General features: G+C 42.2%; 6 protein-coding genes and 1 long non-coding RNA gene across 18 annotated transcripts; 4 read left to right on the top strand and 3 right to left on the bottom strand.

Annotated features, from left to right (window-relative positions):
* The first annotated feature begins 18708 nt into the window (after nt 1-18708).
* On the top strand, nt 18709-52483 carry LOC105690365 (basigin). 2 transcript variants are annotated; one of them, XM_012408099.3, is made up of 5 exons: nt 18709-19051; nt 31596-31868; nt 49434-49730; nt 49948-50389; nt 52067-52483. In XM_012408099.3, the coding sequence occupies exons 1-5, from the start codon at nt 18982-18984 to the stop codon at nt 52110-52112; spliced, it is 1128 nt and encodes a 375-aa protein (XP_012263522.1). In that variant the 5' UTR covers nt 18709-18981; the 3' UTR covers nt 52113-52483. The 2 variants fall into 2 exon arrangements, with proteins under 2 accessions (XP_012263522.1, XP_012263530.1); XM_012408107.3 differs by lacking the exon at nt 31596-31868 and having other exon boundaries at nt 18711-19051.
* On the top strand, nt 21686-31417 carry LOC125500346. The gene is made up of 2 exons (XR_007277687.1): nt 21686-28822; nt 28896-31417. It is a non-coding gene; the product is annotated as an uncharacterized LOC125500346 (long non-coding RNA).
* A 4439-nt stretch (nt 52484-56922) lies between the features above and the next one.
* LOC105690351 lies at nt 56923-89574 on the bottom strand. 4 transcript variants are annotated; one of them, XM_048652961.1, is made up of 18 exons: nt 88674-89563; nt 87548-87954; nt 75500-75570; nt 67333-67430; nt 67113-67236; nt 66499-66730; nt 65830-66426; nt 65683-65727; nt 64633-64804; nt 64214-64596; nt 63164-63607; nt 62902-63041; nt 62739-62816; nt 62284-62623; nt 61983-62193; nt 61587-61774; nt 60378-60544; nt 56923-58384 (listed from the first exon to the last, which is right to left on the bottom strand). In XM_048652961.1, exons 2-18 carry the CDS (start codon nt 87702-87704, stop codon nt 57983-57985), a joined length of 3849 nt encoding a protein of 1282 aa, XP_048508918.1. In that variant the 5' UTR covers nt 87705-87954; nt 88674-89563; the 3' UTR covers nt 56923-57982. The 4 variants fall into 4 exon arrangements, with proteins under 4 accessions (XP_048508918.1, XP_012263503.2, XP_020710533.2 ...); XM_012408089.3 differs by adding an exon at nt 59282-59500 and having other exon boundaries at nt 58215-58384; nt 64214-64804; nt 88674-89574; XM_012408080.3 differs by having other exon boundaries at nt 64214-64804; nt 88674-89564.
* A 5645-nt stretch (nt 89575-95219) lies between these two features.
* LOC105690333 (protein prickle-like) lies at nt 95220-209829 on the bottom strand. Of its 5 annotated transcripts, XM_048653047.1 has the most exons (8): nt 207835-209829; nt 201685-201798; nt 101765-102110; nt 99122-99658; nt 98703-99019; nt 97989-98294; nt 97615-97892; nt 95220-97479 (listed from the first exon to the last, which is right to left on the bottom strand). In XM_048653047.1, exons 2-8 carry the CDS (start codon nt 201795-201797, stop codon nt 97253-97255), a joined length of 2124 nt encoding a protein of 707 aa, XP_048509004.1. In that variant the 5' UTR covers nt 201798; nt 207835-209829; the 3' UTR covers nt 95220-97252. The 5 variants fall into 5 exon arrangements, with proteins under 5 accessions (XP_048509004.1, XP_048509003.1, XP_048509006.1 ...); XM_048653046.1 differs by lacking the exons at nt 201685-201798; nt 207835-209829 and adding an exon at nt 170665-173233; XM_048653049.1 differs by lacking the exons at nt 201685-201798; nt 207835-209829 and adding an exon at nt 165578-165712.
* A 228-nt stretch (nt 209830-210057) lies between these two features.
* Nucleotides 210058-217101, top strand: LOC105690385 (tafazzin). The gene is made up of 5 exons (XM_012408133.4): nt 210058-212611; nt 212960-213088; nt 213815-214058; nt 214356-214610; nt 214711-217101. The coding sequence occupies exons 1-5, from the start codon at nt 212497-212499 to the stop codon at nt 214748-214750; spliced, it is 783 nt and encodes a 260-aa protein (XP_012263556.1). The 5' UTR covers nt 210058-212496; the 3' UTR covers nt 214751-217101.
* LOC105690378 (PX domain-containing protein kinase-like protein) lies at nt 216290-222664 on the bottom strand. 3 transcript variants are annotated; one of them, XM_048653050.1, is made up of 10 exons: nt 222264-222664; nt 221694-221882; nt 221442-221538; nt 220807-221231; nt 220553-220729; nt 220254-220465; nt 219931-220123; nt 219675-219831; nt 219254-219298; nt 218659-218797 (listed from the first exon to the last, which is right to left on the bottom strand). In XM_048653050.1, exons 1-9 carry the CDS (start codon nt 222363-222365, stop codon nt 219282-219284), a joined length of 1569 nt encoding a protein of 522 aa, XP_048509007.1. In that variant the 5' UTR covers nt 222366-222664; the 3' UTR covers nt 218659-218797; nt 219254-219281. The 3 variants fall into 3 exon arrangements, with proteins under 3 accessions (XP_012263544.2, XP_048509008.1, XP_048509007.1); XM_012408121.3 differs by lacking the exon at nt 219254-219298 and having other exon boundaries at nt 216290-218797; nt 222264-222662; XM_048653051.1 differs by lacking the exons at nt 219254-219298; nt 222264-222664 and having other exon boundaries at nt 216290-218797; nt 221672-221813.
* Nucleotides 222665-223096: 432 nt separating this feature from the next.
* LOC105690409 (RING finger and CHY zinc finger domain-containing protein 1) lies at nt 223097-229017 on the top strand. Of its 2 annotated transcripts, XM_025746553.2 has the most exons (6): nt 223099-223437; nt 223524-223943; nt 225528-225845; nt 226070-226348; nt 226472-226562; nt 226839-229017. In XM_025746553.2, exons 2-6 carry the CDS (start codon nt 223821-223823, stop codon nt 226916-226918), a joined length of 891 nt encoding a protein of 296 aa, XP_025602338.1. In that variant the 5' UTR covers nt 223099-223437; nt 223524-223820; the 3' UTR covers nt 226919-229017. The 2 variants fall into 2 exon arrangements, with proteins under 2 accessions (XP_012263617.1, XP_025602338.1); XM_012408194.4 differs by having other exon boundaries at nt 223097-223943; nt 226822-229017.
* The last annotated feature ends 4341 nt before the right edge of the window (nt 229018-233358 follow it).

The raw sequence follows: 233358 nt of genomic DNA, 5'->3' as shown, positions 1-233358 counted from the left end.
ATAAAAAAAAAAAAAGAAAAGAAAAAGAAGAACTTTGTCAGTTACTTGAACATTTTCTTTTTAGCATTACCATCTTCGAGTTACTATTGGAAAAATGGAGAGTTTTGCAAAAAATCTCGATCGATAACGGCTCGTTGAGTTACAGTCGACGAGGTCGTAGAGCTTTTGCGATGCGGAAACACGATCGTGAAAATAAAAATCGACGTGACAATAAATTGATTAAATCTACCGTGCGAAGGTGGGTGGAATTTTTTAGCGTAAACTATACGCGGAGATGGCGGGTGATACGCAGATTTGCCAAAGCAAGGAATTACGTTCACTCCGGCTTCGTCATTGCAGCCCCTTTGTAAATCATGTTCCGCCCGCAGGGGGGGGGGGGGATCGGAACCAATCGCTACGCCTAAAAACCTTCGTTTGACGATGAGGCGCGAGGATCGGGTGGTTCTCGTTAATTACGTCGTCGTATGAAAACACGTCGGTTCTTCTTTTCCCCCGACGTTCCCTTCTACTCTCTCTCTCTCTCTCTCTCTCTCTGTAGCTGCGTCGCACCTATTGGGCAGAAGCGGGAAAGACGATGTCGCCGATTGCCCAAGGGGTTGGATGCGGAAGACGGGGTGAGCGAATTACAGGTAATGGCCATATCTCCTCAGCGGCATAACACCGAGAATTTGTATAATAACAGGGCCATTCAACCCGCGTCGATCGAGCCGGTGTCTATCCGACGTATCCCGTTAGGAGTGTACGTTCGGTCCCAACCCTAAGCTGCAAGGTACGTACGTACGTACCCTTACCCTACTCACCACCCTCGTACTCGCAGAATCTCCGGTTATCGCGGTCGCTAATATCCTCGTTTTTGATAATATCGCGTTATCGCGATTAATTCTGGTACGCCATCGCTCACATACCTCGTCCCGCGTACGCACGGCGGACAACTTCTGTTACACTTCCGCCACCACCACAGCCCGTCCGACGAGTGATTGCACACGGTGCAATGAACGATGTATTTTAAAAGGTGAATAAAAGAATTGGGCATCACGTCGAATTTTGTGGGCAAGAACGACTTTTTTTTTCCCTAAAAAACGAATACCTTGATTGGGACTTTTTTGAAATTTGTATCACCGGAATGAATGCATGCGTCATAGTTAACCCTATAGTTTTCGATTGCGAAAATTTCTAGGATAACGTATTTTCCTTTTTTCTTTATATTGCGGATTATTCAGCCCACCCTGTACATCGTAGATATTCACCTTATAATGTACATTCTACCTCTGTTTCATGTATATTATTCTCATATACTATAGCTGTATCTTTGCCTAATTGATTTCTGGAAAGCTACAGCTCAATTCTTCGTAATTATTTCGAATTCCTGATACCGTATTTTAATTGAATTTCCAACCGAACGTGACTAAATTCACAGCAATTTGCACGCACGCATCGACAACCCTCGACCTCCAATCACCTTCGATTTCATCGGCCGTCATACTCGTTGCTGATCTTTCACCGCTGAAAAGTTTTCGAATTTTTAACATTCATCGAAAACTTTTCTTTTTTTTTTTCTTTATTCACCTCAATTTCAATTTCAGCGGAACTCGAACATCGCGCATTCTTTTTGATCTCTCACTTCTGAGAATCCAGTTTGCAGGATATTGTTGTTTCTAGTCCTTGAAAAAAAATTCACGAACAAATTGGTGACTGCGCCGCAGAGTGATGTCGATCATTTTTATCAAATCTGAACCAAAGTGTACGAGCTTTTATCCTGGGATAAAATTTGTTTTCTGAAATCATGTTGACATCCCCGCTCGTATAAAACTCTGCAGGTTTGTAATACTTTCTAAATTATATTTTTCTCCCTTTCTGACGCGCAAATTGCAACCGCAGCTTTCCGATTACATAACTTTTAGATTAGTTTCATCGGTTCCGGTGTTTGTTTTTTTTTTTTTTCTCGCTGTTTATCATCCTCGCGAGTCTTTCGTCGGATCTGGATTCGGGGTGAGATTCAATCGCGAGTCGCGTCGTCCACGGATGAAAAAAAAAAACGAACGCTCGTTCGTCGCGTAATTATTTGTAAAAAAAAAAAGAAAAAAAAAAACAGATTCATACAAAAATAGAATATAAACTATGTGCGAATGAAAACGTGACCGAAGATATCGTCGTTCATTTTGTTCTCTCGGTGTTACCACGTGTACCGTTCGACCCCAAAATTTGTTCCGCTTGCCGCAGAACTTCGAAAGTATCAACTCGGCCTGCCGGTTGTTTACTCCCAATTTGCTGACTACGCCGTACGTTCTCTCATCTACAATCGTCCGATCTTCTCCTTCTATTTTTTTTTTTTTTTCTTTTTTTCTAGAGTTCGGAAATCTGGCGACGATCGTTGAATCGTAGAACGTCACGCGACTCGTTTCTGAAATCACTAAATTCTAGGATTACCGCAACAGCCGGGGAAGGAGGAAAAAAAAGGAAAAAAAAATCAGATTGTAATTAACGAATGGCAAAAAAAAAAAAAAAGGAGAAGACAAATCGGCGAAACACACGTCGAACCTCCGATCAATTTTCAAAGTTCGAAAGTGAAATCCCCGATGGAAACTCGGAGCGGACGAAACAGTTCCTGGACGATTTTCAATCATGATACACCGGGGGCTCTCGTCTGCGGTCGAAACGTTACGTACCTCATACACTACCGGTTTGCGGTCGCGTGTAAACCTGTCCAAGGTTAAAATGATACGCGTCGTCTATTCCCTGGTAAACAATGTTGCGCCACTTCGTTCTGCGTTGGATTCGCGGCGTGGTGGTGAGGCGGGTCGGGTCGGGGGTGCAACGGCGATGGAAACGACCCGCGAAAAGAGAGACAGAGATAAGTGGAGATGAAAATGGAAATGGAAATGGAAACGGGTGGATAAATAGACGCTAACCAAAGGTCGATTTTGGGCAAACTCGTACATAACGCACATACACACACAAACACACCCCCTTAACTACGCCTAACCCAAGCGCGTATACGCGTGCGTGGGAGCCGGTAAGCTACCCGGTTATACGATCTAATGCGGTTCGACTTGATTGGAATTCACCCTTGCAGGGGGGGGGGGGGGGGGGGGCACCCCGGGCCCGCCGAGAACCAATCGCAATTAAAAATTATCAGCACTGTAATAGCGCCGCCGGTAACGCCGCGCACGCCTCGCTTTGAAAAGTATGCAACGATAACGATCGTTCGCGAACCCTCGTTAACGATTTTTTTGGTAAAACTTCGTCGTTCGAGCACCTATTTCCGATTGAAAATTAATCACGAGTGCAACAGACGTCCCCCACTGGACGGAGGCTCGACTAAAAAAATCGACGAACTATTCGCCGATAGAGAAGAGGCGGAGAACCTTTTCGACAGATTTTTCGCTCATCTCCAAATTTCGACTGTCATTAAATTCGGCGTATTTCGGTCGACTAATTTAGCCGGTACAACCGAAACCCTTCGCCGTTAAATTTTCAACCCGTTGACGAGTAACACTCTTTGTAGTACATGCAACCTTCAATTAGAACGCGTTTCGAGTTACGTTTACGTTGTCAGTCGGTGGAAAAAGGATGATCGCGCGTCGCGCGTGGCTGATATCCTTCGCTCGGGATCAACCGGTAACACCTAACGAAAGGAAGGAGATTAGGAGGGAGTGAGAAAAGAGAATTTTTGCAACGGACGTAAACATTCGGGCGACTCCGGATCACGCGAAAACGGTTGCAACGCGGTGTTCCGCGAATCAGAAACGGAATCGGAGACGTGAGAGAAAAAAAGCGAATGAAAAAAAGAAAAGACGGATACAAAACTGAAAGAAAGAGAAATAAAACACGGGTGATATATATATATATATACATATACCGCGGGTAAAGAAACAAACGGAATAAAGGAACGAAGGTGGAGATTGGCGGAGGATTTATCCCCCCCGTTCGTCTTTCGTAATTGAAAAGTCTCGAACGCGCGTCCTTCGCCGTGCAACCCTGTAACGGTCACCCTTAGCCAGCTGCTGATGGGGGCCTCCTGTATTTTCTATTGGCCCGAACGGTCGCCGTGATCTACATAAATATCTTCGCTATTCTTATGTATTACACAGGTATTGTATATACGCTCGGACGTATGTGTATACGGTTAAATGGGATCGTGTGTGTAGCCGTGTATGGAGACACTCGCGTGTCACACGTGGAGCAGGTAGCTGGATACACACGGGGGCGCGGTATCTGTCGTGAACGGACAAAGCCGTTGCGACGGAGTGGAGAGAAAGAGAGAGGAAAAGGGACGGAGAAAAAAAGTGAAAAAAGGGCAAAAAAAAAAAAAAAACTACATATAAAAAGATAGAGAGGAAACCGGGAAAATAGTGAGAAACAGAGAGGAGAACCGGGGAATCCCAGTCGCGTGAGGAGGGACACCTCGCTTATAGCTCGCGCAATTTGCCAGGGCAACCAGAAATAATGGGAAACCCATTGTGACCGGTCGTACCTCCTGGTTACGACTTTTTTGTCCCTCCCCCTCTCCTCTCCCTTTTTTTTTTTTTTTTGCTCCGCACTTCGTTTCCTTTTTGTTCGGTTTTCGTTTTTTATTTTTGGTTTCTTCTCGCGCCGTCTATGTATACTTTTGTGTTTCGTTTCGTTTGTTTTCTTCGATTTCGTTTCATTTCGTTCGATTCTTTTATTTCGTTAGGTTTTTACGGTTTGATTTTATCCTGTTTTATATTTTTTCTGACTATTTTTTCTTTTTTTTTTTTTCTTTCTACTCCTCTCTTCTCCACTCTCTTTCGTTTTACATTCGTACCTATAGACATCGCGCGCGCATTAGCCAGCTCCGAGTTCGACCACTTTTCCCTCTCTGCCGCGAGATTTTTTCAGGTATACTATAATTCCTCCGCTCTCTGATTATAGTAGAACAGCTGAAACTGTGGAGGCTATATACGAGGGTGGAGAAACCATTTCGTTTAATGAAACTAAGTATCCATTTTAATGCCATCATCGAGCGGGATTAAAAAGCAAGGAGGGTGAGAGTAACTACGGCAGTACGCCTACACGTATACCTGTATACGCGGACGTTTTCCAAATTTTTAAATTGCCCAAGTTTTATTATGGTTTTTTTCTTTTTTTTCTTTTTTGGTTCTTTTTTTCAGTTCTTACCTTTAACGGGGGTCCCCTAATGTTTGTGTACGATGCTTTAATTTCGCTACGGGGTTGCTTTTAGGAAAATTCGCAAATACCGCGGCGAGAGGCACGTGTGGATCGCTTTTTTGAAGGAAAATAATATTGGAATATTTTTATTAAAAAATCACTATATACATATATGCTGATTTAGGCACAATAATTTGTTCGTATACTTTTCGACACTCGTTATCGGAAGTTTGGATGATTTAAAATATAATTATAACGCTTTTGACGGGGGGGGGGGAAAAAAACCTCCATTGCGTGGAGTATTTAATCAAAGATACCAGCTGCGGCGGATTTCAGGGTGCGAGTATGTCCGCGCGTTGTATTCGTATATGCTCAGTGATGTTCTCAGAAAATATTCGACGGATTATTGAAATTTAATCTCGTTATTAAATATTGGCGCTTTGATAACCCCGCGCTCTGCAGATTAGGGGTTAATACCTCCTCGTATGCATTCCAGGGGTTTTCACAGCCACTCGAGAGCCTCGGTGTTGCGCAAATCGGATTTCACGATTTTTAGATTCAACGGAATCCCGGGCGGAATTCGGAAAACGAAAAAAACAAAAAAAAACGGATCGGCGCGAATTACGACTCTATTTTACACGAAGTCTCACGAATTTTTTTGTAATCATTTTCAAAGATTTTGCGGGATTACTGTGAAGTTGAAAAAAAAAAAAAAAACCTAGATCTATAAGGGACTCGACGTTCTTCGAGATTTCAGTCGCGGTCCACGCGAAACGTATTCGATCATCGGTAGAGTTTTCGTTCGTTGGTTCGTTCCGTTCCGTCGGACGTGCTCTTTTAGATATTCGCATAAATTTGGAGGATTATCGTGGCGGGGGTCAGCGGTAAAACCGTGCACGAGTCGGACATGAGCGATCGGGTTATTCACGTGGCTGCGTTGAACCGTGATTTTCAGATGGATGATGACGCCGTTCGCGATTCCAGATTACCCGGCTGATCTCCGCAGAAGCCACGCAGAGACGGCGGGACGGCCGCGGAGCTTTTCTGAAAAATCGCCAGATTTTTGGCGAAACTGCGCGGAGTAGCGGTCCGTCACGTTCCACCCGTATATACGTAAGGCCGTCAAATTTTACTTCGGAAAGAGGTAAAAAGTGTTTTTCTAGTCTATCTCTAGGCTCCGCGGTATGGAACGAAGGGACGTGCCCGTCCGGTATCCGTACCGGCGTATTTTCCGTGTTCGGAGTTTCGCGTCTCTCATATTTCCGCCTATACCTTCCATATACATGTATACCGTCGCACGTCTTTCTCGTTTAATTTCCAAATCCGCCCTGCAGGACGGTCGGGGCTTAACGTCATCCGGATTTTAGTTTCAAGGGAGTTCCACCAGTTTCCACAGCTATACGTACATATACCTATATACGCAGCTGTGGGAGCCGGATGATGATGGACGTGGAAAAGGAGGGCCGCTTCACCGTGTTGGATACGTACACGCGAACACCCACGTACCCCTATTGCGGTAAAATATTTCAAGGACGAACGAATGCCACTCGCTTTTCCGGAGTTCGGTAACTGGGGGGGGGGGAGGCTCGGTCGGAGCCATCGGGTAATTATCAACTTTTCAAATGCAAATTAGCCCCCTACCATTCATTTTTCAACACTCCCGCCGTATTCCAACCCTCCCGACGCCCCGCTATACCTCGGCAAGAGTATTTCTAATTACCTCTGCAGTTTGACCGACCTTCTCTCGAATATCTTAGAAGTTGATTCTCACTTCTCGAGAAAAATATTCGATCCAACGAATCAGCGAATAAATAACCAAACAAACGATCGACGACGAAAATAGTAGGTACATCGACTCAACTGAATCCTACCACTAAAAGTTCCGTTGCTAAAAGCACAAAAAAAAAAATCAGGGATCCGACGATTGAAGAAAAATCGATGGACGATTTCTGATGCTCTTTTACCAATTAGCTAATCAACATAAACGTAGAACGCGGGGGGTTCATCTGGATTTTGCGGGGATGTTACCTCGCTAAAATATCAAGCCTCTGGTTTCGCGCATCAGCCAGGCGCGTTAGACGTACCGCTGCCTTCCATATCCGTATCGAGGGCTAAGAATATTCCCGTCAAGGTTCCGGTAATTTACGTTGCTCTCACGGATTCAGAACTCGCATATCCGGCTGCGAATTCGGACGGTGGAAATCCCCGCGGTTTCCGGTTCACCGCTAAACGCTGCTTTTATGTTTTCGGATCATTCCTTACGCACTCCCATCTCTTAGTTTCCATTTCCTTCCCCCCCCCCCCCCCCCCCCGTCCCGACAACACCGTATCTAACGGGGTATATTTCACCTGTGCGGATGAATTTCTCTTTCTTCCGGGTATAACGTTACAAGCACACGCGTCACCGTCCAACCCCCGTGATCGTCTTCTTCTTCGCGCGCTTTTTCTCTTGACAAATGTTGAATTCTATCCCGTAATAGAAAATCCCGGAAAAATACGTCACGCTTATCCCTCGGACACAAAGATACCGAACTATGGTGTAATTTTTCTAACTGTGGGAGGTGGTTCGTTCCTCGGATACCGCGCACACCTCCGGCGTCGCGAAAACGGAAACGATTCGATGTGCGTCCATTTTCTCGTTCTTTGAGAATTTTTTTTTTTTTTTTTCTTTTTCTCGAAAATCAAGTGGTTTCGATATTTTCAAAAAACTGGAAGCTTAGCGCAGAAATATAAGTATTGTTTTTCGGGGCACTCCCTTTGCGAAAGTATGTAGGTAATTTTATTCTCAACTGAAACTTGAGTGAAATCAGAAGATCGAAGGGAAATCTGAAGATTGAAAATTTTTTTTTTTTTTCCAACCGCTTCGAACGCTCGCAATTTCGTTATCCGCAACGGAAGTTGGTACGTAGAAACGTGAGATCGTGTGTAAGGAAGGAAGGAAGGGAGGGAGGGAGGTAGGGAGATGAGTCGGAGTGATTGGGATTTTATCGATCGTCGCGAAAACGTTCGATGAATATCCGACTCACCGAAGGACAATTTGTTTCAATAGTTTCTATGCAAAGTAACCACATTCCGACGACTACGCGACGCAAGCGCCCGCCCGGATAGGATGCGCTACCTATACACACATATACTTATACCCTTATTTCTTCTTGTTTGTTTGACGTCGTAACGGCGCTGCGTCATTCCGGAGAAAGTTACGTATAATCTATGCCCACTCCGGCGAAAGCTCACCCCACGCGTATGATACATACCGCGCGATAAATGTACGCGAATATGCAGGAGAGACACACGCGCGATACGCGGGCACCACTCCTGATAACCCCGGTGACTCGGATTTCGAAGGTTTCGGTCACGCTGAATTGTTGAAAATATATATGTATGTTTTTTTTTTTTTTCTCCACCGCAAACCTCGTATAAACCAGATTTACAATGAACGACAAGCGATCACAGTTTCTGGTACGTACGAACTAGTAACGAAACGCCCTTGTATTCCAAATCATTCCGTATGCCCTGTGGTTTCGGTATTACACACGAAGGACCAATTTTATGGATTCGGATGTACGGGGCGACCTGAAAACGATGAAAGGGCCAAATATCGACAACCGAAGGTCCGACAGAATGGTATCGGAATTTTTTCGATTTCGGAGTTAATTTTCGTTCGGTTTTTTTTTTTTTCTTTTTTGAAGCATCAACAGAATCCCGATCCGGTTCGAATGTTGTAAAAATCGCTGGCTGGATGTCGGAAAATTGCGGAAAATTTGCGTCATCGGATGTGGGAGTTTCTTTTTTTTTTTTTTCTCAAATTTCGAAACCAAATAAGCGCTTGATTATTATCGCTTTCAGCGGAACAATGGAAGAACCGAATGAAAAAAGTTTGACACGTTTCGTTCACGCGCTTTTAGCTATATCATTCGCATTCCAAAACGTGCCGGTTTATTGTTTGCTGTTTTTTTTCTTTCTTTCTTTTTTTTTTTTTTTTTTTTTGTTATCGCGACCCCGCGTGTACGTATACATACATATACGCGTACCTATGGAAGGTGGGCTTTCGCCCGATGCATTGCGACGTATAATTTTGTCCCCAACAATCAGTCCTGCAGGATTCGGTTTGTATTTTTCACGTACACGGTGGGTAAGGTATACGTATATGTATGTATACGTACATTTCTGAATGGTGTAGCGCGCCACTCGACACCGCTGCGTTATATTAGATTATTTAAATGAAAGGTACGAGTTCACCGTTCGCGCCATTCACGCCGTTCAACATTTAACGTTCGCGTTCCCGCAGCTTTTCAACGTTCAGATTATTTATTCTTTCCTTTGAATATGCGTACCGAGAGGCTCCGTTTATACAACGGGTATTTAGGTTTTGATGAATGGCAATTAAGAAAAACAATAATCGCACGATTCATGCGACTTTATTATCGCGTATAATATATATTACGACGTATACACATGTATATGTATATATATAAGCGTACACCGCGGGGGTGCGGGCGACGTGTATTTTCACTTTTTTTTCTCTCGCCTTTTTTCCATCATTTCAATTTTCGCGTTAAAATAAAAAGTCACACGGCGAAAATACGATAAATCTTAGCGACAAAAAACCTGAGTGCATACTCCGGGCGTTCGTTATATGTATACATATACAGCACGCGCTTGTCACCCTGTGTCTTTTATTCTTTTTCTCCGCATATATATCGTCGGGACGCGAAAGTGTACGAGATTTTGAGGAAAAAAAATATCGAAAATTAAATATCGCCCGAATCGGAGTTTGAAATTTTTATTCTCACCCGTCGTATGAGGTGGTATAGAATTTGCGATCCGCGTATCACGACTTTTTATTTATTACGTCTGTTCTGAGAAAGAAAAAAAATTTTTTGATGAAAATTTTGATGATTGAACAGATCTTACTATACCTTTGCGGTGGAATATAAAACTTCTAGGTCCTTTGAGGTGAAAGGGAATTTTTCAAAGCCCCTCGGGCGACCCGCGAAAAGATTCTTTCTCCTCCGGCTCGAACTTTGGTGCGGGGTAATTTTTTTTCCTAATCAAACATTTATCTTTGACGATAGAATTTCGGAATTAGAAAAAACCTAGCTGAAAATATTTCAATTTCAAATATGCGAGAAATGTCGCTTGTCCTACGAATGATGCGGATCCACGAGTCCGTGTAAAGGTGTACGCGAACGGCTGATGAATTTTTTCGTCTCTGTTCGCGATGCTCTATACCGCGTGACACGCGTATTTCCAGGGTTATTCTGAAATTTCTGCAACGAAGACGCTCGCAAGCTATTGTCAAATTCAAATATCGCCGAGATGATAAATTGCACCCTCGTCCAGACGCCGGGTGGACGCTTTAAATCGCACCTTTTCAGCCGTACTTTATTATCAAAAATGTCTACCGCAGATGCCCGCCGATTGCAGAGATCGCTTTCGTCGCGGGCTCCTCAGAGGTAGAGAAAAGGTGAAAATCAAATCCCCGAATCATTCGCGATATTCATAAATTATCGCCGGTAATTTCGAGATTCGAGATCGCGAAGATCGGATAAAAAATTTCAGTACTCGACCGCAGGTATGGTATTATCATAGATATATTGAACTGTTATACCTCATGTTACAACTTATCCAAAATCCACAGATTCTGTCACTCGGTTGATTAATTATCACTTCTCCGCGCCGGTAAATCAACGATCCACTTTTGCAGTATATATGTATATATAACGCGTCATTGCAGCGACGATACTCACCGTAATAGGTAACCATAATGTCTTCCGTTTATTGGAATTTTATTCTGATGGTTGAAACTGAAGGTAGGTACGTTACGTACTACAAGAATTCTCAATCCCTGAGCGCATTGCCGTTCGTCTGTCCGTTCGTCTCACTTCCTTTCTACCCGTCAGAGAGTTTATAGCGCGTAACCTAAGAACAAGGAGATTTTCAAGGTATAAACTTTATACGTGACTATAAAGGGTCATTTATAAGAATTTCCAGGTAGTAGATCACCGCGCGCAAACTACTACACAGCTAACGCTGCACCGCTCCGCTCCGCTCTACTCTACTCTACTCCACTCCGCGCCGAAGGTAGTGATGTAAGAGAACAACAAAAGATAAGAATCATAGACGGACCGGCTGCGAGGAAACTACCACCGTACACCATTACCGGGAGTCCACATTTTTCCCTCACTACGATCGCTCGAGTAAGAAAATTATATAGAGATAGAAGTTATAGAGAAGCTCTTATATATTTCTCTCACTTTTTCTTCAACAACTATACTTTCGTTTTTTCTCTCGCACTCCATCTTGCCAATTTTCCCCGATACCTTATACCCCCCCCCCCCCCCCTCCCCACCACCCCCCCCCCTCTCCTTTTCAGAGCACCATCCGAAGAAATGTTTGTTTTTCCGGAGGTGAACCGGGATTCGTATAAGAAAAAGAACGAAATTAAATTTTTCCAACAAAATTATTTAATTCCTCGGGCTTTTTACACTTGTACAGACTAGAGAAAAAAATAAACAAATAAATAACGAAAAGAAATTCCAGTAACAATATTACGAGGAAATTTTTTGTCCGGAAAATATGTGTATTGGATTATAGTACGTGTACGTATAGGTATACCGTACACGTTGTATTCTGCAAAAGCGCGTTAAAGAATTTTCATTAAATTCTCACGTTTAAACAATTCGAGGATCGCCATTCTTGCGAGCGCGAAAAGTGTCGAGATATCGTCGGGGGTTGCTTTCTTGTATACGTAAGCCCCCGGGGGTTTGCCAAGGTCATATTTTCTCCGAGCATGAATATCGTAAAGATCGAACGCTCTCGGCGAACCAAAAAAAAAAAAAATCCCGGGAATCTGCGAAGATACGCGTGCCGCTCGGATACACGAGCTGCGACGAAAGAAAATCGTCCTTTTGTCGAAATTCTTTTATTCGTTCGCCTGTGCTCTCTACACCTATTTACACCGTTATCTATTCATCCATTCGTTTACTTTTCATGCAATTATAACGTTGCAGTTACACGATCGATCGCGCCAGCAAATAAACTCTTCAACGATTGATCCTTTCGTGTTCCTCCCCTATTTTCGTTCTTGTTTTGGAATTATTTACAATTTTCTTCTTTTTTTGTTTTTTTTCTTGTTCGTTTCTTCCGTTTCGCGAAAACTTTAACTCGGAGCGATAAGATCAAGGAAAAGAATTGGGACGGAAAAACAGAAGAACCGGGTGAAAAAAAGAACAAACAAAACGCTAGAGAAGGAAAATCTAAAAAGAATACCGGCAAACATAATGAGATCAAGTTTGAACAGCCTGTGGATAGGTTGCTAAAAGTTGGCAGAAGCTAGAAGCTCGCGAGAGAAAAAGCGACGGATATAGGAAGAAAGAGGGGGAAAAAGAGAGAGAAAGAGAGAGAGTAAAAGAAAGAGCGAGAAAGAGAGAGGGAGGGGGAAGTCTCCTCGATTTTCTTGCGGGGGTGGAGATGAAAAAACGTAACCCATATATACCCAAGCAAGGAACGTGCTACGGGGTGGAATCTGGGAAGGAGAAATTAGAGGAAGAGGAAAGGAGCGGCACGTATAAGCGAAGAGTCAGCGATTATATAGTTCGGTTCGGACGATAATCGAGGAAAAACGGCTGTAATTATTTTACCGTTGGTATGATATCGCGTCGTATTATAATTTAGAGTGGGAATATTTCGCGCTCTAAATCTAATTCCAATTAATGCTCCGTCGTATTCGAGAAAAAAAAATAAAAACTCAAAGGTATACCTGCAACTAGCTCGACGAAAAAAACGGTTCGTTCCCGTTTTTGCCGAAAATCCGCAAATTTTCATACGATTTTACTTCAACCATTTCTTCGTTCTTTTACCTCGCTGAATAACGCGTTGAAGAAAAATCGAGCGGTGGGTAGAAAAAAAAAAAAAAACACGAACAAACAGAAAAAGCCGAAAAAACAAAGAAAAACGAAAAACCCGAAAGATGTGCCCGCGACTTTCGGTTTTATCATCTATGTACATAAAAAACTTTTTCCCCCCTTCTAACAGATTGTGGGAAAACACGCATTTTCCCTAAACGGCCTATACATATAGGGCATCCCACACGTGGTCGTAATACCATATCTCGTACGCACATGCACACACGTACATGCGCACACGTGTATTGTGTGTGTACCTAAAATTTCTACACGACCTTTCGCGTGCTAGCAAGTACTACCTACCACCTACCTATACGATTTTTAGCCTCGCCGTACGGCGCATCCCGCCCCCACCCCTGCATACCTCCACCTCCAGTAGCAACTTCCGGAATCCGTGTATGGCCGATAAACCACGTATAAAGCCTTCAAACTCATAAACTATCTACCTAGCTACCTTCGCAACTCCGTCCCGGATTTGTTCAGCGCCAAGTTTTTAACGCCACAGATTTTACTAGCCGTATTATCCCTCCCCTCCCCTCCACCCCCACCCCCGCCGCCGCCACTTCGGCGCTGAAATACCTGAGCAAGTTTGTTTGTCGTGAACTGCATCTTTTTACTCGTGCTCGTAACCGTCTATGAAAAATCTATAACCCGATTAGAAGTTGCATCGCGCGTACAGGCGATGAGTAAGTAGGTGTACAATGTACTTACATTGTTTGGACATGTTGCAGGTTCGCGTGTGTGGGACGAAAAATTAGAAAACGGTCTACGAGAAAAAGTTTGTAAAATCGGGAGGTAAAGTAAGAAAATAAAATAAATCTATGGAAATTAAGTTAGGTCGAATCGAATGCTCAAGTTCAGGGATTCAATTTTCTTCATTGTTTGGATCCTTCCGGATATACCTGCTCTCCGACGGATATCTGTAGCTCTACGCGGTTCGTAGAAAATTCGATTCTTTCGTACTATATCCATCAGAAATTGAAACAATACGAATCATCGAACACCCCATTTCAATCGAACTAAAATCATTCTCTTGATTTTTCATTTCGTTATTATCAATGTCATGAGATGCCCTATACCATTAATGGACCAAAAAAAAACCAACTATACATTCAAAAATTTTCTTGCACGCGGTTCTCCGGACGAAAAAGGTTGAAAAAAAAAAAAGATTCAAAATTTTCGAGAGCTTATGGGCTAGTTTATTCATCACGGAATGCCCTTTATACATATATATACGTATATGCGTGGGAGCCGTAACGGGGCGTTTTTTTTCTTCTTTTTTTTTTCCGTGTAGGACGCGTCCTCGTGTTTCTCAATTTTTGATCACTTATTCATATGGGACGCGCCTACACATGAGGCGGTATACGCGATCCGGCAAAGGGCGACGGGGAAACGCAGATGCGAACGGGAACAAACGATATGAGGTGTCCTAACCCCTACGTGCTCCCCCTTATTGACTTAACTTGCTTTACTTCGAAAGCCCGCGATCCCCTGGATATGGGGAGGGGGGAAGGAGGGGGAAAAACAAAAAAAAGGATAGAAAACGAAGGAAATAAAGAGAGGTAAAAAAAACGAAAAAAAAAAAAAAACAAACCGACGCGTTCCCTCGACGATTTTCCACGTCCGAGATTTAACGCCATTGGTACAAACACCGGCGGGGGACACTCACTCCCTCAGGATGTAATTCTACTCTGGCAAATAATTCTCGCTCTTTAATTCAAAAGTAAATTGTTGCAAATTGTTAGCCGTCACGTCTACCTTCGTTTTGTATGTTACACGGTATAGCGAAGATACTCTAAACTACGTTGTTGCAATCTCTGCATACGACTCGGCAGTACCATGTAACTGGGAATTACAATGCAGCGTGCGTTAAAGTTACGTTTCGTTCCCGTTTTCCAATTTCGAATCTCCTTATTATTCATTATCGTGGAAATAACCGTGAGATTCAACTGGATATACGCGGGGCTCCAGCAAACGGCGGACGATTAATCGGGGGCTGTTTTCTCTGCACAGCTATACGTATGGTATACGTACGTACATACGTATGAGCAACGAAGCAGAGAAATCCACGAACGATCTCTTCTCTTTGTATCGACCGAACGTTTTTCTCCTATCCTTTTCCGCGTTTCATCGATATTTACGTGACACATGTCGAGCCCGCGTTGCGCTGCACGGAAAACGTCATTTACATGTATGTACATAACGTGACGCTATTTCGATACAACTTGACTTTCCCTTCGTATATTAGTTCGTTATATTTATGTATATTTTAATCATTGCCGCGAGGTCTTTATGTACATGCAGATTCAATCCGCCGATTCGTCTTTCTCTCGACTTTTCCTATATACAATGGAATGTAAATTGGTACTCGATCTAATTAGCGAATTTCACCCTCCGCGCGGTTTCTTCTTCTTCTTCTTCTGCTTCCTCTTCTACGTTCGTTAAATAAAAGGAATTCGCGGAAAATGATAATGTAGAATCGAACGAAAATCTCTACAATCATACTCGCGTTTGCCAATTTTCTTATCTTACGTTTTTCCGAGGTAAGTTAAAAGAGAAAAAAGAAAAGAGAGAAAAAAAAAATTGAAGAAATAAAATAAATCAAATGTACGTTTAATGTATACGGTGCGAGGCGAGAGATTTGCCTCTGTAATTAGCAGTTAATTGCTCCAAGGTTTAATTATCTATTTTAAGTAGAAAGTCCATCGGCAACTTTTTCGTTCGAAAAGAAAAAAGAGGAGGAAAAAAAATTACGATGATTCGCCCAAAACGTATATACAATAAATCATGCGTACGAGCAACCTCACGACAGCGAGGGTCCACGAATATACATATATACGTATAACTGCAAGTAGACTTAAATTGTGCGACGAAAAAAACTACAGGAGAGGAAAATAGGGGGGGAGGAAATGTTTTGCTCCAAATCAACGATAAGTTGCCAATTGTTTCGCTGGGTTTTCCAATCAGCAATTTCTACGCCGTTCATGGGCTACAGTTGACTGGATTAAGGGTGGGTATGTTACCGTGATGCTACCCTGACTTATATACGTGTGTGTGTGTGTGTGTGCGGTGTAGACGTTGGCCGCTGCTTTCTCGATTCCACGTTGGTTGCAAGAGTTGTGCAAGCGGCGTGCTTTTACAAGAGAAAACAAGATTATCTCTAGAATTGTCGAAACAACCGGAAAAGCCCAGCCATCGACCGACGTCGAAAACGCCGCAAGATTCTTATCACTTTTTCTCTCAACTGCAACCGGGTATACGCCGGTATAAAGGGTCACGAAGAAAAAAGCAAGAAAAGCAAAAGGAAATAATCTCGCTCTGGCGACCGGAAAAAAAAGAAAAAAACATTTATTTTCGCAATACGTAGGATAAATATTATTTTTCATACGTGCTTTAATGACTTTCGTAAATTGTTCATTCGTGCCCCACGGTTCTTTTCTCTTTTACGAGGGATGAATTTTTTTTGTTGTTCATATTGAAGATTTTCAGGCTGCAGTAGTTATTCTTGAACATTTAATGCACTCGGTGAATATTTTTGCAGCGTAGGTTAGGTGCCTTTCAGGGGCGGCGGGGGGGGGGGGGGGGGGGGAGGAGGGAGACAACTTGTAATTCTATGTACAAAATTAAACTTCATTTTGAATAGAACGTCGTTATAAATTTGTACCATTGCAGTGGAGAGAAATTATTCATGCGATTCTCCCGTAGCGTGGAGAGAGAATTAAATTTCAGAATGCACAGTGCTTTGTATTTTATGCGAGGTACGTCATTCGTATACCTATGCATGTACGGTATTTACATGTCGGAAAGTTGAGCGCAATGAATATCTCAAAATTTTTATATGTTAATACAATATGTTTATCCACATCATTATATGGCTCCGCCCACGTGAAACGTATACGTGGCCGCAAAACTTCTGCCTCTCTAAACTTTGAGTGAACGTTATCGGAGTAGGAATTTTTTAATTTTTTTAAGTCATGCTTCCGATGTGCAGTCAGATCGAAGTTGGTCAGAAACGTGTGTTCGCTAAAATCGCGTTTTTTCAATTGTGAACTGCGCGAAAACAAAGCAGAGATGAAAATCCTACCAGGGGTAGCGTTTCTTGGAGAATTTTCTGTCTTTTATGACAAAGTTATGATCTTGACCGTTTATGACCTCTTATTCTCAGGTACCTTTTTTGGCTATTTTTACTCTTCGTTTCCTCTGCGAGATGAGGATTATCCTTGTTCCAAAATGTATATTCTCTACGGACAGAATATCTGAGTATTTTTAAATTGAAGAAAGCCCTAGAGCGACGGGAATAAGGGATGTTTTTGGTTTATTAGCGTGTCGGAACGATCCGGCGGATAACAATTTCGATGTGTATTCATAGAAACAGAGAGAGAGAGAGAGCGGGACATTTCCTGAGGGTCAAGGGATCGGCCGGACATGGCAGTGCTCTGGCTTCTATTGGTCATGGCCTTTATAACGAGGGTAACGGAATAAGGGAATAAGGTATCGAGGGTGGGGGTGGGGGGTGGGGAAATGAGAGGTGAAACAGGCGTTGGGTTTGGGGGTGTCGTCTCCGGACCTCAAGGGGCTATTTCCTGGCCAGTGGTGGATAGTGTCAGGTCGAGAGTGTACCAGTCACTCGGCTCCTACCTCCGCTCAGCGGTAGGAACAAAGCTAAGCAGCCCTCTCTCAAGGGTGAGCCAATCAATATGGGTGACGAGAGAAACGCGAGAGAGTACGAGAGAGAGGGAGATAGAAACCCACCCCTTCCGCGAAAACTGTATTCCGGATTCTAGAGCCAACGGCGCCACAACGCCCGGCGTCACTGTGTCCCGCTACCACCAACCGCCCTTCTCCTTCGACCTGTCGAAAACGGAGGCAGCGGGGATGTTGGAGGTGGTAGCGGTTGAGCAAGGGCAGGGACAACCTAAAGGAGTGAGATGATGGTTTTGGTTTCACCGAGGTGGTGGGGATGCTGTCCTCGGTTGTTTGAATTGGCAAAAAGAGGCGCCACGATCGAGGTCTGTCGGCGAACGTGCCACCTTACGGTGAAAATTTGCGACCAATCATCGTCAGGCTAGAGACTGTTCGGGAAGGTCTTTTTTCTAGCTTAACGATTAATCCTCGTCAAATATTCGAGGGACTCTGATTTTTTTTAAACACAGTTTTATCCACAGTTACCAGGCATACGATCCAATTTAACCACGCGCATGCTCTTTTTGTAATTAGTTACGTAACTCACGTGACATCCGCGGCTGCTTTGACAGGGACGTAACAACGAAATCTTCGTCGAGCAAGGCTCTAAAAATTCGCAACCTTCGGGAACAAACGAATACTTCTTAATTTTCAACCCTTAAATTTTGAAAAAAATGTTGAATATTGAAATTTTCCTTCCAGAATTTTTTTTAGCAACTTCACGTAGATATTTTTCCCACATCAAAATTAGGATACTTCATTGAGATGACAAAATAATTTTGTTTAAATAAATTTGGAATCCAAATTTTTTTTTTATGAATTTTGACTTGCCAGCGTAACGAACGATCGATTTAACGAAAGCACAAGAAATTTCTATCACGAAACGACGGAGATTCCTTCATCTTTGTTTAGGTCGGGGTTCCGCGGTGTCTCGTACTTCCCTGGTTTGGTCGCCGTGAGTTTCAGTCATCGCGCAGAACGATCGGAGCAGAAGACGTCAGCCATTTTATGCCTCGTTCTATCATTGTCGGCTGTGGTGTATACGAAGTGTATTCTTTATCGGTGAAATCTTTGATTCGATTACGTTACCGATGGTGATCTAGGCAGTGTGATAACTTGTTGATAACGAAATCTAGGGTAGTCTTAAAAGCGTAGTTGAAGTTTACAGGCTATAGGGAGAGGCCGATTATAAACTCTCTCCCGTCGAGTATCAAGGAAACCCTTCGCCGCAACCAAAAAGATACACGTACATACCTCGACGATGGATAGACAGGCTGGTTTTCTGGCAATCGCATTGCTATTTTTAGCTAATTTTCTGACGATTCAAGCAGGTGAGTTCCGCACCAACGTACTAAACCGCTTTAACACACTATACGGTTATTTATATTTACGTTAATTATTCAGTTACCTTTTTCGATTTTCTTCTAACTCAATTTCAATTGTACCTATCAATTTTATCCATACAAATATTAACAAAAAAAAAAAAAAACAAAACCATATCGTTAGCCTATGAATTTATTGATTGTGACCCTGGTCCAATCGTTGGTTATGGTAAAGAATCCAGAGAAAAATCAAAAATACCAAACGCATAAAATCAGTTGCAAAATTTCAACGAGTTATTTCCACATTTCGAACATTATTTCAATAATTACTATCACGATTCGATCTTCTCTTGTTACTCAATTCTAAAGAGATTGAGTAACGAAAATGAAAAAAAAATATGAGAAAAAAAGGAACAAAATCGATACCCGTATATATATGATATGTATAATAACAATATTTCGTCTTGTTTTATTAACCTCTGATATTTTCGTCGCTTTATCTAAGTAATATAATTTTCACATTCTTCATACATCCTCTCGTTTAATTTAAAATAATAACTTATTTCTGGTGTACCTCAAATGATATTATTGATAATATAATTTACATGTGTCAACAGCTATCCTAATGATAATAACATTTAACCCCTTTGTTTCTAACACTACTGGTTATTTTACTTTTCATCATATTACTGACTGAAGTGAAAATTAATGATGATAATTTGATTTCATATCATATTTTATTCGTAATAAATCTTTTTGTTTCTCACCACCAACACGCTTACTATGAAAAAATGCAATTTGTTGTTTTGTTTGTTTTTACATGTGGCTTTAACAAAAATTGCTTAACTATTTATTAACATTATTATCGTTGAAGCAAACATAAAAATCACAGTGACAGTGATTCGAGCTAGTCGAGTGAGCTGAGAATAATGATTGTTTTTCCTCCTTATCGCTGTGCAATTCGCTTTTTAATTATAATAACTCATTGTCGGCGTGTACGTCGGAAATGATTTGATATTTCATCGATTAACGGTACACACCGCACATCGTGCAGAGAATGATAAAGAAAACGAATTGGACAATGAATAGGGAAATATTCAAATGCCGCAATTAGTCACGCATAGATTTAACGCATATAAATATTTAATTTTTCTGATCCCAACGTTCAGTTTAAAGAAACGATTAATCTTTGAACTCGCTTGTCACAATATTGAACTGTACATTTATGACACAGTCACTAATGCGCCCCCACACAGAATGCGTCAGCTTTTACCATTGTCTTCTTTTATCTTGTTGTCGGATTGAAATGAATTTATGAAAATTATCACTATCTCATACTGTAAGAAACCACCAAACGATCGGTTATGGAAAATAATTTTTCTCACGTCATTCCCCTTTGTTCCGATAGATTTATTCATTAAAATTAGGTGTTTTTTTTTTTTTTTTTATTTTTTTTTACTTTGCAACGATACCCGGTAATGGACATTTTATAGTTTCTCTTTGTTCATTAATCGTTGATCAATCGATACTTGTGCGTTATACCTCGCGAGCAAGTAAATCACGTTACGGAGTCAGAATCAGAGTTACGTTCTTCCACTTGGAAATCGTTCGATTTGGATTAGAAATAAAACGTGTTTCGTCCGCCTGTCCGCGAGTGTGTACAGCACGTAAAATCATTAACCCAGTTACCCCCATTCCCATTTTGGAACAATTAAAAATAAAAAGAGTCACGATTAATCAATCTCTCTAACGCGAACGTTAGTGTCGATCTCTGCTTTTAAGCTTTAACTCGCTTACACGTACCGTATACGCACATTTTATAGAAATCCTATTTCACGATTTCTCGCAGCTCCGTCATTATTACACACAGTGTATATAAATACAGAGAACACACGAATGTGTGCATATTGTATAGTCTTTCTCAAAAAAGACAAAAAAAAAAAAACAAAAAAACAAAAAAAGTATAAAACGTTAGCCAGCTACACATCCCGGTCCACCGTGCCAGGACATTTTTGATCTAGTTTTTTTTTTCATTCCATTTGATTTGATTATATCAAATTTTACATCGCCTACACTATCTACGTATGCGTGTACATATTTATATACATTAAAAACGTTAGCTTTTATTACAAAAACACGCTGCTGTCGAGCTTTTGATGATTCGAAATGATCATTCCCACGCAGATGCTTCTGTTATTTTTTTCTTCTCCCTAAACACGTCTTTTTTTTTTTTTCTACACGAATTGAACGTTTATTTCTCTCTCTTGCGTTTGGTTTGTTGTATTAATTCAGTCATGATACCCTGAGTTTGACATTGTGGCTTATTAGATAGGCTCGGAGCGAAAATTATTGTCGTTATCATTGTTATTATTATCCTCATTATTACCATCACTATTATTCATTAACAACTGGTAAGAATTTAAAGACCAAAAAAAATATACCCCATTTATCTCTACTGCAGTAGAGATATTAATATAGGTATACACGTACATCCACGCGCGAGAACCAGATAAATGATTTACATTTTGCGTCAAGCGTATAGTGAGGCTTATATCATTAACTTTGTTAAGAGACTGAACTAATGATTTATAATAATCGTACCGTGTCGTTTATTGTTATACTTTTTTAGTAAAATTGTTTTTTTTCTCTCATCTCTTTGACGACATTGCGAAAATCTTTTCAACAAATATCGTAAAGAGGATTATTCCGTTCAAACATTGATATTGTTATAGAAAAGTGAAAAAATTAATGACGGCTTGTTGAACTTGCGTAGGTATGTCTCGTGCGAGGATAACGTGGTAGTGTCATCGGTAATAATAATTGTGCTACGAAGGTTCAATGTTACTTGTTAATTTATCATTATCATTACTGTTATTACGATACGGTATTATTAGAAAGTAAAAAAACGCGGGCTGCTCGATGGTCGTGTGTTATAATATTTGAAGAAATATATATATATATATATATATATTAAGTATAATTTAATTATGGCTTACATTCGTTAACTCGTTATAATTAGCCCGAAGCACGGTATAAAATTCCAATCAACCTCGCGATTAAGTAACATTGCTTATCTGCTCTGCTACCGTCAATAAGCCGGTCGTGGTCGCGCCGAGCTGAGTATATCGTAACTCCCTCGTCACAAAAAGAAACCAAATAACAAATAACATAACGAAAGAGAAAAAAATGTCTTCTCGATCGATTCGACGGAAAAAAAAAATCAATAACGGGGGCCACGATTGACTCATGATCCGTTTATTTGTCGATAGTTTGATTTGGCGATTTTCGAGCATCACCGCCGTTACGTTCGATATTAGGCGCAAAGGTTGGGTTGGGCGAGTGTGTTACGTCAATTTCATCGTCGTTCGTTTGAACAATGGCGTGTTGTTACGCGCGTGTCTATAGGTCTCTGTGTGATTAACGGTTACAGCTATTATCGAAGCGTAATCTGATTATCATATAATTGACGCACTGTCAGCAGCCGGGTATAACGTGTAAAATTGCTGCGGGTGTGGTAATTGGTACCGAGTAGTCGTAGTTTCAGTACAGTAGCATAGCGGCATAGCTAGTACTAGCAGTATACGTGCGTACATATTTGACACGTTTATCGACGTCTCTCCGCTCTCACGTCGTCGTCGTTGTCCCGAAGCGTTCGCGTAACCCCCGTCATTTAGCGCATCGGTTCGTTCATCGTTAGAGAACACGTCCTCGGACTATTTTTATAATTTCATTCAGATCGAAAGACGACTAACAACGACACCACCCGGTGCAAGGTATACATCGGATGTGCGGGGGTAACTGTATGAAGTTCATCTCCCACGGGGAACGAATATCCGAACGAATTCGTGGGGCCAAGTTGCTTCGCGTTAAAATTCGAGAATTTAGAGCAACGATTGGAAGAGATACTGGAATGGGAATTATTTTTCTCGCGTCTCTCGAAGTATATCTATATCCATTTAAAAATACATCTAGACACAGACGACGTCAAGGTTCTAAAGATTCGGTACAGCTAGATCAGTTTTTATATCTCTACGTACGTCACGACGTACGCGAGAGCGTCTCCGCTCGCTGTCTCGCGAACGTCGCGGTTGCGTCGCGACGACGGCGTCGCGTGTCGCCTTCATCGGCAGATAAAAATGCGGTCATAGTCGTCGTTCAGAATTCCTAGGGATTCCATTAGTCCGTAAATACGTGTATGTATACGTATTACCGTGCATACAGAGTTCGTGCGAATAGATTTTATAAACGTACGCGATGTACGTTGTAAAATAAAATCGCTATCGTCTCCGTCGTCGTTATTATTTATTTCATTTCATTCGCTTTTTATTTATTTTTCGTGCGGTATTTCGAAGTTCGTAGATTTTACGTTAGACGTATACGTGTGAGATACGTATGGAATCGCACCAGCGCTGATTTAATGAATGATATGAATGCGAATTTCTACCGAGTAGCGTGTATTTTATCGCGTGGGTAGAATGCATTTTTTCCATTTTCTTTTTCAATTACGTGCAACGTATTCATTCACGTTCCGTGTTCAGTTCTTAGATCATGCCTATTTTATTTTATTTCCTATCTGTCAGTGACATCATTAAACGTCCAGATGTATACGTCATCGATGACTAGATCGTAATTTATTCTTTGACGAAACACTCGTGTACAGAATAACACGAGGAATAATATAACTAGATCCGACATAGACGGGTGCGGGTGTCTGCATTCCGAAAGATTGGAGGGGGTTGCGAAATTGCAATTATTGCAATTCGTCTACTTTTCTCAAAAAATCTAGAAATTATTTTTCCAATTTTCGGACGATAAAATTTTCGTTTAAAATTTAGCGTGCCTGATGTCGTTCCGAAGAAATTTACCGTTGATCGGTATTAGCGGTGTTCTTCGAAATTCCAAAAAATGATAAATCAAAAGTCACCCGAAGGACAAAAGCGAAAGAATATTTAAAATAAACTAAATTGGAATGAATTGGAATCTGATGAAATGCGATCAAAGTCATATTGAGTCATTTTGTTTTTCTACTTTAATTTGCTTTTTTGGACGTAGCGAGATTGTTTCGTATTTTATCGGCGTCAAATTGACAATATCGATATTTCTAACACGAAAGTTTTTTCACTCTGTACCAATATACACGCTGCTATTGTACTCGCACAATATCACGATGATTATGACTATGAAATTTATTTAGTTTTTTTCAATGATTGTGTTGTCTATTACAGTCGATGTGAAATATGATCCAGTTACATTCGAATAACTTGTGTTGTATCATTTTGAAATCGTGGAACGTAAAATAAAAATGATTTTTTCTTCTCCAAAATGTATGTACCGCAACTTTTGAATTTCACTCTAGAGACGACTTACTTTTTCGAAATATTTGTGGCCAACTGCTCACCCTCTGGGGAATAAATGTATATATAGAAAACTGGAAAAAGCCAGCAGAAGCCGTACATCTCGAGGTTTAGACGTTCTACCGGATGGTGCCTCGATTGATTGACGATTAAATAAGCGACTCAGACTCGCGGCAGACGCTGCTGAAGTAGCTTTTTTCCATGATTATTCATATTCCGATTCGTCGTAGGTCCAATTTGTATACATAAAATACACGCGGTATTTTCTCGTTTTTTTTTTTTTTCGAATTCCTTTACTCGAAAATGGAGGAGCGACAAAGTAGGTAACATCACCGTCCTAACTATGTACCTTATACTTTTTTGGATGACGCGGGGCGCAGAAAATACGCGCCGTGTAGATAAACGAAACGCGAAATTGCATTTTGTTTGTTCGTTCCCTCGTTCCTTAGTTTCTTAGCTCGCTGTACGTAAATATATATATATATATATATACATACATTTATGTATGTAAAGTACAAGGTATATGAAGCTAGCTTATACCGTGTATTTATACATTTAAGCTTACCTAACCTACCCTAACTTATATCTTCGGAAGAAACGACTCCGATATTTATGACTTCGTACTGCAAAAAAGGAGAGGGGGTCAGGCGGGAAGGGGTGGGTTTCGTTTTACATCCAAAGCTCCGTTATATAGGCTCTTCGCGTACATATGTGCTCATACCATGCATCTCTCGTCTAATACATACGTATACATACACAGACGATAGGTACATACGATACACATACAGTTGTATCTCTACGCTTGTACATAAGTATAATAATAAATAGAGGACTGAACACCGGTATTTTTCAACTATATATACATATCGCACGTGGGCTATATATTTGTGCGGTATTACGCGAGAGTACGGAGAGGAGACATGGAAAAGAGAATCGCGTAACTATTTCAGTGTGTACGCGCGAAATCCCGTAGGTAAAATTTATGGCTACAGTTGAGAACTGCATTATCTCAATTCCGGAAACCGAAATCACGCGTGCCGCGGTTGCGTCTGACTGTCGTTTATTTTTGTAACGTGCATAGAAATATGCACATGCATACCTGATAAGCCGAGGACCTTGCATACCTGATATGCCCAACTTACGTCACGTGATCGCGAAGATTACCTACCTTCTCGATTACTCGATCATCGTATTTGCGTGAGCAATCGTTTTGAGGAGCTTTTAATTTTTTTGTCAATTTCCGATGGAATTTCACGCTCTTTCCGTTATTCGGGGTCGGATTCTTCACGATTTTTAGGTCAAAGAAAATGAGAGCGAAAAACCGTGTCCCTCGATCGTTTAATCGTTCGACGAAATGAACGCGGATGACGCGTCAAAAAATAGGAAATTCCGTGCGAAAAAAGTTCATCAATTTAAATATAAGTAAGAATAATTGCTGTTTCCGTTCGGTTGGCTAAACTCATGACGAATTAAGGCCTCGTTTTCACACACCGCCGCGTCTACATAGGGCTTTTATATACGTACACGTATGTACGTACAAGTATATTCATTTGCCTCTGGTCTCTTCGTGGCGTATCGCGCTGTATACGAATACGATACGATATCCTCTACGCGACGCCGCGATGCTCCAGTTGTTGTTCCCACCCCATCCTCGTTCACCTCTTCTGACGACGACATCGACGACGACGACGACGAGGACGAGGACGAGGACGAGGACGAGGACGACGACGATTAGCCCCGTGCGGCGGAATTCAATTCTGTTAGTTCAATTCAATTCAATTCAATTCAATTTAATTTAGCATATATCTACACCTACTACGTATATTGTACATGTAATCTGCAGATAGTTCACTTCCATTCTCTCGGCTGCAGTGTACGCGGGACACGCGTTCAAAGGGGTTCGCCCGAACGGCCAGGGCGAAAGGGGATGAGGTCTGGTAGAAACGTCACAAGCATGCTTGCAGTTAATTACGTACGAAACTATATAATTACGTTGCATATACACCTTATAGTTCGACGGACACGTTATGCTCCGCTTCTCGTTCGGGCGAAGTGCGTTTCTTTTTTTTCTTTTTTTTTTCCTTTTCTCTCAACCGCCCAAACTCTTTCCTAAGTTTTCGAACTTACGAGTCAATCGTACTTCGAACGTGCCGGATGGACCAGCACGTGCGCGATGTCATTTCCGGCGTGCAAAAGTCATTGATCATTCTGAAAACTTCCAGTTCAACGACTCGTCGCGTCCCTTCCGGCGGAAACCATCTTCTACTGCGCGTTTCGCGCGATTCAAATTTCCCGCCACTGCGTACGCGCATCGGTACGATATCGGGACTTGTAGACCGCTACGTTAGCGGAAAAACAAAAAAAAAAAAAAATGATGATTCGAAAATAGAAAAGGAAAGACAAAGATATAATCGCGCCCGCGTTTACACCAATATCCGAATTAGCGAGGGTTCGTCGTCGTCACCGCGACGTACCATCATCAGTCATTCGACCGAATTGTACAAATTGGAATATTAATTTATTATCGTTGTCTAGGTTAAATTGTCGTCGTAGTTGCGTCAGCGCTTATATATATCTACGCGGCACAGCCATGCATAACCATTGTTTTGAAAAGTTAATTGAATATGTAGAATTTCAATTTGGGGATCGGATCTAACGACTCCGTGCCGCGATCGTGTAAACGTATAGGTGTTTCGTTTCGTACCTACGTGATACGTATACATCGCAAGCGCACACATCCATGTACTCGGTAATTTACATACAAACCTACATGCGCTTCGTCGTCCCTCCGCGCTCATTAATCACCTCCTGCACCGAGGCGGCGCGGCGGCGTCTTCCTGAAATTTACTGCACGTGTGTGGCGACGAGGCTTGTCGGGGCGGTTTATCCCTCTCGCCTATTTTGATTACACCGAACCGTATAACACACCTATGACGTACACGCGCGTGTGCGTACTCATCCGTACCCTGGTCCCCCGTGCAGCATCTGTTCAACGCCAACCGACCCGACGACAAGGGCTTTTCCATTCTGACGCCGCACTACCGTTACACTTTTCTCCCCATCTTATATACTCACCTTGACTCTTCGCGGTTTTAAGGGTTTAGCAGCCAACGACCGCACGACACGCGACCTCATACCTTTTCCCCTTTCATAACCCCCCCTATTTTATAAGCTACGAAGCTAAACACGGATTTACTCGCTTTTCGAAAGCAAATTTTCCATCCCCGACTGTCGCAGTTTTTGAAACTAGGCAATTCGCACTTCGGATTGAAACCCGTCTGCACGGATCTTTATCGGAGCGTATATAGAGCGAAGTGAACCGTAAATTACGATAACTCTTCGCTTCACCGTCGTTTATTTATTCATCCGTTTTAACGGGTTTAGTAATCATCGTACATGAAAGACAAAGATTTCCTTTGATACCCCGATAATTTTTTTCTCATTCGTTATAGCCTCTCTTAGCAATTTCATTAGCAATTAGTCATCCGGGGGATCAGAGTCTCGTCGTTAAGGACTCTGAAACAAAGTTTCCCCCGTTCGACGCACGTACACGCGGCTCGATCACAAGTGGTGCAGTTAGACGCTCCGCGATTAGACGTAGATCGGCACAAAATATCCCTAAGGGGGGGTCGAACCACCTCGACTGTAAATTCCCCCTAGGGATATTTCGTGCCAACCTGCTTTTTCATCGCGCAGTGTCTAACTACACCACTTGCGATTGAGCCGCGTGTACGTTGTGTCGCGCAGCGATGGCGGTAAGACACCGTTGAATTTCGCGTTGGAATAAAAGAAACGTAAAGTAAAATAGGGGATAGGAGTAAAAAGAATCGAGGGAAAAAGTTCGGATTATAAGGACAGAACTTTCAAGTCTTTCTGGATTAACCGCGGGCACTCGACCACCGCGCCAGCTTATGCGTGCACTCGGTTTCGAAACAGTCGAGTACGTTTAAGTTGTTAATTTCTTTTTCCCCCCCTCACCCCCCACAATGGGATTCGAAAAATTGCGACACGATCGTAGCGCGATAAAACGAAACGCGAGCGGGTGGCTAGTTCTGGTAAAACGCGGAACGATACGACGTTTTGAATTTCGAAAGAACGTATCAACGTTGCTCAGCAACGACGTGTGCGTCTACCAATTTATTTTAGTTACGTCGGTCACAGTCGTCGTCCGGATCCCGTAGCTATAATTGTCCGGTTAATCAACGAGCTTTAGTGCCCCGCGCCAGTTCCGCGGTATTGCCCATTCGCGGTAGGGAAATTGAGTAAAATATACGGGGAAGAAAATAGAGGAATCGCGGCGGTCGTCGGGTTGATGGGAAATCCGGGTGATGGGACAGTCGGCGTCATCTGCAGAAAGAGGAGATTTGGGATTTGCTTTCCGAGGGGCGATTACTCGCGTTGCATACATCCCCCGTACACACGTATGGTACGTACGTCTCATCTCGTTGGATAATCGCAACCAATTCTTTGGGTCAAAGGTTATACTGGGATGCTTTCAGGTATTTGGGGTAAGGGTTATAGGTTATGGTCACCCCGAACGGGTTCGACCCTCCGACGCAAGGGTCGCGGTCGACTGCCTTTTCAATGCAGCGACGCAATTATGGATGTTGGTAAATGTTGCTAGCAAATGGTGGAGGTTCAATTTCCCGCATTATTTCACTTGCGGTTTATTTAGCTATGCCGTATATATATGTAACCAATGTCTCACGTCGTACAATCACATGCATTATCAATGCCCACAGTAAACTGCGGGGTGAAAGAATATCAGATGAAAGTTTTCCAAAGCAAAATAATGCAGTCGTTACTTTATCATCCGATGGGCAGTTTGAACATTTTTCATTTCATTGTGTTTCCTTTTTTCCTACTTTTACTTTATCATGTATTCTGTTCTTTTTGTTATCTGGTCTCAATTCGTCATATAAGATAGGTACACAAATGCTCCGAAGCCTACACCACCTAACACCAATTGTACACAATTTTCGATTATTATTTGGTTATTGATGTTTTAATCATCTAATCATTGCTATTATTGTTTTCTATTTTTAATTATCATCAAGTGGTTTTTAAGAGTTTGGTTTCCCCTGCATGAACGAACAATTTTTTTATCACTATTCGCAGAAAATCTTGATTTATTAATTTACTCAAAACTATTCTTCAAGAGGGTACGATTATTCGGTATGGTTAATCTCGAATAATCGTTCTCTTCTGTTTTTTCGTTCTTCTTTCAATTTTTTCCCCTTTTACTCCCTCTCTTCAACTAATCGTTATTTTCGAAGTAAATTTCATGTGTCTTATATCTAATATGAATCGATTTGTTATACATGTTATACATATATGTCCACGTACGAGTCATTATTGTACCTTGAACGTTGAAAAAAATGGACGAACCACCGTTAGGTCAGGTCGGAGGTGAGGTCGAATCGTAGATCCTACCTCCCGATATCGTTACATGGTCATGACATTTTTGAGTGTATCTCGCACAGCTATAAAATCGCCCAAAACATCATCTATTTCACTACCCCCACCCCGAAAACACAACACTCGCATCGTCGTGGATGTATCAAGTAAACGCACACTTCTAACCACAGAACATACATAGGTATATATATATTATATGCATTTATACTGTAAACCTCATATATGTACGTACATACGTGGTTACATACATATCCATACGGTCGTACCGATCTTCCAGTCAACGAATCCACCGTATCGTGCAATTCGCTGTAAGTAAGTGAAGCAACGAAAGTTGGCAAAGTGAAACACGACCGCATTGCCGGAGCTCGGTAATATTTCAAACGGCAATATTTCTAACAACGAATTGGCTGCTTTTACCTGCATCGATCTATCCAAACTGGGGGGGGGGGGGGGGGTAATGCAAACTCTACGTGATTTACTTTTATTCATTCTCTTTGATCGGATTTTTGGGGTCGGAGAACATTGAATTGATTTTTATATCACGTCGGACTTGGGATTGAAAAGTACAGTCGAAACGGTCGCACTTGTTGTTATCGAGCTCTGCGAAATTTCACGCCGATACGTACGGGTACGTATGCCTACGTATGTACGAATATATGTGTAACATAATTCACACCCCGAGTTCACGTACTCTTACACACACCATCTGCAGCACCTGCACTCTTATTACCACCCCCGCATATTTCGTACATACCACCGACAACACGCCAAATTTTCATTGGATAAATTGCTGAGCAGACTTTCATCTGTTTACTACACTCTCCACGCAGGTTCGAAGCGCTGCACAAAAAATTAATTATTGTTGCAAGTAAATGCTATCGAGTGCATATTCATAATGTGTGTTTGTATGTCCGCACTCCACGTCGTTAAATGCTGAAGAAACGAAAAGAATTAAAAGTCACAGAATTGTTATGAAAATTCACGCGAATCAATGGATAAGTATTCTGCAGTGATTCGAGTCGGTAAATTGATTGAAAAAAGAAAAAAAATACAAAGAAGCTACTTGCAATTAAAATTATACTTTTCATCTATACTCATTGTCAAACATGAAAATATACCAATTGACATTCACATTATATATATACATAGTTGGACATTCAAGAGATAAAATCTGAAAACGGTGTAAATGTTATTATTACAGATACAGGTATGTTCTGATTTGAAAGTTACACGGTCACGTAACTCGAGTATTCATATTTTCACGGACAGAAGTTTGTTGGGCAGAATTTTCTGAATGACCAGCAATGCCAGAAAAACCTTGTGCAATCCTTTTTGTTCGCGATTTTTTAATTTCACGTGAATCGCCAAGTACTGTCACTTCAATCGACTGGTTTCTTTCGAAAACGCGAAGAAATTTTCAAATTCAATTAGCAATGAGATAAAAAAGAACGGTGCACCGGAATTCTTCCCTGACAAAAACCAATAAACTAGTTCAAACTTTTGTCGTCCATAGAAATATTAATTCTCGAGTTATCCGAACGTATAAACTTGACAAAGGGACAGTCTCTGTTCGGTACACAAAAAAGAAAATTGAAACTAAAAACTAAAAAAAAAAAAAAAATAGATGAAATGGTAGCTGGATTATTTGAAATGATGAGAATTAACGGCGATAGGAAAGAAATCGAATGAAATGAATCGACTCAATGTGACATTTGTCTGTCTGTCTGTTTGTCCTCTTCCTTCGATCGCCGGTGGTCTTATGACTCGTTATCGATACGAAGACAATGTCGGGCGGATCCAGTACATCGGTCACACGAACCCACGTGTGGGTGGTCCCTGGTCGATCAGGTGCGAAGGCCTTCTGGATACAGACAAGGTCAACTGGACAAGGAACGGGGTATCGATAGAAAAAGAATTTCAGGACAAAGAGTTGACCATGGAAAACGACGCGACATCATCGACGATCCGCGCTGATGCGGCTAAACTGAAACACCAGGGCAATTACTCCTGTACCGAGGACTCTGACTTCCCCCACGTCATACGAGTACACGGTGGTTTGTAAAAAAAAAAAACAACAACTTCAACTTGATACTTCTTCAGCCTTGAACTTCTCTTCTACCTTCAACTTTATAGAAAACTAAAATTACCAGAGCAAAAAAAAAAAAAAAAAAAGAAACATTGCAAAAGCTATATACTTCAACTTAATCCGCAGCTTTACACACATTCATATATATTATATGTATATATGTTGATATTGAAATCCGATGACGTTGACATATCGCTGTCTTCAATATCTCAACATATGTCATATTATTGAAACACGATGGTCTTCTTCGGATTCTCGGAACTTGGATTCTTCGATCTATACGGATTAATTTCTTTCTTTCTTTCTTTCTTTCTTTTTTTCTTCTTTTTTATCACCCATATTTTTTGATCGACGAACACCTCGAAGGGGGGGGGGGGGGTGTACGGTATCGTATCGAAGGGTGTCGACTCGAAGGATCCTTTACGCCCGTCATCTTCAACGTCCCTGTTTTTCCAATCGCTTCCCCAATGGGAAAAAATCGAACGCGCCGTTAGAGAATGGAAATCTACACACGTACGAACCACGTTCGTACGTATCGCGACCATTCGCGTTTATGGGGAAATTTTTTCACGCAAAATGTCATCCGGAGATACCTACTCGCCGGGTAAATTCAAACCTCCGGTACGGCCACCTAGCTACCCGGTCGCAATTTTACTGCAAACAGCCCCCGCGGATTATACCTCCCCCGGTTATCTCGATGTCGTGTCTATACCTCTACCTACCTACCCCTTTCGTGCGGACGCGGAGTTCCGTTCGGGTTCACCGTAAATTGGCGCGGTCGCCTGTGTCGGTTAAAAAATGTTGGAGCTATGTACCCTCGTTACATACCTTTTTGTATACGTACGTACGTACATACGTTGTATACGTGTATATGTATGTGTACGCGCGAACCGCAAGCCAGAAGCGAACGTTGGGTCAGCGGTGGAAATTCTTCGGTATCGGCAGCCGTTGGAACCACGGCGAGGTTACCAATCGTTGAAAATACTTCGGTGATGTTACATTGTTTCTTTTGGCAGCACGCGACCCTCTTTCACACATACGTACGGGGTGGACCTGAAATTCGACGCTATCGAAAGCGAATGAAAGCTGAACGCGTCGGGCAACGAATTCCGACGAACTTTTTTCTTTTTCTTCTTTTGGTTACCACCCCCCCTCTCGAACCGAAGACCGGAATTTACGTCGGGTTTGAAAATTCAAAATCAGGGAGATTCGTGATTCGTGATTTTCGTACCGATTTCTTCGGATCTTACTCTCCGGTGGATCGGAATTTGGCATTTTTTTCAATCGTCGTTCTTTTACCCCCCCACCCATTACCGAGTTTCGACACCTTATTGGTATGAAAGTTTCTTCTACTTGGATTAGAAGATTGTTATTATTTTTCATTGTCCGTACACCCCCTTCTTTTGGGTCGTAGTTCCGCGCCAATCACCGACGAACTTTTTAAATAAGGTTGAGGTTTTTCATAAATTTCTGATTTTTCATAATCATGGAATCTGGAATCACGTAACAACGTCACTTAACGAAATTCATCGGTCTCTTTTTTCTCTCAAAGGGGTTTGGCGTCGGATTTAATCATGTTCTGGATTTTGATATAAGAAAAATTTTAAAAACTAAAAATCGGTACGCGCCGCATCGATGCATAAATCACAGTACCTCGTATAGGTATACGGTGATCTGCTGAAAAAAAAAAACAAACAAAATGAAAACGATATTCGAAGACGGCCTCGCCTAACGTGGCATGCTGGTTTTACTTTTGTTGTAATAAATAATTACATATTTTTGTAAATATCATGCATAATTAGTTAACACTTGAGTATTTTATTGAGGCATAATTAATGCGTGATCGTCATCGGGTGTGTTTTAATCTACATCACATTCGTACCACAATAATTATCATACAACTGTAATATTTTAGTATCAGATACATTAACGGATATTGAAAAAAAATTCGGTAACACGAATTTCATAGAGTATCACGATTCTCAGCATCGAAATCTTGATATCAAGCGATCGAATTTCGTGTCGAGTCTCGCGCTTTTTGAGTTTCTCTTTTCTTCGGTTGTTATTTTTCCTTTAAAAAAACAGTTATCGGTTTACGTGTTGGTGGGTAGGTACTTTATTTCTGGATCGAGATATTTCACCTGATCCCCGGTTGAAGTTCAGAATCGTAGTATAATATAAAAGTTTTTCGAGTGTGCTCGGCGATGCGAGTTTCATAAATATATGTACGTACTTATACCTATGTAAGGTGCGCGCAGTGCAGTTTAGTAAACGTTTGAAACGGGCGAAGCAAAAGCTCGTTAGAAAACCTCCACAGAGCTTGCAGGCACTTGCATCAGGAGGCGCGATATCTGAGAACTGGGTCAACGGAATAATAAATTTTTAGGTATCGCAGACTCGAATCACCTCCTCGATGTTCCCTACAATTTACTTCCGCGTATAAGAATTAAGGTATTGAAAATAAAAAAAAATGAAAGTAAAACAAAGTCAGAAAATAAATCAAGAAAGAAGGTATTAGATGGGAGAAGAAACGAAGCCCTGTAATTATTTTAGACGAATTTATGAGGCAACCTCGCGACGCGATTTATTAGTCATCGATCACATCGGATAAAATAATTGAACGAGTAACGCCCGAATTCTTAGGTATCGTTATAAATAATTTACATTATAACGACCATTTATCAATAATTAGTCTTATAAATAACAATCGTTAATTAACGATGTCTTAATAATCGGCTCGGCTCCGCTTCGGAACTTCCAATAATTTTTTCCAATCGATTAATTACGTTTTATTATACGATACGACGGTGATCGATGTCGCGCGAAAATTTTCTTTACTTTTTGCTTTTTTTTTTATTTTTTCTTTTCGAATTTTACCCGCAACACGTCGTTGAAATTATCGAATCCGCTCGAACTTCGTGAGCTTTGAAGAATTTTCACTGTTGGAGTAAAATTTTTTGAAAAAGACTGAAAAAACAAATCTCTGAACCCCTGCCAACCCCGATATGCAGTACGTGCACATCATTCCGATTGACGTACAGAATTTTGAATTCAAGATGACCGTCCAATCTTCGCTGCAAAAAAAAAAAAAAAGAAAAGAAAAAAAAAAATAGAAGTAGACATAAAAAGGATCCTCTCGGTTGTACCTGCACGTGAACTTTGCATATAAATTCGGATTATCCACATCCGTAGACGGCGCACATAACTCACCGAAATTAGTAGGTGACTGTCGTGTATACATACATGCATAATAATGCTGCATCATATGGGCGATGACGCGCATATTATGTAAACAGATTCGGCGTGGGTACATGTATGGTATCCACCCGGTTTCTATGGGACGCATAATTACGAATAAGTTTACACCCAGGCAACGCGATCCTCGGCGAATTTTTGTTCACTCGACTCATCGCAACGATTACGTCACCCTTCTTAATTACCACGTATACGTACAGATGTTTATTCCACGTACACCGACACCCCTGCGAATGAAACATATGTATATATATATTTGTATTACACAATGCATGATAGATGGATATGTAAGCATGCCTAAATATAGATGACAGAATTATCTACACACGTGTTAACAGATCATCGGTCAAGTTTAGTTCTTTTTTTTTCCCTCTTTTTAACTTTTTTTTCTTCTCAAGAAACATTCTCAGCTAGAAACAGTCTCGTTTCATCGAAATTTCTCCCAGTTGAAGCAAGAAAAACTAGCCACTGTAATAAGACCGGTATATAAAAATTTGAATCGTGTAATTCGGGTTGTAAATTTGACGCTTTTTTGTGCAAGCAGTGAAGCGTAACGCCGAAAGCACCACCGTTCGCCTAAATGTACATAGACTTGGGTATATATAGCGGAATACGTGAATATATGTACTCCACACACAGACACATATAGCGGGTAACGTTTGTTCGTAAAATTTGTATTTTTTGCACCTCGTACGCCGCGGTGCATCGCACCTTTTTTATCCACCCCCGATTGTGGTTTGGGCGGGTGAATTTCATCGCCGGTACCAAGATGCGCGGCGTATCGTTCGTATTGGACGAGGATCAGGTGGTGCGGGCCGAGAATGAGAAATAAGAAAGAGGCGAGAAAGAAGGAGCAAAAGAAAGAAAAAAAAACAAGACGGCGGAGCTGCGGGGGGGAGGAAAAGCGAGAGGAAAAAGGTTACGTTCGGACGGATAAACTTTTCCCCGCTACTACCGTAGGTAACGCACACCTTCGGGAATAATTGGCGAGTGAGTCCCGCGAGCGGGTGCAGCCTGGGGGCCATTCGGCTATCTTCAGGTCAGAGAACAAGAAGGGGTGATCAGCTAAGAATCGCATCGTAGAATTTTGGATAGGGGCGCGCGACTATGTAATACATAAGGAACGAGGGTTTTATGTACCATCTATAGCGCGGTGATGTAGGTAGCCACACGTACGCGTACGTAAGACACCTTCAAATACGTGGAGAAGCGACTCGGGCAGGGTTAAAAAAAGGCGAGGGCAGGGGGGAAACTGAAACCGTGAGCTAGCGGCGATATTTTATTCGAAAATGTGCGGATTAGTAAGATTTATGAGGGATCCTTTGCACTCTTTCTTTTCTCTCGCCAGGCGCCATCCTTGGCTCGAGTTTTTCGCCACCGTCGCTCGCGCCCCAGCCATTCCGCGGACGCTCTCATTTCTGCCTTTTTGTTCCTGCGCTCTATCCTCTCTCCTCTTTCTTATTTATGCATTTTCTTTTTCTGTTTTTTTTTTTTTTGTTTTTTTGTTTTTTTGCACGCCCTCAAAAATACGACCGAACATAGGTGGTACTCACGTGACGTACTTTTGATTCGAAACAGAGCTTCGTTCGTTGGATAAAAACTGAAACGTAATAACAATTTTCAGCGAATCAGTGCTACTTCTGATGACTAAAAGTTGTCCGTAATGGGCTAGTTAGTTCCCGCGCACGTGGCACTGCAGTTCACATATTTACATTCAATTATCTCGAAGATTGAAATACGGGGAAATAATTTTTAACGATGACATAATAACAACGATGTTGAATAACTCAAAGATGCGAAATATTATTGCGCTGGGCAAACGGAAAATCTTTGAGGAAGAAGTCGAGCAAATCCTTACGTATACACGCGCTTGTATTCGCGTAGTTATAACTAATTAATAGTAAATATGACGAATGAGAGACACACGGATACGAATGCACTCGGTTATAGCTGTATGTATACGTACCGTACTTCTTAGGATACCGTAACGTGAAGAGGACCGAGGAAGTTGCAAAATTTACCGCATTTTCTCTGAATCCCTTTGCGCGAACCTTCGAGCGGAGCTGAATTTCTATATAATTGAAATCGGAGATTCGGCCCGCCGAATCTGAGACGTTTCATCTTTTTACATCGGACATCTTTGCCGCGCCAAACCGTCACGCTAATAAAATTGGCAAAGGACTCTTCTTCGCGAATATTCTCGCCCCCTTCTTCTCCACCACCTTCTCCTTGTTTTTCTTCGTCTCCAATCTCCGTGTTTTATTAGCATCGTGCGGAACCTTTTTCCTCCCGCGTTTTCACAAGCTCCGTAAACGCACGTGCGACGCGCACCTCTCGAAAGGGCCACGAGAAAAAATGAAGCGCCGTAATCTTCAAGATTTCTGGAAGAACATCGCGTTACGGTCTCTCCCGCATCCCGCGACGGGATAACGAACGAAAATACGTCGGTGGAGTTTCCGGTGTACATGATGACCGCGATTTGTCTTTACGCGTCGCCCATGTATACATATATTCACGTGTTACATAGAGTACGTGTATTTCTATATATGTAACGCTCGCCTATATTATCCGCGACTGATCCGCGGTTTTGTTCGGTACGAAAATCTCCGGGCAAATAGGGAGCTCTCTTACCGCTGCAGGCGTCGTGACGGGAATATTTAACCTTGAAAAAGCACGGAGAGATCTCGAGAAGTTCGTATAAAAAGGATCCAGAGAGATCTCCGCGCGTATACGGTCTGATGTATTTGTGAGTCACGGGGACAACTGATCCCCGGCTAAAACGCCTGTCGCGTATATTTTTTGAGAAATCTTTTTTTTTTTTTTTTCCAAAAGAAAAGTCTCGAGTTTTCGACGATATTGAATCAGTTGTTCGAATATTCCGAATCTCGGATGTTGTTTTTCATTAGGATGTGAAAGTTCTTTTTTGTTGGGATCGATGAAAAAAACAAAAAGGCTTACGAGGGATGTCGGATAACCTTGAAAATCGACGTCGAGGGCCTCGGGTAATTTGTTATTCGAGTATGAAAAAAAAAAAAAAACGGTCGATTGGAATTTTTTGAGTCCGAAGCACCGTGAAAATCTCCGCGAACCTCTATTACGGCTAAGCTATACTGGATTTATTTTCTCAGCCGTTATTGTAGCCGGAAAATCTTTCGCCGTCGTAGCAGCGTCTGTCTCGGATAAAGTAACTATGATCGTAGATTTTTCAAGCCGAAAGATATACAAAAACCCTGTTCAATATTTGCGCTCCAAAGTCCATCATTTTTCTACTTTGCTCGAGCTAATGTAAAGATTCCGCAGAGTTTTATTATAAAGAATACACACACACGCACGCACACGTCACGTAAGAAATTATAGGTCATCCACTCCGTGTACATCACATGCCATGTACGATGTATTGTAAACGTACATATATTTTCCGATATCTCTTGCACATGCACTTATAGTGTACATGTATAAGCACAGAGTGCAAAATCTTTCAGATTAGGTCAATGACCGTTCGGTCGTACGCGTGAATAATCGCGAGTCGTCGTTCGTCGCGTGAATTTGTGCATTTGGAAAAATTTTTACGATTACGTATTTCGAATGTACAAATTTCAAACGATTCGTCGTCAGCTCTTAACGTGGCCCGAAAGATATCGGTTCGAGATCACGAGTTTTCAGTGTCGAAATTTTTTCAGTTTTCACAAATTACTTATTTCCCGAGAATAGAAATGGGCCGAAAGCTATCGAAATTTAGCAAATATTTACGGGTTTACACGTGACGACGGCTACTACCTCGTGGTAAAACTGACGTACAAAATTAGCCCTGACTCTACGTATACGTACATACGTACGGTATACATCCTCGTATACAAACCTACGACGAAATGACGCGATGATGTAGTTAGTCTGCTGCGTCGGCCAGGCAGCGGCCAAAATTCGTTGTCTTCTCGGCCGTCCGAACGTATTCACGTTGCGGAAAATCAGCCCGTTATCGTCAGCCTCGTTCGTCGAACGTCGCCTCGCGACGGTTTTTACGTCGCCGTAGACGCGTCAGCTTCGCCTGATCTTTTCGACTCCCGAATAGCTTTGCGCCGCCGTCGCCGTATACGTGTATACCTATGCATAAGGTATTCACGGAGAAACGCCACACGTAAAAATACGTTAGATGCAGGCACCCACGTGTAAACTAGACGATGTTCCTTATATATTCGTATCGACGTCATCGTCCTCCTCGTCTCCAGATTTCCCTGGAGAAATTTTTTTTTCTTTTTTTTTCTCGTCGTTTCTCAACTTTAAAAATCCGTGCGAAGAAAGATAAAATTACAAAAAAACAAGAAACAAAAAAGCGAGGTAGGAAAAAATCAGAGAGTTGATCTTTTTTTTTTTTTTTTTTTTTTTTTTTTTTGTTCGACTCGGTTTGCTACGTTTTCGTTTCACTGTACGGAAAGTTACGCCGCTCGCTACGTCGTCAATGAGCAGGCGGCGGCTCACAGTAGCTGTACTTCCGTTTCGTGACAGGTGCTACCCAGTATTGTCTTCTCGGATCCTACCTCCGCGAAAGACGTTGGAATTTCATTGTCTACGTCGCCGCTGTCGTTCTCTTCCTCTATTCTCGGTGGTACGGTTCGTGTATGTATATGTATACCGTAAGTTGGTCGGGTACGTGTACAATACCGTAGAAACGAGACGCCGGGCTATTCTCGTCTCTGTCACAGCCGCCCCGTAGCATCACCGCCGTATCGTCTTTACGCAGAAAATACCCGAAGGCTGTCCTCCGCGTGCCTATAAGCTAAAATCCATCGCTGCCGCTGCCTTCCGCGAGATTACCCGGCTCCTCATCACCGCCTCCGTTGCTGTTCGCTATATGAACTTTCTTATTTTTTTTTTGTTTACATTTTTCGATTCGACTCGAATCAATCGAGATATCTCGCCACGAACCTGCAAATTTCTTTATTCTTACTTCGAAATGAACTCGTTCAACGCAGTCATTTCGCGACGATATTCCATCGAACCGTAGCCACCGCAGCGTTACGCGTTATCAGTTGTTGACGTCAAGCACCTCGATATCGCGGCGCACGTTGCACGCGTTACCTTATACACGTGTACGTTAATTTTTTTTTTATCTCGCGTACACGCGTTCGTCTCCTCGATCCGGAGCTACGCACCTAGAGGCAGGTGGAATTGTAGGTAGAGGTGTTAGGGGACGCCTCTGACCAGATATACGGTCAATTCCTCGGAGTCGGAGCTCGTCGCGTCCGACGCGAACGTCGCCCTCTTGTAATTGTTCCGTAACAGCCGTGTCCTGAGGTGTAAGGGGCTACAATGCCTGACCGACACGGATTTTGGGGATAAATTATGCAATATGCATAACATCGGGGGACAATGTAACCGGTCGGTAGAACACGTGATAACAATATCGTTGTAATTGTACGTCATCGTCCATGCAGATCGGGGCGACGTTGTTCCATGCGCTTCGCTATTGATTCCCGGATTTCAATCGACGAATCGACGGTAGTGTACGGACGAACGTCATCCTCGGCGAGGGTCGTCGTTACGAAAGGGGTGCGCGCAAAAATCGAAATGCATTCTCGCGATGTTTGAATAATTTTGATTTGTATAAAAAAATGTTGAAATTGTAATATTTTAGTCCGGTTGTACGGGACGGCAGACAATCAATTACTCGACCTCTAATTAGACCTCTCGGGGATCCTCCTCTCCCGCATAACCCCCCCCTCCCTTTTTCCACCGTTCTCCGTTTTGTCTCTCTGTGCCGGGGTGTAGGCCTTGGAATTTCACGACTCCATTAATCTTCGGTTTACCCTCGTACTTTGAATCTATACAATATAATTACTAAACGTTCACCACCACCGCCGCCGCCGCCGCCAACCACCACCACCATCACCCTTCTCCTTAAGTACGAAAACGCCCTCGTCTCGTTTCGCGAACTAAGAACGTCGTGTACGCCACGCGCAGTTGTCTCAAAGTTACGAAAATTCAACCCCCTTTGCCCTACAGAACTTAAGACTCATGACCCGAAATCCGATAAGATTAACCAACCGGCGTAACGATCAAATTGACTGACAATGAGCGCCGCAACGCGTTGTTTTCTATCCCTCCCTCCCTCCCTCTCCAACTCTCTCAAAGTACAAAATCCTTCAGATTCGTTTCGCTCCTCGTCTCGTTCCTCCCGTTCGCCGAGCTCTTTGAAAGCTGGCTCCGTTCAATTTTTCAATGGCCCACGAATTTCTGAAGGTGTTTCGAACGCCGTACACGTATACCTATGCGAGTATATGTATTCGAGTTAAACACCAGATACGCGGAGGCTAGACAATCGCGGGTAAGCGAACGGTTAACGTCAACTTCAATTGAGAGAGCTTTCTTCGTCAGTCGATAAATAGAATCCACGGAGACGAATCGAGTCTCGAAAATGTGCGCTTGCGGTTCCTCAAAAATCGACCGACGATTGGATTCAGACGAGCGCCCGTCTTTGCAAAACCAAAAACACCTTCCTTCGTCGACGAGGAAGTGAAAATAAATATTTTTTTTTTTTCTGAATACCTGAAAAAATTGAGATAAATAAACGAGAGAAGAAAATCACGTACAATAACAAGCCGCCTGTTAACTTGGCGTGAAGTCGCTACGCCGTTGTTGTAAATGAAAAGTAAAAGAAATCGAAGGAAGTGAGAAAAGAGAAGAACGCGGAAGCGTAACGACATTACAAGAGTGAGGACAACGATAACAATGAATCTCATCAGCGGCAGTTGTGCACGGCTTTGGTATCTTTTGTGTAATATCGTGGTATCGTATTACCCGCCACGTTTTCGTAAAGGATATCGCGAAAGAAGATGACGGTAACTGCGATCGTAATAAGGGGGCGGGCATCCGTATATCGCTACAGGTGCATGAGGTGCGTATGCGTAAGCGAGAAAATGAAGAGAAAACAAGCGACCGAAAATCGAGGCTAACGATAAAGAAAATGAAAATAACTGCCGAATCCTCGTCCTCCGGCACAAATTAGTGAGCGATTCGCGCCTCGTTAATTTTCCCCAACCCGATGTTCAATAGCTCGGAAGAAAAGTAGGGATATAAACGTGGAAAGATTTATGTGTATATATAATATATACCTATATACTACCCGTGTAACATCCGTGCGCCGCGGCAACGTCAAAGTATATATAACCGTCTGTATAGGTGTATATACGTGCAATATATATATATATATATATATATATCCACCTTGTAAATATTCATAAATTCTATAGTCTCTTCCGAGCTCAAGCTTCTTTTCGCTAATCTTTTCCGTTATACCGTGTAACGTAGGTACGTATTCGTACGTATACACATAATACATACGCACCGTGGGGCTACGTACCCTCATTTAACCGGCTCCTTTTACATTTTTTTCTTTGTCATTCTTTTTTGTTGCTGCGTGTGAAATATATTTGTACAATTGCAATCGTGTGTTAGGTATACTAATTGAGGGTTAAATTTTTCATTTTTGTTTTATAAAATAATATCTCCAGAGGTACACGAATCATAAATATATATGCTCGTTTCGTTGGTCCTTGTCGAGGACTCTTTTTCAACCTTGACTCGATATTTTATATCTTTGATGTATGTTTGTTTTTTTTTCTTTTTCTTTCTTTTTATTCATCTTGATCCTCGTGTAGCTCTTTTGGCGTTATTCCTCGTTTTATTTTTTACGGACGTTGGATGTACATTTAGCAAAGTGATCCGATCGTAAAATAGCGGTGGCAAAGAGTGGAGTCGAAAGAGAGAGGAGAGTAAAAAAAAAAAAAAAAAGAAGGGGGGGAATAAAATGAAATAAAAATAAATAAATAAAAATAAGAAACGTAGGAGATGCGAGAAGGCGTCGTCCTCCGACGTTCTTTATATCCTTCGATCCTCCAATCCAGTTCCCTCTCTCCCCCTCGAGGGCGCTTCTTCTTTTCATCCTTTTCATTCTTTTCATCCTTTTCACTCTCTCCATTAGGCTCGTCCTGGTTTATTGGCCGTTTTCGTTTTGTTGCCCTCGCCCTCTGGCCCTTCCACTGCACCCTTGAACCTCCACCCGTTCCGCCCTACGCCCTCCGCCCTCCGCCCTCCGTCCTTCGCTCTTCGCTCTTCACTCTTCTTCACCCTTTTTGGCTACAGAAATGGCCGACTGTGGCCACCGCCAATCTCCTACTTTCGCCTCCCTATATACAACACAATGGTATATAGTACCTACTCCGCGGAGGATTTGATATTTCACCAGATTGCGTTACAAAATAAGCTTCTATCCGTCATAAAAGTAACGCGGTATACGCGAATCCCACCCGCGACCCGTTATCCTGCAAAAATTTACATCCATACCCCGGCTTATCCTAGCGACGGAGAATAACGCAGCCAAATATCACACTCACGCTATGCACGTCTAGTTTACGATCGATAATTGTTAATTATCGCATCCCCCGTAACTCAAAAATGGAACATCGTGATATCCGCCTACTTTTACATTCCGTCCGCAACTTCGCCTCGTATTATTCCATCTACGTACGAAGCGTACGTACGTATAGGTATACCGCGTATGTGACGTTACTCCGTCTGCATATGATAAGGTTGTCGTTTCTTTCTTTTTTTTTCTTCCATCTCTTCATTTTCTCTCCCGCACCTTTCGGTTTTTATTTCCCCTTTTTTTTCCCACCACGTCTGTCGCGACTGTATCCAAGATATTCGCGGGCGCGTTACGTGCCCGTCACACGTAACGCGACTATAGATGGGATCCGAAGCGTTGAAAAATTCGTTATCGATCACTCGTCCTGCGACACATTCGAATACATTTATGAATAAATATGAATAATAATTATTATAAAGATAATAATTCATTTTTTATCGAAACGTCGACGCATGGCGCATAGTAGTAGGTACACGTGTGTACTTTGATTATACGAAATGGAAATTTCATAAAAATGTCAGCTTCGCGAAAAAAAAAAAAAAAAAATCTTGTTATCACAAGTACGAATACGCGGCGCATACCGCGCGCGACACACAAGCGCGTGTGTACCCACCTACCTACCTACCTACCTACTGCAGCAGCAGCAGCAGCAGCTCCACTCGAAAAACACTCGACGCGGACGCGACGTAACGACGAATTGCAAATATTTCAATAATTTTTATACCGCGCGACAAAACGGAATACGATAGCAACCGGTACGAAGCGATCGTATGAGTTATGACGCTCGAAATGAAAATGGCGACTCGGGGTGATACGTATACAGAGGTCGATTTCTAATTATTCATCCCCTGCAAACGCGAAGGATTTTTTCTAATCTCTTCGTCGATTAGAATTGACGCGATTTTTTTCTTTTACATCGACGAGTTCTTCAACCGATTGTGAATAACGTCGCATCAAACCTGCCCACGTATATATACTTGATAGGTTTACGTACGTACATGTTGTACATACGTACATCTATATATACCTACTATTCGCTTCACAGCGCTAGTCACGGCCCATTTACGTATACGAAACTACAGGCTGTGACGTAATTTCCATATATATTACGCGTTTCGTACATAGGTACCTAGATATATATATGTTATATATTACATAAAAATATAGTCGCTTGTGTTTGTATACCAGGTATATATGTAATATGTATACATGCATCGGATTCTTAAACGCAAAATATAAATGTAAATTTAAGGTAACTCCCTTAGCAGCTCGGCGTCTGAAAAGTGCGTGAAGCGTAAGTAATATTACGTGCGTCTATCGATGTACATACAACGTGTAGAACGAAAAAGAAATAACATTTTTCTTGTTTTTATTTTTTCTACAAGGTTACGCAGATATGAAAGATTGCATCCTAAGAAAAAGGAGAGAACCTAACCGGGGGAAAAGAGATTTGTTTTTCTCGTGTTCTTCTTTGTTTTTTAGATTCGCAAATTTTCTCATCAAATTTGAAGCTCCTCCGTCGTCGCGTTTTTTCTCCTTTCGCTATTCCGTGCGGTTTTCTATTCATCAAATAGAAACTTATGTGTTTCGTGAAAATCTTCAACACTTTGCCGTCTCACGAGAGTTCGTCCGAAGCTTCGCATAAAACATCGCAGCAAATGGAAGTTTTCAATTTTCTTTTCATTGTCAGTTTAAATTGACTTAGCGAGAGAAAGAAGAAACAGAGAAAATGCGAGAGGGAACGCGGTTCGCCACCCTCCATATCCTTCTCTCTAACGAATAACCGCGAATAAATGAAGCTGTGATTAGCGAATAAAAATTGACCATCTTTTCGGTACTGTGAAATCAAACTGACCGGTTGTATAAACGCTGTAACATGAGGGAACGAAATCCCGTGAAATCTTTACGCTATAAATCGAAAGAGGATGTCGAGATCAGATAGCGGCCGGAGTGACGTATACTTAATCCATTAATTGAAAGGCTGTTGGCTGCCACTGGCGATGCTTCCGTTGCCGTTGCATCGCGAAAAGGGAAAAGATCAATCTTCCGAAAGAACATCCTCTCTGTATTTGAAAGAATCTCTCTACTCGTTTAATGAATCTCATTGTTATCCCGAAGGATATTGCGGCGTTATATACACTGCCCCTTTATTTATCGTATCCAATTATCGCCTTCCAGTTATATTCTGTATACAGAAAATTGGAAATTTCATGCACCGCGTACACGGCGGATATTTATACACTTCCACTAATAAATTTGGCCACGTCGCGATCTCCGAAGCGTGGAATACGCGCCGCCTACAGAGAGCAGTTAGTTAGAGAGAGAGAGAGAGAGAAGAAAGAATGAAAAATTGATCAAACCAAGAAATATTAACCTACGCCGCGGGGCGGCCGGGCCGATGCCCGTTTTTTTCGCGACCTTGTACCAGTAGGAAAATCAGGACATTGTGTGCGGAATATTCTCTCACTTCGCGGTTAGCGTGTTTCTGATTTGTAGCCAACTCACGTCAGCGAACTAAATTCTTCGGAGGCATTAGCCGAACCGAGGCTTCGGCCTAGGCGTGTCGGATCCATTAATTAAGAGTGTTTGTTATTCTCTTCTCTTTCTTCCTTCTTTTTTTTTTTGTTTTTTTTGCATTCGGTTGTTCACTCGCTGCTCGGAGGGGAATGTGAATTACATGAATTGACCTTCCGAAAGAGCTCAGACGTCGGGGTGCCTCTTTTCGATAAAATCGGTACACCGATACCTCGTCGAAAGGTCAATTGCTCCGATGAACTGTCACCGGAATTTCGGACTTCCGGAATTTCGTGGAATACACTCGGAGCGATTTTCTAGAACCTCCGCGCGAAACAGCGCTCCGTGCAGATCTTGTGGGATTCGAGGAGGTTCGCGAAGTTTGGTACCCCCGTTGAAAATTCAACGAATATTCTCGCGCTGGCGGTAGCGCGCTCGGATCTCGGCGAGCTTTCTCGGATTTATAAGGGACTTTGAGGGGATCCTCGTAGCTACTTATCGCTACAATACAAATCGATTAATCAGGATTATCCTGCGGAAATTTCCGCGGAGGTACATCCTCGCTCTACGACGATGAAGCGTGATTTCCGGGAATTAACTTTTTCAAAAATGTCCTAAATCCCCCCCCCCACCCGCAACGTTCGTACACCGTCGTTAAATATGCCCGGGGTACTTAAGCAACGTTGCGCGCATACAGATGAAAAGATGAATACGCGAAATACGTAAGACTTCGGCAACGTTACGCCGCAGGGGTTGCCGTATTTTAGGCGCCGCGGATCGGGATGTGGCGCCCTTATCTTGCGTCCCGCGAGTGAAACACAGCCGAGTTTCATCGATCCGTCTTCACCGGCGTTGTATTCTCCTCCTTTCTCGCCGAATATCGTGCGATGCGATGCCGTGCCGCGGCGGCGGCGGCGGCGGCGGCTGTACCTTGCCCTACCGCACCGTTCAAACTAACGCCCCGCGTAAAGCTCCGGCCTTACAGTAACTATTAACTCCATCCTTTTAACCCTCACAAACTTCCGCCGCATAAATCCCGTACCCCGTACTTTACGGTATAGGCGGATACGCGTACACCCATCCCCCTCGGCATGCCCTTCAAAGTCAGCTGTGCCGAGAATAATAACAACCTTGTGTCGGGCCGCTCGCTCGTACCAACGGATTCAATTATCCTGACGCACGTTCCAATTTCCGCCAAGATCTTTATATCGGGTATATACTGTGTACACCTTGGGTAACCTTATCGACTACGAGATGTCGTCGGGTTGAAACAAGAAAAACATTACCCTCGTTTCTACGTATACGTGAAGCATATCATTTGTAAACACGTAAATCCATTCGGTGTTACGTTACCTGAATTCATCGGATGAATAATTTCGCAGAGTGCGGAATTTCGAACGCGACTTTTTTATCTTAATTATTTTCTCTCTTTGAAACTCGAGTCTCCTTCGAAAGACGGACGGTCGCTCAAGGTGTTGTTTAACGACCTTCTCGTTTTCTCGTCGGTACGGAACGTCGCGATACCTTCGGATTATGAATCGGATTTTCTCATGGAAACGAGAAGGTGCGGGGGTATACCGATGTATTCGTCGACCGAATAAACTACCGGCTATAAAAATCTATCGGTAAAGTTGAACGCGGCTTAATACGATATATTTAGAACGTAGCAACTATTTTATACGGCGATACGATCGTCTGGTTTAAATTATACTTACTCGGATGTGTATCTCATTGAACGATTTGCTAAGTTCCGCAGTTTTTGCGGAGACGGAACTTTTCTCTATCCACCGACCCGGTTCTCCTTACTTTTCCGTGCATTATGGGTGCGGAGTCGGTGGAAAAAAAAATTGCGAAAATCGCTTGCGATCGCTACGAGTAAATACAGTTACTTCCATAAGGTAGGACGGTAAGACCGAAAGTGCTGATACTCCAGACACGGTATAAACCCGCGGAGTTTTACTTGCATATTTTCTTCAGAACCAATAGCATAATCCGGAACTTGAGATTCGCGCGAAAGAATTTCATACTTATATACGTGTCTCTATAATACGTGAAACGCGGTCGGTGGTGTTCTGCTCGGCTTCATCCCTGCAATTTTGCGATAAGAGGTGGCAAACGGGGGCAAGGGGGGGGGGGGGGGGGGGCAAATACACAAAAATTAAATCGATGTGAACTTCCCTCGTGTGTATCACAAGTCGTCGATCTTTATCGAGGTGTAGATTCACTGGCGTTGCCACTGCGGCACAAAATTGCGAACATTGGCTATATTGAAAATTAATTTCCACGCTACAGGCGAACCAGAGAGTGTAATCGATCCAAATTGATGTACCTGTGATAGAAATCGATACAACCGTACAAGGAATTACGGATGTAATAACAATTCACGTCGATTTCAAGATTACGATTGTCGCTAGCTCGTAGATAAGAAATTTGGAGTACGACGGTTATCTGTCATAGATCTATCGACGCTATAAAATAAAGAAAAAAAAAAAACATCGCACATCACCTTGCGAAGTTGTGCGTGTTGAAACCACATGTAAATATAGGTATAAGCACCCGATAGATGATCGATTGATTAATTACGATAGATTGTCGTGTGATTTTTTCTATTTCGGATGTCATCACTGCTAGTTTTCACTTTTTACTTGTCGCATTATCGAAAACGTTTTCACGCAATTTTCGAATTTTTTTTCAAGAATTCTTGCACATCTGTCAGTAATTGTCTGTTAGGAATTCGATGTGCTCGTTGTTGTTTCACTTATTTCCATGTGCGGATTAACCTAACCAATTATTAATCATTAACAAAAACTGTTTTAATTTGAGCGTCGTTGTATCGTTGATCACATCTAATATTTAAAGTACAAATTTTGTATGCATACGTGTAGTGAACGCATAAAATACGAAATCAACGAAACAACAGAATCGTGTTGTTCTCGCAACAGTATTCATGTATATACATTGTACGTATGTGGTTTATGTCCTTCGTAACTTTGACATTTTGTTTGAAAAAATGTAGTGTTCATATTGCATTTGTAGAATTTTTAAATTTAATTTTCAACGTTGTGCATTTTAGCAAAAAAAAAAAAAAAAAAATTTTGTTATTTACGAATGAATTGTGACGGTAACTAACGCACTTGATGCATCTATTTTACATAGTCGGTCTAGACCGCGAAATTTTGAGTGGTGAACTGTTTTTCGTTTTGTTGAAAAGAAAAAAAAAACAATTATAAGAAATTTCTTCGACGATTCGCCGATTCGGCGATGACTTTTATATTATCTCACAATCAATGACGATGAAATTGTTTAATGAACGTGAATATTTTTTTCCTTCCATTTTCTCAGCGTCGGAGACATCAGCACAGCCGGCACAAAATGAAACAGCACCGTTGGGTAATCGCGTTATTATTCGAATATTAGACTCCAATTCATCAACGGGGCTTAGTATAGAATGTAACACGACGAGAAAAGATCAGGTGGTTTGGTTCCGTGACAATTCCACCGACATGAAAACGGATAAAATTCAATTCGTCGAAAATGGAAGAATATTGACTATCGAAAAACAATCGGAAGCGTTAACGGGAAACTACTCCTGCAAGCACAATGACTCCACCACTTACCTCTCCAACTGGCGTCTTATCCGTGAGTATATCCAACGTCGACGTAAAACCCAAAAACCACTCGATTGAACGAACAAAAGAAAAAAACAAGAACAAAAAAAACAAAAATCAGAGACATCTTTTCATCTCTGGAACGGTGCAGACGTCGTTGATCTTTCCATTCTTCTTTCTCTCCGTTCTTTTTCCTTCAATTTTGTCGAATTCTCGTCAGTCGTTTGTGAACTACTTTGTTTTTTTAGCGAAACCAACGGCAAAATTACCTCCCAACTCGCACGTGGTCGAGGGTAAGGAATTGCACCTAGTTTGTCAGACGGTACCGGGTTTGGGTGCTAAAGTCACGTGGAAACTCGGCGAAGTGAACTACACAACCAGCGATGAAAACGGTCGCGTTAAGATAACCAAAGACGAGGAACATGATATCGAGGGTGCTGTATTGACGGTCGAAGATGTTGGGGAAAAAGATCGCGGTGACATCTATTGTTTCGTTAAATTCACACGTGCCGGTGGTGTGATCGCCTCCGGGCACACCTACCTCAGGGTGAAAGATAAATTCGCTGCTCTGTGGCCGTTCCTTGGAATCTGCGCGGAGGTCATCATACTTTGCGCCATTATTCTCGTCTACGAGAAAAAACGCAACAAGGCCGAACTGGAGGAATCCGACACCGACCAGAGCCCTGACACGTAAGATCATTTTTATCAACCTACTCGACACACCTTCAATCGTCATTGTACCGAGGGCGAGCGTCCGCAGTGGCGTGTCCCGCAAAAAAAAAAAATGCGAACCCGATGGTTCGAACGAACCGGTGAACTCAAAAATTGACTTGTCCGAAGCATCTCGGCCGAACCCTTTTCCTCCTCTGTTTTATTCATACGCTCCCATCCGAGGGTGCGGATCACTCCGATTTCAGAAGATGGCGCAGGGAAGAAAATTTATTCGAAAATCGGGAGTCGAGATATTGCGAATTTCACCTTTACGGTTGCTAGCTTTTGACACTCCAATCGTCAATGTTCGAATCATCCAGTTTAAGCAAAAAACATTCATTGTGCGGAACGGAATGGCGCCGCCGATTTTCGTGCATCTATTTCGATTCGATGAACCACTCCACGTAAATTCGATAGAATTGTGCGATAATTTGAAGAATGATGGAGTTTTTTCCTTGTTTTTTTTTTTTTTTTTTCTTTTATTACCATCTTCGTTACGATGAGCTGGATTTTATAGTATAGGTTGTCGAGCTAAAGGAGCGCGGAGCTTACCATCGTGACAATGAGATACTTGCGGAGAAGCGGGTAGTCTAGATAACACGCGGATCGTATAATAGTAAAGTTTAAGAGAAGAAGAAGAAGAAGAAGAAGAACAAAAAAAAAAATGAAGAACAAAAAAAACCTTGAATAGACTGAAGATCACAGACGTAGATAGCTACGACAGCGACAACGACATAGCGACGTCGACGACGACGACGACGACGTCACCGTCGGATTTTCTCGTTACTTAGGACGCAACGACAACGCCAAGTTGTACTCGTGATATACTATACACCCAAAGGACTGTTCCATAATCTATGTAATATCATTGAACTTCGATTCATAGTACGATCGACTACATCGACGACTGCTGCGCAATTCTATCAAATTGGCTTTCACAATTTTTTCAGATGAATCTCGTAGAGTTAGTTTCATAAAAAGAAAAAAACAAAGTGGAGTTCCGAACGATAAAACGCAAATGAATTTCGCAGCGAAAGTGAAGGGGGGAAGAAAATGTCTAGCATTCCGTGAGAGATCATCTAGTCACCGACCTTGACGGTCAAAAGATGTGATTTAAGGTCGAGGAAAATATGTAATTTCTTTTCCTCTTGCTTAACACATCAATTTGATCGCCACGTGATTCGACGTGGAGTACCCCGTACTTTCTCTCCGATCTTTTATTCATTATTTCGGACGTTGTAATTTCGCGAACCATTAGGTAGTTGCATAATAGAAAATGGACTTCGAATTCGGAGGAATTCCTCATACCGATTCGAGGCCCGCTTCCTCCTTCCACACTTCCGGTCCGATTCCCCGCTACCACCCCATCGCTGAATTTTACTCCCGGCCGTAAAGCTCTTCATTTCCAGGGTCTCTCCCGAAATTTAGCACTCAGGTTACTTATTCACTTATCTGAATTCATCCTAATCCCAATTTCATGTGAGCCGAGCGACTCGGAGAGTCCAATGTTACAACGCCATTTTCCACATCCTCTGATTAGATGCGTCCCATTTCGCGAACTCATTTTCCTTGAGTAGGTATTCCTCGCCCGTTTTAACATCATTAGTTTGTAACATTTGTTTGTTTGTTTGTTTTTTTTTCGCTTCTCTCCTGCAGCAAGCCTACGCCGAACAAGGACTCCGACGTGCGACACAGAAAGTGAATGGGATAAACTAGAACATGAAAGTTGAATATAGAGAAAAAAAAAAAAAGAAAAAACAGAACAGAGTATGTAATATTAAAAACAAAAGAAACAAATTAACTGAAGAAAAATTAATGAGAAGATAAACAAAACACAAGTATAATATAACATTTCGAAATAAAAAATGTTCAAAAATAGAATATATGAAAATTATTAAGAATGAAAAATTAATAAATAAAATAATAAAAACGAGTGACGGAGGCCCCTGAACATCACACAGCGGACTACAGTCAAAATCACATCTTATAACGATAAGTTCTGCGCTTCACTTCAAGACACCACATTATATTATTGATTATTAATAATTTTTAATTAAAAAAAAAAAAAAACGACAAAAAAAAATTGAACAAAATACATCATGTAAAAGAAGAAGAGGAACGCTAAGAAGAAAAATATGAGTAATAATAACAAGAATAATAGTAATAATAATAATTGAAATAATAATAAAATAACAATAATCATAATAATAATAAGATGATTCAATTGAACCGTTTCTAGGTACCCATATACATACATATATATATATATATAATTATTTACTTACAATGTTTGCCACGTACATAATGTGTATATTAATATTACCTAATAAACTAAATAAAAAATCACAGAACGAAAAATCAATATACGTACATATACGCGTCATACTATCGAGATCAGACTGCGGCGTATATTTCACCGCACCCTACATAGTAGGTATATAATAATTGTGTACGCCATAGATTATATTGCATACCCTATACTGTACATACCATATAATGACATACGCGCATACGCAAGATTCCTCACGAAAGATTATTTGTTCAGTTTTTTTTTGCATCTTCCATCATCTACATCATCCAAACATGCATCGCCGATTGGCGACGTTATGCTGATATTTGTAATTTTACTGTAAAAAAAAAAAAAAAAAAAAACATTACCGACGAATGAACCGACGGAGAATCATGTATGACCAATGATCTTGCAATTGTCACCCTCATTTCGCATTCAATTTACGTACAATTTGATACGTGTATAATTTTATACAAAATTCATTATTATCATTATTATTCTTACTGTTGTTGCTGTTGTTGTTAATGTTATTAGCGTTATTATTATTGTGTTCTAATGCGATCGAACGGGCCATATTTGATCATCTTGATTATGATCATTAATATTATTATTACTATTATTGTTATAATTATCATTGTTATTATTACTATCATTGCTACAGTTGTTGTGGCTATACGTATGTAAAGTATAGAGAAAAAAAACGTTGAAAATATGTATGCGTATGAATGATAATTATACAAATACGCTGTAATTGATTCTCGACGATTTTAAACTCCAAAGATGATAATGATAAACATTATTATACATAACACACGATTACCGCACGCATGTTTAGTATATGTCTACGTATATTTGATATACTGTACACCTATAATTGTTAATGAAAGAAAGAAAAAAGAAATCACGTTTTAGATACTTACGCGTATACGCATGCACATAGACACTTACATGATTTACACGTGAAGACAGAAAACAATATTATTAATGTTATTAAAATCATTATTATCGTTATTATTATTGCCATTATTATTACTATTATTATTACCATCATCATTATTACATTATATACTAATAAATAAATCTGAAAAAAGTGAAAAAAAAAAAAAAATGAAAAATAAAAACATTTATCAACTGTTACGTATTATCTGTCTAGTATGTACTGTACGGCGGTGTTCTTCTCTCTCATTTTTTCATGCTCTTTGTTCTTCCCAAATCGCAATTAAAATCGAAAATTTAATTATCACCCGCACTTACAAATGTCAAGTCCGAAAATTTTATTCGGTTTGTAATAATAAGTACGGAATGCGAAATAACGTCGTCAGATCTTCGACCGGATTCAAATTTATCAGTATTTTTTTTATTCAATCGAATCCCCGAAATACTCATCCAATTGACGTTACGTTTTGTGTTCAATTGAATGACATTGAAGGAAAAGAATCCCGCTCTAAGCACCTTGGAATATTTTAATGTTGCCATGAAATGGGAGAAAACTAATCTTTAAGTTTCCTTTTTCGTCTTCCTCACGTTGCCGGGCAGGAATAGATCGTGAAAAGGTGGAAATACGTGAATTCCTCAGCAGGAAGTCTCGCGCGTTGAACGAAACTATTCGGAAGTCAGGAATAGAAAGATAAAATCAAATCAGGTGCTGATCGGTGAAATTTATCAGCGACGAAACTCTCCGAAACATTTTCACTCTCCTTACCGGCTCCAATCATTTTTTGACCTATTCATTATTTTTCTGTTCTTACTCATTGTCGGTCGGATGAAGAAACTCAAAAATTCGTTTTTCTGTCGTATTAAATCCACGCAAAATCATAAGGAAATACATGTCGTAACTCGTTCGATTTTGGTACGAAGTTTTTTCTTTACCTTTGCTGAAAAAAAAAAAAAGAAAAACTTTCCGAAGTTTTATCTTGACTATTGCAAGACATGAGGACCACCCTCCTAAAGTGCATTCTAGGTAAACATGTGCTCGCGTATTTTCAATTTCTATGATAAAAAAAAAAAACGGTCAAGATTTTTGAGTAATATTTATATGGGACCTCCCGAACGTCGTTCTCCTACTACCATACTACCACTACTACTGCTTCATCTACTTCTATCACCAAAAGCGGAATCACTACTGCATTTATTGCTACGTTCACACGAATCAATTTTACAAGTAAAATTAAAATTATTAAAACTATCGCACCGACAAACCGCGTTCGTCGCGTGCCATAAAGGAAGGTCCGAACGAATAAAATGATTAAAATTCATGTATAAAAGTATTCTTACACGTGATTAATATCGACTAAAGTATTGTGAACTTTAGTTAACGTTGTTATGATTATTATTGTGAATAATATTGTATAATTTCGTATGAATAACGAAGACCTAACTTTGTATGTGGGTATAAATTTTATGAATTTCGAAAATATGGAAACCAAAAAAACATTTGATAAATGACGAGTGCAGAACGAAAATTCGAACGGAAAAAGACACGCTAAAAAGCATAGAAAATAAAAGTAAAATAAAAAAAGTAAAATGACGAAATACAACATTTGATGTATTGTATTCATTCCTGTTCGCGTTATCAAATTCGTAGATTGTAACGTGTACTACGTTGGGTATACATATAAAAGCCTTTGCCTTTGAAGTATAAATTTTTAGCCAAAGTGCGTTGTGTTCGACAATGATGTCGAATAAAACGAAAAAAAATGAAAAAAAAAAAACTGAAAAAAAAACCGATATGCGTTTTGATGGGAACGAAAACACTACGGGTATAAATTGTAAGAGCACTAGATCAAATGAATGATATTGAAGTAAGAGATCGGAAAACAAGAAAATTGATGAAACACAGAAATGACCACCACGTCTCTCTTGATATCTGGAGGCATTGTAAAGTGTGTATGAATTTTGATTATAAATTTTACGCTAGTGTTTACGTTTATTCTGAAAACTGCCATTAGAAAATACTATATATCGATAAAATAATAAAATATATACCTGTATAACGTCCTCGTTGATAATTACATCACTCGCCTCCAGTTTAGATAATCGATATTTATAATAGTTGTAACGACGAGAAAAGATTTAAGAAAAAAGTTGACTATTAACTGAAAAAAAACTTTATGAAAAATTATTCAAATATCTTGTTACGAAATGTTGTTTTACGGAATTGATTAATCTTCATTGTGAACAGCGTGAGCATAAAACGCGTGCATCCTACTGTACGCATACATTCAGCGAAATTCGGCTGTTATTTTCCTGCGTTTATCATTTCAGCATATTTATTGTAATATCATCGTTATACATTTTACCTATGAATATGTACACTGACATACTACCGAGATACCCTAGCAATGACACCTATTATGATTAAACGCCTAAGGATTATAAAAAAACATTACTAGTATAGTTATATGAAACACGCCTTTGAGATCAACTGAATAATAAACTATGTATATTGGCACGTTGACCAAAAAAAAAAAAAAGAAGGAAATTCCACCACTCTTGCCATTATATTCAATTATTTCCGTCATGTCTTCTGAATTTTATTTCCAAATTTCTTTCGTATCGTCGAAAACTTTCAGCCTGTCCGGGCGATCCACTTTGTTGCGGTAAGAAAAAAATAAATACGATAACGCGGTTGATTTTTTCTTCAAAGAAAAAGTTTTCCATTCCGACGTGAGCTTCTCTCGGCGGATAACGATCGTCGGTTTTTTTTAAGGGCCATAAAAAGAAGATGAAGAAAAGCTCACGGTTTATGGATAGTGTTACACGTAGACTGTATTCGCGACGAAGTACCGGTCTGAAGAAGCATCACGTGCTGCACTCGTTCCGAATCCAAACCAAAACGAGCTTTTAATTTTATTACGGCACATCCCCCTCTCCGGATTAATTGAAAATTCGCCGATGACGCTCGAAGCGATCGGAAAGAGTAGATCTTCGAATAGGATTAATTCAATTTTTACTGAAATACGGAATTTCTGCATGCGTGAAGTACGTAAATAAATTCGTACGTACGCGTGATTTGTGTATGGGGCATTCCATGACAAATTTATTATCCTGCGAATTCAAGCGCTCCATATTTTTTACCTCTGCTGTTTGAAACTATCCGATTCCGATATATATAGGTACGTATGTATTTTAAATAATATATATGATACGGATAAAGGTTTGGCAAAAATACATTCGAACAATTTGGGTAAGTGTAGAAAAAAAAAAACATACATTCCTCCTATTTGCGTTACAAAATTAAACAAATACTTTATTACACACGTATAATTACGGTTTTTTTTTTTTTGTTTTTAACCTTCGTTCCTCTGCTCTTTCACATAATATACTACAATATAAGCATATTCATTTACTTACAATAAAATATATATATATAATTATTTCCATTAATTTCGGTACTACGATTTAAGGTAACTTACGTATATAAATAGCACGTATCCTCGTTTAATAATATTAATAATAATAACAACAATAATAATAATCATAATCATAATGGTGATTAAAGTAATTATTTAAGCTTAATGTACATGCCGTGCAGCGTTGTTTGCTTTGAATAATATCGTGAGGGATTTTCGTTGTATATTGGTGTGTAAATTATGTATAACACATGTGATAACGTACGTATATATTATGTGCGATGAATAATTGTCGATCGATCTAGATTTTTAGTAATAATAATAACGATAACAATAATGAGATAGAGACAATTTTGGAAAAACGACAAAAGAATATGGAGAAAAGCAACACACTTTACTAACTACAGAATCTATGTATAATTATGTAATTCAAACAATGATTATTGATGATGAGAAAGCAAACAGTCCGCCATATGATCAATTGATTACATACACGTAACGAACGTGAATGAATTCACATGTCAATCTGTGTGCATTGTAAGCAAGTGAAAAAAAAAAAGACAAAACAAAACACGTAGGCAACGATTCCATTTCATCTTGATTTCTTGTTTTTTTTTTTTTTTTCTTTTTCTTCAACAATATGTACATAAACTTTTGAACATCTTGTATACGCGTTTGATTTTGAATTTGAATGACGTAATTTATTTTCGATGTATTCAATCGTCCTCGACAGAGATGTTTTATCGAACAAAAAAAAAAAGGAAGTGAAAAAAGACCAAAAAAAAAATAATAATATAATTCACTCGTCTATTCATATCATACATGGAAAATAAACTAGATAACATTAACGTATAATATAATATTTATAATATACATATGTATGTATATAACATTAAATTAGTACTGGGCCTTCTAATATATAATTCTAGCTCACTTGGGCTGATTACCGTAATCAACGTAAACGCGTACGACTTCTCCGCTGTATTTTCGTTGGCTAGGCATAAAATAAAAGTCCGGTTGTTGGGGCCCCGACGCGTTTGGCCCTTTGTACCTTTGATTTCTGCGGTCCTGAGTGTAATAGCCAGGTTGAGGAGGGGGCGGTTGCCTAGGGCCCGGGGCCCTCGGTAGACTGTAAGTTGCTCGAGGTCCTCCGATTTGTTGCTGGTGAGGATTCCTCGATTCCTGGCCAATAGCTGTAGCTTCACGTGGCCTCGGTAAACTCGAAACCGGCGGCGGTGCTTTTTCCTCGGTTTCAAAAGCTTCGAATGCAAAGTTGGTGTTCGCCCCGGAATTGTAATCCTTCCACGCGTTGTTCGTCGTAATCAGTTGATCCTGTAACAGGAAATTTCACCTTATTTTTCTTTATTTTAATGCCATCGTGCTTTCCGTTTTCCGTTTCGTTTCATCCCCCAAACCCCCATCCCCCATCCCTCCCAACTTTTGTTATTATTATTTTTTTTTCTTTCATACTTTTTACACCGAGTTCAGCGTGCAGCTTTTAACGTTAAGCCGGAGGGCTTTAACGACCACCGCTTCTTTTCCCTTTTCCCTTTTTTTTATTTTTTTTTATTTTTTATTATGAAGTTCTTTTTTCTTCGTTTTTCTTTTGTTATCATCATAAAAGATGGTAGCCTCGCTCTCTCCCTCTCTTTTCATCTTTTTACGAAGCTATATACCTACCTTTTATTATACAAGGCATTTGTACCGAGCGATCTACAACTGACAAATTATGCTTGTCGTGTTACAGGAAATATTATAACAATCGCAAAAGGCGAAGAGATGATATCGTTTGACTGAATATCATCAGATTTTAAAATAAATAAATTTCATCAAAAAAACACGAAAGAAAACAGACGTTCGAGATACGTACGTATGTCGCATGCCGATTGTTCAAAGCGATCAGAAAGATATCGATAAAGATAAATGAGAAAAGAAAAGAGATAAACGAACAACTAGATAGACAAGTCTTTACGACAGGTATTAAAGATTACACAGAATATTTTATAGGGAAAGTAGGTAAAAAGAATTCAACCACCCCGCTTAAAGAAAATTAAGAAGACCGATTCGAAAAATTGTAAAAAATATATTTGGAATAACGAAAAACAGCGAAGAAAAAAGGAGGGAAAAAGATACACAAACAGAAAGAAATCAATGAGTAATCCGAAAGAATGAAGTAAACGTTTTTTTTTTTTTTCTTTATCTTAAGAAAGTGAAAAAAGGGTTCTATACCTTGGTTAATAAATTGATTGCTATATTTTTATTTGTTTGCTACCAGTTTGGGGCGGGCCGGTGCATATTTGGTGGAAAATGTTGGTGGTGGTTGTGGTTGTTGTATTGATACTTGGTTTGACTTTGATGACGTAACTGCGTCGAATTCAAGTTTGGGTGATGAATTGGATTCATTGAAGAAGCAGGAGAAGAAGCCTGAAGCGGGAGCGCGTACACCCTCTGGGCGAGGAGAAGAACCGTCACAACGAGTCAACAACAACAACGAGACATGCAACATACAAGCAAGCAAAGATTGTTCTTGATTAATTTTTCTTTCTTTTTTTTTTGTTTTTTTTTTTTTTTTTACTCATTCGTTACATTATGGTTTTTTCCACCGTTTTCTGTCTGGGTTCGAAATGATCTCGCAATCGTAAATATGTATTGAGAGGGCGAAAAAACCAGATTGGTTCCAATCGAAAGCTTCGGAGTTAGGTACTTCATGATTACGTTACACACAGTGAATTAGAGCGTTCAGTAAAACGTTAGTGAAAACCGAAATAATCGGACTTTTCTTGTTTTCCGAAAGCTTCGTTAACCGGAAGTCACCGGTGCAATAGCTATAAGTTTTGAGTCTGCTCAAATCGCTCGAAGACTTGTAGAAATCTATTTCTCGAATAAAAATTAAGAATTTAGTTCCCTCGTCTCATTTTTTCAAACTTGATCTATTCTTCCGAAGGTTTGTGAAACAGAAACAGCAAATTGGACATTTTTACAATCGTATAATAATTTTTCTAAGCAGTGAAGTTTCGCGAGGAATTTCTCATTTCACTCGTAACTTGTTAGAGACAAGATTCGAAATTAAGAATAACAAATAGAGCTCGGCGTATCGTCGGCCGGATAACAATTTCTAATTTTACGAAAATTAGTTGAACGTAATTCGATTGTTACAGACCGAATTGTAAAGCTTATACATACATATAAACTATACCATGTAGTGGAGCAACGTTTCTACCGTACAGAATATACGAAGTACATACTTTTAGTAACTGGTTAAAAAGGCCGAAAGTTTATGTGACTAGCATTGTTAGAGAGGATAAAAGAACAGTGCGCGGCTTACCTTAGATGTGCGTTTTCTGGATCGATAAAGAGTGCAAGTCGCTTGGAGCAGAGCCAACGCTACCAGAGCAGCGACACAACCAACGACGATGTAAAGCTTCGTCGAACTCAAGAAAATCCCCGTGGCACTCGGCCCCGAATCTCCATCCTCGTCAGTGATGTCGTTGACTGGAAATACAAAGTACCTCGTTATTAGGTAAATTGTAGAATGATATTCTCTTTTATTTTTCTCATCCTTTCTCTATTCGTTTTATATTTTTCTCTTCTTCCGGAAGAGCGCATCCTCCGACAAAGATCGTCGCCGTCTTCGCGGATAGTATGTAAATTCTCTAGTTGAATTATTCCTGGATATAATAGTTTAATAGGCTAGCTAGACTATCGGATTCGGATAATTGGAGGGAAGGGTGGAGCGAAGTGGGATCTTGAAATTAGATTTCAAGCGAAATGCAAATAGCGATTAAAACTTTTTAAACTATTCTCATTAATTGGTGAGTTATTAGATCGCGATTGAATCCCGCGTTAATGTTCTTTCTCGCACATTCTTATCGCGTACCCTCCGACTGTCCTCTACGTCCGACCGTTGTTATTGTTTTTGTTACTGTCAATAATATTTCTGGCGCAGTGATCAGCCCCGTTTGCGTTGCGGTATAAAGAAGTTGATGCAAAGTTACGAACTCGACTCGGTTAATGTCACGAAACAAACTTCACATATGGGTTTTCCAATAACGTATCCATACAAACTCCCGTAAAACAGATTTGCCGTGCAGAAGCTCGGGGTAATTGCTTTCCAATAGTCGTGTGTATAGTTAACTTCGCATAAACTTCAACTCGCAATCTCACCAGTGCGATCAGTCCCACAATATTATCACCCTAACAGACGATTGTTCTATCAGATTATCGAAAACTTTCAAATCCCGGATAGCTGCTATACGTATGTTACCGTGTATTATAGGGTGGCAACATTTTCAGTTTTCTCAGTTTTCTAATCAATCCCTCTCAATTTACGTGGTCACAAGAATATTTAAAAAAAAATCAAAATTCTTGCCAAACAATTCAACGTTTTTTTGGATTTTGTTCTGGGTGTAAAACTTTTCTTAATGTTATATCTGTTGTAAAAAGTCCACAATTTTTTTTACACAAAAATTATTAAAACATCGGCCGCGATAAATGTCCAGCTGAAAAGCGTCCGATTTCTAATTTGTGGACTTACTCTGCGGTGACTTGAAGACAAGGTATTGCGGGTCAACCCTTAGGGAACCGACTTGTCCAGTGCTGAGGGTTTCCTTGAGGGCTCCCCTGGCCATAGCTTCGGTATCCTCGGGCCTCAAAGCTCTCCCCTTGGATTCGTTTTTGTCCAAGATTAGATTCATTTTTGCTACAACAGACTCGGCGTTGGTCCTGAAACGAGAAGAAAGTGAAATGTCATCGCCTGTACGATCTTTGAATATTACAAAAGGCTTTTCGTTTTCGATTTCTTCGTATCACTCCTTGGCCCGCGTTCGACGAAAAAGTATACAGTCAGCTCGGACTCGGCTATTGATCCACACCGGTAAAACATGGTTAGTCATTCCGTCGTTCATTTGTCTCGATTCGTTTATTTGCTCACCTTTCCAGCTCGTTCAATTTGACACCGTAGTAACCGGGAACTTTGCTCAAGGAAGGTCCGAAACTGTCAGCGATCGTATTAGAGATTGTTTCAAACTCTGGGGTGTTGGGTTCGGGAGCTTGAAATCCGGCACCCAAGTTCGTAAGTTTTACTTCAAAGTCGTAGATGAACCTCGGGGGTGCAGGAGTCGTCGGGGCGTCCTCGTCAACTTCTGCATAATAATTTAAGTTGATTATCGAACGATTCGATAAACTTCCGTAGAGAATATTCTACGTCATTTTGTTAACGCTCGGTAACTCACCGTCACCGCATGACCTGATGCAAATTCTGTCGCTCGATATCAGCGGGACGATCGCGTGCTTCTTTATTTTTTTATTAACCGCGTTAAACTCGCCACCCTTAACGGGGAACATCATGTAGACGCAGTGGTCGTCGGTGATCGAAATATCCTTGTTATCCTTGGTCACTCTCTTCCTCGAGAAATTGAGCGTGGTAAAACCATCTTGAATGCTTCCACTCGTGTTACCAACGTCTTGAGACGAGTCCAGCATCGGGGGTTGATAACCGTTTATCCAAGTGTCCATCATAAAAGCTCGCCCAGTCCCTTTGTCCACCCATCCCAAGATGGCGTCTGTCTGGGACTGAAAGAAATCAACCGCGGTTCTTTCATCTCCTTTTTTTATCACTCCTTTATTCTCTACCGCTGTACGGATTTCGATCCATTCTCCCTGAGGAACGATCGTTACGAGTCCTTACCATGCTCATGTCATCGGAGAAACCTATTCCGGTCCAGGTGTCGGTGTTCGAAGTGACTACGGTAAACGCGAGTTCGTCCTTGAAAAGAAATGGAAGACGTTGAGCACATAAACCCGCGTGTATCGATGACGTTCGAAATAAAAGAATCGGATTTGTCGAGTACCTTTTTAGCCTTGTATACCCAACGCGCGGCGTATTCGCACGTGCCGTTCTCCAATGAACAATGTCGCGGATAACGCCATTCTCCGCCGCAGACACCTCCTTCCAAAGGAATATGACCTCCGGATTCCTTCTTGTTCTCGTCTGAAAGCGATATAACATAAACGTCCGTCAATTAATTCTGACTACGAGGTAATTAGGGGGCGTACGTCGCACGTTGATTTTTATTTATCGAAAGCAAAAATCAACGGCTCGACGGCACGTACCGAAGAAATTCAAGCTTGATACTCCTCGTTGAGAGTGATGCCCGTGATACTTGAGCTCGTCGGGTTTGTAAAAGTTTTTGACGGACGCCTTGCTCTTCTCGATGCCGCTCGGCGGATCGTGAACGAATTTTCCCGGCTCCTGACCCTTCGCCCATATCACGTGCATCGCCGCGTCGACTATACGATGGTCGGACATCTCGTTCGTTTCCAGTTTTCTCCTGAACGCTATCGTCGTTATTCCGTCTTTTTCGAAACCCATGGCCGCCGTTAAACCGTCGCTTCCACCCCAGAATGAATCCGGACGTGGAGTCGAACGATCCCGCGTGTAATAATCGCCGATACGATGCGTCATTCCTCGGGCACTACCGATCACGATATCCGTGCAATCCATCGGATTGAAGTCGTGCTTCGGAGTGTACTTGTGGGTCGGAGACGCCGTCGGGGCTTCATATGATTTAGAGAGAAAATAATGAAAAATAATGTAAAAACCTATTATTCAATATGTTGGCATGTGTGACGTTATGTGAGTTACGAGTAACTGTATATATTTGCGGCTGAATGCGAGACGTGATATTTCTCATATTTATTATGCTTCGAGTATTATGAGAAGATGAATATAACAACTGTTGCATTGCATTGTTGGGTAAGTATAAGAAACGCACTTTGTTCAACATTATTATATACCTACTACGTTTACTTCGACGCGAAGCAACTTTTTTCCATTGTTCGTCAAAAATAATATAGATATATACATATATACCTTTCTTATACATCACACACTGCTGTACGTGTACCGTTGCATTATGCATGATCTTATTGAAAGTAATGCACCTCAACGCCGGCTCTAAATTACATATTACTATGCGGCGTTTTTTTTTTTTTCTCTTTTTTCTCTCCCTTAAAAATAAGTGTGCATGCATGAACAGTATGAATGTATGAATGAGTCATACGTCAGCTACATATATGTATTTACTACGAGTACTGAATTCGTGATTATCTTCTACCAGAATATATTTACAACCCACAAACCGATATCAACTATTTTGTTACCTTTTGTCGCTCCTGATTTCGTGATGGGTTCCACATCGCCATTCGAACTTGGCTCAGCTTTTGGTTCGGATTCAGGTACGGGATAAGGCGAGTCATTTGGTTCGGGATTGGGTTCAGCACTTGGCTCAGAGACGGGTTCAGATTTTGGTTCAGCATTTGGCTCTGATTTTGGTTCAGCGTTTGGCTCTGATTTTGGTTCAGCGTTTGGTTCGGATTTTGGTTCAGCGTTTGGTTCGGATTTTGGTTCAGCGTTTGGCTCTGATTTTGGTTCAGATTTTGGTTCAGCGCTTGGTTTGGATTTTGGTTCAGCGCTTGGTTCAGATTTTGGTTCAGCGCTTGGTTCGGATTTTGGTTCCGCTGTGGGTTCAGACACGGGTTCGGATTTTGGTTCCGCTGTGGGTTCAGACACGGGTTCGGATTTTGGTTCCGCGTGTGGTTCAGGATTTGATTTTGCTCGGGGTTCTCCATTAGATATGGATTGTCTTGTCAGTGTCATATTTTTTGCCGACTCTGAACCTGGCTCTGGATTAGGTGTGGATATTTTTGGTTCAGGTTCAGGGATTATCTGAGTAGCAGCGCCGCTGGGCTCCCCTGTGCAACAAAGCAACAACACCATGCAACTAATCACCTTTAAACCTTCACCGCTTTGTGCAAATACACTGCAGGAACGTTATATCAACAAAATGGGCGGGCTTGAGATGGCTAAATATCATTTTGTGGACTACTATACTTGCGGGATACAAACTACTGGGGTCAAGGATCAAATTAGGCGTTGAATGTTACGCAGAGATGATTCGAGATTAGTAAATTTTTTATTTTCACTTTTTGCAATTTATAAAATCCCGACATCTCGAGGCGCTTGTTACCTCGAAAACTGTATTAGTGATCAATGTAAATATCGATTATTTTCACTTTCGCCTGCTTTCACCGCGCGACGCGGATGAACGCAGGTAGGCCCGGTTGATTTATGGTTAAATTTTTATCAGATTTACGTTTCCATCCTCTGTGCGTAACGGATGTAAACGTGAAAATCAGAAATCTTTAGGGTGGCTACGTGAATTTTGTGAAAATTATCTACCCAGCTACAGCGAAGAAACTTCTAGACCTAATATTTCATTGCTCTCTCACTTTAGACTTGAACGAAAAAAAAATCAAATTACATCGGCTAAAAGCGTTCGAAATTCCTTTGTTTCAACTACTAACTCACAATTACGAAGCGCAATTTACACGATATAAGTTGCCGAAATTTCACCAAACTGCGTAACAATACGGTAAATTTTCGAAACGACAGTAAATACCAAAAGAAACGTTTAAGAGTACATTTTTACACAACTACGTAATAAGAGAAGGGAACGAAACGATAACTCTGGGAAACTGTGGTGCAATTTACTCGACCTTTGTAATTTTGTGCTTTACAAGGGATCGAGTTATGGTTCGAGCTACGACTACAAAGTATAAAAGGCACTCACCGGTTGGTTCGGGTGCCGCTTCTTCCGTTGCTCTTTTTCGTCTTCCTGCGACGATAAAATCAAACCGATCATCATTTCAATTCCATTTATTCTTTCACCTCGCATCACCTTCGACTCTCTAAATCCAAACTAAATCACTGCGCATACCTTGCTTGGTGCTCACTTGATACGTGACACTCGTTTGCACCATGACATCGTCGTCGGGCGGAGTCACTCCACTTCCGTAGGCCTTGGGAGACCTTCTCTTAGCCCCTGATTTCGAAGGTTCTGGTTCCGCGGTTCCAGGTTCGGGTTTCGAAACGGGTTCAGCACTTGGTTCCGGTTCAGAAGTAGGTTCAGCACCAGGTTCCGGTTCCGTTGTGGGTTCTGGTTCGGATTTTGGTTCAGCTTTCGGTTCAGCCTGAGAATTCGGTTCCGAGGTCGGTTCCGCCTTCGATTCAGCGTGGGGTTCGGGTTCCGCCTTGCCGATCGGCTCCGCGGAAGCTTCCGGTTCCGGTTCGGACTTTGGTTCCGGTTTTGGCAGAGGTTCCCCGGGGAGATCTCTGAGTTCGGGGAAAGCTCGGCAGGCCGGGGTCAGAGTGTTCGGTCTCCATCCGAGTCCCACCCACGAAGTCCCGTTCACAACCATCACCGCTTCCAATTCCTTACTGTCCTTCAGAATTCTCCAGTACAATTTGAAGCTGTCCGATAAGTTCTTCGACGTGTAAGCGTCGAAATCGATGTCCACACTCTTCACGGGCGATTCTGTGACAACGTTAACATTACCTCAGGGTTCCGAAGGGACTTTGGAACACCTTGGACTGGCTATGAACTTACTTTTGTTACACCCTGGACCGAACCATCCGATGTTACAGTAGCATTGTTTCCTCGGCGCCGTTGTCGCCTTGGTGTCAACGCAAACGCCCTGAGTTCCGCAATCGGAATCGTCGAGACATTCCTCCTTGAATTGGCATCTCGCACCGTGGTAAAATCTATCGCATCTGCATCTTCCGAGTAAATATTTACCGTGTTTACTGCAATCTTCTCTGAATACTTTTCTCTCCAGTATCTGTTTGCAGAAGTGTAATAATTGGAATTGCATTTTCAGAACATAAACCATAGCGTAAGCTGAGCTCTCCGAACCACAAGTAAAAATATATCGTTGAACGAAGCGCGAACCGTCGGAAGCCTGTCATTACCACTCACCGGAGGTAATGATACCGCAGCTCCTCAATTTTCTGCGGATCTTTTTCTCCCGCTCAAATGAGTAACAATATAAAAGAGTTAATGAGCATCATCGGATCGTAATCATCGCTCGCACGCGCGTACGAGTTTTACTCGTCTATTGCCCCTTTTTTTTTTTTTTCCCCCTACTTCGTTTTGCTATTACGGTTCGGTGGGTTTCCTTACAACGAAACGTCGAATCAAGGGTAAAATTATAACACACTTACGTCGATGTCCGCACAAGACCAAAACCTGTATGCGGAACCCCATTCTTCAGCCTCGCGAAGAAGTCTGATCGTACATTCTTTGCAGGTGAAATTATCCGGCAGACTGACCGGGAAGGATTGAGCCCTGCAAAATAAGATCGGCGCAACCAGTCGTTATTAATTTAATCGTTGAACGGCGTGACGGTAAACGATCCGTAATCCAAACGATTCGCGTACTTACGTGGCATCGTCCTCGACGAATTCACTTTGCGCCGTGACCGGGGTAAGGTCGATCAGAGGCCTGTCGAGGGCGTCCAAAATTTGAAGTTTGAAACCCCCCTGAAAAGTGATCGGTACATTCAAACATTTCGTGCGATCGGTTGTATTCTCCGATCGCACGCGTATCACGCCGGTGTTCATGGTGTCGGGGGAAACGAGGAATGAGATTCTTTGGTGTCCCATGCCGAAGCCGAGGAGGGCGACAGCGACCTGGATACGGCCTTGACGAGATATTTCTGACGCGTATTGGTGTCAATTTGTAAGTAAGGAATAACAATGACGGGTGTAGGTCGGTCAGGTGGGCCGTACGTCGGATGTACGGGGTGTTCGAATAGTCTTCGCAGTGGGCCACGGCCGTTGCCAAAGCGAATCGTATGTAGGGGAAACCGGGGCAAGTTGGAGGCTGGGGCAAGATGACGAATTAATTGTTTTTAGAATATTTTGACAGATAGCGCCGGGTAAGTTATCAAAAAGTGTTAAACACTCTTCTACGCAATAATATTTGCGATGTAGCTAGCGTGGCAAGGTCATCCGGCTTTTTTACGGAGGCATTGTGGTTTCAGACGTGTGCGAAGTAATATCTGGAGCTCAAGAAAATAGTTGTATACAACTGCAGATAAGCAAGATCGGACTTGTGAATTAATACTTTATTTCTACACGCATATAGATCCTAGAGATCATAGAATCTCCGAATTTTCACCAATGTACTTTTTGTGGGGTTCTTTTTTTGCAAATAGTGGCAAATGGGGCAAGATGGTGGGGGCAAGTTGACGGATCGTCCTTATCGAGATCTTTGCATGTTGTTCAGTTAATCGATATTTAGGCTACATACGATTGTGCAGCTCATTGAATAAATTGATAAATAAATAAATGAATAAATTTATTCACCATTCAATGTTGGCATGTTCTAATGTCGAAGGAGCAGCTCAGTTTGTTTGCGACCAGTGTTAATTATCACTATATGTATATCTAAGCTAAACTACATAAACTATGCGTATTTGTATTTTCATATCTTTTATGGATTTAAATGAACTGAAGTATATTTTGACGAAAAAAGTATTTTTTTAGGCCCATTAAATCAAAATCTAATATTCGTCAACTTGCCCCGATAGGAATTTGCAGAATTTCGGAAAAATGGAAATTACATAGTTTGTGAATGATCGAATTCAATGTCAATTTTTTTTTTAATAGCTAACATCTCATACTTTCGAAAAATACCAACAGATTTTGAAATTCGCTTACAATCGATTAAAAAACCGCACTTGAAGCTTAACGTCTCCAACTTGCCCCGGTCTCCCCTAACCTGTGTCGAGTGTTTCTGCACATCGGAGTCGAAATTTATTCCGTAAAAAAGTTTCCGCGTTCTTCAGCCGCCAGAGGTCATTCGTACAATTACCGGAGCCCGTCTCGCACTCGGGCGTCCATCTCGCTAACCTTGACCATTAATTCTAAAAAATTGCCAACTACAGAGCCGGCGACGATGCTCGTTCTGCAGCGAAGAAGAGAGTCACATCGAAACGGGGTGGGGGGCAAAAGGTACATGAATGAATGAAATACGCACATTACTCCGAAAAACCGTAAGGCAAATAATTCGCGTGGAATTTCTGAGAGCGACGGATGTATGTATACCTGTACATGTACACAGGTTGGCGGGAGCGCGTCATCATTTGCGGTACGAGGACCTGTGTAACGACGCTACGAAATACCTCGAAGAATGTAACGCGTAACGCAATTTTATATATATATTATTCGAGCGTCCATTTTCGCTTCGGGCTACACCCATAACTCTTTTCATTCCTAAGAGAAAGCTAGGGCACCTGAAAATCTCTCGTCTGTAAGGTACGCGAGTGTATCAGGTGCGCGCTAAATTGTGCGTAAATGTTTGCTCTCGCCGGTAGTGTTTTATTATGCAAACTCGCCACGAGTCGAGGTGTACCTTATGTCTAACTCGTACTTTATAGAGCTCTCAATGAAAAATGGGCGTTTTCAAAAAAAATCATTTCATTACGATATTATCTAACGACCTCGAGGAAGTCTGTAACTGTGTATGGATACCTTTGAATACTCGAGTTCGGGGAATGCGGTAAGAAATAATTTTATTGATTTACTTTTCAGTAACCTCAAGCCATAAAATAACCTTTCCAAAAAAGAATTTCAAAAAGATCAAAAAAGCAATAAATCGTTCGGTCGGTCAAATTCAGTTTTCGTGCGTACCGTCGAATCTGTCAATCGATCGGGCGTGACCTCCGGATTCCGATGATTCAATCAAAGGTCTTGAATTTTTCTGGAAGCGTTGGAACGTTGGGAGTTAATCGTTTCGTTTCAGGTCCGTTTAAACTCTAACGTATATACGCGCATATTCTTCCGTTTCAGCTGCAATAGAATTAGCTTCTCTATTTTTTCCTACGATGATAAAACAAAAGGTGTAACCAGCCACCCAATCGTACAGTGGTTTCTCGTTATCTCTCCGTCCATCTTTATCTCGTAGCGAAAATCCTCGTTCGTAGGCGGTTGCTCAACGAAACGTACGTACGTTTCTCGTGTGCATTGCACGGTGTGCGTTTGTGTGCGCGCGAGGCCGCGCGATCCGCGGAATACCGAACAGCTAGGGTGATAGGAGCTATACGGTGCTGCGAAAGGTTTTTTTTAGAGAACCTACCTTAAGGTGAGGGAATAAGCGACGGAGATCGAGATTCGATACCGCAACAACTCCCATTAAGATTCAGATCCCCTCGTCTCTGCCATGGAGAGAACCTTGTTTCCCAGACGTAGATACAAATTTGTATGGAGAAAAACGCCCACATCAAAACCCCTCGTTTATTTATATTCATATGTACACGTAAGTATGTAAGTTATAAAGATTCGATTGTTTAATAGAATCTATTAGTATTTGGTAGAAAATAAAATAAATTTTGTTATAAAAGATACCCAAAAATCATTTGTTTGATATTTTTTACTTTTATATTTATGTATTTTATTCTTTTTGTGAATTACGTCTAGAGTAAATAAGCAAAAAAAAAAAGTAAAAAATCTCAGATTAACAGAATTCAATTGATTTTACCAAAAAAAAAAACGATATAAATATAAAGTATGATTTTTTTTCGCAATTTTATTGGAAAATATTTGAAATTTTTGATTGATGTCACTTTTGATCGCAGATATCTTTGAAATGGTTGATCGGAGGAACTTTGACCTTCGAACGTTTTTTGTAGAGCGTAAAATTTCCTATAAAACCTCTCACTGGGATGTTGCGGAAACAAGCGATTCCGAAGTGATTAAAATTCAAAAATGAAAAAAAAATCTTCCCGTGTTATTTAAATGGAAAAACTACAAATGGATAGAGGCAAACCTTCACATCAATATTAAGGGCTCTAATGGGAGTCAAAATTTTTGTTTTTAAATGTACTTTCAACTTTTCGACACCATCGAGGAAAAAAAAAAATATTTTTTTTTTTTTGAAACACCCTAGTAAACACGTGCATTACACACCACATGCAATCAATGCAATTTCGGAACGCTTTTCCAGAATCAGCTGTATAAATACCTGAAACGAATCGAGCGCATGAATATCCGCTACGCATACTTCGAGGGCCGTCCCTAAAGTTTACCGAATCTTCGTACCTGTAATACGAGTATCATCGGGTCGATTGTAATTTCTTCAAAATTTACCACTACTGGTGGTGATTGCGTGGCAGAGATAATTTTCCCAAAGTTGTGCGCCGGGCAACTGATAACGCCCCTAGTCGCCGATAAAGTCAGTATAAGTGTAGTCAAGACCGTGTCCAGGTGTCCAAAAGATGGCTGTCCCCAAAGTTTAAGTTTTCGAACTACAATCGTGCTTATGTACAACGTACGTGAATACGGTACCCTGCTCATAGGAGAATCATTGAGCGAGAGTTAGAATATTTTCCAGCCATTTAAACGGTACCGGATTGCCCCCTTCCCCTATCTTTTGGTCCAGTTTCTATTAATTTCCACAATTCGTTGGCGAAATTGGCGGAATCATTTTACTGATCCATCGGTTAACGATATCGATTTTGTTTCGCGCGTATAGTGTGTACACGACGCACACATATTTACCGGACTAGTAATGATTTACGCGTAGAACGTGCGATAAAAGTGATTTCTCCGTGGAAAGAATCTCACGTACCGCTGCGCTGATATGTCCTGTGACACGGTTGCTTCGAAAACGGACTCCGTGCACCATTGCCGAACGTAAGCGTAGTCGAGGTAAGGACACGTATATCTATATGTATACTCACCGACTTGCTGTGCTTCGAATATACGCGTATACATATATGTATACAAATATAATATAACGCATGTTGCCTACATACTCAACGCCGTTCCATACGATTCGTCATTGCCAGTCAAACGTGTTGCGTGCACGATTACGTCGCACATGTACGTACGTACGTACCATACGAATAGCGCTTGTGAAATTCAAGGATCGTGAACGGTGCTCATCCTACATTCGCTCGATGTACAGAAGATAAAAACCGACTAACGAACAACTAAAAAATAGAAGAGAGGAAGAAAGAATCGTCGAATCCTTTGAACCGTTTCTCGTTCGAATTCTTTCAACGGAACGCGATATGAAATGAAAGAATTCGTGCATACAGGTGGATGATCCGATGTAATTTTAGAGAGAAAATCATCAGGTGCGTGAGAATAATCATTGTCGTTATTATTATTTTACGCATCTCGTTGCGATGACGTTAATTCGCGGACGTAGGTATGTATCGGGAGTCGAGATCGTCGAATTTGTGTGGGAGCTGTGAGGAGGATCGATGTTTTCCAGAAACGCTGCGGAGCGATACTTTCTTCTCACAAGGCCGTGATAATTGCAAAGGAATTCTCGAATATAACCGTCCGTTTATCATTCGGCCGATCGAAAACGACGCGAAATCTCGTACGCGAATACCTGCAGTGGTACAAAAAATGTCGGAAGTTCCCTTGCACGTATATGATCGAACGAAATCAAACACATGAACAAACAAACTATTTATAACTGAAAATGAAATGAAAGAGTAAGAAGATCACATGAGAAGGGACGGGAGGAAAATAAATCCTATCCAGCGCACACAGCTGCAACTGAATTCGTAATTAATGTAAGGTTAATCAAATTCAAATTAATACGTTACGATGTACGATAATCTACCGGATGTTTAGAGGTACATTTAGTTTATTTATTATCATTATCATTATTATTATTATTATTATTATTCTTATCCCTCGTGTACATCTCTCCGCAACACCGCGCATGCAACGTTACGTGGACCAATTCGTGTCAAATCAGCAGCGAGTTTTTATCCTCAAGATTTTGATCAATTTCTTTACTTTCCTAGGATTTTTAATTTTTAATTTCTCGATGATGTTAGTTTTCAATTTTTTTCACAGTAATTTCTTTTCTTTCTATCAACAATAGTGCGGCCGGCATCGGTCAGCTTTTAGTCGTAGCTTAATCCGATATGACGACACCATCTTCGGTGGTATGCCGCGAAGTCTTAACGTGCATACTAATGTCCCCGCATGACCAAGAGGTAACGCCCGCCTAGCCGAGAGAGCTGCTCGACCATTTCATGCCGCGGCCATAAGCCGTCGTCGTCCTATAGCTATCTTCTACAGCTCAACAACAACACTTTGCCGAGGAGTTTACGCTTTTACGAAGCACGAGTGTGTAATCGAACGGAGAAATATCATCGGCGGCAACACGCTCGTGAAACGGGCGAGGTCTCATAATAGCCACAAGTACGCGTAACGTGCAGTAGGCATAAATATTTATAATAATATAATTTATCACGACTACAAATAATGCGGAACAAGAAAACGAGAAAGAAACAAATCAAGATGAACATTCCATTCTCCGATCGGCGGAAGATCGATAATTTTTATATTCACAAAGAAAACGAGAAAATATGTACAAATATTGAAAACGTTCCATCTATCGCACGGAGAGGTTGGTTCGGATTTTCGCAAATTTTATACGATGTACGGTCGTCTTCAATTCAGAAAACGATTCTACTTCGAGCTCAGACTGTATGTTTCATAGTTGTGAGAACCGACAACGAGACTACGCGACTACCAGATGATACGTACGGATATAATTTTGCAACGGTTTGGAATCCTCGAGTAACTCGCCAGGCAGCCGGGCGGCCGAGAGATTTGCTAAATAGCGGGTGTTTCTTTCTCGAGGTGAATAATTCAACGTCTTGCCTTGAGAACGGCCGCGCGCGTAGGCCGTCCGATACCGTCGTCGGCGACCCGCGGGGACTTATAGAATGTCGTAATCTGGTAATACGACCGTTGCACATACGCGCGGGGCTTGGCTCGTGCTCGCCACCGCTGCCGGGGCCATCGACCAAACTTGTGCGCGACCTGAGAGATTGATCGAGAAACTTAAGAACGCGAAAAAACCGGCGAAAAGATGCTAACGTTCGTCGGAATGAAAATTATTCCGCCCGACGAAACGCGGTCCGCTTTCGACCGATCGTTGTTATTTTGGGTACATAGATTCTATCGATAAAGTCGCGGGTAATCAGTCTCGACGAATGCAATCGAAATCGCCGAACGCTTTCGAGAAATTAATGATTAGTTTCAGTTCCTTTTTACGTTATCACTGCGTTCGACTGTACAATAACGTAGTAAAAAGTAAATGAGAAGAATTCCGTTATAAATTCATGCGGTCGCAAGTAGGAACCATTCTTCATTGCCTCGCCCCGACATTCCTTCGCAAAGTCGTATTTTACGTTACACCTATATACCGCGTATAACCCGCAAATAATTTTATTAACTTTGCCGACGAGAACGACGTAGGTGTCGTGTATTCGTCCGATCGTATAATCGTCCAGTCGTATATAACGTTGCTTTTCGCGTGAATTCCAATCGCTCTCGTTATACCGTAGACACACGTACGTACGTAATGTACGAGGTACAACATCACAATAGTCTTGACCAAGGAATCGGTACAGTCTTCCGCGAAACGCGCGATCGGGACGCGTCTATTTTTTTTTTCCTTTTCATATTTTTTCACATTTTTTTTACCGAGGTCGTTAATTGCCCGTGTCGTTCTTTGATTTTTCCCTCATCGCGAGAGCGCGCGCGCGCGCGATTCCGCCGCCCGTAAAATAGGTTGCATACCGCGTGTCCCCGGCGAACGCGATCGCCCACGAAAGTTACATCCTCGCCGTTGGATTACGAGGACCTTGAAAGTTGAAAGAGTGCTCGCCTCTCTGCCAACGAACGTCACACGGAACACGAAACTCTGACGTAGAACGAGCTGATCGCCGGTCGATTCTATCGCGAGATTTTCTTCCCACATTTCTTTTGCGCCAAATCTAAATCGTACGAGTCGTGAGATTTTCAGAGCGTCTTGAACGTTCGTCACGTGTGCGGTCGGTGTCAATGACTCGGAAAAAAAAAGAGCGGATTTGAAACTTTGCTTTTTTTTTTTTAGTGCGAAGCAATTTCGGGAGAGAAGTAAAAAAAATGTAGCAAAAATCGGCGAGGATCGCGGATCCGTGAAAATTTCCATCGCGGTACAACGGCCGGCTATTCCCAAAATATAATTACGGATGATAAGTGAGTTAGATTTTAGAAATCTATCGAACGCGCGAGTCATGTATTCGCGAGGCATTTACCCGGTCGTTTTTTATTTATTTATTTTTATTTTTTTTTTTCTTTTTGCTGAAAAGTCGCGCTATATCGAGACCCGTAGATACAGTTTAATGGTATCGTAGACATAAGGATGTGTTATGCCAGAGTTCCGGCGTTGCCTTATGGATAACGGAAGTTGCATGGTACCGGAATTATTCATTACCGGTGCCGGTTGCCATTGTCTCGATCTCAAGTTTCATCGGTATACCCGGAGCGAGTCGCGGGTATTATGTGTACAGGTTTTATTGACCCCTTCACACCCCGCGGGTCGTGCACGCGAGCAATTTCATTTCATAAATTTTATCTTATTTTCCCTTTGCCTCTTCTCCGTTCGTTCGGAGTACGCGTATCGCGATAAAACGGGCTTCAGGTATTAAAATGAAAAACCAACGGAATGAAAGGGGGGGATGCTCGGAGGACGGGGATGAGGAGAGTGAGAAGCGATTAAAAATTGTCTTAAACTTTAAACTCACCCTGTGCGGGTACGCCAAATGCCACGTTATGTTGAAACTGCTTCCACTGAGAAAGGACGTTCTGATGTCACCTTGAAAATAGAAAAAAAATTAATTCCGGAATACCCGTTAATTATATGCGCGTTGTACTGCAGCGGACGTATATATACGTGCGAAAAAAAAACAAAAATAATAAATACATTCTGAATCATCGCTAAATTTATCGCTGTCGTTTAATTATTTCGAGAATCGTTGTGCAGTGTACACGTAATTTGAGCCTCTGAAATTTTTCTGCCTCTACTATTTCGCTTTTTTACCAACGTTGACGGTGTACAAATTCTCGTCTCTAGTTCTGAGACACCCTGTAGACGTGATATCGTTACGATTGTTTCGAACCCATCAGCTGCAAATACCACGACGGTAAAATGCAGCGCGATCTGATCGGCAACTTGTAACGAAACAATTATGATCATAGCGTTCTTGATGAAATTTTCCGCGATCCTATACCAATTAACGGTGTTTCCTGAACGAAGTAAATCGATCGGAAATTTTCACATTTACCAATCAATCACTGTAACGTACAATGCGTCGGACAAGTTTTGAAGACTTCCTGTTCCTGAAAATTTTACCATCGTCGTCGCGAATTGGGTTACCCCTTTTTCATTGCAACGGAATTTTCAATACGTACTCGACGTATACTCTAAAAAAATAAAAATAGAAATCTGACAAAAAAATTTACACCTGCAGCACCGCGGCCTCGTTCACGAAAGACGTTAAAATATTTCCAACGTAACCGTATAATATAACGTGGCGTCACAAAAAATCTGTGCATGAACTACATACGTATACGTATGTATTGTCCGTAGATAAAAAGTGCGAAGTGTATCAGGTACACGGTATTTACAACAGCTGGGTGTAGCATATGCGTAAGTTTACGAAGATGCGAGTTCCCCGGTTTTAATGCGCATTGCAGTAGGTACTTGAGTAGTAAATTCCTGCGAGGATTGCCGTAAAATATATATATATATATATATATATATGTATGTATGTATAATACGAACGGCGAACTAGGATCATATATTGTATACGTTATAGGTACATATTTATACATATTTACCGCGGGTATATTATACGTCGACGTTTCTGCAATGCATAACGCGGAAGTAAGTTACAACAAAATTTCGCGCTGCAAGCGTTCTCCCGCTGCTAATTGGTACGCGAACGTATAGCCACTCGGAGAGTCTCTCCAGATTCCATATTATGTTATTATATTTAGCGGTGATCGTTACGTGACGGATCAAACGGAATATCGCAGGTATCGCCCGGGTACACCCCGTATGAATAATATGTATCGATTTTTAATCGGCTCTCAACCGCGTAGATGTGGCGGCCCGGTGGCGGTACGTACTGCAGAAGTTGAAGAGCCGGTTGACTCCGTTTCTAATCGCGAACGTGGTAAATATATATATATATGTATATATATAAAGTAATTCGATCGAACAGGTTGAACTTATATTTGCCGCTGTTTGCGCCGCTTACATTGCTTCTAATGCAGCTGGTTGAATATATATAGCGAATCGCGCGAAAGTCACGATGATTTACGGAATGGAATTTTCTAACTGCTGCCGCGATCTCGCTAATAAAGGAAAATCAGCGACCGTTCCGATTCGTCGATATTATCGATCTATTTACAGTAAAACATTTTGCGCAACCTTCGCCAATCTTACAAGTGAGATATATATAGACGCGACGTTATACATTTTCACAATCGCCAGAACTCCTTTTTTCTTATCAATTATTGCAAGTGCGCGTCATTCGCTTTTTTCCATCTAATTTTTTTATCATCTCTCACTCGTTGTCGGTCACTCGATCGTCGCAATAAAAATGGCGAATGTCAAATGACAAAGCGAATATTCGCGAAATCGGCTGCAGCGGAAATTGATTGAAATCAGTTGCCAATCGGATAGGTGTATACCAACGGAATCGCCTTGACGCATTTGAAGAATTCATTACATCGATTGGTAGAAAAATTCGGATTTCGTTCCGAAATGCACGGTGGATAGTATATATGTATAATGTAAATGTAAATATACGAGCATCCAATAACCGACGAGTGTCAAATTTCTCTTCAACTTCCATCCCTTCCGCGTATATCGATCACACTCGGTGTTCACGTATAATTTCGTCAATTTTTGCAACCGGATCAGCGAATCGATATTCAAATTTATGCAAACTTGCGATTATTATTCCAAAACAGATATATGCAAATAAAACATTCCTCGAGCAAGTGTATACGAGTGAATACCTGCACGCTGCACACCTGTCAAACAATATCCATTGAAAACGCGCGAACTTGAATTAAAAATCTCAAGTTCAACCGCGGCGACAACCCAATTTTTTTACCTTCAGCCGTGCGAAATCTTCCTACACGGTCGTGATCGAATCCCACGTATAATTTTTTGCTAATTACTTACAGGTATAGCGTACCTGGCTGGGTATACATACACGCGTCCACGTTACGGTGAATTCATTAATGGGCCATTCCACGTGAACCGGATCAGTCACCTCTCAGATATTTTTTTAATTTGGCATGTCGATTGTCCATGGGGAGTTAGATTTTTGTGCCAAAGGATTTTTGAATTAGTGCAAATTTCGATTTATTATGAACAATCGGAAAATTGAGAGGCGGTTTCTTTAAAAAATCATAACTTCGTCAAAAATGATGTTAGATTTGATTTTTTTTTTTAAATTTACGCGGATGAGGCTATAGATTTATGAAAAAAATAAATCGTGCCGAAAAAGTTTATTTATCATTTGTTTATTTGACAATGAATTTTTAAATGATTTTTAAAACACTGATGGATAGCACCGAAAAATTTAAAAAAAATGCTGACATATACTTTGAACTATACTACAGCCTGTGAATTAATTTCAGAGATGCGTTCGGCTTTGTTTTCGAGTAAAAAATCATCGAAGTTGGCGGCGCGCATAAATTCGAGCTCGTCGACGCCTATGCGCGTGATGACGCGCGTCGAGCGACAGAGACCCTATCTACTCTCTACGGACGCTACTTGATGTACGCTCGACCGCGGTATTCACGAGTCATTTTCGCGATGATCGACACCGTTTAAAAATCTGAAAAAAATTCCATAGCTTCCCCATAACACGGCAAAGCCATAGAGTGAGTTTCAGAGATGTGTTATTTCTCGTTCTCGAGATATCCGGACGCATTGGGACTTTCCATGCTCGCTACTTGGTAGACACTCGGCGGCGGAATTCACGAGTCATTTTCGCGATGATCGACACCGTTTAAAAATCTGAAAAAAATTCCATAGCTTCCCCATAACACGGCAAAGCCATAGAGTAAGTTTCAGAGATGTGTTATTTCTCGTTTTCGAGATATCCGGACGCATTGGGAGTTTCCATGCTCGCTACTTGGTAGACACTCGGCGGCGGAATTCACGAGTCATTTTCGCGATGATCGACACCGTTTAAAAATCTGAAAAAAATTCCATAGCTTCCCCATAACACGGCAAAGCCATAGAGTAAGTTTCAGAGATGTGTTATTTCTCGTTTTCGAGATATCCGGACGCATTGGGAGTTTCCATGCTCGCTACTTGGTAGACACTCGGCGGCGGAATTCACGAGTCATTTTCGCGATGATCGACACCGTTTAAAAATCTGAAAAAAATTCCATAGCTTTCCCATAACACGGCAAAGCCATAGAGTGAGTTTCAGAGATGTGTTATTTCTTGTTTTTGAGATATTATTGTGGCTTAATATGTCCAAGTAGCGAGCGCGGAGTCCCAATGCGTCCGGATATCTCGAAAACGAGAAATAACACATCTCTGAAACTTACTCTATGGCTTTGCCGTGTTATGGGGAAGCTATGGAATTTTTTTCAGATTTTTAAACGGTGTCGATCATCGCGAAAATGACTCGTGAATTCCGCCGCCGAGTGTCTACCAAGTAGCGAGCATGGAAACTCCCAATGCGTCCGGATATCTCGAGAACGAGAAATAACACATCTCTGAAACTTACTCTATGGCTTTGCCGTGTTATGGGAAAGCTATGGAATTTTTTTCAGATTTTTAAACGGTGTCGATCATCGCGAAAATGACTCGTGAATTCCGCCGCCGAGTGTCTACCAAGTAGCGAGCATGGAAAGTCCCAATGCGTCCGGATATCTCGAGAACGAGAAATAACACATCTCTGAAACTCACTCTATGGCTTTGCCGTGTTATGGGGAAGCTATGGAATTTTTTTCAGATTTTTAAACGGTGTCGATCATCGCGAAAATGACTCGTGAATACCGCGGTCGAGCGTACATCAAGTAGCGTCCGTAGAGAGTAGATAGGGTCTCTGTCGCTCGACGCGCGTCATCACGCGCATAGGCGTCGACGAGCTCGAATTTATGCGCGCCGCCAACTTCGATGATTTTTTACTCGAAAACAAAGCCGAACGCATTTCTGAAATTAATTCACAGGCTGTAGTATAGTTCAAAGTATATGTCAGCATTTTTTTTAAATTTTTCGGTGCTATCCATCAGTGTTTTAAAAATCATTTAAAAATTCATTGTCAAATAAACAAATGATAAATAAACTTTTTCGGCACGATTTATTTTTTTCATAAATTTATAGCCTCATCCGCGTAAATTTAAAAAAAAAAATTAAATCTAACATCATTTTTGACGAAGTTATGATTTTTTAAAGAAACCGCCTCTCAATTTTTCGATTGTTCATAATAAATCGAAATTTGCACTAATTCAAAAATCCTTTGGCACAAAAATCTAACTCCCCATGGACAATCGACATGCCAAATTAAAAAAATATCTGAGAGGTGACTGATCCGGTTCACGTGGAATGGCCCTAATGTATACCCGTGGTCTATATTACCTCAAGGTTTTCGATCGCTCGCGATTGAAAAAAATAAATAAATAGAAGACTACATCCAATCCTTATACTACAACGTTCTATTCTGCGAAACGTTTGAAGAACGTCGGAGTAGCTAATGAATAATATCTATTCGAGGACGGCCGTTTTTTAAATTAGATTTTTTTTTTTCTCCACTTCTCAATCTCTTCAAGTCGGGTGCGGATCTCTTACGATGCCGGGTACAAAAAATATGGAGTCGCACAAAAAAGCTTTCACAATTTTTCCACTTTTTTTCCTCCTCCCATTAGAGGAAAGAAAGGGTTCAAAATTTTCTTCAGGATAATCGCGAAGATAAAATATTTATAACTACCTTCTTTTATCGCTCGATTTTCTGCTCCGAAGCTCCGAAGGAGGCTCCTGCCATTTTACGTCATTTTTTTCGAGCAAAAAATGGGGAAAGAAAAGTTTACCGAAGGGAAATCGATTAGAACGCGTGCGATGACATAATATTTGCGCGGTTTTTGGAGGCGCCGTTTTTTTCTTTTTCGTTTTTTTCTTTCGTCGTGGCGCGACCCCGTAAATATGACGAAGTACCAACCGCTTGAACTTCGCTATGCAACAAACAAGGTATCATGGGAAATATCTTTCTTTTACACCGAGGAATTCCATGGTGTTGGATTAAATCTTTAATTGAACCTTATACCCGGTGTTGGCGTATTAACGGAGCGCATTCTATCCGTACGTATAGGTATAGGTATACATATAGGTACGACGTCGAGCCAAAGAATTGTGCAAACAATATGTGTATACACATAATAGGTACATAGGTATATATACGCTATGTATAAAGAGGTGATTATACCGGAAATAAATACGTCTGTATTATAAGAATTGAAATGAATTGCAAATCGTTAGTTCCATCCCAGAGGTTTTTACACTTTCTTCACTTAGTTGGCTGACGCCAGCTGCGAGAAAACCTCCCCGCCGCTTATTATTTTCATCTGAATCTGCAGTTTTCTCGGTGGCAATAAGCTGTAACATATTTCGTCACAGTATACCGTATATACATTATCTATAAAATGTTTCCTCGTTATTCAGCTGGAAAATAGTCGGTTGATCGTTCACAACTGTTCTCACAGTCGCCGTTTACAATCCGGATAAAAAAAAAATCAAAAAATGGATCTGTTCTATTGATTATTTTAGACAGAGTCGTCATTTTTTTCGGTCAAACCACCTGCTAATTCCCTTGTACGAGCAACGAAGATTTTGTGAAAGACTTTAACTCTACGATTTTCAAAAAAAAACGCGAAACAATTCAACATTGCGAGTTTCGGAAAACGGTAAAAAACTCCTCGACTTTTTTCGGCCGTCGTACCGACCGAGTGCGATAAAAAAAAAGCTGCAGATCACAAGAGATTCTCCGACAGGATTATCGTTGTAACCGGCCACTCGTCGAAAGACAAAAATTATGCGACCTTTGAGGAGATTAGAAATACCCTAATTCGGTCTAATAATAAATACTCGTTAGTTTTCCAGTGGGACTCTAGATTCGTACGATTTTTTTTATTTACTTGGTTCTTTTTTTTTTTTTTTTACCCTCAAGCGCGAAGAAAGCTCTGGAGGTGTTACGGGGTGAGGAGTTCAAACAACGTTGACTCTCGTAAAACGTAAGGACGCTCCCGAAGCGTGTATAAAAACGTACGTCGTATACAATATAGATAATTTATTTTCCTTTCACGCGATGACGAATAATACGGGCGCATACTCGCGCTCGTACAAAATAAATTCCGTTATATTTATTCCATCGCGCGCGCATAACTCGAATTGCTCGTATGCAAATTCGAGCACTTCGTTCCTCGGAGTCGTTCTAACGGTGTTTGGCACAGAGTGCAACCTGCTTGTACGTACAGCCATATTTTTTTTTTTTCATTGACTCGTGTTCATTTATTTTTTTCATTCCATTTTTTTTTAATTTTATTTTCATCTCCTCGTTTTTCTTCGATCCCGAAGACGTCGTCGGTACCCGCGCTACGCCACTGTACACACCCTGCAGTGCCGCCCCGCGCCTGATTTTGATAATGATTCGTAATTTTATCCGTTAATCTAGTTTTTTTCGCGTCTCGCGCGTTGTTTAATTTCGTTATCTCTCCTTACGTACGCACGTCCTTGTCTTTGACCTTTCGCGATCTTGAAATTAACCGGTAGTCGGTGTGTGTATTATGTAGCTCTGGCGACTTCTGCAGAAGCAAATAATACACACACACGACTCATAGATAAATTAAACACACACACACACACGTACACACGTGGCATACATACGCGTTATGGTTATGTCGCTTTGCTCATCGTATTCCCAAGGTACAAACTGAATATACCAGCTACAGAAACTTGATCTTGAAAATGAGCTTCTCGTCGTAATATTAACGAGACGAGGGGCGCCTGTATTATAGCTCGGCTGAATTTCAGGCCGGAGATATCGAATTTCATAATTTCCTACGTACATAACTTCCCACCGTCTTCGATACGACGCGATAAAATATAGTTTCGGATTTGCGATCACATCCCGTCCACGGATCTCTTACGTTTCTTTGATTTATTTTTTTATTTCTCTCACACCTTCGCTGCGCCATTCCTAAAATCTAGAAATTCGAAGCTCTCCTCTTCACGATCGTAACGTTTAACTTCCCGAATACTCTTTGGAAAAACCTTGACGATCTTTTTTTTTTTACGAACAATTGAAAAAATCTCTAAATAAATAAACGAAACGAGATTCCGATCATATTACCAATCATTATGAAAAATCTGCTAGTTGGAAAAGAAAAATGATATCGTGATTAAAAGTGATATATAATAAGGGTTATTTTATTAACAATTTTTTCTATCATTTTTCTTATCGATTCCCTTACATAATTACACCGTCGTACATGTCGATGTAGACAGAGATAACGGTCCACCGCAGGGTTATGAGGTATTCAGCCAACCTGGTACGTGACTACCGTATTTTTTACAATTGTCGTTTTATTGTTCGTTCTTTTTTTTTCTTACATTTTTATTCCTTCATTCATCCGAGGGCATTGTATCGATGGAAATGAGAAACGAACGGAGCAACGCTGACGAGAGCGCGCCGACACGACGGCGATATTACAAGCGCAAAAAAAGAACGTAAGCCGTGAAATAGAGGCGCGGTAAATTTTATACTGTATACAGGTTGATTCGCCTCGAACTTCGAGAACGAGAGGAGCCCTATTACGTCCACGCGACGCACCTCGGTGCTCGGTAAAAATTGAAAAAAGTGGGAGGGACCGACTCGGACGTATTCGGAAAATTGTAACCGATTCGGAAAATCAGACTCCTCCCATCGCCGGAATGCGGAGTGAATCGCCCTGTACGTCTATTAAAAGGTTGCACGTAGGATAAAAAGTTATTTGAGGCCGCGCGTGCCGTCGCCGTGTCTTTGGCATTTTTATTGTCACAATCATATTATGTAGTACATTTTTCTTCGATTCGCAATTTTATGCACATGAATTTACGCGCGTAATCTCACGTAACGTACGTTCATACGCCGCGGAAAGGCTGCATAACGAACGAGATGTATGGATGGATAATTGCACAGTTATTTTATACCGTGTTTTGCAAGTAATTCGTCGCGTTTACGGCGCATGAAAACAGTGTAGAAGGAAATGAGTTAATAAATAAAAATGAAATGAATATAAGGAAAGAGAACAAAAAAAAAAAAAGCGGTTCGTTTAACAGCCGCGAATATATATATCCTAGAGTGCACAGACGTACGTATACGCCGGACTTACACGGCGACTTTCATTCTCACCGGTATAGCGTATACAGCCGAGGGTATGGTACAGGTACATAAGGTACATAGGTATATAAGTGGAAAAAGTGGAAAAAGGCCGTTGGCCATTTAAGAGAAAAACTGCTCCGTTTAAAGTGAAAAATAAACTGAATATAACTGGATCGCTTTGCGGGTAAAACTATAACCTAGAAAATAATTGTAACGCCTTTTAATCGATCTGTATTTGTACAAACGCCTCTTATGTATACATCGCTTTTATACGTAGGTATACATCCACAGAAGCATACATGTATTCCGCGATTCAATTAAGCGCGACGCTATGATCCCCGCGGTATAATTAATTTACATGCTTTATTTCGCAACGTAAATTTTCTTACACGGTTTCCGATCCTCGCAAACCAAGGCAATATTTTTTTATCCAGGATATGCATGAGACGCGAGCTCGAGTACCGCAAAACGCAAATATATATATATATATTCTCCGCGCTGTCTTAGGTAGGGATTCCAGTAGATATACGCGCGCATGGAAAACTGAGATTTTGAAAAATCTGATATTGGAACAATGAATATTATTATTGTTCTTTTTCGATGGGCGTGTCATCCGTATTATTCATTACCGCATGTTATAAAAATCCCGTAACATTTCGAGTAACGTAGAGTACCGAGAGGTAAATTTCACGTAGTTGTATATGTGTAGGTGCATGATATCATTGTACCGACTGCTGAGAGAGAGCGTGAGTAAATTTTCGGCAGGTGGATTATATATTTCATTATAATGGCGTACGTGCCGCAATAATTCCAGTACAATGAGACGTTATTCTCGAACATAAGTAATGAGGTGAGAGATGTCGATTGATATGAGAATGAAAAGGAGAAAAAAAAAAAAGAGTAATGAAAAATACGAGATGATTAAAACGATTGAGATCGTGCACAAGGGAATAAAAGAAGTGGAAGAAAAGAAAAACATTCGCGATGGTGATGATGATGAAAAAATAAATAAAGATACCTGAATCGCTTTCTATGTGGAACTGCGTGACCCGAACGCAGACTGAATTCTCTTCTAGTTTTATATTTCACGTTTTCCTATTTTGTTTTTTTTTTTTTTTTTTTTTTTTTTTTCTCTGCCTTTCCTATGACTCCGGGGCACAGAGTCAGTTCGTTTTTTCTTCATTCGCTCGTGCTTTTCATTTTTCAATGTTCTCTTTTATTCGTTCATTTTTTTTCACACACCCTACACACTTTTTCCTCGCACGCTCGATGTGCGTTCGTTCCGCAAAATCGTTGGATTTCCGAAATTATCTATGGCGTTTTTATTATTTTACAACGGCACAAATTGTTGTCGTTTCGATCTCGCGTGATCTTAATGGAATTTCCTCGACGTGACATCGATATTTGAATGTTTCACGAATATCCGAGTTCCACTCGATGACAATCGATGTTAGACATTTTTTCGCATTCTACAAATTTAAGTTTTTTGTACGGCAGTTTTAGAAATCTCGAAAAATACCCGAGATCAGTGACCTGAAATCACTTTCTACCATGTTAAATACACCTGACACATTATCGTTCACATTTCTTTTTTTTTTCTTCAATTCCTTCAATCTCGTTTCGCTGTTCTCAATTCATAAAAATATAATCTATCACTTCCTCACGTATAGTATGTTAGAAAGAAAAAGTTCATCAAAGTTGAAATGATTCATCGTAATTCAGCAACATGGAGTCTAGGAATAGATTCATAAATATGTAGGTATACAGAAGTCTTCATCCGCTGGTGGGTCGATTAATTAATTATTTCAATCATTGATTCAAAATTTCTTCACCACGTCTCATATATGTATATACGTGACATCAAAATGAATGAATATACCGTCAAAATTAAAACTCAAATCGCTTTCTATACACATAAATATGTTATAAATATTATTTATAATATACGAATAATTATACTATTCGTGTATATATGTATACAATATATGTAGTATACTTCGATCAGCGGACTAATGAGGCAGAGGTTTTTTTTTCTTGAATTTTTTCACGAATTTTTTTATTCGCAGTACATACATTTATATCTATTACACTATATACTTCAACCGGTGAAGTTTTCGTCTCACATAGGCACACACACATGGAAGAGACATAGGTGTATTTCATGGTGGAATTGAGTCGAGTTTGCTATATTCTTCGGAGCGTTAACCGCGTGGATGCCGCGCTGCCTTAGCACCTGAAGTAATTACCGGAGAATGCCGGGTGCGAGAGAGAAAAAGAGTGAGAAAGCGAATGAGAGAGAGATATATATATGTAGAGAGAGAGAGAGAGAGAGAGAGAGAGAGAGAGAGAGAGAGAGAGAGAGAAAGGAGAGAGAGAGACATTTGAAATACTCTAACCGCGCTTAGACAAATACTTGCCATAGTGAAAGTCTGCGGTTTGAATCGCGCTATGATCCGTGTATAATATATAATACCTCTGCAGCTATAAGCGGATTCCCCTCCCAGAGGCGAAAATATCTTTCGCGCTCAATTTTAATGCCGTATTCCCATAGAACACTTTATGCCACACACGAATTACCGTATTAGATTATAAAACTACAGATTATCGTATATGTAGACGAAACAAACGTAATACACGTTCGTACAGTATATTGCACCATTGCTCTGTCAATGACTCCGGGGCGTAGGGTTAATTATTATTTATCCCGATTCGATCACATGAGAATCGTATTATGTCATCGTCTGCGTAGTGTGGCTACACAAGTCGCAGCTCGATTATTTTAAGTACATCCCCGTAATAGGTTTAACACGGTACATCCGATCATTCGTCACAATTAGATTCGTCATTTTTCAATCTTCAAGTCTATCATATAGATCGGATTGATTGTGAGTAGTGATCGATGTGAAGATGAATGGTTCCATTTTTAGTTGGCGTTTCGTGCAATTGATTTTGAAATATATTATTCGCGGTTGTTCAGCTGGAGTCAAATAGTTTTTGGAGTGAAAAACTTCATCAGATTTAGCGAAGAATTTGCAACCGCTTCAGTGACATAAAAAGACTCTTCAGCGAGTTATGTTTAATTCAATTAACCACCCGCTTCGCGCTTAATTGTCCGCATTGAAAATTAGATATTTTCTTCTTCGTTCCATTTTCTTCGCAAGATTTAATCGCTTTACTTTGACGAAAAACAAATTACGAAATTGTATGATTTCTGATTACTTCTTTCGTTTACCAAAAATTTTCAAATTTTCATAATCATCATCTAATTTCGTTTAGCGACTTTTTCTCCGTACTCATATTCGTCGCTTTTGATTCTCTGTTATACAGCTAAGAATTGATTCGACAATGAACGGAAAAAAATGCATAAAACCGAATCGGTGTAATGAAAATTTTTCTTACCTCTCGGCATACCGCATGGTCCCGGTGTTCTCGCGTTATCGAGGAAGTCCAGGTCGTATTTTCTAGCACGTGGAAAAGTCAGAGCTACGTGAGCTCTGACGTATTCGAATACCGCCACACCCAGTAACAAAAGAAAATAAATTTGCAGACCCTTCATTCTTCCCGCGATGCGATTTTATTTATTTATGAAATCTCGTTGAAACTCTCCTCTTTTTTTTTTCTCCCTATTTCTCTTTCTCTTCGTACTTTCGTCTCACAATTTTCCCTCGCGCGTCAGCAACGATCCTCCAATTTTCCGTACAACCGCGCTTCTTCGATTTCAAAATTAAGAAATTCCCCTCCGTACCCCCGCATGGGTCCGAATTTAATCTCTGCACGTCCTTTCGGTGCTGCAGTTACAGATGTATCTGAAAAAAATGCATGACATGTACGCATCCATAACCGCGTAATCGAATTGATTTCGATTATAAAATATTTATGTCTGCTAAATTGTATCATATAATAAACGCACTCGATCCAATTAAAACAAAAAACAAATTTAAATTGAAAAAAGGACTGAAAACTGTCATGATCGATTACAAGCGAATTCTCTTGTACGTGTATGCCTGCAAAGTAGGTTGTAATAAAATTTATTCATCCATGGTCAAAGGATCATTATATGCATGGGATTTAATCGAGCCACCGTACACTTTTACAACCATATATGTATATGCTGTTGCCTGTAACGATCCGCATTGTGTCCTTAACACAAATATCGCGATTTATCGTGCAGTCCATGCAATTATAAGACAATTATCTCGTTTCCTCTTCAATTCTTTACTCATCTCCCGCAGTAGCATTGGTAACTATATGTATGTATAGGTTACCTGTACGTATACGCGCGGTTACAACGGCAAACATTCTCTCCTAACAGAAAATTATAGGTATGGTCACCGAAAGCAGGTACATTTCATTGTTTTTCATCGTTAAAATAATTTCCGCGCGTGCCAGTAGGATTCCCGTAATACCGTAATTAGAGTTAATTTTTTGTCGTTCACTTTTTTGCTTCCCCCCCCCCCCCCTCCCTCAATTTTTCTACTTTTATTTCTCTACTCGTGGTACGAATAATCTGAATCCGTTGTATTACCTGAATTTCAACTGCATCCCACGGTGTACGTTAATAACGATACAACGATCTCCGTACAGTATATTTTTGTTTTCTGGACCAACGAACGAAGAACCATAAATAATAAAAAAACGAAAACAAAAACAACAACGAGACAATAAGAACAACAGAACAGTAAGATAAGAAAAAGAACAAAAAAAAACTCCCGGGCACTGATCGTGAGTCACAGACACCTTTAACACACCGCGATGTACTTATGCGTATATTTGTGCATGCGTATATTACATGTAGGGGATTTTTCGATTCATTTAATACTCGTACACTAAAACTACAGAGTGGAGTCAATGAAATCTGACATTTTTGACGGCTTCGACAATTTTATTAATCAAACGTAGTTACACACTAGATACAACAACGTCCATCCGGAGTTTCACTGATCGTCGTTTGTCTCAGAGGTGGTAGAGTCTTCGACTGGTTGGTAGCGCGGCACCATTGCAAACTGGCCTCGAGCGAAAAATTCATAAGACTTCCCCCTCCTTTTTCTTTTCACGTCTCTCTCTCTCTCTCTCTCTCTCTCTCCTCATCTTTTTTCAGTCCCTCTCTTTTTGTTCGGCTGGTCTCTCGGAGTTAAAACTCTCAGATTTCCCCCGCCATGATTCCTGCAACCATCGCGTACATGATACTCGCATGTACGGGAAAGTAGGGTATATTGGACCACCGGGTAAATTGAACCGCGCTCCATTCGGAAAATCGTCGGACGAGCGACGCACTTCCCTCAGTTCGGTCGGTTCGATTTATCCGGTGGTCCAATATGCCCGACTTTTTCCGATCCATCGTTTTACGTTGCGACGAGTACGCGAAGATATAATATATCCACATGCGTTATAATCCACATCGTAACCACCTACGGCGTTGGGCGTACGTGTACGGCTCGTCTCGAACACTCGACGTCTCGAGTTCTCCCACCGTTCATATTTTCATTCCAAGTGCTTCGGATCATTCCGAAGCAGTGTTCGGGTAGCTGGAACGTTACGAGCATACCTGTCCTCGGCGTCGGAAACCTTCCGACGCCTCCTAGCTGCGGCTCCGCGAAGCGCATGCGCCACGAGAGATTTTCACGTATCGCGTAGTATCCCCGTCGAGACTCCGGAGAGTTCAACGCTTGTTCGTCCGCACAAGACATGTCCCGACTATTTCACACCGCTGCGATAGCTGTACAATTTTTCCACGTTTTCTTTTCTCGTTCTTTTACGGCGAGTCGATGTTCGTTTATTATTGAAGACTGCAGCGGAGATTTCGTTCGTCATTCGATTGAGATCAATTCGTTTGTTCGGGACACCTAATTCTGCATAATTGTCGGGAAAATAATTCTTCGCTCTGGTTTGAAACTATTTTTCAGAAGACATATGTACTTGAAAATTTTGAAAACGACTGGATTTGACGGCAAAAAATTTGTCGCTCGTTATTTTATCTCGATAGTTATCAATCGTCGCTTCATAGGTATATTTTTCAAAAAGCTTTCGAACGATTCACACACTGTAATGATATCAACTTTCGCCCAAAATACGTGGGTATATATAAGTATGTATCCCATCGGTTTTCCTTTGACCCGATCATTATTATTTTAATAAATTCATATTATTTAAAAAAATTCTTCGATCCCACCGTTGGAGCACTGACACTCATTGTACAGATAGACATGAAATTTTCGAGTGAGACTAGAAATTAGAAATTTGTGTAAAAATAATTTGTCACCCTAATCTATATTCAAATTCATGCGTCCCTACCGGGTTACACCTGTGCGCGTACATACGAGGTACAAGATACTTGATATATACATATATCCGTATAAGTACATAAATATATTACAGGTACGCGTAGTTCGCAAGGTGCGATATACTCGTATGAATATACATATATATAATACGTGAGAGCTCATAGACTCGAGGAGTTGCAAATTTTGTTGGTTGTACAAAATATTATATGCATATATGCTGCACATGGGCGACGACATATACCTATATAGGTACGAATACGCTATGCACACGTGAGCAAATTGTATCGCCTTAAAGTACGCACGGTCGTATGTAGGTATACGTATACGTACGTATACGTATACGTGTACATATTTAGGAATATGCGGGTATATAACAACAGGGACGTGAACATGTTAACAAATACAGAGTCGCGCGTACACGAAGTTGGACCCTGGGAGTTGTAAGGAGAGGAACCCCGCGATAGAGGGGGAACGACGGCGCATTCCAAAGCTAGAGAAAGCCTCTTACGAACTCCACGTTACATACGCGGGAACCTCGCTTAATGTAATATGCGTCTCCGGACAACGTATGAGTATAATACGTGTGCATATAGGTATATATGTATATATATTATTCACGGAAAATTGTTGAGGGCATTTTATGGAGAGATTGTAAATGTTCACATTATACATATACACACGTACATAATTGTATGTATATATACAACGTACGTACGTTCGTATACACCAACGCGGATTATTATATGTATATATCATTTGATAATCGAGATTCTCGTATATCGGTGTACCTGCACGTGGTATCCCTACACATTATACCTATATGGTTAGACTTCGGGTCCTAATCAGCTATTACAGAACTCAGCGGGGATCGGGTATCTGGAGATGTTTTTTCGATAAATTTATTAAAAATTTTTCGAACGGGTGTTCGTTTATTTTACGTGTATATTATATATCGTAGATATCGGAGTATTACAGTTTCGATTCTCCCTTGACGCGCGGTGATCGCATGTGCGTGAAATCCCACGGCGTGTAATTTGTTGATCATAATTGATCGGACTTTGGTCGTTATACCGCTAATTTGGTCGATCGATGATAATAATTATTTCGATCCTCGTCGTGTGTTGTATACTTTTTCTTTTTCCTTTACCGGGCGGCTGGCTGCCTCGGAGGCTCGAGTCGCGTCGTCGTCGTTTGTATATAAGTATAAGTGTATAAGTATAATATAATCCACGTCGTTAATTTCGACACCGTTAAAAATCACATCTTGGAATCTAAACCCCCGGCGAATATTATAATATCGTATACGCGTAGTATATACGTACGATTTCGCGCTTCAGAAAACGATCCGCACTTTTCGTCTAATATTCCGCTCGAATCGATAATTAATCTTCGTAGACTTGATATAGGTACGCGAATACCTCACGATATCAATTTCACCTCGTAATAATAATGTGGGTATATTATACGTATATGTGTTACAATTTTCGAGCGACAGGTTCGCGCGTTATGTATATCTATATGCGTACGTATGAATAAAAATGATATATATTTTACATTCATGTATATATTCATTCACATATAGGTGTATATAGGTACGAACTTCGTTTTTGGTTTGCGCAATATTGGCCTCGTTCGCACCATAAACACCTTATCATATATGTGACTTTGATTTCGATACTCATATATACATACAGTGCATATATCTACATATCTATGTACGTATATCTGCGCAAATATTAAAACTATTACACGTTCGAATTCGATGATCAAATTTTTCGAGGGTTTTCAGTTTGTAAATAATAACGTATATTATAAGTGTAAACGTTGAAACCTTCTAGGGTCTCGAAAACAAAGAAATCAAATTAACGATAATTACATGAGGAATATACCTCTTACGAAAATATAAAATTCGAGCATCCTTGGAGGAAAAAAATCATAATGATATGTAATTTTTATGAAAATGTAATACCAGCTCAGTGTATGTGCACACACGATAATACGAGAAGATAAAAATCTATATGTTGATGTAACCAGCGGGTCGTATTTGAACATTTCGCGAACGAGTTTCACGCGTTTATTATAATTGCTCGGAAGTTTTTCGTACGTGTGCTCCTCCGCTGACGTTATATTATCTCGATTACGTAAATCAGAAAACTCTCGAGCTCGGTGCAACGGCAGCGCACGTCACGACGGTTGTCGGTTATATTTTTTCACATACTATTTAGACGAAAAAAAAAAAGATCAAACAAACGAAAAAGGAAAGAGAAAATTCAATTACACACCGCCGACTTGTACTTTCGTCTCACCCGTACAATTAGACGCGTATCTTATTTTTTTTTTTTTTTTTTCACGACGAGTTACGGGTACCATTGCACCTAACGGGGATTCTTCGCTTTTCGTTAATATGAGGGAGAAACTGGAAGTGGGTAATTAAAAATAAATGATAATTCTAAAATATATCCTCCGTTCGCAGCCAGGATATTAACTTGGGATATCTTCTTACAAGCTCGCTAATTATCGAAGGTGATTATAATAATATCTGCCTATAATAACACGGCTGATTAGGTATGCAAGGTCGCGTGCGCGTATAATCACGAATTTTACCTACGCGTCGTGTCCGCGCGCCGCCTGCGTTAAACCGTTCAAACAAAGAAATCTTCTACCTACTCTCGCATAGAACGCTTCCAGTGTTAGTAAAGGTACGTAGGTACATACGTACGGGTTGACTTTCCATCCATTACTGCATGGCGTGTTTCCGATCCTCGACTCTCATCGCTGCAATCGCCCGTAAAGACATGACTTCTGATTGTGAGTCATGCAACACTAGAAGCTAAATAGGCATCCCACCGATCGTGCATCCGGCATCAAACTTCCACGCGTGAGTGTTCCTCGCCGTGGTTCTTTTCTGTTCGAATTTTTATTTGCTCAATTCTTTCTCTATACGTTTATTCTTATTTCACATCGAGCGATACCCTACGACAATTATTCTTTGTCGACGCTGCCCACGTTTCATCGGCGTCACGTGTTTATGATCATTATCGTTGAATAAAATACAAAGAAAAGCAGAATCTCTACGATTGTTAGGAGAAGAAATGAAAAAAAAAAAAAAATGAAAAGTAAATTGTATAACTGAAGGTTTTTTTGTATGTACTTTTTTCTATTTTATTACCTTTATATCGATTCATCCGACGTCGTATAATTAGTGAATCTTTCGCAAAATCATCACATCATAATAATTAGCAATCTAATATGGCGTCATAGTTGATTTTAATTAGCATTTTCATTGGTTGTTTCTTTTTTTCGTTTCTTTTTCTTTTACGTCGGTTGCGAGTTCAATAAAATAGCTAACTAGAATCTGGAGGGTAGGGGTGGAGGTGGGAACATAACTAATCGAAATATCAACCATTTTGTTACGATCTGCAGACAGAACCTTCTTTTTTATTCTTTGTCTTCAAAGTGAGTCGGTTATTACCATTGGTACCATACCTATGTGATTGGCGATAAATTGAATCGGCGTGGATAAAGACGTTAATATTTTATGTTCTTCTGCATTGAGAGAAAGCCATGGACGAGTGTTTAGAGCCTTCGAATAGCACAACAGCTAGTTGTGTACTAATATCACGAGGTATACACCTGTCACCACTTCCTAGTTTCAGAATTGCCCTTCTCTACATTGAATCTTAATAAGAATTGTTTTCACTACGACGCTTTATTTAACAATCTTTCACTTTTTCAACCATAATTGAAAAGATTTCAAAATAACGTACAGATGCGTGCTTCGACACGAGAGTATATTATGTGAGTATCTTAAAGTGTCAAAATATTCGCTGTTTCAAGATAGCTAAAAATTCAATTCCGAATGCAACGGATCCTCTCTTTCCAAATTTAAGGAAAAAACGTTCATCAATCGGTTGCCGGCAAATCTTACTCTCTGACGTAATGGAAAACTGATCCGAAGAGGTATGTGATTATAGTCAGTTAATTGATGAGGTGAGTAACTGTGACACGATTATGTTCCTCTGACTTCATTTTATCTAAGGTATTTACATCGGTTTTTTTTTTTTTTTTCTTTTATAAATTATTGCAATGTATCTCAGGTGTCTGCGATTGCCTGTATGTATACCTAAATACATATGTATGCTGTAAGTTACAGGTGTACGATATAAGGGTATTAGGTCACCACCTAACGATCGCATGATTTGTTTGATCTCGTTTCATTCTTTCATTCATTTATTTAAATTATATGCCCTTATTCATTTTATTTTATTCTATTTCATTTATTTTCCGCGACGCTTGCGGCGCTTGTCCTTGTTGTATTTCAAATCACAATCTAGTTACAGATAGCAATTTACAATGATAATAAAGGCAGCGGCGGGTTTAATACTTTTGAGTAGTTTGTATAAATAATAGATATGATAATAATAAATTTTTTCTTTATTACAAAAAATTCGAGAAGGCGATTCTTATATAAGTAGTATATATATATATATATGTATATTATAATTTATATACACGGATTGATTATCTTAAATCTATATACACGGAGTTTTACGATATCAAAAAAAAAAAAAGCTAAAAAAAATAAATAAATAAATAAAAACTACGAAAAGAAGATGGTACAAGCAATTTTCATCTCGTACTCATCTCTTCTTACGTAATACGACGTATTTGCTGAGTTATTATTTCTTCTTTTTTTCTTATTACATTTATAATATACATCGTCGTACATTTACTATACATTTACTACTTAACTTGAGTACAAATTCTATATGTTTGTTTCGTTTGTATACATATAATATCATTAGCTGCTGCTCATCGTTTTAGTTTTAATAAATACCGAGTAGTCGATTTCGTAGGTTGATTACAATTAGCAAACGTATATAAAGTTCGTTAGTCTCTTGGTAATTGTATATAAAAAAGATTGCTCAGCCGCGTACGTCTGTATGGCCATATATCCTGCCGTTCTGCATTTCACATTGAAACAAAACTACATATAATCCAATACGACAGTAGAATTGTGCCAAGGCTTGTAATCTTATTACGCATAATTTTTTTTTTTTTTTTTTACTCTTTCATTCAATTATTTTATACGATTCAATTTTTATTTCTTCTCCTCTCGTCGTCTCAGCTGAGCTCCTCGATTCATTCATCGAAGTCTCTTAGTACGTCGAGTATTCAATTTGTCGTATATAATTATAATAATCGCTAGGCTAGGCTTTTTATTTTTGCACATGTAGATATTTCGTGTATGAGTAATCAGTGAATAGCTGAATATGAATATTTGGGCGATGATCGTTCAGCTTTTTTACATCCCGACACACAAACTCGCGTGGCATTGCATACCATGGAAGGCTTCATTTCTTTAATTTTCGATTCGTAAATTTTTAATTATCCGTTTTGAATATTATTGAATAAAGATATCATATATGTATGTATATTCAGCGGGGAAAGAAAATTTACCGAAAATGAACGAGCGCGTGCATAAATAGGTAGTTTCAGCTGGATAATTAATTGGGACGATTTCAGTCTTTGGAATATATAACGACCGTTTTTGTCTGTTTTATTAAATTATGTCCGTTATAATTATTGCTGCAGATGGCCAATATATTGTCTAACTATAGGAACTCTTCTCCACGAACGTTAACTGCAGAGGGACAATGCGTAGGTGGGCGCTGAAGGTTTGTAAAAACGCGTCGAAAATTTCATGTAACAATGACGACAATTGACGTTCTAATTTTTCGTACGTAATATTCTAATCCGCGAAACGCGAGGATCTTGCACGAGTTCAATACGCTTATAACATACGTGTAAAAATAGTTTGGAATCGAAGTAGTTTGAACAAAATTTTTCTCTCGCCGCATCATTTTTATTTAGATAAAAAATAGTCGAGGAAAACGTCAGAGGTGGAAGAAAACCGTTCCGTTTGACAATTAGAGTATCGACGTTCGAATAAATTTCTAACTCCGTAGCGAGCGGTTTTGTTGAGAATAAAAAAAAATTCTCTCGTCGCAAAATTGAAGCCCGTGGTGTCAAATATACTGGATTATATTCGGGTCTCTCGAACTGCGCAGGTAAAACTTTGGGGGACTTTGAAAAACTTTTATATACTATTTTCCGATTCATGTATGCAGGAAGATTGAATCCGACCATCGCATGACTTGAAAGCGCGGCTCGATTCACGCTCTTTTTTCCCTCGCGTAGCCTTTGCTCGGGTTTTTTCACGAGCGTTAGGAGAATAAATTTCGTCCGCTTACTCGCAGACGTTCGGTATTTGATTATTAGAATGTGAATGCGATGGCTGTAGAGCTCGAAATCATGGCGTACCCAATTCGGGCGAATCCCTGCCGTGACCTCCTTCGTCGAAAGCCCGAATAAAATTTGAAAAATTCGTTCGATCTTGAAACCAGAGTCAACTTTGTTCAAACAACTTCAAGTATACGACGTCGTTGCCCTTTTCCTGGGTTCTACACGTTCGATATCGTAGATCGATGCGCGGTTATATTGACATTGTAAAGTTGTAGAGGTCAACTGGACAGATGAATCAAATTAGTGTACCGTGAATCTGGCGATATTCGAGTACTTTAATTTGAACGGTCTAGTCGAGGGAGTATCCTACTTAGGTAAATTGCCAATTTGCGATAATTGGCACCGTCGTCTTCGTCCCCCAGATTTTTCTTGATAATATATAACGCGCGATTTCGCTTCTCCTGCGTTTCTGCGAAATCGCGGAATTTTTTCACGGTCGCCAATTTATAATTAATCAATTATTCAATCAATCGGTTCATTTGCGATGCGACGGTAAGCTTCAAATATGAAGAAATGATCAGGACACGACGCACTTCTCGGCCTCCTTCGATCCCTGCGACGTCGGAGGTTGACGTCGTCTGGCGCAAGCTACGGCGTCGTTTGGCACGTATGAAATTCTGACACCGCCGTAAGCCCTACGCGGTGGCAAAGCGTACGCTGACGCTTCGTCCGAACTACTCGACGAACTGCACGTCGAACAACAACTCTCTTCTTCCTCCGTTCGCACTCGAGCCGGCAAACCACCTGCGAAACAATTATTCGGGTGAGTAAATAGTTTCGAAAAGCGGCAACTGAAACTTCGATCTTCACAGTCGTCTTCGAGCGAAGATTGCGAAAAACCAAGCAGAAAGGGTATTTTAGAAAAAGTCCAAATCTTACCCCACGAAGAGGTGCTAGCGGCTTCTTCGGGCTGCAGACTCCTCGACCTCGGTACACTCTGAGGTGGAGGAGTGGGGGGCATGGGGACGCTAGTCGTCGCCGAGGCCTCGTCTCCTTGAAATCTGACGCGTCGCGACGTCGGCGTCGGAGGATCCGTCGGGCTGATATTCGTATGAATAGGTGGAGGCGGGGGCGGGAGTTCCGGCATGCTGGAAGCGTGCGTCGGGGCCGAGGTGGGCGCGCAACGAAGGGGTTCCCTGTCCCTCGCTTGCATCAGTCTGAATAAGAACAGACGATCAAAATTTAGGCAAATCGGCAACGAAAAGTTTGAATCGATGAAAACTCTTTAAAAGTCTCAATTTTTGTTTTCGCACCTTCCTAACTCCGTTGGCGTTTCTTCCGGCAGAGTACTTCTCTCCTGTAGGAGCCTTTCCAAATTCCTCTCGAGAAGGACCCTGTCGAGACCTCCGGCTCTGGATCCTCCCGCGCCGAGAGTTTCACTTCCGGTAAAATCGACCGTGGAAACTCCCTGCGTTGGCGTTGTCGCGACGGAAACCGAACCTTGGTGTTTTCTGGGCATCCTCGGGGAATTTCTTGGAGATCCCAAGGTATGTCTCGACGCCGGGGGTGGCGGAGGACTAGAGGAACCTTCGCTGGGGGGTGGCTGCCTCCTCACCAATCTGGAAAACAAAAAATACATATTTTTTTCACACCAGAAGAAAGTGAAGAAAGAAGTCTTTTCGTTCTGCAGTTCAGTTAGTCTTATCACATCCGATGCGTGAGAATCTTAGTTTTTTTGCAGCAGGTTTCCACGTTATCCGCAGACTGTAATATCGCGCGACTCTCACGCAGTCAGCCGACGGTAAAGCTTTTTCAATGCCACCCGAAGGTAACACGTACGCGTTGTTATTTCAAAAAGTGGTAAGCTCGTAGCGCACTTCAAATCGATACTTTCAGCATTTTCGTTTCGCAAAACTTGAATACCCCATCGTACCGATGGCTGGAGGTTTGCCGAGTCCTGGTACTATGCGAATCTTCGCAAAAAAGGAAAGAAAAAAAAAAAAATATGTAGAGACCGAACGGAATACCTTGGAAACGTCGGAGGCAGCGGAGGTCCTGCGGAGGAGTCGCTGGGGGTCGTCGGTGGTTCTCCTTTGCTGCAAGCGATACTGCAATATATGGCACCCCGTCGCGGTAAGAAAGGTCTGCCGAGTAACGAGGTGCGACAGGTGGCACAGCAGAAACACGATTCGGTCGCGTGCCAGTGCTGACCTTCGTGCGACATTTGACCTTGGTCAACTCCGATGGGTTCGCCGCAACTGTCGCAGTACTCGGCGAACGAGGCGTCGAAACAGTGGAGACAGTAAGGCCTGCCCTCCCGCATCACGTACCTCTGGCCGCCCAACTGTCGAAATATCGCAAGAACGATTTAACGAACGTCCGATTCTTTTTTTGTTTTTTTTTTTTTGGCATTTTTGGCATTTTTTTGAGCCAACGCCTGTCTCACCTGTCTGTCGCATTCGAGGCAAGCGAAATGCCTCATGTGCCAAGCTCTTCCCTCGGCCTCGGTGCATTCGTCCGCTAAAATGATTTCGTCGCAGGCGCAACAGCGTGGTTTCAGAGTCTCGGCGTGATGCCGTCCGCAGTAGAGACGTCCGTCCCTCCAGAAGTAGATCAAATCGACGAGGAGTTGCCTGCACACGCAACAGACGAAACAGGCCGGATGCCAGAGGGCAGTGGGGCCCGCCCTTGAAGCCCCTACCGCCATTTCCGCCGCGGCTATGGGTCTGCTGCAGTCCCTGCATCCGGTACCGTGCGGTCGATCCAATTGACTGACGTGACCGCGACCGAGTGCCTCGCGTTTTCTTTGAGCAGCGAATACCCTCAGTTCGCGTTTTTCCTCCTCGGAGAGACCGCTGCAGTAACGAGCCTCGTTATCGTGGGGTGGTAGCTGCTGAAGAAGCTGTCTGACGCGTTCCCGTTCACCTGCGCTTCCCACGTACGGAATCTTGTCCTCGGACAGAGCGCTGAAGTATAGGTGAACCTTGAACGTAAACGCAACGAATCAGTACCGAGATTGATAATTTTTCGAGGATTCGCAACGCCGGATTTATCCGAACGTGTACACCTCTCGTAGCGCGTACGCACACACACGCCTATATGTAACAACAACGTCTCGCCTAAGTCGAATGTATAACTTACATGCGCGGCGCTAATTGATCGGGAATCATTGCCCTGATTAAGCGAACCGCGTGATTAAAAACGAACCTGCCCAATTAAGGTCCGCGCCGGTATCTCATACCCGCGGTGAACGGGTATGAGTATACCTCCGCGGCGACTCGTATATGTACGCGTGTGCGTGTCCCGAGTCGCACACGTAACTCGCCCCGCTAACCGAGGTGGGTAACGCATAGAAAACTTTTTGTCGCGAAGATATAACAGCGTGATCATAGCGGGCGTTATACGAGTCGGCGTAAAGCTCGCCGTTCGGTAACGGATGAAGCTATTACCGCAAGATTGATGTTTCGATTAAATTTAAACGAGACCGCGCGCAGTTTTTTTCTCCATTCGATTATAAATATGGTCTGCGTGAATCAGTGCTAATTAAACGAGAGTGGTACGCGATAAAAGTACGCTCTCTCGGTCCTCCGATTAAATCGACTCGATAACTCTCTCTCCCTCCCTCCCTCCCTCTCTCTCTCTCTCTCTCTCGCCACGAGCTTCGTTCCTTCCGACCGTTCGAGGCAACCGTAGGTACGTACGTACGTACTTCTCGCCGCAGCGAATTCCACGCCTAAAAGTCGCGACTACCCGACCGCATGCGGTTCACCGGGTAGGTCGTTACGTTATTTTTAGCCTCGGCGTAGAAAAAAATTCATTCGGATTATCGCCCGAAATTCACCACCGCTCTTTCGGGGCTTTTCTTCTTCGTCACCTTATTTCTCATCCGCCTCGTTCCTTAGCGCCGAGGGGTATTACGAAAATTGGCGGGACGCCTCTACGCGCTCGCGTCTCACCTGTCGCTTGACCGGTGTTATCCGAGTGATGCATCGCGACAACGGACTTAGCCGGACAGGTGTGTACGTAAACGAGAGGCCTAAAATGTTCACCTGTCCGACGCTCCACTCGCCCGGGTGAGCGGGACCGTCAATGAAACGGGAGGGTGTGGGACACCGGGCTAATTCTGGTTTTTGATAAGAGGAATGAATGTAGGAAAAAAAAATGAAAAAAATAAGAACGGAAGCGTTGTCGATTCTGAATTTATTTTCAATCGGTGTAAGACGCAAAAAATGAGAAAAAAGAAAAAGAGAAAAAGAAAAGGGGAGGAGAATCATCACCCCCGGAAGTCCGTTAATACCAACAGCTCGTTCGGTATACGTAACGTGATATTATACGCGCGGGGACAGAAACGTTGGTATGAAATATGAAGGCGGCGCGAGATGACGCCGCGCGCGGTAGCCGACTCGGCGGTGGTGGTCAGCAGGTTGGACTAGAAGCTCCTAGCGTGATGGAAATCCTGTCCCGTTTAATATGTTTACCCGAGCAAGTACGTGTTTTACGAGGATAATCGTTGTGCAACGCATATTTTCCATTACATCAAGAATCGAGTTCTGTTCCCGCGTCCACCGATACCGACGCCGCAGCCGCCGCAGCCGCCGCCGCCTCTCCTACCGCGCGCTGCCGCATCGGGTATATTAGGTATGCATGTACAGCGCGATTGGAGCGCGGAGGCATCCGGTTATTCGATGTGTATAAGTAATAAATACCGAACTACAACGTCCGCCAACTCACGGAATGTTTCTCCTATCGGAAACATCGAAAGGGTCTCCCTATCTTACCGTCTTTTGATCAACGCGCGTTGGAACCTCTGATACGTCAAGCGCCAAAAATCGGAAATTGAGGGCGTAACCGACGCGAGCGAACCAAAGGGAGAAAAGAAAGTAGTCGTATTTTTCAAATCAATGCCCCGAAAAGGCGATGCGATCGAGCGACGATATGCCCCCGATACGCCGCTTGTATCCCTATCGCAGGTATCGTACGTACGTACGTACGTACGTAAATTTGCATACGACTATAAATATGATTAAAAGATCTCTTCCCACGTGTAAGTTGTACGCGATGCGCGTCGGACGTCGGAACTCCTCGTTACCTGATCGGGTCTTAGTCCGGGCGGAACCCACGTGTACTCCTCGAGGGCGCATCCGCTGTCGTCGTCGCTCTGCGAGTGCCTCTGGTGATGCAGCAGGGCGTCCTGAAGCGGCGGAGGCGCCTGTACCGGACTCTTGAAGGGTTCCGGGATTACCCCGGGGGCGTTCGAGGCCGATCCCGCGGGGCTCTGAAAGGCCATCGCCATGGCCATCGGAGATGCGGGGCCCAAACCCGGGGAGCCGACGAGACCCAGACCGAGTCCCAGTCCCGAGGAACCGCCCGCCGTATCGGAGGTGGAACCCCGCTGGTGTTCCTCGCGAGGACACCTGCAGCTACGGCACACTTTTCTGTAATAACAAAGAGAGAGAGATAAAAATAAGGGATTGATCGTCGGTGCGAAGAGCGAGACGAACGAAAATAGTTCCCGAGGGATTTTTTCGGTAACCGTTTCGGATCGGACGTTTCACGTTACGTGGACAATGAAACCCGCGGCGGCGGGGGGGAGGATCGAAAGTTTCGGTTCCGAGCGTAAAAATTTCAAATCTTTCGTCCGACGCGCGGGCCGCCGGGATTTTCAAGTTTATGCTCGAAGAAAGACTTTTTCGAAAGGTAATGAGCAGCGGGATTCACGAATAGACCTTTAATTAAATCGAATTTCCTGCCGCGAGGTAAACAGACACGGCCCTCTGATCATCGGTGATTATAATTTAACGGAGGTCTATATATCCGCTAATTGCCTTCGGCCGATACGACTCACAGTCGTTAAAACTCCCCGGGAGCCTGACATTCGGTAAGAAATCCGAAATTTTTTTTACCCGTCGTCGAAATAATAAAAATATATCGTCGCTGCGCGGCGCCGGTTATTTCACGTTTTTATCCTCTCTTCTTCTTCTGATTTTTTTTTTTTTCTTTCTTTCTCCGACGAATCTTATTGTTCGCTCTCATTCCGTCGTCGATTAGGTGCCCTGCGCCGCCATCGATTGACTCGTTCGGACAGAATATCGTTCCATGTACTTAATGAAAGAAAAAAATGTCGCCGGTACGCATACCCAAGCGGACATCTCAATACACCCAGACGCGGTGTAGACAGTCGAGGATCTAAAATTACCGTCTAATCGGAAGAAGCAAAAAAAAAAACAACAAATAGAAAAGAAATAGAAAGGAAGAAAAGCCGTGATAGAGACACCTGGCATATGTGAGATTCTTATATAGACACAGTCAACGTGCGGAGGTATCAAGTGTCTCACTCGGAATACTAGCCGAGGACATTAGTCACAATCAGGCTGGGCATTGTGAGGTAGAAGGCGGCCGTCGCTTTGATCGAATCCTCGAGATGCTTTTCAATGGCTGACCTACGACTCCGTGGCGCGGTCTTTGGAATTCTTGCGGAAGTGGAAAAAGAAAAAAAAACAGAAAAAAAAATTTTCGCCTACCTTGGAGAAAATTTTTGCAATCAATCTTTCTATTCCGACAACGATTTCGAGTAGATCGGCGACTTATCGACGCGCGCCGGGACGATTCAACAATGCTCTCGCTCTACGGTATACGGCGAGTCGTGAAACCGATTTACATACGCGTTCGGTTTGTATATATTTTCTACATTATTAGTCGTACGTTGAAAAGTCAACGGACCAAGTCTACCTGTACGTTATGAGATACAAGCGACCGCGAAGGCGAAGGCGAACGCAAAAGGTGGAGCTAAGTGAGTGCAAAATCAACGGGCGAGATGTGACGTACGAATTGCGTGGAAAAAGCGCGTGTGTCAGACATTCGAGTGCGCGTGGGATCTAGAAAGGCGACGATGACGTGCCTCGGCATTTTCCCGACGTGGGCTGACCGGGCGACGCGGATATCTCAGTTCTGGTCAGAAGCACATATCGATGATGTATCGGTTCAATTAAGTGCGACTAGCAATTGATCTTATTTCGAATCTGAATGTGCTGATGTCGAGACGAGTCCTGCGACAGGACCGTTTTACACGTGGCGAGACTGCGATGTATTTCGTTTGTTTTTTTTTTTTTTCTCTCGTTCGTTTGTTTTTTTTTCGTTTTTTTTCCATCAGTTATGAATATGATCGATCGTTCGATTAGGATCGTTTTCTCTGCAATCGTACGGACGAATCGCAACGAGGAGAGAGATTCCCCCGTTACGATAGGAATAGTCGTCGAGTGATACGGCGAGAACAATACCGGTGACTATCAAGTTTTTAATTAAAACTAGATACGAGCGCACAATGTATATATCATGTATTATACGTAGGAAGGTATGCCGAGGCTGCTCGATAGATCTGATCGACTTTCGAGCGCACACGGTATTATTATCCTGCATACGCGATATTACGACACACGTAATCCTACGGAGCGCTATGAAATTCAACTCCCGTCTCACGTTCACAATCGTATCGTTGCGGTCCTCCTCCCTTTCGGAATTAGAAATTAGAATTCACGGCGGATAACCGTCACGAATTCCTTAATCTCGAGATAAAATCCACCTATCGTATAATACGTATTTACGTAGGTCATTCGATGCTGCATCGAACCTGCACGCCGATGGTAGTCTTTTAAACAGCGAGAAAGTCGTTTGCATTAATTCCCAACGATAAATATGCCTTTTACGTATACCCGGTTTTGTTTGTTGTTTGTTTTTGTTTTGTTTTTTGTTTGCTTTTTTTTTTTCAAATTTTATTCCAACTTTGCTTCCGCGCTGTGCACGAGGCGACGAAGCGCGAGAGCCTCCGTTCGCGTTCGTACTTACTCGGCATTGTTGTAACCCGTAGCAGTTGTTCCGCCGGGGTGAATTCTCGCGTGCAACAGACTGTCCAGGTTGTGTTCCGTGACCTCTATGGTATCCGTGACCTTGGTAACATTACCGAAGACTCGATTCCGCGGTAAATTTCTTCCGCCGCCGTTTTCCACTACTACGTTGTTGGTAGCAGCGTCGAGAAAATCTAAACATTTTTCCGTCGGACTGGCCCGTGGCGTCGATAGGGCGGGGCAGTCTACGTTGCCCTCGTTTCGGTTCCTGAGGAACGCGTCGAGGTAATGCTCGTCGGTTGCGGGCAAGTCGTAGACAGCGGGGGACCACGGCATACCGTTATTATCCTGGCAATCTTTGTTCGACGTGTTCTTGCGCGAGTACAATTTTCGCAGATAGGCCTCCTGGTGACTTCGAGTCGCCCAGCATCCCCCTCTCCACCACCTCTTCGAACCCGTCACCATCGTGTCCCTTCTGTGAGCCAGACTGGACATTTTTTCTACTTTATTTCGCTCCCCTCCGGAGGACCTCCGAGTCCCGAGTGTTCGGTGCTCCGGTTCACTGTCGGCGATGCGGCGGTTCCATGGAACACGTGTTCCAGAATCTCTCGTCCCGTTTTCGAAAGGGTGCCTGCCTACCGCCTGTTTCGAGGATCGCCGCCGCCGCGGCGAGGATCCTCGGGGAACAAAGGAAGAAGCCGCCCCCTTCTTCCAGGTAAAAGTACGAACGCCCCGAGGGTGACGGTCAATTTCGTAGTCGAAAGCTGTGGAGCCCCGGAAAAATTCCCCTCGCTTCACGTCCACTACGCGTCGCGTCGATTGGCACGCGTTGGGAAAAATGTAAGGCCCAATAACCGGTAGTGGAGGACATTAACATATTAATACGCGCTCCGTCTCAACTCTTAAGACAGGCACTCAGCCAGATAGGATCTCTCATGCCGGGCCCGGAGCTGTTATTACAGATAATCTTTTATTATTCGTCACTCCGACACTGGAACGTCGCACGGGCCCGTTCTAAAGGGCCCACAAATCGATGTTCGCGTCCCACGCCGTAAAACTACGGTAACGTCCGATGTTTTCCTCACGGGCAGCGGTAGAGTCGTTTTATCGAAAAACGAGAGAAACTCACGAAAAACCTTATTTGGTTCGCGCACTGACTTAGGCGATACCGGCGCACCACCGTCTTTGTCTCGAATCGAACAAAGTTTCACATTCACTCAACCCGATCCAACGAATCCACACATAATCCTCCCAACCACTAGCCGATCAAACGATCCAGACGTTCGCCTCCGTCAATTGAACTCTGCGTCGGCACATTGCGCGTAAAAAAACACATCGACGACACGTCGGACACTCGACTGTGAAAATGCGCGCTCGGTGCGACGAGCGCGAGACGCGATCATCGCCAACGATAATCGGGAACAACCACTCCCGGCGCGTAGACGTCGATCGCCGAAACGACGAAAATTTGGAACAACGCAACACTCTCGGATAAGGGATATCCGTCGAACACTACTGATAATCCTGGACGTGTTCCGTGCGGCGTGCGTTTCTTGCACGCGGCGAGCGGAGGTTGCGCGGTTACTGCCTGCCCGTATTCTTCGGCGGATCTCCGAGAAGTGGGGGCCTTATACTTCCATGATGTTTTCTACGGACGAGGGGCCCCGGAGACGTTGTATGCGTACGCGCGGGGCCCAATACTCTCGTGAGTATTACCACTATCGCCCCGCGTTCCTGTAAACTGTTCAACGGTGTAAGGATACGACGTACGCTACACTTAGCGCCAACTTTTCCAACGTGTTGGTGTTCGATTCTCGGATTTACACGGGGCTATTTTTCACGTCCGTGAGGCCCCCCCGGAGGCACAGACGAATGAATTCCGTCCTTCTCGCCTCCGAACTCGGCTAACGAGACCCCGAGAAGGACGGAGGTACGGATCGGCAGTCCTTAGCTAAACGCGAAAGAAATTGAGGCGCGAGCTCTCGGGGCCTCGGGGCCTCGGGGCCCCGAAACCACGAACGCGGCTTTTTCGGGCACCAATTACGATCCACCGCGCGGAAAATATTCTTCCGCGGTATCGTTCGGAGCGGCCGAACGCGCCGCCCGGGCGAAATATTTTTGGGCCCTAGAGAAGCGGGCCCAAAATTGTCGGCGTCGCATTTCTGTACCGTTCACCGGTTTATTTCAACGAAGTTCACGTTGTAAGAGCTAATTTTCAACTCCAGCTTTTATGGTAAAAAACGTAACGTCGATGTGGGGCCCCTCCAGCACGCCCAGGAAGTCGTAATGACCTGCCGTGGGAATATACTGTACACGTACCTATAAGCGGGGCTCCCGGCATTCAGGGACTCACCGCGAGTGAAAAGAAAATTATTTTCAAAGCGGGTAAGACGCGAGACATCGAGGCACGTACATGCGTGCGTGTGCCACAAACTATTTATAATCGTACTTTCAGCGAGCCGACGTTAAGAATATTGCTTCTTAATAGCGAACGCTTCAATGGCCGCCTGCCACCTGTCCCCCGATGAGACGCTATTGCGGTTCGGATCGTCGAACGTTAGCCACCGATCCCCCCGCTGGAGGCTCTGAAACTTCTGGCGCGTGAAAAATCCACGTTCTTCGAAAGTCCTTGGTTTCGTTGGGGCCTTTTCACGATCGGCGTCGCGGTCGTAACCCCGAAGAAGACGTCGTACCGTCTCGTCGTTCGTTCCACGGACAAGTGGCACCGGACGAAGCTCTCGGGACGAACGAGAGTAGGGGGAAAAAAATAGAATCTCGGATCAATATTTGTACTCCTTCAGACTGGCTTCCGAGGAGTCCTCCTGGAATTGCGTATCTCGTCCGTTTGGTTGGTCGCGGGTTTCTCTCGGGAGACTCCTTAGTGGCTAGACAAACAACCGCGGTGTCGTTCGCCGCTGCAACTGTACGACCGATGGTGGACTTCTTTGCTGTTTACTTTCGGATCTCTCCCCGTTAGAAACTGGCGAGAAACGAACGACGAAGAAACGAACGAACCAACGAACGAACGAACGAACGGAGCCCAAGAGCCTCTCGCGCTGCTGTTTTCTCAACGATGATCAACCTCGCGGAAACCCAGAAGCAGCTATCGCCCCCTCGTTACGATCCGAGGGTCGTTCTTTTCTTCTTCTTCCTCTTCTTCTTCTCCTTCTTCCTCCCTTTTCCAAAATACCCTCAAGTTTTCAGAGCGGTAAAATAGTTGTTCCAGTTGATTCGTAGGTTCAAGTAGCACAGCCGTTAGGCTCTTATTCAGCGCCACCCGTGGGGCAGGGCCGTTCGCGGTCGAGTTCTGTAAAACGTTGGGCAGAAGGATCGCGGGTAGATCCAGGAAATTATGCAGATTGCAGGCTTGGGTCTGATGGGGCCAGCCGCTCGTACGTGATCCAACCTCGACGTGCCGGGCATATTGGTACCGCTGACAAGAGACGAGCGCTCCAACCTCGTACGTATAGTTGCAGGTAGGTAGGTAGGTAGGTAGGTAGGTAGGTAGGTAGGTGTACGTGTGTACTCGGCAACGATTTCGCTCGAGGGCTGATCGTGTAATTCTCGAGTAATATCTGCATCGTCGCGTAGCGTCGCGTCGCCTCGCGTCTCACCGCGGCGGCCCGCGAACGACGGCGGCGTCGTCGTCTCCGGCATCGAAGTCGAGCGTATCGTTTACAAGCGACAAATTCCGCGCCTCGTATCGTAAATAAAGTCCGCCTAACTCGGCTAGGGGGAAAAATTTTTCCCTCGTAAAATTGCCTCGGTTTCCACGAGGTATTATTATAAATAACCCCCCTCCCCCCCCCCCCCTCCCCCCCTCGCGTACTACGAGGTTTCTTTTTGCCCGGAGATCGATGGGCCCCTAGATCGACCGGGAAATAATAACGCCCGGTTAACTACCAGGTACTTAGTTTACCTGTCAAATAATATGCCACCTAGTAGGCTCGGTGCTCACCTATATTGATAATTGATCCAGATCTCGGAGCTCGCGGAGCAATTACCACCTAACAAGCGAAGCTTTTATACAACAACGTCGTGAGTGTAGGTATAGCGGCAAAAACGTGAGGCGAGTCCGATCGATTTATACATCAATCGGGAGTAGAGGAAAATTCAGGTGACGGGTTTGTTCCTCGCCTTTGGACGGGCTACAACATATTTCTTTCGAGTGCTCGTCCTACGCCGCATAAATGCGTGTCATGCCTCGGAGTTGGACGCGTAGAAGGTTGAGACGGGGCCTGAAAAGAGCCCTTTGCCATTCAGCCCGCGGGGTCGCGGGACCGCAACGCCCGGGCATTTCTGATCTATATTTAATGACGGACAGCCCCTGAGTGCTCGCTGCCGCCGCTCGACGCCGCTGAGGAACCCGCTCGTCCGGAGGATCGAGAATAAGAAGAATGAGAAAAATTCCTCGGAGCTACCGAACTATTAGAGGAAAGAAAATAAAAAAATACATATTTTCGCTTCGTTCGTCGGAGCGAAACGGAGACGGAATCGAAATAGTAATGGATAGGAACCCCGCGTAGTCGGATGATCGGTGGTAGAGTGCGGTATGGCGTAAAACTGATTAGTTTCGGTGTCCGGAGGTAACCGGAAATAAGAAAAGGGCGAAGTTCTATAGCCGGTCTGTTAGTCCGGAGGAGAGGAAATAACAAGGTTGTCGGATGTAAAATTTTCGCCGTTGCCGTCGCGGGACGATCGGCCAACAAGTTGTTAAAATAGTTGAGCCGCCGCCGCCGCCGCCGCCGGTCGGATCGAGTCAATTACTCTGGTGTCAGGATCAATGCCTCACAGTATATATCCTTTTATCCCCTGTCCAGTGTTTTTGTCCATCGGGATTCCTAATATTTTTTTGTTTTTGTTGTTTTTTGTTTTTGTTGTTTTTTTTTTCTTCTTCTCCTCTCCTCTCCATTCGATTCATGTCGTTTCATTTTTCCCGTATACCTTCGGTTTTCTTCATTCCTCGAAGATGGTCTGTCTCTTCGGTCTTCGCACGCGATCCGGTTTCATCTATCTCGTCCAATAAACATCATTCCATCAGGGGAATTCTTAACGAAGTCCTGCAAACGGCGATACCTACTTCCTAAGTGGTCGCAAACTCCGTTCTCCCCCGGATCGCGACGTCGCTCCTGCACCTTCCGTATAACGTCGCCGCGTCGTCGCCGCGATTCGGTACGTGCAATCTTCCTCACAAGCCGTGCCGATCCCCCTTTCGACGCGTCACTTCTGTAACGATCGGTGCGTCGGATCTCGGAATTATTCGCGATCGGGTATCGAACGGGGTTACGTAATACCTAAAAGGGCGCAAACTAAGATTCTATCGTAGTAGTGCCCGGTAAAAAGAACTCCTCTTCGCGATATCCGCGGCGCCGCGTCCCGCTCGCTCTCTCTCTCTCTCTCTCTGTGTACGTACGATACTTCGAAAAGGACGAAGGATCACAGCGATCCCCATTTACGGTATAGGACGTCCTGCTTAACATTTTACAACTTAACAGGAGCCTCGAGCCCTCTGGAGTCGAGTCAGCCGTATACACGTACGTCGTAATACGAGTTGTCTTGATCGTTTCATTTCTCCCTGGGCATTTTCTCTTTAAGACTATCAAATTGCCCCTCCGCTCTGTCCCTCGTTTTCAAAACTTTTACGATCCAGGTCCCGCCGAATCTCCGTCTCTCTTTTCGACGACGAATTTTTCATTCTTTTTTTTCTTCTCTCCTTAAAAACGTATCAACACTCCGTTGTTGTACGTCGGTCGAATTGCCCGGCAATTCGAGTAATGGGTATACCATACGATTTTTAACCACGGCGTCCACCTTCTGGCTTTCAACGGTGCTTCCGACTTCTACGAAGAGACGATCGTGTCCCGTTGCCGCTATCGGAGGAACGAGACGGAGTCGGACAGCGAGGTGTTCGTCGGTCGGTCCATCCGTCCGTCCGTCCGCGGTACGTCCATCGGTCCGATCGTTCGCCCGCCGCTTTCGAACCTTCTCTAGTCGTATAGAAGATCGCTACGGGGGAATGGAAGATGGACACGCACGCGTTGTTGACCCGAGGTTGTGCAGTGCGAAGGTAGGCGCATATACGCGTGTGGATATAATGTAGATACGCGTATGCGTGTATTCAGGAATACCTCGGGTACATGTACACGTACACGCGCGCGTGTGCGTTAATACCTTAACGAAACATGCGTGTACACGCGTCGGCCTATAGCGTACGCGCGGGTAAGGCATGGGACGACCGTACGAGCGGTGGTCGGAGTAGAAAAGGCGCTGCTGACCACAGAAATGGAAAAAGGACGATCCGAACCATATAATCAACGAATGTACGGCATTCCGTTGGCCAAACGATTTAGCGATCCCCGGCGTCCCTCGATCTCCCTTATACGGGGTGTGACCCGAATCTACGATCGCGGGGAGTTCGAACGCCGCCGTCGAAACGTCGCACTTCCTTTTTCTTCGACCAACTGCCAAATCGCGACGACCTCGTTTCGACGAGTTTGTCGAAAAATTGAGAAAATCGGCGAACTCCGCTTCGCTCGGTTTCTTCGGATTCTTCGCGCCTCTTTTTCTAGCCTCCCGGAAACCGGGCGAGCTTCTCTCGTAGGGGTTGGTCGACGCGCCGCTAAGGTTTCCGCACCGGAGTTACGTTCTTACGGTAAAATGTACCGGCGGAGTTTATAGATCGGACTCCTCGACGACTCCGGGTATCTTACGCGCACGATTCCCCCGCCCATACAAATGCAATTTCTTCGGCTCATTTCACGTTTACGTACACCTTTACCATATGTATATTATCTAACTAACAATTACCCATATGTACGTTTTATTGCGGAGTGCACGCGCTACCTACTACCGCGCATGACTCGCAAGTAGTAATATACCCCGTATACCGCTATAGTTGGGATCGCCGTACAATTATATCCCTTGCGTTATGCGAATATCTTGTACTTCGAGATTCGACGATTGCAACGTCGATTTTCTCACAGTAATTCGGTGATGGAGTTCGTTTTTCCTCACAAAAAATATTTCACGAAATACGATCGTTACGGTGTTAAATAGATACGCGCTTTCGAAACAAATTGAATAATAATAATAATAATTTCTTTTTACAGAAATTTTAAATTACCTGTAATAAAATTCCCGTACGTATACACATATGTATACCTGGTCGCGATCAAATGCCAAGGCCAAATCGTATTACCGATCGCTATACTCAATGGCGTGTTTCGATAGTTTAATCAATTATTCTCTCTCTCTCTCTCTAGTTTTCTCTCCGTGATTCGTTTTTTCTCGTCATTTTTTTTTTTTTTTTTTTTTTTTCTTCTATTTCGTTGCCAATCAATTGTCAGTACGACTTCGCGGACGTCGTCTCGTCGTGAATTATGTTCAATGAGAAAATTTCAACCGCTCGATGGCCGTTTCTATTTTATCATCTGCTCTCTACGCGCGAGTTAGACCGTACGTACTTCGGAGTGCGGGGGTTTAGAATCGAATTTTTGAAACACCCTGTACAAGTGCCGAGAAACCGACGAGTAAAGGTGTATACATATATACACGTATACGGAGGGTACAGATGTGTACGAGATGGCGGACGAATCACCATCGTAAAAAGATAATTACACGTAGATACAGACGTACACAGTCGATGCTTCGTACTTCGAAACACCCGAATTTTTTGCCTCAGCTTCCTTCTGAAATTATCAACGTCATATTGCACATAAATCCAGGTTCACCAAAGTGTATTTCATTTTTACAAATGGCCACCCGACTTCAATTATTCGTCACCAAGGTATAATTGTCATACCGTAAGGCATTTACGAATCGTATGTATTTTAGTTTTTCCATTCCGAAGACCGTGCCGCAATCATCGCTCGATTTGGACCACCTCCTGTCGATTCGAATTGGATTTTCAATTAGAAACGCTATAGGTGGAGCGTAAATTTTTTTTTGTTTTTTTTTTCTACCATTTTCCATTTCTCGTACATAAATATTTTGTCCTATTATTTATTCATTTTTTCCTCATTTCTTGTTTTTTTTTTTTTTGTTTTTTTTTTCTTACTATTACCGACCTTCGGTAGTCACGCATTAATTCGTAATGATATACATCCCATTTCGTTGTGCCACACATACACGCCTATCGCCTAGATGTACACATCGTGTTTAATTGAGACTTTTAAACCGCGTAAAGAAGTGCGTGATCTGTGACGAAGAATCCGAGACGGATATGGTGCATGAATTGTACGTAGGAAGCATAGTAATTATAATAATGATAATAACGGATAGAAAAAATTATCGAAACGAATTTCTATACACGTATTTTTGTAGGGTTTTTTCGCCGCTTCGTATATCGTGCGTTAGCGCATGAAAACCATTTTTTTCTTTTTTTTTTTTTTTTCTCTTCTGCCCTCTCACATCTCCATGATATTATAATACGCGGCGATTAGAATTTAGAAACGAAAGTCCCAGCTTGACGATATATTTCCTACATGAATAATGGGTCCAATTAACTTCTTTTTATCACAAAGTACTGTAACATTCGTTCTTTTTTTTTTTTTCTTTTTTTTTTCTTTTTCTCCTCCTCCTTCTTCAATCTCTCGTTTTGTTTCGTCTAATTTTCGAAAGGTCGACTCTCGGATTGCTCGATCTTTGTCAGCCCCGAGCTGTTTTGAGCGCGCGGCGGCCGAGGGCGGAAATTTTTAAACGGAAAAATAATTCGGGGAGAAGGTCGACCACCGTCCGTCTATAATTTGGAGAAAAAAAATCGTTGGTAGCCCTCGGGCCCCCGTTTCGGGGCCTCATTTCAAAGTCTTGTACTCGTTCAAAAGCTGACGCTGAGCACAACGAAGCTGCCGAAGGGGTTGCTGCCCGTATTGCCCGCCTCGTACATTCGTATTAGATTGCCGCTTCGAAAGCATCTGCGTGCTTCCGCTGCGTCGCTTCGGTAGCGAAATATTTACGTACGTGCAGCTAGCGGGTGGTCAATTTAGAAAATCGCCAAAGTGGATGCAATTTTATTCTCACACGAAATGAAACGCTGCTGACTAAAAATCGTATAGGTTTCGATTTTCATATACTGCGGCTTCGAAAATTACACACGCACGAAATTAAGAACGAACGACAGGAGTTAAAGGTTTTTTTTCACCCCCGATCGCGGTAAATTGCAAGTTTTATGATGGCGATATTTTTTCTTTTTCTTCCTTTCTCTCGAGGTACAGTTTTCCAGAAGATTCGAAGACATTAAGTTGAGCGTGTTTCAAACGATGGACACCGTATATGTTACACGCGCATAGGTACGTCGAGTTTTAATTGGCTTTTATACGCAAGGAAAACTGCTGTTGCATTTTACATACGGTACAAGCATCATTCGCATTATATAGTATATTATATGACATGTGCGTAGACGTACAGGTATGTACGCATATTTCATCCTCGTAATTAAAATACCGTTTGATCAAAGTTAATGATTCGTTTTTTTTTTGTTTTTTCCAACTGGCGTCGATGAATCGCAACGCAGAGTATATACCAATATACGTGGTTGTTGTTTTTGTTTTTTTTTTCATCACATTTTTGAGGAATGAAAATGTTCTCTAATCTTTTATTTTATCATCAATATATCTATGCATTCGCCTTTCAATGAAACTAACTCTCATTTACATGCCATTTACATATATCTATACGTATACATATATGTTCTTGCATAGTGCGGATAGAAGAAATATTTTGAGATACCATATCTTTTCTAGTTTTCGATTTTGTGATATGCTCTTTTTTCGAAAAGCTAAAGAAAAAGGGAGTGGAATAAATGTCGAGTGAGTCGACGTGCATTACGTACTTAGATTATTTCAGTATTTCGTAATTCAATTCGTAATGATGGAATTAAATTTTGTAATTCAAATAACTAATTTAATATTTTTAATGTAATTTAATTCAACCGGACCTGACGCAGCACTTTACGATCGTACGTATACATGAACATATCGTGGCATACATGCATACGTACGTACATATCACGTATAATGCGTACAACGTGCCGATGTAAATATGAACAGGCGCATACGATGATGATTTTCTTACATCGAGGCTCTATGGGGTGAGTTTTTTCAAACTCGGAAATTTAGCGGAGCTCGATTCGACCTTGGAATTCGAAAAGAACCACCCTATAGGACAATTGTCTGACTTTGGAAGTGAAAAAAATTGCTGCAACAATTTCACGTACATCATAACGAAAGAATTTGTTGAAAAATTTGGGTAGTCGAAAAAAGTACGTGAAATACACGCAGATCATGCGAGTCCTCGGATCGATTAACTATTGTTCGCGTGCTTCTAGTTTCGAACCTCGTTCGGTATGAATTTGATAAAAAAAAAAAAAAAAAAAAACAACGACTGAGAACAAATGAATAAATTCGGGATTCCACGCGTAACTCGTAATATCAGCAACGCAGCTTCGAGCGCATGGCGAATAATACATATGTACGTACATAAACTTACCTATGTAAATACATACGTATACCTATTAATTGCCCCGCAGTGGTATTCGTGCAATGCCGGGCGGGTAATAATGTTCAAAAAGAATTATGACTCTGTTTTTCGAGTATACATGGGTATATACGTTTACCTTATGTGCACATGATATTTATGCAGCTAAGAGGAAGCAATCTTCCAAAAAAAAAATACCTCTATGTATAACATAACTCCTAAAATAATCCCACATTTACCTGCATTATACTCGACTGATATCCGTGTCGGTACGCGCGTGTGTATAATACGAAATGAGAGAACGAAATGAGACAAAGAACGAGAAAAAAAAGAACAACCGTAGATGTACAAATTGTTTTATACTTTTCTTATTTCTTTTTTTTTTTTTTTTTTGGTGTTGTTCCTCGTTTTTGACGTACCCGCACAGGTTACTACACGTATTAGATACAAGCTACGGCAGTTAGCTCTTAATATAATTTTCCCCTTTATTTTTAGCTGCCTCTTTCAACTTTGTCGTTTCCTGTCCTTATTGTATATAGTATGTATGTGTATAATGTGTTCTCATCTCATCAGATGGGAATGGACATCGTCCTGTCGCCATCGTCGTCGTCTCGATTTTGCAGCAGCAGCAGCACTAGCAGCAGCAGCAACGGCGGCGCAGCAGCTACAGCTCGTCAGAAGTAACGCGAGTCTGGTAGGTGGTCTTCTCGAAGGGTAAAAAGCAATTTTAAAAATCTTCCGAGAACCTTTTACTCCACCTCATAATTTTCAAAGCAACGAATCATCGTTGTTCAATTTTACAGCCATAGCAACGCAACAATTTTCATTTGGTTACCTTTTTTTTCTTTTTGATTGTTTTTTTCATTCATACCATTGTCATCTCGCGACGCGTCGTTACGAAGAATTAGAGAAAAAGAAACAAGAATCCACTCTCTCTGAAAAACACTGTACGCGATTCGAAGACGCGCTACGTATGAAATGTGAAGTGTTAATGGGTAATTTACAATTTACACAACGTTGCGCCATTTCTTTGCGGCGGATTCGTCGTAGCTGCAGTAAAATGATTTCGAGTAGCGACGATATTTTCTTCCTCCCGTCCGTCCGTACGCACGAGCGAGTGTAAATATTTTCTGCCGCGCGCACACCTATGAGGTAAATGCGATAAAACCACTGTTGAAAAAAAAAAAAAAAAAAGAAAGAAAAAAAAAAAACAAACGGGTGTTCGTTCTGCAAGAATTACCGCATCGTCAACTTGGCGAGGCTAATTACGAGCGTATTAAAGTATCAAATTAATTGGCTTGCGCAAACCTGCATAGCTGCAGCGCGTCGTATAATGGTGGTACGCGGGTATATCTCCCGCCGGGGGATAAATGTTCCCGGGCAATCTGATCTAATCGGGCGCGATAATTTTCAGACCTATTTTATACCCATAGTTTACTTTAACAACTTTAACAATTTTCCTTTTCATAAAAAAAATAAAATAAAATAAAATAAATAAATTAAATAAATAAATGGGGAAAGAAAAAGAAAGTGAGAACGCCAGCTACTCATGAGTACCCCCCCCCCCCCCCCCCCTTCGGTCATTACTATTTTCCTCATTCTTCTCGTCTCCGACCTTCATTTTTTCTGCACACGATTTTCGTATTCCTTCTTACCTTCCAGTTAGTGAATCACGAATCTGCACAGAGCAGGTGTATCATTGTCTCATTTCGCGAATGGACGTCACGAGGAATCGATTTTACGATCTGGCGAGAAGAAAAGTTGTGAAATAAAAATAATTATTAGAAAGCGAGATGGATGAGGTCAGGTTCTGTGAGCGGGGGTTGATGTCTTGTTTCAATGTACTTCAACATTACTATTCGTATAAAATCGCACGTACGTACGTACATACGTGCGTAAGGGAATGAAGCGTAGATGAGTAGATGAGAGAACGCCGTATTGTTCTTCGGAGTTACGAACACGGGGTATGAATGTAATTTCTCACACGTGTTCGCTAACATATTGCCAAGTGAAACATGTATAATACGTCGACAAAAGCGCACGTGCAACGCAGCGCGTATGTGCAGCAGGGCGGCCCACATGAGAGGGAGACAGACAAAAAGTGGATGGATGAAATATTCCTTTGCAATGCGATACCCCCCCATTCGCGCTAGCTTATTGGTATGTATGTATGTACGGGGATAATGCACTCTTCCCTTCGGTAACATTGCCGACTGCGAATGCTCAACAACTACGAAACAAAAAAAAAAAAACAGAAATAAACCAATAAAAAGAAGCAGGTAAAACGGCAATTAGAACGGTGAGAAATTCGAATTTCAAATTCGAAAGGTTGTCGTGGGGTTGAAATTATTTAATATTCATTCCGTAGATCATGGTGTACCGCGAAACATTTGTAACAACAAAAAAAAAAAATTAACAACATTAAACATTTTATTGAAACTAATTATCACCCCCCAGTTCATCGTAATTGTGTCGATAATTAGTTTATCTCCAAAGATAGAAAGAGATCAAATCGGTGAGAAGTGACATACGAGAAAGTAATAAGGATTAAGGCGAGAATTCCCGATTACTTCCGAAAACCAAACCCGCCGATAACAAGTGTCGTTCGATCACTCGGCTAGAAGCCGTCGACCAGGAAGTAGGTACGACAAAATCGGGGCATATCGCTCTTCACCTTTGTTCCCACTCACTCGGTCCTAGAGTGGTGCGGGGCGCAGCTTACACAGCTCGGGGAAACAACAAACGGCCAACCTTGACTGACCTGACTTCCAACACGGCTACCCTCGATAAAAACAACGACGGATCTAACGTAACCCACATTTCCACCCAACTAGCAACGGACAGTGGTCAGGTACGCATTGAACAATCACCGTAAAACAAGTTCGCAATTTGTAAATTTTTGACGCCGATAATGAAGACAGAATATCCCCTCAAACTATCGATCTATGGAAAAATATTTTTATATCCTACATCTGAATTATCGACGTCGCTATTTTTTTTTAAAAAATTAACGTCGAGTCTAACGTTGTTCAAAATTTTCCGTTGTTCGCGATACTTTTTCTCTCGTCATCGCGCCGATCCTTATAGTTTATCAGCGAATAAGGAGTTTATTAATTATTCCGCCGAGGGCCTACGAAATACACGGGCATTAACGAGCTAGACGCATTACTATCAATTAGAAGTAGAATATAATTCCAGAAGCACCGAGTTGGCCATTCCATTGGTCGTAGTCCGCTGTGTACGTTTCTACTCTAAACAATGTGAATAACAAAAACGACGAACGAACAAACTTAATCCTTTGTAAGGGCTTTCCTCTACGTCCGGAGCCTTCAGCAGCGATATCCCGTTCTCTGTTAAATGCGGCTATGCTAATTTCCTTAATGCTCGGAGCCGTTCATAACGTCGTTAGGATCCGTAGGAAGGGACGGGGCGGACGAACCGAGGTGACTGAGAGGTGCGCGAGGCACACCCTCGAACGAAAGTACGAACGGGGCTCTGTATCCAATTTTATACCAAGTTTTCCCCGGGCTGAGAACGATGATCGAAGAAGAAGAGGAAAAAAAAAAAAAAAAATTGAACGAACGAATGAAGAAAAATGAGGAATGAGAAAGGGAAGCGAACGAGCGATATTACATGTGAGCTTCGCGGAAGGAATTCACACGCGATCTTCCGAACGACACAAACGCCTCACGGGCAAATCCATTGGGAATTAAATTCCGTCCGGTAGTTGTTTAGTTATTTTCAATTGTTCGTTTTTTCTCTGTTCTTTATTTTTTGCTACCTCCAGCTCCGCGTGTCTCGTAGGAATGCTAATTTTTCTGCTCGGACTTGAACGTGGAAAGAAAATTTTTTTTTCCAAAACTTTTGTAATTGGGCCCTGAGGGAGGTGTTCATCCAACAACAGGACTCTGTTTTTCAACTTGTGCTATACTCGTTTATACTATAACTACATCGCGCCTTTTATTCGTTACTTTTTCCCCTGTTTCTCCCCCCCCTTGCTGCACATCAGGAAAAACTTTTTCTTCCTCACACTTATACACGTGTGCGAAAATTACCGCTACAATTTTTCCGTTTTTTTTTTTCTCTTCTCGTTTTCTTCTTTTTTCTCCTCCTCCCCTCTCAAGCGGGTAATACTCGGAACATTTCGGATCATTCAAGACGCACTTTTGAAAACGCTCTCCTATTACAGGGAGTGTTAAAGTTTTAATCGGTGGAGAGTTTTGCGAAATTCATTCGGAAGCGATTTTATAATCCAGATCCTATCGTAGTTGAGGTACGAAATTCGTTCGGGTATCCGCGACGCACACGAGGTCTAATATAAATTCTTTTTTTTGGTATCATTTAATTTCCACACGAGCCGCACAATGTAAAGGATTCCTCTTTTCTCGTCTGCTACAGATAAAATCTATTCACGTTATATTACGGCAGGGATAAGCTGCGGCGATTCTCAATGGAAATCCCAGTTCCAACGGCGGAGAGGATTTATTACACTTTCTATAATCACTCGAATATATCGTCGTGTCCACCGCGATATAATGCGTGGCATACGTGGCCCCGATGCAGTCGAATATTGAGGTCCTCATTAGACGACGCCGTCCCTATCCGTATACGGTCGTAAATAATATTCAGATATCGGTAATCGTAAACGTAATGTATTGATATATTGACGGGACGTAAAAAATATTAAAAAAAATAACCCGACAAAGACATAGCTCGGCTAATCGCGTCGTCGAAAGCCTTCATTGTATAATTTTGGATGTTCCGAAATTCAATCAGCGTTTTATTTATTTGTTTTTTTCGAAACTCTGAAAAACGGGGGGGTTTCCTACTGTCCCCCTTCGAAAGAGAAATTAGGTCGTTCGCGCGTTCGGATTCGATCGTAGTTCTCATCCTCTTTGTCACCCTCCACAACACCTGAGTACCCGACAATGTATCCGTACAGACGTACGCGTACGCGCCCCAGGTACATGTTTATAGGTATAAGTGTCACGCGGGTATAAAAGTGCGAAGTTATTTCTTGTAAATTCTGGAGGGTTGTAAGCGGCGCGGTATCTCGAGCCGTGAATCTCCAAAGGCGGAACGTGAATCATGTATAAAGTCAACCCGGTAAACTTTTATCTCTGGTTCTCTCTGCGCAGCGTCTTCGGTACCGCCGTGTCGAGGAGCGTATAACGGGGCGCCCCGGTTAACTCCCGTAAATCGTACGCGGAGTGAAGGAAGGGTTCAAAAGTAAAGACGCTAAATCAGGGGTGCGGACAGAACTCGCGGGGAGCTGCCGGGTGGGGGGGGAAGGGGAGGGGAGGGAGAAATATGATTTACTATTTCTGACAGGATTAATAATTTCCAGCGTTATATGGGCTGGTTATGGGTACCGAGCGCCGCGAGTCCTCCTCACCGGGCGCCAGATGCTGCGACATTTCGCACCTCCTTCGGGGCCTTTATATACACAGCGCGAGCTATATAGGTACCGTACGCGGCTGTCTCTTCGCCTGCAACAACCGCCAAAGTTATTCATTTGCAAATTTGCAGATGCGATGGAATTCTTGAAGCAACCGTAGCGTTATTACTACCCCTCTCCCCCTTGCCCTTGAATTATTCGCAACGCGTGAAACGTGGCGGGAAAAAGTAGGCTGGTAACCGGCCAACTTATAATAAAATACCGATCACATTGATTGCACGCGCAACGTTGTTGAATTATTTTTTTGCGAAGAGACAATAGAAGTCACATCTTCTTTGAATTGAATTTACGTTTGTAAATTTCGTATATTGAGATAGGATATTGGATTTTTTTTTCCACTTTAGTACATAGCGCGTAGAATTTTTTTAATTTTCACACAATTATGTCGTCTTTGAGAATCTATGAAAAATATTTTTTTAAGATCCTAAAAACGTTGAAAATCGCGTGAAATCCTGTGGAATAATGTTCGTTTCGTCGGAATCGTTGGATAATTGGCGATGCTCGGAATCGGGAGAATTTGGATGTGATGTCGGGTGGGAGTTTGGGTTTATAACCATCGGGGTTATACGCGTATCTGCTTCTCTGCCCTCGGGGTACTAATCAAGTAATTAGTATCAGATCCCCTTAGGAGCAGCAAAACCGTGGCTTATCAGATAATACCATCTTAGCTTCGAGTTCACTAACTCAAGTCTCTAAACTTCCACATCGAAACGACGCTTTATCCTTGTAATCCACCGTGTAAGACCGTCTCAAGTTCGTCCTAAGATACACACCCCGACTTACGCATCACCCGACCATGCGCACCTACCGATAGGTGGTAAAAACTATCCGGAGAACTTTATTTAAAACGGAAGAAAAAAAGAAGAAGAAAAAGAAAAGCGTTACATCCGAGCGATGATTCACAGCCACCCGTTGCGACCCCGAGAAATCGGTTGTAAGAGACACAAAAAAAAATTGGATGCAAAAATTTCGCCGTGTTATTTATACACGGCGTCATGTTTTAACCGGTTTCTCTAACGCGTTTGAAGTTTTCGAGAATTCCCGTTCTGACGAATTTTTAATCTGAGAATCGCGTGTTACGTTTAATTTTCCGTACAGATTTGGTACCCGCTGGGCTGCAGGTAGGTACGAGGTGTTTCGCGGACGTGAATTAATTCGATGTTTCGAGAACGCCGGCGCGTAATCACCGTGACAAATGGAAGGATGTGCGTCGCGCTGCGGAGAGAAGTGAAGAGAGGAAAAAAAGAAAAAAAAAAAAAAAAAAAAAAAAGGAAAGAGGAAAGAAGTCCGTAATGAGGATGTGAACGCGGGCCACCGGAAGTTCGTCTATGGAAAAGAATCCGCGAGAGCGCGGCAGCCCCGGCTCCGTAGGAGGGTGAGTTTGTTAATTTGTTAATTAACAAGATCTTCCGAAATCGTTATTCATAACTTATGGACTGACCTCATCTCCTCCCATAGTTAATGGAATTTATAAACAACCCTCCCCAACGCAACACGACACCCTCATTCCCGGTAGCCGGTACTTTACCCCCATCTCGTCTTCCACATGCGTCGCTATTTACATGAATATAAATACGCGACCACGTGATATTTCAACCCTCGACCACCCCCCCACCCTCCTCCCCCTGTTTCTCTCCACGTACACGCGACCGGGTCGCATTTCTCCACGCTGAAAATTCCGGAGCGCCAACGTAAAAAAAAAAAAACAAAAAAGAAAAAAAACATTCCTAGGATTATTTTCCCAAAAACTGGTCGGCGTTTCTGACCAAACGGATAACCCTCGGTTAAATTTACTGTTTCGGATAGCGTTCGTGTTTATGATTATGATTGGTACGACTCCCGAAGGTCTCGTTTTCCGCCGATGTACGAATGCGCGTGTGCATGTTCACGAAAATACCCGTCCGCGTACCTACGTGTCGTCCGACGCGTGTGCGTATTCATTACACATGAACGGATATTGTAATCGTGGGACGAGAGAGACACGTCGTTACGACGGACGGTTGTAAGCGCGCACGGCAGACGGTTCGGCAGCGGCCAGGCAGCAAGGTTTCCAACAAGCGCGCGGCGTTAAGTCGAAAGCCGCGCGAAGGAGAAACTCGTGTATGCCGAGATATTAATTACAATTGCTCGACTTGCAACCCAATTTAGAAACAAGGTTCTCATTTGCATACAAGTATCGTTTATTCACGCACACGCGTTTGTTTTCAAACACCTCGTATATACAAATGCATCGCAGGGGTGGTCGCCGCTCGCCATGGAATTCCATTATTTATTCAATTTTTTTTTTTTTTTCTTTCCCTCTCTCTTTTTCCCGTCCCGTAACTTTTTTTTTTTTCTTCTCATTCAGATTCCGGACCATTAACGTGTCCCGGGTATTCCATATAAACCGCGAGTGTCGACGGGGTAGTCATTATTCCCCCGATTGGTTTATTTTATTTATTTTCTCTCTCTCTCTCTCTCTTTTCAAAGCGCGAAAGTGTTAAGGCGATGCAATTATATGGCCGTCGACGAAATCCCGAACGAGCTTTGGTTAATTCCGATTCCGATTCCGATATTCGCTTTTTTTGATTCACTCGAGAAACGACAGGTGCGAACGGATACGAGGAACGGTGAAAGCTCACCGTTGCCGCTTAAAATCCTATTTTACGATTACTGTCGTTGAAATCGCACGAAATCCGGACGCTTGACGACTATTTAAATATTTTCCTTATATCGACAAATGTTAAAATTCCGGGGATACTTTAAATATATACCTGTGTATTTTTTTCGGTTCGGTTTCGCGACGTGATTATTTTTTTGTTCCTGAATTCCGAATGTCGAACGTCGCCGAGCCATCGGCTCGTTCCGGTCGATGATTCGAATACACCTGACGCAACTTGCGGTAAGAAAAAAGGAAGAAAATTCAAAAAAAAGTCGAGGATCACGACCTCGTCTATACGAGAGACATTTGACGAAAATGTCATCGGAAGACGATACAAAGCAGCGTTATATTAGTTCCGTAAACTTTCCCTAATGTCAGCCTATGGCGGACGGATGGTCTGACGCTTCGAGAAATAACGGCCCTATACCGTGAGTTATCGCGCCTGAGGTCTAACTGTTAATACCTACGACTGTAATAACACACGAATCTCTCAGAGCGTGAAGCAAACTCGGTGTACGGATATACGGAAAACCTCCTTCGGAAACCAGAAACCTCCTTCGGAAATTTCCTCCCTCTGGCACCCCTTCGCCCTCCACGTGTACTCGCAGCACACCTATTATACCTATACACGCACAGTCCGAATACTTGGCGGAGTCGAGGTCGCGAGGCCGTAAGTGTCACGAAGTGCTCGTATTCGATCGTTCGAGTAATCTTTTAAATCCCTCGGATCCAACGAGGCGTCGTGTAATCTCCCCGTTAATTTAATCAATTCCTAATTAATGGGACTCTCGGCGGCACCGGCGGCGCGGCCTTCTTCGCTCTCGCGACTCGAAGGATCTGAAGATCGTTCCTGGGAACTGGCAACCCAAGTTACCGACCTGCAGGGCGGGATGCCGACGCGCGAACCTTCTCCCCACGCTCGTTCCGAGGTGATAAAATTGACCGACTTTTCCTCCGTGGTACCTGCGTGTTTGCGTACGCGCGAGTTCGATATATATATATGCGTAATTTACTTATACTCTTCTTTCACGCTCGGCGAAGCGCGTGAAGCTTAAGTGCATCCAGCGTAATGGACGGAGTGAACTTACTCACGTGTACAAGTCGCGTCGGTCAAAGACGCGGGGGTAATTAGTGCTCGCCGCCATTAGCGGCTCGGCCGTTCGAACTTCTTTTTATTTTTCATTTTCTATTTTTTTCGGAAAAGGGAAAAAAGGTCACGTCGGGGTCGAAAAAAGCGAGAAGTTCGTTTCTCGCAATGTCGACGAATTTTGCTACCCTATTCTGCTTTACCGCGTCAGGCGCCTGTAGCTATAAGTTCCCTTACACTGGCAAACGGGTAATACTCACCCCTCTCGCGAAGTCTTTAAGTTTATGACGCTTTTTATGCATTCATAACGTTATATCGCCTCTTTAAGGGGGGGGGCGGGGGCGGGGGCGCGGGACTAACAGAGACGGGGAAGACAGCTACCAGGTGGGATTTGGTAAAATGCGAATGGGGTATACGTTCGTGCTTTTTTTTAAAACGATCTCTACGCGCCCTTTAGCTTCACCTGATAGCCCCTTCAGTTTTAAAGCTTTGTGGAAAATTACTTGTCACGTCGAACACGCGTTCCAGCGGAGGTAAACGTAAACGTAAACTGGTATAAATGAAGAATTTCTTATACATAAATGAAGCGTTTTCGACGGCGAGCTTTTGAGTTTACACCGTGCAGGGAAAGCTGCTCGAGAAACCGTTCGTATCGACGAACGTACGAGCGAACGTAGAACGCGTCGGCGAGACGATATCCGTTCTAATCTCGTCGAGATTTATTCAAGATCGACGCGAATCTCTGCGTACGTTTTTCACCCTCCGATCGAGAAGGAATAGTTCGAGGGTGAATCCGTGTGGGTGGATGGGCTTGTGCGCGCGATGCGTCTCGGGCGAAGAAATTACGAAGAAACGTTGGCTGGGATCCGTTGACCGAGAGAAAATAAATGACGTTTTTGTCATCGGGGTGAAGATAGCGCACCGCGCGTAACGCAAGAAAATCGTGAAGAAATCGTCGTAGTCACACAAAGGAGCAAAAATGCACAATGGAAATGTCATTACCGTCGTCTACTCCGCGCTGCCCTTTTTCGAGGACTCCGATACGCCGGGCGAGCTTTCATCAACCTATTATACCCAAAGAGACCCTTTGTCCAAGGCCAAACTTGACCTGCGCTCGAGATACACGCGGTATACATTGTTATATATATATACGTATACGTTACACCGCTAAAAACGAATTCGTCACAATTCGTGTGGTGAAACCTTCCCGTTTTTTGTCCCTCGGACGAAAAATGCCCTCGCCCTTCAATAGATCTCGGGGAAACGCCAGAACGACTTCCGTATCGAATCGGATTCAAGTCCGATTTTTTTCCGTTCTCCGACTGAAAAATCAGTCGTCAAACGGACCAACGGAGGGAATGGGGTTATAGTTTCGTTGTAAATCGATTAGCGAGGCGGTGTAACGAGGTTGAAAAAATTCTCCTCCGTCCGTCCGAAGCCCAGATAACGAAAACAAGGGGGGGTGGTTTCCCTTTTTTGTCTCGTCGGTTTCCCGTTGCGCGGATTATACGACGACGGACGTACGCTACGGGGGATGGAGATTATCGGAGGCGATGGATCCGCTCGGCGGTCAAACGAGCCTTATCTGTTGGACGCCCCACCGGCGTGGACCGCGCGGTGCCGGCGAATTCGGATCGACCGTGGCTGCGGGCGCGTACGCGATATTTCGGTTTAAATTCAAACGGCCGGAGGCTACCGCCTGATTTAGGAGCGCAAGTTTACCGCCGTCGTTCCGACTACCTTCCTTCACCCCCCACCCCCCACCCCTCCGAAAACCCCCGCGGGGGCGTACGTTAGATACCGACGACGATAACCTAAACGCCCGTAGGTTTCGGTATTGTATATTAAACCCACTTCTAATGCCGAAACAGACGTTTACTACCCACGGGGACAAACAAACGACGCGGGCTACAAATCTCACGGTTATTCAAAGTATCCGAAAAAAAAAAAGGAAAGAACAAAAAAAATACGGGCTCCGCTTTACGACCCCACTCAAAAGCGTAAAGTTGAAATTAACCGAGAATCGAGTGAAATTCGGAAGCCGAAATATATTGTACATGTAACATAACCGGGTGACGTATGGTTTCGTTTGAACGGAGTTGTTGCCTTTTCTCTCGGTGAAGGTTTTCGGTTTCGGAAATTATTCGGGTGTTGTACGTTGACACGCGGCGTACATCACGTCCCGTAGGATTTTTGGTTTAAAAACGTATTTAGGGTGAGAATTTATGCCGGGAAATCCAAGCCTATCGCTACCCTGCTCAATTTCCTTTTGGGAGACGCCCTAAATTTCTACCGCAGCTAGACGCCGATAAGATCGCAACTTGTCCCCCTACTTCCGTGCAGAATGCTTCCGCAGCCACCTCGCTACTTCTGCTTCTACTTCTACTTCTGGTATATATGTATGTATGTGTATGTATGTATATGTGTGTACTACCTACTGCACGTCGAGGATGAAATCCTACGAGCAGATATACGTCACTCACTGACGAGACGCGTCGCGTCGCTTTCCCCTCCGCTCGTTCTTCTACACGCGTCAATATCTTCACCCTGCCAAACTCAACTTCTGCTACAACTACCGCTAGTCCTCCCCCTCCTCGTCCTTCTCCCGGTTCTTCTCTTCTTGCAACGTTTGAGCTAGGAGTAAAATAGATAAAGCAAACCCCCGGGTACTTGACGTAAACTAGATTTTGCATTAGCATATACGGTTAAGAGAGGCAAACGCTCTTAACTCCTCAACGAAAGCCGTTCTTCTGCGGCATCAACCTTCGAAGGATGGATATACTGCACGCGCCACTGTTACCCCCCGGCGTGTTTCCTTCTCAACGGTGATGAGTCTCCGTGAATTTTACGATACTCCGCAAAGCTCACGAACCTGCTTTACGGCCTCCTCGCTCAGATTTCATTTTAGTTAAGCGAACAACGTCTGCTACCGACGACGTCGCCCCCCACCCCACCCCGATGCAAATTATGCGCATTAGCTATGATATTATCACGTACCTCTTATACATACAAATTTTCATCCGGGAGCATTCGACGATATCGCAGGAGATCTACACTTAAAATCCGTAATGAAGATTTATCGAGTCGCTGCATTCGTCGGTCAATCGACGTTCGAATATAACGAAGTTCCGTGTACACCGGAAATCCTGCAAGCTCTTCAAAAATCGTAGAAATTAAGCGCCGCGTGAAACGCGTCGATTTCCTTCGGATCCGAGGAAATTCAATAAATCGAAATATCAACGAGCCGATGCTTCATACTTCGACCCCTCAAAGTCATTCGAACCCAATAACACGAGTCGAGCGCATACGCGTCCGAAGTCGTTACCGCTTCGCGTTGCGGAGTACGTATCCACCGGATAAATAGGTTGCAACGGTAAATTTTACGATCGGCCCACTAAACATCCCCTAAATTAATTGGCTCCTTTAACCCCCCGTCACAGTTTTCGGCGGGTCGTCCACCCCCCTCCGCCCCCGCCTTTCCTCGCTTCCCCCTTCCCACGCGGTACTAAACGAAATTCACCCCCCCCCCCGAAAAAGCTTTGTCCTTATAGTGGTATTTGCGGGCTGAGGAAGAGCGGAGAAGGATATAACGGACAATGCCCAAGGCGCGGGTACGTAGCACCCAATACCGCTAAAATACGACCCGGAATATTGAGAGAAAATAAGAAAAAAGAGAGCAAAAGGAATCGATAAAAAATAAAGAGAGTCAGTCGGTTCCCGTATCCCTGTATACCGCCGGCTGCAACGAGAAAGAGAAACTTTACGACTGGTTAACGGGAGGCTTCCAACTCCGCAGTCAATATCGCGGATAGTAACCTGAAATGTGTTACCTATAAATATCGCACGTCCCGTTTCCCACTTTTGCCGCCCCACCAAAATAATGTGCACGTTCCTCTCTTTTTCTCTCTCTCTCTCGCTCTCTTCTCTCGTCATATTTCTCTCACCTTTTCGCTTTTTATTCGTTAACGTGCAATTTTCATTCTATCTCGCTCCCGCGAGGCGTTCCGTTACGGGAAAAGAGAAGAACAAGAAAAAAACCATAGATATGAGAAATCCTCGCCAAGTGCCAAACGAATAAAGTAAAAAGATCTTGAGAGAAAAAAAACCAAAGGGAGAAAAGCAAACTGTAACATGGGGTGTAAAAATTGACGTATAAAAGGATTAACGAGCAAGTAAGGGATATAATAACATATGAATTGTACGGGGCAGGGAAAAAGTTGATACGTTTCCTATCAATATCAACGATTATTATTATTATTGTTGTTATTACTATTATCATTATTATATTACTTGTGCACTTCGTTCCGGTATTACGCGCATGTTGCTGTAATGTGCTATATGGCACCATTACACGTTGTATATAAGGGAGGAAAAATATGGCGCTGTTCAGAAATAAGAGGGAGGAAGGACCCTTTTTTTAGTTACGACCTCAGGATGGTTGACGTCAGTGAATTTCGCCACCGCTTCATCGGGAAATATTTTAGACGAAATAGAAGGGATAAAATCGATAGGGCATATATGTATATACGGAATGAATTTGAACGAAAAGTCGAAAGGGAATCGTTGAAAAATTTTTTCTGCCCTTTTTTTCAAACGTACACGTCCGACCCGTTTAATAATTCCAAGGACTTTTCATGTCTTAATTAAATAAGAGAATCCGATTCAATTCACCTAATTTGGTATTCCGCGGAGTTGCCGCTCTCTCGCCGGTCCTATGAATTAATTTCGGAGTTCGTAAGCTCGGCTTTCGTTCGGGTATTATACGTCTTGCATATAAATGTTATTTTGGAAAATTTACTCCGTCTTATAAAGGTGCATCGATGGGTGTGTGCGGGGTGAAATTGTTATTCGGAAATTGATGTCGCGAAAAAGAAAAGACGTAGATCACGGTTGAACCGCGGGACCGGGAGAAGGGGGGGGGGGGGGGGGGGGGGGGGGATCCGAACTCGATCGAAAAAAAGAAATCCAGATTTAATAGAGATTCCGGGGCATAGCGTCCCCCTCCCCCCCCCCCCCCCCCCCCACGACCGAACTGACGTCAGCATATTGCATTATTATCGCACGACTTATGGGATCCCATATCGAATATGAGCCGTGAGAGCATTGAATAAAAATCTATACCATTTTTCGGAAAATGTTATACGGGTAGGTGGAATATTACCGGGTATTCCATTTACGCCACTTCCGCAAGAATTCACGCCGATTGTTATTTTCCCCCGACGAAGAGAAAAAAAAAAAAAAAAGAAAGAAGATAACGGAAGAACGAAAAAACTTGAATACGTCCTAATCAGAGGAGCGAATCGACACGCAATTGGTAATTTTCTTAGCACAGATCGCTGTCCTTTATAAACCCCGCGCGAGCGGTATATCTATCTATATATATTTCTGGGCGATCCACTTCTGCTTTGTATTCGTCGCGCGGTGTTAAAGGGGAAGGTCGTATTCTACCCGCCACGGGGGTCGTGATTGAATCTATAGGGCGCTGGCCAGGGTCCAGAGAAACACCCTCGGCATTTATATATATACATATATATGGACGACGTTGAACGCCGTGCCGCCGGACAGAAATAGTTTTATTATGGTGGAAGGGGGCGGGTAACGCATTGCGCCGAGGAAACCTACGCGTCGAGGAGTTGGTCCCCCATGATTTCGTATATGCTGCGAGAAATATCGTTCCTTATACCTGCAGCGGGGAATCGCCCACTGGGGTAGCATGTGCTGTTGACGGTAACGCTCCCCGTACACCACGTTTTTTCCAGATTTTTTTCCTCCTCCCTCCCTCCATTTTTTTTTTTTTTTTTTCTTTTTCTCGCTTTTCATTTATCCGCTAACCGATTCGGCCGTCGCTTTTTCAATCGCGACTCAATCGCTTTAAATCGTACCCTACACTTTTTTCACCCCCCCCGTACTTCATCCGTGTGTATGAAAGTCGCGGAAGTTCGCCACGCGCGGTGGGGTGTGTTCCCCAATTTGGGAAAAACGATATTTTTGCGAGGTCTCGAAATTTCATACTTGTAATCGAAGGGAACTTTGAAAAAATTTCGACTGTACGAGACATCGTTCTTTTTCGAGTCGCCGGTAAAAAGTAGAGAAAGAATTTCTCCGGGTCGAAGAACGTTGAGACGAGAGTAGAAGAATGACGCTCGTCTCTTTGTTATACGTCGAATTTTTGACCTGCCCCACTTTTCGGCGTACAGTTGTTTTATTAGAAAGCTGTGTAACAGTATTTCTGACCTCTAATTATTCCTGACAATCATGCTTTTATCTCATTCGTTTGGGGGCCTTAAAAGTCTCGGCGTCGTAATCCATCACCGAATCGTTCGATCGTTCAAACCAGCTCACGTTCCGCAGCGTACCGTAGACCGTGGAGCCTCGGCGTTGATTTATGAAGGCCCATGGTGCCCGGGTACATTTGCCGCTCTTTTTTGCTTTGAAACTTGAATCGTTACTACGGCGAGTATATTAGGTGGCGGACGCTCGTTCGCTGACCATTTTTATTTATTTTCATTTTGTTTTTTTTTTTTTTTCTTTCCCCCCTAAATTTTATTTGATTTTTTTCCTTCCTCGTCGGTTCGTCAGAGTCGGTTGGATTTCGAATCCGAAACGTCGCGCAGCTTCCGCGTGCGGAGGACGGTAGATCAGAATTCGGAACTGATTGTGAGCTTATCTCTTACACCTCGTTGAATTCTCCCGTATCGTATCTAGAGGTCGCGAGAAAATTTCTCTACGTTCACCTCGTTCCGATGTACATGTTCCACGGAACTGCGTGCATATGGGGTGTTCCATGTCACCCCGATCCATGTAATTCTGTTTCTATCTCGAAAATGCAAAGCATAATTAATTGTAAAATAACTTTCGAAAGTCCTGTAGTATCAGGCGTGAAATTTCAAATTTTTTAAAGGTGTTGGAATTTGAAAAAAATTGGAAAATATATCACGGCTTTTGGTGTATATTTTTCAAAATTGGAAGAAAAAAAAGAGTTTTTGAGACCAAAAAATTTTTTTGAGACCAAAAGACAAAGGTGAGAATCGGACGTTGCTGGATTCCGAGTAAAATACCCTCCGAAGATAAAGAACGAAGCGTTGCGGGATATAAATCTCAAATCGTCGTCACGCCGCGTTTTCTATCGCCACGATCCGTCAGCGAATAACCGTATCTTATGGTATAAGAGTTCTTTGATCGAGCAACGTGTCGTGTTATTACTCGCATAGAATTACGTTGATTACTTCTAAATCGTTGATACGTATACGTACAACCCGTAACGCATACGCTCCGCAATCAGACCGCGTGACACGTGGTAAAATGGTTTCTGTGATATCGATCAATCTTACGAACGATGACCAAGCGATCTGAAAAGCGGTGGTGGGGATTATCTGGGACTTTATGCCCCATTATAACGCCTGCGAAACGGCATCCGGAGATGCATCCACGCAGTTTATGCTCCGCAGATAGGCGTTATAGTTGGTAACGCTCGATCGATTTTTATTAGACTCTCTGCCTACACACGCGCGTACGGGCTGTACCGTACGAACGTATGTTGCGCACGATGTTTAACGTGTGTACAATCGATGTAATTAGTTTTAGAGAATTTACGGTGCTTTGAAATTAAAATTGTTTCCGCATAAATTCGTATGCCGAACGAACGGTTATATGCGTATGTAGATATTCGCAATTAACGTTATCGGTATCTAGTCAGGATTACGTGTAAGCGTATGTTGCACAACATCAGTTTTATAGCTAACATAGTCGCCGTAATTTGCGTGCACGTTCCAAATATCCGCTCGTTTTATAAAAAAGTATTTAATCAACTTTTGTTAATTTACCGGAACAGCGGAGAAGTTTTTTTTTCTCGTTTTCTATTCCTCGGTTTTTTATGTCATGAGAATTCGATGGGTATCTACTTGAAATAAAACGTGCAGTATTTTCAGCTCTATTTTGTAGTTTCACGAGAGCCAAGAAAAAAAAACAGACAAACCTTCATCTAATCCAATGGGGACAGTCGAGGTCTTCAAGAATTCCCTTCTGCGTCTGACTCTAATGTTCAACTTTGTTTTTTTTTTTTTTCTTTTTGGAGGAATCTCACCAACGGGAAATAATGATAATTTTAGTTGAAACCCCCGGGGGGTTGGTTTTTTTTTTTTTTTTTTTTGCTTTTGCTTCTTTTTATCGATCGAGTTGAGCGCGTGATTTGAGGATAAGTTTGAAAGACACGTAGCGAGAGTTCCCTTCATTTTCCGGAGTCAAGACACGCCGCCGAAGACATCTGTATTGTTAGGGGTTCCCATAGGATTGGGATATTGTCTATCTCGTTGATTCGAACCCCGTGGAACGTGTTTGGTATTCACCGCGCGAGGTTCCATCAAAACTTATTCGCCGCAAGCGAAACTTTGATACGGGACGGTAACCACCTTATTGGATTCCGAAGGGTATATATATGTAGTATACTCGTGCGGGCTGTACGCTGTACAAGGTAAAAGCACGCGCAGAGATCGGGAGAGATGGAAAGGAGATTATATTCGCGGTGAATTCTTGAAAATTTCAGCGACAAATATTTTTCGACCAGATAAAGTGAGAGAACAAAAAAAAAAACAAATACGACAAAGGAACAAACATCGCGTAATATGTATGTCTCGGGATCCCGAGACACGGTGACCGTCCGCGTACCTTAATTTGGAAATAATGGGACTGTTTATAAAATTCCCTGGGAAAATTATATACCAGGGAATTCCGCGAGAGACAAAAAAAAAAAAAAGAAAAAAAAGGCGAATGAAAGAAAAATAAAAAAAAAAAATGAAAAAATGTCAAATGCGAACGTAGACGTGCCGCGCGCTCAGCCTTCCACGACCCGGCCCTTAGTGAAAAGAAGAACGCTACGCGGACTTTCCCATATTAAAAGTTCTCCTACCGTGGCTCTAGGGCTCCGTGTCGCACCGGCTTCGGGGAGTACGATATTAAAACATTCTTCGTCAAATATTTTTGCCATTTATGACTCGACCTTTTTCTCTTTTTATTTCATCTCTCTCCCGGTCTCCCTTCTTTTTTCTTTTCACGGACGAAGAAGGGCACTCTTTGAAAATTTGTCACCGTCGTTCGCCCCTACCTTATACTCTCGAATTGTTGTACCTTGAAAAGGATGTCGAGGATGACTGCCGCGTACGGTAGGGGCGAACGTATAAATGTACGTCATTTTCAAAGAGCTGACACAACTTCAGAGAGAGGCAAACTTTTCATTTTCGTATGAAGCCGCGTCACAATACACGAATTAACAAACCGGCCCAAGGAATCTGTCGTGAGAAGATAATCAATTTTATTCATACGAGATATTCATAACGGCGTACGGGTTTCTGTTTATTCTATTCTTTTGTTCTCCTCAAAAATCTTCCCGACATTACACGCGGATGAGATCCATCGCAAGATCGGTCACTCGCAGTTTCGAAAATATGCAATGCGCGTTACAAAAATTTACGAGTGTTGGAAGGTTGAAGCGAAATGCGGAACAAAGAAGAATTTTTAATTATTGTACGTAATTTAATAACTACAGAGCGAGATCCTGTACAAACAAGATAATATTCTGCCTCGTTTGCAGCCCTTTTATCCCTAAAATACACACGTGAATTTTACATTAGCGCGTAGGCTAAAGGATTATCCCAAAGGCTACGGGACCTTTAAATTATATTACGCGTTATACCCACTATATCAATTAATCCTGATTTACCGAATTAACCATTTTAATAAAACATAAACTTTACGACGATTAATCCGAGCGGATTAATTGGATTTTAAATTTAATCAGCGGCCTTTTACCTTTGTAATCTGGCGCCTCATTGGGCGTTGCAAAAAAAAAAAACAGGAACATACGTATCCATTTTCATAAAACCGAGGTGACGGCCACCGACCATCGTACCCGCAGATTTTGACCGTAAAAATTTTACAACTTCGATAATTGGCGTGACGATATCAACGCCAATATTAATAATTATAATGAAATTGGAAATATTCACCTAATGGCCGCATATTTTATCTGCGGTTTGTAGACGTTTGGCATTTGCCAACGTACGCTGCCAGAAAAATATTGCGACGGTGACAGCCGCATGGTTATTTGTTTTTCTCTCTTGTTTCTTCTTATATTTCGATTGAAGTTATCTAATTTTTAGAACTTCCCGTTTTCAAGCATAGTCTTGCGTCACGACGTGAATTTTTTAAATTCCATAACTAGTTTTTCATCACTTTTGGAACTCCAGTTCATTTTATAGTTACTCAGGCGATGAAAAAACGTCATGATTACCAACTCGCATGAGAAAAAAAGGTTTTTTACGTCGCGTTCGACCGAACTGCCTCGGATGATAATTTTTTTTTTTTTTTTCTCACCCGCACCGTCAAGTAACGAACGCAGGGGTTGATTTATTTATTTATCTCGTTTGATCCTATTCTTTTTTTTTTTTGTTTTGCTCCGATCCTTTGAGATGGACGTTTACGTTGGACGGTGTAAAACGTCAACATCACACCCCATGATCACTCTTCTATTCCGTTGTAGTACGTCGTGTGTATTTTTCTTTATTTGAAAAAATGATTCACTTTCAATTAGCGGTGCAACGGTGTTACGAAAAAATACAAATGCTCTCCCTTGTTCACCGTGACATCTCGTTTTTCGTTCCTTAATTAGCGTTTTTTCTCCCCCCCGTTTCGTTGTGTTCATTTTTTTTTTTGCTCTACACGTTGCACACTTTTCATCCCTTACGGAAAAGGAAAAAAGACGAAATAAAAAAATAAAAATTCTAGAAAACAGATAAAAAAGAAATAATAAAAACTCCACCCTTGCACGGATGTTATTCGCCGCGTATTTTCGACAACCCTTTATCAGAGTCCCGATATTCCTCTCACTTTTTTTCCACTCACTAGATGACCCGCATTATACGTCGTACGCTCGTGAATCGGTGGTAAAAATTTTATCGACGCGCGTCGTATTTATTTAAAAAAAAACTTGCTATCGCCAGACATAATTTGTTTTATATTTTAGTGATGTAAGCGGTGAAGCTGCAGACGGTAAACTATAGACCGTTCTAACGAAGGCCATGGGACGAACCCCTTAAAACCCTGTAAGCGGCCCCCCTTCGAAATATTCGATACTACGGGAGCTAGAACCGGGGGCTGCTCGGGGGTCGTTTCGTTTCGCGGTGTATAGAGAGAAAACGTTCAACATCGGCGATACGGCGGGCGTATAGGTACACGCCTATACACGTGTAAATATACCCGTGTGTGTACGTACTTATAGGGGGGTTGCCTAACTATGACTAAGAAATTGTCCACGTCACACGATGCTGGCGCAACAACTACGCGCGTTAAAAGTACGTTGAAAACGATGCGGTGACCGGATTCTATATTAGTCATTCGACGCTATACAGTGCATCAGGTATATACCTGATGTGTCACGTGTATCAGGGGGTGCGCATGTGTTCGGAACTTTGTAACGTAGGTACCATACGTATACCTACCACGAAACTCACCTCTCCGAGTACGACGTATGTGTACACCTATGTGCCGAGACAGGTATACAGCGAATAGACAGCGACGACCCGCGCCCCTGGAGATCGACAACTGGGGTCGGTTCACCCCTACCGTTAAGATCCCGCATGTGGGTGGATATCTTAAGTGCAACATCTTCCTTTTCAACGACGAATCTCAATCCATTTGCTACACCCCATACGCGTATATTAGGTGTAATATATTTACGAACGATCGCTTCATGCCTCACCTCAAATCGGACGTCGTCTCCCACGATATTTCTCGCTCTCATTTACAGATTTTTAGATTTCAAAGTAGAAAAACATTCTCAAATTCTCTCTTTTCTTATTCTCAAATTATTCTTCAACTGGTTCTCCTACGTACAGCTTCGATTTCGGTTTTTTCGAATTTTGAAATTAATTTTTTATAAATATCTACGTTTTACTATCGTGCAATGATTAAAACAGAAAAAAAAAAAAAACTAAACTAATAACAATAAAAAATGAAGCAGCGAAGCCATATTTCTGCGGCATAGCTATATTTCGTTAGCGGGAGCTGCGGCGCAGCGTTGGACGCAACGTCACGGGGTGGAGACACCATATGCCGATTGCTTATTGTGGAGCTTTAAAAAACCCGAACCCAAACTCGTGCCCCATGTGTCCAAGTATAGAGAGTGTAAGGTATGGGTTGGCGGTATAAAAAAAAAACGGAAGGGAGTAGGTATATCTATAACGGGACGTTCGCGGGCACATGAGTCACGTAAAACTCAAAACATTTAAGACGAGTAACAGAAAAAAAAAAAAAGATGTTTGAAAACAAAAGTATTTCGTGCGAACGCGCGGCGGCATCGCCTCTTTCTTCGCAATGACCATATTCTCCGCGGTGTCAAACGCGCGTTTTACGATCTCCCCCGGCGAAAATTTAATTTTTTTTTTTCATTTTTTTTTTTTGCTTTTCTACTGTCACTTTTATTATTATCACGCGGATTTGATTCGACCCCGAACGAACGCGGTTTACAATTTTATTGCGATGGGACGTTAAATTTAGAGATTCACGGCCTCCATAGAAAACGTTAAAATTGTAATTGGACGCGAAATGATATGCAATGGAACAATAAGCTACGAATGAAAGGTATTTTGGAAATTGGGGATAACGTTTTATAGCGCGGTATACGTAATTGGCGATTGGCTCGCCTGTAATCCTTCGCAATTTTTGTTTAGATACACCCTGTTTTCGGATTTTTATTAGATTTCTTTCTCGTCTCGATCTCGACGTCTCGTTGCAGCGCAATCGTGTTTAAATAATTGATCCTCTCTCCGCTCCCTCGGCAGCTGAGAATATAACGAGGAAGACAATAAATTTGTTACGATCCGGAGTATAAGCGATAAAATTTTATTCAATCACCCTCGTCTAATTCCTCCTGAGCACCCCTGACCGCCACGTGTCGAGGGGTGGGCGTGACTCAAAGTCTAATCAGGGGAAGCCAACGCTAATTTCAGCGGTTCTCATCCAACGATAAAAATTAACCTTCATCACGCACAGGGTGGCCCGACGTTGAAACGAAAAAAAATTGAACGTACAATCGATCCTTTTTTTTTCATCGGGCACGTCGAAGACTGTTGGGATTTCTCGACGCTGGCGACTCGAATCGCGGCTCCGAAATCGCCATTTTTGTTTCGTACACCCTGTGTACGGATCCCTGGTGTATACACAGCTGATAACTGAGATGATGCAATTTCTATAAATATCTAATCCATTTTATCGCGCGGGATACAAAGCAGCCTCCCTATGACGCCGCGCTGCAGTGCGACGCATTACGCACCACGTATTACGCTAACAAACCCCGTATACACTAGAGATATACGTACACCGTAAACCGATCATCGTAAAATGGCTCTCCGTAGTTCCGAAGAAGAATTATACGTACTACGAATAAAAGGGAGATAAATTGCTCAACTAATTCAAATTATACCGTGTGAATTGTAGAGACACGTTTGGACAGAGGAAATCGCGTGTCTGAAAGCCATTACACGCACACGTATACGTAACGTATATAATATTCAATTTGATACTGAGTTTTTTCATTTTTTCTTTTTTTTTTGGTTTCTTCTCCCAATACCCTCGGAGGGATAAACTACCCAAAGTTTTGAATGCCGAATGATAATCGCCGGTAAATCTGTGCTATACGTGACGTGGTTGTCGATGATAGGAACCCTTTTTTTTCTTTCTTCTTTTCAACGGATGCGTGATAAATTATTGTACGATTAATTAGGCGCCTCACTAACGACTAATTAAGCCTGAGATGTTGGCCATCAGGCCCTTAATTCCCTTACGTCGCGTTGACAGCTGCAGGTAATATTTTCAGTATTCTATCGGGGTGTCTCCCATTATTTGGGTAAAAATAAACATCTGATTTTCCCCCGAAACATGACGATGGGAAGAAAAAAAAAAAAACAATACCGATGATATCAGCCCAAGGAATTCACTTCATCTGTACCGTGAGATTTTCGAAAAATCGTCAAACAAAAAAAAAAAAATAAAAATAATGAAGAATAATGTCCTCGTGCGAAGGACATGATGTGTAATCGATGCCTTTTTCTGTACATCCGTAATCCGTTGGTGGGTTTTCAAAGTTTTCTTCGATTCGGAATGGTCCACCTGGTACATCGGTAAATATGTACGATACCTCACGACGTATAATTCCTTTAATTATCATCAAAGATCGAAATTATTAGGGAGCGTGAGTTTCTTCCTCCGCGATAAATCAGCCGCTAATTACCATACGGTGGAAATATCGTACGTGTGAGTCGAATCGTTGGAGGGAAGGCGCGGTGAGCAGCAGCAACCCTTTGAGTGAAAGCGTTGCGTTTACGCGTTATACGTGGTGCTGAGTAAAAGTTGCCCGAGCCGGCGGAATAGGTCGAAGGGCGAATATAACGAATCCCCGGATCACTCACCTGTAACAAATAAAGAAAAGCAACGAATGAAAATATTCATCCCGTGAGATATAAGCGCGTCCTCGCATTCTCCGATATATCACATTTGTATGTTTGGTGTACCCCTTATTCCGCCGAGTCATTCCGCGTGACTCGACTATGTCTCTACATAAAGATATTCCAATGATTCGCTTATCCGGTACAGAGGCGCATAAAGGGCATGAGGGCAAAGCTACATTCCTTTCGTTGGGATTTATCCGCGCGTAATTGGCCCAACGTAAGTTTTAGGCGGGGAATTTTTTCTCTTAGCCTTTCTTTTTTCCCCCTCTTCCTCTCCCGTTCCCTTTCGGATCGCGTTCATCATCGTCGCGATTGAAAATGATTCAACGTTTAATAGTTCACGTCAGTGATGTCCTCGGGTCAACACGATCGATCACACGCCCATTGAATCACGTGCGGCGATGTATAGTATATTCTATCCTCACGACGTGTGTAATGGAAGTCGAATTTTTAATTGGACGAGAGCTCTCTTTTTTACGATTCATACTTGTCATCGAATCAAATAAAGTCTTTCATCGAGAAAATATGGTAGCACCGGGCTTATGAATCAAGAGCGATAAAAAGAATATGTATAAGCCTATTCAAATTCAAACTATCTTTCATCCCGAATAGAATAGCCCTTTTTCGTTCGAGAGTACCTACACTTTTTTTTTTCCCCCACATCTTTTCCGTGTGCGTAGCGTTCACGCATTTCGATCATTTCCGTCCGTTCCTCTGCCCTTGCCGGTAGATCTGATCATTGTTAATTGTTGCGTAGAATTGAGACGCAAACATTCATTTTGAAAAATCAAAGAAATTCGTCGCGCGTGAATCGGGGATGAAAGAGAAAATATGTATGCCATACACAGACGGTGTGTCACATTTATTTTTCACCCTAAATTTCGAATCAGAACTCCGCAGCGTCGGCAGAGTAGCGTGAGAGGGATCTGCGGTGGTTGGAGACATTTTTTTTCGACTGCAATTCACCACCCCACCTTCCCTTTTGCACCCCAATATTTTTATGCTCTCGTACCTACTAGAAACACTTCTGGGTAAATATTTGATGCAATTTTTTTTCCTATTTTCGTTTTTTCGTTTTTTTTTTTTTCCTGTTCTCCGAGAGGGTGGTAGAAAAATGAAAGTAATGAAAAACACCTTTTCCTCCGACATCGCCAAAACTGCTCTCCTGCAGTTTCACCTCGTAGCGTACGCGTCTATGCTGACAGTATAAGTGATTGAAGATTAGACAGGACACCTGCTCGCGCGTCACGTGTTCCTACCTCATGGTCGTATACATATACATACATCATGCATTCTAGACGTTCAGCTATAGCGTTGCCGTACGCACCTAGCTTTCCATATAAATAAATATATCCATCAAATACCTTCTCATATTATATGATGACACCGACATTCGCCCCTCACTTCAACCCCCGACGCAGGTTTGGGTACCTATAACATACCGTACCTTGCTAACAGGGTGGCGAGAAAAAAACAACGAATGAATACTAATTTGAAAAATGGAAAAGAATTTCCATCTTTTTTACTAGTTATATTTTTTTCTCTACCTATTTTTGATAAAGACAATGAAGAAGTTTATTTTCAAATTCGCATTTTTCGGCAACGAACCGAGACTTTTGGAATTTTCTAGAGTGAAACGATTTCACGTGTTCGGTTGTTATTCGCGTTTCGCAATTTTACGTTCTTCATTCTCGGGCCACCCTGTATAGAATACTTTGAACGTTACAACGCGTCTCTCAGCGACGAAATACGGGCGGAGTTTCCTAATTTCGTTCCCATGCCTTTGTCTATCAATCAACGCTTGTCTGTACGCTAAACAGTTCTGACTTGACGTAGATATATTTAACGCCCCCTCGCCCCGGATTTTCGTCTCCGCGATACAGCCGAAGAAGGGACGAAGAGAAGGGTTGTTGAACCGGTTCGCGCGCGCAAAAAGAAAAAAAAAAGTTTCGCACGTACCGCGCGCACCTCTGGACATTAATTTCACTTCCGCCGGAAACGAATCCCAACGCTCTGGAAATTTCTTCGCTTTTTTTTTTTTTTTTGTTTCCTCACCTTTTTCACTCTTCGCGAAAAATAAATCAACATGCCGCTCGACTCTCTGCACCCCGAAGTACCCGAAAATTAAAAAATTAACGAGGAAACTTCGACGTTTCGTGTCGAAGCTTCTTTTTGCTTTAAACAAAAAATACGGTGGACACAGATGATCGGTTTTGGTCACATTCGAATTGACTGTATTTGAAGGGTTGATACAAAATTCAACCTCAAACCATATACGAGTGGAATAACGCCGTTCTTTCATACCCATATAGCTACGCTGCAGGATAAATAAACGAAAATAATACACACCGCGAACGTATGTACCTATATTTATATCATCTCGTTGAAAAAAAAAAAACAAAAGAAAAGGACTAAAAAATATAAGCACGCGAAGGCGTCGGTTGTCCCCGGCCAGCCATGTGTTCCGCAAAAGAACGGAAACAGAAATAGCGCCAGACTTCCAAGAGACGACGTCGTCTGAATTTAGGGCTAACCCCGTGCATCAGCTGGGTCTCGATTATAATTCTTATCGCAAACATCGTTCGAAATTCAGCGATCTCTCGGAATCTTATTAATAGCATCCCCCTTTTTTTTTTCGTCTGCGTCGCAACGTATCGCCGTGAAGTGAAGGGAATAAAGAGAACGAATCAGAAAGAAGAGCACGTCGAAAAGTCGGAGGCTAAAAGAAAAAGGAACGATTGCAAACTCTGCGGAGGAAGCGTGAAGGAAGGGTTCCTCGACCCGGATTGAGATTTCCGGTAGAAAAATCTTCCACTCAGTTAGTTAATATAACGGAACGCCCCTAGACGGGCTGCGAAATTAAATGAATGGGTGGAGGCGGAGGCGGTGGCGGAGGTGGGGGAGGAGAAGGCGATGAAGACGCGATGCCCCATATCCCTTACCCCGTGGGATGAATCGCCCTTCCGCTGGCGCGACGACGCCGCGGGGTCCTCAGGTCCTTCCGAAGGAAGGGCGGCTTAGGTGAGCGATGTCGCGACCCACAGATTCGTCAACGTCAAACCCCATTAGCACCGACACCCTCTGCCCCTCCCTACCTCCCTTCCTCCCGTCAACCCCCGACCTTCCTAATTCCAATAAATATCGCCGGAAAACACGGCGCAGTTTCGTCCCTTCGCTACCAAAAGCACCAACTTTCGAATTATTACCTTTTAATGTTTTCTTTTTTTTTTTTCTCTCCGAGTAACTTTCGAAAGGCCGTCAGTTTCTGATCTGTTGCGGGAAATCGTTCGGATTGCAGGACCGCCAGAAATCGAAGGAACGCGGCGTGACCCGGCGTTGGAGAAAAAATGGAGCAATAGGCGACGAAATCAGGCGGTTCCGAGTTCGGAGGACGTTCGTACGTGGAAAGTGAGACCCACTTCGTCGGGGGGAAGTCGGAGCGTGCAGCGGATGTGCAGCGCGCGGTAAGTTATGAATATTAAATACGCTTGTTTCATAGGCATACGCGGCGGGCAGAAGCTCGAGAGTCGCGGGTGCTTTATTCTCATGATCTCTGTACGTCCGTGGGGGTTGACAAAACCCTGCCTACCAAGCCGCGGGTTCACGAGCGTTAATATCCATGCATTTGTAATTCGTAGAGTTGTACGTAAACCGCGTGGATACCGACCTACGGGTGACGCTGCGGTCATTAATTTTATAACCGCATTCGAAATGAGCTACGCCGCGTAGAACAAAAATGATATATTTTTTCTTCTTCGCACAATGGTATAATACGTCGTGCCGCGTTGCGCGCTCGAATTCAACCCTATCCAACTACGGGTGACATTTTTCATAAGAGATTTTTCATTGTGAAATATTTCAAGGAATTTTCAGAGATATTTCTTCGACTATTTTATCGGATTTTCAAGAATTCACGATGTGTTTACCGATTCCGGATTATCTCATTCGAAACCTCCGAGGATTTCGAAGAATTTTCAAAGATTCGCGACTCGCTTTGGGGATTTCGTAGAAATTTTTGCTAATATTTTTCAACGCTCCTCGTGATTCGGAACAATTTTCTCTCTAATTTTCAAACTGTCTCAGCCGAACGGTGTCCCCGTTTTCGAATAAACTGGAGATGACCCTCGATACCACATTGATAAAGGACGAACGAAACGAGGTCCTAAACTTCCCCCAATTATTACGCCAAATATTGACTCAGGTCTTCGGATCAGAGGGGTAACTCGTTGGATCCGTGAATAACGTGTACGTATGTAACGATGCGTAGGCAAGTAACGTATCGTACGTAACTAGGTGTACGTACACTATACCCATACACGACAACGGTCAGAGTAGTAAAATAGTCGGTACGCGGTGCGGCTTAAACTCAAACAGAGATTCGTGACCGAACAAAATGTCTCCGGCGGAATGAGAGGGAGGAATAGAGGAGGAGGAGGAGGAGGAGGAGGAGGAGTAGGAGGATTTCTTGCCTCCCTTAATCCGAGCTGCTGCGGCGCGGAGGAGGATCCCAGATCCCCGCTTATCTTTAAGGCGATCCTGTCTCGCGCTATCTCAGGAATCCTGTCTTACATTCTGAGGATACCGATGTTCGCCCATAGAGGAGTTTCCTTTCCTTTTAGCCTTCCCTCAACTCTTGTACTTTTATCTTCCGAGCGTCTCCTTGTCCCGGCTCTAGCTACTTCCTAGGGGATTATTTCACCATTAGGATCTTGTCTTCCGAGGACAAATTGACCGGCTACTCTCGTAGCCGATGTTACAAAATTTTCAAAGGACCTTAACGACGCGTCGCGAATCTTTATCCGTCGCCCAACGGAGGCGAAGGGACCCGGAAAGGGTGTCGCCTCTTTTTCCTACACGATCCGGTGGTTCGTCGAATATCGAGAAACATTGGAGTCCGATTTTATTCTCCTCGATTTCTTTGCCGAGGTAAAAAATGTGGGTCGGATGATCCGATAGATTTCCGATCGCTTATCGGTTTAATTCCTCGGTGCTCGCGCAACGAGTGTAACCACCGGAGTGACACAAAGGGAGGCGATAAATATTATATACGAATTCTACGCGGTGCGAGTCGAAGGATCATAAACAAGATCTGAAGAACCCGAAAGCGCGCATAATATATAGATCCGAACGCGCTTGAGGGTACAATAAAAATTCTTGGCCTTCCATTTCTATCCTATCTCGAATACCTAGATTTAATAGATACGCTAACAGCCCGATGAAACACGCATTTTAATTAGCCCAACCTTTAATTATTACGTGCCGCGTAAAAAGAGAGAGAAAAATAAAACCGGGCCATATGGCTAAGGCCTTAAATATGCGATTATCGAATACTCCGCGTGTGCGAGATATACATAGTTACTTCCGGGTTCACTTGTCGCTCGGGGTTTCGACGGTCCTTTTACGGCGTGAATGAATATTTCTCTTTTTGCGGTCGCACCCCGCGCGCATATCGATCTTTATATTTTAACAACTACGAATCGGGAAATGGGGGAGATTTCCCACCCTCGTCCCGTCAGATTCGTCCTTCTTTTATACTCGAGGATTAGGAAAAAAACAAGAAAACAAAGAAGAACGGATTCGAAGTGATGGAAAAAAGAATCCTTTTCAAAAAAAGTCCTCAGTTTTCTCCGCCTTCCTTCGGGTTAAGTTAGATCGTTGGATACGTATACGTATAACACGTAAAAATGTATACCCAAGTATATAACTTATACTCTGCCCTTCAACGCGGTATGAAGACGAACGGGGAGCACTTGGTGCGTGCGATGCATTCGGTTAATTAAAATTGTAACCTTTGATCGTGTGTATTCGTAACACACACATAAACCACGGGGTATTCGTTGACAGCAAATGCAAGCTCTCTTGAACCTTTTCAAAGAATCTTGCTAATCATTATACGCGTAATTTTGACTCGAATTCTTGTTTTTTCATCTCCACAAACGCGAACGGGACCGCGGTGTTGTCTTTGCCAACCACTGGTACATACTTTGAAAAGTTTCTCAACCGAAAATCTGCCCATTGTTCAGAATTATTTTCAGAATTACAAACTCTGAAAGAACTTCCTTTAATTGTTATCAATTATCTTTTATTCTTTTCCTCCTTTCTGCGAACTGATTAAAACCGAACGGATATATTTGAGAGTGGTTTTATGAATAGAGAAAAATTGTTAATTCTGTTTTCTAGTTGACTTGTATTTTTTCTTGTTTCTTCAAAAAAGATTTACGAGAAAGCGTGAGAGAATCGAAAAAAAATAAAAAAATGATATCTGGAAGTAGGTAATGTAATTTGAGAAATCTGTTTTATGTCCCAAAGCACCTCGGTCAGGAAAAAATAAGAGCGTGTAGAATCCGAAGGATTCAACTCATATATCATGCAGCCGGTGCGTGCTATATCCGCAGACCTCGAAGTTCGCTCTCGAAACTGCTAGGATTCGAGTTTTTCAAGATTTCGAGAGCCGCCTCACTTTCATGGATATACTTATAACTTATTTCGCTTTCCATCTTTCTTTGGTTTTTTTTTTTTTTTTATTCTATTCTTTCGAGTGACATTCCGCCAGATCTGCGGAGACTCCCCTTGATATGCTTTATCGACCCGCGTGTGGCAAAATAAAAATCGGAAACAAATGAAAAAAAAAAGCGGGACGAACAAAAAAAGAGGTAAAGGAAGAAGAGATGATGAAAACGGAAAAAGCTCCCGTCCTGTTCCGTGTTTGAAAAACGTTAGGAAAATAGAATTTTTATTCCCAAGGAATAACGTACACGCGACCGCGTTATTCGATGAAAGTTTGGGCAAACTTTCCATACGCGATGTTCCGATGGAAATTGGTTCGTGACGTATTTTACCAACAAGGGATGAAAATAATCGGAAACCGAATAGCTTCATCCAGTCGCGTACGTATTCATATTCGACTGGGAATGACAATGTATTTTGAGCTTGATATTTTTCCGAAAGACTGGAGTAATTCAGTGAAATCTGAGTATTAAAAAATTTCACCCTCTTTCGGTAGAGAAAAAAAAAGAAAAACGGTTCTCACCCCTTGCTCTACACGCGGAATGGAAACAATGTGTCGCGTGAGTCATTAGGTGTATTTAGAAGGATTGAAGTCTCGCCATTGAAAAGGTGCCAAGGGCTCGGCGGAACTATAAATACAATTCCGATTGGAGATTTGCGGTAGCTCGCATTGAAAATTCAACCATGAAGAGCGTTAAACATTCCCCGTTTCACTTGGGTCCCGTGTCGCGCGCGGCGAACGGCTACATGCATTCGTATACACACACGTACGCCTAGTATGCGTGTACAATCCGTGTGTACGCGTACATATGTAAGGGGGGTACGTACCTACGTGTATCGTAACGGTATGGTGAAGTATAGAAATAACCCCGGCAAAGGCAGATTCTTAGTTTATGGGTTTCAAACACGAAACCTTCTAGCTACTATCTTTATATCAAGCTGGCACGTAACCACCTAACCCATTGTTTTAGAAAATGAAAGCGCTCAACAAATTCCCATAGATACCGCCCGGATACGAATTATTACAGGGACCACCCGCGTAGCGGTTTCTAAATTCTGCGTCCACGGCGTATATAAATTGAAAATGGAAAAGCTCGCGACGTACGTCACGAGGCGAGGGAAGTGAAGGGGAACAATGCTTATTACGATCGGTTGAAAAAAAAAAAGAAAAGTTTGAAAAAATTACAAGATACAATTCAAAGAGAATTCTGTCAGCGTCCTGTAGTATATACGAAATCGATTTTGTTTCAATCTCGATCGATCCTATTGAGAATACTAACAATCGAGACGAATCTGTTTCGAGGAACAATCGGTATCTGGATGGATATACGTAAAATTTATGTACGAGTCGTCGGTTGTGCGAGCCAGATACACGGGTATATAACTCCGAACTAAATGATTCCTCGTATAATTTGGTCAATTTTCAACAGGATGTGGCGGCCTTTTGTTAAATCCTCCCGACACCTTCTACTCGGTAAAGTCTTTGAACGATCGAAGGGAAGGGGATGCTTAATATCTTCACAGTTTAAACTGAAAAATCGCTTTGTGAAGAACCTATATAGGAACCGGACCGCCTGATGGCACCTCCTTGTTTCTCTCCTCATTTCTGATCCGACAACGTTACGGTTAATAGCGGTTGAGATTTTTTCGTCTTTTTTCAAAAAGAGACGAAGGAAAAAAAAAAAAAACCGTATCTCGACAGCACTCTGACGCTGCAATCGCGTCGTGACTTTTCAATTTCATAGAAGCTGAAATAATTTTTTTCCGAGAACAATCCAAGTTATATTCAATTATTATATTTCTACCCATCACTATAACATCACGATTACGCGAATATAAGAGTGAGAACTTTTCAACTGAATTTATTTTTAATTATCGATATTCTATAAATAGGAACAAAGTCGGGGTCGCTCGAGAATTTTTACCGCAGGTTGAGAGGAATATATTTTCCAATCGACGCGGTTAATCAACGTACATGTGACAAGAGAGGAGGAAAAAATTCACTTGAATAATTCGATTAAATTAATGATTTTTATCGGCACACGCATAAATCGTATACGAATCGCGTGACGCTTTTCGCTCTTTCCGCGTTTGATTCGCACGTGTCAAAAGTGTAATTCCGACGGTGGGGTTGACGGATCGGCGGAAAATAAGGGTGGGGGAAAGAGGCACACCGCAGTATCGCGAAGGAGGTAGCGACGGTGACTCCGTAAAACATTCGAAAATATTATGGGATGTTGGACGGGACGTACGTATGAGAAAAAAACATTCGAATTCGTTAACTGGCTACGATCACGCTACCCCCATACGCCGGACGTGTAATTGGTAGAAAAAACCTATAGATTTTAGCGTATCGCTGTCCGAGGATTCCGGGCACATCGACAGTCGTAAACTTTTATTAAGATTGCTTTATTTCATCTCACGATTAACTCGCTTTTCTTTTTTCCTTATAATAATCAAACCCATTACGACGTATCTTATGGTGCACGTGCAGTGCGCACTTACAAAGTTATACATCTGTGGGAATTATAAATATCAATCGAAAAGTCAATCCACTTATAAAAGTTTTATTATATTTTATCATCGAAATGTTATACCGGTGCAATCAACGCTCACTTTATGTGCACGGTACTTATCTAATCGGGATTAGAAATTATTTTTTTTCATTTCTATCTTTTTATCGTTTGTTTCATAATTATTTCAGTTATTAGTCCCGGCGTTTATCCCACGTGGGTTTTTCGGGATAGGAGCCATCGATGCGCTGGAAATCATATCGGTTACGCTCATTGAAAGAGGACTCGAAATGCCACTAGACAATTCGACTCCTTTTACAGTCGTCAGTTTTCTTATTCGAATTCGAATAATTTTTTGCTTTCTAATTTTGAATATCTGTACATAATTTTCCGTACCTTGCCCCGTGATTATTTCCAAAAAGTAGTTGAGGTGAGAAACTCTTTCTTATCGTATTTGAAAAACGACAAACTTTAGATTCACTCTCCGAACAAAAGTTTTTTCAGATAAAATTACAACGCGACGCGTGTAACGAGTTCTCGTTTAATTACCGCGAAGCTCACTGTGAGAAAAATTTGTCTTTCGAAAATCTCATGACAATACCAACAAACACTACAGGTGCCGTACGTGCATTACGGTATAGTTTCTTCTAAATTCCTTCAGTTCAATTTCCCGATTATTTTCGAAAGAATTTTCGGTCTCCCCCCCCGCGTGAGAAAAAGCATGAGAGCGTGTTTATCATCCAGTCTTGATAAGGGGAGACCGGCGTTATGGGGTAGCGCGCGAAGAGAACTGAATGCATTCCGTCACACGGGACGTGAAATCTTTGCTTCGTGAATGTTCGTCTCTTCTCGCGTACGATCGACGAAAAGCACGTGGCTGCACAAACCACCCCCGCGTATACGAGTGTCAAATTGTCTCCACCCCCTGAGCAAACACGCGCCGCCGCCTAATGCCTAATGCACTCGGCAAACAAGTTGAATTGTAAAAACAAAGTATGGGGATGAATATTTGGGAGAAAAAAAGAAAAAAACTTGTATTTTGTATTTTCCTCTCCTTCTTTTGGCGAAAAAAAAAAAACATATATTCGGGAACAAAAAAGGGAAGATATCAAAGCCGACAGCGATGTAGATCTCCGTATCGGACTCGGTTCAAGAATTCGATGAACTTATAATTTGCTTTTTGAATCTGAATAAAATTCAAAAATATCGAATGAATCGGATTTCTTTTTTTCAACATGGAGATTCCGAAGTGAAGATTCGGCCGCGTCTGAAGTTAATTAACCGTTCGAAATAAAAAGTCGTCAAAGGTGAGCTTCGGTGGTTACAACGAAGGTACACGCACGTATCCGTATGCCGTCTATAAATTAACCCGGGATGTAAACTCTCGACGTGATCGGCGCCCCGTTGGGAGGGGAGGGGGGTTGTAGTTGAGGTTGACAGGGCCCTCCGTCGATGCCAAATGAATAGTAAATAGAACTGATGGATTATATGTATATACGTGTATATATATATATATGTGAGTGAAACGTGTGTACGGGCGCACGTACTGTAGCTGCCGGATAATACGCGGGATGAAATTTTCCTCCATTACTGACAATGAGAGAGAGAGAACTGCAATGTACGGAGTATAGGTACCACGTGTTTGCATTGAGTTCAATGGTCGAACTCATCACTCAGCCAGATGTCACCCGGGACATTCAGAGTTCTCGAAACCGGTTTCTAGGCTTTATAATATACCTTCTATATACGCTCACATTTCCTACTCGCAGGATCAGAAAGAAGCATTTTGTTGAGACCCACCGGAATGCATCGTGACGATTAATTAATCACTGTCTCTCTGACAGAAAATTTCTTTGTTATTCGTTTCATTTTTTTCCTTTCACTTCTTTTTTTTTCAATCGTTTGTTTTTCAATTCGTTTTTAACGCATTCGACGGTGTCTCTGTATTATTTTCTCCTTCGAGAACCACCCTACGTTCGTGTTCTCTCTTATTTTTGAAAAAACTGTAATTCTATTTTTTCTGCGTTTTACGCAGCATCTCCGCACCTTGTACGGTTTTAGTTTTTTATCGCGTACGTTTCAAAGGCCAATTCGCAGCGTACACTGATAATTTGGAACGTAGCCATGGATTGTCGGGATGAAAAAGAAGCAAAGAGAAAAAAAAAAAACAAAGCAAAAAAAATGGAACGACATGGCGGCGCGGCGCGTCGGACGCAGCTTTTCATTGATATTCAGGAGGGTTTCATTCTACTGATGAGACGAGGCAGTGGCATCGAATTGTCGCACCTAGCAACCGACCACTACGTGACGTTGATATCCCCGCTCGATTTGCATTAAAATTGAAAGTAAATTATAATATCTAATATAAATATTAATGCCTGATAAAGGTGAAAAAATATGAACGAAATCGGAAGCATCGCAGACACCTTGAGGTACCAAAAAATATTCGAAAGAGCTGCTGGATTATAGATCAGGACCGCGGTGAACGTTGACTTTAATTTCACTAATCCGGTTGTAAAGTAATGATCTTTATTTGGGGATTAAGAAATACACTCGGTCCGTCGTCCTCGTGTGCGTTCGAAATAATTTTTTCACGAAAAGTAAATATTTCACAGCCGGTCGTTCGCCTTGAATCGAGTCGCGATCGGCTAATTAAATTTGATCGTCACAAGTTGGAATTATACCGCGATTCGATATCTTGGTACACCACTACTCATAAATTATAAAGGTGTCGGAAACCAATCGAAAATATGTAATTACGCGTTACAGCCTGTCAAAAATTGGAAATAATCTTTCAGCGTTACGCCTATTTATCTTTTCGTGTTCACCGCGCCTAGTTGTAATCCGGCATCCGAATGAGCCCTAATTTGGATCCTACGCCTAGGACGACATCTGGGTTCCTTGGTCCTTGATTTGTGCGCCTTGTTTCGCCGGTCCGCCCGTAAGATCTATGGTCTTTTCACCCCAGCCGAACCGCTGCCGCTGCCGCTGTCCCTTCACTCAGTCATTGATCTATCGTTTCAATTGTCTCAGGACCGCGCGCCACCGGCGATCACAAAGGACAAATAAAAAGCTCCAACCCGCCCCTCACGCGCCAATGACTCCGACGCGACGCGACGCGACGCAACGCCACCGAGGATACTCGTAGAATGGGAAACGAAACCTCTGCGACTTTCGCTTTATTTTATTTTATCGGATGATTTATCGGAAAAAATTAAGTGGATTTAGTCGTTCCGAGGGAAAACTTATTTCCCCGAGTATAAAAACCCTAGCAGAAAACGTGAAATTCGGTAGTTTGGACTTTGGACGATGATTCCGCGAATATTCTTTGCAGGTCAATTCGGTGGCTCTGATATGAAAAAGCTGCGAACGTTGTCGGGACTTTCGTCCGTTCATTTGATTCTACGTTCGAATGCAACTGATTCTTCAATTAACGATTTCCAATAAATTCAATTCGATCTCTTGTGAATCGAAACACAAAAATCTTCGATCAACGGTTGACATTTTTCTCCACAAGGCGAGTCAAAAGTAAAATCGAACGATCAGCGATGCGACACACATGGCGTTCGAAGAAACGTGATATCATAGACATCGTTCTCGTTAGATCCAGAAACAGAAGAGCGACAGACCAGACGACGGATTCTCGTCTGCGGGAGGGTTATAAAAGTTTGAGCTGGAGATCAGTTACAACTAAAGCGAAGAACTTTGCTTATTTCCGGTCATTCGCAGCCCGCGCCAAAACTCCGTTACAACAAGAGCGATCAATCTTTCGCGAGGGATTCTTATCCTTACTTCCACAACTTTTCGAGCTCAACAATCGAAGGGCAAAAAGGGTGACGAATATTTCGCTCGGACGTACATCCGAATCGTTGTTCCAACTTTTTTCGACTCGTCAACGGGATCGGTCGATTAATTTCCTTCCCCGTGACTAAGACAAAAGTCAAAAGCGGCCGCAGCAGCAGCAGCTTGTCTCCAGAGTCAACTGCTTCGACGCACCGCGCCACGTCATTGTACGAGAACAGAAGAGGAGAAGAAAAAAGAAAAGGAAGAAAAAAAAAACAGGAAAAGAAAACTGGCAAACGGAATTCCCGCAACAACAGAAATTCGATCAAAATGGTTTGAATTCTTGTCCAAAGAGACGGATAGTCTACACGATTCCGGAATACTAATGCGTACCGATCATGATGGGTGCACGGAGAAAAGGGAGAACCGCAGCTTCCTTCTATTCCGTCTCTTACCGCGACGTTTTCCTTTTTCTTCTCCTTTTACTTTTATTTTTTATTTTTCTTCATCCCTTCTTTTTTTTTTCTCTTCTACATTATTTTCCCCCGGAACACGCGGGGGGGTCACATCGAAACGGCGAGACTTCGGTATAAGCAATGCTGCTTGAGGTCCTGACGGAGGCATTTTAAAGTGTCCCGCAAAATTTATGAGCCAACTCGTGGAGGGGAAGAGAAAAAGGAAAATGCTCATGGGAATTGAGAGATTTTTGCCATGGTATATATAGATACCTACGTATACACGAGTCTGTTGTATCCTAACACACGTAGTCATACCAAAAGAAAAAAAAGAATAAACCCGATTAGATTTAGTGACGCGATTGACGATGTTGAGTGAGGAAAAAATGAGAGCAAAATAAAACAAAAAAAAACAAAAAAAAAAGTAAAAAAGAGGGATTTAAAAACGATCGCGTTGTGGTCGGCAAATTGAAGGGAGGTTTTCTCAAATTAGTGGCATGAGTAGGTGATTCCGGCGATTTGGTAAGCCCACTTTTGAAGCCTCTCTGGAGAGGTCTTTCCGGTGGATTTGAAGAGAGAGAGAGAGAGAGAGAGAGAGAGAGCAATTTGACGGAGGCGCGCTACTCATTGCACCGTTTGAACGGTGGCAATATATTCAAACGGTTGAAGCCGCACGACAACCACAATTCTATTTGGTCGCACGGAAAACGTGGACCGTATGCCGCTGTATAAGGGAGGGTCTAACCCTCCGCTGGGGCAACGCATACCACCGCCACTAGTGGAAATAGCACTCACCCTCTTCAACGTCTCTCTACAGCTAGTCTAATGGAACTGGGCGATCCCCGTTCTCAATTTTCAACCGACTACCTACAATGGAAACCTGCGATGGAAATGGAACGCGACGGAAACGTTGCGACGACGTATCTTGACGGAGCGTCTTTTCAACCTCCTCGGAATTATGGAGAGACGTCAGAAAATCTCGCGCCGTCGACGGACGGGAGAAGAACAAAAATTCATCGCCACAAACTTCGTCAATCGTCGATAATATTTGTCGACCGTACGACGTGGGCGAAAAGACAAAAGGGAAATACAGCGGAAATGTCCCACCGTCGAAACGGATCCACTGGAATTTTATTCAAATTCTTCGGGGAGCGATTCGAACACCTTGCGCATACGGTGGAAATACTACGATTATTCGAGTTGTCGGAACGAAAATCGTTTCTCCAGTTCCGCTTTGTGAGTTATGGAAAAATCGGAGACCACGAATTCCGAGGCTGTGTAAAGTTTCCCGAGAACGACCCGCGTACGAGTGTCTACTCGGTGAAACGAAGGCGATGCAATCTATTTTATACCCGTTACGCGTCTTACGTTTCTTCGTTCAAACGCCGAAAGTTGATCCACCGCGCGGATCGGTATATCGCGTCCGTCGCGATCGGAATGACTCGGATTGAATTTCGCCGCGTGGATTTCTCGGTCGCGTCGACGGAGTCGGAGGATAATGAAAAAAAGGATGACGGAGTGGATGAGAAAAAAAAAAAAATAAAATAAAGGAAAAGAAGTCGTTCCCGGAAAGCCTAATCAGCTGTACGCGGCAGCTATACGACGTTGTGATAGTTGGGCGATGAAACGATTATCTCGTATATCCGATCCACGAAACATTCGCGCCCGTTCGCGCGTTCATTTTCTTCCTCCCTAATCGCATTCGCACATTTCCCTTCACGCTCGATACAGTGATGAAAATCCGGGGTGAAATCGCGTGCACCCGAAAGCGAAAACAAAAAAAAAAAAACGAAAACGAAACGAATGAAAAGAACAAGAACAGCGCGCCCTTGGAGCGGCGGAATTTTAAGGTCGGGAAGAAAAGTAAATAGGTATTTCGGAATCGTAGGAAAAACGCGGTATTTCAGCTTGAGAGGTGTATTCAAAGGAAAACGTTTCATTTCCCGCGTTTATCGGACGAAGGACTATAAGGAGGCTACTACCCCTCGTTACTTTTTATACTCCAGTTTATTTTTCCACGATTGCTCGGAGGGAGGTGTTCCCGGGGTAGAAAAATCTTCTTCTCCTCTACAGTGGAAACAAAACAAGGCGAACGAGAAGAGGAGGATGAAAACTGAGGGAATCTGGTTTACTGCTATTATGCAAAACGGGAGAAAATCGCGTCCCATAATAACGATATTCGAAAATCGAATGTCAAGAAAATTTAAATAAATGTCCCTGTATATTTTTACTCTCGCGCACATTACCTCGCCGCCGGTCACATTCGGTCTAAATTTTCATTTCTACCCCACGAAACAAAAACCTCGAGATCACGGTGGGGGGGGGGGCATCTTCCGCTTCGAGAAAATAAGCCTGTCGAACGCGTGTGACACGGGGGTGGGTGGAAAAAGATAAGGAACCGGACACGCGATGTCCTAGGCGGAGGAAAAGAAGGAGGCTTCTCGTTGCTTCCGAAGTTCTCAGGCCTCCTCGGCTATTGTAATAACGCACGGTTCGTTCCCTCGCTCATAAAAGTTGGTCGGTCGGGTTGCTTCTTCCGAGGATCGAAAGCCTTCAAGTTTTTTTAAGTAGAGAAACCTTGACGCGACTAGTAAAAGCTTATAAACGAGTTGTACGACGAGTTGTACGTACACGAGCGATATGTAAAAATGTGTGAAGGTTATTCTTCTCTCGCACGCATACATAGGTCTCTGTAACCACGCGTTCAAACGTAGTGAAATATACGTCGCACCATATAGTCAAGGTCCCGATGACTCGTCCGTTTCACGTACGTTATTTGCCTCCGACGTTGATTCATCTTGGCCCCTATTTTTCGATTTTTTACTCTCCCCGCGCGTCGCTTTGTAATTCCTCGATTTTTTTTTCCTTGTTTTTTTTTTTTTTAACAAGCGCGTTATTCCGGAGGGCTCAGATTCCTTGCTAGTCGAGAATTCGTTCGGAGCTTTACCTATCCACTTTGTTTTCGCGCCCGCGGAGATCGATATCCGGAAGTGATCCATAGCGGGGAAATCGAAAAACGGGCGACGGCGGAACGGAAAATATCGCGAGTCGTTGGACTTTTGTTCGAGGCAGAACCGCGGCGTTCGGATTTCCATATAATTATGGATTACGATGTGGGAAAAATATTTGAGCTCGCTGTACGCCCTCACACCTATAATATTCAACGGCGTACCCCGACCGCGCATCGGCGCGGAACTCCCCGGGGTATTTGGCACTTGTCTTTATTATTACCAGACCGCCACTTTCCGTCTACCGCGCGTTCTCTCCGGATAACCTTCCCCCCCGTATCGTGCACGCGTCGAGTCGATCGCGACGCTTCGCTGTACACGTACAAAATCGCTGATTGGCTTACACACACGTGTACTCTACACGTTTTCACGGAGATCCCAGCTGCTACGTAACTCCGTATAGTATTACACGAACCGAGAAGGGGGGGGGGGGGGGGGGAAAAAAAAATAGTCAACGATCTAAAACGGAGGAAAAGAAAAACACCCCTCGCAATTCCGACGAGCTCTACGGAAGCCGAGGGTGCGGAGAAAAAACGAATTTTGAAAATCGAAAGATGAAAAAAAACGCAACGAAAAAGTTTTCAATCGAGTGACGACTCGAATCAATGACTTGTAACGATTCGAAATTCGTGTTACGGTTTTTAGGACAGTGAGACCGTCGAGTATTTTTTGGAGCCAGCGCGACCTCCGGTTGGGAGGAGGTTGTCCGGTGACAAAACGGCGCACCGGGTGCGTGGTTTATACCGTTGAACCCTCCGGGGGTTTTATGGCCCCCAGTTGCAGTCCCGGTCATCCCGGTCACCGGAGGGCCAACCGTAAGGTCCGAATAACAGGCGTAGTTTACATACAAACGACCGTCACTACGACGAACTTGCTTCAATGAATTCTGGATTTGAATCACTGCAACGGCACGCGGTGTGCGTATCTGAGGTAGAGGTAAGTACACGCGTTTATACTTTATGCGTACGAACGAGGCGAGTTGGGATTTATGCAAAGCTGTCGATCTACTCGCCAAATGCACACATCGTACGCGAGATACTCGTACGACCAAGTTAGTTTTCCTCGAAAATTAAATCTCGCCCCCATCGTTTTCTTCGATTCACCGTGTCTGAACGGAATCGGTGGAATGATTGAGCCATAACGCAACGAAAATTCGAACCTCCTGCAATCGAGCAGTTTGGAAATTAAATTTTCGTTTTTTTGTTTTCTCTTATTACAGAGAACTCCCGGGCATTACGCGGTAGCTAATTAGTATCTAAGCCGTTAATTTAGTCCCCTGCTACCGCGACGGAGGCAGAAAAAGGAATTAAACAAAAGGAAGGAGGAAGATGGAAAGAAAAAACAGAAAAAAAAAACCGTTTATGCTGTGAAAAATAATAATTATATTTCGGTTTTACGATACCGTAAGCGATGATGAGCCGCGGATGAAGAAAGAAGATTTTATATATAATGCGCCATCTCCACTATGGGCGGGCGAACCTTTTCGAATTATTTTTAATTGAATTCCCTCGATGGAATTTGCCTCATCCTCTTTTCTTCATCCGGAGATCGAATCTCCAATAAGATTTATCTATACATACATATACACATATAAACGTAGTACGTACCCCCGATACCGACGGGGTACTTTACGCTTTTCCCGTATTAACTTCAATTGTCTTTTATTCCCCCCCGACGTTTACGTTATCTCCTCCACGGGTACGAATGAAAACGTCCATAATTTTTCCTTCAGATTTCACCCGTCCGCAGAGCAGCCACATTCGAACCCGAAGAAACTCCGCGCGCCACCCTTGCGGGGTCGGGGTCGGGGGGGTGGGGGGGGATGGAACTTTCGTCCGACGCACACCCCCGGATACACGGCATTGTCGCGGAATATTTTATGCGAGACAAGACCGTAACCTACAGATGGTGTCTCCTGCCTCGATATACACTTTTTTATTGAGAACACCGGTGCCGCGACTACACCCACTAGCGCGACTTCTCGGCGTATCAAATGAACCCCACGGGAGACACAATTCTTACATCGAACCGCGGTATCGCATTTTATACCTATGCGTATATCATATGCAAAATTCCACTTCGTTTTTATAGTTTCGCATTTTTACCGTACGTGCTTCTCTCCCTGCTTTCTTCTTTCTTTTTCTCTTTCTTCTTCTTCGCTACTCTTCCCCGTTTTTCCGCGGCCGAATTCTCCTCGTCATTCGCATCACTTGCACATATTACTACGTGTACCTATATCAGTTCGATATATTTACGTAGGCACGACTCTCCCGGACTGTAATAAGACATCCCGCGGGCGCGGACCCGGAGAGCTACAGGGTCGGTGTAATTGTAACGTGAAAGAGTTTAACGTATTGCGGGAATTTAACCGGAACCCGAGGGACGCGGGTAGCTGCTGGAAATTAATTTAATTAGCGGTCGGTCTAGCCCCAAACTCCGGTTAAATTCTCATTAATAACATCTGTCGCCGACGCAACGGCCGAACACCCTCCCCCCCCCCCCCCTCCCCTCCGCCCCGCAATCACCCGTTATCCCCTTCGTTATGATTTTCAAAATCTCGTATTACGTATGATACAAGGGTATATATACATATACATTATATACATCGATATTGCTGTATTAACCGATCAGAAATTTGCATTAACGGTTCGAAAAAAAATCGACCTACCGATCGCCGTGATTTTTCGAGATCGGATCATTATACCGCGTATGCGTGGAAAAAAAAAAAAAAAAAGACAAGGAAAATTTGAATAATGTAAGACGGTCAGCGCCACGGGCTAGGTAATTTATCATGAACTGTCCTCATTATTATTGCGAAATACGCCATAAAAAGATACACGCGAGGCGTTGAAACGAAACTACATACGCAACGTGTATATACACATAGGTGTACATTTATTTTATTTTTAATGAATCCATTTTGTTTTCTTTTTCTCTTCATTTCGTTTCGTTTCATTTCATTTTTTTTTCTCTTATTTCATTTTTATTCGCAAAAGGCGCAAGGCGAACCACAGCTGGCGGCTCTTTAGCCCTATATGTATAATTATAAGGCCCATATAAGCCCCGTGGTGGCACGCATGAACTACCCGCCCGATATACGCCGGTGCAACCCATACACACACATACATACATGTACGTACTATATATAATATATCCCCATTGAGTAAATCCTTTAATTAAATAATTTATAGCTAATTAAATCCGCGCGGCATTGCTCCCGGTGATGGTGGCGATGCAGCGGTGAATCCGGAGGAGGATAAGGAGGAGGAGGAGGATGAGGAGGAGGAGGATATATATTGTATATATATACGTATAGAGGGAAGCGACGCTGAGGCGTCGCGTCTCTGTGGTGTTTCCCCGCGTCGTCGTCGCGACGCCCGGCGTTGTCACGGCGCAAACCTCCTTGACTTAGCATAAGAATGGGAGCCCATTATCCATAGATTCAAACTGGAAGATACGCGCAGCCGAAAATGGCCGAAGCGGCAGCTAAGGGGCTGGTGACAGATGCTATGTATGCAAATTTCCACTCGGCTACTACCACTTACAACGCAGCGGGTACCACCACCACCGATACCCCGGCTGGAAAAGCTGCCGCTCCTCCGTCGTCGCACTCGCAGTTCTTACCGCGGTCCCGTTCGCAGCAACTGAGATCTTTCTTACGGACGTTATATACCTTATACACCTATATCCCTACTTCTTCGCACCCACTACACATCTTACATTCACCAACCACCCCGAGATAAAGCGACCCACCGCTTCGACAAACAAAGGAAATAACACTCGCCCCCCCCCCCCCCCCACCCCCTGGAAATGTGTTAATTGAAAAGGGAAAAGAGAGAAGAATAGAAGAATAGAAGAGCGAAATGGTGAAGGGAAATTAAGAAGATTTCGAGGTGCAGAGAAAAGCAAGTTTTTCGATAACTCATGTCGAGTTTCGCCTTTTACACACATGGCTCATCGAAAATCCAATTTATAAGAACAAAAATCAGTGAGGAGAGGTAAATCGATCGTACGTGCCCTCGAAGTACGGTTTGGCATGTGGTACATTGAATTACACACATATATATATATAAAGCCAACCGCGCACAGAGAAATCGAGCAGTGAAAGAAACGAGCAACTTTGTACGTTATACGCTACGGAAAGATAATAAACAGGCGCACGTCGATGTTCCAGTCTAAGAACATCTCGAAGAAGATTATTTATAAACCCATAGTCCGTGGACTACTCAATCTCGATTGCTGCAAAAACTGGTATCAGCTGACGATAATCACGTAGTTGATTTTTTTTCCAACTATCTCATAATACACATTTATACCGCAGTTGTGGTCTATTGATGCAGTTGTTAGAGCGATGAAACACCGTGCAGAAAGGAGAGAATAGCCATTTTTTACATCTCCATTCGGACTACGAAGAAAAAGAAGAAAAAAAAAAAATACCATTCCGAAACGTGATAAAAGTTTAAGATGTGGACGAAGCCTTCGCAAAGCTTTCACTTTGTGCTTGTTGTTGGTTAAAAAAAAAAAAAAAAAAAATTTCACCTCCGCTGAGAAAGTTGGACTTGAAAAGGGATTTTCCCAAAAAAGTCGCACGCGACGGGCGATGCTGAGGAATATCGATGACGTTTTTTTTTTTTTTTTTGAGAATTCTGAAAAGCCTTGATAATGAGAATTTTCAACATCGACTTTCTTAATTCCCTTCCAAAAAGTTGGTTTTACTAAAAAACTCCGATGCCCGATAAAGTCGAATGATCTTTCAGCGGGATTAGCCCGAGGGCAAGATACAGGCGATAGCTATCGATAACGATTTTTCGTTCGCTCGGGTGATCCGTAATAAGAAATGGCGAGAGATATGAAATTAGAGTAGGTGTCTTTCCCTATCCTCAGACAAAGGCTATTCCGGATGTGCTCGGAAAGTAAAAACGTTCGAACATTCACGCAACGCGTCGAAGGTAGTTCCTCCGAAACCGAGGAGAGAACGAACGAACGAACCAACCAACCAACCCGCGAACCTTCAAAGGGTGAGTTAGTGGACGAACGGTCGTGGAACGAGAGAAAACCCGATAGGACAGGATAGAAATGGAAAGCGAAATACGCGCTGAATTTCAATGCCCTCGGCAACTTCGTGCTCGGAAAACTACATCGGAAAAATACCTTTCCTCGCACACCCATGTATCCAACCGTGTGAGACTATACACACAGAGGACGGTTGTTCTCATGCGCGACGCGGTTCGCGCCCAACCGCTGATACGTATATACGTATATATATACACCTGTACAAAAATCACCGGAACACCGTGGAGCGAAAAATTATCTCCTCGGGATCCTCTTCTATACTGTTTTTTTTTCCATCCGTCTTCGGAATTAAGCCCTCGTTCGAGTCTGGGGGGGCTTTGAAAATTCCCTAGGAATATCCGATGGCGCGCACAACTCCGTATCCGAAGTAAGCTATCGGCGACTGTGTTTCGTAGGACATTATGCAGGCTGATCCCCCGTAGATGGGCCATCGTATCAAGCTTATACCAAGTTACGCGGACGCTATACTTTGAGCTTACACCCCATAAATGGAGGGCTACTTAAACCGACGGCGCAGTGTCCTTGTAATATTTACGGTTTCGTCCCGAGCGTTGAGGTCATACGCGGAGTGACGGGGAATGAAAAAAAAATCCGAACATTGATTTTTTCATTCGAAGTCGAAAACCGAAAATACGCCAAGTGCGGGATACTTCGACGCCGATGTTTTTTTTTTTCGATTATCGTAGGTACACCGATTGGAGAAAGTTGCGTCTCGCTTCGCCCGGAGGAAAAAAAAAAAACTAAGGCAATTCCTCCGCGAACTGGCGACGAATCAATTCGAAAACAATCGGAATAAACGTTGCGTTCCGTAGAGAAAGTGCTATTTTCTCTCTTCGGTGACGCGTATTATGGGAGGAATAAATAGCCCGCTGAGTGGACGGAATTCTGGCGCAGGATCGTTGGGTCCTCCTTTTTCAGGTACCCGTACCGTACGCGCCGTGTGCCGTACAGCCCCCCGAACGAACGCGGCAGCGACTCACTCGGGTTCACTTCACCCCCCCCCCCCGCTTTGAATCCCACCCTCGATTTTCCCCCGTTCGCTCCGGAATCGTCGAAATCCCCGACGATAAAGTTTCAAAGGCGTGGTGACTCGGGCGCGGATTTTACTGGCGTTGTACCGCGAACTTCCGGGGGGATACGAATCGAGGCTTTTTACATCCTTCGGGACCCACGCCGCTGCTAGGAGTAAGATATCCCTTTGTCTTGAGAGCTCCCTAAAGTACCGCGTTGAAGCCAATGCTTATCTTAAGCTCGTCCCTATAAATCGAACTTTTTAAACTTTTACTTTTTTTTTTTCTTCCCCCCCCCTTCTACCTACGTAGAATGCCAATTTCGCTAAATATTGTTCGCGTTCTTTTGTATCTCGTGTGAAAAAAAAGTTTTCCAAAAAAAGTCTCTCGCTTTTTTCTTTCACGGGTGTTTGGAGAACCGCACCTGCGGTTTTCGTGATTTCGATAATTTCCGACCAATAAATTCACTCGCAACAGATTTCAATCGGTCGGGGGTAAGAGAAAAATAAAGTTCGAGAATCTTTCGATAATATCGTTATTTCGAAATAAACCAAATGACGAACGTCCGAAGTTCGTTCTTCTGCTGCATTCGAATCTTTTTTTAAAGTGAAAAATGTTCGGTAATTTGACAATAATATATTTAAGGAAGCAGTTTTTCAGGGCAATATCGCTATGCCTAGGTATGGTAAAAAACATTTTTTATGTTTTTTTTTTTCTTTTGTTCGCCGCAATATATCAAACGCCTTTCTAAACTTTTTCGTTTAATAAGTTGGTGTAATTTTTCACCGAAAGAGAGAGAGTTCGGGAGCTTTGGAAAGGGAGAGTAAGCGCGACGCCGCGACGCCGCGACGCCCTCGCCGGGACGCACCCGGCACGTCGCACCGGCGCTGCTGTTCACTTTGAAACTGCCTACAGGGGCAGCTCCTACTTCAACACGTGGGGACGTCGAGGAGTGCTCGCCCCGGGGATGAAAGGAAAAGGTACCCGTACGCGAACCCTACGGCTCTTTCCCACTTTTGGATCGCTTTCAACGACCTCAAACATCATCCGCCAAATCCAATATCCCGAAAACTCGAATGCGCAACCGTTACCGAGCGCTTCGAAAACGGGCACGGCGGGATAGGGAAAAATCGACGCTGAAACGCTACGTTGTTGAAAGCACAAAATTTTTGGTAAAAAGTTCGTTAAAAATTTGGCGAGATGTCCTGGAATTGGATAAAAATTGCTGAGGCCGTCGAAAAATTTCATCCAAATTACACGAGCGGTTTTTTTTTCATGTCTCGATACGCGGCGGGTATCCCGTGGTTATCCAAATTCTAAGTACTGGAAATCAGCAGCCGGACGGTTTTTATTTCTTTGTTTGATTTATTTTTTCTTACAAATCGTGGAAACCGTGAATGCGGGGCAATTTGAGACTGGCAAGTTTTTAGCGGATCGTTTCGCAAATTTTGCCTTCAAATTAACCTTCACATTTACCTATAATATATTATGTGTTATACAGGGAATCCGGTGTATACGTATACGGACGTGTATATTATGTTTATTACATACTGACGGTATGTTATTATATATCGCGTTTAACGACCAGTGCAGCGCGCCATACACCGATCATCTTCGCCCCGCATTCTATTCAGAGGTAAATTACCAGGTAGAATGTACAATACATGCGGGGTAACTATTAAGAGGAATAATTTCTCAAGGACGAGATTCGTTTTATTCCTTTCGTTGTCTTTTTGCTTTCGTTCGATCGTTTATGTGGTCGACTTTCACATATTTTCATTTTTGTCAGTTTGTCGTTCCGAAGAAAGATGAAAATGAATATAAAACGGAGAACCTCGAGCAGCCATTTTGAATTCTGAAAAATTTTCATTTTTCATTTCATCAACTCGATGACTCGAAATACGAAAAGATGCAGCAAACTAATGTTTCGATTTCTCTTGCCGAAATGCCAGTTTTTTTGGATCGGCCGATCTAAAACCTAAAATCGAAGAAAACTCGTGATTCGAGGATGTAACGGAAAAGCCGACGTGCGCTCCTAAGTTTTCATAGGATTTTTCTCACTTCGAGTTTTATTCAAATGTTCAATTGAAATGGAAGCAGGCGTATATATTATTGTTGAACTGTATACGGATGTCTTCGGGGATATCGGCTCGCATGAAATAAGAGAAAGTAGTATTTGCTTTGACACCTCTCTTCAAGAGGGAAGTTCTCGCCTCTGGGGTATATTCCTGGCGGATCTGGAGGACCCTTCGTGCCGTTCGTTCGTCGTCGTCCCTCTGTCCCTCAAGAGTCCCGGAGAGCCGAAGAAGAAGAAAAAAAAAAATAAAAAAGAGAAAGAGGGAAAAAAGGAGCAGAGAGGAAGAGGAGGAAGAGGAAGAGCTAACAAACTTATCCTTACCGGAGGCTGCAGCACGCAGCGGCACAGTGGCAAACTCAAACTCACTTTATTCTCAGACGCGGATCCGCAGCTACGCTACAAGGTAACCCGCTGAAATTCTAAGGGACGGAGGGAAACGAGAGAAATAAAAAAGAAAAGAACAAAAAAAAAAAAAAGCGAAGGAAATATTTCCACGAGACGCGTAAAAGCAGCCAAAGCGCGATCGATATATATATGTATATATATAACCGCAAAATTACTTTTCATTCCCCATCCGAAATACATACATATATGTATACAGAGAATATGAAGCCGCAGAAGCGAAACATTGAAAAAGTAATTATCATCGCGGTTGAAATGGTTCAACAGTTAAACGTACAAGTATACTAGGAGTGAAGAGAAAGTTCGGAGGTATTTATTTGTATTCCCTAGTTCGCTGAATAAGGAATGGTATCTATATCGTTAAAACCTATGACCATATCAACGAAGTTGGACGGTAATGTAGGTAACGCGTACCCGTTCGCACTATAGTCTTCGAAGATCCGTCCCACAGAGAAAATACTAGCGACACAAAACACAAAATATAAAGCGACTCCGGTAGCTGTTCTTTCTGTTCCCATTTACAACTGTGAACTACATCGTTTTTTGCTGCTTCACCCGCGTCACAATGCGACGTCTTTCTAGAATTCTCTTCTTCATTTCTCGGGGGGAGGGGGGGGAGGGGGTAAAAACCGGCCGTCGCTCCTGGTGAATTCTGGAATTCGAACGAGTACGGTAGAGTATCCTCATCCATGGGATGTGGAACGAGAATGCTCGACGCATCGGGTGTGCAATATGAAAATTTGGTGAGTGAAAACAATTTTACAACTGCATCGTCGCAAAATCTAGGTATACGGATACGACTCATTGAAAAGCAATATCCGTACGGCGTTCGTGAATTATCGGAAATCGATTAATCGATATAGGTACACACACACACACACACACACACACACACACACGCACGGTACGTAGGAACTGTACGCGCCAATTTCCGAAGCCTCGCTGACAAAATGAATTGCGCATAGGCGCGTATACGAAGATCGAGTAGGGGCTAAAATTAGCGATTGATTGTACGCGATGATTATTATTATCGGTACAATCTAATAACCGAAGATCGGAGTATCGTCTCGCGAACAGCGAGCACGCATGTCTCTTATTTGCGTGTATCGATATCGGCGGTAATTCGACGCGAGTATTTCATTCTTCTATCTTCGATCTCGATCGTATCGCGTCCCAGAATCACGCGCGTCAAAGTGTATCGAGCGATGCGAGAGTAACGCGAAAAAAATAAAACTCACTATTTCTATAAAAAAAAAAAAAAATAAATCTATGATTCGTACGAGGTGCGGTACACGTACACCTGATACATACGTACGCGCATGGCGGGGAGGGGGGTGGGGGTGAGAGGAGTAGAAATCAAAGAAAATATCTCAGCTATACGAACGAAAGGGGATCGACAAAGGGATGGGATAGGTTACGCGGGTGGTGGCGGTGGTGGTGGGGGATGGTTGTGGAATGGAATGCGAGCGTTCCGGAAGAAACTCACGTTTCATGTCCTTTCGGAGCTGATCTTCTTTTATTATTTATACTCGCTCGGCTGTGGTAGACAAACATGTGAATACTGCGTACCTACGATGGAATTTCCATGCCGATACGATGTCTTTTGGACCAAAAAGATCTTTTTTCTTCGACCACGTTTTTCCGTCGTGACAAATTCACCTAGAAGATATCCCTTTCGAAAAAAACCAAAGTAGCGTGGACCACTGGGTGGTACTTGGTGGTTTTCTCTCCCGTTTTGGATCGTCACATTTTTTTGGAAACAGAAAATTTGAGTATACTATTGCCACTCATAGAATGGAACAGAATTTTTTCTCTACTTTCCTGATGTTCCTGATCCGATAATTTCACCAACTGCTATTCCAAAGGGACTTGTTGACTCCTTTTGGAAATAAAAGTTCAAAAACGGACGCGAACTAAATCTCGTAAAAAATAATCGATTGTTCGGAGGTGAAGTGGGAGGATTTGACAAAAAAACTATCAGCGATCGAACCGGATGAGCTAGAAGATCGGAGAGTCGAGGCTTCTCCGTATGAGAACTTGCAGTAGATATATCGTATGTGCGTATATAATACATACCACGTAACGTATTATCCGGGCACAGAGAATCGCGGGTAAATAGCACGTGATTAATCTAAACGAGTAGAGAAAGAGAACCACTGCGGACGTAACCAGCATAGCTTGAGGCCGCATGTCTATTGCCTGTCCCTCCCGCGTCCTCGGCCCTCTTCCTCCCTCTTCTTCTTATCCTTATTCTCCTCCTCCTCCTCCTCCTCCTCTTCCTCCTCCTTCTTCTCGTGCTCTTATGCCATTCACATACTTGGACGTACGATTCGTATGTAACGCCGTACACCTTGCCCAACCAATACCGCGCCGTGGTAACTTCCACGCGCGCGTTTCTTCACCGCGAAATATCGTGCACTCTTAGACTGGGATGCATCGACCGCGTGCTGCTTTACGTTACACCTTGTAATACCCGCTGCACCAGCGAACCCCCATAACTAATCGTAGTAACCCCGCGAGATTCTTGCGTTTTTCGATAACTCCGAACTCTACGCCGCAAAGATCCGCAGCCGGCTGCTGCTGCTGCTGCCGCCGCAGCTTCCACTGCGCTTATCCTCATCTGTGATCAAACACAAGCCAGACATTCATAACGTAAACAACTCTTTACCGCCGAGGTAATAACCACGTGTTCCCATAGATCACCGTGATTTTTTTTTCTCACTTTTTATCGTATTTTGCTTATTTCTTTTCTTTATTCACAAAACAAGATTCCTCGATTCCCCCCCTCCGTATCAGTTGAAATTTCGTACTATTTCTGTGGATTTTTAAATTTATGAAAGATGATCGGTAGACGGGGGTCGGGCACCCCAAAAAATTACAGCGATCCCTGAGAAACGACGTCGGGCGTCGGAGCGAGTGATTAAAGTGCACTTTTGAAAAGTTTAAGTCGCGAATGGATTTTCTTGTTCTCTTTTTTCTTTTTTCTTTTTTTTTCTTTTTTTTCTAAGAATAACATCTCACGGCATCTATAGGGAAAATCTGGTTTTTATTAAACCCATTTATATCATAAAGTAAAGCGGAACTGCTTCAACGCTCCAGGGGTATTCACCTGATACGACGGCACCTATATATAGTTATAAAAACTTTCTCTCCCTATCCCATAAACTTTAAGGGGATCGCACGGTCGAGAAGTCACCTTTTATTAAACAACCCTTATTACTGACGACAACGACGACGACGACGTTTATATTCAAACAAACCAACCTTATATCCCAAAATATGACGTATGAAGGCGAAAAAAAAACTAGTCAAAGGTCGTGTGTTGGAAACGTATGTATACACATACAATGTGCATTCGAGTGGGTTGGGAATGCATCAAATGTAACACGCGTATCGGGAACATTGAGTTTCGATATTCCCATGGTTATACAACGCACGGCTATACAAGATGGTGGTTTTTTCTACCATTACGAACCTTCGTTAATCTCATCGTGCATGACCGGGGTGTAGAATTTCAAATCCTTCGCTACGGAGCAAAGGTGCGGTATACGGTATAAAACACACACCGCGTACACCTCAGATTTCTATATATATATATATAGCTAAACAGCGCAGCATTCCTCGACCGAAGGAATTTGACACCCTATACTTTTATTATATATTCGACTTTTTCAAGCGGCGCCGGTCTCACACTAGCTGCTGCTGCGGGAACACAAGCTCATTTCTATGTACATACATTTACGTATGATGGTATAATATTTTCAGAACACACCCTCGTGGATCCACCGAAGCGTATGTATGTACGTACAGCGCTCGGGAAACAATTGATCATAGCGTGAAACCGTAAGCAACCTCCGCGATAAGATGTGACGCCTTCTCAATCATCTTCCGTAACGAATTTCATTCGCCGGTCGAGTGTCAAGGACATAAAGTAGATTTTTAACCGGCGATCATCGTAGACTTCGAGCTCTGCTCACGTTTACACGGAATGTCAGAGGATATGGATATGAGGTAATCAAGGTGAGTCAGTTTCCTTGAAACCTGGACCGAATGACCTTACCTGCACCGTTCTTATTATTCAGGTTTTTCTTTTTTTTTTTTTTTTTTTTTTTCTATTTCCTCTCGGTGGCGAGAGATCGAGAGAAAGATAGAGACGTCAAGACGACCGAACAGAAAAACCCTCGTGGATCACCACCGGCGTAGATCGTAGTGATTTTTTTTCTCGTTGAACTCCGTGCTACGGAAAAATAAGGAAATCGTGCTCGTCGGAGACGGAATAAAATGGGGGGGTTCTGTCGGAAGGCGATTCGACCGAAGATCCCCATGAATCGCTCGACATAGATCACCCCGATCTAACGGGGTAAAAAAAAAAAAAGACTCCCTGAAAGTCAATCGATAACTTTCTCAGATTTACTCTAATGAGTCCAAGCAACGTACCGCACGCATAGATATCCTCCGTTCCCCCCGGAGCGAGGGTAATATAATAAAAGTGTAGGACGTTTTAATCTCCGTCGGTGTAATTTCAACGATTACGATCGGCCCCTGCAGATGACCGTTTCAAAGATGTGCGCGCACGTACGCCCGTACCTACCGATATATTCCTTCCCCCCCCCCCCCTCCCTCCCTCCCCCCCCTCGGGACAACCGAGCGAACATATTTCTTGCGCTATGTGCGAGGTGACTTTAGAATCTGGTATCTGGTCTCCGCTGCGGGTCTTTTCCACCGATCCCCCGACTACGGTATTAAACTTTACCCGATGCACATTCGAGGATCGCGCCGAGGTACCGCGCGGAGTCCAACTTCTCCGCGGAGTCTAACTGCAACTTCAGGAGTCACGTTGCCATCGTAGATGCAACTTGTGGCACGTTTACGGCCTTCCCCCTACCACCCCCCCTACCCCCCTACTCCCCCCCCCCCCCTCGATGCCGGTTTATCCCACGTGCTCTTATAGCTCGGCTTAGCGGACTTGGCTACGAGGCGAAGAAGCAGGGTACGGAGTGTAGCGCCTAGAGTCAGCCGATGGTGAAAGAAAAGGAGCCAACCTCAGCTCAGCTCATAAGCCTACTGGGCGGGTTCACTGACTGCGCGGTTTTCTCTAGTACGCGTACTACGCCATGCGACGCAAACTTAAGCTTATCGTTGTGACTGGAATTCAAATAATGGCCACGGAGGGATAAAAATATCCTATAGACAAAAGACCGCTTAGCATCCTCGATCTTATTCCGCTCTTCGTCGCTTCGTCTGCAGTTCCAAGTTCAGCAAGACGGATCGTTGTTCGGCTGCTACCTGTACTGCAATTTTCCTCTTTCACTATCCGTTCGAGGAAACGCACACGACGAACCGAAAGCGGCGGATGAAACGTCCGCTGATATTTCCGTAGTAGTACGCCGCACATAAGAAGAAATAGTAACAGGGGTATGATATGAACGAGCCGCCAGGGAATCCCCTGAGGAAACTGAAACCGAATAGCCGCATGTGACGCGTATACCAAGAAACGGAAACACGTGTGCGACGTGCACTCTCGTATCCGAAGCCGCGATGCATTTCCAAAGAGAAAAAGAAAAAAGAAAAACAGCGAGAGAACAACAACAACAACGCGAAACAACGAAAATAAAAATGGAACCAACAATAAGAGCGAAAAATTTCGAACGAACGAAGACTACTACGCTTTCCCATTAATCCCCGCTGATAAGAAAATCCACTTTGAATGAAAAATGTGGTACATTCGTATTGTATAGGTACCGCGCATACTGCAGCTGATGTTTTTACGGGGCACGCGGAATCCGTTCTACGAAGAATAACTCCGATGCAACGCATCACCTATTACGGTTTTCAACCGCGGCTGGTTATTGGTGGTTTCTTCGAGGCGATAAGACGATCCCACCGCACTTTATAGACCGAGATTATCGGATCACAGGTTGGGCTGGAAATAGTTTCAATCGAAAACATCGAAATCATTTTTCATTCGACATGGGGAACGTGAAAAATTCACTCAAAGATTTCTCCACTGTTTTCTTATTTTCTTGGTTTTTTCGCGAACCTCGATAGAAAACAAAAAAGTCATTTTCAAGCTTCGTCTTTGCAATCCTCTTTTCTCCGAAGTTTTGAGATCGTCTGATGGAAAAAAATGGCGTTTTTCGATAATCGTCGTCTCCACCGCAAAGCCCCTTAAAGAAACGATCATCGAGGAGTGACGCCTCGTTAAATCTCCGCAACAAGTTTATAAGCAGGGTGGATGGTTAACGGCGTTCACCACATGGGAAAAAGTCATCCTACGTACTCGTATACGGTACACGTACACTTTGTACGTAGATATGTCGGATATTGAAACGCGGGCGGATAGAATCGTCCGGGTGTATACGTCGGGTACTATACCTGACACCGGGTATACGGTGCAGCAGCATAGATCAAAAATGATAGATATAAACGGTATAATAACCGACTGGTATACATCAAATATACACACGTGTTATCCGATAGAATCAAAACGCGCAGCACTTAACACATGACAGCGTTGGAGAGAGAGAGAGAGAGAGAGAGAGCTGGTGCGTACCAATACATACCAACGGCCGGTCGTGTCATAATCAGTTTATTAATCCCCGTAATGCTCATTCGTATAATTATACGGGAATTTCAATGCTACGCGTTCCTAGAAATTTAATATATAGAATTAGTCTTTCAATTAATCATAATACTCGCGCTGTTATGTAGCTACCTGACTCGAAATTCACTCGTCTAATGGACGCGTTTACCGCCTCAAAATACTCCAAAGAATTTCTGAAAAGATATTCCCATCTCTCCGTAAGCCTCCACGGTCTGAAAATGGAATATATCGATGAAAACGTCTGAGAGTGGCGATGAAACTAATTCCCAAAAAAAAAAACTTTTCCTCGATGAATCTCAGGCGGAATGTCATCTCGATCGTTTCTCTGTTATCTTTTTTCATCGTCGCTGCGAAAACGCACGTTTCGCGGGATGTGGGATAGTTTCCGTTCGTCGCGTGTGTTCTTTCGACCCTCTCTCTTGTGTTTTGACGGGGCGAAAGCAGAAAACAAAGAATCCAGACGTTCGAGTTTCATTTTATCGAAAATATGAATCACGAGAGCGCGTAAGCGACAGCGGGGGGGGGGGGGGGGGGAGTACAGCAGCTGCCGGCGACCTACCTGTGCACGTGGTCGAGACTGCTCCATGCTCTGCTCAGCCTACAAAATGTCAGATTGGGAGACCTTGATCTGAGATTGTTGAGCCAGCCGGAAGATCTGCTCCTTTTAATGCCCACCTCGTCGTTGTTGGTCATGGCTCGAAAGAGTCCGGAGGACTGGACGGCGACGTAATGGAGTGCGGAGTAAATCAACTATCGCTTCTGTGTATCAGTTTCGGCTAACTTTACGTCACTTTCAAGCTGTCGTTCGGCGGCATAACGTCGTTGTATGCGTGCACATGAATAACGGGACGAAAAAAAAATATGTTACGTAATCGACGTGCTTGGTCCGCTTGTTGAATCCCATAAAATCACCCGAACGTGCGCACCACTTCTGAAATTTACAATTTCAAAAAAAAAAAACAAAAAAAAAGGCAACGGTACGCATTTCACTCGTACCGCAATTTCATTCGCATGTCGCGACTCGATTGCGATCCTCTCAGTGTAGATTCCAGCGATATCTGATAACGTTGAAATTTTTTCGTAAAAGATCGTCGAGGTCGTTTATCTCGTGGCGTACATCGGACGGATGGATCGGTGTTTGTTTAATTTTTTTTTCCGCGTCGCGTTACTTCGGGTTATTTATTTTTTGTTTTTCTTCTCGTCCTTTATTTATCATTTATCGCGGAGTCATGTCGCAGCCGCCCATGCAGATCGGTGGACGCGCGCGTGAGATTAATATAAACCCCATTGGACGGACCTCCGGTTCCGCGGCGCGGTGCCGCCGTAGCGACGAAGTGAGACGAGAGGACGATGAAAAGCAACACTTTGGTAAACAAGAAAAGGAGACAAATTACACAGCGTTATTTATAACCGCGGTAGGGACGGCTAACGCTATATACGATGTTTATTTATACCGGCGGCCGCCGATCTCCGGGCATCAAGGACTCTCTCTCTGCGCTCCCCTTACGGGAGACCATACAGATCCTTTTTAAGGCAGACGAGTTCGACCAAAAAACCACGTTTCGATGAGTTATTGCCGGTAGTTTTATGTAAGTACATACGTCTCCGATATGGCTGCGCGAATACGATTCACAGGTGATCCTTGACTGACACATGAGTACTTTTTTTCAAACCGATCGACGATCACCTGCGAGACTCTGCGGCGATACGCGTGTGGACATAGGCGACGCGGAGTCGAGTAGAGAAGAAAAAAATAAAAAACAGAAAAATCACCGAGTATCCAAAGGTAGAATTAATTTCCACACCGTGGATTCTTTCGAACACTTTGCATAATAATCCTGCTAAAACGGCAAACGATCGCTACTTATTACACACTCAAATTCTTCCCACTTAATTAAACAGTTTTCGGTGTTTTTTCTTTTTTTTTCATATTTATCGCTACGTGTTTTTTGTATTTTATATTTTCCTGTTTGATCGGTTACTTCGAATCGAACATCGTTCGTCGAATGAGATGGTCACAGATCGCCCACGCGCAACTTCACGTAATCACGCGTTATAAATCAGAGTCGAGAAAAGGCGGCGAAGAATCAAGAAGCCGAAAATTTCATCGAATTCCGGTAATCTGATCGATAGATCTATCGAACATGAGGCATCTCAATCAAATGCCGCTCATATACGTTCGGTTAAATTTACGATTCTTCAAAACGAAAATAATTTAAGCAAAACTTTTATTCACGTCACTGACAAAAATAAAATCAAAACTCCACATCGATTTCGTATCCACACGATTTCGAATCGCACAATCACGCGAACTTTTCTCTTCAGTCTTTTTTTCGGATCGTCGGTTTTCCGTTGACGCTTCGGCGGCGGATCCGCCTTTTCGTAAACGCGTGGATCGTATTATACGGCTAGTGTCCCACCGCGATCGAAGAGGAAAAGAACCGATCTCAGCTATGTCGATTCCTCGACTGGCGGACTCTTACAACCTGCTGCTGCCACTGTTTACTATAGCAAAAGCGAGTCTCTCTCCGCGTGCGTTTTACCAACACAGGTTGAAACATCACTATTTTACGTGTACCTCGATCGTACACCGACTACCTACTACGGAGAAAACAACATCGTGTACTACTGCACGTACAAGCGACTCGTTCGTCGATGTGTACCGCGCACACACACACACGCGCACACGCACACACAGTCGTACGAAGCATGTACAAAAGGCAAGTGAAGAATGATCCTTCCTCGAGTACAGCTGAATCCCCTCGTGTCTTCGCGCGAACTCGAGTATCGCTTTCCGACAACGATTTTATAACAACGATATAATAGTGATAATGGTAATCGTAATGATAATAACAATATTATCGACGATAACAAATTCGTGATACCGAAGCGACGTTTCGTCGAATAACGAATAACGCGAAGCGCGCCTTCCACCGTCGAAGAGACTCCATTTTTAATTTTTCGTCTTCTTTCGACATTTCTCTTGGGCTTCGTTCGTACGTCGTGCGGACAACTCGACGACTTTCTACACGGATTTTCCATGGTACCCCGTCCTCCTTACTTTATTCCATTTTTTTTTTTTTGCAACTCTGACAATCCACTCTTTCTGCTCAAAAGTCTAAGAATTATTCGCCAGGATTATGTGTCCAATGGGACTAGAAAAAAAAATAAACAAAAATTTGAAGTGAAAGTTCAGCAGATGTTTTGAAGGATTAGAACGAACACTGTCTTAGTGGTTCGTTCTAATCTGGATCCTTCTTTCGTTGAAAGGTGAATTTGGAGTGTTTTTTATTAAAAAAAAAAAAAACCCAAAAATGGAAAAAGAGAAGGTATACGTATACAGAATTATGTGGAAAAATCGACGATCGAATTACTGATTACAGTGTATGTACAACAAGTATGAGTCGAGTTGTGGCGTTCGCTGTACGGAAAAAGCCGTTATTAATCATCTTACTGGCTCACGCCTATAGGTAACTCATAAGTGCGGGTTTGTATAGCATCGTCCAGTAACTATATCATAATTCCCAACGGTTAAATTGTCAAAGGAATTGATCTTTTTTGTTGTTGTTGTTTTTTTTTTTTTTTTTCGCGCAACACCGAGAAATTAGGTGCACGGCGATAATGATAGGCGTGTAATCATCGCACGTAGTATTTTCTTTATCGCGCGATTCTAACGAAATGCGTGAAAAATCGGATTACCCAATAAAGAAAATGAAGAAAAATCTCCGAAGGATGCGTCGGCTGATCGATCTGCGGTAAATTTTGCGCGATAAAAACTATATGCGATAATAAGTAAGTTCGTCGTGACGGAACGTCAAGCTAGAAAAGAAGAAGTGAATAAATTTATAGGAGTTAAATCAAGTCGATTTTCGGACAGTTGAAATTAAACGGCGTGGACCGTGAAAAATATACCTATACCTGCATCTCGTCTCTAATTTGAGATAAAAAAGTCGCCACGATGCCGGATTATACGTGTAGCCGAACACGCCGGGGTATACCGAGAGGCAATGGGAATAATAAAATCACATTTACGACGGGCTGATTACGGATTCAGGTGGTCAACGGTGACCGCGTCAGAAACCGAGTACCGAAAAGAAGTGAAAGCCTTGGCGCACGGGGACGTGTCGAAGTCGCCATCGACGGAGTATGCGGTAGACACAGCGGTGTACGGGGAATATATTCCCACCTCGCTGTACATGGGAGTGCGAGGTTTGCGAGTGTGCGTTTCGCGTGTGTATCCTACGAGGTTGCTTTCTGTGGATATAGACGGATGAAAGGATGGAAGGATGGACGGATTCCCGGCGTCTCGAAGAGGTATGTAAAGGAAAAACGTGGATTCTCGTGCCTCGCGCGTCGACTCTTATCTGTCTGACTTCGGAGTAGCCGTTGCAGTTGCCGCAGCTTTTGCTCTTGCTGTTGCTTTTGCTTTTGCTTTTGCTTTTGCTGGTTTCAGGGAGGAAACGCCGATGAGGCAAATAGCGTCTGTAATTCTCTTCAAGCCCCTGTAGAAGATCCGCTCGAGATAACTTTGGGATGAGTGGTCGCGATGCTGAAACGCTGCGGGTACGACCAATAAGCGTCTAACCTTGTATTAGTAATAACCGCCGCGGCTTATAAAAACAAGAACACGAGAGAAAAGAGAAAAAAAAAAACAGAAGAAAACCATTGAGAAAAAAAATGTATCGACGGCAGAAAAAACACAAAGGGACGCATCGTTAACCGCTGATTGAGAGAGTCCAGTTCAGAAGCGCACGGTCGAGTTGCGAGTTCGTGCAGATCAAACTGCTGTTCGCCAATGAAAGGATAGAAAATTTGCTGATCCTTCTTCACCGACGGTAAAAAAGGAAGAAGAGTAAGTAGCAAAAAAAAGAAACGAAGGGTATATAGGAAACTGAGTTAGTTTCTTCTACTTCTGCGGATAGCGGAAAACGACGTGAAAATGCTCGCTGATTGGCCCGACCATCGCAGGGCGTGTGTGACCAACGACTTATCATTTCGTGGCCAAAACCAAAATTTTCATTTAATTTAATTTTTTTTTTTTTTTTGTTTCTCTTCGTGAAAATTTCGTGGATTTTCCGATGTTACTCGCCCGTAGATAGCTAAGACGGACACGCGGTGGAATGTGTGGAAAAAAAAAAAAAAAGGAAAAGTTAATCCCCGCGTCTACGGGGGTATCGTTATTGACCAGCGAAAATGGTTTAAGGGAGCGAGCGCAATTTCTATAGCGCGTTGGCGTCGGTCAAGGGAACCGGTAAGGGGCTGGGCAGTAAATTAATTACAGCTTAAAACATCGTTAGGACCTGCCAGACCGGTGCGGGTTCAGATATTAGCGCGGTAGATCATACTTGCAATCCCAACCTGCAGCGGGGCCCAATTTCCACCCTCACACGTGAAAATACTCGCCTGCCTTATCCTTCTCCCGCTCGTGTTTCAAACATCGTTCCCGCGTTGTAGGCGGTATGTTTCTTTTTTTTTTGGTTTTTTTTTTTTTTATCTGCCGTCGTTCCGTCCCCCTCGGAAGGATCGGTTAAACAGAGATTATCTTTCTCTAGCCCCTGCGCACCCTCCGATCCCCTCGTTCGCCATGCGAGCACGGGGGGTTCAAAATTATGAAATATCGCCGCGTAAATATCTGACTATACGTATACCACAATTACAGATATATCGGAACATCGCTGGATATATGCAGCTGAACAGATGCTCAATATCGTGAAATTTTCCCTCCCTTTTTTTTTCTCACATTTTTCAGACGCGTGGTTAGTTTTCTTCGATATTGCGAAGTACGTTGTGCACGAGGCTCGGATCGGAAATCTTTCCGCAAAATTTGTGGAGAAAAAGGAATCAACGTGCGAGAAATGCGTGAAAAACCAAAAAACAAAAAAAACGAAGTGCTGCGACGTAAGAAATAAAAAGAAAGTAAAACAGTCGGCTACGTTGTCAAAGATAAATCAAACTGTGACGAGCGTTAATGAAACTTGAGGGATGCTGCAGCGGCAGCTGCGAAAATATAATACTCGTAGCTTTCACGGAATACACGCGATTCGTGTTTCGTTTAAGGCGATGGCGGCGATTAATAATTAAAGACGTCTTCTCACGTCGCAGACGCGCGATTGCGATGGAGATGGGGACGCATCGGGTACAGATATCCTTGTACACACCGTACACACCGTACGTACGTACGTTTAACGTATATACGTATATGTACGTCTACCCAGAGAAACATATACCGCAGATGCGCCGCCGCGCAGTTTCCAAATCTAAATTAGGATCTGTATAATCTCCGCACCTATGTACCGCAGATAAAAGATAAATCCGGAATTTACTCAGTTTTTTTCTCCATCGTCGATTTATACGGCCTTACACAATGACGCCTTACACCTATTAAATCAACCACCTGCGCAACTTCCGTAATTATTATAATAAAAGCGAAATTAGTTTTTATGACCCCGTAACGAATCAAACTTCTCAAAGAAATTCACGCTAAGGATCATACGTTCCCGTCGGTGTTGGTGAACTAAGTTCTGTTTGCAGTTTTTGTTCGGATTGGATCTATCGGATACCGTGCGTTAGTTTGTAGAGTTTCTCCTGGTTTTTCTCAATCTCGTACTTTTGTTTGATCGGTTAATGAGTGAGCCTAGAACTTTCTACCGTATATTTTTATTTATTTATTTATTTATTTATTTATTGTTCGTTTTTTTCCTTATCTTCGGTATCGGAGTCGTTCGGTATTTTACTCTCCACTCGGAAGAGGTACCCACTGTGCAATGTGTACGTGTACATATAAAACTTGTTAAACGTAGTTAACTCGGAGAGTTTCAAGTATTTTTCCCGCTTTTATATAGTGTACCTTGAAGAACCTCAGGATTCCGCACCGAGAGCGAATAAGTAAAGAAACTAATTGACCTTTTGAAAAAAAGTCAGTGCAATTTTCATCCCGGTGTACTCAGCGGTTCTCTTTTTAACGTTGTATGTAAGTACCTACCTACCTACCTACCTACCTACATACGTACGTACGTACGACCCGGCTACAGCTGCCCGCACTTTGTTTCACGTATACCCCAGCCATTTTGTTTTATTTTATCTCCTGTTTTTATGTTTGGCGAGAAAAAGAAAAAACAAGAAACACGAAGAAGATAACTCCCCGGCCTTAGGTGTACGGTATGAGGAAATTAATTTTTGAAAAATTGGAATTGTGAGTTACGACCCGAAAGCATCGAATGACGTTATTCAGAAAATCCGCTGTCACCGGAAGAAAATAAAAGGAAGCGACCATCCGAAGGATCTATCATCGAGTCGTCGATGGAAACTACGCTATACTTTGACACCTTCGTTAATATCCTTTATTTATTTATTTATTTTTTTTTTCATTGATTTCTTTTTCGAACTCTGCGACGGGGACGTGACGCGAACGTCGTCCGTGTATTTCGTTCGGCTATGGCGATTCGCGGGTTGAGGTTCACCTTGCATTATCACAGCCATATAGCTAGACGAGTGGAGTTGGCCGATGTAGAGTCCTCTGGGCCGCGGGGCGAGCGATACGCTGCGTTAACTTGTCGTATATGGTTATAGCGGTACACGCGGTGCCGCGGAACTAGGATGCTGTAATTTATATCTCGTGGAAGAGGACTAATACCAGTGCGCGGCGTCGAGACGCCAGGCGCCGGAATTCCAGACGTGTGCGTCGCTACCGTGCGGTGAGGTCGAGGCGCGTTGCGTCGGGCGCCGCAGTTCCTAGACGCGCACGGGACAATGCCCGTTGGCCCGGGATTTTCCCGATGGCTGAAGAACTCGAAGAAATAACGCGAAAACAAGAGTTTATACACGTATGTACCTACGCGGGTACAGAGGACGATAAAAATTTACAGGGTATATACGATAGGTATCGCGGAGAACGCGAATCACTTTTCTCGTTTCCGTCATTTCGGAATTCTCTTGGAAAAATTTCCCCCGTCTACGCGGATCCGGCATGTCGCTGGAAATCGATGCTCGCGCTTGATAATAAAGCGACGCCAAATTCAACCGTCGTCGCGACGCCGCTCCGTCTGCCGTTCAGATTTATACCCGAATCCTTGCCAAAAACTGATTTCTCGCCATTCGGGAATATAACATTCTACATAGGTATATACCAGCTACGTGTTTGTTCGGGTCTTGCCCATTTACGCGACGTCGCATCCGATCCGAAGCGAAAAAAATCATTCCCAGCGATTCGGACGGACCTCCTCCCTCGTCCGCCCCCCCCCCCCCCCCCACCCCCTTCGGAGATCACAACTTTGTACAACTTTTTTTTCGTCATCATATCATACACTCGCACCGACGTACGTACGATAAATAAGAACGAAAGTCAACCGGGTCGCTCGGTGACAGGCTAATATCACGCTCGGTGCTTTCGTTTATTAAACCGCGTCGCGGCGTGTGACTTTATTTTTTTTTTTCCCCCCCCGGCATTCTTGGCGCCTGTTTTTCTCCCTCTTTTCGGAGACATCCCCGACCCTCATGGGGCGCCCCCATTACCCCATGAATAATGTATAACCGACGCCTGTAAAGCAGGTGTGCGAGGTTCGCGCACGTAATTCTGGCTGCCGAGTGGCAGGAGCAGGTTCGAAGAGAGAGAGAGACAGAGAGAGAGAGAGAGAGAGAGAGAGAGAGAGCGAAAAAAAAATTTTGATTCCAAAGAGGCGAATTCCGCGAATCAAATTTCAGGTGATTGACGTTTTTCGAAGGTGTAAAATAACTCGGTAATATTCTCGCCGATACGGACACGACTCGCTGCCGAGGACTTTGCGGAAAAAAACTTCTTTTTCGTGTTTTTCGAACCGCGAGACTCGCCGTACCGTCGATTCCCATCAATTTCACGATCGAATTACACAGGTTCGTTTATTTATCGGGTTCGATTAAAATTATGAAAAAAAAAAACTAGAATAAAATGAAATAAGATAATCCGGTATCCGCCCACTCGGTTACCTCGAATAAAGTACGTTTCGATGTATCCGTATCGGCGTCTGACTGCGAACATTTATTCCTGCGAAAGCCTCTCATCGGATTCAAAGTACCCGTGTACGTACAGCATATATCTCAATACATGTACGCGGTATACGTACAATATACAAGAGTAATCAAGAAAATCGTCTAACTATAAAAGGCTGCATCAGCCCATTAGATATTGCACGGCAACTGGCAACTGGCAGCAGTGAAACATCGGAACGGTACCCTCGCAATAACAATAACGCGACGGGGGTAGGAAAAATCGACTCGCGGTGCAGTTCCGTACGTATATAAATTCAGAAAATCTTGCCAAAACGTCGATTCCGACTTTTCTTGTTAATTTTTTTATTTGCAACAGGGCGTGCGGAAGCAACGAAAACCGTTACATACATATGTACGCGTAAATCACTCGCCGCGATGACGCCGGAAATTTTCCAAATTGTACGGTCAATTTGATATCTCGTATCGAAGGTATTTCGATTTTTTTTCCACGCGCGGTGTTATCTGCTTTCAGCGACGATAACCGTACAGGGAATTGCAGTGCGGGGCTAATTACGGGGGAAATGCACCTCCACGTACGGTTGAATTCGAAGGAGTTTTCAAAGGGTAGGAAAGTAAGTCCCGCGAGCCACCCTGTTATACCCGTGAACTAAATACCGCGGAGTAGTTACTTTATATATATATAGAGAAATTCGCCCCCCCGTTGCCTCTCCGCCAAACTTCCACCCCCCGCGTCGTTCGTATTATTTCCGCAAGAGATGCGCTTTTTGGTCGATTAGCCTTGCGGTGAATTTAAGTTTTATTTGAATTGCGCTTCGCTCTAGTCTACGCTAAGAATTTCCGCCTTTAATTGTCTCCCTTTTCCCCTTTCTACTCCACCCCCCCCCCCCCCCACCCCACCCCTCCCATTCGAATCCCCGATTCCCTCCCACCTCCCGGATATCTAAAACACTCTTCCCCTTTTCTACGCCACGAGAATCTGGAGGACGCTGGAGATGGAAGAGGTGGTGTGTATAGGTATACGTACACAGGTACATAGCCACCTGCGTATGTGTACGTGGGAAATATAGCCAACCCTAAAAATTACTATAGCTATCGCATCGGGTCGCCCGACTCGCGGTAAGAAGCTGAGATTTAAATGAGCCCAGAAAGTAATCTGGCTAATTGCCCAAAGAAATTCCAACGGAAATGCCACCCCCTCCGTGTTTTATCTGCTCTATATATACGTTCAGAGGCATTATATCTATCCGAAAAGACCGATTAATGAAACTTAGAATTCGGAATCGCTCCCGACTGTTTTATCGCGAGCTCTCGCCTTTCTTCTTATTTTAATCCCGCGATAGGCTTCGACGTAAAGTCCGTCCGTGCGAACCTCTCGGTTACTCTGTGTTGTGATATAGTACAGACATAATAACATATGTACATATATATGCATATACATATATGTATAAGTACATAAAAATGCAGGGCGGGTTATACTTTTCGAGGCAATCGGTCCTGAGGGGACAACGACACGGTTCCCGCTCTCTCCGTTCGGTTTACGCCTTGTAAGTAAAAGGAGAGAGGAGAGATCGAGAGTAAGAAAAACGTCACAATTAACCGGAGCCTAATAAAGAGGAGTTATTACCGTCGTTAATTAGTGCGAAGGCAATCCAAACGCTAATGGTATGCGAAATCCAATTATTAAATTACGTTCACATACACCCTATACCTACGTATTCGGATAATTCCGATCTCGATTCAAATTTCCCATACGGGCGTGTTTCGTACGTCAAAAAGTAGAGCGTCCTCTTCGCACAACTTTACTCTACAACTATTGTTTTCTTTACTCCCATTAAATAAACCGCATCGCGACAAAAAAAAAAGAAAAAAGAAAAAATGATTCACCATATTTTCATTCGCTTTTTTTCATTCGAAAATTGCGAAACGAACGAACGAATAAAGGTCGTAAGCTCGATCGGCGTTGGCAAAAATCCACTGTGAAAAATGAGTCCCCCGTAAGGACCCATGTGAAGTTGGCCCCCCAACTTTTGAAATTTGGCATTTTTTTTTTTGCAATCATTTGCACATCGTTAGCACATGTTTGCACAACCAGAATTTCCGTTTGCACAAGCACGAAACAATCGGAATTTCGAAAATAAATTTAGGGGGGTCAATTTCACGGCAGCCCCCCAAGTTTGGAATGTTTCATTTTTTTCCACGCAATCATTTGCACATCGTTAGCACATGTTTGCACAACCAGAATTTCCGTTTGCACAAGCACGAAAAACTGTGTCCTGGAAGACCGTAGAGTTTGGTGCTAAGTTCGGAAGTGATTAGAATATGATTGTTAGAAAAAAAGTAAATTCGGGAATTTGGCAGGGCGTTGCGCTTGCATGTCATGCTGATACAAGATCGGGCAACGACCGTTCGCGGTTGAAATAGGAATACAGGAAGAAAGATATCAGGTTGCGTTTGGACCGAGGTCCGGACGCAACACATTTTTTTTTTTTTTTTTTTTTTTGTTTTATTTTTGTATTTTTTTTTGGTTTTTTGTTTTTGTATTTCAATTTTTTTTTTGTCTTTCTTGCTCCCTTTTTCTCATCTTTTCTTAATTTTGACGTATTTTCGCATCTCATTTTATTGTTTAATGAAAATCATTAAACTTAATTGCTCCCTGATTCGTCTGGCGGTAGTGCCTTCGAGAACTGTCGACCTTTTTTTTAAGCTATCGTGTTCTTCCCAAGCTCCTGTCACCCTTCGACAAAGAGCACTATAGTGACCGATTCCGTTTTGAATCTTAGGCGGCTTGAACATCACTATACCTAGCAGCTTGTATAGATCTACGCTTATGTTAATTTCCGCCGGCACATCATCGAGAGATAATGTCTCCTCAACGCTCTCTTCGCCTAAAGCTAATTGAGGATCGTAGACGTGCTCAACGTCCACGAATAGGTGCACCCCAACTTTTCTAGTGAGGCGAAGCGAGCGGCATTTGCATTTTTGACAAAACCCCGCTTTTCCCGCAAGACTGGTAGAGATCGCTTGTTGCAAGCCCGCTTGTGAGCCTTCTCTCATGATCGGTCTCGCATCAACATCCAACACCGGAAGTTTTCGTGTAGTGTTCACGCCACATTTTCCGCAAACCGAAGCTTCCGTTACGCTGGGAAACTCAGAAAAGAGCCGATCAATCGTGCCGCGTATGTTACTAGCGCAATTTATAGTGCCTTGAGAGGTCGAAAATATTGTAGTGAGCAGCGAAGCTCGTTCGTAATAAAGGCGACTACTGGGTCCGTTTATCGCGTACTCTGTAACGATTTTGAAAAATATAGTTCCAGCCATATTTGCGTCGACAGCGGTCTTGTAAGTCGCACAATCTGAATAAGCTGTTGACAAGATTTTAGCTGTGGCATCGTACGGACAAGTATTCAGCAATTGTACTTTGGCCGATCCGATTTTGACACGTGGAAGCATACTACCGTTCTGAATAACGGCGTTCTTTCTTCGTCTTAGCGGTCGCGAATGAATTAAATCAATGTCAGGGCAAGGTTGCATGTACTTCCCCCTTTTTCTGCTCGAATTTTGCTGTTTTACTTTTTTCTTATTTTTTTCCACTTTGCATTTTTGCCCTTCGAATCGTTCAGGTGCAATATCGTCTTCTATGGCCTCATCGGCTACATGTATGTCATTAATCGGAATATCTACGTTCCGTCCTCTCCAATTTTCTTCTTCCACAAGAAATGGCGTACTAACAGTACCACCATCATCTGACGGGGTCTCCATGCACTCGTCTAGTAAGGGCAGTTGGGCATCCGATCGCGGGGATGAATCATACTTTTGAATCGGCTCATTTGTACGGAGATCAAAGGCAGCACGCTGCAGTTTGCAATCGCTCATAATCGACCGAACGTGCTTCACGAGAAATTTGTCCACACATTGTTCGGGAATTTCGGGTATTTCGTGCTTGTGCAAACGGAAATTCTAGTTGTGCCAACATGTGCGAGCGATGTGCAAACGATTGCGTGGAAAAACATGAAACATTCCAAACTTGGAGGGCTGCCGTGAAATTGGCCCCGATGAATTTATTTCCGTAATTCCGATTGTTTCGTTCTTGTGCAAACGGAAATTCTAGTTGTGCCAACATGTGCGAGCGATGTGCAAACGATTGCGTGGAAAAAAATGAAACATTCCAAACTTGGAGGGCTGCCGTGAAATTGGCCCCGATGAATTTATTTCCGTAATTCCGATTGTTTCGTTCTTGTGCAAACGGAAATTCTAGTTGTGCCAACATGTGCGAGCGATGTGCAAACGATTGCGTGGAAAAAAATGAAACATTCCAAACTTGGAGGGCTGCCGTGAAATTGGCCCCCCTAAATTTATTTTCGAAATTCCGATTGTTTCGTGCTTGTGCAAACGGAAATTCTGGTTGTGCAAACATGTGCTAACGATGTGCAAACGATTGCAAAAAAAAAAATGCCAAATTTCAAAAGTTGGGGGGCCAACTTCACATGGGTCCCGTAAGGTGGGAGCCTCGACGATCGACTTGTAACGACCGTCCGTCCGTTCTTTTGTCGTTCTTCGGCAATTTCTTGCTAAAGAGAGGCGCCTGATGTATAAAGCGTAACGTTACATTATTATATATAAGCACGTTTCATCCCGGGAGTTACGCGGTGACTATTTATAGCTGACAAGAGACGTTGCTCCCGGTTAATTAAATAATATTTCTCGAGCCTCGGCTCAAGACCGTAGACTCCGGAGTCAGGACTCGCGAGCCGCTCTATGCCCGCAGGAAGATGGAGCGAGACGGAGAAGAACGTTCGTCCTCGTTGGATTCCCGAGGAAGGAGGGAGATATTCTCCTGTGGGAGGACGGTCCGTACGGGTACAGCGGCGCTACGATAATGTATAAATTTTCGCCAGGGTACTACGTTCCGAAAAAGAAGAGAAATAATAACAATAATAACAATAATAATGACGACGAATAAAAAAGATATATGAAAAGGAAAGAAAAAAAGGAAGCGGCTCTCCCACGTAAGGACGTAGAGACTCATAACGGTATTGAGGCAGTAATTCACTTTTCCTTATATCCTCGTAAACGTCAAGGACCACTCGGTGGCTGGGCAGGACATCATTGCCGGACTTCTTCTAATTCCCTCGAACTATGAGTGTACCTATACGCGTCCCGCACGCAACGCGGATCTCTCATTCGTCTGCGAGGATCAAATGACCTCTGAATTAAATAAACTTGAGAGGAAACTTTTTTTTCCCTGGTTTTCTTGTGCTTCTTTTTTTTTTCTATTTCTGAAGTCCGACTGATCCTTCACGCGATGCGATTCGGACGAGACCGTGAGATCCTCGAAACGAGTTTTAAGGATAGAATAAGATACGGCGAGTTTAATTAAAGGAGAATGAGCGATGATTGAAAAGATAAAAAGAAAAAAAAGAAGAAGAAAAAAATTCATCGCGAACCCGTTTTTTCGTGCAAATTTTAGAACGGGTGGCTCACTCGTTTTTTTTTTTTTGACAAAAGTACAAAAAGAAAATTCAGATACCTGAAAACGAGGCAACGACTCGTTACGTTTAATGGAAATTACATGTTATTTAATCATCAAGGACTACGCTCTTAATTCGACTATAATAACACACCGATATAGCTGCCAACCAAAAGAAAGAAATCCTCGATGTTGGGGAGAGAAGGAAAACCGCGGATTTCGCGGTTGTACGTGAATCGAGAAACGACGAAACTTCGGAGGTGCGTTATTTCGAGTATGGAATACGATTGAAAAATTAATCGTAAATTTTGCGCGAGCCGCGCGTTAAGGGGATGTTCGATAACCATAAAGGCAAACTGTGGGATCGAAGCGGATTTTGTGAAACGGCCGATTCAAAAGCTGGTCGATGATTTTGAGTAATGCGTCTGGACTGGCCTTGGGTAGTAGGAAAGTCCCGGCAGACTCATCTACGTAATGCACCGGACGCTATAAACTACGTACGCGTTCCACACCCGTTACATGGGCAGGAGAACACCGATACAATCAACATCAACTGATAAACAGGATCGATGCAGAGGGTGCCAGGATTAAGGGAGCACACCCACACACACGCGCGCACACACGTGCATGCGCTCGATGCGGGTAAATTCCGCGAGTGAACTGAACTAATCTTTTTTCAAATGTCCATATTTCGAATCTTGAAACGAAAAAGAGAAAATTCTCCGTCGAATTGGCAATGAAACATTTTTGCCATCGCTAAAATGACCGGTTGAATTTTCTTTAGGGGTGAAAATCTTGATTCACAATTTCAATTATTTCGTTCGTTTTGTTTTTTCAAATTTCTCAAGCGTGAATTGAGTTTTCAAAAAGTTCTGAAAACTGGAATAACAGGATCGAGATTATGTTTCGAATTTTTCCTCTGGGGTATAACGCGAACCAACGAGAGATAATTCGTCGTCAGAATCTGCGTGGTATGTATTTTTTTGTTTCCTTTTTTCTTTTTTTTTTGGTAGTTTTATTATCGCGGTATGGTCGGTGTATAACGTCTGCATTTGCGTAGCGTATACACACCTACCTATACGTATATCGGGGTGCGCGGGTGACGTTTTACGTTACATACATTTTAATACCGTTGCAGGTGTAGCGGATATATATATATATATATATATATATATATATATATATATATATATATATATATATATATATATATATATATATATATAGAAGGGGGTATTTAGACTCAACGTACCGCATAATGACGTCGGCTAGCTACCTTATACACCATAGACGTAACCTACGTATAGCGTTTACCCTTTGGCTTCCCACAGATCCACCCTTTTATCACAGATTTTCATGCCGGCTGCGGTAACAATGAGATAATAAACCTAGGAATGAAGTCGGGGAGGGTTACGATTATCCCGCGAATCCCGAGGCTTCGAATTAATTTTTAACTAAAAATTTTTTCTCCGCTCTGAACCCTCCTCCACCTCCAGATGTAGATTATATGCGACTCGAATCAACGCGACGGGGCGAAGATAGAGGGGGGGGAAGGGGGAAATAAAAAATTTCCAAATTTTCGAAAGGTAATGGCTCATTTTTTTTTGTCACCGTCAGCCGGACGCGATCCACCTGCCTCGACCGCCGTGCGACCTTCGGGGTTCAACGTTCTCTCACGTGCGCGGCTCATCCCTTCGCAAGGGTTTATTGGCAGTCATTAATATCGCAGGGTTCATCCTCACCGTATTAAAGGTACAACTCAACTCTTGGCAGGCTATTAAGAACATCGGAACCGCCGCAGCGCCGAGAAGACGCTGGACCGAGTAACGCGCGCATCTTCGCCTCTGTACGTCGCACACCTATACGTATACACGGTATAATGGTAGCGCGGGGTTCTCGAGTTACTCGGCTACTCATCGCCGGTACGCGAGGGTGAATTAAATAGGACAACCGTTGATTGGTCGGATCCGCACTCGTCATCAGCCCTCCGGGTCCACCGCGAGTAGTAGTGTTTCCCAAGGTTAATCTAGCGTTATGAATATTCTCCCGCGACTCCCGGTTCCCCGCCCCTACGGACGCCACCCACCCCACCCACCCCACCCACCACCCCCTTCCTCGGGGAATCGAGTTTCGGATGAACAAAAACTGGAGACGAAATAAAAATAGCTCGTTTCTTCGCCCCCCCAATGAAAAATGTTTAGAAATTTTTTTCAAAAAAGTGATTCTCATCCGGAAACGGAGTATTTCTTTGACTTATTTTTTTAGCGAATCCCCGAGTTTTTTTTTTCCGTTCCAATTTACGAATCCTGTGCGATTCTTCGTCACGGAGCTGAGATTTTTGCAGTACGAAATACGAAATACGAAATACGAAAAAAAAAAAAAAAAAAAACACCGAATTTCCAGAGAAATCGAAGATCGCGAGGGCTAGACGCGTACGGGTTTTCGCTGACAAAGCGGTCTTCCGGCGCAGCATCGCACCGTAATTCGCGTGAACTATAACTTTCGAGCATCTGCCGCGCGTGGATAATTACGAGATTTATGGTTTTTTTGTTTTTGTTTTTGTTTTTGTTTTTGTTTTTGTTTTTTTTTTCTTTTCTGCTATTTTCATTGCGCGTGTTTTGTTAGGCTGATGGAGGAGGTACGGTCAGCGGTGTTTACACGGTTTACTATACACATACCCACCTCCCCTACCCCCGGAACTCAGCGCAGGGTCGTTTGTCACGTGCTAAACACTGTCCCCCGCAGGCGATAGTGCGAGGTCTCTTGATTAACGATACACCCGTATTCACCCCGTGCCAACGATCCTGCAACCCCACCTCGTGCCCCCGATCCACATCGCGACCACTGCGGAATGTATCATACGTGTAACGACTGTATACACATATATGTATATATGCGCGGTGCACGCCGAGCGCAACTATGATGATGCACCCTTCGAATTCTGGGGATCCGCCGCCATATCGCGTCGCTACCAAGTGGAAAGCGTTGTTTACTGCATATTGCCGGTATAGTACCCCCCGAATATCGTCGGGACGGACAAACGAAAATTCGAACGACAATTTTTCCAAAAATTTCCATCGATCGACGTAGGAATTGTTTCTGGATCGAAGGGACTATTTCTCATTTTTCAGTTTTCAGAGCGATCGATAATTTTTCACGAACATTGTCTCGCTTGCCGATTTTTCGAACGAGTCATGCATTCTCGAATGTAGAAAGAAGAAAAAACGTGAAAATCGAGTGTGCAAAATAAACGAGAGCGGAAAAGATGTTGAAAATTCGGACGAAGCAATTTGAAGAGGATCCAATCGCTCGACTCGATCGCCGAGGGTTTCCATAAGTTCGAAACTGCGGCGAGAGGTCGAAGGTGAAAAGTGTCGGGAGTTAAGCCTCGGGGGTTTCGAGAGCAACCGTTGTACGGTCGCCGGGGGCGTCCGGGGGCGACGCGGACAAGGTTGCCGCAAGGTGTCCGGGCACGGCACCTACATCTGCATATTTACTACAGAATCACCTAGCTAACTTCAAGAGATCTAAATTCCCATCTTACACAGGTAGGTGGTAGGTAGGTAGAAGATACGTACAGCCCCCTGCACTCTAGGAGCAGCCTCTCGAGACCCATTAGCCGACGCTGCACGTTGCACGCCAGCTAAACCGTTAAATCGTCTTCCAGAATTTCGGAATTCCTTAGGCGAGTACGTTAGCCGGAGATTATCGTCTCCCTGGCTCGATTTCATCTTGGAATTGGGATTTGAACTTCGGTAGTTCGATGACCGATTGAAACGCTGCGATGCCGTGACATTCGAATGGGTAAAAACCATTGAGATCTGCGGGCTGTACGTACCCGCATTCTCGCGTGTCCACGTATAGGTATACCGAGATAAAAGATCTCGGATTAGAACGAGTCTGGGAAATAATCGTCACCGTTAAGGAAACTGTGTGTAACCACGGTGTACATATCTACGCTGTGACCGGAAAACAAAAAATCAAAAAAAAACGCACCAAAAGAAAAAGAAGGAAAACCTGCAGTCGTCGCAGACGCGTTATGTCGAAAGAATTCGGTAGTAGGTTGAAAAATAATTTCAAAGACCGAATGGAAGACCGTTACTACCGTGACGATCGTGCTGCAGGTTATTCGGGAAGACGTGGGTTTCGTACGTACGGGGTGACCGGAAAATGAGAAAATAGTAGTACCCATCTTATAACCGCATGAATTGAAAAACAAAATTGACGAAAATTTCTCTGTCGTTTTCATCAGTACGGAAGGGACGAAGCTTTCGTTTTATATATTTGCAAAATTGAACGGATCTTTATTATTTCTCGCCCAAAAAAATGTGATTAAAAAAAAAAATATTTTGCTAAAATTCGTCACCCCTGAAACAGGATGCGAGTCGCCGCTACGTCAGCTTAGAAAATGGTTCGGTATTTCTGACATTTTTCCGATATATTTCCTGTGTCGATGGATTTGACAGAGTCCAGTTTTCCGTTCGACTCACCCCGTACATTGAATGGTTCTAGGAGTCGAAAAACCGGGGGAATTTCAGCCCCGCGAGATAACGCGGTTATACCCCGAGTCTATAAAACTCCGTAAGGTTTTAAATAAACCGTCGTTTCATGGGTCCCTTGTTTAAGGACGCACTAATTGGGCCCGTTGTCTCGATCTTTCTACTCGGCAAGAATAAAGTCCTGGTAGAGAATCATTAAAGCGACGTGTGGAATAAAAAGGAAATTCCCGAAACGAGAAAACTAACGGCAATAGTCTTTGAAACGGACGATTTTTAGAAATAAAAGTGTAAATGATTGAAAATAGCCAACCGGTCGGAGACGGTTTCGACTTTAATATCGAAGATTCGGAATGAATTTTAATAAAAAGAAATGGGTAAGATTCACGTGGCTAACTCTCTCGATTCGGTAATATTCTTAGCGGCGCATTCTTTCCCACTTCCTGATTTATAACCAATAAATTTTCGAGAAGCTACGGAAGTCCCGGTGGAGGTTTTACGCCCGTGTTTTCACGAGGTGGCATACAACCGGGACTTTCTCAGGCCCCCGACGCGATATAGAGAAGTATATTTTTTCCTTCTAACGCCCGCCGTGAATTCCTAAAGCTGCGGTATTCCATATTCCATGTGCGCGAAGACTCATGGGAATTCATATTTAACATGGCTGTACACCGCGAATGCGCGAGCAAGAAAAACGGAAGCATCGAAAAGAACGCACAACTGGTACAGGTCGTAACAATTTTAACAGTTATATTCAACGCATTGTCCTCCGCGAAGTTGCATCGCGGCTCGCCGCTCCTGCGCTACAGAGTCGGGAATTCTTCCTCCCTTTTTCTGCGCTCCCGTACGAGTACGAGCGAGGAAAAGAAGACAAGAAGAAGAAGAAGAAGAAGAAGTAGAAGAGCCGTGCGCGAGAAGAGAGGCAACGCGCACACAACGGAGAAGAACGGCTGTTGAGTGTAACGGAACTTATGTGTACATGGGTGTGTATGTACATACAACTATATAAAGGAGGAGCCGAAGTGGCGATATATTTTATTATCGTCTACCCTATATACCTACGTTGGCTACACCCCCGCTATTTTCTTTGCCTCACGTTGACCACCCCATAAATATCGCTAATCAACGTTGACTGCGGGCATCGTAATACGATGACCGAGACGTGACGATGCCTAAACCCTAATTTCATCCCCTGCTCCGCACGGCTATTCCCGGAATAGTCCGGACACGGTAAATATATAGCTCGAAACAATTATTTGCCATTCTCTTCCTCTCGCGCCGCACCGTCCCAACATCTGCGAAATTTCATCAGTCGGTATTCCGCCGAGCGATATTCTATCTCCATTGTTCGCTATTTCGATTAGATATATTTGAGAATATTTTCTTTATCGTCCTCGAAATCGACCGCGTCTGGTCCTCTTTTAATTGCTTTTTTTTTCCTCAAGTTCCTTCGAAACTGAAAGTCAGTCCGCCATCACAGGCGGTGGTTTGAAATTGTTCTCTTTTTGTTTTTTCATTACAGAATTACTTCGAATCGTCGACTCTGTTCGTTCGATATATCGTTCGAAAAAATGGAATTCGAATCGATCGAACGGAATCGATATGGTCAGACCTTGTTAGAATCGGCATGACATAGCCCGTGGATACGTAGCTCCGTTACGCGCTGTGTAAAATTCAATAAAAAATTCCCGATCCCCCCCCGGTACTCGCGCATGAAGTATAACGATCGTAACTCATGAATTTCCTATATTTCAGCCTTATATAGCGCAGCCTCTCCAACTCCTTTATTTTCCAGTCGAATGCTTTCGGTCGCTGCAGGTTTCGGCGCGCGGTGAGACGCATCAAGACTGCACTTCATATCATATTCGAAGTGGTCCGTTACCAGCTCTACGTTATACGTCGTACGTACATAATATTCACGTATCGTACGTAACGTCCACTTTTCCCTCGTAGAAAAATCTCGAGAGATTCTCGATCGTAAACGAACTAGGAGGGCACGCGTTACGTGTAGTTCGAAACAAATATCAGCGAAAAAAAAAAAGAAAAAAAAAAAAACGAAAAAAAAAAAGAATCACATTTTAAAAACGTAGCCAGCGTACAGCTCGACCACTCGACTTCCCCATGGTGGAAGTGGTATATTGCCATTGGGAGAGGTGAACGGATCCGGGATGCGCCACGGGGATGGAACGAAAAAAGTAAGGGGGAGTGCGAGTGGGAGAGAAGCAGAAAAAAAAAAAGAAAAAAAAATGAAGAGCAAGGATTACGGGCCGCACGGGGAGGGGGGGGGGGGAGGGATCAAAGATTAAAATATTGCGAAGCGCTGTTCGAACGGCACTCACTGTGTAATAAAAGGGGCAAAGGAAGTAGGACAGATCTGAACCTGAGGGTAAACAATAGATGCTGATTTTGAGCCGTACCGAGAACTTTAATCCGTATAGGTAGAGCGTTCGTTTTCTAACACTTACGTACGTACCTACGGTATCGTTCTGCCCGTTTAATGTACTACTGGGTGTGCGCGGGCTCGATTTTTTTTTTCATTCATTTTCTATCCGCTCCCGTAAACGTACGTACGTACGCGTATGTATCGTACGTTTTTATGTACTCCTAGGTACCTGCATGTGTATATATATATATATATATATATATATATGTATGTATATAAGAAGAGAGATGTTCAGCTCTCTTCGGCGGCCGCAGCGCCAACGGTAGAGAGAATTCTTTTCAACCGTCGGTGCTTCGTTGCTGCAGCGGTGGAAACCAGCTGCGGTACAATCTGGAACAATGGTCCGTAATGGGGCACATCACGCTGAAGTTGAAGCTGATAGTTGCGGTTGTAAGAAATGAAGATGAAAAAAATTCGAAAGAATAACAAAAAATGAATGTACGACGGGGACGGAGGGAAGAGGTCGGTGGGAAGTTATTCCTGAAAAATAACAGATGATACCCAGCAGCAGAAACACCGGCAGCATTACCGATTTTTTCGCGCACTCGAGCGAATCTTTCGAACACCGGTATATATATATATATAGGTATACAGGCACGTCCGTCTCTCTATCAATTTTGTGTAGGTGTCGAGTAACGCCGGTTCGTTGCTGTAGATAATTTTTCTACCTGCTCGATTTTAGACCACAATCGTCCGTGGGAAGAAACGAGATCGACAATAAGGCGTGGTGAAATGAATTATCCGATATTAACCACGGATTACTTTTATACGTGATAAAATGCGGGATTTCGCTTATTGTACCATATTACAACGCGTACAGCGCGAAAACTTCGCTCAGTTCTATTTATACGAAGATTCGTTCGATTCGCGCCGGGTGAACATTGGCGGAGCCGAGTTTTTATTAAAATGAACGAATCGGCGACATTATTTGTTTATTTATTTATTTATTTTTTTTTTCATCAATCACTCGAACGAATTTGAAAATAGAGTATCGTGGTTCGAAAATTGTTCCGGATAGAGAAAGCGCGAAACCATAGAATATATCTATGGCGAAACGATGAGCACGAGGCGTCGTCGATTAAAGTCGGAAATAATGAGGATCTAGAAGCGTTCGAGTTGTCGTGAAAATCTCCGGGTTTATATATATATATATATATATATATATATATATGTATATCCTTTACGTGTGCGTGGACGAGGCGCGTCGTTCTTTTTGGCCTCGCGCGTTGCCGCGGCGATGCGTCGCGATCGAGCAACGTATAACGCGCGCTCGACTTGATCCATTGGATAAAACGCGATCGACGGGTGCCCTGAAGTATAAGATGAAAAAGTTGACCTTTTATTTCTCCCCCCGCAGTGCTATATACGCGACGGACGGAATCGGGACTGGACACGGTCTACGTAGAGGCGGCGGCGGCGGCAGCTGAACGAAGCGAAGAAGACTGCACTTTTGAGACGGAGCAGCATCGGTGATCAGAAAACTAGTGTCTCTAGTATGAGTCTTCGAAACTTGTTTTCTCCGTACTCCGATTGCCGACATCATTTATGCGGCTAAGTGCTGCTATACGTTGGCGCAATAGGATCTCGCTGCGAAACGCGGCAAAATAATTCGTCGCTTCGCTACATAAATAAATTGATCATTTTCTTTGTAGCCGCTGGACGCGCGCACGCACGTTCGAATTCTATGGGTTCGCGTTCGGCCTCGTTAGGGACGACGTATGTATGGGAAACCGGGACGATTCTTATTTCCCTTAAACTCCGAGGCTCGCCTCGCCGTGGCGAATGGAGAAAAACGGGGAGCCAAAAAAAGGAAATATCCTTCCCTCATCAACGATCCGGAGCGATACTCTTTATGGAAGAATTATTGTGGCCAGTCCAGCGGATTGACAGAATCGCCAATCGTATAAACAGTATGAAGAAATAATTATCTCCTCGCCCGTACGATGATCCCTGTATCCGATCGTCGCTCCTCGAGCTTCGCCAATTGTGATAATGCCGCTCGAGTTTCCAACCGATCGGGATCGTAACCTGCACGCGGTTATTCGATGCCCTCGATACCCGCGTGTACGTTATATAAGGTAAACCCGTTTTCAATCAAACTAACTCCCATGTAATTACCACTGCGTGGAAACCCCTTCGCGATGTAGTTCGCCGCGAATCGCGAACTGCGAAAGAAGATGCCCGATGATACATATGTGTATGTCGCTGTACATGTGTCAGCGCACATACCTCGATAAAGGTTACCGTACGACAATTCGAACAGTATAATCCCCATTCTGTGAGTCGATACGACCGAAACACACGTTAACGGCAAAAATTGTACGTAATTTCAATCTTCGAGATGCCCCGATGACAATACTTTCAGAGGATCAGGATTTTTAGAAAACGGAGTTTTTTTAAAAACAATTGAACATTCCTTTACGGTGGAGAAAAAACCCCGAAATCGATCGAACGACTTGCGTAGATTGAAAAACGGAATTCGACCATTTTCGATCGAGGGGAGAAAAAATGTCCAAACCTAACGATTGAGCTCTAAATATTTCTTTGTTCGATAAAATTTGCTTCACTAATTTATTTATTTTCTTTCGCCACACATCCGAAGATTAATTTTCATTCGGTTCTTCCTTCTGCCGCGTGTATACGTATACGTGTACGTATAATGTATTTATGTCGGTCGAAAGGTATATAATAGCCGGTGGCCATTTTGTCGATTCTCCGCACCATCGGGAAGGGATCGAACGAAGCTTTTGGGACTCCGGATCGTACCCGCACTCTTTGCCATAGAAGGTAGCGGGGTTCCAACTTTTTATCCCCGACGAAACACAAACGACATTCTTTCTTTCCCGCTTCTGCTGCTGCCGTTGCTCCCGCTACCGCTTTAACTTGTGCTCCCCGGCTTTTGCCGTTTCTGCCGCTGACGCTGTCCATTCGTCCGCACGTCCGGTTCGTCCGATCGTATATATACATCTGTCCGACGACATCCACGTCGCGTCCGTAAGCGAGAGCCGAAGAATCGAGGCTCCTCTCGATCCTCTCGATGCGGATCCTACGTTACGTATACGATCTGCGCTGCACGGGGAAATCTGGATATATGTTTACATACGTATACATACAATATATAGATCTGCACGTCGCGAAACACGCGAAATTCGACGTTAAATTAACCGCCCGCGGGATAAACTTCTGCTCGTGAAACACGTCGCGATATCTTCGATAAAAGGAACGAAATTCTGCGGAGTTAAATTACTCGCCAAGGTCACTCGGCGAGTATTACGGGGGATCGTCGGGCGTCCTGATTTCAGAATCCTGATTCGATATGACATCCCGGACCCTCCGACTCGTGCGTGGATTTTAAGCACGATGGCTATGAGGTTCCCGTGCATCCGCGGTATACGTATTATATATGTATTTACTCGGATATCGAATATCGAGAGAGACAGCTTTGACGTCCGGCTCGCATGTAAGCTTTACATCGGATACGCGAAGCTAGGGGGCCGCCATTTTGAAACCTGCTGTAAGCTGGAGCGAATTATAAGCTCACGTCTCCTTCTTCATTTTTGCTGCTCTCATTGGGTTCCAGGTTCGTTCCCGCGTACGCACAGCCGTAAAGCCGAACTTTGCTATAATATTGATTTCCTCGGCCGTAAGGAACACTCGTCACTCGCTTCGCGACACCGTATAGCCGAGACACGTATTGGTAGGTGTCTAGTACGTCCGAGGAATTTCTAACTTCCGCGGGAGGCCGACGTTGTGTGTATTAAAATCCGGTCGAGTCATCCTCCGGTAATTTTCCTGTCTAAACTCAACGCCCGACGATCTATACGGTCTACCATGGGATGGATACCTTGCACTCCATTGAAACTATCCGACCTCACGAGAAACGCCCGACCTCACGAGAAACGAGTCGAGAATTATATAAAAGAAAGGAGGGCGAAACGAAACCCTCGGCCATCGATCGATTCAATTTTACACCTTGTACACAAATTCCAACGAATTCACCGCTGCAGTATATCTACGTGATGGATTTTCCATGGCTCAGAGACGCTTATGGATCGCCGATTAATTGGTCCCCGTAAGTGAGAGTCGGACGTTCGGCTGAAAACATTGAGATGGCGGGAGAAACGAGGGTGAGCATAAATCGCAACACCTGATCATTAAATAAAGGTAGACATGCGCTTCGCGGTATCGAGAAATTACATTCATTAATATATATATCTTTTGTTTTTTGCAGCATCGGCTGCCACGGGTTATTCGCATCGAGTATCGAATTCTTTTCATCGCGAGAGCGAGGGGTCGGCGCATCCCGTACGGAGCCAAAGTGGCGATTTCGTTTGAGCATCGCGAACTATCTCATCAAGGAGTTTTTCTTGTTCGCCTGTTCCCGGGGGGGGAGGGGGGGAGGGGGGGAGGCGGGGTGCGCGGGAGATCGCGAATCTTCTCCATCGGGCGCTTAGAGAATTCCACGAGTCACGTAAAAACGATAAAAATTTAAGGTTCGCAGTTGCACCGCCACCACCACCACCACCACCGGCGACGGCGGCGGTGGCGGCGGCGGCGGCGGCAGAAGCATGGCATGGACAGGTATTATGGTTATTGTTGTGACCGGTAAAAAGTAGCGCCGCAAAATATTCAAAGAGAAAAGCATAAAATCGGTGGGTTGACGAGGGGTCGTAAGAAACTGCAGCGGGTAAAAGTAACCGTGAAAGATTCGGCGAGTAATTATACGAACTGCCGTTGGGGAGCGGGAAGAGAGGAGGAAATAATTTCAGTTCCAATATGGCGGACGATGCGAATTAGCCCGGAGAACCGGAGAGAGCCCAGGGATATTATAATGCAGGGCTCGAGAAAAATGATTTTCTATGCTTTTTTTGAACATTAGTTTTAACATATTATACATGCGTAGTTTCTTCAGAGTGGCGGGATAATATATTTGCCTAGCTATTAAACGACTCGGAAATGTAATACGAAACTTCTCGAGATTCGCTTTGCAGGCTTTCGCGCGGTTACCCGAGTGCCAGGGATAATTTGGAAGGCCGACGAGCGAAAAGGAGCGAATATACATACGTGTATGTGTATACGCGGGGGAATGGAAATAAACGATATGCAGGTTTAGCGGCGTTTCGAAAACGTGGAACTTTTTTATTTTCAAACTACCGACTCCGTTCATAATTGCTCCGAAATAAAAGTGAAAGGAAAAAACTTTACGAACGTTATCCCGAAAGCTTTAAAAATTATTGAAACGCACAAAAGAGACAAGTAAAAGTTTCTGGGTATATATGTATATGTATACATAATAACCCCGCTTATCTATATTTGCCAGCGATCATATAATAAAAATGTGCTTATGCATCCGACTCGGCGTTATATAAAAGTTGAACAGAAAATAAACGAAGGGAAAAATTTGGAAGAAAAAAAAAGAAAACTCGCTTCGCGAATGGTAACCAATATTCGAAGAAACCTCCGTCCGTAAGTGCAATTTGAAGTTTTTCCAGTTGATATCTGCAATTAAAAATCCTATCCTCACAAATACCGTATTTTATGATCCCCGAAAAGCTGCCGCGCGGTACACGACGGCGGTCGAACTGACCGATTGTAACAATGATTAACAATACAAGTCGACTTCGCCATATCTCTTCGGAGGGCTTTCAAAGCGGCAAAGTACAGAGGGGATCGTAGATATGCCATAGAAAGGTTCTTCCAACATTTTACGTCGTCACCAGTTTGTCCGGTTTGTCAGTTTGTCAATCTATACGTTTACTTTTACTACCGTCCCAGGTTTCATTTGATGGTCATTTTATTCGGTAACGGGAGCTAAAGCAGTCCCATACGCCCACCTGCACATCGCTACATTATTATACCACGGCTACCATAACGTCGGCCCTCCACCGGCGCCTGTATGTATATATAGGTAAATCTCTCGAACACAAAATATCTTTTTTTTTTCGAAACCCGTAAAAAACAAACACCTGCAGCCGTACGTCGTACGCTTTTTCATCATGAGAATGAAAACAAATCTCTCCGTTGGTTAAGCGTCTATATTTATCTATAGCCCGCGTGTTCATTTTTTATTTCATTTCAAAGTTTTCGCCATTCGATTGGTATGAAACGGATAAATTGACGACCGTACGGATGAAAATTAAGAAAAATATCATATTTTCAATCCGATGATATTTTTTTCCGCTGAAGAATACCGTGACTCGAGTTTAAACGGAGCTTACAAATATCGCCACCTATTATAACCGTAACAGGTGTGATGTATTCGACGTGATATGTTCGCGAGATCTAATTACAGGTAATAATGAGAATAAATATCGAGAAGCACATTTTTTAGACTTGCCGAGTGAGTTATTTTTTTATTTATTTTTTTTTTTCTCGTTTCTTCTCAACGCAGATGATCGAGTGTTCGTGACGCGGTTCTAGTAACTCGCAATCAATCATTCGCGAGGAAATATATGTACATGACGTGGTAATCAATTAAGACTAATTATACTGCTTTAAACAAAACCTCTCTCGATATAATGATACGGGTTAAAAAAAAAAATCAATCAATAAATGGATAAAAAAAATAAACTAAATAAGCATAACGAGGTCGTACGCGTCATACATAAATTCTCGTGCGTACGAAAATTACAGGTACGAAATGAAAAAAAAAAAAACGTCAAAATCTAAATTCGATCGGAACTTTTGTATTTAAAAAGAAAAGTCATGTACGCCGCGCCGTGTCGGTTCTCCCGAGTTCTGGAGTATGAGAGTCCACGGCCGAATGCGATTACTAAAAAGTCGAAAAAAAAAAACAAAAACGAAAAAAAAAAAAAGGAATGTTTCTCATCGGGTCATGGGTCACCTCGAGTGCAGGACGCACGCAAGTCCGGTGTGCGAGTAGGACGGATCGAAACGCTTTCGGTTTATAGAGGAAAGAGTAAGAGAGATCGCGAGTAGCTAAGGGAGGAGCGAGACGCACTTACATCGGTGTGTAATTAACATACCAAACCCTCCCCGTAATGTCCGTCCGTCCGTCTGTCGGTCGGTTGGTCGGTCGGTCGGTCGGTCGGTCGGTCGGTCGTTCCGTCTGTCGGTCCTCCTTCCAAGTCTGGACCACAGCATCTTCACGAAATAATACCCATACAGAGTTGAAAACACGGGATACGTACGTACGTACGTCTACCTATATGTATACCTGTGGTTTTATATATGTATAATATATAGCATATATGCCTGGAATAAACGACGCACTACGTTTCTTGGATATACGTATTATAAAATGTGTGGTATATCCTCGAGACGATAATCAACGGAATTGTTACCGTCCGATATTCTCCTCATCCGGTTAAAATTAAATGTTGCATCCCCTCTGCTATAACTCTGGAAATATCTAACGATTCGTTTTTCAAAGATTCGGAAATTTTCTCATCTCGTTTCGCACTCTCACTATACTTTATGGTGGTCGGTAACCAACCGCCATGTATATTACACGTGCATAGTTTTACGAATATACCGGACACCTGATTTATTTTTTCTTCGTTTCATCGCATCTACAGAGAGATACCAATGTACGTATATAAAATAATCAGAGAATACGACGGCGTTGGATCCGGTCCCCAGACCGCGGGGTATCTATCCTATCGCGGTTGGTATTAATTCACCATTTGTCTCGATAACTCAACGAATGTCTTTATTGTTTAATCTCTGAGCACGTGTCGCGAGGGTCCTGGGTCCCGACCCCGCGACCTATTTTCCATTTATTTCATTACTGCTGTATAGAGCTCCACCTGATTTTATCCAGCACCTATACAGTCCGTGGCACGTAAACGGTGTCTTGTAAGAAGCAAATTTACGAAAAAAAGAAAAAAAAAAAGAAAAAAAAAAGAAAAACCACTCGCGACGCGGTATCGGTAAATCGTGTTTCTGGAACGTGTAAAGGGTGTTCCGTTTCCAATGACATCCGGTAAAATACAACGAAAAGTTTAAGTCGTTCGACGCGCTTTTGCCGATTATGTTACGACCTTATATACATAGATGCGTGTATAGAGTACGCAGTAATACGCGGCACGTGAACGGAGTGAAAAATTTTTCAGCATGATATTGTCTCGAATAAAAGATCTTCGATCGCTTTATTACCCGCACTTGAAATGGGTCACTCTGTATATATTCCGTAATGGATGCCGCGGCACACGGCGTCTCGAAAAAAAGAAGCTTCACACACTGCACATCGGAGGCAATGATCGTCATCATCATCATCGTCGTCATCTCACGTACAAATCTATGACTCTCTAGAGAACTCCCATATATATAATATCGATGTATATAGGTGAACGTATGGACGGGTAGATGTACATAATGTAACATATATATAATATATATAGGACGGCTAATTCTTAAGTTGTAACTAAGTGGAAATTCATGGTCTTTGTAGGTCGCGGCGCCATAGCCGGTTATGCGATACCGTATTCGATAGTTGTCTACACACAGGTATATATATGTATATATATATACATGTACACACGAAAATAAAACGCACGGACGTATACGTGTACGTATATAGCGAGGAGGAATAAAGATACACGACTGAGATAAGCGAGGCAAAAGGCAAACGTACCCTCCTGCCTACTAGCTGCTGCTGCTGCTGCTGCCGCTGCTGCATATCGAGCCCATGCCCTGACGGTGCACGCGGCGCGGCAACACCATGGAATAAGCCCAAAGTCAAGAATACGCTACGTTTACATATACACACATTGAATATACACGTGAACCAGTATGCGCTTGCACCATTATACGATATGCTCCACAGCTCTTCTTCAATCGACGTTCAATAAGCTTCGCCGGTAGGTGCCAATCGTATACTCGAATGACCATATTTATAATATTGAGAGGTATATATACGTATACGGTCTACGTCTGAGATGTGTATGGACATTCCGACGAACCTTTGTTATTTTTAGATAATTTTTAATAGCGCTCGAAAGTTTGTTTTTTTTCTCGCCACCAAAATTCTCCCCGATCCGTCGATGAGTTCGTTTATTTCTTTTGTTCTTGGAACCTCATTCTTACCCACCAGGTCAAAGTAACGTGACCTCCGAATCCTATATAGTTCCTATAATTAGAGCCGACCGATCAGCTGTTAACGAGTCATTAACCGTAATTAAAAATGTAGCGATCTCATCATCCGAGCGAAGATATTCCGGGAGCCGACGTGTAGGAGATTGGAAAACAGAGAAAAAAAAACAGAGAAATTGAAGTAGAGGGATACGCAACGGTCTTCTGGAAAAAACCCTTCACACGTCCGCCCTCCGTCGTTTCATGCAGTGTAATGTATCAATGTAAGGAAACAGGAAAATAATCTAACTATTCGGAAAATATCAGCGGTCGGAGTTTCGTGAAAAGTCCATTCGTTCACGTCTGTCATTTGGAGAGTGTTTCCGCTGATTATTGTCCTTCGTGTTCCGGATCTCATTTATCGTAATAGGGTTTAACGCTTTTACCACCGTACGATAGACCGTGTAACCCATATATATGTATACTTATGGAATTTCTTACGCATTCATTATTTCGCGATTATAGTCGTAAATCGTACGCGTGTACGTATCGTCCGCCGCATCGTGTACGCCTCCGTGCGCGGGTTTAGGTTTTGCAGTTCCGTTTGATTTTATTTCTCCCCCCGCACGTATATAGCTGCTGAGGAGCGGTAATTTGAGGCCACCGCAAAATGCATCGCGTGGCTCTCAATGCGGGGTAGGTGGTGGTGGTGGTGGTCTTATTATATAGAAGCCACCGTATACCGACCGATACGAATATATACGTGCGACGAACGTATGATATTCTCCACGCATACGACACGCGTATTACGTATACCTTAACGTGTTGCGGCTAACGCCGCGTGCATGTCCCTGTGCAGGCGCGTGTTAAACGCATTTTGTCAGTTGGGTGCGTCCACGTCCGCGCAACAAAAGCCAGAAAAATTCCGAATCTCGCGAATTTCCATACCTCAGAGACACCGGGTATGTAATAATTGCCTACCTATCGACCGTTCGATCGGATTCTACAGATTCTCGTCAAATTTTTTTATTCCAAAAAAATGCATCCAACGGAATAATTGCGACGATTGTACTTTTCTATACGTCATGGATTCCAAATTCTATTTTTGATTTTTGGTTTTTTTTCTTCCTCTGTCGCTTTTTCTTTTTAACTCACCTCCAAAAATGCGGGACATAACCGGACGGACACAGCTCTCTGCATTGCGTACAGGGTGCGCCTTGAAAATTTACGTTGGACGACGCACCCTGCAAACCAGCAGTTGATAGCATTCTGAAAAATGCAAGAAAAAAAGAAAATTTACTCACAATGAACCGTACAATATTATATCTGTGACATTGTTATGCTATTCAGAGATTGGCGAAAACTTTTTAAAACAACCGCGTCATTTGTTCGTCATTTTTCGGATTACATTTTCGTACGTTCGCAGTGCCGGCGTTGAAATCTCCGATGTACGCCGCGCCGCAGCGCATCGCTGACATTCAAGCGATAGGTAGACGTAGTTGCAGCCCTTTGAATATTAGATAAAAAAAAACATTCAATGATGTGGTGTGTGAATCTTTTTTTTTTTTTTAAAAAGAATAACTAATAAATAACAACTTTATCATGTAAATCATGAAAAAAAGATACAATGCTTTTTTACCACATACAATATTTACACGTAATATATCACAGTGTGGAGCTTGTATAACACGATTATAATTGAGTATGAAACGTGTAGCTCCGGTCAATTTGTTGCATAACTATATTATTATCATCATTATCATTCAATCATCATTATTACAGTCAATCGGGAGTTTTCTCTTACATTGAGATCCGCCGTGTTATATTACGTATATCGCACGTTATGTTTGTTGCAGCGAGTGAGTAGTGCGCAGTGAAGTACGGGGCACATTCGATTTAATTCGAAGAAATTATTTTCGACGATGTTTATCTCGCCCCACTTAGATAATAATTCGAATTACGTTACACGGGGAATGCGTGAATCAATGAGCGCTAAGCAGAACGATGAACAAATGCTATAATTTAGATTCTAACGCCACGACGTTTCAATCATCCGCTGCTAGCAGAATACCTTTATAATTTAGTCCGATAATTTTCAAACTGAAAATTTATGTAATCTCAATAATCATATGCTCGGATAATGGAAGAGGATATTTATTTTTGATGACCAACTACGTGAGTAGCGGAAAAAATTGTTGTCACATAAATTGGAGCGAATTTTTTTTAGCGAAAATTTTCATTCGATTTTTGTTATCGGATGGAAACTGTATTTCGAAAATTTTCAAGGTGAACATATATATATATATATTTTATTTCCACGCGTTTTTTTTATAACGAGAATTTTAATTAAAACCGCATTAGCCCAATGCGGACCGCTAACGCAGAGGTGTGTGCACTGCAATATAGGTGAGTGCCACGCGATCCCGGTGCATCGTGGCAATAAATTAATTAAAGCAAATGATTTACCGCAGTCGATGATCCGCAGCGGCGGCAGAAGCAGCACAACGGTATCGTATAAAGCAGAGCAAATACACATATATAATCCATTATGTTATATTTATACGTTGTAAAATAAAAATTAACAAACAAAAAACGCGGACGTATCTCTCGAGAAATGTAAGAGAGAGGCGGAAAAAAAATTACCTCAATTCGCCGCTTCGGCGCATTTCACCGCGGGATGAAATAAAAATACAATAAAAAAAGACGCTCGTTATTCGATGAACCTTTTTTTTTTTTTTTCTTTTGAGTTATAAATCAAGGCGTGATCTTCCCGATTTCAATTTTTCAAACAAACGAAAAAATTTTCCTGGTCACGCCTTTCAAAAAGAACCAGTCATTGACGTCGTTATAGAGTTTTACCAAAAAAAAAAAAAAAAAACAAGATGAATAATAAATGATGAAAATAATCAAAGTTGCGCGTTGTGCAAGGTACACACATAACACACAACGTACAAAAGCAATACGTATGTACATACGTTACGTGCGCACCAGGGAGAAATTTTAGAACGATTCGCTCCTCTGCAGTGGTTTATATCCATTGAAATAGCCGCAAAAACTTTTTGCCCTTCGCGATTCCTTCCACCGGCTCCTGATGCGAGATACATACAGGCATATGTACTTGAACACATACGTGTACATACACAATACATGGAGGTATACAGCCTGCGGATATGGAGTATAAGGCAGGGTGCTGCTGCAGGTTCACGTTATACGTATACCTATATAGCTATCTCGCGATCACGCACACATTTTATTTGAACGCACGCAGCGTGTACGTAGAATATGACGCGTTACCACCTTTACCCTCACATGTGCATGCTCATATACACGAGGCGTTTCACGTCAAATCGACCAACGACTGTCCCGCGCCATAGATTCCGATCTGATTTGCAATCCCTCCTATTCATTGTATCCTAGTTTCGAAAAGTGATTCTGTGTTTTTTCTTTTAAAAAAATTGAAAAAAGAAAATCCTGAAATATATGTTTTTTACTCGCATGCGACAAATTTCTTTCAAACCCTCTTTGGCTGGTTTTTTCGAAATCGTGTCCGTTCGAAGCATCCAAAAGTATAAATGATACGTCGTAAAAGAAAAATTTCGAAAGCTGTAAGTGAAAATCATTCATCGATTTTGCGTGGGATGCCACGTGTATACATATAGATGCTTGTACCATACATTTGGGTACATATAGGTGTAACCAATAAGATCGTTAATACTCGTGGTCCGGTTGAGTCTCCTCACCGCGTCTCACGGACGCTCCTCGAGGCGCGTGGTGATGCAGGAAAGCGCATTGCGAGGGAGTCTAACAAACTTTAAAGTCCCGAGACCAGTTCGGATGTGGTTCTCAACCGTGAATAGTTGGCTGTACTACATACACAGGCGACGTACGTACGGTACGTACACACGATCGTGACATAACTCGTACTCACGGGTACGTAGTATTCGTCGTTGTGTACGGACTATTTCACAGTAATACGAATTGAAAAATGAGCCGGTCAGACACCCAAGGGTGCTTATTAAGGTTTGCGCGGCAAGATTAACGAGCGGTAATGACTATAGTCCTCGCTAAGACCTCGGCCTTACAGTATACCTTCGCTTCACTACTTCAATCCACTACTTCTTCGCTACTTCGCTACTTCGCCCGGCGTAGAGGTTGTTCCCTATGCTCCGATAAAACATGTTCTCACGATTTCTGTGTTGGTATATAAGATATATCGCGAGGTGCGCGCGTGTCACGCGTGTGCAAGATGTTTCCAAACGTTATACAATACCCACACCCGTCTGCCCGCACGCATTAGGTTCGTGGCATTTTTTTCATCCTTCATCCGCTTTCGATTTCGAAAAAGAAAATTCAGCGATCGCTCAGGGGTTTCGAATTCTCCCTCGTTTCCCTTCGACCAAAGATAGCCAAGTTCGTTATCGTTATCCCATTTGATCCCAACAATCGCATGGAAGTTTGTGAGCCATTTCCATCGTTAGCCGCATTAGATGGACTCTGGATTCGAACGGAGATCATTTTTATAGAATTTCGTAATCGAGATCGAGAGCATTTCTCAACCCTGCAGGAACGGGACGTACCGAATCGGGCGAGAAGGACGGCCGTTACCTCTCCTCTTTTTTTTTTTTTTTTTTTCAAAATTATAATACACGCGTTGACCGGCTCACCAGCAGCGAGGCTAATTTCGAATACCGAGCACGTCTGAGCAGGAACATTGTCGAACCGGCGTGGAACGACATTCTGGGAGAAAGACGTTTGGTGTATTCTAGTCAACGAATACGTGGCTTATGGCTACCTGCTTGTAAATTTCGAAGAACCGGGCTAGTCGCGACCGAAGACGTACGGCGTAGTACAAGTTTCTTCTGAAAGGGTAATTGAGAATGACAAATTTTTAATATTCACGCATCCACGTTACACGCACAACATCCTTATCCGATCTTATTCCTTTTAATATTTCACTTGCTAACGCTCGATTATTTTCATTGAAAAATTAATCTAACAATTTTTAAAACGACGGGCGAAATAAATCACACTTGTATACATATACAACATTAACTCGTAGTCTTGTAGGTCGGGGTCGCTTCGTTGATTCTATTGTATGTACGGCGGAAGAAGTTTGTACCGTAGGTTGTTCCAGGTACAGGAGATTAGCCGAAGATGATCACTCCACGTTCGTGGAGCTCGTTACTCTATTCTTGGATCGTACGTTACGTATAGGCCGTACGTACGTACGTACGTACGTATACGTACATATTTGCGTTGATCTATCAAGTGATTTGACTCGCTCTGCAAGAATGATTTTCAAATAAGATTGTCGCTAATACGGCTGCGCAGGTCGGGTTAAGTACGTACCACGCCGTAAATCATTATTCAGGAAGTTACGGGACTACCTCCTCACCGCAAATTGTATCGCGAATTATTTCCAATCGGAGCACCGTCGTACCCCATACTCGACAACTAACGTCGACGTAAAAATGCAGGTTTTTCCGAAAAAAGGCGTTCCAATTTTTCTTCGATCGTCCGAAAATGTTGAACCGAGATGGAAACATACTCGATACGGAACGCTTCATAAATATCCCGATTCAACGCACATCAGATCGTATCGGAGAACGAACGCATCAAAGGACGAGAATCAGATTAATCGGCTAAAAACGAAGGACATATATTACTTCGATATACGTGTTAGGGATCGGTGTCGTTATATCGCGGTTGTTATACGGCCCGGGATTCTTTTGACAGATAAGATAGAGTTACCGATCATTTTTTTTTTTTTGGGCCCGGGAATCCCCGCGGTCCAGCATGACTCGAGAACCGCTCCCGATCTTCGCGGTGAACCCCCGCTGATTGGCTACCCGGCAATCGCAGTTGCGCGTGTTCGTCACTTTTTAAAAGATTATGACAATTGTATCAACCCCGACCCCCTACCCGTATTTCGTGACCCATGTAATACCGTCATTTTTCACCTTGACTCCGTCGTCCCCGTACCGGAAGTTTATTCCTGTGATTGTTTGGAAAACTTTTAGACCTTAGCAAAAAGGAAGTTTTTCGATTCGTTGATTCGGGGCAAAAGTGCGAGGAAAAAGAGAAGTCGTCGAAGCGACGCTATGACGTATAATTACACCCATAGATCTGGAATAATTGGAGAAAGGATCTGTTGGAATCTAGATGAGTCAGGGGATCGGGAGTGTGACGCACGATGTTATAGAATTTCGTTCTTTCGAACGAAAGACCGCGAGCGTTACGTGGGGTATATTGGCTTCGGAAGATATAATAGCCTCCTGCGCGCGTGCAGGTGTTTCGAATTTAGACGAATACTCGCGAATGAGTTAAAGGTCGGCTATTTAGCTGGATAAGAGGAGCGCGGAGAGGGTAAGGGGGAATGTTAATTGGTGGTTTTATCCATTAACAACGTTAAGTCGTAGCCTCATATCTTGGCTATTAAGATACCGCGAGCGGGGTATCACTATTCCCTGCATGCGCTAATGACGGAAAAAGGGTTTAATTGCTTCGAAGAAGACCGGTAAACCAACCGCCACAATTCCTTAACCTTCAGGTCCGTGCGAAAGAAGTATATAAGTATACGTTGAAAAAAAAAAAAAAACAAAACAAAACAAAAAAACAACCTCAAATCAAAATAAAAGAGATGAAATATTTTTGCGCCAATTAAAAACGCGGACATTATTTAAGATGGGATTCCCGATATACATTTTAGTTTTGCAAACTTCGAACGATACACGGTATACGTTCCACATTTATTCGTACATAAGTTATATTATATTACATTATACATATACCGCCGTATTATTATCCCTATGGGATAATTCTTGCGACGTTTACGTTCCCGTCGAGTTTTCCAACGCCCCCGTAGAAGCTGATATTCCAGTCTTACTAGAATGGAACCTCGACGATCAAAGGCGGCGGACGAAATTACCCCCGAATTGTAAGTTGTGTTTGTTACCCACAACCGGGAGAGGGGAGGGGGGGGAGATGGGACGAAGTTAATTCCAACAATAATGTTTTGACCACATCCGTGGGGCGGCATCTTGGAAATTGGTCGGTTATAATTTTTTTTATTACCTCGATGCGCTCGGTACCGAGGTAACCATATATTTTTAATCCTGCAACGGATGAGTTGGAAATAAATTGAATTTCGATCCGGAATAGAAAATTATTGTCCTTACGTATCCATTCGGCGAGGAGGTGCGAGGCAGACGGTGATTTTTTTCAAATCCGATTTCAATCTCATTGTTTATTATTTTCTATAGTGAAACGCATCACACCGTTCGTTAAGTGTGTGTGTACACCTACCTGTTGAAGCCGTTGAGAAGTCACAACGCGATCCTCACCGATGACTTTCACCTGGTATTCCGAAGCTCAGCGTGACTTTGCTGCAATTCGATCATTAAAAAAAAGCAACCGAACTGACGATAAAATAAATAAAAACGAATCGTTCGCCCGGAATGAATCACACAAAATTACATCAATGGAGCACCATTTTTACAAATAACAATCATCGGAGTTCATTTGAAAATCGAACACACGCGCTCGTACGTATGTAACAAAAATCATCACTGTACCGAATAATTGTTCACGAGCAAATTAAGCTCGGCTTAGCACTCTGTACTTTTGTAAATGGAGTTCGAGGCGACGAGGTCGACGAATAGGAAGCTCGAGCACTCGTGATATCATCCAGAGGTATAAATTCGGGGCGGTTTATGCTCTTGGAGGTGAATCGAGAATTGAAATAATGGATGATTCATTATTGTATTATGTCGATGTTGAGGCAGAAGCAGCATCGGAAAGACGATGCAACGATTCACATTCAACCGCGACATCCCGCTGACGCGAAATGGTATTTATGAACGAAGGTTATTTTGCGCGAGGGCCGTCCTTAAGAGCGATAGCCCGCGGTATAGTAATATTATCCACTAGCCCGGAGAACATATCTCGCATTATTTATTACACCTAAAAGTTATATATCGGTAGGCAATATATATCGAAAGTTGGCGGGATGGCGTGCGGGGCGGTGCGCGCGGCGAAGTGGAGTACACCGAGGTTTTTCGTGTCGGTTGTGAATCGCCAGCAGCTCCGACTATGATCGGTGAAAATCGAACACCGTGTGGTTTGAATCTAGCAGAAGCCCCGGAGAACCCCGGGGAATGAGAATTATTCAAATCGGCTATAATTAACGGTCGATTTCAAAGCTCCCGGTCACTTAATGACTACCGTTGGCCTTTGCCGGTACACGAAACGGTTTTATAATTGTTGATAAAACATACAAAACGATGTGTGTGGAGATGAAAAAGAGAGAGAAAAAAAAAAAAAACAAACCGCACGCAAAACCATAAACGGTGTTTTCGATACGCGGGATGCGTTAATAGTCTTTGTCGCAGGGGATGGTTGTGAGAATAATTGGAGTTTAGTACTACCGGCGAATCACATAAAGCTTATACTTGTTGTTTTAAAAGCCTCGTTAAATTCGCGGCACATGTAACCAATTTTAATTCAAACCTTCAATTAACACTGATTTTATTGTTGTACGATGTTATTTTTATTACCATATTACACGTATACCGTATACGACTACCGTTTGCGCCAGGGATCGGCGGTATAAATTGAACACATGTAAAACGATCGATACACAAGATATACGTGTAAGTATAAATCACTCGTAAATTCCACCACCGAGTACAGAGAGAAACGAAAAATATCATTTATTTTATTTTCATTTTTTTCCATCGACGTAATCCATCGAGCATACACCACCACACGTGATTCTGTTACTTCGGAATTACCGCATTTCCTCGACGATCCTCTCCTTCTCGGGGCACAATTTTAAATCACTGTTTTTCGGTGATATTTTTCAATGCGAAAATTCGTTGCTTCGCGTAATTATCACATTTATTTGTTGCGGGTAGAGGAAGATATTCTCACGATCCGAGAACTTGTATATATGCATGGGGGATTCAACACTACATTCCATTAAGGGGTAACGTTCAAACGTGTATAAAACTCGAGCGGAAATTCAACCATAAAAAGGCCCATGTACGAACGAAGTATAATAATACTCTTTACGATCTTCATACGCGTTGGTTTGCTTCGCTTTTTCGTTTATTTCCAACAAATGAATTGGCTTCGTCGTTCGATACTCGGACTCTGAATCGGTGCGGTGTAAATGATAACCGACATTATTCAGCATCTCATCGTTAACTCGGTTGTAATTATCGTTTCTCTATAAAAGCGACGTTTTGTTTACAGGCGGTCTTAACTATGAGGCCCAACCAAATACGTAGGATGGGGGCCCGAAGCCGGACTCGAAGTCACTGCCTGCTGAGATCAGACCTCGCTCTTCCACGATCTCCCTCCACCTGCCGCAACCGGCCCTTCTCGGGCCCCATCTTTTATCTCGATTTTCCTCCAGGGCCCCGGGCCCCGTTTCTCGTTTTACGAACAGACGAGCAGAGTATACGACGAGTTCCGAACGCGTGAACGAATGAGAACACTGTACGCTTCATGTTACTCTTCCTATACTCGTTCGGGTAGACCTTTTTACGTATTGTATATAAGAATAACCTGATATACATCATATTATACGCACACGCATGCAACCCTTTACTTGAGGGAGTAACGCGCTCGACTCGCGCGTTGTACAGGTATGTCGCCGGTTTAATGTTCCATAGTGGAAAAGGAACGAGCCGGGGTGATTCGGCTGACCTCGATTGATCGGTCCTAAAAATTTTGTTATTCTCTCATCGGCTGCAGAACCACTTTTTCCCCACATACGACCTTATATCATTATACATAGGACTTCGACATTTTATGGTCTGTTTTATTCTGCTTCGTACGCAGCGCTGATACGCGTGTAAAACATATTATACTCATACGTTTACGTTGCACTCGTATTGACAAAGGATCAATCCAGGGTCAGGTTTACACGGCGTTTGCTCTTCTAAGATTCGCTAATTAGGAGAGCCCGAGTATATCAGGTGCCTATCTGCTCAGCTCGTTTAATCAAAAAGTAATTGAGACCAATATGAATGTACAGCTGCACGTATGTATAAGTTCTCCTTATAGATTATATATTCTCTTTTTATTCAGACTTGCTTACAAGCTGCTGCATCCGAGACCTTATAATACTAGAGCAAAGACCAGATAAGCCAGATTCCAGACTGCGAGTATTTTATAATCGTTACATACTATACTTATAGAAAAGGAAATGGGAGAGACTCATGGCAACCTTTTATTCAAACATCAAACCAAAGGACGACTCATTTATAATGTGGATATAATTTTCTCGTATATAATTTATTTCTCCTTAATTGCTGTTACATCGAGGGATGAAAATCAGAAAATTACAACTTTCACTTGTTCTTTTGCTGTGCAGAACGAGATCTCACTGCCATCAAAGCGAATCCTTCAAAAAATGCAAAAGGTCTGAAAGATTGCATTTTCCGGTCCGATTTTTTTTATTATTTCTATTCGACGAGCGCTCGCTCATTTTGCATGATTCGGCTGACGTATGGGTGAACGCATAAATGTGTATATGTTTCGATAAAATATTAGTGTTACGGACAATTTATCCTTGCGATGTGGATTATTACGTGTCATTATTATTATAGTGTCGTCTAGTCGTATGAGATAATTTATACAACTATTAAATGAAATTGGATTGCCCGAAGATCACAATATGAAGATTAACTATAAATTAACATCCTCAATGAATGATTAATAATAGTTATTAAATCCTAATTGCACGATGCCAATATTCCTGTGTAATTATCGCACCGCTTCACCGCGTGTACGAAACAAAACTAAAAAAGTAAATCAATAAAAATGCGCAGTCAACTCGACAGCGTAATTCCATAAATTATAAAAATAAAGAATACCCTATCACGTATGACTTTGAATTCGTAATCTGATTTGACGGAAAAGAATGTTAATCATTCTCATTTTCCAGTAAATTCATACGGAAAATATGATCCATGAAAAGTCTACCCTTGATTATTGGTATCCAAAACAAGCGTGACGAACGTGAAAATTATAATCATTCAATATATTTGTTCAGATTTCAATATTCTATAGATTTAACTGCTACTTTTTCATTTTTTGTCCAGACGTGAATTTAATCAAAACGGTCAATGATTGCTGAATGCACGAATGTAATAATAAATTTCTGGTTGGAAGCTCGAGAGCAAGGTTTTTTGGTGGACTTTTTGTTATGCACGCGGAGACGATCAAAATAAAGATAAATTACCACATAAAGCAGTCCATGTAAAACTACTGGAATTCAATGACGAGAACAAAATTTACTGCAAAGTCATTGAGAATTCGTGTATAACATTTTATAATGAATCAAGTTGAATTGTCATTATTTATATGTGTCGGAAAAGGTATTTCAATATAGCACTGAGTCATTACGTAAAATGCAAATAGGTATATGCAGTACGTATGCAAACATGGCAGGTGTTTGTAGTAATGAGTCTCACAATGAGAATCATTTTTCTGTAAGTACGTGCGACAAAGAAGATATATGATAAGTTGCTATCTCCACAATACCGATGTAATTCTCTGCGGTAAAAGTTAAACGCGGGTAGTTTTTTTCCGTACGTATACGTAACAATTTTATACGTTCTAAAAAACAACGGAAAGAGAAAAAAACAAGGAAGTTATATATGAGCAACGAGGCTCAAGTTTTTAGGTATTGGCGTACAAAGTTTGCATTGATTGGCGAGGTATTAAGGGGAAAGTATAATCGCATTTTGTATTCCGTAAGAGGATGGGACATTTGGTAGTTCGTACCACAAACGTCACCGGTCACGTGACAAACGTAATCAGATATGGCGTCCGCGCACTGCTGAAAAGCAGACGATATTTCGCGGGCAGGTATTTAACTGCGAATATTTTATATTGATGGATATTTAAAATTACATAGTTTGTGTTAGTTTTGTGTTATTCAGTGAGTCGGGCGCGATGGTTTACGATATCAAATGGATAATACCAAAGCTACGGAATCCGACTAAATTTTGGAAATTCGCAAGTTCGATTACATTTGCAGCAGTGGGGATTTTCTCCAAATTCGTTCTAGGTTAACATACGTTTATAATAATTTTTATATTTAGTACATCACTCCCATGATTACCCTTAATTTTACTATCCAGATATTTCATCCGCATATAAATTCCCTCTCATAATGAACCCAACCTCCAAAAATTTCCGAAAATGAAACGGTACTTTTAATAATGTCAACACCTTAGCTCAATTATCAATTCCATTCTGAGTAACCTCGACCCCGATCAACGTTTATTAATATCTTTGACATTTTCGTAGATATTTGTCGCGATTTTTTGCTGGACTTAAGTTATAATTAATAAAATTAATGCCACCTGTTTTTTTTTTTTTTTTTTGTTCTTATTACGTACTTTATGTATTTCAGAATGGTTGAATAAAACCAAGATATACAACAAACATATTATAACAAGAGCTCTAGATTGTCGACCACGGAATGTACCTCTTATTACCGTATCCAACCATCACAGCTGCTTTGATGATCCCGGAATATGGGGTAAGCTCAAAAACTAAAGATTGTAATTATTCCATGATGACATTGAGCATAATACGTCATATCACACATATTTCAGCACATTTTTTGTTAGTACTACGTTCTAGCAAACAGCTATTGCGTGACTAGTTATCACTCTTTCGTCTCAAAGCTCGCTAATTCCACAAAGCCATATATTGTAAACGATTGATTGCGTAACGAGTTCAATTTCTCTGAATTGTCATCCTCCATATAATTACAATTATCACGATATCTAATCTATGACAGTATCTGAAAAGTGTCAAAATTGAGCTATGTCATTATTCTTAAACTACAATGAAGAATGCTTTGATGTGGTTGCCAACAATTAAACTTGCTAATTTGAATCAATGTTAAGTTTAAAAATTTGAAAAACTATTTTCACATGTTGTTAAACTGATTTTTATTATTAACGTTTGTTTTCTACTCATATATTTCTCATATTGAATTTCAAAGTGGGTCTTTTACAAACCGTGGCACTGATTAATGTCTAAAATCCAATTGAGCAACTGAAATACATTTAGTTGGATTCACTGTCAGTTGAATGAAAAAGATCTGTTTGGAGTCCAGCTAACATAACGATTTGGTTGAAAATTTCATTCAGAACTGAACTTTACAAGTAGAAACTTACAATGACTCCTTATAACTCTAGTTAACTAAGTAAAAAGAAAATAACAGAATGTTTCCACGAAATACGTACTGTTTATGTAGCAACGCTGGACCTCCGTCACTTGATAAACAGACGAGTAATAAGGTGGTCCTTGGCAGCCCATGACATTTGCTTCACGAATATGTGGCATTCCTACTTTTTCATGCTTGGAAAATGCGTGCCCGTCATCAGAGGTGAAGGAGTTTACCAGGACAGCATAAATTTTTGCATAGAAAAATTGTCCTGCGGAGAATGGGTGCACGTTTTCCCAGAGGGCAAAGTGAATATGGTTAAAGAAAATATGAGGTTACTGTTTTTTCAATATACATGTATATATCTGTTACGACTATGATTTTTTTTCTGCACTTCGTCCTTATGTGTCCATCAATACATTTCTTAGCTCATCTTTGATTTTACAACACCTGGAATTAACACCAATGCTTTTTGTAGTTTGCATGGTTCACTCCACTTCAATAATTTCTTTATCTTATCATCACTGGTTTTCTTTTGATGATAGTAGAATTAAAAAAAGCAAATAAGGCCTTGAAGAAAATTAAGATCGAGAAAGAGAACAGCGTTAAGGAAGTTATTTGATATTGACAGATTAAAGTGGGGCGTGGGTAGACTCATACTAGAATCTCCAGTTACCCCATTGGTGATTCCTATTTATCACTTGGGAATGGACGATGTTCTACCAAACGAGCCTCCGTACATGATAAAAACTCGTAAAAAGGTCACCATGAATTATGGTAACCCAATTGACTTCAGCGAAATGTTAACAAACCTTAGATCGAGTAAAGCGGATGAAGTCGAAGCTAGGAAAGCAATCACCGATCGTATTCAAGAGGAACTTCTAAGGTGAGCTCATGTTCCATTAGCATACACAGATTAGGGTCATGGTATAACTTTGTAATATCGATTTTGTTTTCATTGATAATTGGATGCATTGAATCTTCAGACTACAATCAGTGACGCAGAAACTTCATGAGCAATCTTGACCAAAGCCTGGCGGTTCTCGCCGTCACTCCATCTAGCCACAATTCGCCAAAAACCATGTCAATAGTATGAACAAAAAGGAGGTACAGTGATCAGTTATGTAGAAGAACATTTTTATAAACGAACGAAAGAACTCAAGCAGATGAATTTAGAGCAATGTGATTCCGCCCTTCCAAAATGCTATCTGTATGCTGTTACAAATGTCCATAGCAGGATATTACATCAGATAAGTATACTCACCGATTAATCTAATTGTCGAATGACTTTTTTATTGTATGAAAAAAGCAGAGCAACATGAATATCAGCCCAAAATGTTATCTATAGGAAAACTTGAATGGCGCTTTTTTAATACATCATAAGTAATTGCACGGGATCAAAACTGTAGCAAAAATATCGAGTATCCTAATCGCGGTAAACGTAGATAGATGAAATGATGAATAGGTATACTAGGGTGGTCCTTGATAGGGATGTTTTGGAATTTTTTGCGCTCCTAGGAGCTTCAAACACTTCCAAATGGATGAAAAAAATTCTAAGATAGTCCGCTTTGTGATCCAAGTTTCTTACGATAATACCATTGAACAAAATCTTTTGTATTTTGGTATTTTATAAATCGTTGATGAATATACTCTATTATTATAGAGCGTTCAATTTTTCATAAAAATATGTCTACGCCATTATCGTAAAAGTGAAAGGTAAATTCATCAATGACTTGTGAAATTACAAAATACAGCAGAGAAATTTATTTTCATGAGAAACTTTGCTCCAAAAGTGGACTATAGTAGAATTGAGATGAGAAGATCACACTATCGGGGAATTGATTTTATCAATTTGGGAACCTTTAAGCCTCCAGAAGTATCAAAATTCCAGGCCACCTCTATTAGGGACCACTTTTCGGTATAAACATGAGAATCACAGAAAAACCTGCTGATTTTGTAAAACACGTTCCAATGATATGAACGAAAAATTTCCCCCAGCATACTCCATGCAATACTAAACTGTATATACATATATCAAGATTTTGTGATTATGATAGTATGAAAGATTCTAAGAATAATTTGAACCGTGTATAAACTAATACCCTCTTATATTTATTGTAAAAAGGTCTGCCACTGTGTTTCAACTTAAAGTGTATTAAAAGTCCTCTCTAATCTCTTACAAAATGAAATGGTTGCATCCCTACTCTGTAGTGATCCAATACTTTCCAGGTTTTCAGGTAATTCGATTCAGGAACTCATGTTTTTAATAGTTGAACTTAGTTCTAATAAATTTTACACTATATCATTGGGTGTGACGCTTGGATGAAAATGATCGCAGAGATTATAATTCTTTCTTATTAACATTGTTATCTTGTTAATAAATATAGACAAGTAATTTTCAAAAGTTTTTCATTTGGACTGAGAATTCTACTCACGTTTTGTTTTTTTTTTTTTTTTTTTACAAAACTCGATCGACACCTATCGGATTCTAAAGTGTCTACTCAAAAAAGTATAAAACGAAACATAGAGATGTGATTATGATTCTGTATTTACAATCAAACGAACTTTTTAGGAATCAATTGTTATATTATACATTTGTTAATATTCACAAATAAGTTATACAGCACATAGATTTTTACTGCAATTTAGAAATAGACACTGTTATACATATTATTACAAATACAGGTGTTGGTTCGGTGAAACATACAGGTGAACAGTGATGGAGACATTCATCAACTACTCTTCAGAATTCAGTATTAGAATACAATAGATCGTGAGATTGTCCAATAAAAAAACTCCATTCTCTTCATTTTTTTTTTTTTGGTTTAAAATCAGTCACCGTGATTATAAGTATGTCCAGCATTGAAATATGTGTACATATATATAGATATACTTTTTTTTATCCATCGATTAATGAAATTATGAGATATAGCGGTGCATTTTGATCGGAAGTGCTGTTCTACAGCTGTGCTGATTATAGACTACGATTCTATGATAGATGCACAAATCTAATTGAATTGAGTGTTTTTATTTTTCTTTGATAGATTGAAAATTCCTTCCATTAGCATCGATTTAAATAAAACAGAATATTTATACATACGAATGTAAAAAATATAAGAAAAATATCAACACCTAGTGCTTGAACTTTAGCTATAAGCTATCATGCAAGATCGAAAATAGACTTTGAATAGACAGAACAAAAAACTCCAACAATATGCTTTAATCAAACAAAGGAAAAACCTGAGTATAAAGCTACCAGTTCGTTTTTAACGAGCTAAATAACAAGTAACCATAGATAAAACAAAGACTCACCGATTCGCCCTAAATATTTCAGTCGCAAAGATAATTTCAAATAAACATATCAAAGTATGAATGAATATTTATAAAAATTTATTAACACATTTATTTATAGTCCATTCCATATTTATTCTTCGTCTATATTGTACGTATATACTCTTTCCGTCATTCCGACCGATATATTGATAAATAAATTGTTCAAAACCAATGTTCGTGCGTTGAAACGTGCGTGGCTTTTTTAGTTATCATTGAAATTTTTATATCTCTATTCATCATGCAGCAATGTAAAAAAATAAACAGTAAACAAGAAAAAAACTTGTCAAAGTAAACGGTAAAATCAGTGATCTGATGAAAACGACCTTTTGGGATTTGAATGATGATAATTAAATAATGAAACGCGAAAATGGTATTTCCAGTTTCATGATTGATAATTATTTGACATTTCTAATATAGGTATATATTATTATGTTAATAATTACGTAGGTAACATTGGTTTCATAGTTTATTTGAACAAAAGTCAAACTGTATGCGTAATTGATTTATAATTTATTGTTTTTCTCAGAGCAACCTTTTTGCGTTTTGGGAAGTAAACTGGAAGATGAATTACCGCAAGTTCAAGCAATCTACAGACATTCCAGCCATGCTTTTTAGATATTTGAATAAGATCATGTCACATTTTACACGCACCCTAAAGCCGGAGACGAAAACTGACTCCATAGCACCGTCGAAACGGTACGGTTATATTTACAAAAATTCATATGCTCTCAAACATTATAGCCAGATTGTAGTTTTTATCATATCAAATTATCTTTTTAGTTTTTGTCTAGCAGTGAAATATTGGTCAACATGTACTCTAAGCTTTGTCTAAATTCTAAATCATGCCAACAAGTTAGCATTGTGACATTTTAATGTCTATCGCGTATCTTATTAAAACTCGGTCCCGGTAATCTGGGTAGTCAATAATTAAATATATTACATTTAAAGTCGGATACGGATAGTATCAACTATATACAAATCATTCGGTAGAATTTAACATGATACTCAGCAACGATTTACAGTTCTCACTACACGTAAACAATTCAAAACAAAACATTCATTATATCAATTCTTGTTCTAATCTCCTTGTATATCATTTTCCCAAAATATGTACTAATAATACCTTGGCATTTTATTGATATCTCTTGCATCTCCGGACATTGCCCCCCTCCCCTCCCCCCGCCCCGTTTAACTAGGAGTGAAAAAAACTAGAAAGAAGAACTTCATGAATTTTGTGACACAATAAAATTGGCATAATCAATTACAAAACTGCATTCTTTACCTCTAAAAATACTACAGTCCATTTTTCTTGGTGTTCTGTTCTTTTTCAATAACAAATAAATCGCGAAGATAAACATTGGCACTTGCTTCTGGACTACGTAATAATCGAAACAAAAAATAACTGGACGTTGAAGTATAAATTAAATTTTAAATCAGCGTCGGATTAAATACGCACATGATTGCAGTTATAAAAGAAATTTTGATCTTTTGGATAAACAAAAACTTTCGAACAAATTGAGCTTCACAAACCTCTAGAAACTCTGTATTTCATGTATTATCTTCAGAGATTTCCATTAGCTACCTTGCGCAGGTTGCCTTTATTGAAAGCACAGATACTGCCTAGTAGTGCCGAGCGTTCTATCGGAGTTTCGATGGCAGGAGATAGGGATGGCATTGGCGGTGGTGGCGGGGCTGCAACACTTTTCCCTGATGTATGCCCATTGTGAGTTTCCACCGAACCTTTTAATTCGATAACAATTAGTTATAAAATTGAAACAACTGAAAAGTCTGGCATATGCACATGTGTGTACATTCTACCTGAAGGAGTTTTTTTTACAAGCCTAGAGGAATCTTTTGATATACTACTATTCATACGTCTTTACATGCTATTATGGTATTTTACACGAAAAATTATCAACAATAAACAATAATGCTATTGATTACACAAAAATTCAACGTAGGATCAAAGATGAAATTTGTCGTTTCAGTTGAGTTTCCTTGCATTATAATACCTATTTATGATATCAAGTTAATAAGAATGTGAAAATTACTTTCTATCTATTCCTGGCAGAGTAATAGATAAAAAATGTCTAGTCGCAGAAAAAAGTTGAAATGTACTTGTGACAAACTAATAATTATATTGAGCATGCACGTATGAAAGATTAAATAAAATAATCTGTTAAGATTATGACCTACGTGATAATAATGTACGCAGTGCGTGCCATCAACTTTTGTGTCCAGCTGTACAGAAGATAAGAAATGGAAAACCCTGCATTATCCTAGCACAACTCGCTTTTTTTACTCCACAACTTCCGATACTATAATTTATGCAAATCGGGATATCTTTTGGGATTGATGAATTTTCGACCAATACAGAATGGGAACAAAAATTCTCTGCATGAATGAAGTAAGTCCATGATTAGATTAACAAGACGGTTCAAAGTAATAATATAGCTACTCGATCGCCGTTCGTTTGGATGATTTTAGATATGGTATAAAATAAAGTATGGTAATAATAATTTACACTGGGTCCTGTTTGTCCGTTCTTTTTGGTATCATTTCACTTATCATATACGAATACAGGATGTAGTTGAGAAGTTGATTATAAATGACTCACTGTGTGAAGGGGGAGTTAATGTTCCAACGCTTGTCGCTGTTGAGGTACTGGTAGGGCTATCAGATCGTTCAGGACTCTTTCCGTTTATTTGTTTTGTACCATTAGCTGCTAATTGATTTGTGGAACGTTGCTCCTGTGCTAATTTTTGTTCTTTTTTCTGAAATTAAATTTGGTTTCTATTAATACTCCATCCGATGATAGCGTCTTCACATATTGCTATTTTTTCAATTCCAGAATCTTAGATTTTTCTAGTTACCAATTTCTGCTTGCGTTTTTTCATCTCTTCCTCAGAGCTCATCATTTCCTGGACTTTGACCAATCGCTTCTGATGGCGTGCGACTTTTTGCTCGTCCCGCAATCGTAGTTCAGCTTTACTGATTGCCCCCGTTAAAGCATCCTTTAAATGACTGCTCAGCTTGAAATGTGGCCTTTCCAAAGAGATAAGACCTCTGAAAAAGAAATTAGATTGTGTACTTTTGACTGTAATGTCATACGTGAACTCTGCCCTTGCCGGTGTTGTGATGGTTATCAGTCTTGCTGCAAAAAGCCGTAGGATTTCGTGTTGATTAAAATACTTACCGGCATTTTGATTTTTCGAAAAATGGGTGGTCCAGCAAATGCGTGACACTAGGTAAATCCTGCTTCAGTGCTTCAGGAGACAAAATTAGTTCCAGAAGATTTTTCAAATTTGGATCACATTGTGGAAGATCTGAGCAAGTAGCTTCGAGTAGAGGATGTCCAAATGCCATTTCGTAAACTACATGCCCAAAGGAATATATGTCGACTTGAGCCTGAAATATGGTGTCAATATATTCAACTATAAGTCCAGCAGGTACATCAAGAGATCTGATGTTTTATCATATTGATGTTGATAATACCGTGGCATATAACTTCCTTCTTTGAACCACATACGGTCTGTAGAATGCCGGTAAACCCAGAAGCCCATTTTCCACATCGAGTAGTTTGGCTCCTGTGGGTGTTAAGATAACATTTCCAGTGTGGAGATGGCCGTAAGGTAATCCTTTTTCATGCAAGAAGGCCAGTGCATCTAAGATCTGATTCAGAAATGAGAATAATGTAGATTATTGCGCTCATATTCCTCTCTTCAGGTGACAAAAGTTATGATTATCACCTGGAAACCATATACAGCTATTTCCTGTGCCGTCAAACATTTGGTTTGTTTGGGGTTTCCATATTTTTTAATGAATGGTTGTTTCGGTTTAGCATTGCACAGTGTATCTCTGAGCGTTCCTTCCGGATAGAAATTCCTGACAGTAAGTGCCCCATTTTCCGTAACATGTTGATGGACTATTGGCTCTATATAGCTATGACGAAGTGATCCCAAACTCTTGAAAACTCCATGGACGTCTTTGTCTTGCAAGTGTTTATCTGGTCCAAATTCTACCCATGCTAACAATAACTCCTGCTTTGGACTCTGACGGTTCTTGACTGTGTAGTAATGCTTTCTCAATCTCCATCCCATGTCTGGTATCGCTTTTCCAATTTCAAAATTTGCATCGCTACGTAAAGCCAGTGACACCTGCTGTAATGCGACCTCTGTGAACACAGCAAAATAATAATGCATATATGAGGCGATAAGTAATAATTGATACATAACGACATACGTTGTGATTTTAGTTCTACTTCTACTAATAAATATTCTCAAATTGAACCTGTGAGGATCAAATATTTGACATGAGCAAAAAATAGAATGGGGGGAATTAGGATGTGAGCAATACTAAAACCAATTATAATAATAAATTCTACCATGTAAAGGTGCAGTATAGTTGTCAGGGTCCAAAAACTTTTTCATAGGCAGCGACGATGCTAGTATAGGATTCATTAGTACCACGTTGAGATAATTCTGGAACGAGAACATCGGAGTATTATTTGATAGATCGCGGTGTAGCCTTGAGCTTTATCTATAGTAAGTTCAGCTTCTCAACATTTCTACAGCTTGATTAGGCAGGCTCTAATAGGCCCCAGAATATTACTACCTTGACTAGTTAGAAGACACACCTGTAGAGCTAGTTGGCGTTGAGCTACAAAATCTGGCTCCATATTTCCAATAATACGTTTAGGTGGAAGTGGCAGGGAAATCCCTGACAAGGACAGGGCCCCATTAAGCTGCACAAAGTCATTGTATCTTCTGCTAACCCGCCACGATTTCTCAGGCAAGGGGCCTCGCTGTGTTCTAATCACGTATTCCTAATATAGAACAAATTTAAATATGTACATACAATATGAAATTCAACCAAAATTTCTTAGTTAAAAAAGCAAAACTATTTTGATTTGGGGAGGTAATTTAGCTACTATTTAATGAGCATCGTTAATTTTCTGGAACTTTCCATTTTGTTATCGCAAGGTCAAAAATCCAGATATGCATGTATCTTTGTAAGTGAGATTTTGATGACCCTATCGAGTCGTCAATATCTGTGTCTGTGACGAAAGAATTTTATTTTAAAATAAAAGTAAGATTAGTTTGTTGATAGTCTAATAAAAGTTGGAATTCTGGAAGGTGTTGTGGATTATGTGATTTATGAGATCTCGTCAAATCAGGTAACAAGTCTAATGGATGTTATTTCGTACCGTGTGCCCGTCGATGATTCTAGCATTTTCAATTACGCTATTGAGCTTTTCGGTGTCATCTAGCAGCACTTTATTTGTATATTTTCTCTCAAATATAGCCATTGATTATTAATCCAAGAAAATACAGAGCCCGTAAGGGGCGTGCTGCGAATTACGGTCCCCAATATACCGCGCCGCTCCATAAATCCCGCGCCCTTGGCTCATTTCAACATTTGATCACACGTGCTAAAAACCTTTTAAATTTTTGTCGTAACGATGCACTAAATGTTCAACTCTACTGATCCGTCACAAACACCGTTCAATTTATCAATTATATTCATAAAAAGCAAAATACGACGTATACAAGGACGTCTGGCTGCCTGACCAGAGTATGACAGCTCACGCTTCATTTGACAGTTTTTAGCAGAGGCGCTGCTGTCCTCACTCACTGAATTCTGTTATCGCTGGAGCGACAAGGCGACGTTAACCAAATCTAGAATGAATTATTGGCTGTTGAATCAACGCACATGCGTAATGCATTTGATCACTGCTACGTTCGATTCTGAAAGCCAATAGTGAAACTACACTTAATTCTTGTCGCGGTCCAATGTAAGCTCGGCTTTAAAGAGCTCGATGACGAAATGTCAAATTTTATTTATCCTATATTCTAGTTTTGAATTTCGGTCAAGTTATAAGCGCGCTAAATAGCTCGTTATGCAGATATATTAACGTTAATTTTCTTCCTCTGAAACGCCAGTTTCGAATATCATATTGGTCATTTTTAAAAAATTGTGTACCCTGCAGTTTAACCTAGAGAAAATCGTCTATAGTTTCGGTACTTGAAATTTCAGTCCTGAAAATGTCTCAGTAATCCCTCGAGTTGTTTTGATATCTTCAGTGCATAAGTATAATTATCAACCCACCTCTCCGATCTATTGTCTTTGATCGCTTAATTAAAAAAAAACATTTCATAATGTCTTACTCGACCGGATGTTTGTTTCTTGTGGAACTGTATCAGCTATGCGGCAGAACTTCCGTTTGGATTTCGACTGTTCGCAGTCCGTGAAAAAAAATCTCTTGAGAGCTTTTAAATTTGATCATAAATGGTAGTTTATTTCAATAATTCCGATTATTTAACTTGTAATGTGATCGATACGGTTAAAATTTCAATGGTGAAGTGCGTCTTTGATCTCAAGTATGATTGAAATTAATTGGATAATTGGTCAAAATGTATCGGGTAACCTGTCAAGTTACTAATATTTGTTTTCATATATTTTCAAGGCGTAATCTGGGATATAATTGAGGGGTAGTGAGACGTGTTGATCACGACATATCTCTAGAAATGTCTGAAGATTCCCTACGGAAAAATTAGTAACAGATAAAATTATTTGATTTTGACCTTGTTAGTGAACTGCGGGTTGCGTGCTTAACTCATATACCAGTGAGAGTAAATTGCAATAAGTTTTCCTATTTAACTGGCAAGGACATTTTTCCCCGCTCTTCTGTCCGAACTTTTATCACAAACCTGTGTTAATAGTTTAAACAAGCAACTGGTTTTGTGCTAATTACAAAACTATAATGGAGGACAGTGATGTAAAGCAAGTCGAATCGGAGGAAAATGAATCTTCAACTGAAGAAATAGCCGATCAAACAGACGAGGGTAATGGTTGTGCACATTATAAACGAAAATCTAAATTTGTGGTAAGAATATTATCTTTATAAAATTATAAATTTCCCCGCTCCTATACCTTTTCTGTTCAGATTCTATTTTCCCTACCATAAGTCGATTATCATTATCCGTGCGTGACTAGAGTGTGTGCTGCTCTCCCCTCCTCCTTTATTTACTAGTAAAAAGTTAATTTTTTATTATTTCATACTTTTATTCCCGCCCCTCTCCTCCCCTTCAATTTTGATATGCAATAAAATTGTTGTGCTTTCTATTGGCCCACTTTTCGTCTCCGAATACTCGCGAATAATCTGCTGTTCAAGATTAGTGCCTTTTTGTTAAGAACAAATTATTTTATCTTCCTAATTTATGTATCTTCATATTATCTCCGTGGTCTTGGTTGTGGTACTTGTCGTCATCTCCGTGCGATGTACCTTATCAATATCAACGGCAAAGTGTAAATATGAATTCAACTACCCCTGTAATAAATATCTTGGAGCACCACGTGAAACAGACGTGATAACCGTTTTGAATGCATTTTAAAATGAAGACAAACTTTAATGCATACGCTTCCTACCGTTCTATGCACCGCACTAAATCCAACAACCTGTTGTTCGATCAAGAGTTCAATCAATAAATTCAATGATCAGCATTGCATCATCATTGATAGTTTACGGACATTGATCGTTACAGCTTCTGTTTTTTTCCATCAGTAGGATGAATCCTCAGCTAGAGAGGACCTATGTAAACCCCATTCCTATTATGCCATTAGAATTTCATTATTTCAACTTACAAGCAAGGCATTGTGCATTTGTCGTTCAATTATTCAATAAAATCAATTATTGGTCAGTGGTACTCAAACCATTGCACAGTTAAATTTCTGAATCATATAACTAGTATGTATGTTACATATGTACATTTCAGCCCTACAAATTATTGCAGCAGCCTGCCATGGTTTACGATCACTAACTTTTGTATGCCCCACGATGACATATTTCAGTATTCTATCTCTATCTGACATATAAGAAAGAATAGGAACTTCCGTTTTCTTTAATTCAGATTTATTCGCAAAAGCTAACACTGACTCAACAACCATAAATCAATTTCTGTATGTTTGGATCACTACTTTAAACTGTTATAGAAAACTGGTGCTCTTTAAATAATACGTATTTAACAATTATAGCCCTCATTCATACTTTGTATTTGGATTATTCCTCTCATAATTAGTTACAGTTAATATTTTACATACAAGTCTGGTTTGGCAGATTGAAACTTGGTAGGCTTCAAAGCAAGCTTATGTGTATTTATATGCTCATTTACACAGCGGATCAATAAAATATATGCATGCTCATTGCTCACATGCGTGTTATACTATACTCTCCTCGTGTAGTGAATATTCACACTGACAATGAGTAGAAAACACCAGGTTAGAGATATATGCCTAACATTAATTACACGACTCTACTGAGGATTAATACATATATATCGAAGCAGCTAATAATGAGATTACTGTCTATCATAGTAATTACTCGTCAACTTATGGAGTTCAAACACAAGCAGAAATATTGCTTGGTTGTTTGGAAGGTTTTCAAAGACCCAACGCATTTGAATATTTACAGACACCGTGCTGCAACAAGGTATATACCTGCAGATTTTGCCACGATGAACAAGAGGCACATACTGTAAACAGAAAAGAAGTCACGGAATTAATATGCGTCCTCTGCGATACACGTCAACCTGTACAGGCCACCTGCCAAAAATGCCATTGCAGATTTGGAAAATACACATGTCTGGAATGTAATCTATTTGACGACGAAGACAAAAATCAATATCACTGCGATGGCTGCGGTATTTGCAGAGTTGGGGGACGTGAGAGGTTTTTCCACTGTGCTAAATGCAATATGTGCTTGCCGGTGCAACTACAAAATGGTCATAAGGTATGGATCTTAACTCTTCAACTGAGCAATATCAAGAACTGAGTGTAAAAATAGATTTGAGATGTATAGTGTCTAGTTGTTGTGTATAGACACTGCAAAGTTGAAGTTGAATGATGAATGAATACATTATTTTAAGAACTTGGGGAACATTTTTATAGACAGAATGCAAACATTAGTATATGAATGTATAAAGACGGTGCAATATAAAGCATAATTTTTTCCAGTGCGTCGAAAATGTTTCACATGCAAATTGCCCAGTCTGTTTGGATGATATTCATACAAGTAGAATTCCCTGTCACATTCCTGATTGCGGGCATCTACTGCATCGTACCTGCTTTGAAGAACTTTTACATTCCGGACACTACGCATGTCCCACCTGCCAGGTTTCTCTTCTTGACATGTCTGAACTCTGGAGATTTTTAGACAACGAAGTATCCCTAACACCCATGCCTCCAGAGTACAAGGATTACAAGGCCGACATATTGTGTAAGGATTGTCATGAGGTGAGAATATACTTGTACATCTGTTATCATCGTAACTGTAATGGTTCTTGCTTTCAGAATCATAACCTGATGATTTCCCAGAATCCTCTTTAGTTTTAACTCATATGATCGTTTATCTTGCAGGAGTCCACCGTCAAGTTTCATGTCGTTGGCTTAAAGTGCTTAAATTGTGGCAGCTATAACACATGCAGAATCAAAGGATCTCCCTGTCCTGGTAAATATTTTAATCAGCGATTGTTACTCAATTTCACACTCTCAAATACCTCATTCTGACTGCATAACTGTGCTGTGAATAATTCGGTTTTGCTACGATTTAGAGGACAAAAAATGTCAATAGATTTCCTCAATGCTCTGAAGTGTTACGATCATATTAAAAATTATTGAATGAATTTAACTGTTAAGTGGGATCAACGTATCAGATCATTAAGTACTCGTACTTATTTAATTTGGTTAGTTCATTTAATCGTTTACAGTTATTGTCTGTCACTAGATCCTGAATCTTTGGACGTGGCGGCTGGTGGAAGTGGTACTGGTGACGAGGAGAGCTCACAGGATCAGAATTCGCAATAATAGAATCGATTGCAATTAAAAAAAAAAAAATATAGCTCAAGTCATACATAGTACGTCGATAAGGCCTACTTTGATCACACTTGAAAGTATATATAAATAGCTATGCGTAATTGTGTGTGATTTTCTGCTATAAGTATCTCCGGATAAATAAGCGAGTATCAATAATATTTGAGCTATGTGCAATCTTCGGAAGTAGTCAAATTATAACTATTGAAGTAACTTGTATATGCTAAGAGCAAGCTTTGTGCATACAGCCCACGGAAAATCAATGTAATGATGAAAAAACTCGTAGCGGGTTGGATTTTTTTTCATTTTATTTGATTTTTTACGTTGTTTTTTTCGTCTGTCATAAATATCATTGTAGAAAACATATCAAGTTGACTAAATCAAAATACGTATAGATAATAGGTGATGAATTTTCCGCCGATTACACTTCAAAACGTATAATATCTTATCATGTTTTTCTCAATACAGCAGCGCTGCATTACTTGTAAGTAATCATGGCTTTGTTCTTTATTAGTTATTGTGTGATGCGTCAGATTAACTATGATTGATAAGATGGTGAATATTGAATTTGTTGATTCAAAAATGAAAATAGATGAACCGTACTAGCAGCTGCCTGACTTACACATATATTGGGATATTTCCGTACCAATATAAATGATGTAATATTATCAAAATTGAACTTGATATAACTACTTATAGTAGATTTAATCTAAGTATACATAGAATCCTGACGAGGCATCGAGGCTTCTGACTTAAATTTAATTTATTTTATTAACTATTAAGTCAATGATGCATAAATTGCTAATAACATTGAATTTTTCGTCAAATATTTGTCCAATAACCGACAGAATGTACATATTATAGATTAGGTCAGCTCGAGAATACTTCTATCCCATTTTACTTCAATATAAAAAATGGAACAAGTAGTTGTTTTAAGTATTATACGATAATTTTTTGTTCCAAGGCGTCTTGAAATTGCCTATAGCTGTGTCTGTGGTAAAGTTTTTTCGTATTCAAGTACATTTTACTGATTGTTAACAAACGGTAATGCATTCCTCCCAAGGCTTGCCAGTTTCCGATGGGAACATTTAAATAATCATGCCGATTCTAATTCCTGGGTAATTAGTGAATTTTGATCGTATGTATGTTACTTTTTCTTAGCTTTTTTGTCGATGTTGTTTTTCTTTCTCCAAACATTCCTTTTGGAAGTGGCATCAAAACTTTCTGATATTGGTATTTTTTGGGCAGCAATGAATTGTTATACAATGGATTTTAGTGTTTTAAAGAATATCTGTACGTCGTAGGTTCCACATAACTATTTTTAGGAAACAAATATCAAACGCTGACGAATTTTGTGAAAGGCAACAACTTCTTTCTCTTGTATCAAAGTGCAGACATGGTGATATCATAATTTATTATCACTTTAATCCTATGACGAATCACAATTGAACGCGATCGTTGATTGATTCACAAAATCTTCATGAAAAAATCAGAAAAATTTCGCCTGTACATTTTTGCCGTTACAACGCAATCGAAGAGTTGTCTTTTAAACAAAAATTTGTCTATTTGTATGCAAAATATTGCAAGCGATGATCGATATGAATAAAGTGGCATTGATTAGACGTTTAGCGATAAACATAGTTGTGAAATATATTTACGAACGTGAAAAAATTTGTAAAAATTGAAAAACATTGAATACTTGTTTATATGCCTCTACGGCGCATTAAAATTCATGTTTTAACAATGTCAAATGGAAAATTGGCCGTATATTCTTTGAGGTCAGATTTTTTAGCAGTACCAATTATGCTTGGTATATACATACCTATTCATTATAATATTTTGCAATACCATTGCTAAGACATTTTGCGTGCGTTAAACTTGGAAGTACTCACAGGCAATTGATCTTATTTCTATAATTATATTCAGCACTTTATTCCAATACTCTTGCGATACTTATATCATTCCAATCACTGACTGTCGTAAATAGAAACACATGAAAATCGTATATCTTATTAGGCAACTTGTATATGTGTGCGTACATTTGTTAGATACAGTTGAATGTTATTTTGAAATTGAATAAAAAATGAAGTTCAGTTCTCAAGACATTTTACTTACCTTTTATCTCATCATCGAATTCTTGTTACCGAAATACATTGGAAAGCAACGGCACGGAGAATGAGGAGGGACTGGGAGTCTTTTAAGAACCAGGATATCATATTTTTCGAGTCGTTGAAACGACTGCTTCATGGTCAATTTTGACCTCAAAAATACGAATCCGTCAAATGAATCAAGCCAGACCCAATACTCAGAGAGATATCTCATTTTTTCAGTACTCAGAACATCGACGTTCCACGCAATCAGCAATCGTTTGGACTCGCCAGGAGAAGCCAGTACCACAATGATAAAGTGGCACTCACTGTGGAGCATCTCCTTACTTTCAACACGAAATGTGTTCATATCTACTAGTTTTGATTCGTAAATTGTTACATACATTCATCGCAAATGATTGTTAACGTATGAATGAAACATTCAGTCTTCATAGCTTGAAACCACTCACATTACGAGACCAATATTGTAATGCATATTAGAATAAATATTCATCTTCTGAATTTGATAGACATTCTAGTGAAGCAATTGTCATGAGTATTCTACCTGCATGACCGAACAATAAACTAGCAACTATTCTCAAAATGATTTCTTGACTCTTCTTTATTATCTGCATAAATCAATCATTGACATCCTTCACAACTTAGCCATCACCAAATCAGGCCCTGACCTAAAACACCTGCTCACCTATCCTGTTCTCCTGATACCAAAATTTATTTTTAGCTAGAATGTATATATTTTCGGGGCAGATATTTTACAGCTCCACATGATCATTTCCAGTTTGTGTGGATGGATAATTGATTTCACATGCAAGCATATGCTGAGGCCTGCGAGCAACTAACCAGCTAGTGTCTTGATGAGACATTATAGAAATAGGATTAAATAGACAGGATTGAAGGCATGCATGCACATGATGAGGCACCAGGTCTCGGAATACCTCCTCGGGTTTCATGTTCTCCTGATACAAATACCTACTTTTGGGCAAACTTTCAATTTTCAGGGCCGGTATGCTAGAGCTCTACATTATCAGTTCCGGGCTGAGTGAAAGCACGATTGAACGATTGAATACACGGGCAGGCGTATGGCTAGTCCTGCATGCAATCATTTGCTCTTTCTCTTTATCGTAGCATATCATAGCAGGATTGAATACGACGGATTGAATGCATGTGCATGATGAGGCACCAGGTCTCGGAACACCTCCTCGGGTTTCATATTCTCCTGATACAAATACCTAATTTTGGGCAAACTTTGGATTTTCAGGGCCGGTATGCTAGAGCTCTACATTATCAGTTCCGGGCTGAGTGAAAGCACGATTGAACGATTGAATACACGGGCAGGCGAATGCCTGGTTCTGCATGCAATCATTTGCTCTTTCACTCTAACGTAGCATATCATAGCAGGATTGAATACGACGGATTGAATGCATGTGCATGATGAGGCACCAGGTCTCGGGACACCTCCTCGGGTTTCATGTTCTCTTGATACAAATACCTACTTTTGGGCAAACTTTCAATTTTCAGGGCCGGTATGCTAGAGCTCTACATTATCAGTTCCGGGCTGAGTGAAAGCACGATTGAACGATTGAATACACGGGCAGGCGTATGGCTCGTTCTGCATGCAATTATTCGCTCTTTCTATCTAACGTAGCATATCATAGCAGGATTGCATACGACGGATTGAATGCATGTGCATGATGAGGCACCAGGTCTCGGGACACCTCCTCGGGTTTCATGTTCTCTTGATACAAATACCTACTTTTGGGCAAACTTTCAATTTTCAGGGCCGGTATGCTAGAGCTCTACATTATCAGTTCCGGGCTGAGTGAAAGCACGATTGAACGATTGAATACACGGGCAGGCGTATGGCTAGTTCTGCATGCAATTATTCGCTCTTTCTATCTAACGTAGCATATCATAGCAGGATTGCATACGACGGATTGAATGCATGTGCATGATGAGGCACCAGGTCTCGGAACACCTCCTCGGGTTTCATGTTCTCCTGATACAAATACCTACTTTTGGACAAACTTTCAATTTTCAGGGCCGGTATGCTAGAGCTCTACATTATCAGTTCCGGGCTGAGTGAAAGCACGATTGAACGATTGAATACACGGGCAGGCGTATGGCTAGTTCTGCATGCAATTATTCGCTCTTTCTATCTAACGTAGCATATCATAGCAGGATTGCATACGACGGATTGAATGCATGTGCATGATGAGGCACCAGGTCTCGGAACACCTCCTCGGGTTTCATGTTCTCCTGATACAAATACCTACTTTTGGGCAAACTTTCAATTTTCAGGGCCGGTATGCTAGAGCTCTACATTATCAGTTCCGGGCTGAGTGAAAGCACGATTGAACGATTGAATACACGGGCAGGCGTATGGCTAGTTCTGCATGCAATTATTCGCTCTTTCTATCTAACGTAGCATATCATAGCAGGATTGCATACGACGGATTGAATGCATGTGCATGATGAGGCACCAGGTCTCGGAACACCTCCTCGGGTTTCATGTTCTCCTGATACAAATACCTACTTTTGGGCAAACTTTCAATTTTCAGGGCCGGTATGCTAGAGCTCTACATTATCAGTTCCGGGCTGAGTGAAAGCACGATTGAACGATTGAATACACGGGCAGGCGTATGGCTAGTTCTGCATGCAATTATTCGCTCTTTCTATCTAACGTAGCATATCATAGCAGGATTGCATACGACGGATTGAATGCATGTGCATGATGAGGCACCAGGTCTCGGGACACCTCCTCGGGTTTCATGTTCTCTTGATACAAATACCTACTTTTGGGCAAACTTTCAATTTTCAGGGCCGGTATGCTAGAGCTCTACATTATCAGTTCCGGGCTGAGTGAAAGCACGATTGAACGATTGAATACACGGGCAGGCGTATGGCTAGTTCTGCATGCAATTATTCGCTCTTTCTATCTAACGTAGCATATCATAGCAGGATTGCATACGACGGATTGAATGCATGTGCATGATGAGGCACCAGGTCTCGGAACACCTCCTCGGGTTTCATGTTCTCCTGATACAAATACCTACTTTTGGACAAACTTTCAATTTTCAGGGCCGGTATGCTAGAGCTCTACATTATCAGTTCCGGGCTGAGTGAAAGCACGATTGAACGATTGAATACACGGGCAGGCGTATGGCTAGTTCTGCATGCAATTATTCGCTCTTTCTATCTAACGTAGCATATCATAGCAGGATTGCATACGACGGATTGAATGCATGTGCATGATGAGGCACCAGGTCTCGGGACACCTCCTCGGGTTTCATGTTCTCCTGATACAAATACCTACTTTTGGGCAAACTTTCAATTTTCAGGGCCGGTATGCTAGAGCTCTACATTATCAGTTCCGGGCTGAGTGAAAGCACGATTGAACGATTGAATACACGGGCAGGCGTATGGCTAGTTCTGCATGCAATTATTCGCTCTTTCTATCTAACGTAGCATATCATAGCAGGATTGCATACGACGGATTGAATGCATGTGCATGATGAGGCACCAGGTCTCGGAACACCTCCTCGGGTTTCATGTTCTCCTGATACAAATACCTACTTTTGGGCAAACTTTCAATTTTCAGGGCCGGTATGCTAGAGCTCTACATTATCAGTTCCGGGCTGAGTGAAAGCACGATTGAACGATTGAATACACGGGCAGGCGTATGGCTAGTTCTGCATGCAATTATTCGCTCTTTCTATCTAACGTAGCATATCATAGCAGGATTGCATACGACGGATTGAATGCATGTGCATGATGAGGCACCAGGTCTCGGAACACCTCCTCGGGTTTCATGTTCTCCTGATACAAATACCTACTTTTGGGCAAACTTTCAATTTTCAGGGCCGGTATGCTAGAGCTCTACATTATCAGTTCCGGGTTCAGTGAAAGCACGATTGAACGATTGAATACACGGGCAGGCGTATGGCTAGTTCTGCATGCAATTATTCGCTCTTTCTATCTAACGTAGCATATCATAGCAGGATTGCATACGACGGATTGAATGCATGTGCATGATGAGGCACCAGGTCTCGGAACACCTCCTCGGGTTTCATGTTCTCCTGATACAAATACCTAATTTTGGGCAAACTTTCAATTTTCAGGGCCGGTATGCTAGAGCTCTACATTATCAGTTCCGGGCTGAGTGAAAGCACGATTGAACGATTGAATACACGGGCAGGCGTATGCCTAGTTCTGCATGCAATCATTCGCTCTTTCTATCTAACGTAGCATATCATAGCAGGATTGCATACGACGGATTGAATGCATGTGCATGATGAGGCACCAGGTCTCGGAACACCTCCTCGGGTT

Source organism: Athalia rosae, chromosome 3 (assembly GCF_917208135.1).
Source record: "Athalia rosae chromosome 3, iyAthRosa1.1, whole genome shotgun sequence".
NCBI classification, from domain to species: Eukaryota; Metazoa; Arthropoda; class Insecta; order Hymenoptera; family Athaliidae; genus Athalia; species Athalia rosae.
This window is presented reverse-complemented; position numbering and strand designations above follow the sequence as displayed.

Coding starts and splice junctions, on each gene's coding strand:
- LOC105690365 (XM_012408099.3), top strand. CDS start 18,982: ATGGATAGACAGGCTGGTTTTCTGGCAATCGCATTGCTATTTTTAGCT. Junction 19,052..31,595: donor TTTTCTGACGATTCAAGCAG/GTGAGTTCCGCA, acceptor ATCGATACGAAG/ACAATGTCGGGCGGATCCAG. Junction 49,731..49,947: donor CTCCAACTGGCGTCTTATCC/GTGAGTATATCC, acceptor TTGTTTTTTTAG/CGAAACCAACGGCAAAATTA.
- LOC105690351 (XM_012408080.3), bottom strand. CDS start 87,704: ATGAAGGGTCTGCAAATTTATTTTCTTTTGTTACTGGGTGTGGCGGTA. Junction 66,731..67,112: donor GGTCTTGTGCGGACATCGAC/GTAAGTGTGTTA, acceptor TTCTGCAAACAG/ATACTGGAGAGAAAAGTATT. Junction 58,385..60,377: donor CCAGAAAACGCACATCTAAG/GTAAGCCGCGCA, acceptor TTCCTGTTACAG/GATCAACTGATTACGACGAA.
- LOC105690333 (XM_012408056.2), bottom strand. CDS start 105,011: ATGTCCAGTCTGGCTCACAGAAGGGACACGATGGTGACGGGTTCGAAG. Junction 99,020..99,121: donor GCCTCGAATGCGACAGACAG/GTGAGACAGGCG, acceptor ATATTTCGACAG/TTGGGCGGCCAGAGGTACGT. Junction 98,295..98,702: donor CTGCCTCCGACGTTTCCAAG/GTATTCCGTTCG, acceptor TTTGTTTTCCAG/ATTGGTGAGGAGGCAGCCAC.
- LOC105690385 (XM_012408133.4), top strand. CDS start 212,497: ATGGTTTACGATATCAAATGGATAATACCAAAGCTACGGAATCCGACT. Junction 212,612..212,959: donor TTTCTCCAAATTCGTTCTAG/GTTAACATACGT, acceptor TATGTATTTCAG/AATGGTTGAATAAAACCAAG. Junction 214,059..214,355: donor ATGGTTAAAGAAAATATGAG/GTTACTGTTTTT, acceptor TGATATTGACAG/ATTAAAGTGGGGCGTGGGTA.
- LOC105690378 (XM_012408121.3), bottom strand. CDS start 222,365: ATGGCTATATTTGAGAGAAAATATACAAATAAAGTGCTGCTAGATGAC. Junction 220,124..220,253: donor TTCGAAAAATCAAAATGCCG/GTAAGTATTTTA, acceptor TTTCTTTTTCAG/AGGTCTTATCTCTTTGGAAA. Junction 218,798..219,674: donor ATTAACTCCCCCTTCACACA/GTGAGTCATTTA, acceptor TCGAATTAAAAG/GTTCGGTGGAAACTCACAAT.
- LOC105690409 (XM_025746553.2), top strand. CDS start 223,821: ATGGAGGACAGTGATGTAAAGCAAGTCGAATCGGAGGAAAATGAATCT. Junction 223,944..225,527: donor AACGAAAATCTAAATTTGTG/GTAAGAATATTA, acceptor GAATATTTACAG/ACACCGTGCTGCAACAAGGT. Junction 226,349..226,471: donor TGTGTAAGGATTGTCATGAG/GTGAGAATATAC, acceptor TTTATCTTGCAG/GAGTCCACCGTCAAGTTTCA.